The 241,022-nt window shown below is 48.8% G+C and overlaps 1 protein-coding gene across 1 annotated transcript; it reads left to right on the forward strand.

Annotated features, from left to right (window-relative positions):
- The first annotated feature begins 17,025 nt into the window (after positions 1–17,025).
- Positions 17,026–138,837, forward strand: snrkb (SNF related kinase b). Its single transcript, XM_073069812.1, has 6 exons — positions 17,026–17,283; positions 17,839–18,500; positions 103,200–103,341; positions 126,645–126,857; positions 133,597–133,740; positions 137,041–138,837. Exons 2-6 carry the CDS (start codon positions 17,912–17,914, stop codon positions 138,104–138,106), a joined length of 2,154 nt encoding a protein of 717 aa, XP_072925913.1. The 5' UTR covers positions 17,026–17,283; positions 17,839–17,911; the 3' UTR covers positions 138,107–138,837.
- The last annotated feature ends 102,185 nt before the right edge of the window (positions 138,838–241,022 follow it).

The following is a 241,022-nucleotide window of genomic DNA, read 5'->3' on the forward strand; positions in this document are numbered from 1 at the left end:
TGGAGGATAATTAATGCTGTTTTAAGAATGGTATCTAAATTTAAATGTGTATCACAGAAAATGAATAATCAGCGTTCAAACTACTTTGATAACTGGAAGAATCTCTTCCTTGGTAGGGGTAGGGAGATCCTCTGCTCAAATAGTGGATATTGGCAGCTAAACTCGTCATGGAGCATAAAAAAGGAAGTGATCTGGCCTTTGAAGAGTAGGTGGCTATAGTATAACCTCCCACTAGTGAGAGAACCCGTAGCTCTCTAAATCAGACAGAGTTTCAGATCTTTGTTTCAGCTTAGACCTCTGCGGTCAGCAATCTCAATACCATCACAGACAAGCAATGAGAAAATCAAAAAGGCTGTTGGCACTTACAGCATGAGGATCAGAGGGGTAAGGAAAGACATCTTGGCGAGGTGGTATCAGGAATTTTGTTTACAAGGCTGGTCTTGTTTCCAAGGAGGCATATGCTGGCAATATAGGAAGCGGAATGAATGTACATTGGAATGGTGCTTGGGATGGGCAGCTGTTGCATTATGCACAGAAGGCCTGTACTGACTTGAATTTAGAGGAACAGGAGGTGATCTTATCAATAGGTATGCTATTCTTACAGTGCTGAACAGGGTGGGTGCTTCTGGAACAAGAATTTAACCTGTCAGAATAAGCAGTTGGCTATCCATAGCAGAGACGAGAATGCATTTTTCCATCCCGAGAAGGCCAGATCTTTGCAATTCTCCACCCTGTGTCATTGTGTACCAGACACAAAGCCCTGCCTCTCTGTCTGCTGGTTCATTTTTACCTCACCCCCATGTTTTAGGCACGAAGGGAATCAAAGCAAAATAGTTAAGTGTGTGAGGTGGAGGTGAAGTTAAAGATGTGCTATCATCTTACTGAACCTGCCAGCAGAGCGGCAAGGTGAGTGGGAATGCAACCCTTCGGAAAGTTTGCCACCCATTGTTCGAGGGCTGCTGGTTCTGACAGACCATGCAGAGTCATTTACTGAGAATGTTGGAGGAGGGAGGGCCCCGGAGGAAAGAGGACTTCAAGTCAAGTCAAATCAACTTTTATTGTCATTTCGACCATAACTGCTGGTACAGTGCATAGTAAAAATGAGACAACGTTTTTCAGGACCATGGTGTTACATGACACAGCACAAAAAACTAGATTGAACTACGTAATGAAAAAAAACAACACAGAGAAAGCTACACTGGACTACAGACCTACACAGGACTGCATAAAGTGCACAAAACAGTGCAGGCATTACAATAAATAATAAACAGGACAATAGGGCAGTAAGGTGTCAGTCCAGGCTCTGGGTATTGAGGAGTCTGATAACTTGGGGGAAGAAACTGTTACATAGTCTGGTCGTGAGAGCCCAAATGCTTCGGAGCCTTTTCCCAGACGGCAGGAGGGAGAAGAGATTGTATGAGGGGTGCATGGGTGTCCTTCATAATGCTGTTTCCTTTGCGGATGCAGCGTGTAATGTAAATGCAGTGTGTAGTGTAAATAGTGTAGTGTGAATTCTTGGCCTCCTCAGCCATAACTGCGAATGACTCCATTTTAAGTGCCGCCAGTGCTCCTGTGGGATCCTTTGTGGGCGCTCCCTTTCCTTGAGAAACACTTCAGGAATGAGAGACAGGAGGAGTGTTGTTAAAACAGGATTCTTCAGACACTTGCCCTCTGATGTTTGCCTTGAGACATGTATGGGTGTGTGTCTTATTGAATCGAGGTGTGTCGTAAATCTCAGCCAATATCATTGACTCATGGAAAATAATGGTGCGAACCCCACCTGGGCGAAAAGCCCTGCAGTGATTATTCCTAACCCACGTCATCTCGTACACATTTGATTACTGTGTCCCACGGACAACTGAAATTCCTTTGACACATTTTTCCAATCATTGAACGACCTGGTGAAGCTTAAAGGGTCACCCTGACAAAACGTATCCAATAAAACTTTGTTCTTAAAGGGTCACCCTGACAAAACGTATCCAATAAAACTTTGTTCTTAAAGGGTCACCCTGACAAAACATATCCAATAAAACTTTGTTCTTCCCACACAAAATGCTGGAGGAACTCAGCTGCTCAGGCAGCATCTGTGGAGAGGAATAAACCGCCGAGATTTCGAGCTGAGACCCTACATCATGGGTTTAGCCCAAAGCATCAACTCCTTTCCATGGATGCCGCCTGGCCTGCTGAGCTCCTCCAGCATTTTGTGTGTGTTACTCTGGATTTCCAGCATCGGCAGAATCCTGTGTTTATGACAGTCGCTCCTGGGGCTGAATTGTCACAGCAACGTTAATTAGAGCAAGTAGCAGACACTCCTCCATAAACTGGAAAGAAAATTTTGGGGGTGAGGATGGTGCAGAACTTACTGCGGCCTGTGCCAAGGTAGCTGATGTTCTCGCGGCTAGCAACCAGGATTGGCTTCAGTGCTGTCAGTGAGGCAGAGAAATAACCAACTGAGTCGGACTTGGCCTCTCCGAGGATGATTTCATAGTAATACTGAGGATCGACTACGGTGACCAATTTAGGTCATTTACTAAACATCACCTGCCCACCCCTATCATGGCTCACTGTAAGCTGCTTTAATCAAAATGTTCAAAATGTTAAAAAACATGTCCCACGTCAAGTTTGGGCCAGGTTGTTTCTTCAGTCAATTTGCCCTGCCCTGATATGCTTGCCAATTGTTTTAGAGCCCTGCCAACCATCTCTACTGGCCTGTGGTGGGGCTGGATTATCCTCGGGGGCAGACTGATTCCCCTCACTTCCATGTTTGAGTCGAGCCTCAAACCCTACTGTGCTGGACGTCGGGGATGTGTGCTCAGCCTGGTGGGATTGTTGTGCCCCAGAGGGAGAAAGGTTACACCGGAGAAGGGAGTCTAGGCAATGCGCTCGTGTCCCTGCAGTGCAATTGATGCAGCAGCTTTTGCGTGCTGAAGCTGGGCCAGCAGCCAATGGGATCATGCTTGAATGCCGTTGTTGGACTGGGTTTTCACCAGGTCTGAACCTGCCTGGAAACACCTCACTACAATGAATGGTCCACGAAGAATGTGGGCTGCTGATATCATCTTTGGATAGACTGCCGTAGGCTTCAAATGGTTATGAACTTGCGTGTTAACAAGGTAGTTGTTTGTCAGTTACAGAGGGCTGATTTTATTTAATCATAAAGCCAGATGAGTAAAATTGATTTTGTTAATCATAGACTTGTACACTCATAGAGAAATGAGCTTTTTGCCCACGGAGTCTATGCTGGCCATCGAGTACTCAGTTTACTTTAGTGCTGTTCTATCCTCCCTACATTCTGCTTCATCAGTTCTGGTGTGAACATTCTTTTTGTTCTATGGTTCACATAATGGATGAGTCCAAACTCAACCCACTTTAGTATGTGTTCGATTGACCATGCTCAATTCTGAAAATCCCCTCCAGGTAAAACAAAGATTATTTAGGCCATGGATGTGGAGTCAACCAGAGGATGGGGTTGAAATCTCATTATGGCTGTGGAATTTAGCTTCAGTAAATAATACAGAAATAATCAAAAATTGTCCTGGCAATCATGACCACAAAACTTCCAGACTGTCTTTAAAAACCTATCTTATCTACTGGTCTACTTGTGAACAGACCCACAGCTATGTGAATGACTCTCAAATAGCCTAGCAAGGGCAATTAAGGGTGGCCAATAATTGCTGGCCTTTCCAATGATACCCAGATCCCCAAAAGATGAACTAATTACAAAACAATTTCTGCCCCATTTCAGTGCTTTTGTTTTCCTTGAATGCATTGGATTTCTGGACCGCTCTGCTGATTCCTCCCACTACCTGGCTTCCCAGCTTCACTTGAGATCTGGACGGTGAGTTCCTGACAGTTAGAAGCTCAATAAGTTATTTATAGAGAGATATCCACTGTTGGCTTGTCAAAGCCACTCAATCTAGTTGAAATATTTAGGGACTTCTCATTGTTATATTCCTCCTTTTTTTGAGGGCTGAAATTCCTGATTAAAAAAGTTAAGCCCCTTAGGAACAAGGCAAAAGATGTGAGACTTGGGTCGAAGGGATTCAGCCTGAAATGTCGGCTCTTTATTCCTGACCTGACCTGCTAAGATCCTCCAGCATTTTGTGTGTGAGACTTAGTAATGTTCACTCACCTCAGCCCTGTATTACAAAGAAGCTCAGCCCGAAACGTTGAATATCTATTCATTTCCATATCGCTGCCTGATCTGCTGAGTTTCTCCAGCATTTTGCGTGAGTTGCTTTGGATTTCCAGCATCTACAGACTTCCTCACATTTATGATTAATTACTGACAGATAGGAATAAATTAGGTTATTTCACCATTGGCTAATTCTATATCATCACTGCTGCAAAGCATAACAACTCCAATTATGGTTAAGAGATGATGATAATTTTTATCTGGAAATCCAATTATCATACGAGGCATTAAAGTGACCAACAGAGGTGGAAATGTGGGGAAACGAAAAGAGTTAGAGAGAAATGGTATGTCATATGGTGTAAAAATATGGGTAAGTGGTGCATAGTCATGTGAGAATCGTTTTTCCAATCATCTAGTTGATTCCAACTCTTCGTGACCTCATGGACCATAGGGTCCATGGGGGTTTCATGGCAAGATACGGAAGTAGATTGCCAGGCCTTTCTTCCACGCAGATACTGCTGCCGCCCAGGTTGGGACCCAGCTGGGTTTGATCATGGGACCATCTGCCTTGAAGTCCAGTACTGATGCCACTACACCAGCAGAGAAATTGTCATTGAAAATATGAAAGGTTCATTATCTGAGTCTGCACACCAATTATTACAAGGTAGATTAACTGACGGCTCAAGTGGAATAAGTTAAATGGTCAGTTAATCATTACAGAGAAATGGTTGCAAGGTGACCAAGATTGGGAAGTGAATATTCCAATGTACTTGACATTTTGGAAAGGTAGTTAACAAATAAAAAGAGGCGTGGGATAGTCTTACTAAAGCATGAGGTCAGAACAGCTTTGAGAAATTACCTTGACACAGAAGTGAAGATGTATAATTAATTTGAAAGCAAATAAAAACAGCTAGAGAGGGAAGTCACAGGTCTGGATCCCCTGTAGGCCATTCTCTGCAATATAAATTAGAGTATATATCAAGAAATAATGGGCCATAAGCACAAGAGATTCTGCAGATGCTGGAAATTTAGAGTAACACACACACACACAAAATGCTTGAGGAACTGAGGCCTGAAATGTCAGCTGTTTATTCCTCTCTGTAGATGCTGGCTGGCCTGCTGAGTTCCTCTAGCATTTTATGAGAGTTTGTCAAGAAATAATAAGTACCTTTTTAAAAAAAAATACTTCAATAATGATGAATGGTTTTAACCTTCATCTGGATTCAACAAATCATATTGGCAAAGGTGGACTTGAGAACAAGTTAATTGAGTTTATTTAAGACAGGATGTCGGAATAATTTGTTGTCGAATCAGAAAAGGAATAAGTTACTGTAGGTCTGGTCACGTGAACTACGACTGGATTAATTCATGATCTTGTAGGCGAAGTGTGATCAAAAGGTAACAGGTGGTTTAAGAGTGAGAAATTTCAGAAACAAGTATCTTATATTGGGGAGATTACTGGTAGGCCATCAGACTGGATAAAGTTTAAAGATCTGGATAAGATGGAAAAAAATAAAGACAGTGAAAATAGATTTCATAGAACATAGAAGAGTACAGTACTCACCCTTCAGTCTACAATGAAAAGAAGCTTTAAAAATGTACAGAAACACACTGAAGAGTTTCCACATTGTCAAAAAGGAAGAGAGAATCTAGGGTAAATATTGGTCTCTGTGTGGATAGGATTGGAAGGAGATGATGGAACATAATGAAGTGGCAGAGACCTTGAACAAATATTTGTATCTGTTTTCATAGTGGAGGAATCTGAAACCAACCCAATATAGATCCAGGGACTGAATGCATTGTAGCCACATTTGTTGGTAACATGAGGAGGTATCGGAAGAGAAGTAGTGGAGAGGGTACCGAAAGACTACTAAAGGAGATGGATTGGTTGTCAATTTCAATGGGAAAAACATTGGCAGGTAGTGTACTAGGTGGGGAAATATTTAGACTTTGGTAGGAAGCACAGAAAATCAAAATATTCTTCATCTGGAGAGGGATTACAAAATGCTGCTGTACGGAGGGATTTGGGTTTCATCAGGCATGAATGACAGAAAATTAGTGTTCAGGTAATGATAGGTAATTAGAAGGGCAGATGGAAATTTGTCCTTTGTTGAAGAGGGGTGGAGGACAAGTAGGGAAGCTTCGTTACAGCTGGACAATACCTGGAGTACTGCTCATAGCTTTGGTCTGCTTGCTGAAGAAAAACTACACTTCTATTAAAAACAACTCAGGCTTGCTACCAGGATGAAGGGTTTGGTCAGGCAGGCTGAAATTATGCTCAGAAAATGTAGAAAAATGAGGGGTAAACTTATCAAAACATGAAAGATTCTAAGTGGGGGTTTCCCTTGTCAGGGAATCTAGAACGAGGGGCCATTATTTCAGTGTAAGGTGCCATTAACTTTACACAGAGTAGGGAGAACTTCTTCCCTCTGAATATCTTTGGAATTCTCTAACCAAGGAAGGTGTGGTGGCTAGATTAGTGAATAGATTCAAGGATGACAGAGATTTTTGGACCAGCTGTGGCAAGAATTATGGGAAACAGACAGGAAATAGTGCCAAGGCCTAGGTTAGATCAGTTGTTATTTTATGAATTGAAAGTGGTTTGAGAGGCAGTTTGAACTGTCACAGTTTCCTCTACTTTGTTGAACAGAGAAGGGGTGGGACTATGATGGAGCATAGGAGTGAACAGGCAGGATGGGAGCACAGTGGTGGTGTGACAGAGGATAGGACAGAATAGCAACAGTTCTGGAATCAGTAAGGGGATAATGGGAGTGAAGAAGTGAAGATGGCATTAGGATCTGAGCTGAATTAGTTTTGTTGCTGATGAAATTTTAATATTCATAGTAATTTATAACTTCAAATCATGGCATGATATATAAGAAAATGACTGATTTTTTTTAAAGTACAGACTTGGGTTTTTTAATATGTCCTTGTATATTATTGAACAACCAACTCAGAAATCAGATCCAAAATTGGTCCAGAAATTTTCACTCTAAAATATAGACACTTTTCATCGGAATGAAAAAGATGGATTTCCTTCTGTGAACATTTACCGGGTTATGCATTTCACTGTATGTTGGAACCACAAGGAAACCGAAGTATTTACAATAAATGGTGACTTGTATTCTAGAGGAGGAACAACTTAAGCAAAAGGCGCAAGCTGAACGATTAACTTGCTATATCACTAACTGAAGACAAAAGAGACTGCAGATGCTGGAATCTGGAACTGTGAACAAAGTGCTGGAAGAACTCAGTGGCTCAGGCAGCGTCTGTGATTGTCCACTTCCCACCTTTGATGTTACCTGACAAGTTGAGCTCCTTCAGCACTTCATACGTTGCTCTGTATTTCCAGCTTGTATCCCTAATAGAGTCATAGAACAGTACAGCACAGAAACAGGCCCATCGGCCCATCTAGTCTGTGCCAAACCATTTAAATTCCCTATTCCCATCAACCTGCACCGGGACCATAGCCCTCTGGACCCCTACCATCCATGTACCTACCCAAACTTCGCTTAAACGTTGAAATTGAGCTTGTGTGCACCACTTGTGCCGGCAGCTTGTTCCACAACCTTCTAGTGATGGAGTTCTCCTCATGTTCCTCTTAAATTTTCACCTTTCACCCTTAACCCATGACCTCCAGATGTAGTCCCACCCATCCACAGTGGAAAAGGGCAGCTGGCATTTACCCTGCCTCTTTGCTTTTGCATTCTGTAATGAAAGACACAGTTCTGCTTATTGAAAAGGCGTTATGTTCTCAGTATTTTTATTTGCACAGGCTGCCTTTTGCACATTAGTCCTTGTTAATGTATGTGTAGATTTTTTTTGTAAAATTCTGCTGTATTTTCTGTAAATGCCTGCAAGAAAATGAAACACCAGACAGTGTATGGTAACATTTCTGTACCTTGATAATAACAAACAAACCCTTCTCGGACTTCCAGCTGGATTCGGGTATCGATTATAACCAATGTTTCGATGACAAACTCTGCCATCTCCATGTCATTGAAACTTTGGTTATAATCGATATCGATATGCAGCTGGAAATCTGAGAGAGTTTATTCGTCATATACGGCACAAGATCCTTTCTCACTTTGATAAAAAGCTGACTTTGAATTTTGAATTGTTTTTATTCAGTGTTCCTTTTTACCTGCCTTATTCCTCTCTCAGATGGTTCCAGATCTTTATACACCTGACTTTTGTCTGCTTCAATGTCCACTCATAATTACTGGGCCTTCCTTTGATTTGCTTCTCCTTCATATCCTCAGCTTCTGATGAATTATTTGCATAGAAAAAGACCTGTCTTTTGAGAATCATGGAATGTCACGGCACACATGTAAGAGCTCCATATTACTGAGTGAGGGTTACAAGCAGTAGATAATCTGCTCATAGGGTGATGGCTAGAACATTTTCCATATTCTTCTCTTTCTTGTGAGACAGAAGGAGGCCATTCAACCCATCAAGCTATGCATGCTTTGGGAATTCTATCAATCCCGTTCCTCCACTTATTTCCAACAGAACATCAGTTCCCGCCTGATTCTCTTGTCATTAGGGGGCAATTTCCAGTTATCATGGTGAAACATCAGAGATTCAAGAAGAGGCCAGAGTAGCTGACTGGGTGAAACGCAAACTCCACACAGGCAGTGCCCAGTATCAAAGGTGACCCTGGTTCGCTGGGTCTGTGCAGAAACAGCACTAACTGTGGCATTAGTGCACAGCCTCTCCAAAGCTGGCCATTAGAGCCTTTGCTTAATGGATTATTGGAAAAGAACTCAAATGCAGTGCTTCCTCAGAACTAGAATGTGAAATGAAAGTGTGTGTTTGCAGTTGGCGTGTGGTTTGAAATCACTGGCGACTGACTCTCTCTGCTGTCAGCTGAGCCAAGCTAGAAATTCAGGAGAGCAGTCAGAAAAGATCCTCAGAGCACAGTGACCATTTAGAATGGAGATGAGGAAGCGTCTCTTTACTCAGCGGGTTATGATTCCTTGTAAATCTGTATTTCGTGGCTGCTTGGTCAGTCAGTCTGCGGCCAGTGAGTATATTTTTGATTCTAATAGAATCGAAGGGTCATTAGACAAGAAGCTGAGATTGAGGTAAACAATCAGCCACAACTTTATCGAATAGCCAGGCAGACTCAAGGGACCAGACAACCCATCCTGATTGTGGCTCTTACAGCACAAGAGAGAGGGGTCAGGACTTTAATTTGGAAGGAATGCAAGGAACATTTATGGCACTTAGAGGAGAGAGGGGCAAGGAGAGTTTAAAGGGAAGCATCATTGTAGAAAGTATAAAGTACCTGAGGGCAGCTCAAAATGGATTGGCTGGCTTATTTTAGCAACGACAATAAGCAGGAACTGTTTATATGAAGCATGCAGATGCTTCTATTACCCTAATCTCCTTAAAGGGAAAAGATCATATCTCTAATGCTCAGATATGGCCTTTACCCAATTAATGGAAACTAATTTTACCAGACAGTCATTTACTGTTGCAATTACAAAATCAAAAGCCCTGTAGCTAAATCTAAATTATATTTTTAACAAACAAATTATGTACATTATGCCATGGACTGAATGTAAATAAAAATACTCCATTAGTGGGCTGAATGGGAAATATTGATCCCAGAGATGTGTTTCAGGGATACAGTTCATGCTATCATGTTTCTTGGTGCTTTTCTGAAAACTCGCCGTGCTTTCAATCGAAGAGAACAATTTAGAAAATGAGCCCTGTCGCTATTTCGCAAACGTTCACACACCCACTATTGTTAAGTACTGCTGTACTTCATCTCCATTTAAAATCAGTCACAGCTCATTTTCTTGCAACACTGGCAATGTTATCCAAAAGAAATGACAGGGAATACTAGTGAAAGATCATCATTCAGAGAGACACATCCCAACACTAATGGGAATGGCTGACAGTTTCCTCCAAAATGTATCTTAATGTAGAAATATGTAACAATAAGGGAGACCATTTACCCAGTTGCCCAGCTCTGTCTGTGTAGTGACGAGGAAACTTTGGTCTGGAAAGGAATCTAATGAAACCTTCACTGAAAAAGTACTTAATGAAAGATCAGCTTTTTTTTTGACACCAGTCACTTGCATGATTGAGAATAGTTCAATGTCATTGTACATACATGCATACTGTACATGCATACAGCCATGTACATGCTCACACAGACATGTATGTAAGAAGACAGACACATCACATGGTAACCCCACCACCTGTCAGGCACATCCTGGTGTGTTTGTGTGTTTACAGCGGTATAGAGAGAGAGAGAGAGCTTTCCTTCGCCTGTTCACAAATCAGGAGGAATTATCAGAGTTTGTGTTTGATTATTTTTATATTGGGATGCAGTGTGGAATAGCCCCTTTGAGACACACCACCCAGTATCCCCCGGTTTAGCATTAGCCTAATCACAGGACAATTTACAATGACCAATTAGCCTACCAACCAGTGTGCCTTTAGACTGTGGGAGGAAACTGGGGCACCTAGAGAAAACCTGTGTGCTCATGGGGAGAACGTACAAGCTCTTTTCAGGCAGCGGCAGGAATTGAACCCGGATCGCCTGTTCTGTAGAGCATTGTGCTAACCACTACACTACCGTGCTACGCCCAGTAAAGATGATACTGATTGATCTGACATTGACAAATAAAAATAAGTCTTCACAAAGTCCCCTGGAGGAATATGACATTTTCATTTTGTTTTCCACTTTGTGTGTGATTTGTAAAGAACATGCACCAACTATCAAAATATTTAATATGAAATTAAAATTCACTCTGGTGAACTTGTCATAATATTCCTTTTCTGGAATCTCCTCTCCCTACTGCATCTTTAGCTGAACCGTTCACCCAATGGAGGCATCAGAAGTTCATTAACCATCAAATTTTGCCTTACCAGATAATATAGCTCCGCTTGTGTTCAAAGGTCGTAGTGGAAAATGCCTGCTGTGATGTACCAAGGAAACGGATGGAAGCCTCTCCATTCTAACACAGAATGAAAAGTTCAACAGGGATTTTTTACCCAAACACAGTCATCTGACTAAAGTGTCCATTACAATGTGGTAGCGTGTATCCCATTGAATTGTCTTTTTTTTTTAAATACTGTAAAAAAAATTATAAGAAGGAATAATTTTAAAACTAGTTCTTTGGTTGTATTGCAAAAGAACAATCTGCAGAGGCACTGAATGTAAAATCAAAGCAGAAAATTCTGGCAACATATCTGGTCAGGCAGCATCTGCAGTGAGGAAACAGTTAATATTCTTGGAGCACAGGAGTCTGCAGATGCTGGAATCTGGAACAATAAAAAAGAAATTGCTGGAGGAACTCGGGGTCAGACAGCATCCATGGAGGGAAATATATAGTTGATGTCCATGGATCAGACATTTCGTTTGGACAGTGTTCTTGGTGCAGAGGTTACTGGTTTGAGAGGAATCTAGGCAAATATCTGGAATACAATTGGTATTTAGCAACAGGCACACAGCACAGTCACTCTGTGCTTTCTGGATGTGAAGGGAATGAGAGTTTAATTGCCAATCAGTTGCATGGTACCAAGCGTCTTGACACTCACCACCCAGGACATGCCATCTTCTCATTATTACCATCAGAGAGGAGGCGCAGGAGCCTAAAGACACTCACTCAATGTTTTAGAAACATCTTCCTCCCCTCCACCATCAGATTTCCAAATGGTCCATGAACACCACCTCAATATTTTTGCTTTGTTTTTGTACTGCTTGTATATACTCAGTATAAGGGCGTACCAGATAAAGTGTGTGTGTGTGTATTACGTATATATAATGAAATATGTATATTTCTTATTGCAGTTTGTAGTATATTTTATGCCACAAACAACACATTTCATGACATATATCTGTGATAATAAATCTGATTCAGATTTGTCGAAGCAAGTGAAGAGTATTCCATTGCGATTCTGACTGCCTCTGAATCTTGGAAAGGCCTTGGGGTATGAGGAAATGAGTCACTTGCTTGAAGTCTACCTGTTTACATAGGCACTCTATTTATGGAGAAACACTCAGAAGGCCAGGGAGAATCCGTGGAAGGGAAAGATATTAAATTTAGTTATAATATCAGGTTTCAAGTCAGAGATGGTGTCCTGTCAGAACAAAAGATCAGCATCTTGAAAAACTAACACTGCTACAAACTGTGTTTACCTCTCTACAGATGCTGCCTGGAGTGATGAGTGTTTGAAATTTTTCTCTTTTTATTTTAGATTTGCAGTAATTGCAGTCAATATTCCCTCCAAGCTTTTCACAGCTGCGCGGACCAACCACAACTGAGCAGGAAATTTTTACGTGGCCTGAAAACTGTGCGGCACTTTAAATGGTACTCCGTAATATGCATACTATGAATATATAGAATGAGAATTGAAAAGTCACATATTTTGATTTTATCTAATGGAAGGGTACAATACAGTACAACAAAGAAAATCTTTCACATTTCGTAAACTTTTTCTCATCTGCCTTTATTACAAGTCCATTGTTTATAGGCACTTCCCTGATTAATTTCAATAAACAATAGACAATAGGTGCAGAAGTAGACCATTCGGCCCTTCGAGCCTGCACCGCCATTTTGAGATCATGGCTGATCAATTCCTATCAATACCCGGTTCCTGCCTTGTCCCCATATCCCTTGATTCCCCTATCCATAAGATACCTATCTAGCTCCTTCTTGAAAGCATCCAGAGAATTGGCCTCCAGTACCTTCCGAGGCTGTGCATTCCAGACCCCCACAACTCTCTGGGAGAAGAAGTTTTTCCTTAACTCTGTCCTAAATGACCTACCCCTTATTCTCAAACCATGCCCTCTGGTATTGGACTCTCCCAGCATCTGGAACATATTTCCTGCCTCTATCTTGTCCAATCCCTTAATAATCTTATATGTTTCAATCAGATCCCCTCTCAATCTCCTTAATTCCAGCGTGTACAAGCCCAGTCTCTCTAACCTCTCTGCGTAAGACAGTCCAGACATCCCAGGAATTAACCTCGCTGCACTTCCTCTACAGCCAGGATGTCCTTCCTTAACCCTGGAGACCAAAACTGTACACAGTACTCCAGGTGTGGTCTCACCAGGGCTCTGTACAAATGCAAGAGGATTTCCTTGCTCTTGTACTCAATTCCCATTGTAATAAAGGCCAACATTCCATTAGCCTTCTTCACTGCCTGCTGCACTTGCTCATTCACCTTCAGTGACTGATGAACAAGGACTCCGAGATCTCTTTGTATTTCTCCCTTACCCAACTCTACACCGCTCAGATAATAATCTGCCTTCCTTTTCTTACTCCCAAAGTGGATAACCTCACACTTATTCACAGTAAACGCCATCTGCCAAGTATCTGCCCACTCACCCAGCCTATCCAAGTCACCCTGAATTCTCCTAACATCCTCATCACATGTCACACTGCTACCCATCTTAGTATCATCAGCAAATTTGCTGATGTTATTTTCTATGCCTTCATCCAAATCGTTAACGTAAATGGTAAACAGCTGTGGTCCCAATACCGAGCCCTGTGGCACCCCACTAGTCACCACCTGCCATTCCGAGAAACACCCATTCACCGCTACCCTTTGCTTTCTATCTGCCAACCAGTTTTCTATCCATGTCAATGTCTTCCCCCCGATGCCCTGAGCTTTGATTTTACCCACCAATCTTCTATGTGGGACCTTATCAAATGCCTTCTGAAAATTGAGGTACACTACACCCACTGGATCTCCCCCGTCTAACTTCCTGGTTACATCCTCGAAAAACTCCAACAGATTAGTCAAGCATGATTTACCCTTGGTAAATCCATGCTGGCTCGGCCCAATCCTATCACTGCTATCTAGATATGCCACTATTTCATCCTTAATAATGGACTCTAGCATCTTTCCCACCACCGATGTCAGGCTGACAGGTCGATAGTTCTCTGTTTTCTCCCTCCCTCCTTTCTTAAAAAGTGGGATAACATTAGCCATTCTCCAATCCTCAGGAACTGATCCTGAATCTAAGGAACATTGGAAAATGATTACCAATGCATCCGCAATTTCCAGGGCCACCTCCTTTAGTACCCTAGGATGCAGACCATCTGGACCTGGGGATTTGTCAGCCTTCAGTCCCATCAGTCTTCTCATCACCGTTTCCTTCCGAATGTCAATCTGTTTCATTTCCTCTATTACCCTATGTCCTTGGCCCATCCATACATCTGGGAGATTGCTTGTGTCTTCCTTAGTGAAAACAGATCTAAAGTACTCATTAAATTCTTCTGCCATTTCTCTGTTTCCCATAACAATTTCATCCAATTCATTCTTCAAGGGCCCAACATTGTTCTTAACTATCTTCTTTCTCTTCACATACCTAAAAAAGCTTTTGCTATCTTCCTTTATATTCCTGGCTAGCTTGCGTTCGTACCTCATTTTTTCTCCCCGTATTGTCTTTTTAGTTAAGTTCTGTTGTTCCTTAAAAACTTCCCAATCATCTGTCCTCCCACTCACCTTAGCTCTGTCATATTTCCTTTTTTTTAATGCTATGCAATCGCTGACTTCCTTTGTCAACCACTGTGGCCCCTTTCCCCCCTTTGAATCCTTCCTTCTCTGGGGAATGAACTGATTTTGCACCTTGTGCATTATTCCCAAGAATACCTGCCATTGCTGTTCCACTGTCTTTTCTGCTAGGCTATCCGTCCAGTTAACTTTGGCCAGCTCCTCCCTCATGGCTCCATAGTTTCCCCTGTTCATCTGCAACACTGACACCTCCGAGCTGCCCTTATCCTTCTCAAATTGCAGATAAAAGCTTATCATATTGTGATCACTACCCCCTAATGGCTCCTTTACTGCGAGATCGCTTATCAAATCCTGTTCATTACATAACACTAAATCCAGAATAGTCTTGTCCCTGGTCGGCTCTCATACAAGCTGTTCCAAGAATGCATCCCATAGGCACTCTACAAACTCCCTATCCTGTGGTCCAGCACCAACCTGATTCTCCCAGTTCACCTGCATGTTGAAATCCCCCATAACTACTGCAGCATTACCTTTGCCACATGCCAATGTTAACTCCCTATTCAACTTGCACCCAATATCCATGCTACTGTTTGGTGGCCTGCAGACAACACCCATTTGGGTCCTTTTGCCCTTACTGTTCCTCAGTTCTATCCACACAGACTCTACTTCTCCTGACCCAATGTCTCCCCTTGCAAAGGACTGAATCTCATTCCTCACTAACAGGGCCACCCCACCCCTTCTGCCCACATTTCTGTCCCTAAGATAGCACATATACCCTTGTACATTCATTTCCCAGGTCTGATCTCCCTGCAGCCATGTCTCCGTTATCCCAACAACATCATAGTTACCCATTCGCACCTGGGCTTCAAGCTCATCCGTCTTATTTCTGACACTTTGTGCATTCAGATATAGAATTTTTAACCCATTTCTCCTCTCTCTGTTTGAATCGCTGCCTATTGTGCTTAACCCAGCTCCCCGAACTCCCATCGGGCTATACGCCCCTAGAATTTTGTTGTCCTTCCTAAATTTACTTATTCTTTCAACACATTTAACTCCATGTTTAACACATTTCTCATCCAGATGAAAGGTACGTCTTATTCCTCATTAGATCATCCAAATATTCCACTTCTAGTCTGCTTCTGGATTGAATTCATAAGGCTGAATCCATGTTTGCCATTAACACTATAAGGTTGAAATGTTCCAGCGATGTCAGCAAGGATTGACAGTTCTTCAAATTCTTCATTTCCTTGCATGTAGATCTACATATTAGTGTGTAGGCCTCCGTTAGTCTTGCTAGACCATGGATTTGCACCTTGGAAAGTTTCCAGGGCGCAAGCCTGGGCAGGATTTTTAATATGGAAGGCCGACAGTTGCCCAGGCTGCAAGTGTCCCCTCTCCACGCCGCTGATGTTGTCCAAGGGAAGGGCGTTAGGGCTTGGCACCAGAGTCATCGCAGAGCAATGTGTGGTTAAGTGCCTTGCTCAAGGACACACACACACAGCCTCAGCCAAGGCTCGAACTAGCGACCTTCAGATAACTAGACGAACGCCTTAGCTACTTGGCCACGCACCAACACTACATATTAGTGAAGGTCCTAATTAAACTGCCTATGTTTATTTTTACAACTTGTAACAGGGTTGTAACTTGAAACACTGACAATGTACACATGTTGAAGCTCTAAAATGTTTCAAGTAAAATTATATTGTTATGTAAAAGTAAGTTCCAGCTGTATGGTAACAAAGGCTATGTGTGTGGGGGCATTTCAGTTAGCGTGTGGCTTTGCACTCCAGCGGCAACAGTGATTACAGTTTCATATTCACTCAGTACTTATGTGGTGTCTGTTTGGGTTCTGTACTGATAGTATTGTTGGTATTTTGATGGTCGGGGACTGGGCAATACAGTAATTAATTGGGGATTGCATCAGCTGATATTTTTGTGGAATGAACTGCTAGAGGAAGAGATTGAGACAGGTACATTAACAATATTTAGGGAAAATAGGAAAGGTTTGGAGGAATGTGAGCTTAACGTAGGCAAAGGGGACTAGTTTGGACGGGGATGGGGCATCTCGGTCGGCATGAATCATTTGGGCTGAAGGGCTTGTTTCCGTGCTGTATGAATCTCTGACTGACTAAAAGGTGGCCATTTGGCCCGTCCCACCTGTGATAGGTGTCTAATTAACTCTGGGTTTGAGCTCTCGGAATTTGCATGAGCGCAGAGCCTGGGCTGGCGTGCATCAGCCGGGTTGTGTTTCTAGCGGCCTAGATGCGCCGCGGGTTAGCGGGCGCTGGGTGAAGCCCAGCGTGCGGCGCCGAGCGCTGTGTCCTTGCAGCAGCGCACCGCTCCGCTCCGCTCTCCGCCGGGCTCGGCGGAGCTGCTCCGACGCTAGTGGTCAGTATCATTGACGTCAATAGGGAGACGCAGATGTGAGCTCGGATTTCCGCAAAGCAGCAAGAGCGCGGAGCCGTACGGAGAGGAAAGAGCGAGCTCTGCGGAGACGGGTCCGGGTCCGGATCCGGGCGAGTTGTGCAGTTTTAATGATTCGGTCATGGCTTGGGAGGATGTCGGGTTGAAGCTGTTGGCCTGACGAATGTGTCAGCGGGCACAGCCTACTCGCTGCTGGGGGAAGAGGCACTACGCGGGCGCAGGTCCCGAACACCGCACTGCAGGTAAGTTGGGGCTCCACTTTAAGGCGCACGGATGCTCTTTCCAATCCTTTGCTATCTTAGCACCCCCAGACCCGACTAAAGTTGTAATAGATGGCCGAGTCCTGCTGCTGCCTCTTCCAGTCGCCCAACAACGCATGAGATGAAACCCACAGCTTTGCTCCAATTTCTGAAATGCATTCACTAATAAAGTTATTTTAGTTGGGGGGTGTTGGGGCGGCGGCTCGGTGTGTAAGGGGGCGGGGTTGGTATAAAAAGATACGAAGTGAGGGGACGCTTAGATTTAAAGCCTGCAAACGAGGAAGTCATTACATGATTAGTGACGCTCTCAAGGGGTTAAAACCACCCTTGTTGTGGGTTTGCAAGTAGAAAATGCTGGAAACACTCAGCGGGTCAGGCAGCATCTGTGGAGGGAGAGACAGGCGATGAACTGGTCTCTGCTGAGTATCTCCAGCATTTTCTGCTGGCAGTCGAGGTCTGCGTGACTCGCGTTTCTCCTGTTGTGTGTCACGGGGCAGGGGTGACTGAGTGGCCGTTTCTCTCTTCCCCCCCCGGCAGATCCCGGAGCCCTCTGCCCGTTGAAGCCACCTCCAGCAACTTGCCTCCGCGGTGGGAGAGCGGACATCAGACCATGGCAGGGCCAAGACAGTGCTGCGACGGGAAGATTGCCGGGCTGTACGATCTAGATAAGACCCTGGGCAAGGGTCACTACGCCGTGGTCAGATTAGCTCGGCACGTCTTCACGGGGGAGAAAGTTGCGGTCAAAGTAATTGACAAGACCAAACTGGACAAGTCTGCCACGGGCCATCTGTTACAGGAGGTGCGGTGCATGAAGTTGGTACAACACCCTAACGTGGTGAGGCTGTACGAGGTGATCGATACCCAGACCAAGCTCTATCTGATCCTGGAGCTGGGCGACGGCGGGGACATGTTCGACTACATCATGAACCACGACAGCGGGCTCTCGGAAGAGCAAGCGAAGCTCTACTTCGCCCAGATCGTGCACGCCATCTCCTACTGTCATAAGTTGCATGTGGTGCACCGTGATCTGAAGCCGGAGAACGTGGTCTTCTTCAAGGAGCAAGGGGTAGTCAAGCTGACCGACTTCGGGTTCAGCAATCGCTTCCAGCCCGGCAAGATGCTGACGACCAGTTGCGGCTCGCTGGCTTACTCGGCGCCCGAGATCCTGCTCGGCGACGAATACGATGCACCTGCAGTGGGTGAGTAAAACGGCACGAACCCGGGTCCCTTTCTCGCCCCCACCAACTCTGTTAGGCTGGAAAGTGCTCCTTTACCGTGGGGGGGGGGGGGAATTTTCAAACAGAAATCCAAGTTGAAGTTTGTTCCGAGCGCAGGGGGGCGAGCTGCTATTGACAGGTACCGGAGGCACATCGGAGAGAACTGAATTCGAGTCCCTAACCCTCGCTCTCGGTGGCGGGTAGATGGGACGCGCTGGAATCTGAAAATATGAATGAAAATCTGTTTATGTGAATCAAATTTAACGGCTTGCCAGTGCAGTTTGAAATTTAAAGGTGCTGATTGGCCGTGGGGTGAAACTAAAGGAATGCCGTGTCTTCTGATCCACGTTTGCTATGACTTGTTTTTCGTATTTAAACGTACCCTGTTTAAAAGGACATCATTATCATAGAAAGGTGTTTACAAACCTTCACTGGCATCCGAAAAGCCTGTAGGTGACATCACTTCCGCACAACGTTGACACGAGTGTCAGTTTGGGTTCTGTCATTCCTCCCGCCAATATAACACCCCTTAAAACTGCTGCGGTGTGGTTGACATCTGCTCCGTTTACATCGAGCGCGTCAGATAGTGAAATATGCGCGATCCGCTCCGGGCAGAAGCGAGGAGAATCGTGCTTGCTTTTTACCCTAGCCTGTCCCTTTAACGATGGCCTTCGGGATTTCTGCCTGCACCCATTTATCAGAGACAGCACTCCATTGTGACACGCTGAAGCGTTCCCTCCAAGTCGGCAATGGACTGCGAACATTCTCATTACAGTCCGGAGCTGGCCAGCCTGAGGAGCAGTGTGGGGTGAATCTCCTTGTGTTGTGTCCTAATTTATTCACAGTAATGGACTAGTTAAACCACAGTGCTCTACATAATGGGATAATCTCCTGACTTAGTTTCTCCCATTTGGACTCTGAAGATGCCATTTACATACATTATTTAACACCGGTATAGTTATTACATAGCAAGAGTGAAACAACTTGTTAATTGTAATCCCTGCCCCTGCATGTTTCTGATCTTTCAATTTTCGTTTGGTGGAGCAGTAGAGTCATAGACCATTATAACGCAGAAACTGGCCCTTTGGCCCATCTAGTCTGTGCTGAACCATTACTCTGCCAAGTTGTATCAACCTGCACCTGGAGCCAAGCTCTCCGTACCCCTGCCACCCTTGCACTTATCCAGACTTCTCTAAAGTGTTCAAATCGAACCCGCATCCACCACCTCTGTTGGCAGCTTGTTCCACACTGAGCCAAGCAGTCGTGTGGCCAAGCGGGGCAACGCTCCTCCTGCCTCAACATCGTATTCGTGCAGCAAGGCTGCAGATTTACCTTGAATGTATCACTGACCATTTTAGGGTTAATTTCAGACTCATTCAGAAATCTGGAGGATCTCAATGGTTCAGGCAGCATCTTCGGAAAAGAATATAGAGTCATCGTTTTGAATGGAGATCCCTCATCAATAGAAAGGAATAGAGTCGACTAGGTGAAGGGTCTCAGCCCAAAACATCAACTCTTTCCATAGATGCTGTCTGACCTGCTGAGTTCCTCCAGTATTTTGCGTGTGTTAATCTGGATTACATAGAACATAGAACAGTATAGCATAGTACAGGCCCTTTGGCCCACACTGTTGTGCCGATCCTTAAACCCTGCCTCCCATATAACCCCTCCGTATACCTGTCTAGTAGTCTGATGCAGATTTCCAGCATCTGCATGGTCTCTTTTGTTGAAAAATGTGAGACTGACCTTTTAGTAGCTATTGCTGGGAATAGTGTTCCTTGTTGCTGGACGCTGTTAATTGTTCCAGCTTGAACGTTTGACACAGTGGACCAAAATAAAATGCAGAATAACACTGGACAGTGCATGGCCCTGTGCTCCCGTGGGATGGACTGTTTAAACCTATGTGGCCAGCTGAGTTATTCTGGGGAAAGTTCAGTCGGTTTAAACAGATTTTATGTAAATCCATTGCCAGATTGTTATGAGCAATTTGGAAACTTGAAAACTGCATACAGCTTTTTGACTGGGTCAGGAATTAAATAGAAGCAGGATGTCAGACAGGAATGTTTGGTTCCTAGCCATGGTTTTAGGAAAAGTACTGCAGTCATCATCAGGACTAGCATAATTCCTTTGATTCTATTGTGTTCCCAGTTTGCATTAGTACCAGTAAATAGCAGCAAAGTAAACTGTTACACATGCTTTTTGAAAACAGCTGCTTACATATAGAAATTTATAGGATTAACAGGTCATTAAGCTTTAAATATGTATGTCATCAGACTTAAAGCTGACGTATTCTGGCATCCTGTCAGTAGCAATTGCATTAAAATGTATGAATGTTACCTGCTGCAGGTCTCATTGTTGCCTCAGGGATCTGTTCTGGGACCCCTTTCTCTCTAAAGGACCTGGACGAGGAAGCAGAGGGGTGGGTTCATAAATTTGCTGATGACATGAATGTTGGGAGGTGTTGTGGATAGTGTGGAAGGCTGTCAGAGGTTACAGCGGGACATTGATAGGATGCAGAACTGGGCTGAGAAGTGGCAGATGGAGTTCAACCCAGATAAGTGTGAAGTGGTTCAGTTTGGTAGGTCAAATATGATGGCAGAATATAGTATTAATGGTAAGACTCTTGGCAGTGTGGAGGATCAGAGGGATCTTGGGGTCCGAGTATATAGGACCCTCAAAGCTGCTACACAGGTTGATTCTGGTTAATAAAGCATATGGTGCATTGGCCTTCATCAATCGTGGATTGAGTTCAAGAGCCGAGAGGTAATGTTACAGCTATACAGGACCCTGGTCAGACCCCACTTTGAGTACTGTGCTCAGTTCTGGTCACCTCACTACAGGAAGGATGTGGAAACCACAGAAAGGGTGCAGAGGAGATTTACAAGGATGTTGCCTGGATTGAGGAGCATGCCTTATGAGAATAGGTTGAGTGAACTCGGTCTTATCTCCTTGGAGCGACGGAGAATGAGAGGTGACCTGATAGAGGTGTATAAGATGATGAGAGGCATTGATCGCGTGGATAGTCAGAGGCTTTTTCCCAGGGCTGAAATGGCTAGCATGAGAGGGCACAGTTTTAAGGTGCTGGGGAGTAGGTACAGAGGAGATGTCAGGGTAAGTTTTATTTACGCAGAGAGTGGTGAGTGCGTGGAATGGGCTGCCAGCGATGGCGATAGAGGCAGATACGATAGGGTCTTTAAAGAGACTCCTGGATAGGTACATGGATCTTAGAAAAATAGAGGGCTGTGGGTAACCCTAGGTAATTTCTATGTTAAGGGCATGTAAGGGCTTTGTGGGTCAAAGGGCCTGTATTGTGCTGTATGTTTTCTATGTTTCTAAAGAGAAATTAATCAGGCTTCCTGCCAAAAAACATGAGGCTATGTGGGACCAAGTGGTGTATTTTCTTGCTATGGCTGCACAGTGCATGGAAGTCAGTGTGATTTCTTCCCCTCTCCAGTTTTTAACTCCTGGCATTAGTGGTATATATATTCACCCAAAACCCTGCTGCCTGTACCCACAATTTCACCCAGTTCCACTCGCTCACTGACCCACTGCTCAGTGAACCACACTCTCATCCATATTCTATGGCATTTCTTGTTTTGTGGATGTCTGTGAAGAGTAAGAATTTCAGGTTGTATTCTGTATATATTCTTTGATATTAAATTAACCTTTGAATTATTCAGACCTAATGTTCCTGTACTTATGATCAGACTTCTCCAGGGCTCTATCTTTCCCTGTCTCTGTAATATCCACAAACTTCTGAGAGATTTGCATTTCTCCAGGTTAAGCCCTGTGTGTTTGCCTTGCTCACATCTCACTATCGGTAGGCATGTCTTCAGCAATCAGGACTCAATGCTCTGGAGCTTCTTCCCTGCTCTCAGATGTCCCTTGATAGCCATCTCCTTGACAGTGCTTCTGCACTCACCTGTCCTCGTGTTGTCTTCTTGGCTTGGTGCCACATCTAAAGTCTAATTATTCTCCTGTCAAGTGCATTGGGACATTTTGCTAATTTGAACAGTGACCATTCCTGTTGTGCAAGATGACCAGCTCAATATTATTCAGCAAACCTGTCCTTTATTTGCAGGGAGTGATAGAATTCAGAAGTTCTGCTTCACAGAATAAATTTTAAATTGAGGAATATTTGTTTATTAAACAAGTTGAACTGCTTATGGTGGAGCCTGATTTACAAAAGCAAGGAGTCTTCTGTGCTTTTCTCTTTACGTGAACAAATATTTTGCAGTGTAGTTACTTCTTGGAACAACTTCCCTGTATCATCGTCTTTTACTGGAGGCACAGGAACGCTGTACCCCTCCAGTAAACATACAAATCAGTGAGTGATCAGGTAGGTGTTTAGATTTACCATTCGGCCTGCTCAAAAAGCTGAAAACCCATTTATTTAATCACATCACTTTGACGTGATCTGGAGTTATTCCAGAGAATCTACAGTGTGCAACCAGTCCACACTGATATCATGACAAAATGTGCCATCTATAGTACTGTGCAGAAATCTCAGGGACGCATCTATCTAGGGTGCCTAACATATTAGCACCGTACTGTATTTTGGAGAGCGAGTTTGTACACCTGATGGGAGCCAAGGGCACTGGGAATAGTGGGGTGAAGAGCCACAGAAAGAGTGTGAGGCAGGTGGCAGAGAAGGAGTGCCAGGGGCAGGGGTTGGTGCAGATGCAGACACACCCAGCCCTGAGGCACCGGGCAAAGTAATTTGATTCCAAACAATTAGTTTACTGATCATTACAGAAAGTGCCTCTGATGCTTCTGCTCCCTTCCCCTCTCCCTTCTCTTCTTGCCAACCATGATTCCCCTCACCCTGCCCTCTTCCCACTTTCAGTCCAGAATAGAGACCCAGATCAGAATCAGATTTATCATCACTCACATTTTGCACGGTACAGTACCTGAAGATTGTTGTCTCCTTTTCCAAAGGGTTATTATCTTCAAAGGCTTTAAAATTATGCCCATTTCCCATCTTCTGTGTTTGATTGTTGATTTGTCTTGATGCATTTGTATAGTGCATAAAAAGTATTCCTCCCACCCCTTGGAAGTTTTCATGTTTTATTGTTTAAAAAGTCGAATCACAGTGGATTTAATTTGGCTTTTTTTTTGACACTGATCAACAGAAAAAGACTCTTCCGTGCCAAAGTGAAAACAGATTCTCCCTCATTCTTCTAAACTCTAGCAAGTACAGGTGCAGAGCCATCAAACACTCCTCAACATTAACCCTTTCATTCCAGGAATCATTCTTGTGAACCTCCTCCAGACCTTCACCCACGCTAGCACATTCCTTCTTCGATAAGGGGCCTAAAACCGTTCTCAGAACTTCAAGTGTGGTCTGACCAATGCCTCAGCAGAACGTTACGGGCGCAACATGCTGAATAGCATCATTCTAAATGTTTGGCGTCCGCTTCTCAGATTTCCCGATCTCAGCCAAACCATTGCAGGGAGGCCAGTGGCTCTCTGGCTTCCGCCTTCCTTTCCCATTCCTCAACAACAATGATCTCCCAGCCTCCGACTCTTGCACCTCCAAAGGATTTGGTGGCTTCCACATCCAGTCGTGCCTGGCTGACACCTCGTGCAGTGTGACTTACTTACTGTGTAAGCGTCAAATGTTATCCCAATTTATTTGTGTTCAGTTAACCCTGGTGCTCCAGAACCTGTTACTGCAGCCAGCTGTACTGTGATGATACTGTGAGCTGATCGAGCTGCCTCAAATGGAATGTGACCCTTTGAAATTCCAATGACTGGCATTTCCCAAAAAGTAAACCAGGAACTCATTGTGGTCTAGGTGGCCAGAGCGTGTACAGTCGCTGTAGTGTGGTTACATTTCATTCATGCCATGCATGCAATATGCTTTAATAACGACACCATGGGTTACAAACCCATCTCACTTCAATATGACTCACTGTCAGCACAAATCCTGCCTGTCTCACCCAAGATTTGAACGGCTGACCACATTGTAATCCTGAATCTGAGTAACTTGCATTTGTGCAATATCTCACAAACTTCACATGTCACAGCGCACTTTGCAACCAATGAGCTTTTTAAAAGAAGTGTTATTACTGTTGCAGCTCGATAGTATGGGACATGCAACTTGCTATCAGGTGAACATTATGGATGGATTTAAAGGGAGCTAGAGAAGAGGAGAAAGACACAGACTGATGTGCGGATAGACTCGGGCAGATCTGCAGTATTGTGCGTGAAAGGATATACCTGCTATGAAGAGCGTGCAGCAGAAGCTCTCAAGGCTGGTTTCAGGGATGGCAGATAAGAGACAGGATTGAATGGACAAGGGACAATTTACTGTATTTTGTAAAGTTTAGAAAATGAGAGGGTCCAATTGAAATTTAGCAATTTTTTTTGCAGGTCTTGGCAGGCTGTACATGGGTTAGGTGGGTAGGATAGTTCCCCTGGCTGAGGGGTGTAGAACCGGAGGCGGGTTGGCAATGAGAGATGGCCTCACTGAGGTTGGTGGTTCTCCACGCCGGCAACCTTAGTCATGGCACTCATTCAAAGAGAACGATGGATTTCTGAATACGAAGGCGATGGAGAGGTATGGGAGATAATGGTACTGAGGTAAAAATGAGCTGTCATCTTGATGAACGGTGGAGCAGTCTTTAAGGACCAAGGGGCCCGCATCCACTCCTGATTCATATGTAGTAGGAATTGGCTGGTGTGAAGCTTTAAATATTGCCATGAGCCTCCTGAAGGAAATGGATGTACCATGTCTACTGAAGATTCAGGACAAGCCCCAGAACAAAAGATATCCCTTTGATGCAACACGAGTGAATCTGCAGATGCTGGAAATAAATAAAAACACAAAATGCTGGCAGAACTCAGCAGGCCAGACAGCATCTATGGGAGGAGGTACCGTAGATGCTGTTTGGCCTGCTGAGTTCTGCCAGCATTTTGTGTTTTTATCCCTTTGATGCAGTTAGTTTGTAAACGGTTAACTTGCCAATCCGAAACCAGGTCCCTGGAGACCACGTGCCACGGTTTACAATGAATTGCACTTGGGTTTCCTTCCACTGAGGTTGATGGAAGAGGAAGGAAAAGAGTTGCTCTCCAAAGTGCGCTGGGCAAAATCCGGAAGGGAGCAGGGCGTGGGAACCGTGGTTGAAGCCTTCTGGTTTAACTGCAGCAGCTCTTGTGATTAGAGAGCAAAGTCAGCAGGCTGCTCCTGTTGGCGGCTCCTGCGCTCTTTCGTTGGCCCAGGCCCAACCGAGAGGGGCAAGGGGCCTGCGTGGCAGATTAAAACTTCGCTTTGACTGAGCTGCGTGATTGTGGCTCCCTGTGTTATCCGCTGAATTAGCTGATTTAGAACAAGTTGGAAAAGAGATGGTATAATTGACTCCCAATATCCTGTGCTGTCAAGGGGATAAATAAGCCAGTGGTCCTGCCTCAGATCACCATTCACTAGCAAACACAGGAGAGTCAAATGGGATTTTTCTGTCACAGACTACCAGGCCCTCCTCTGGGGGTAGTACCCAGTTGCCAGTGGTCCTATACCCAGGAGATTCTGCCCGTTTGTAACAGACAGGAAACTCCCACGTCAGCCTGGGAGTAGGCTGCCAGTCCTCGTCACTTTTTCTGTTGAGAAGGTTGCTAAAGGTTCAAGGTGGGGCTTTTTTAAACAACATAATCACTTGCTGATCTCTGTGACTTTTCCTTTCAGATAATACGATTTCAGTCGGGTTGCTTGTCAGGGCTGATTCTCGGTACGGTGCTTTTCTCTCACCCCACCCCCCGAAGAGTTTCATTATGCATCATTTCACTATCTTCCAGTGCGTGTGAGTCTGCACTTCTGAACACATTTGATACAGAACTGGAGATCTGCCCCCACCCTCTGCAATCCATAAGAGGGGTGTGGGGTGTAGTTACTGCAGGCTCGTGACGAGCCACGTTTCTGGGAGAGAACCAAGCCAAACTGGGAAGTTTACAGCAGATAATTTTGCAATTGGTATTGCACCATGCAGACAAATTTATCTTCGTCCTTTCTATTTACGGGTACTGACTGATCACTGTATTTCATTAATGTCACTAGTATTGGGCAGCACCGTGGCACAGCTAGGAAAACTGCTGCCTCCCAGCCCCAGAGATCCAGGTCTGATCCTGACCTCGGGTGCGGGGAGGGGGGGAGAATAGTTTGCAGTTTCTCCCTGTGACCACGTGAGATTTCCCCTCGGTTGCTGCTGCTCCTCGCCCATCCAAAGCGTGCTGATTGAGCAGTGCCGGTAAATTGTCCCTGCTCTGTAGATGGGAATTGGACACTGGTGGTGAGAATGGGAGTATGTGGAGAATAAATTGGGATTAGTCCAATTGGCTCAGCACAGACTCTGGGTTGAAGGGGCTTTTCCCCTCCGTGTGATTGGCTGGGAGGAAAGTGACCAGCAGAAGGACTTGTATTTGCAACGTTACTGTGGCACCTCCATGCTTGTTTAAGTAACAGAGCTACAGTATTTTGGGTTTTTGGCTTTTTCACTCCCTTGCCTTTCAAACTGAAGAGGATGAGGTTTTTGCTCAGCTGCTAGCGGGCGTGGTTGACACCTGGTGCAATTCTTTAGCAAAAGAAACACTTAAATAGTCAACAGATGTTATTTTTAACTATCAGAGGAACTAAAACAAGCTTCCATCTGGCTTATTGTGTTATCCGTGCTTTGTTTATAACAATTTCTGCTGTGGTTCATGGTGGATTTCCATAGTTATGACACGATGAAATATTCATTTCTGCTTTGCTATAGAGTAAAAACTAATCTCCCTCTGTTGGTGCAGAAAGGTGAGAAGGGCATTCTGTCTTTAGAATAAGTTGCACGAGGAACACCATGATTGTCGGGTAGGTTAATATTCATTGTTATTTGCATCAAATTATGTGCAATAATTCATCATTATACTTGTCAGAAATAATCAACCACTCCAGTGGAGTCATTAATGACTTGTGACATTACAGATCTCGATCTTAGTACAGGAGTCAGAGCAACGAGTACTCCGAAGATAAGCCGTATTGCGTGGCGTGTCCAATTTATTTTCCGGGTTATTGCTCTTTCAGACATGTTTGATTTAACAATGTGGTTCTTAGATGGTTAAGTATGTAGAACAAGAGTATCTGGATGTTACAAGCAGCAAGTTGGCTATCTTTCAATGAGTACTGTCGAACCTGATCTCACTTGTTAGTGTTCATCAATGTGGTGAGAATGTGGAACGCGCTGCCGGACGAAGAGGAGGATGTCAAGTCAATTTTGGCATTTAAGAGAAAGTTGGTTAAGTTCATGGATGGGAGGGTTAAGGAGGGCTATGGACCAGGTGCAGGTCAATGGGACTTGGCAGAATAATAGTTTGGCATGGGCTAGATTGGGCATGTTGTTGTGCTTTATGACGTGAATCTTTATAAAGTATAGGTACTTTATTGTAGCTAATAGTCCTTCTGTCACTCTTTCTATGCCTCCAAAGCACAGTTACGTACAGGAAGGTTTTAGGGAGCCCTTATCTCCTTCTTTAGTTGATGAGAAACTGAGGGGTAATTAGTACTGCTGCCACTGTTATTGTGATGGACAACACAGCATGGAAATCAATAGGGTATCATTTGACATCATCCAAGAGTAGAGGCATTGCATCCTGAGTGCCATTCACAGCAGTCACTTGCAGCTGGTCTGTGACTTTGCAAATATTCATCTCAAAAGGAGGTTTTTTGTGATAACCCATCAAATATTGAAAGACCTAGATAAAGTGGATGTGTAGAGGATGGTTTCTATAGCGGGGGAGACCAGAGGGCATGGCTTCGGGATACAAGGATGTCCCTTTAGAACAGAAGAATTTCTTTAGCCAGAGCATAGTGAATTTGAGGAACTCATTCCCACAGATGGCTGTGGAGATCACACCATTGGGTACATCTAAGGTAGAGGTTGATGGGTTCTTGCTTAGTAAGGGTTTATGGAGAGAAGGCATGAAAATGGGGTTGAGAGGGATAATAAATCAGCCATGATTGAATGGTGGACAAACTCAATAGGCCAAATGACCTAATTCTGCTTCAATGAATATGTTTTAAAACATTCTACAAATATGTTTAGTGGCAGCAGATTGGAAGTGGCATCAAATTTAGCAAGGAGTTTCCAATTAGGTGCTGAGTATTTCATAATTTTGACTGTAGTCCATAAGGCTTGGCCAAATCTGTACAATGTATATTTGAAAGAGAACAATAAAGACTACTGTTGGTATTGAGCAATAATCTTGTACAGGGGTCACCAAACTTTTTTGCACCACGGACCGGTTTAATATTGACAATATTCTTGCGGACCTGGGGGGGGAGGGGGTGGTTGTTAATCACGACCGTAATATAGGTGATAAGTCAACTATAAGTCACTTATAAGTCACTAGCATCATAACATTTTAAGTAACGTTTGGATTTTAAACACACAGCGCATATTTTCCTCGTATGAACATATAGAATCATTGCAACACACCAGTGAGAGGACAAGGTAAGGGCCGGAGGTCCCCATACCGGAGCCCCAGTGGTCGCAGTCCGGACAGAGCGATCGACCGAGCGAGGAGTGCAACAGGACGTGTGCCGCCCCCCTTTTAGGTAGGTAGGATCTATCGGCCAGCAGAAGTTTGTCTCGAGGGATGACTTTCAGTAGATCGCAGCGAGGTAGCTGCTCTGCTACTTACAAAAACCTGAGCCCGAATTAGGTCGTCTGCGAATATTTTAGCACTGGGTTCCCCACGAACATTCAGTGTGCTAAACAGGTTCAGAGGTGACGCCCATCTGTCCGCGCTCCAGGCTGGTAGCAACTGCACTTCCCGCCGGCCGCACGAGGCCAACCAGTGATCCCTGGCGCGAAGGTATCACTGCGACTGATGATCTTGCATGGGTTCAAGTTCAACAGGGAATGAGGAAAGGTGCAGCTGACTCATATCGTTTCATATCAACAAATCATACCATTTCCTCGCACATGCTTTGCAGCCCGGTGGTTGGGGACCACTGATTGTGTAAAGTCTGGGTCATGTGTGTCTCCCTCTTGCTCATAACATCCAAGTACAGTTAAATCATATCAGATGTACGGCAATAAATCCCACATGGTTTGTTCTTCCTCCACTAGTATCCTGTTTTCCATTTTTCCATTCTTGTTTTAAATTTGTGATGGGGAGTGTTGTGCATAGACCTTTTGGGCACACGGTTGTTGGACTGTATGCTTCACACGACCTGATGGTGCAATTGTTTCAACGGCTTTGACCCACTCGATGGGTTTGCGTCTGTTTATTACCTGCTACCAGTGCTGTTGTGCTGTGTAGAGAGGTGGTAACCAGTGTCAAAATGGACAGAGGGCAAAGCAGCTTCCGGAAAGATGTGGAGTTTTGATCCGTGATAATGCCTTCCCCAATATATCTGGAAGTGTTAAGGTTCAGTTAGTGTAGTTATAGAAGCTTAGTCTGGTACGGGCCATCACTGTGTTACACACCCCTGACATACGAACACCCATACCACGAACAGGCTCCCAAAATATTAACAAATTCAAAGGTCCACCTTGTATTCAATATTCATTCCTACAGTATAAATGGCAGAACTAGTTTCTTCTCTTAGTCATTATTCTTTTGAAGTGAATGGCTTCAAAAGTACACAATACTATGGAGGCATGATTACCATATCAAGAGAGCTTTGTTTTCTGAGTGCATTTTCCGATTTTGGGCAAAAACACATGAAGGACATCTGTACAAGCAGAACCTGTTCACTGCCTGAGAATGCTCTATAACCTGTAAGGATAAGGGGAGGACTGATGTCATCTGTATTAAGCATCAACGTTCATTGTGGCTGTCACTGTCAATTCTGATTAGCCTGAAGCCCTAACTCCTTTTGTCTCTCCACAGAGATAGGTTGCCTGTTGAGTATTTCCAGTAAATATTTTTATTTCATGTTTGTTTTTGCTTCATTGTGGCTTGGGTTCATTAATTAGTATTTATTTCAAACTCTGGTTGCCAGCAAAAGAAAAAAAGAACTTTGGTCTAATCACTGCATTTGATGCATCAGACTATTATTACCCTCAGTACTTTTCCAGTCATTAGTCCTGTGCTTTTGGGTTTTACAGTATTCATACTTAAATCGAACTTTGTGGACAGGGATTAATTATGTTGACTTTTCTGTGGTTAGTACATGGTGGTTAATGTCTATTGATGGACTTCACCCTTTTGGTTGTTTCCATTTGACTCCTTGAGCTGTAACTTTATATTTAGTTGTAACAAAGAAAATCGAGATGGAAGCAAAGACTTAACAAGAGCTTTCATTGCAACCTTAAATGTTAATTGAACATAGAGTGGAAGCCTATTTTTCACTTTTTTCCCCGTTTTTGATATTTGGGCTGTGGGTGTGATTGGGATTGGCTCGTGTTGAGGTGTTTGTGAGGATGGGATGTTGTCTCATTTTGGCATCATTGGTCCTTTTGGACCTCCTTATCTTCTCACCTATTCACTGTGTCCCTCAGGTCGGGGCTTGTACCTCTGGTTTTGCGGTCTTTGTGGTGCCATTGGGGTTATTGGACCATTCTGTTCGAATCCCCTGCAAAGTGGAAATGTACAACAGCATTTTGTTTTTCTGCAATGCAGGAATCCAATTATTTATACAAAATTGATGAACTTTTAATGAATCTGCTGCTCTGTCCTAAGAGTTTACTGGGAGTAAATGGTGGATCTCCATACAAGATGCTTTGATCAGCTAGCAAAAATGAGATTAAATAAGTGCAATGGCAATTATTTGCCAAAAAATGCTTCTGATATTTATTCTCTTGTTTGCTCCAGGGGTGGCGTCTGGTGTAAATCAGACTGAGCTCATGTTGGGGTCTGGAGAATTAAATTAACCCAGACAGCTGGTGCGGTGTGCAGTTCTCTGCAAAATGCGAGTCAGCTTGATAGAGCGCATCATTAGCTTTGATCCAGTCGGGCATCACAACTGTTGGTGTAACTCAGTCATTCTGCTGGCGTCAGTTGTCCAAAAACCTTAAACCCTGCAGCAACTCTGACCTCGGTTTGCTCCTGTGTGCGTGCATACGATACCAGACTGCCACAGGATGTGCATCTGATCACAGACACTTCCTGTTCAGCAGGTTATGGACAATGCGGCAGGCGGGAGACCATGCTACTTAAAGTACTGCATCTCCTCAACAGCACCCTGAAAAATCTCCAGAATTCGTCCTCGTTGGCTGTCGCCCAGACAACCGGCAGCTGGGATGTCTGCTGGGCTGTCTTTAGCTCGTGGTGCCTTGTGCAGGTTCATATGGATATAAGATAGTGTGCAGCTGTCTTATGCTGCTGCCTTAGGCTGAAACTTGGCAATCCGGGCCTTGCACCTAGCGTGCCAACATCTGACAGTTGCTGTATTCAATTAACGTTTTGGGGTCGATTTTTAAATCGTATCTACCCCCAAAGAATAGCATCTGAATCATCATATGGGAACAAATTCTTTTTTTCTTATTTCCTCACCTCTTGAACTGGGTCACAATCTAGGCGTGGGGGTAGTTGGCTTTGAGAGGCCGACAGGATGATGCTTGCAGCCTGGCCCCAATAAGAGGAAGGCTTTGGAATCCGAGTCCGTTTTATTATCACTGACCTGTGTTGTTCTGCAGCAGCAGTACAGTGCAATACATAAAATGTACTGTTCTAAATGGGGGGGGAAAGGGTGAGGTAGTCTTCATGGGTTCATCGTCTCTTCACAGGAGGGAAGGAAGCTATACCTAAAATGTTGAGTGTGTCTTTGTGGTCCATACCCCTCTGTTGCTAGGAATCAGAATAGCTATGTCCTGAGAGGTGGGCGCCCTTATTGATAGGTGCTGTCTTTGTGAGGCGTTGCCTTTCGGGGATGCCCTCGATGCTTAGCACTTCAAATGCCATACTGACCTCTGTTTTATTATTGAAGAACTTGCTTTTGGCGGGGAGCTTTGTGTGCTGGGATTGTTCCCACTTGCCTCTCGCTCTCAACACTTGCCCTCCCCTCCCCTCCTCCCCCCCCCCCCCGGCCCCTCCCTTCAGCTGCCATTCCCAGAGGCAGTCATTGGCAATGGGATTTGGTCAACTTCGGGAGCTCAGCCCGCCTGGTGCCAGCCTTGGCTCAGTAACGTTCTTGCCTCTGAGCCTGGTAGGCTCACGTCCTACCCGAGACCTGGTTGTCAGCCACTCTGCTTGCTTGTGCATTTTTCTCTCCTGTGATCCTGAGGTTCTGAAAGTAATTGTACTGTTCCTGCAATTGGTGGCAAATGAATTAACGTCCTCAGTAAATTTATTAGCAAAGTACATATATGTCACCAAATACCCTGAGATTCATTTTCACAGCAGAACAAAGAAATCCAATAGAATCAATGAAAAACTACACACAGGCAAAGACAGACCACCAATGTGCAAAAGAAGACAATCTTAGCAAATAGACAAAAAAAGTACTGAGAACTTGGGTTGTTGGTTGTGGAATCGGTTCAGAGGTAGGGTGAGGGAAGTGGTTCAGGAGGCAGATGGTTGAAAGTTCATCACTGTTGCTGAACCTGGTGGTGTGGCTCCTGTATGTCCTTCCCGATGACAGCAGTGGCCTGGATGCTTTGGGTTTTTGATGATGGTTGTTCCCCTTGTTTCGTAGCAGCAGTTGTAGATGCGCTCAGTGACGGGGAGGGCCTGGGCTCTATCCACCACTTCTCGTGGGTGAATTATTCCCGTAGGCTGGGTTTGTCAGAGACCCTTTCCAGTTAAACTGCTGGAAGAGCTAATGAGGTTGATTGATTCCAGCTGAACACTGTAGGTAGCTTGGTGATCCTTTCTGATAAAGATGGAACCAAACGGGAAGCCACAAGGAAGCTACTGCATGGTGAACCTGGCTTCTGGGACTAGTCTCAAAGTGCCCTGCACATTCTCGAACCAAGGTGGGTGGGGGGTGGGGAGCAGTCCAGTACAACTTGGTCTATTTGTAGTAAGTGTCAGTGCCAGCTTCTCCTTGTATAAAGGACAATCTGCAAGTGACATCGACTGCCATTGTACCTCCCGTCCTTGCAGCAGCTGTTCCCGACACGACGCTCTGCAGTGGCTGAACGAACCATTTCTCTGATTTGGACAGAGGGTTCTTTGTAGTGTTACTTGGCCGTAAGCTCTACCACCCGGCTCCGTAGCTCCACCCTGCTGATTGTCTGGTAAATGCTCCTTTGTCAGGCCAAGGCCGCGAGTACTGACTGCAGCTGCGTGCTTGTCTTCTCCCACTTGTGAATCAACAGAAATTGCTTCATGTCTGTGCAGGACTGATACCTGTGAGCACTTGGCTTTCAGTCAGGCAACTTTTCATAGTGTGAGATGTTGTTGCAAAGTGTTGTCTTAGAGTGACACAGCTACGTGGGTTTTACAGGAAGGCGCTGATAAGATGTATTCTTATGTAGTCTTTCACAAACTCGGAATATTACATGGGGTTAACGAGATTGATCCTGGGAATGAAGGGACCGTTAGATTGCTCTGGGTCTGTACTGACTGGGGTTTAGAAGAATGGGGGGATCTGATTGAAACCTATCAAATGTTGAAAGGCCTCGATAGAGTGGACATGGTGAGTACGTTTCCATAGTGGGGGAGTTACTCTAAAGAGTGGAGAGCACAGCCTCAGAACACAGTGATGTCCCTATAGAACAGAGATGAGGAGGAATAGCTTTAGCCCGAGGGTGGGGGATCTGTGGAATCATTGTCACGGACAGCTGAGATGGCCAAGTCATTGGAAATATTTGAGGCAGAGGTTGACAGGTTCTTGGTTAGTCAGGGCGTCAAAGGTTATGGGGAGAAGGCAGGAGACTGCGGTTGAGAGGGAAAGTAAGTCAGCCATGATTGAATGATGGAGTAGACTCCGGGTGGAACGGCCTAATTCTGCTCCCGGTCTTGTGTCCAGCACCTTGTACTTCAAATAGTATTCTGTCTTGTAGTTGCTGTTACATTGCGAATACAGCAGTCAGCTTCCACCCCTCAATGAAATAAACGTCTGTTTCACATGAAACCCCTTTTCACCGGGCATCTCCAGAAACACCGCTGCTCAGCCGCTGGCTAACAAGACAATGGACTCAGCGGTGGGAAAAGCACCTTTCTTGAACTCCATGCGACTAGGGTCGATACGACTCAGGTCCCACAAGACTGGGAGAGCCGGGATGTTTCATCCACCCGCACCCCAACCTGAGCCAGTACAGTGTAAACGCTGCCCACTTGCAATGACCAGAAATAACAGATTGTGCACTGCATACAATTTAAGAAAGGTATACTTATCTTTAATCAAAGAGTTATTAATGAAGAAAAGAAAACAACAAAATGGCCCAAAATAATTGAAATAGTCAGAGGTGGATCTCAAATCTTCCAAAGATTGGAGTGTCTGTTTTTCTCATGGCACCAACTCCTATTCACCGATCGCCAACTTTACACCTTGGACTCCGCTGAATCGTGCATTCTGGTTGGATTGAATCCCATTGCCAGCTCTCTCGATCTTCTTCTCTTTCCACCTCCCGCTGAAGAGGCCTCGAACCCTTTTAGTGTCTGTCACAAAATCTCCCTGCGCAGGTTTCTCTAGAACCTTCTCCCAATTCCACCATCCTGATTGGCTGACCCGATATTCCTAAGCTGAACACCGCAGCCCCTTACCTTTTAATGGTAACCCAAACACTGCCCGCAGATCACGACTGCTTCCCCAGGGACCTATGGAGCATCCCACAGCATCAGCAGTCAGTGCTTTGCAGTAAGGGCATTACGCCAGTAACTTCTGTTCTGTGCGAAGGGCAGCTTTAGACCAGAACCCTAGTGAAGACTCCCTTGCAAGTTTCAGAGGTGCCCACCACATCCACTCGAGATCTCATTCTCCGTAGCCTATTGCAGTGTCAGCACCTCCGACAACTTCACTGACGCGTCCGCTCGAGACTCTAGCGTGTGACCGCAGCACAACATCCTCCTGACCTGGGGAGTGAAAGTGCTTTCCACTGCAGCAGGACAGACACCGAAGTATCCACTGTGTAGCAGCGTATCCGGGATGGGGCGAAGTAAAACCGTATCTGGTGTGGGGCGGTATAAAGTAGCGTAGCGGGAAGTGTAACGCTATTCCAGCACCGGCGACCCAGGTTGAATTCCCGTCACTGTCTGTTAAAAGTTTGTGCTTTCTCCTGTGACCGTGCGGGTTCCTCCAGGTGCTCACAATTCTCCCATGTTACAACCAAAGTACAGATTGGCAGGTTAATTAATCACATGGGTGTAATTGAGTGGTGAGTGTTTATTGGACTAGAAGGCCCTGTTGCTGAGCTGTATCTCTTAAAAACAGAAGTGCCAAAGTAGACACTCCTTGTGCAGAGAAATCTGAATAGCTTCTTGGCGTGCACAGTGTTTGAACAATGCAAATGCCAGTGACCATGTGTCACTCTGCAATCCTCCATTTTATTAAATAACCCATGAGGCCAGCCTCCACAATAGGCCTCTATTTTGGTCAGCGTTGTACTTCGTGAGTTCCTGGCAAGCAATTATTAGGTAATATAAATTACATCCTTGGACGCAGAGATAGGGACCTTGCTTTTATTTAAATTGACTCTAAAATTGGTGGTTTTATAATGCATTATCCACGAGTTCATCAGTGTTGAATTTCCTCCATCCCTGTCTATTATGTACAGTATATCTTTTGGAAAGCAACACAAAGCTGACGGAGAGACACCTAACAAACTGCAGGTTGACTCTGTGGAACTGGGTCCTTGTGGAAATGTTCTGGCAAGCCCCGAGCAGACACCGAACTGGCATTATCTTGTAGCAGCAACCTCATGCTAACCCTCCACTTGCACCCAAGCCATTTCCATTCGTCTCATTCAGGAGTGGTTTGCATTGATCCATTCTGTCGTGGTCAAAGCAGAAGTGATTCGGCAGCATTCATACTTGACCGATTAGTATGGGTTGCTTCCAGGCTGGCCTGTGTGAACACGTGGGAGTTCCTCCCTGAGGGGAGTGTTGGGAACAGCATCGTGATTCTCCAACCTGTCAGGCTTTTGCCCTTGAATGCGATCAGCAGCAATGTACAGTTGTGCCGTAGCCAAATTCCAGTCAATGCGAAAGTAATTTGTCTAACCATTTGTTCAGTTCCACTGCACACAGTCCACCAGATTGAAGGGCAATTATCAAAGTAATGCCCGAGACCCCCTATCGAACCAAACAAAAAAAGGGTGGTACCTGATCAGCTGTTCCTTTGCCAATTTTTCAGCTATTTAATGTGACTTGAAACACATATGTGGGGTTTAGATATGTTATGAGCTTTTTCCCCTCGGGGTGGGTGAAGCTAAATAGGCTTAGGGTGAAAGGTGAAATATTTAAGGTGAACTCAGAGGGTTCGAGTGTGGAATGAGCCACCAATGGAAATGGTAGATGGGATTCAATCGTGACTCTTAGGAAATTTGGGTCGGTATCATTTTAGATTTACGGTATCTGCAGTTTTGTTTTAGGTTTTCATTACGTCTTCCAGTCATTCATCCGCTCATGGACACGGGCCACGTCCCCTTCAGATAAAGATTTCACAAGGGAAGGCTGTTGAGTGGCAGGGTAACATCTTTTATTCGTAGTTTCAAGGGAGGGGGTGGAGGGACGTGGTCCAGGTGCAGCTCAGTGGGATGAACTAGTTGCTCTGAAGTGGCCTTTTCTGCGCCGTGACTCTGTGAAATGTTGCATTTATTTCTAAAAAGGAGAGCTTCCAACCCTCCCCCAAGCCTCAAGAATAGACTCATCGGAGTGTGTAACAACTGTCACGCTCCAACTTGCCTCTGAACGGTGGTGATGGGGTTAACCCTTTGTGGTTCCCAGCACCTAACTACTCCGCTGAAAGCAGCAAGGTGGTTTGGTCACAGCTGGATGGGCAACACTGGGGGGGGCAAGGCACTTTGTTGATTGAAGGGAAGGCAGAAAATCTTTTATCTCACAGCCGCAGGACATTCGAAAGTGTCAATGAAGTGGAAGATAATAATCTTGAAAATGCAGTATTCATTGTTTGCACTTCAAGTTCACAAATACCCACAATAAAAAAAACAAACAGGTGATTTGTTTCACTAAAAGGGGAAATATAAATATTCACAAAGAAGAGAATATCTGCAGATGCTGGAAATCCGAGCACACACACAAAATGCTGGAGGAACTCAGCAGGTGAGGCAGTATCCAGGGAAAAAGTACAGTCGACGTTTTGCCCCAAAACATCAATTGTGCTCTTTTCCTGGATGCTGCCTGGCCTGCTGAGTTCCTCCAGCATTTTGTGAAATATAAATATTTCCTAGAGCACCTGTTGAGCCCATGGTTCTCCCTCCACAGATGCTGCCTCACGTGCGGAGTATTTCCTTACCCTGACTTATTACAGATTTACACATCACTCTGCCTTTTTTCTCTTTTCCATAAAAGAACCATTTGCCGTTCAGGTGTTCCAGTAACTATTAATATTTCCACCGTCAATAATGACCTGAGCATTATTTTGTGGGGACTTGTGAATTCTATGTGTTGAACAATAAATATTGTGTTTCTTTTGGAAATGGTGTAGGGACTTTGACATCATCTCGAGAAGGCAGGATGGAACCTCAGTTCAACATCCTACCTGCAGCTCGGACAGTGTCGCAGTCTCTCAGCAACACGGGCTGGATGGAGTGAGCGCTCGCCTCCAGCCAGTAGTCTTTACTCTCATAAGTCCAAGTGTTGCCCCTGTGTTGTGCCTGCCTCTTAATCCTGTCAGATGCCACCACTTGTTTCTAAGAGCAGCCAAGAATGGAAAGGCATTATTTAAACAGGACACCGTTGGTGATTCATAAACTTGTTTATTCCCTGTCCATTTTATGCAGGGAGGTAAACAGGCTTTAATAGTGGCCAATTAGCAACAGAGAGAGGCATCTTTTATAATAAAAGTGAAGTACCAAAACCATTCAAATTAAACATTCCATTTCATGGATGTGGTGTGGCTGTATAGCGGTTTTGATTTTTACAGCCCTTGTCATATTCTCTCTTGCTTTGCACTATTAGCTTTGTGACTCTCTGCTCTGACACAGTTGTTAACTTCATATTATGACCAGCCACTGAATCTCAGTAGTATCGTCAAGGACACGGGGTGGGTGGTGGGGGGGGAGGGGGGTTGTTATTAGTGTTTGTAAACAGGACTCTCGTGATGTTTTCCTCTTTGTGCGGAACAGTTTCGGAAATGCAGAGGAAGTGAAGCATACATAATATTTCTTATGCAACCCCAGCGGTGTCTGAATTAAGAATAAACTAACACCTCTTGTATTCAACAGATGAGCGGCTTTCTGAATCACTAACCGTGTACCATTTGAATAACGTGTTTACCTTTACATTATTGGCTGGTCTGAGAGAACATATGAAATGGGTTTGGACTCGGCTCGGTGCACGGAGGCCTTGTTTCTATTTCTAGGCCCACTTTCACTCTGATTGTCCCTATTTGACAAAAGTTTACCACAGCAGCTTGGGTCACACTTTTCTCTGGGTTCCCTTTCTCTTTGCTTTGCAACTCTCTGCTGCACTCCGGAAATCTGGGCTTTACGTGCCCTGGAGATGTGGTTGGAAGACTCATTGCATTTAGAACATGCCATCAGCCTCTCGACTGAAGCGTTGAATTAATTAGGCAAGAGGAGTAAACGGAGAACATAGTTACTCAGTTTTGGGTTGTGATTTAGTTTTAAGCCTTCAACTGTTGAGTTGTTATTCGGCTTTTAAAGTAAAAGCTGTTGTAGACTCCTCAGTGGAACTTTGATCCGCTTTGCTAATTGAATGCTATAACTCACTTGGCAAGTAGAATATTTGTGTGGGTTCTTATTTTCAGTGTTTTGTGACAGAATTCACCGGGAACTGTTAAAATGTTCATCTTGTTTATTTCCTATGTCATACATATAAATCACTTATTTACACTGCTTTCCTCTGTTTGCAAAGAGTCACAGAGTAATGCAGCACAACCCTCTGAGCCCAGTGAGTCGACGACGCCTATTCATCGACATGTGCAGTTTCATTCTCTGCGCGTTCCTCTCAACCGCTGCAGATTCTGCTCAGCATCTGCACTTTCGGGCCCTCCTCTAGTGGCTGGTTATCCCATTGGGATGTGGGAGCAAACAGGTGCTCTCATTTCATTAACCTGTTCGCAGGTTTTCAGTGATCTTCACAAAGAATGTTTCCTTTGGTGGTCTTGTTGGCATTGTATCCACTTCTTGACCTGGGAAAGTTGCCAATTTTGACTCGATTAACAAAATGTTTCTTCATCAGTGTCCATTGGATCAGCTTCTGGCATCTACTTCTTGCAGGAGTGAAATGCTTTATGTCTTGTCCGGATTTTCTCTCCACTTTTCAAACAAAAACCCTTTTGCAACAATATTTCTCCAACACATGATATCTTGCTGCCATTTTTGCTGAAAACCAAAAGTTAGGAATCTTAAGATAAATGCAGAAAGTACTGGAAACACTCAACAGGTCAGGTGGCGCTGGAGAACCCTCAGAACTGAGAAAGAGATTAAAACAACATAGTTTTAATTTGCAGAGAGGGTGGCAAGGGCAATACTTTATAAAAGATTGGAAGGGAAGGCAAACCAGCTAAGGGTCAGGAGTGCAGAAGGGGCACAATGAAATCCCAGTCCCAGCAAAGGAGAATTCCTTCCATCTCCACTGCAACTTCGAGTCTCTTTCCCATTTCTCCTTCCCTGTTCTGACAAAGGGACCTGTTTCTCTTTCCTTTGATGCTCTTTAACCTGTCAGGTGCTTTTTGGGTTTATTTACTGTATTTAGGGAAATGGCACAGAACAGGCTCTTCCAGCCCTTCCAGCTGTGCTGTCTAGCAACCCACTGTTTAACCCTCGCCTAATCACAGGACGGTTTCCAATGACCAATACGTCTTTGGACAGTTGGAGGAGACCGGAGCGGCTGGGAGAAACCCATGTGCGCACACTGGAAGGAGCGTACAAACCTGCTGACAGAGGGCACCAGAATTAAACTCTGAGCTGTGATCGCGTCCCGCTAACCGTGGTGTCGGATTTACTGGCTGGTGTTAATTCGTAAACTCCACCATATTGTTTAGATGCTTCTCTCCATTGCTTAAATCATAAGTTTATTTCTATCTAAACCTTCTCTTCTGCTTTTCTCAAGCTTCAGCTGAACTAAGTTTGACGAAACAATGAATCTCCTACGCACCAGTGACTCAGGAGCATAACATGTTTTGTATTTTATTCCTTGATGTCTCATTGTTGATCTGGAACACCCTTTTATTACCGGTTTTTATTTTCAGTGCGCCTTTGACAAATCTGTCCCTGATTTCCCTGCAACATTTTAACTGTGAGTGAAGATTTATAAGAAGTTGAGCTAGATAAATTGAGTTCTAACACTGGACACTGCTGGCATGCAGGAGCAGAACTAGACCATTTGGCCTATCGAATCTGCTCCACTGTTCCGTCATGAGTGATTTATTATCCCTCGCAACCCCATTTTTCTGCCTTCTCCCCAAAACTTTTGATACGATTGCTTTATCAGAACCTAACAACCTCCGCTTTAAATATACCCATGGACTTTGCCACCACAGTCATCTGTGGCAATGAATTCCACATATTCACCACTCCAACTAAATAAATTCCTCCTCATCTCTGTTCTAAAAGGATATCCTTGTATTCTTTGGCTCTGCCCTCTAATTCTCCACTATGAGAAGCATCTTCCTATGTTCACTCTGTCTTGGCTTTTCAATGTTTAGTAGGTTTCACCGAGATTCTTCTAAACTCCAGCGAGAACAGACCCAGAGCCATCAAACGTTCCTCATATGTTAACGCTTTCATCCCTGGAATAATTCTTGTGAACCTCCTCTGGACCCACTTCAATGCAAGCACATCCTTTCTTAGATAAGAGACCCAAAACTATTCGCAGTATTCCAAGTTTGTCTTATCAGCAACAAGAACAACTTGTTGGGTGGGGTGAGGGGGCTGGTGCGGTGTGGAGGATGAAGGATTGATTCAATGCCTGAAGGAGTCATGAATCCTGTACAATTAAAATGCCGGATTGATTTGGAATTCTGTTGTGGATGGGGCAAAGGGGAAACTACCTGAGTACTCACCATGTGTCAGCAGCTGCGTTCTTGATTATTGCCTCCCAGAACACCAACTTTTTATTTATCCTTCAATGAAAGGTCTCTGATCTGTTTCTCTCTCGACAAATGCTGCCTGACCTGACTCTTTCCAGCTGGTTAACCTTTGGTACGTTTTTTATTAGCCATTTCTGAATATTGTTGCCCTGCCTTGCATTGAACATGAGGAATTTTAACCAGCCTTAAACAGTACCACCTCTAGGAGCAAGAGTAGTGACGGCCATCTCTCGCGTACGGTGCTCCCAAATGACCAGCGCCGTAGGGAAGGCCCTATCCACGAACTGCAGCAACACACCAAATTATGATAATTACACTGCAGGTCAGGCAGCATCGACGGAGAGGAATAAACAGTCGTCATTTTGCGCATGCATTCCAGTCCTGATGAAGAGTCTCAACTGTTTATTCTTCTCTTCAGTTGTTACCTGACCTGCGGAGTTTAGAATTCAAGGAGACCACCAGCTCCTCGAGGATGATGGCTTTGTACAATAAATGCCAGCCTCGCTTGCTACTTGCAGATTCTAAGAATGAATTAAAACTAATCTTTTAAACCTACTGCTTCTTCTCCGAGTATAAAGCTGTTGGACTATGGGCTGTATTGACCTTGATGTTGATTGAAAAAGACAGCTTCCAACTAATTGGCCTTGGGTAGTCTTGAGAATCTTTTTCAATGTCCTTCTCAGTAATCCCTGCCGAACTGGCACTAAAAATATGTTGCAGTCATTTCGAAATGTCCTTGTGGCTCAGCTGAAACAAAGGAGCTTTGTATTTGCGTGAGTGCGTGTGTTGAAGAGGCACTGAGTGTGAGTAGGAGGGGGTAGGGAAGATGGTGGAGGGGAGAGATTGAAACAAGGCTCGGCACCCTTCACACAGGTCGAAGCCCTGTCTGTTGCGTATGCACGAAGCCAGAACAACGAAGGAGCAGTGGGGTTAACCGTTTTTACTGGCCACGTTACCCACTGGCCATCTTGAGTGCGGCAGCAACGAGCTGGGCCTTACCAAGACGAAGATGAGAGAGGAGCTTCTGAGTGGAGATTCACCATGCGACCAATTGGCAGGTTTACTGTCCCTACCGGACGGAGCACGTGCATGAAGACCACTGCCTTCATCGCCAAGGGAAGGACCAAAGGTTAACTCTGCTCAGAATAGAAGCACCTGGTAACACCTCCATTTGTGCCTCATTCTGATTTGTATTTTTCAAATACTCGTATTTCAGTAGAAATTCACTCTCAACTGCATTCAAGGGGAATTCCTTGTAATCCTGAAAGTTCTTGTCAGCTGTGTGCTGACCTGACCCCTGAGGGGCCTTCCAAAAGACCTTGTGACACTTCTCCCAACTCTGTGGACATAGGGTGCAGACAGACCGTAGAAACCCTGTCCATTTTACTTCCCGATGCCTTCCATTTGATGGTAATCGTATTTCAGATTTGCGTTGCCTGACTTTGAGCAGAAACTTGAGGTGCAGTGCGCCCCATTGGTGTCTGTGATTTATTTGCAATGACGCAGAATTGTCTGCCAAGATTGTTTACAGTCCCTGTCTTCTAGTTTGCTCGTCACAGCTGCTCTACTGTCAACAAAAACGCTGGAAGCGTTTGAGGCAGAGCTATTATTGTTTCCTTTCAGATAAAACAATCCGCAAATAGAAACAGTAGCTAATTAATGGTAGAAATCTCCTTCCCCCAATCTGATTGGAGATTGTACTTTAAAGGTGCTTTGCAAATACAGGTGAGTTATTAAACACTTCATAAAACAGGAGATAGGGATCTGGCATTATAAAAACACTAATCGTCAGTGGAGAAAAGCTAACTAGTCTATCATCCCCGTCCCAGACTCTCAATTGCTGGTAAATCAGGACAAAATGTTCAGTCCTTCAGAAAGACAAAAACCTGCAGACGCTGGGAATCCAGAAATTTTTCTTTTTGAAGTGCTGGAAGTAGTCAATTGGTTAGGCGGTAACTGTGGAGAGGGAAATTGGATCAATGGTTTAGGGTTGATTACCCTTTTGAAGAGTCTTCAGGCTGTACCAATAATTGCATCTTTCTACAGAAGTGGGTGTTTCTAGCTCTATCCTAGCACTGCGTGTTTCATGACAATCTCCCTCCTTTCACTCCTCCATTATCTATTTCCCCCAGGAGTGACTTTCAGATTAATTTATTTATCACACATGCATTGAAACATAGAGTGAAATGCACCATTTACATTAACAACCATCACAATGTGGGGAGTATGCTGGGGGCAGCCTGCAAGTGTCACCACACATTCCAGCACCAACACGGTATGCCCACATTGCTCAGTCGAACAGTAACAGCAAAACAAGCCCCTTCCCCTTTCCTCCCTCCTACCCACTCGTGTGCACACACAAACGCCTCCAACCCCAGAATAGGCTGCCTCTGGCAAGCTGCTCAGTCTGCTGGTCTATCCCAGGCCACTAGACAAAGCCTTGAGCCAACACTTCCATTTTGGCCGTGCCTAGGTGATGGCACGTAACTCCTTCAACACTTCATCTCTCAGCGACTCTCAATACCCACGTAGGCAACCTCCATCAAGTGCAAGTCCATCCCTGTGCTGATAATTAGTAGGGAAACTGGGATTTCTGCGGCCACATTCCAGCCATTTTGGGTGGCCGTGTAGACCTGAGACAGTGTGGGGTCTTTTCTGAATTCCCTTTGGATCATCTCTGCTGTAACAGGGAGACTTCTGATTTGCATTAGGGAGAATACGGCAGGAGTGTCCTCTTTTGTAAATTTTTCAGTTATTTCCTTTTCTAAGGATAAACAAGACAATCCATCAGCATTTCACTGATTTCCCTCGTGAATGTGAGTTTGTAACTGTGTCCTCGAAGAAACAGAGCCCATCTCTGCAATCGGGCTGTTTGCTGTTAGTGGAACTCTCTTCTGTGGATTGAAAATATTGATGATCAGTAACGAGGGTGAACTCTCTCCCAAACAAGTACTGGTTGAAACGTTTTACACCCAAATCAAATTCAAGGCCTCTCTGTCAACCTGTGCGTAATTTTTCTCGGCAGCGGTAAAGGAATGTGATGTAAAGGATATGGGGCATTCACTGCCATCACTCATAACGTGTGACATGACTACACCGACACCATAAGGCGAGCGATCACAGGCAAGCTTCACTGGATCACAGTGTCTGATGTCACTATTTCCTTTGCCTTTAGGAAAGCAACCTCATGCTATTCTGTCCATTGCTATTTCATCCTGATCTGTGGTAATGACTTCAAGGGGTGGGACACAGGAGCCAGTAACTGACATTCCTAAATAGGACTGTGACTTTTCCTTGGCCTTGGGGCATCCATCACGATTTGAATTCTCTCAGCACACTTGTGTAATCCTTCTGCATCAATGATGTGACTACAGTAAGTTTTGCTTAGTTTAAAGAATTCACACTTGTTGCACTGGGCTCTGAGCCCGTAAGCTTCTAATCTCTTTAGCACTGCCTTGAGATTTAGGAGATGTTCCTTGTCCTCACTGGTGTCATCCAGCTAACGCTGTGTGCCTGGGCAGTCTTGCAGCACCTTGTCAAGAGTGCGAGTGTAGATGCTACAGTAGTCCAAAAGTAACCCTATTATAGTGATAAAGCCCTTTGTGAGTATTTATGGGTGAGAAATACTTTGGACTCTTCTTTTATCCCCATCTGTAGATAGGCCTCAGCTGAATTGTTTCCCCCCCCCCCCCCAGAAAGATTTTGATGGTAGCCTTAAAATGATCACAGTTATTGACAAACATTCTTCTTGGCATTGGCCATTGATGCTACTCAACCTTGGAGAGAATTCCTCCAGGCTCCATATGTTTTGGCTCGCTGCCTACTTTCTTACGGATTGTATAAGGAACCAGACGGTCTTTGTAAAACTTGGGTGTGGCATTTTCATTTAACGCTGTTTTAGCCTTGATAAGTTTGAGATCCCAGTGCCTTCCTTAATTCGCTTTCAGCTGGCCATTGCAGGGGATGTGGCATTCTGATGGTGGATGGATCTCCAAGCAAGTTGTAGTTGTCTCAGCCAATCATAAGCCCACAATGCTGTTCCTCCTGTTTTTACCACATAGAAGCCGAATGTGGCTTGTTGGTCGTTAAGTTTCTTTGTTACAAATGTTATTCACACAGAGTTATCTTTTCTCAACTATAATTTCTTAGCTGGATATCTGCAGGCTTCAGTTCAGTATCTTTCAAATGCCGTTTAAACTCATTTTGTGGAATGACTGAAACAGCTGAGCCACTGTCCAATTCCTTTTTAATTAATTTGCTGTTGACTTCTTGTGTCATCCATATTGCTTTTCTGTTATTAGAGTACATATTATAAATCTCAAGGATATCCAGTCCTGTTCCTCACATCATTATCAGACTTTTCATCAATAATATGCAGATTGGTGCTGTTTTTGAAACTGCAACTTGATTTTTTCAAATATATTCCCTGTGCAGTCTATTTGTTTTCGTCTGCCTGACAAGCTCTTGGTATGTATCCTACTTTGCATTTTCTGTAAATTTCACATTTGAAACTGCATTGGTCTGGAGCATGTCAGCCCCTGCCACAACCCTAACACAATCTGTTCAGACATTGCAACTCTGCAAAGTGCTATTTGCTTTTCATTGGCTACTTCATTTGCCTCAGAATACAGCTCAATTTGCTCAGCATACAATATTGAGTTATCTCTTGTGCAGTCAAACGTGTCTATTTTCCCAATAGTGTCAGCTAGTTCTGTTTTTAAAAAGTTGATTATTGTCATCCAGTACTCGCTGTTATGAACCTGTGAATTTCACCGTTTCTGGCTTTTTAACTCAAATGTGTCACTGTGCTTCAACAGGTAGGTAGTCATCTCAGATTCTTTTAAAACTTCCTCATCACCACGGTCAGGGTTTGTAACTCCAGAAGTTAATCGAGAGGAAAGCACAGGAGAGCATGGGATGACACCTGTATGTTAGTTTTGTTCTAATTTGAGTGAGGCATGCATTTGCGATGTGGTGGCATAATAATGTATGCTATTCACATACTTTTACATATAATCTGTAATAATTTCTGCAAACAGCAAAGAATGCTTAATCAAGCAATATATTTACAATATTACGCAAATATTACTGATAATTTAAATATGCAATACCTTCTGTTGTTTTTTTTAAGCCTCCCAATCCTCTAACTTCTCACTAATCCGGAGGCAGGGTAGTGCAGTGGTCAGCACAATGCTTTACAGTTCCAGCAACCCAGGTTGAACTTTTGCAGCTGCATGTAAGGCGATGGTATGTCCTCCCTGTGAATGCTTGGGTTTCCTCTGGGTGCCCTGATTTCCTCCCACAGTCCAAACATGTAGCAATGGTAGGTTAATTGGTCATTGTAAATTATCCCATGATTAGGCGAGGGTTAAATTGGGAGTTACTGGGCAGGCCGGAGGGGCCTATTCCATGCTGCATGTCAATAAATAAATAGATGTTCTCTGCTGCATTATATACCCTCTCTTTTGCTTTTTATTGTATTTTACTACTTTGCCACCCATGGTTGTGTTGTCCTCCCTTTAGAAAAGTACTTCATCTTTGGGATTATCTGTTCTGTACCTTCCAAATTACCCCCAGAAACTCCAGCTATTGCTGTTCTGCCATCATCCTTGCTAGTGTCCCCTTTCAATTAACTTTGGTCAGTTTCTCTCTCGTGCCTCTGTAATTCCCTTTACTCCACTGTATTACTGATGCATCTGTCTTTAGCTTCTCCCTCTCAAGCTACAGGGCGAATTTGATTCTATTATAGTCACTGCATCCCAAGGGCTCCTTTACCTTTTAAACTCCCTAATCAAATCTGTTTCATTACACAGCACCCAGTCCAGCACTGCCCTTCTCCTAGTGGGCTCAACCACAAGCTGCTCTATAAAGCCATCTCACAGGTATTCTACAAATTCCCTGTCTTGTGATCCAGCACCAACCTTTATGTATGTCATAATGTGTATAATCGGTGACCTGGACACCCCTGCTTCTCTTCACAGTATATTGTCATCTGTGATGCTTTCCCCCCTCACCTTTCCATCTCCTGTTTCCCTAATGGTTTAAGGTGCACAAGGCTGGCTTTCCTGGTTGTCATTTCACTGTGCCTTCCCTGCCAATTAGGCATCTGAAGCAGGATCGTCTTCCAGGCTGTGCTCCGTCAGCTCTTGTGTTATCAGGTGCAGGTCTGTTTGCTTAACCTTGTCTGCGTGGCTCCTGAACCTAATGAGAAGACTGGTGTTTCGTTTCTGCACAGTTCATTTTCAGCCCCGTTCTAAATCCTCCCGCTTTCTGTTCGTCAGCCTGCAGTTAGGAAACCTGCTGCCTGTTGTTTGAGTCGGGCGACTAAGGTTGGGGGGGGAGGATGAAAATGAAACTGCTTCATACGTGTAGAAAGCAGGAACCATTAAATGGAGTACTGAGTTCTTGGGCATAGGGACACACCAGGTGAGGTAGATAACACAAAGTACCTGAGCGTACCTGAATCTCGCAAGGTGGTGCGACGTGTTTTTGGAGCAAGATGAGCATTTTAAACTCTGGCCTCTGCCGGGTTATACAGCTCAGAAATAGGCCCCTCAGCCCAACTGACCCATGTGACCAAGATGCTCCATCGAAGCTGGTTCTATTTGTTAGCATTTGGCCCATATAATCTTCTAAACCTTTCCAATCCATGGACAGCTAGGTAGGTACAGTACTTTAAAAATTGTTGTACCACTTCCCATGCTAGCTCGTTTCATAGATGCATCACCTTCTCAATGGAAAACTTGCCCCTTGGGTTCCTGTTAACTCATTAATGACAGAAAGAGTTTGGTGGAAACCAGCAATTTTTCCAGTTTTAAATATTCTCTTATTTAAATATTTGAGAATTAAATTGTTTAAAACATGTTTGGCATGTGGTGTGATACATTTGCTGTTTAATACTCTGATTAGTGTTACAAACACTAAAATGGCCACCTCTATTACTGTTTTAAACGACTTGCTTACCGTGACTTGTGCATTTGTGACTCATGCTCTCTGGACAGAGTTCCACATTTCCTTTTACATTCTGAGCACTGACTGGACAGCCGCTCAATACACTTTGCTGATGCCTGGCGTTTTAAAATTTTGTGTTTTGTAGCTTGAATTTCTCCCTAAGGCACAGTGTGAATGAGCTGACCTTTACAGTGGGAGGCTGGCCAGGAGTTGTTTGGGGGTAATTTGTTCTGAAGTTGTTGGGGAACATGGACGAGTCCTTAGTAGTCATCGCGTTAGGGCAGACACAGAGAGATGGGGTGCGGAGGGTTGACCCAGAGGCAGGCTGGGTTTTTTTAAAAATAAAAAATAACCTGATTCAGTTGGAGAAGGAGAGAGCCCAGTTACATGGTATTGCCAAATGATGTGCAGAAGCAGCCTAGCCCACTAAGAGTTGAGTAAGCCAAGGCTGAACCCATCCTGTGATGTCCTACCCTCTGGATAAAGAAACGTAACCACGGTCCCACTTTAGACACTAGACCAACGCATTGTGCGTTAAGTTGTCTCACACTGCAGTTACCTTCCTGTCAGCAATGCTGGGGCAACTTGTAAGATACAGGCACCAGCCCATCAGAATACAGAAGTACACAAAAGGATGAGAAATAAAAGCCAAGTATTCTAGCTAAATCTATTTTCTTTAAAACTTCATAACCTATTTTAACTGAAGATCAACAACGAAACTGCAGAGATAACCCACAAAAGAGTGTTTGTTTGATCTCCTGCGGTGCCAATTTGGATCACTTCCTCTCGGAAGACGATCAGCATAGAGCTTATTCAAGCCTCTTCCATCATGACAGCCGAATGCTAATTAAGCTGTCCCCTGGGGCTGGTGCTGTAGCTGCTTGGAGATTGTAGCCTCAAAGGACAATCTGGGCTGAAGCATTTGTCAGTACCGTACTGGGGAGTACTGTGCTGTTATTGGAGCCACACTTTAAATGCAGCATTTAGTAGGGACCCCCCCCACTCACCCCATCAGGTGGAAGGAAGCCAACGATCCCACAGATTTAATCTGAAGAGAAGGGTGGGCATCCTCTCGGGGCGAAACAGTGGGACAACTGGCAATTGAGATCAGAATCACTGACGTACGCTGTGAAATGTGTTGTTTCGTGGCAGCATAAAGTGCAATGCATAAAATATTCCATAAATGACAGTAGAAAATATTTAGAAATAAGTAGTGCAAAAAACTGAGGTAGTGTTCCTGGGTTCTTGTCCATTCAGGAATCTGGTAGCTGTTCTAAAATGAGGTACAAAAGCTTCAGGACCACACCAGGTTCAGGAACAGTACCTGAATGAATCAACCAGAATGGATAACTTCACTCACCCTATCACTGAACTGTGCCCAAAACCTATGGAATCAGTTTCAAGTACTTTTCATCTCATGTTCTTGATATTTATTGCTTATTTATTTGCTATTATTTCTACTACTTTATTTCTTTTCTGTATTTGTACAGTTTGGTGGCTTTTGCACACTGGTTGCTTTTCCGTCCTTTTGGGTGCCGTCTTTCATCTATTCCATTGTTTTTAGTATTTACTGTGAATTCCCACAAAAATGAATCCATACGTGGTGACATTTATGTACTTTTATAATAAATTTACTTTGAACTTTGTGTGTGTATGTTTTCAGCTCCTGTAACTCCTCTTTGAGAGGAGGCAATGAGCAGAGGGCATGTCCTGGGTGGTGAGGGTCCATCATAATGGATGCCACCTTTCTGAGGCATTGCCTTTTGAAAATGCCCTCGATGCTTGGGAGGCTAGTGCCGATGATGGAGCTGATTGAGCTTGCAGCTTTTTCCGATCATGTGCAGTGGCGTCTCCGTGTCAGACGGCGATGCAACCGGTCAGAATGCTCTTTCTGGGGCATCAGTAGGAATCTCCTCACACTCCGAATGAAATATAGCTGGTGGGGTGCCTTCTTCATAATTGTCTTGGATCCAGGATAGATCTTCTGAGAGGTTGACACTCAGTAAGAAACTTAAAGGTAAGGACATGAGTTTAATTTCCAAAGGAATGGGGTGAGTATTTAAACTAGGAATGATGTATCACGAGAGAGAGCCGCAGCTTGGGCAGAGGTGAACGGTTTCCTCCTGTCTGTCATTTCCATCGTCTGGGTGCTATTTTGGGCTGAGGTTGAAACACTGCCAAGTCTGCAGTACGTTCACATCTCATTCCATAATCTGCTCAGGGAAATCATGCACAAAATCGAGGGAGTTGGAAATGCTGGCTTGCTTTGATGTACTGAATCAAGGGCCTGTCCTTCGTCATTTTGTTGTCCATGAAGACCCAGCTAGTTAAAAATGCATTGTTCCGCATGTCCTTGGAAACACTCGATAGCAGCAACCCCTCTTTCAATTACTAGCAGCAAACTGTACAGGAGATGTTGGATTTCTGCAGGTTTTAGGCTTCTGCTCTGCCTTCCAATGTGCAGCCGCGAATCACATGAGAGGGGTGCAGCCAAGATTTTCTTGAAGACTGTACTTGCCAAGTGAGTCATGAATAGGGCTTAACCATCTTGAATCGTTCAGTGTTTACTCCACAGCTTAAACAGATCTAGTTGTTAATTCCAATCTGCTTAACTCGGAAGAAGAAAATATAGTAATAACTTAGCTTTGTAAAGTCAGATGAAGGTTATCTCATTGACCAGTAAAGAGTCCAGTTGTTACAGACTGGTTTTGCAAAGTGAAAATAATAGATTTTAAAAATCATCGTATGATTCATGCAGATAATAGGTATGGTGTACAGTACAATGGACAGAACATAGGAAAGGCAGTAGGCCAGTCACATTCTCTACCCTCTTCTGCTGTCTATTTTTGCAGTGACTGATCTACACCTGGATTCTCTTTACCTACCTTATCGTCACATTGCTTGGTAGCATTATGGAACAAAATAACCTGTCCAATTTGGTTTGAACTTGTATTTGACCTGGCCATGATCATTAAGAGTAAGTGAAGTGGGCTGACTGGCCTCTCAAGCCTGACCCACCAGTCCATAATAACCTTGGCCTCCACTTTCTGCTCATGCCTCTCAACTTGCTTGTATTTCAAATGACCATCACTCTGCACCTTGAATATATTCAATGATTCTGCCTCTGTTGGTCTTGGGGTTGAGAATTCCAAAGTGTGACAACCCTAAGAAAAATCGCTCCTCCTTAGGAAATGGGCAACTCTTTAATCTGAAATAAAGCTGTCTAATTTTAAAGATCCATATGAGGAAATATCCTCTGACCATCCATCTGTTGAGATGCCCAAGTGTTTCAATAAAATCGTCTTTCATTCTTCCAAACTCCAATGATTTTGGATCCAGCTAGTCAAGTTCTCTTCACCTCAGGAATCCATTTAGTGAACCTTCCCTGTTCTACCTCTAATAGAAATGTATCTCTCGTGGAGACCAAATATATACATAGCATTCCACGTATAGTTCATCACTTTAAACCTCGCAACATTTATCTTCGCCAGAAAGACCAACAAACTATTTGTCGTCACAATTGCTTGCTGTACCTGCTTAGCAATCCTTTGCATTTTAATCACAAAAATTACCCTCACTAGCAATCCCTTTCAACACTGTCATTTTGTGGTCCTTTTGCATTCTTCTTTCCAGAAAGGAAATCTGAACATTTCCCTTCACAATACCCCCATCTGCCAACTTTGTGTCTGCTCTCTCAGCCTTTGGCATGTTGTCTGTGTCTTCCTCAAAAATTGTAAACTGACCTATTCTAGTATCATCTGCAGGTCTGACTGTAATACACTGAGTTTCTTCGCAGTCATTAATGTAGATTATAAATATAATTCAGTTAATCGAGGTAGCTGCTTATTTGGGACAACTCTTAAATAACAAAAACTAATTGTGAAAACAGCCAGGATTCCCTTCATTTATGCTGCTTAATTGGGACAGGGGACCGTTGCTGAACAGTTTCTAACTAGTATCAGTTGCTTGTACTTGTGGCCGTTAGGCGTTACACCATGCTTAGAGCAAACCGTTTTAAAATAGCATTAGATGTGTGTATTTGTGTTCAAAAAGCTGTTACATTTGTCACTGCTGGTTGGTGGAAAAATAAGCAGTTAAGACAATTCACAACTGTTTTGCTCACTGCAGCTTCAAACATTCAGGCTTGGAGATGCCAGAAATGGCCGGCAGTGAAAATGAAACGATTTTACAAATGGAGAATTTGAAGGTATCGATAATCATCTTGAAAGTTACAATGAAAAGTGAGATTTGGAGGATGTAATCATTGAAAGTATTGTATGAAGACAGCCCACTGTCTGCACCAGGTGTCTGTGCTGATTTTGTTAATTTACAGTCGATCAGAAGAACAAGGCAGCAAACACTGGATGAATTCCTCCATCGGTAACTACCAGGAACAAATACACAGTTTTATAGTGCTGTAGTAGTATTGGCAGTCTTCTAATTTGTTCTGTATTCCATTTAAATACCTTTTTTTTTACTCAGTTAAATGGTAGGTTGTCTTTTTTAATTCCTTTTCAACTATTTCCATGAAACTTTGGCTAATTGGGGAAGCAGTTTAATTGGGCCAAAGTGTACACATTCTGATCCATTCCAAGCAACCAGACTCCACTGTATTGAAGTCCTGCTTTCGATCACCACTCTGATGACTGACTGCCAAATCGAAAATGACCTATTTTCTCTGACAGTTTTCTCTTTGTCAGTAAGTCATTCCCCTATCCCTGCCAATATGTTACCTCCAGCCCCATAAGCTCTCATCTCATGCAATTACCTTTTCTGCAGCACCTTATCAAATATCTTTTTGTTGATCCGGCCTCATTACATCTATGGGTTTCCTTTCCTATTTATAACATACTTAAAAGTCTCTGGCAAATTTGCCAAATATAAATTCCCTTTCATAAACCTATTTTAAATTTCCTTGATTACCAAATAGTTTACTAAATGACGCTGTTCTCTCCCCAGTTATGGACCCCAGCATTTTTCCAATGACCAATGTTAGAATAACTGGTACAGAATTTCCTCTTTTCTCTCTCACTCCTTTCTTCAGTTTTCTAATCCTCTGGGACCTCACAATAATCCAGGGATTTTGAAACATTACAGACAATGCAATCATTATCCCCTCAGCCCCTTCCTTCAAGGCCAGGGATGCACGTTATTGAGGTCATTCCTGTAGTGTATTTTCCTCAACAGAGACTAATTTCATTTGCTTCCTCCATATCAACACTTGATCGTCTGTCGCTATTGAGATATGTATGGTGCTTACTGCCTTGAAGACTAGTTCATATTAAGCATTTGTTCCCAGTCATTTTCTGTAGCTCATTGTCCCATCCCACCCTTTACCAAAACTACTTTCTTCCTTTTCGTATGCCTCATGCAATCTCTTTGCTACTTCACTCCCCTACTCTACCAAATGCTTCTTTATAAATTTGAGTCATCCATTGCTGGTTCTAAAATATCCCAGTCCTGTGTGCTGCCACTAATCTTTTCAACATTCATGTTAATATCCTTAACTTCCTTCATTAATTATGGATGATGCATCTGTGTCAAGCAGAAATATCTCCATAAATATCTACTGCCTGTGAACTCCCTTTAATCCACTGCCCCCTTCCACTTTCGCCAACTCTATCCTCAGCTCCTTAACTGCAAGTTTTCTAATTTTCCTTTCATGTTAAGCAATGCATCCTGACGCCAATCCTATAAAAGCAGGATCTGATTGCAAAGTTGGGTTCCGTGTCCATCCGAGGGATGTGCGGAAACCTGGTTATTTTGGATCAGAGTCTGCAGACGGACGTCCCTGTCCCTTTTCAATATCTTCTGTTCTTTTGTATCCCATTTAAAATTCACATGTGGGCAGTAGAACCAAGATTAGCCGTGAAAACAATGATTACACCCTTCTTCTGAAGTCATGGTTAGCGGAGGCTGTAATTTCAGCTTCCTTACCTAAGTAGTTTCAATTATAAAAGTAGGCAAAGGGATTTGTCTTGCAAATGTTGCCAGAAATGTGTGCAGATATAAAATTTATATTAAAATGTGATGCAGTTTATTTGATAACTTCATTGTAACACTTGCAGGGAGAGTGCAGACTGTCTTCCTGTGCTACTGTGTGTAGCTTCTTGTGGAAAGAGATATAGTTAACGTTTTGGGTCTGCGCGCCTTTATCAGAACCGAGTGACTGGTCGTTACTCAAATTGATTGCAATTGTATTTATTCAAATTGCGAAATTGTGGGTTGTTTTATTTGGGAACCAGCTATAGTCTGAGTATTAAAAATGCTAATATAACAGGAAGAAAATAACACTAGATCCTGTGTTGTAGAAGCTGCTACGCTTTCAGCGAGACATTAAACCAAGGCCCTGATGTTCTCATGTAAGGGTGTTTCATTACAATAGATCCCAATAATCGTAACATGCGTAACACTGTGTCGTTGTAGTGGATCCTAGTAATCCTTAATTCCCGTCTGTTTTGTTTGACAATGTGAAAGCATCCCATCGGCTTGTAAGCTACCAACACAATTAGGTCTACTAGGTTGCACTCAAAAGCTGCAGTTTCTTAATTTCTAGCTTATTGTATTAATTAGATTTTATGAAAAAATTGGTTTGAGGGGAGATGGGGTGGGCACAAGGGACACGGTTGTTTGTTTTGCACACGCGTGGCTTGGGTCATTCTCCGCATACCTGTCTGTTCGCTCACGTGAAGCAGCGTTTAATGCTGGCTGCGAAGTGGTCACACAGGGTCTCAGGTTTGTATTAAAATGGATATTTGTTTTGGCAGCCTCTCAGTGCGGCCGCCTGTAGCCAGATCCCGTGCCAGCTGGAGTGATGAGCGCTGATTGAGAAGGGTTCAGCTTGAATCTGTCAGTGTGTGCCAAACGCAAGCTGCTCACAAGCAGGGCCAATCTGAATTTATAAATTGCCATTGTGTTGATCGAGAATAAATTTGCATCCATGTTTTGAATGCTGTGCAATTTTAATAAGTGGACTTTGTATTGCATGTCTTTTTTTTTAAAAGAAAACTTATTTCCAGTTTGACGTGCTGTTTCCCTTTGAGACAAAGCAGTGAATGCGCCAGGTACGGGCAGATAATTAGAGTAACACTGGAAAAGTGCTGGAGGAACTCAGCAGGTCAGGCAGCATCTATAGAGAGGAATGAAGAGTCAATGTTTCAGGCTGAAATCCTTCATCAGGACCCAGTGAAGGATCTCAGCCTGAAATATCAGCAGTCGTGATGAAGAGCCTCTGCTTGAATCATTGACAGTCCTGAAGAAAGGTCTTGGCCCAAAGCATCATTTCTTTCTTCCTTTCCACAGATGCTGCCTGGCTTGCAGAGCTCCGCAGCATATTTTCTGTGTTACTCTGGATTTCCAGCATCAGGAGTATCTCCTGTGTTTATGGCTCGGGACAGGAGAATTTCAGCCAATGGTCTCAAAGCTGTCTGTCACAACGTTTTCCGTCCACAAGGACTGGTTCCATTGTAGATGAATCAAGGTCGACCACCTCAGTATTTTTGGGTCACGTGACTCTCTGCATCGTAGGAAGGTGAGCTGGATGGAAGTTGATGGTTTGGTCGTTGCAGCGTCCCAGTGGGGGGTGCTTTGGGAGAACCTAACCCTTGAGGTCGCTGGCCAACAACTTGAGTCCGTCAGTGCAGGCAAGTGTGGTTGGCAATTGATCACTGGTTTGTTTGTAAGGTGGCCTGCTCATGGGTTTAATGCAAAGAACTGAATGCAGCAAACACTCATGTTAGAATCATCCCATTGGATTGGATCTGAAGGAAGAACCTTCCTGGGTGCCATCTCAGATTCCATGAGTAGCCTCCAGAGGCTTGGGTCCATGGCGTGGGCTGAGATTTCAGTGCAGTTCTGAGGGAGGTGTTGGATTCTGGGCAGGACCAGTTCCCTTTCAGATGACGTGATGAGAGATGATGGGTAGAGTTGAAGGGTTTCATTCCACCTCTTGAAGAGTACGGCCATTTTCTTTGGCTACTATTTCCCCTTCAACCACTAATGCAGATTACCTGTGCACAGCTGCCTTGTGACGTGCAAGTTTACAGCCCCCTTTCTCTACAGTCACAAAATTAAGTTGTAAAGCTATTACTGGTTGTGAAGGGTTGTGGTGTTGAGTCAAGGTAAATGTTTCAGTGCAAACTCTTTCAACCTTGACCCTTTACTAGGATTCCAGTAAACTTTGAACCCAAGAAAGTGAACCTCGGAGAGTGGACCTGCGCTGCGGGTTAAGCTTTCACAGTTCAAGTTGACACAACAGAATTTTCACACACACACTCAGCTTGCTGCTCTGTTGAATTCTTGCCAACTGCCCTGCACCGTTTTTCTCCTTTCTAGAGTGTATACCATGGCTGTGAGATCTGACTAAGGCACTACCCAGCTGAAGCGCCTGTGGGATTAGTCTGTTGTGTTTTTATTGTGCCCCTTGCTCATTTTGTGCATATCCCTGCTACATAACTCGCACCATCTGAGGCAAAAATAAAGCAACACTTCCCTCAGCAAATGCATCCTGGTGTGCCAAACTTATGCAGGGCTCACTTTTAGTTTTACATTTGAAAAGTATTCCAGCACTCTCAGAAGTCAGATTTTTATATTTTTCTTGACTGAAGTGCCAAATCGAATGTCACCAAAGTGCTCTGGATGTGGCTGCCTGGTTCTTTGCTTGTGAAGATAAGAGGGAAGAGTCCTGTGTAGTGATGACACGATCGTTGGTGACTGTAGAGGCCAATTCTGGATCTGCTGACTCAGGTTCGGTAGGGACACGGGAACAGCTGGGTGGTCGGATCCCTCCTGTGTCGCCTCTGCTCTTCAGCAGTCGTTCTTCTGGGTTCCTCGACGTTGTTGGCTGTGCCGCGGATCAGCGTTCTCCAGCGGTCTCTGTCACGAGCCAGCTGCTGCCACTCATTGACCTCGATATGTGTCTGAGAGAGCTGCTGCTTAGGTTGGTCTTTGTGCCTTTTGTGCGGGACACCGCGATCTCTCTTGCCCTGAGAGAGTTCTCCGTAGAGTACTGCTTTCGGTAGCCTGGAGTTGTCCGTGCCAGACACGTGGCCTGGCCAGGAGAGCTGCTTCAATGCTGGGAAGTTGGGCCTTCTCCAGGACCTCATTGTGGGAGACACGATCCTGGCAGCTGATACCCATGTCGGAGCGGAGGCAGCACAGGTGGGAGTGCTCGAGCAACCCGATCTGCTTGCGGTACAAGGCCCAGGCTTCGGAGCCGTGTAGCGGCGTTGTCATGTTGCCAGCCCTGTACTCCTGGATTTTTGTGGAGAGACACAGCTGGTGGTTCTTCCAAACACGTTTCTGGAGGCGCCCGAAGCCACTGCTAGCTCTGGCGAGTCGATTGTCAACGTACCGGAGCAGCACAGTTCTCCTTCAGACTGGCCGTTAACCCTTGCAGCCTCAGCAAACTGCCTGTAGCACGCCGTCATCGTGCATGAGAAGAGCACAGTCGTCTGCATATAGTAACTGGAGAAAGGGCTCTTGCACGGTTTTTGTCCGGGAGGTTGAAGACCTTTCCGTCAGCGTGGAACCGAATGTAGATGCTCTCCCGGGGGGGGGGGGGGGGGGGCGGTCCATTTTGCTTCCCGTAGCACCATGCTGAAAAAGATGGCAAAGGGTATCAGTGCCAAACCACAGCCTTGTTTCTCGCCGGTACTGATGGGGAATGGGCCAGACGGGTCCCTCCGGATGTAAGGCAATGAGAGATGAGCTATGTAAGCGTGGGATGTTTCTGTCAGATGTTGCACTGTCTCTCCCGGCTGCTTGCAACTGTCCTGCCCTTCGCTCTCGCCACACCTCCAGCCTTCTGTCTTTGCCTCTGCATTCACAGTGGCCTGCCTCATCGCCTACGCCCTAGAAAAACTTCAGTGGTCACTTTCTCCATGGTCCCAGCACAGAAAAGCTTTTTGAAGTGGACTCTGACTGATTGGGGTCATTTTACTTTGACTAAGGATACAGGCCCTTCTGGCCTAACGAGCCTGCGCTGCCCAAATACACCCATGTGACCTATTAGCTTACTGACCTGTACGTCTTTGGAATGTGGGAGGAAACCGGAAGAAGTCCACACGGGCACCGGGAGAACGTACAGACCCCTTACGGAAAGTGCCAGGATTGAAACTGGCTTGCCAGTGCTGTTAGTGTTTTACTGGCTACCACTCCACTGTGCCATCCCCGTATCCAAACCAACAGGAGGAATCTGAGTCGACGAAGGAGGCTTCAGCCTCACCGCGTCCAAGACCCGTGTTTAATCCAGACATTGGGTGCTGTCTGTGAGGAAGCTGCACAGTCTCCTTGTGACTGTCTGGATTCCCATCCAGGTGACCCAGTTTTCCCCCGGCATCCCAGTAACATGGAGTGTGTTGACAAGAGGTAGATTTGGAAGGATGTTGACAGGAATGCGGTGAGAATAAAATGGGATGAGAATAGGATTAGTGTAAAAGTCAAAGTACATTTATTGTCCAGGTATACATATGTTGCCGTATTCTGTACGTACCTTGACAATGAATTGAGATTTATTTTCTCTCAGGTGTTTACAGGGAAATTAAGAAATAGAATTTATGAAATTTGATAAATCAACAAAAACTGACAAACAACAATGTGCAAAAAAGATAAATAGTGGAAATAAAGAAAGTAATACTGAGAAGTTGAACTGTAGATTGACTTGTAGAATCCTTGAGAGTGAGTTAGTAGGTAGTGGAGTTAGCTCAGCGTTGGGGTGAGTGAGGTTGTCCACACTGGTTTAGGAGCCTGATGGTGTAGGGTAATAGTTGTTACCGAATTTGGCTGTGTGGGGGCTAAGGTTCCTGTCCCTCCTTCCTGATGGTAGAACCATGGCTTGGGCGGTGGATGCTGACAGTGGTCCATGTTGATGTCCTCAGTGGTGGGTGGGGGAGGGCTTTTCCTGCGTTGGACTCAGCTGCGCCTACTGCTTTTTACAGACTTTGCCAATGCTGGGCGTTGGTGTTTCCATAAAGTGCAACCAGACAGGAAAGTTCACCGTCTGGTTTGGAAACCCCAGTGCTCAAGAGCCAGTAACAGAAATGTCTACAGAAGTGGGGAACGTGGTCAACTCGGCACAGATTCAGCAGGCTGTTTCAGGGCTGTATATCTGATTAGGGGAAGCGATCAATACTTGGTTAAGGAGGTTGCCGTGAGGAGAACTTCCTTTTCAATGGAATACAGCTAAGAGGGGAAGCTTGGCAGAGAATTCTGGAGTGTGACGCCTGAGCTGATGGAAGTTACGGGGTGGGAGAAGAGGGTTAAAGAGAAGAGGAACACTGAACTCCAGGGGGAGGAGTGGAGTGGTTGAAGTCAGGAGACCACTTGAGGTCTGTATGAGCAAGCTCTAAAGCAATGGACAACCAACGGCATGTTAAAGGCAGGCAGAAGTTCCAAAGGAAAACAACCCGTTTAACATAGTGATTACTAAAGTCCTGCCCTGTAGCCGTGCACTGGCTGCAGCTTGTGGTCCAGAGGAGCTCTGAGAGTAATGAGTGGCACTGCAGAAAGTCACATCCTCAGGCTGAAAGGCAGTCGGCTCCACGGCAGCCATTTCAAGACACGATGACTGAACAATCGCAAATAGATAACTTGCTGCAGCCTGCATAAAAAGACATTTAAAAAGAAAAATATATATAGAAAGAGTGCCTTTTGAAAGTGCAAGTGCACGGCAGTGAGGAGGGAGCAGAGCCCTGCAGGGTTTCAGATGGGAAAACTGCAAACACAGGCGCTTTTGCAGAAAATATTACTGAGCTGTGCAGCATTCACACAATATGTGTATTCTGACATTAACCTGGCCTAATTTATGTCTCACTTGCATTTCAATGGGAGTTCAATTGGAAACACATCAGAAGATGGAGAAGGTTTGAGGTACACTGCCACTGCGCTCACCGTGCCAGGTGAAACCATTTTGTTTCAGTGAGCTGCACCCCAAACCAAGAATTTCCTGACAATGTGGTTTCCCTTTCACTCACTCTCTCCATCACACACTGGTATATTGCAGATCTTTAATCAGATAAATGTCAGCACTGTTTGTATGAAAAGCAGATGTGCTGGCTTCAGTGGTCTTCAGAAGTGCAGGTTCATTCATGCATCTGCCAAACACGTCTGGCCTCTCGGGACCGATCTCCAAACTCAAAGCAGCCGCCATTTCATTTGTTTGCAGATGTAGATGGTGAGGTAAAGGTGCTCTGAACACTGAGTCAGGATGATGCAACTTGAAGCCAGTCCTGTGAGTGGAGAATTCTGAAGCACAGTTGTATCCTGATACCATGCAAAGCTTGAACTAAGTTTTGTGAGCTTCTAATACATACAAGTAGAAACATCCCTCGCAGTGAGGCTAGTGCAGAACTTTCAGCAATTTAAAAAGAGTTTTCATTTTATGTAGTTATGCTGATAGATTTTGTTCGAGTTTTGTGAGTTTTTGTTTCTGTTTCTGTGTGGAGGCAGGATTAATGTCTTTCTTCCAACTACTTGTGTGGTTTTCTGTATTGTGTGGCTAACGAGGGAAGACGAATTTCAGACTTGCATTCTGCATACATACTTTGGTAATAAAAGGAACCTTTGACATGTAATCGTTTAGTTAAATTCTCCTGTCCGGGAATAGTTTACTTAACTAGATTCTCCTCATTACAATGTAGCAGGTAGATGAAGATCGCCTTGTCCATGACTTGGTCCATTGGAATGATATCTAACGGTAATGAATGGGAAGAGCTTTTGTCTCCTGGGGGTCTGGAAGCAGAATAAATGAGAAGTGAATTTGTACAAGTATGTTTGAGATTAAATACTGCTCAAGTCAACTGTGTAACATGAACTGAATAATCTGCTGATTACTATTAAAAGCTGTGCTGTAAAATGTCTGTGTGTATACAGACATTTTACACACACACACACACACACACACACACACACACACACACACACACACACACACACACACACACACACACACACACACACACACACACACACACACACACACTAATTAATTAACGGGTTAAGAATGGGATAATGTTTCTGATGATGCAGGATAATCACCATCTCTCTGGATGATGAAAGGAGACTCCTGGACTGCACGTGGTGTCTCCAAGATTAGTGGAGGTTGGTGATGTAACACCATTTGCATACTGAAATGATTCTGTTAATTATACTGTCAAAGCATTCATTCCATTTCAGCTACAGGAAGCTGCCAGTGACTTATCACGGTTCTTTGCTCAAAGTGCACGGGTCAATGTCAGTCAGGTTGATGAGCTGAAGAATTCAGGGAAGCGGCTGTGCGCTGGATTAGAACGTCTTTGAATTAATGAACGTCACGAACGTGGAAGTGGCGGTTCACCATTGGCTGATTTCCTCCATTTTCAGAAGCTGTTTGTCAGCAGCAGACAATGAGTGGCTGATGGATCAAGCCCTATGATGTAGCAACATTGTGCTTTGGTGACGTTTCGTCATCGATGCACAACACAGACGCATGATTAATGCAATCACTTAACGACCTTAATTAAACCTGCTCAAGGCATGGACAATCAGTTATTCCCAGAAAAAAACATTTAGTAAAATGATTTGGAAAGTAATAATTGAGACGTGGAAATAAGAGTGAACTCAAGGAAGAGAAAAGTTTTGTGTTATCAGTTGCTGTTTCAAGCCTTACTTCAGAGATGGAGGGCATAGTCCAGGCTGCCATTTTAGAGGACTCTGGAGAGAAGGAGGCAAATCAGGTCCCTATTTGAAGAACTAGTTATATACACTCAGTGGCTTCTTTATTAGGTACAGGAGTGGGACCCAGTGTGCTCTGCAGCAGCAGCAGCCCATCCACTTCAACATTCAGAGATACTCTTCCGCGTGCTGCTGTTGTCGTGTGGTTATCTGAGTTGCAGTCACCTTCTTGTCAGCTTGAATCAGTCTGGTTATTGTCCTCTTTTACGCCAACAGAGCTGTCATTCACTGGATGCTTTGTGGATTTTGTTTGCACCATCCTCTGTGACAGTTTTGCGTGACAATCCCAGAAGGTCAGCAGTTTCCTAGATGTCCAAAGCACTCTGCCTGGCACCAACAATCATTCCATGGTCAAAGTCAGGGGTCACCAACCTTTTTTGAACTGCGGACCAGCTTAATATTGACAATATTCTTGCAGACCGGCTGACGGGGTGGGGTGGGGGTGTTAATCAGGACCGGAATATAGGTGATAAGTCAACTATAACTCACTTATAAGTCACTAGCATCATAACATTTTAAGTAACGTTTGGATATTAAACACACAGCGCATATTTTCCTCGTATGAACATATAGAATCATTGCAACACACCAGTGAGAGGACAAGGTCAGTACCGGGGCCGCGGCAGTCGCAGTCCGGACAGAGCGATCGACCAAGCGAGGAGTGCAACAGGACGCGTGCCTGCCCCCCTTGTAGGTAGGTAGGATCTATCGGCCAACAAAAGTTTGGCTCAAGGTTTGACTTTCAGTAGATCGCAGCGAGGTAGCTGCTCTGCTACTTACAAAAACCTGAGCCCAAATTAGGTTGTCTGCAAATATTTTAGCACCGGATCCCCCACGAACATTTGGTGTGCTAAACAGGTTTAGAGACGACGCCCATCTGTCCGCGCTGCAGGCCAGTACCAACGGCACTTCTCGCTGGCCGCACGAGGCGGCCGGTTACCCGAGACCAACCAGTGATCCCTGGCAAGAGGGTATTACTGCGTTTAGGCGACTGATGATCGCATGTGCATAATGACCTTGCGTGCATTCAAGTTCATCAGTGGGCGTGACAGGGAATGAGGAAAGGTGCAGCTGACTCATATCGTTTCCTCGCTGGTCAAAGTTACTAAGGTGAGGTTTCTTCGCAATGCTGATGTTTGCTGTGAACAACTGAACCTCTTTCATGGATTGGGTTACTGCCACATGATTGGCTGATAGGATTTTTGCATTAATGAGCAGGTATGTCTAATAAAGTGTCCACTGAATGTATATTTGTATGTGGGCATCTTTGGCCTGTACAGTATTATTTGCCTAGCACTAAGTGCTCCTGCAAGGACGGAGATGAAATTAGCTTAAGGAATGGTAATATCCTTCTAGCTTGGGGGGTGAGCCTTCAAGAGGAGCACGGGGCTGTCTGTGGTCCTAGGCACTTATTGTCCTTGATTGTCCAATGGAATGCATCCCAGGTTCAGCAGGTGGAGTGTCAGAAGATGCCTGCATTGTAACTGGCCACAATTCAAAATGGAGCTCATCAAACGGAAGCTGGGTAAATGTGGGTCACCTTCCATTTTCCTTATCCCACCGCTGCATGTTTTCTCCCCCTCTTTCTCTGTCTGCTCCCAACCTCTGAACTTTATATATAAAAAAAACATAAACTATCTTCCTGGTTTTCCCCTTGAACCTAGGGGATGGCCTGGGATGTAGCATTCCGTCCATAAAATGGAAGCCATTCCATTTGTTAGCGAGTGGTGTAACTGGCAGCATCAACCTCGACAGCAGTGAGCCTGAATGTCAGGCAAAGCTGAATGAGACTTGCTAATTCTTTGTCTTTTCTGCTGTGAGAATACTGCTACCAGTTCCCACCGTCTCCCCGTTTATTTATTGTTGTTGGAATTCGCTCAATGGCTTGAAAGGGAGGTGAAAAATGAGAATAATGATGCTGTCCCAAGTTAGTTCATGCCGTGCAGAGTTCACAGGAAGCGATCCAAGCCACACATGAAATTGTTATTTGTTCTCAGATGAAAGTCAGATCCAAGTGGCTTCAGTTTGAGTTTGAAGTTGGTACTGAATAAATAGAGTGGAGGAAGGAAAACCTGGCTTTATGTGTTTCCTTTCATCATCCTTGATTCCTTTATAACCAATGAAATAGTTTCCTAAGCGTAGTTAAAATGTAGCAAACACAGTGGCTGATCTTGCACACAGCAAGGTTCCAACAAGCTAATGACCATTTGGCTCTTGTTTGGGGCCCTTACTATCCAGAGTTTAGTAATTGCTGTGGAATTATACGAAAACGCCTCAGGTCTTCACTGTTCGCAAGAAGTTACTGATTCCAGTAACTCTGCATAACTGGATGGAGCTTTCCCCTAACTTGAAAAAATATCTTAAACGAAAACGGAGCACACACGTCTCCAGCACGGCGTTCCAGGAACGCTCAAGGTGGGTCAAGCAGCCCAACTCCGACACTATAGGAAGGATATGGAAGCTTTGGAGAGGGTGCAAAGAAGATTTACCAAGATGCTGCCGCCTGGATTAGAAAGCATGTCTTATGAGGATAGATTGGGCAAACTAAGGCTTTTCTCTGAAGCAAAGGAGGATGAGAAGTGACTTGATCAAATGGATAGTCAGAGACTTTTTCCCAAGGCAGAAATGGCTAATACAAGGGGGCATAATTTTAAAATGATTTGAGGGATGTCTAGAGGAGTCAGTTCTATCATGGGCACTGGCCTCTGTAGTAACTAGGGCATTTTCAAGGAGTGTTGCCTCAAAAAGGTGGCGTCCACCATTAAGGATCCCCCTCACCCTGGTCATGCCTTGTTCTCATTGCTACAATCAGGAAGAAGTACAGAAGCTTGAAGGCACACACTCAATGATTCAGGAACAACTTCTTTCCCTCTGCCATCCAATTTCTGAATGGACATTGAACCCATGAACACTACCTCACTATATTTTTAATTTCTATTTTTTGCACTATTTATTTAACTTAGCTATTTAATAACATATATAGTAATCTGCATTTTCTCTATTACTATGTATTGTATTGCACCGCTGCCGAAACGTTAACAAATTTCACGGCGTTAATTCTGATTCTGACAACAGAGATAAGATTTTTTTTACAGAGTGGTGGGTGCATGGAATGCCCTACTGGGTTAGTGGTAGAGGCAGATTTAAAGGGGCATTTAAGAAACTCTAAGATAGGCACATGAATGATAGAAAATTAGGGGGCTACAGTATGTAGGAGGGAAGACTTTGATTGATCTTGGAGCCGATTAAAAGGGCCTAAACTGTGCTGTAATGTTCAATGTCATTTATTGTTAAGCAACCAAGGTAAGTGGTTGTGGATAAGATTGGTATTAAACAGCTGATTGTTTCTGCCTGTAGCTTTATAGATGAGCTAGTGATATTTAAAATTGCACACACCACAGTAGAATTGATTCCAATCCAATTGCCATCGGCTCATCCCCCATTTGATGTTTCTGTGTCTTCTGTCTCCCACTGTCTCTGAATATTTAGCACTTTCTGTGGTTGCCAGAAGCAGCTCTACTCTTGTCTGCATGGGACCATCACATCAGGGAATGCCTTTGTTGGAGCTCTCTTTAGATGAGCAATGCTTGGTGAACAGGATTTGAGAAACGTTGATGACTGAAGTGACTAGATTATGAAAGTTGCAATTTAGTCTGGATTGACTGAGAGATGGTGGGAAGCAAGCCCCCAGTAAAAGTGGAATGAAGAAATTTCTCTGGGTTATGTGGTCTCGTGTCACAGCCAAGACGTTTGTCACTGCTACGAAAACCAGCAAAGCTGTGAGAGTTGCTTCACTTGTTCACTAAGTGTGGACGTTGCAGGCGTCCATGAAGACTGGTCAAAAAATATAACACGTTGTCATCTCCTGTAGCTTATCATTGCTCCATCCTTCTAAAATTCTGTTGTGAAAACAATGTTTTGCTGAAAATACTCTTTCAGTTCAAACTCATCATTTTTTTCTTTGGTCTCCCTGGTTTTGTTTCTTTCTCTCTCTTCTCTTAATTCCTGGTTTCTTTTCTTCCCCCTTTGTCCTCGTGTCTGTTTTCTCTGCACTCAATTACTCTTGGGTCTGAGTCATGCAGCTTTGATACCTTTGAAGGGCTTTCTCTGAGAGACGGGACTATGGGACTACATTTTATAAGTATGGTGGAGCAGAGGAGAAGTTTTCTTTCCATTATGGACATTAATAGCATTAGGTGTCCAGAGACGACTTTGACACAGCCTTACCTTATGACCAACCGTTGTTTTGCATGCTGAACAATTCCATTCTAAGGTTGAAAGAGGACAGAGAAAACTTACAAGGATGTTGCCATGACTTGGAGGACCTGAGTTATAAGGAAAGATTGAACAGTTTAGAACTTTATTCCTTGGAATGTAGAAGATTGAGGGGAGGTATATTAATTGATAGAGGTATGTAAAATTTATCAGGGGTATAGATAGGGTAAATGCAAGTAGGCTTTTTCCACTGAGGATGGATGGGACTACAACCAGAGGTCATGGGTTAAGGGTGAAAGGTGAGATGGTTAAGGGGAACATGAGAGGAAACCTCTTCCCTCAGAGGGTTGTGAGAGTGTGGAATAAGCTACTAGTGCAAATGGTGTATGCTCAATTTCAAAGTTTAGAAGTTTTGATAGGTCCATGGATGGTAGGGGTATGGGGAGCTATGGTCCTGCTGCAGGTTGATGGGAGTAGGCAGCTTAAAAGATTTGGTGTGTACTAGATGGGCAGAAGGGCCTGTGTTGTGATGTACTTTTCTATGACACTTGGCTTAAGTTACGAATTACCCAAGAGAACATGGCCCCCCTTAATTGGGCCTTTTCCCTTCTCTCAACGTTGATCACTCCCTGAGAGAAAAATAGAATAGCACTTTCATCGGCCTTCAGGCAGAAAAGCTGCTTCGTGATGCACGGCCTTTGAATTATTTGCACATACCAAAATAAACTTCCCTGCTATATTTGCTTTATCTTTGAAGTTCATATGCAACTCTGTCCTGTGAATCATCGGGCATTTAAATAGTTTATCGAAGCATCATATTTTTAGAATAAACAATCATGATCATGGATTAAATACTTCCCATCCAATATTGCTCTATTTAAAGCTCTAGCCCTCTAGGGTCAGCTACGGGGATTGTTTTTGTGTGAGTACTGAATTAATAAATATGTTTAAGTATAACTAGAAATTCCAAAATGGATTGATATTTCCTATTGCGATTTTTTTTTCTCTATCTAGTAACTTGCTGCTTGTATAGTTTAGAAGGTGGGAGTTACAGCATAGCAGCCTCAGTCTGTTTTGGAATATTTGTAGCTTTTCAAAAATAATTTTAAACCATCGAACAATTATGAAGATTCTATCTAGATGGTCTGTCTTGTGTCATGCCCCTAACCAGCTGAAAACATTTCTCTTTCAGCTTCAAGGTTGTGAAACACTGCCCGTGTGACAGCGTCTGTGTGTGCTGTCAATATGTTCCTCTGCTTTGATCACACAATGAAAAACAATTGTGTTTGAAGGTGGCAGATGGTTCAAGTCTAAAAGAATAGGTTAATCTCATCCCAGACTATTCTTGAAGTTGATGTGAAAATTATATAGTGGTAATCTGAATTCCCATCACTTTTTGTGAGGCCAGTGGGAATTAAACTAACAAATACTTTTAATTTCTAAAGCATTTTATTGGAGATATGGGTAATGCGAAATCAAAACAGACAATTCTGCATGTCGAGCAGTATCTAGTGACAGATTCCAAGTCAATTTTTCCTTTAACTGATTCTCTCTCTACAGATGCTACCAGACAGTTCAGGGTCATGGCTGACCCCGTGCCTCGTATCCACTTTCCCACAGACACTAACGTTAGTGCAGTCAAGAAAGAAAGGAGGGAAATTGGGAACCAGGATAATAAATTTATTATTTGCTGATGTGAGCACTTTACTACATACATGAAGGGATTCTAGTCATTCGTGTGAAGTAGATCGCTGTCCTACACCAGATGCGAGCATGTCAATGTTTAAATGGTTTAGGTAAATTTGTAAGCACCGCTTCAAGCTAAAGCTATAGCCCAAGGAACAAAGGACGAAATTAGTACAGTCAAAAATGACGATAGAAAAATGGAGAGAAGGATTTGATAGATCTTGGAGTAGTTAAAAGATCTGTGCAAGGACTTTGACTGAAGGGCTTGTACTGTGCTGAAGTGTTCTGTTCTAAACTGACCAGGAGAGATGCAAGGAAGTGAGAACCTGGTCCTGAAGTGGATGTGTTGGGTAGAGTCCTGAAGCTGCAAACTGCAGTACAGTCGGATATTGTGGTCTGAAGACATTGAGGATATTCTGAGGAAAAACTTGCAATGAGTTATCCTCTGGTTCCATTGCATAATGTGTTAACGGGGAGTATCAAAAGCAAAGTACCTGGAACAAAAACATTATATTTGTTTTAAATTTAAAAATAATCTTCAGATCATTTCATTTTTAAAAGCCTACAAAAATTGGTGGAAACAGCCCAGGCCGTCACAGGATAAGCCCTCCCCGCCACGGAGCACATCCACAAGGAGTGCTGCCGCAGGACAGCGGCATCCGTCATCGAGGTCCCCAACAACCAGGCCGTTCTCCGTTCTCACTGCCACCATCGGGAGGGGGGTCCCTCAACTATCAGGCTCCTGAACCAGTGTGGATAACTTCACTCATCTCAACACTCAACTGATTCCACAGTCTACGGACTCGCTTTCAAGTACTCTACAACCCATGTTCTCAGTATTAATTAATTATCTGAATTATTATTTACTTATATTATTTCTTTTTGGTATTTGCACATTGGTTGTTTGTCAATCTGTGTGTGTAGTTTCTGATTGGTTCTGTTGTATTTCTTCATATCTACCGTGAATGGCCATGAGAAAATTAATCTCGGAGTAGTATAGGTGACATATACAGAACAGAGTTTGATAAGAAATTTACTTTGAACTTCTGAACTTTGATTTTTTTTCTCTATAGAAGTGGTGAATCATGGCTATAGCTCCATGAACATCCATGGTCCTCTTTGTTCAAATGTTGTCAGTGCAGACAGGAAGTATTTGCTTACCAACATCAAAGACTAAACCCAACATCATTGGCTGTTTGCGTTTTCCAGTTGGGGGGCTCACCAGCCAGCTTCCTAAACTAAATGCTAGAGTTGGTTGAAATCTGGAATTCTATTCCATAGAACACCGTGAAACTGGAGCTTTTAAAGTTGAGGTCGGTAGACGTTTGTCTGGTGATGATTGGAGCAGGAGTGGTGAGAATCAGCAGTGCTCCAACGGAGTGGTGGAGTAGGTGTAGAGCAGCCCCACTACTGATCTCGCAGCTGAAATGAAGGAGACTAAAGGTCAAAGTTTGCTTCTTCTTGTCCAGTGTATCCGACGAGTTGAAATATAATCTATTGCCCATCTTTCCAAAAACTCAGTTCAAAAATATTTGGGCGTTTAGGGAAAATAATTTCTAAAGACCATTAAGGAGTGGGCATCGGAAGATTATGAAGAAACACTTTCTACTTGAAAGGTGGGAAAAAAAGCAAAGTTTAATGTGGTTGGTCATTTATAGCAGGCGCCAGTTTGCAATGTTTTGATTTCTTTTTGTTTTGTAACAGTAAACGAGTAAGATTAGAACCATATCTGAACAAGCAATCTTTAATATGAATAGAACTCTGTCTAAAGAATGCTTTTGATGTGGGAGAACCGGAGTTTGAAACCATGACGTGCAATATTTCATGTTCTATATAAAGCTAAATAAATATCAATGTTATCCCGTTACACTGTGCAAATATTTAATGGCAATGGGGAATGCTTTGTTTTCTTTTGCATTTGCTGTATTTCATCTTTGAGGCTATGCAGACTTAGACTGTGGCTTTGCTTTGGTTTATATCAGATATAAACAGAGCCGGAATATTTTAAAAGAGGAACCTTTTAAAATATTGGAGGAGTGGATATCTGTGAAGAGGAACTGTAAGCAGTTCCCATTTGAAATACTATTTATAGAGTGAGCATGAACTGGGTAAAGCCATTCCTTAGAAGGACATGACCTAGTTGTAACGTGTAGGAAAATGTCTTTTGGGATTAGCAGACAACAGGAGACGTTGGTTAATAGATATTTAGTTAAGAGAGCATCCTTTTTAAAAGAAATTACTTCTGAGCACTGGCTTGTATGCGGCAAGAGAACATCTCTTTTGTTTATAGCGAGATATAATTGTAAGGGACAAAACGTGCTTAGTGCAGGCATGGGAATACGGAGGAATGTAGAGAGATCCTTGTGGAACTGGGAAAGCAATCAGATCGGAATTAATTAGTCTTCCGGTTGCCATTTAGTCTCCGTTTTCTACAATCTATCACATATCTTTCTGCAACTTCCTCTCCTCCCAACTTTTTCTGAATCTTGCAACTTGTTATTTTTAATATTGTTTCCAATGCCTTAAAGTATAGGAACTGTCATGAGCGGCAGAACAGTCTCTCTTCACTACTTCCTCATGAACTATCATTGATCTGAAACATTAACTGCTTCTTCTTTCACAGACGCTGCCTGACACGCAGAGTATTTTCATCACTTTCTGTACTAATCTCAGACTTCCTAGATCTGTGGTCCTTTGAGTTTAAGTTTTCTATGATATGCCAGTTATCCTGTAGAGCTCCTCTTCACATATCAACAAAATTTGAAGTTTTTGGATCATCTCCTCAATCCCTTCTAATTTGTTGGCATTTAATATTTATCCCCCCACGCTGACCTTTACCAGAGTAATGTTCCCTCTGAGCCGGGATGCTGAATAGAAGCTTGATGCTGCTGTGGAACTGGACTTGAAAGTGTGTTAGAAGTGCTTGTAAGAATTAGATATAAAAGTTGACGGCCAGTGCTTGTGTACCAAGTGCACGTTATTTTTTTTCTCATCTTCTCCAAGGGCAAATCAAGGCCAGAGTAAGGGAGCAGTGAAGATGATTCATCCTTAAGTTTAGGCCACAAGCAGCTATCCAAATCTGTGACAGCCCGTTGTCCCCATTCTTTTTATGGTTCTCTGTGGTTTCTCTTTATAATAAACATTCACTCTAAAGTAGTAGGATTTCACTTCCACCTCCCATTCTTCCCTCTCATCCTATTTTTCACCTCTTCCTCAACCTTTTCCTCTTTTGTTCTTCATCCCCTACCCCACCATCCTGTTTTAACTCCATCACTTTCCTCCCCTCCACTGTTTCCTCTCTCTCCTATCCTCCCTGCCCCCCACAAATTTATCGGCAGTCTTGAACACCAAACCTGGGTTCTGTTTCGGCTAGCTTGTCTGAGCGAATTTTCCTCGTGAGAGCTGCATTCTCATTTGTTCTCTCCCGTTCTGTGGGCAGGTAATTGGTTGAATTTGTGGGTGATCAAAGCTGAGCGACACCACAGCTGGCAGTGCTGAGCACTGGCACATTGAAACAACCAGCTCTCAAGGGAGGAAAGAATGAGTTTTGTGAGGGAAAAAATTCCTGTTACAGAAGAATTCTTCAAATCTCTGTGGATTGGCTATTTTTGGCAAATGTTATGCATGAAAGAAGCAGATGTAAAAATTGACTTGTGTAACATTACCATGTTCAGTTTTCCCTCCTCTCAGCCTGGGTAACGATCGGTGGAGAGGTTGAAATCGTAGGTTGTCCTCATTCACCAGCAGTTAGTTAGTAATTTATGGTGCCTTGGTGACTCAAGTGATCATCAAGAAGCTGCTTAAATGTTGTGAGTTCCTCTACTTGCATCACATCTTGAGCAGTGTCTTCCATATTGCACTCGCCCTCTGAATGAGGGAATTCTTCCTCATGTTCCCTCTGAATCTCCCTTCTTCCTCACCTTAAACCTCTGCTCTTTAACCGTAGACATCTCTACTGAGGGGATCTGTGCCTCTGATAACTTGTTGTTTTGTGGCAGCGGTACAAAAAAATTGCTGTAAGTTATAGTCAGAAAAATATGAAAAAGTAGGGCAAAAAGAGACAAAGTAGGTAGTGAATAAACTCTTCTCGGGCTTCCAGCTGGGTACAAGTATCAACTTTAACCCAACATTTCAATGACAAACTCTGCCATCTTCATCTCCGATGTCTGGCAGAGTTTGTCATCGAAACCTTGGTTATAATCGAGCTGGAAGCCCGAGAAGAGTTTATTCATCATACACACTGGGAAAACACTAGGTTTATGGACTGTTCAGAAATCTAATGGCAGAGGGGAAGAAGTTGTTTCTAAACCATTGTGTATGTCTTCAGGCTCCTGTACCTCCTCTCTGATGATAATGAGAAGAGGGTATATCTAATAATGGATGCTTCAATAAAAAGAAGCAGCATCAACTTTTGAAGATTTCATTAATAGTGTGGAAGCTTGAGGCCATGATGGAACTGGCTGAGTATTCAACCCTCTGCAGCCTTTTCTGATCCTCTGCATGCAACCCGTTAAAGTGTTCTCCATTGTACATCTGTAGAAAATTGCTCGAGCTTTTGGTGAAGCATCAAATCTCCTCAAAACTCCTAGTGAAATATAGCCACTGGCGTGATGTTGTTGTAATTGCATCGATATCTTGGGTCCAGGTAAATCTTCAGAGGTGTTGAAACTGTTCACCCTTTCCACTGCTGATCCCTCAGTCAGAACTGGTTTGTGTTCTTGACAAATGAAAGCAGTCACCCCACACAGCGCCTTCACCACCCTGTGCTGCCATATTCAGGGGTCTGTGGACTTGTACACCAAGGTCTCGACATTCCTCAGTAGAGGTTGTATCTGTTAATTGTGTTTGATCTACAAGAGTTCAGTGGAGTGACATTGTACACTTCATCTTTTGAATACAACCAGATGGGCAACCAAGTGTAAGTAAACATAGTCTGACTGTACCACATTGATGCAGTTGAAGTTCAAAGCCATCTGTTACTGAAACTGCAAGCGCTATTGAAATTGTGACTTTGCGCGGCCTGGCAAGCAAGAACTGCACAAAGAAAGCCTAAAGCTTATCACCTATTAGTAAGAAGGGTTTCAATCTCTCAGTATTAATCACCGAGATTCTAATCGTGGCCTCTGCGACTGGATTCGACTACCTGCATCGTGGGACCATAGTCAGTGATAGCATCTCCTCCTTGCTGACAAATCAGCACAGGTGTAACTCAAGGATATGTGCTTAACTCAACCGCTGTGCTTTCTGTATTTATCACTGTGCGGCTAAGTGCTGCTCTTTGAATGATATATGAACATTGCCTCAGTCCTTCTATTAACCTCGCTGTGCATTTACTTCTGTAAGCTGTAGTAGTTGGATTCTTTGCACTGTACTGTTGTCACAAACCAACCAATTTTAACAAGTGGCAATAAACCTGGTCTTGATTCTTCTGCTTCTAAGCCCTGTGCACGATAATTCAGCCGTGGTGAATCACTTCCTGGAGATCAAACGCCCTGTGTTGTAACCAGGGTGATGTAGCAGGTGCTGCTGCCTCTCTGCTCCAGAGCCCTGGGCTCAGTGACTGAAATGCAGCAAGGTATGTTCAAGAGGCTTGATACAGAATTTGTTCAGGTCTTTGGTTTGATTGAAAAGTTGTTGAATTCAAGTGGAGTGGAATGAAATGAAGGCTGGGTTTGGGATTGAACTCTAATGGAGGTGTGCGACATAGTGTGAAGCTGGAGCTGGACGATCAGTTTAAGACCGTGAGCCCATCTGACTATGCCAGACCAATATTTGTAAGAAAACTGTACTCAAAGGCCTTGAATTAATGCCTGATTTGAAATCAAAATCACTAAATGGTGGCTTTGGAGCTGGAACTGAGATGCCCGGAGGCACCACTAAAGCGTTTGCTCGCTTGGTGCTACTCTTTCTTGCTATGATACACAGCATTTTCAAATTCACTACCAGAACAAGTGTGACCTTAACCTCTGCAAACATTTGACTGAGTTCTTGTCCTGAAATTGATTTGTTCTAAGTCTAATGACTTGCTCTGTGGTAGGGTGGGAGGGGTAGTGGCTCTCAGAGCAGTTTAATCATTATTCTTTGGGAGGAGAAATTTCCATCACATCACTGAATCTTTCCTGGAACTGCTAATGCACAGACAAAATGTCCACGCAGATTATTTTTAGCAGCATTCCTGGAGGCTGCATTTGCAGAAGCAATTCAAAACCCACTTTAATTGATTTCTGATGCACTCGAATGGTTCCATATTGCAGCCTTCCAGCACTCCACTGGGATGTGTGTACCTACAAGTGCGTCCATTAAATTGTACCCCCCCATCTTCATCTTAGCTAATCGAAGGGAACGGCATTTTAAATCCTCTGCTCGGCATTATGATACTCCTATTTGGGTAAGCACATCAGACAGGGCAAGATGACGATACTGACAAGAGATTCTGCAGATACTGGAAATTCAGAGAGAGAGAGAGACACACGCGCGCACACACACACACACACTCACACACTCACACACACACACACACACACACACACACACACACACACACACACACACACACACACACACACACACACACACACTGGAATCTCCCTCCTGGCACTTATCCCTTCAGGCGGAAGCCCATTCACCTCCTTCCTCAGCCCCAAACAGTCCTCTTAGACGAGGCAACGCTTCGCCTGCGAATCGATTGGGGATGCCTGCTCTTCTGACTCGATGCTCCCAGTGTGGCCTCCTCTGGATTGATCACAACAGGTAGGATTTCCCAGTGGGTGACCATTTTAATTCCAGTCCCCAGTCCCATTCTGACATGTTGTTCCATGGCTTCCTCTGCTGTCACGATGAGGATAATCTCAGGTAGGAGGAGCAACACCTCATACTCCATCTGGGTTCCCTCCAACCTGATGGCACGAGCATCAATTTTCTAACTTCCAGTGATTTCCCCCCTCCCCCTCTCTTTTCTTCTATTCCCTACTCTGCCTCCGTTCTTACCTCTTCTCACCTCACCTGCCTATCACCCCCATCCCAAAGCCCCCCCCCCACACCACCCCCAGTGCTCCTCCTCCTTCACTTTCTCCGACGGTCTGCTCTCCTCTCCTATCAGATTCCCTTTTTTTCAGCCCTTTACCCTTTTCACCACTCATCCCCCTCCCCCACCCACCTGGCTTCACCCATCACCTAACTTGACCTGCTGAAAAATCTCAGACCAAAATGTCGACTGTTCACTCTCTTCCATCGATGCTGCCTGGCCTGCTGAGTTCTTCCAGCATTTCGTGCATGTAGCATAAGACAAAGGTTTCTCTATAGGCTCTTTCATAACGTAACGACTGCTGAGTCGCCTGGGACTATACTCCTTAGAATTCAGAAAAATGAGAGGGGATCTTATAGAAATATATAAAATTATCAAAGGGATAGATGAGATAGAAGCAAGAATATTGTTTCCACTGGTAAATGAGACTAGAACGAAGGGACAAAGCCTTAAGATTCAGGGAAATAATTTATGGAGGAGAAGAGGAGCAACTGCTTTTCCCATAGATAGTGAATTTGTAGCATTCTCTGCCCAGGGAAGACATTGAAGCTACCTCTTTAAATACATTTTTGCTCAGCAGAGAAACTGAGGGTTCTGGAGAGGCAGATAGGTGGGGATGAATCCACGGCCAGATCTTATTGAATGGTGGAGCAGGCTTGGCTGGCCAGATGCCCTACATCTGCTGCTATTTCTAAAGTTCCTTTGCTCCTGTCTGTGTTGTTGTCGGCTTTCTAATGCCAAGTGTTTAGTGGAACCCTGTTCGTTATCATAGGAAGTCTAGAGCAGTCCAGTGAATATAGATGTGAAAACTCTCAGCAGGTCAGGCAGCCTCCAGTGGAAATCTGCCTTTTCTGCAGATGCTGCCTGATTATGTCCGATCTTGTTTTATTTCAGATTTGTGGCGTCTGCTGTTGGCCAGGGCGTGTCATAGGTTTTGAAGGGTAACATCCACCCAGTGAGGGGGATGGCACACGGCACCTTCCTAATGCTCAGGGGGACCTGAATCCAAAGATCGTAGCCTTGTCACACACAGCACGTCCCCACCTCAGAATCAGAGGGTTTGTGGGTCTACATTTTCATTCTGTTGACGCCACCCACAGCTTTTTACCAAAGCAGTCATCCGACCAAGCGACGGATATGCAGTTAAAGAGTGATGGAGTGAGGCTGCAGTGAACTTCCCACCAAGCACTCATCCTACCAACTCCACCCCCCACCTGCCCCAGGCTCCAGCACTTGCCCACACAAGGGACAACTGCAGCAGCCAGTTAACCTACACATCTCAGAGTCAGAATGAGGTATATTATCACTTGCATATGTCGTGAAATTTGCTGTTTCGCGGCAGCACTACAGTGCAATACATTGAAACGTAAGATACAATTGGAAATTATATTTATAAAACTAAGTATTGCCAAAAGAGAGCAAAGCTAGTGAGGTAGTGTCCGTTGCCTGTTCAGAAGTCTGATGATAGAGGTGAAGAAGCTGCTCCTGAAATGTTAACTGTGTTTCTTCAGACTCCTGATGGTAGTGATGAGAAGAGGGCGTGTCCTTGGACATTGGGGGTCCTTCGGGATGGGGGAGGAAGCCAGAGAGAGCCAACGTAGACCCAGTGGACCAAACAGACTCCTCTAACGTGAATCTAAGAGATTTTACAGAAGGGTCTGGAGTGCTTCCAACATTTTATGATTTGTGTTTCACACTTCCAAACGGCTTCATTTGCTGTAAACCACGGATGATTCTGAAATCCCGAGGGAGGTCCAGAAAATGCGTGGCCTTGTAATTATCAAAGGTGATACCTGCCCGGACAGCTGGCATAAACAAATCTGTGGCTTGCATCCTCACAGTATCTTGTTGATTAGTTCTCCTCTCGAGGTGGCTTTGAGAGCATTTAAAACCCCCGGATAGGGGTGGAACTGTACAGCCAGGCAGTGGGGATGGTGGGGACAGAGACTCTAATACTTAAAAAGTTTCCTGACTTGAATTACTAAGATAGAGTAAGTTGGCAAAATGGCTTAGTGTAGATGGGTGTTTGATGGTCCGTGCTGTTGAACTCTGAGTCTGTAAGGCTGTTTGCGTGAGAGTCTTTGTGTGTGTTAGAAATAATGATTGATTGAAATGTTATATTTCTGGATAAAGGAGCGGTCTGGATAGGTTTGATTCCAATAAAAATAATCTAAAATAAACACAGGTTACAGTTACAGAGGACAGCTCTGAGCTGCTTGTTTGTAGTGGCAACTCACCGGGAAGGATGGTGCGATCCTTCTTTGCACAGGTCAGCTTTTATCACCCTTTAAGCTTTCCTTCAACCATGGCCTAACAGTGCCAGACACTCTGTGAATTCTCAGAGTCCTTTTGGAAAGCAAACGCTTCGGCCCAGATGAATCACACTGAAAACTTGCAGATTAGAGGAGGGCAATGTTTTTGGGTTTAATTCCCAGGAGGTGAGAAATTAATAAGGACACGAGACCGCAAAAGCTAGAATCTGGGGTAACACCCGAGGTGCTGGAGGAACTTGTCAGCTCAGGCAGCGTCAGTTGAGGGAATTAGTCAATGTTTCGAGTCGAACCCCTTCGAAGAGACTGAGAAGAGTCCGAACTGAAGGGACTTGACCTAAAATGTCACCTTTCCATTTCTCTCCATAAATGCTGCCTGATCTGCTGAGTTCCTACAGCATCTTTTGAGAAATTATGAGATTTGAACCCAACTTGATGGGATGATCTTATCAAAAGACTGATTCCAAGTTAAACTTTAACCCTTTTTATGTGGAGTGAAAAGGGTTTGATTTATCTGGTTTTTTTTTTCTCCTTTCTCTCATTTGCATGCAAATGAATATTTTGTATAGTATTTGCTTAGTTGTTTTTCCCACCAGATTTGTTTCTCCACTATCCCACCCCGACTCTGCACCCAAGCAAGCACGTTGGACATCCAGCCCTAAATCCTCTCCTCAACACTGTCCTGGTGTTCGCTGAGCTGAGGCTGCACCACTTGACAGTGAATCCTTTGTCCCTAAAATACTGATCGCAAGCATTAGGTTATTGGAAATGATGGTCATTTAAGACAAACTAATGAGATTCAATTTGCATCTCTGTGGTACTCACTCTGGATTTGAATAACGATGGAAGCTATTGAAACTAAGGTGCAAATTAATTGGAGTGTTTGTTTCAGTTTTTAAAAACTCAATCAAAAATGTGGATTATCCTAACTGAACTGTAATCCAAACTGTGTGGAGCTGCCTCTTCCCAGTCCTGATGCTGTCTGAACCACAAAGTCCAGCAGGTTCATTTCTTCAGTGCATTGACATTCCATTCTAACTTTATTAACAATAGAAACAGATAAAGCAAGACGTGAGACATATTTGTGATGCGCATGAAAATGAAACTCCTATTTTCCTTCACCGTCTTAAATCGACAGCTGCTGTGTGGAATTATTCCTTATTTCGGCAGTTTCACAGTACGTTCTATTCTTTCTCAACAAGATCCTACACATTGCTTTGTCCTTCTGATGCCTGGTCCTTTAACCAGTATTAAAACATAGAACAGTACAGCAAACTTTCCCCATAAAACATGCTCTTTAATTCAGGCAGCATCCTGGTAAATCTCCTCTGCACCCTCTCTAAAGCTTCCATTCTATCTATAATGAGCTGATTTGAAATGAACACAATACTCCAAGTGTGATCTAACCAGAGTTTTATAGAGCTGCAACATTACTTTGTGGTTCTTGAACTCAGTTACCGAATTGAATGAAGGCCAGACCACCATATTGCACCTTAACCGCTCTATGAAGTTGCACAGCGCTTTGAAGGAGTTACGGATGAGGACCGCAAGATCCCCCTGTTCCTCCTACAATTAACCTTGTACTCTGCCTTTAGGCTCAGCCTTCCAAAATGTATCAGATTGAACTCCATCTGCCACTTCCCAGCCCAGCTTTGCATACTGTCATTGTCCTGTGGTATTGTCTAAGGTGTAGAAGCCTCTCCTTTCCTAGCGCTTCCCACCACACCCCAAGTCAAGTCCCATCATATCACTGATCTCTGGTGAACCAGTAAACACACTCTCTCCAACTTAATGTATTGCCATCCACATCCTACTCACCAACTGTAACTTGTTAAAAATCCATCGGTTCCCTCCTATATTAACAGGGCTTTTATAGCCCATCATCTGTCCACAATTCAAACATTTTATGTTTGAAGATCAGTACCTCTGATGCTTGCTGTGGCACACAACAGTAATTGATTCTCCTTGAAATCCACAAGATTTTGACCACTCTCTCTCCATCATGTTTCCAATTACTCAATCTATCTCCATTCCCACATTCTTTGATGCTGCCTTGACCGTGAATAAAAGGACCTAGACCATCAACCTGTAATTCCTTATTTCGAAAAAATATATACAGCATACAAGGAAGCTCATTGCTTTCACAGATCTGTAACTCAAAGAGCCAAAAATTATTGTGGAGTGGATAGGCAGATCATTTTTCAGAAATCCAAGGAGGACATTTCTGTTATATTTGTAACTCTGAAACTTGAAATTAATTGAATGTTAAACAAGGGAACCATTTTTACTTTCAGCGAAACGTGCTCGTGTGACGTGCAGGTGTGATGACCTCTGCAATTCATGTAGTTGTACATACAACCTATATTTAAACAAGAAAGAATGCTTGATCAAGCAACACATTTACAATATTACTCAAATATTACTGAAATAGTAAAAACACAACTCTCCCTGCTTAGCTATAAACTCCCAACTCAATATAGAATGCATCAGCTATGTACACAGTATACAAGATAATACAACTACTATAGAGACATGCACAGTAAAGTAAATTTTAAATTGTTCCATTCAGACCTAAAGATTAAATCACTGTGGAAGCTTTCTTACTCTTGTGGGATAACGTCTTTCCTGACAAGGAGGGATCACTCTGCTTGGCAGGGGAGACTTGTGACTGTGAAATCAATCTCAGGTCCTGGGGCCCTCTCTGTGGGAGTTGACTCTGGGACTGCAGGAATTAGCTCAGACAGATCTGCACACCTCTCTTCTGGAAATGTTGGCATCCCAAACAGAGCAGGGCAAACCACTGAACGATGTGGATCACGATATGTGAGTACAGTATCTGACATCACCATTTCCTTCACCTTTCTGAAATCCTGCTTTGTCTTTTCCAGCTCTTCCTGATCTGCAGATAGGCATATTCAAGGGGTGGAGCACAGTTGCCAGGTTTGGCAGGAACCTGCTATAGTTACTGACAAGTCCTAAAAAGGACCACAACTGTGACACGTCCTTTGGCCTTGGGACATCCACCACTGCTTGAATTTTCTCAGCACACTTGTGTAGTTCTTGTCAATGGTGTGACCACAGTAAGTGATGCTTGGTTTAAAGAATTTGCACTTGCTGTGTCCAGCTCTGAGCCCGTAATCTTCTGATGGTTTTAACACCACCTTAAGGTTTTGAAGATATTCTTTGGCATCCTTACCTGTAACAATGATGTTATCCGGGTAATGTGAGTGCGGTACAGCCTCACAGCGTCTGGTCTGTAGCTTGCTGCCAGAGTGCAGGTGCAGATGCTACTCCCAAAATAAGCCTATTATAGCGATGAAGCCCTTTGTGAGGGTTTATGGTGAGAAACACTTTGGACTCTTCTTCCATCTCCAGATGTAGGTAGGCCTCAGCTCAGTCCACTTAGCTGAAGTGTTCTCCTGTAGAAAGGTTTGCAAAGATCCCACAAGCTAAACGATCTCTCAGTGCATCATTAGGCCCATCACTGAACTGACAAAATACCTCATCACCACCGTCATGTTTTGTAACTCCACACCATAAAACTAATCGAACGGAAAACAAGGGAGCCAAGAATGCAAATCTTTAAGCGAGGTGAGCACATATGATGAGGTAGCAATTCACGTATTTTCACATATAACCCACAATGAATTACTTAAACATTAAAGCGTGCTTAATCAAACAACATGGTATTGCTCAAATGATACGGAAATATTAAATGTACAACAGTTTCCCACATTGGAAAATCTCTGTGCTTTCAATGGGATGTAGTGGGTTCAAAGGAAAAAGGACTCTTAATTAGAGTCTGGGTGTTGGCAACAATAATATGGAAAGAGTGGGAAGTGGGATTTTGGTAAGGAAATTGCTACCTTGTTGGAATCACAGAGGAATCCAGTAGCTGACTGCAGCAGCTGTTTGTAACTCTGTGCCCAAATGAATGAAATTTTCAGTTTTTACATGCCCATTCAGATTGTGAGCATGCAAATGATAATGAGGAGACTGCAGTTCAGTGCCTGATACAATCTTTCTTTGGAAATTTGAATATCATTTCACCAGATGGTGTTGGCAGTAATCAGTCAAAGGCTTGTGACCCCCTGTTGGGGTTGGGAGTAATTATCATTAAGAGATAATGTGAAAATGGAGTTGGATAAAGGATGCACATTGTGGTAACATTTTGTGCATCCATATTTCCTTGGGTGTTTCTGCTTTCCAAATTTTTGATTGGAAGGATCAGTATGTGGTGTGATCTGTGACCCATTGCCCCATCGTAATGTTCATCATTGTTTATGAACCTGAGTGTAATAGTTAGAAACCCATGCTTCACAGCACTAACAGCCTAACTATTCCCCTGCTCCGTAGAATATTTGATTTTTTTATTGTGCATTTCAATGTTACTGGAAGCCAGTTTGAATAAATGTATATCTATTAAGGTGACTGTGCTTCATAATCAGATTTTGGTTTCCATGACACTCTCGTGGTCACAGGATGCTAGATGGTTCACGAAGGGACACTCCACTTCCTTGCCCAGTCACGGGCAGTACAGCAGCTCCTTGGTCAATGAAACTTGTACTCTGTACCAGTGGCGAGCTGTCTTTCTAGCTCATGAGATCTAAAAAGAGCTAAGTTTGGCAACCTTTCTACACCAAGTAGCCCCACGGTTCATTAAAAATAAATCCTATAGACAATGGCCGTAAATAAACCCCTTTGTTTCACTGTTACTTAAAGCTGAACATTGAAGCTAATTGGTGAAGCCATGTCGATGGGATCTGGGCATGGTGCCAGTTTTGGCTTTTGTGCACACCCGTTGTCTGACCCGATCGACTCACTGGTACAGAGACAGAAACTCCTACATTAATGCAGAGAAGGAATTTGCTGCTCTTTGTGACAACTAGACTCATTTGAATTGGGCTCAACGTGGCATCTCCGGCGGAAAGCTGATGAAAGACCCTGATAGGATCATGTTGATTTGAGCATCTGAAGCACTCTGTTTGACCCTATTTGAAACATCTTCATGCAATGTCAGGATGGAGTATGAACCACTTGCACACATGTTATTCAGAAAAAAGTCTATAGATTTACTGCATAATAACAAACCAAAGCATTTGCTTCATGTAGAAATGCTTAGGCAATAATCTTGTCTCCAAGAATCTACTCCATCTGTGTTATGTTTTATAGTTCATGACACCGGTATTAGCAGGCAGAGCCCCAGATTATTTATTATTATTAAAGTTCAAAGTAAATTTATAATCAAAGTATGTATATGCCACCCTATACTACTCAGAGATTCATTTTCTTGCAGGCATTCATAGTAGAGCAAAGAAAAATAAGAGTCAATTAAAAAACCGACAAGCAGCCAATGTGCATCAGAAGACAAACAGTGTTATTATCAAATAAATTAATTAATAAATAATACTGAGAACATGGAAGTCCTTGAGAGTGAGTCTGTAGGTTGTGGAAGCAGTTGTGTTGAGGTGAGTGAAGTTATCCACACTGGTCAGGAGCCTGATGGGTTGAGGGGTAATAACTGTTCCTGAATCCAATACTGTGGGTCTTGAGGCTCCTGTCCCGAAGGAAGCCGTGAGAGGAGGGCATTGGCTGGCTGTTGGGGTCCTTGATGATGGATGCTACTTTCTTGAGGCAGCACTCCTTGTGGAAGTGTGCAACAGCGGGGGAGGGCTTTTCCTGTGGTGTATTCACCACTCATTGTGGACTTCTCCATTCTTGGGCATTGGTGTTTCCATACCAGGCTGTGATGCAATTAGAAAAATAATGATATTTTTATCACTTGTACACAGGATGTGATGTGGAAAGGTCACCATTTATTATCTGTCTTTCGATGCTCCTGAATTGAAAGCCGAGCCATGCTATTTCAGAGGTAAAGAGTTGACTTAAAGTCCTTTGAAGGTCAGATGAAGAAGGCTTGTGGACTTCTTTTCCCGAAGGATATTAGTGAATTATTTTTTTAAAGAACTATCGGCCAGCCCCTTGCTTCCCTTCTGATGTTCAGGCTTTACTTCAGATTGTAATGGGTTGAATTCCTAAGGTGATTGCAGCCACTGGTGGAAATTGATTAATAGCCCAGACCACCTGACAATTGACCAATAAATCCGATGCTTAGTAAACCCGCTCCGCCCAGCCTGTGCCATCCTCTTTTCGTGCTGGCACCTCGGTGGTGTTTTGCAAGCATTAGCAAGCAGGAGAGTGGAGAAGAAGACACCTGCCAGTCTATGACTGATAGGGAGGGAGTGACCGCTTAGTCTACCAGAGATCAGCGAGTGACCTTAGTAACATTAAAAGTGAGTCAGAGGAGAAGATAATTTTTTTCATTTTATTCAGGGGCGGGGAACCCTCACCATTTCTAGCAGTAGCTTCATGAACTTTCTGAATAAACGGTGGTTATTAATGAAAGTCATTATTATGGTACAGTTAACCCATGGTACTATTTTTATGCAGTGGGCCAAGGAGCGTGCTCCTCAATAAAGCTAAGAAACAGGGCCTTTGGTCTGTGCTGACTATCAAATGCCTGTACAGCTAAGTTTCGACTGGTCTTTTACTGGACCAGAAAATAGTGGACCAAAGCAATGGACTCAGCTCAGTACATAGCTTCCCCACCACTGGCAGTAACTGTAGCGGGCACTGCCTCAAGGTGGCATTAAAGATCCACACTATCTGGACCATGCCATCTTCTCACCACCACGGGGCAGGAGGTGCAGAAGCCTGAAGTCCCACAGCAGCAGGTTCAGCAACAGCTACTACTGTCCCACCATCTGGTTCTTAAACCCCTCTGCACAAACCGAGTCACGAGCTCAGTGGAGAAATGCTCTGTGACCACTTTGATCGCTTTGCACTGCAATGGACTTTTTTGGTTCTAATTGTGCTCTCTCTTGTAATAAGTGTGTATAACTTCTGCCGGTAGGCTTTTCAATGCACCTGGACATAAGTTTGACTTGACCTGCTGAAGGAGTCCAGCCCATTCAGGATGCTATTGAGAATCTTGGAGCCATGAATTTGAAGCACATGGAAGTGCAGTAGTAGGAGTCTGGAACCAGAGAGCAGAACAGAAGGAAATTGGCTGAAGATGAATCTCTCTAGTGGGAGGCTGGTGAATCTGTGGAATTCATTGCAACAGATGGCAGTGGAGGCCAAATCATTGGGTATATTTAAAACTGTTTGATAGGTTCTTGATTGGAAAGCATGTCAAAGGTTATGGGCAGGCGAAAAGGGTTGAGAGGGATAATAATTCAGCTGTGATGAAATGATGGAGAAGAGTCAGTACACCGAATGGCCTAATTCTGCCCTTTTGTCTTGTAGTCTTAAATGGCAGAAGGACTGCACCGTCTCATAAACTACCCTGCAGTCCTCTGCTCAGTTACACCTATCCTATCTGTGGAAGAGCCTATCATTCCCAACTTGGTCTCATTAGCCACCGCAAATCCCCTATGAACTAGTGTGAAATTAAGTTGTCCTGGATCCCAAGGGAACACCTAAAAAGGTAACGATACTGAGGCCTGCCGTTTGTCCAGGGACACGAGTGTGTCTCTCCCTCCAAAAGGCAGTAAAGTCAAAGACCTGCATATGTCCCGGTTTTTCTGGATGTAATCAATGAAGGATTTGTTTTCAAGTATTCATTTTCCTTTACTGACATGCAAGATGGACTTAATTTCCAAAGATCCCGTCGAGATAGTGAATAGGTATCCAATGTCCTGGGCCACTGCAGTGCTTGAAAGCATTTAATGCAACCGGCTGTTGAAAAATCAGTTGTGTGCGGAAGGGAAGGAGAATTCTGATCTCGGCAAATCTAGTGTGCGTGTGTGTGCGAGTGACAGGGATTAACGTTTGAGCCCATCCCCCCAGAAACCTTATTGGAAGAACATTTGTTTATGATCCCAATTTGGCCTTATAACTACATTCCAGATGTTTGGGGAGAGGGCGAAATTTAACATTGACATCCTCCGCACTTTCCCAGAGTGCTATGGTTGGGAACATTTGTCCTAATGTGGTTTTATCAGGCCATGAGCCGCTTTGAAAGGGCACTTAAAATGGTTTGTTCAAATGGGTTTATTTTTAACCTCTCAAAATGTGCAACACAGATGAATATGTAAGGAAATTGCTGAAAATTTGTTACACAGTTAAGAGGAATGCAAGACATGGGGGACCAGTGCCAAGGAACAGAACCTTGGAATGTGTCCATGAATTCTTTTAGCTGGCTGATTAGGCTAAACAAAAAGCACGGTAGAAAATAAGGAGTGAGGGGAAAATAAATGGAAAATCGATAATAAAAGCAAATTTACTTCAAATATTACATTGAGTTAAGCTAGGCATCTTATTATCTGGTACTTTTCAGTGGCTGGAATGTGCCATAACCTGCACAATAGCCACTGTTACGTGTATGTCTGTATAAATGTATATGTTTGTGTCTGTGTATACCATCTGTTTCCTATTTTGACAGCCTTTTAGCTTCTATGTAGTGGGAGGGAGATTGGATTATGTGAATGGAAACCAGGTCTTTCTTTGAGATATCTATCTAATTGCCACACAATTTTGTTCCAGCAAAATGGAGCTGGATGTAGATTGACCAGTTGCACGCAAGCCTTAGCACTGAAGTCCAGTTGCCGTGAGGCTGGCTGACAGACATATGGCTAGAATTTGCAGAGTACATGAGCTATTGGATTAGAATGCAATGTCTTCAGTCATGGTCAGGGTATTCTATGTTTAAGAGCTTTAGTTGCATTGATCCTTTCATTGGTTATGTGGCAATGCGGAGGGTAATTGTGGAAAACCTTTTTCCATCCAATAAAACCTGTGAGAGAGTGATTCATACTTTTCACTTCATTTTAATAGCCACGGTATGCTTTGAGGCTGGAGCTGAATTGATGTGTGTCTCGTACAATAATATACAGAGAAATCTGTTTGTATTGTCTGTGAAATGAATCTGGATTAACAACTGGATCTCTGTTGATTTGGTCTCAAGCCAGTGTACAGCTTGCTTTGGAGCCATTGGGGTAGGTGTGTAGTAATAATACCACCACCAATAGAAAGAACTCGCATTGTTGGAGCACTTCAGTTTAGAACTTCCAAAAGCAGTTCACAATCACAAGGCAATTTTATTACAGAACATTTATTAGACCATTTATAAGACATTGTAGAATTAGGCCATTCAGCCCATCGAGTCTGCTCCGCCATTTGACTGTGGCTGATTAATTATCCTTCACAACTCCTCTTTCCTGCCTTGTCCCCATAACCTTTGATGTCTGTGGTGAACCACATGTACCTGTCTGGACTGCTCCTGTGGCTCCTCCCACAGACCCCGCTGACTGCTCCTGTGGCTCCTCCCACAGAACCCCTGCTGACTGCTCCTGTGGCTCCTCCCACAGACCCCGCTGACTCCTCCCACAGACCCCCTGCTGACTGCTCCTGTGGCTCCTCCCACAGACCCCCTGCTGACTCCTCCCACAGACCCCCTGCTGACTGCTCCTGTGGCTCCTCCCAGAGACCCCTGCTGACTGCTCCTGTGGCTCCTCCCACAGACCCCCTGCTGACTGCTCCTGTGGCTCCGCCCACAGACCCCTGCTGACTGCTCCTGTGGCTCCTCCCACTGACCCCCTGCTGACTGCTCCTGTGGCTCCTCCCACAGACCCCCTGCTGACTGCTCCTGTGGCTCCTCCCACAGACCCCCTGCTGACTGCTCCTGTGGCTCCTCCCACAGACCCCCTGCTGACTGCTCCTGTGGCTCCTCCCACAGACCCCTGCTGACTGCTCCTGTGGCTCCTCCCACAGACCCCCCGCTGACTGCTCCTGTGGCTCCTCCCACAGACCCCCTGCTGACTGCTCCTGTGGCTCCTCCCACTGACCCCCTGCTGACTGCTCCTGTGGCTCCTCCCACAGACCCCCTGCTGACTGCTCCTGTGGCTCCTCCCACAGACCCCTGCTGACTGCTCCTGTGGCTCCTCCCACAGACCCCCTGCTGACTGCTCCTGTGGCTCCTCCCACAGACCCCCTGCTGACTGCTCCTGTGGCTCCTCCCACAGACCCCCTGCTGACTGCTCCTGTGGCTCCTCCCACTGACCCCCTGCTGACTCCTCCTGTGGCTCCTCCCACAGACCCCCTGCTGACTGCTCCTGTGGCTCCTCCCACAGACCCCTGCTGACTGCTCCTGTGGCTCCTCCCACAGACCCCCTGCTGACTGCTCCTGTGGCTCCTCCCACAGACCCCCTGCTGACTGCTCCTGTGGCTCCTCCCACAGACCCCCTGCTGACTGCTCCTGTGGCTCCTCCCAGAGACCCCTGCTGACTGCTCCTGTGGCTCCTCCCACAGACCCCCTGCTGACTGCTCCTGTGGCTCCTCCCACAGACCCCCTGCTGACTGCTCCTGTGGCTCCTCCCACAGACCCCCTGCTGACTGCTCCTGTGGCTCCTCCCACAGACCCCCTGCTGACTGCTCCTGTGGCTCCTCCCACAGACCCCCTGCTGACTGCACCTGTGGCTCCTCCCACAGACCCCTGCTGACTGCTCCTGTGGCTCCTCCCACAGACCCCTGCTGACTGCTCCTGTGGCTCCTCCCACAGACCCCCCCCTGCTGAATGCTCCTGTGGCTCCTCCCACAGACCCCCCGCTGACTGCTCCTGTGGCTCCTCCCACTGACCCCCTGCTGACTGCTCCTGTGGCTCCTCCCACAGACCCCCTGCTGACTGCTCCTGTGGCTCCGCCCACAGACCCCTGCTGACTGCTCCTGTGGCTCCTCCCACAGACCCCCCCCCTGCTGACTGCTCCTGTGGCTCCTCCCACAGACCCTGCTGACTGCTCCTGTGGCTCCTCCCACAGACCCCCTGCTGACTGCTCCTGTGGCTCCTCCCACAGACCCTGCTGACTGCTCCTGTGGCTCCTCCCACAGACCCCCCGCTGACTGCTCCTGTGGCTCCTCCCACAGACCCCCCGCTGACTGCTCCTGTGGCTCCTCCCACAGACCCCCCCCCTGCTGACTGCTCCTGTGGCTCCTCCCACAGACCCTGCTGACTGCTCCTGTGGCTCCTCCCACAGACCCCCTGCTGACTGCTCCTGTGGCTCCTCCCACTGACCCCCTGCTGACTGCTCCTGTGGCCCCTCCCACAGACCCCTGCTGACTGCTCCTGTGGCTCCTCCCACAGACCCCCCGCTGACTGCTCCTGTGGCTCCTCCCACAGACCCTGCTGACTGCTCCTGTGGCTCCTCCCACAGACCCTGCTGACTGCTCCTGTGGCTCCTCCCACTGACCCCCTGCTGACTGCTCCTGTGGCCCCTCCCACAGACCCCTGCTGACTGCTCCTGTGGCTCCTCCCACAGACCCCCCGCTGACTGCTCCTGTGGCTCCTCCCACAGACCCTGCTGACTGCTCCTGTGGCCCCTCCCACAGACCCCTGCTGACTGCTCCTGTGGCTCCTCCCACAGACCCCCTGCTGACTGCTCCTGTGGCCCCTCCCACAGACCCCTGCTGACTGCTCCTGTGGCTCCTCCCACAGACCCCCTGCTGACAGCTCCTGTGGCTCCTCCCACAGACCCACTGCTGACTGCTCCTGTGGCTCCTCCCACTGACCCCTGCTGACTGCTCCTGTGGCTCCTCCCACAGACACCTGCTGACTGCTCCTGTGGCTCCTCCCACAGACCCCCCCCCTGCTGACTGCTCCTGTGGCTCCGCCCACAGACCCCCTGCTGACTGCTCCTGTGGCTCCTCCCACAGACCCCCTGCTGACTGCTCCTGTGGCTCCTCCCACAGACCCCCCCCCCTGCTGACTGCTCCTGTGGCTCCGCCCACAGACCCCCTGCTGACTGCTCCTGTGGCTCCTCCCACAGACCCCCTGCTGACTGCTCCTGTGGCTCCTCCCACAGACCCCCCCCTGACTGCTCCTGTGGCTCCTCCCACAGACCCTGCTGACTGCTCCTGTGGCTCCTCCCACAGACCCCCTGCTGACAGCTCCTGTGGCTCCTCCCACAGACCCCCTGCTGACTGCTCCTGTGGCTCCTCCCACAGACCCCCCCCTGCTGACTGCTCCTGTGGCTCCTCCCACAGACCCTGCTGACTGCTCCTGTGGCTCCTCCCACAGACCCCCTGCTGACTGCTCCTGTGGCTCCTCCCACAGACCCCCTGCTGACAGCTCCTGTGGCTCCTCCCACAGACCCCCTGCTGACAGCTCCTGTGGCTCCTCCCACAGACCCTGCTGACTGCTCCTGTGGCTCCTCCCACAGACCCCCTGCTGACTGCTCCTGTGGCTCCTCCCACAGACCCTGCTGACTGCTCCTGTGGCTCCTCCCACAGACCCCCTGCTGACAGCTCCTGTGGCTCCTCCCACAGACCCCTGCTGACAGCTCCTGTGGCTCCTCCCACAGACCCCTGCTGACTGCACCTGTGGCTCCTCCCACAGACCCCTGCTGACTGCTCCTGTGGCTCCTCCCACAGACCCCTGCTGACTGCTCCTGTGGCTCCTCCCACAGACCCCCTGCTGACTGCTCCTGTGGCTCCTCCCACAGACCCTGCTGACTGCTCCTGTGGCTCCTCCCACAGACCCCTGCTGACTGCTCCTGTGGCTCCTCCCACAGACCCTGCTGACAGCTCCTGTGGCTCCTCCCACTGACCCCTGCTGACAGCTCCTGTGGCTCCTCCCACAGACCCCCTGCTGACAGCTCCTGTGGCTCCTCCCACAGACCCCTGCTGACTGCTCCTGTGGCCCCTCCCACAGACCCCCCCTGACTGCTCCTGTGGCTCCTCCCACAGACCCCCCCTGACTGCTCCTGTGGCTCCTCCCACAGACCCCTGCTGACTGCTCCTGTGGCTCCTCCCACAGACCCCCGCTGACTGCTCCTGTGGCTCCTCCCACAGACCCCCTGCTGACTGCTCCTGTGGCTCCTCCCACAGACCCTGCTGACTGCTCCTGTGGCTCCTCCCACAGACCCCCTGCTGACTGCTCCTGTGGCTCCTCCCACAGACCCCCCGCTGACTGCTCCTGTGGCTCCTCCCACAGACCCCCTGCTGACTGCTCCTGTGGCTCCTCCCACAGACCCTGCTGACTGCTCCTGTGGCTCCTCCCACAGACCCCCCGCTGACTGCTCCTGTGGCTCCTCCCACGGACCCCCTGCTGACAGCTCCTGTGGCTCCTCCCACTGACCCCCCCCTGACTGCTCCTGTGGCTCCTCCCACAGACCCTGCTGACTGCTCCTGTGGCTCCTCCCACAGACCCCCCCTGACTGCTCCTGTGGCTCCTCCCACAGACCCCCCCTGACTGCTCCTGTGGCTCCTCCCACAGACCCCCCCTGACTGCTCCTGTGGCTCCTCCCACAGACCCCTGTCTGACTGCTCCTGTGGCTCCTCCCACAGACCCCTGTCTGACTGCTCCTGTGGCTCCTCCCACAGACCCCCCCTGACTGCTCCTGTGGCTCCTCCCACAGACCCTGCTGACTGCTCCTGTGGCTCCTCCCACAGACCCCCCGCTGACTGCTCCTGTGGCTCCTCCCACAGACCCCCTGCTGACTGCTCCTGTGGCTCCTCCCACAGACCCCCCCCTGACTGCTCCTGTGGCTCCTCCCACAGACCCCTGCTGACTGCTCCTGTGGCTCCTCCCACAGACCCCTGTCTGACTGCTCCTGTGGCTCCTCCCACAGACCCCCCCTGACTGCTCCTGTGGCTCCTCCCACAGACCCTGCTGACTGCTCCTGTGGCTCCTCCCACAGACCCCCCGCTGACTGCTCCTGTGGCTCCTCCCACAGACCCCCTGCTGACTGCTCCTGTGGCTCCTCCCACAGACCCCCCCCTGACTGCTCCTGTGGCTCCTCCCACAGACCCCCGCTGACTGCTCCTGTGGCTCCTCCCACAGACCCTGCTGACTGCTCCTGTGGCTCCTCCCACAGACCCCCCCTGACTGCTCCTGTGGCTCCTCCCACAGACCCCTGCTGACTGCTCCTGTGGCTCCTCCCACAGACCCCCCCTGACTGCTCCTGTGGCTCCTCCCACAGACCCCTGTCTGACTGCTCCTGTGGCTCCTCCCACAGACCCCTGTCTGACTGCTCCTGTGGCTCCTCCCACAGACCCCCCCTGACTGCTCCTGTGGCTCCTCCCACAGACCCTGCTGACTGCTCCTGTGGCTCCTCCCACAGACCCCCCGCTGACTGCTCCTGTGGCTCCTCCCACAGACCCCCTGCTGACTGCTCCTGTGGCTCCTCCCACAGACCCCCTGCTGACTGCTCCTGTGGCTCCTCCCACAGACCCCCCCCCTGCTGACTGCTCCTGTGGCTCCTCCCACAGACCCCCCCCTGCTGACTGCTCCTGTGGCTCCTCCCACAGACCCCCCCCTGCTGACTGCTCCTGTGGCTCCTCCCACAGACCCCCCGCTGACTGCTCCTGTGGCTCCTCCCACAGACCCCCCCTGACTGCTCCTGTGGCTCCTCCCACAGACCCCCCCCTGCTGACTGCTCCTGTGGCTCCTCCCACAGACCCCCCCCTGCTGACTGCTCCTGTGGCTCCTCCCACAGACCCCTGCTGACTGCTCCTGTGGCTCCTCCCACAGACCCCCTGCTGACTGCTCCTGTGGCTCCTCCCACAGACCCCCTGCTGACTGCTCCTGTGGCTCCTCCCACAGACCCCCGCTGACTGCTCCTGTGGCTCCTCCCACAGACCCCTGCTGACTGCTCCTGTGGCTCCTCCCACTGACCCCCTGCTGACTCCTCCTGTGGCTCCTCCCACAGACCCCCTGCTGACTGCTCCTGTGGCTCCTCCCACAGACCCTGCTGACTGCTCCTGTGGCTCCTCCCACAGACCCCTGTATAAAGGCGATTGAGGCCTGAGCCCGGCCTCATTCTCCAGGATGTAGTGTTGTTCATTCCTCCAGTCAATAAAAGCCGATATCTCGCGTCTTACGTCTCAGAGTGAGTTATTGATGGTGCATCAATGCCCTTACTCTAAATTGTAGAAAACCAGGCTGTCACTTTTATGTCAGCACACTTTGAACTTTTGACGATGGGTGAGGGATAAACGGCAGGCAAGGGAGCTTCCATTCTTCTTGCTCGTTACCCTCTAGAGAGAGGGCACAATTTGAGACATTGCACCTGTCGGTATAGTCCACTTTGCACTGGAGAAGGCCTGAAACTCAACTGTCAGCATTCTCAAGTTGCCTGAAGCACCCCCAGTTCTGAGGAGAATGGACTTGCAGAGAAAGTTGTTGATTGAAGGTTGATGGCCCATTATGGAAGTGGAGTTGGAGCGGATTTGGGACTTGAAACAGCATTCCTGCTGAGTGGCAATTTTCACTGATGTCTACGTTAACTGGAGGGGTGCAGGCATGGAATAATTGTACAGCTGCTGAAGACTTGGAGAAAGAATCTAATGAACTGAATGTAAATGTATATTACAGTCCAAGCGTCTGACGCTCGAGATTTCCAGGTTTCACTGGAGATTTTGAGGTTGGTTGAGGTAAGGGTTTGGGCAAACGAACTATCTTTCTGGCAATGATGGGGTGATCGGATGTGTGGACCAGTATGTACTTGGGATGTGTTCAAGTAAGTGCAGGCAACGCTGATGATCTTAGCAGAGGGTTTTGGGATATACAGGGAGCCAATCCACACATGGGGTATGGTTGAAGTGGGAGCAAGCAACCTGTCTACTCTTGAGTTTTGGGTTGGGGAGAGTTGGTAGGTTTGGGATTGGTACTCGCCTAGTCAACTAGGTCACTCGAGTAAACACGAGGAAATCTGCAGATGCTGGAAATTCAAACAACAACACACACAAAATGCTGGTGGAACACAGCAGGCCAGGCAGCATCTATAAGGAGAAGCACTGTCGACGTTTAGTCCTGACGAAGGGTCTCGGCCCGAAATGTCGACAGTGCTTCTCCTTATAGATGCTGCCTGGCCTGCTGTGTTCCACCAGCATTTTGTGTCTGTTGTAGGTCACTCGAGTTGTAGGTTGGTCACCTTAAAACATAATGTGGCCACCATTTTAACTGGACTTTTTATTTGGAGCCTGTGGAGACTGGGGTTTCCAAACCTTCGACTCTACAGTTGAGAGATGAGGTTGGCTGTGTGTGTAGCTTCATTGCACTGATTGTGAACCGGGATTACGTGACTGGTTCCCTCACGTGGGATGAAAGCAAAACGATTGCGGAGTGGTTGCGAGCAAGGATGGTTCCGAATCGGCCTGTGGGAATACTGGGTGTGCATGAGTACCCCCACCTACATGTCGGTGCACTGAGGTACAACGATCTGACCCTCGTAAATCAAATAGTAAGTGTGAACAAGGCAAACAGTCGATGTGCAGATGTCGTCACGGTAGCGTAGCTGTTACAGCTTGGGACGTCAAAAGTTCAGTTCTGGCATTTGCTGTAGGAAAGTTTATACATTCCTTCCCACGTGCATGTGCATTTCCTCCGGTTTTCCTCCCACAGTCCAAAGTTGTACCAGATTAATTGGTCATTGTAAATTGTCCTGTGATTAAGCTAGAGTTAAACCGATTGGTTGCTGGGCAGCGCGGCCAGAAGGGCCTATTCTACACTATATCTCTAGATAGATAGATAGATAAAATGGCAGTGGTGCCACTATGTAAGTTGAATAAAGGCAGTGATCTCTATTCGCCTTTAGGGATTATTTCGACGATCAGGAGTATTCCATTTCCTCTTTTCATTATTACTTCAGATGATTTGATTGTTGGCCTTTCCAGGGGCGAAGCCCTTTTGCAGATGCACCCAGCATGGAGCCAAGTTCTGAACGGTTTAAATCTCCCTCATGTTCTGGAGAGGAGCCTGCTGTAGTTGTCGCTTGGCAATTGATTTTTAACTTTTATTGTGTCCTGAGCATTTGAGCGATAGTTAAGTGTCCACAGATTACGAAAGGAAAGGAGAGTTCCCTAGTCACTACATGTTGCCCCAACATGGCCAACAGATGTTAAGGGAAAGCATTCTGACCAGGGGTTGGAGGATTGCTGGTTTTCATACCTAGTTCGGATCCATGTTTTAACCTCCTCTGCCAAGCACAGACTTCAATCGATAATCCTCAAGACAAGGCAAAGCAGAAGAGTTCATTTTACAGAGCAGTTTCTGTGAGAGACTGGAAACCACACACCATACCAACAGGCATCTAATTTCCCACTAGAATCTCAGAAATGATTTAAGACTTCATTTTATACTTCATCGGTATAATATTCTTCTTATTTTTTAAAAAACCTTGTTTAGAGCATATGCATTTCCTCTCACCGGGGTTTAATTCCATTTGCCAAAAACTTAGTCACACTTTTGTTTCTACTCACTGCTGTAAACATTCCATTCAGATTTTTTTAAATCTCAGCTGTCACGCTGCACTTTCAAGCTTTGGCATTTGGGTGCTTTTGTGAAAGAGGTTTCTGAAGGCTTGCTTCCAACTCCTCCACCACTTTGTATTTTTAGAAGCAATATTCCTCAGTAAGTAATGCTGCCGGCAATTTATTGGAAAGCAATAGATGGATAATTGATGTGTTGCTCCCAGTTTTCACTAGCACTGTTATTAATTAGTATATACCTTATTTATTTTTTTAAGAACTCCTCCAATGTTTTCTTTCCACTCTCAGAGCTATGATTGTCATTGCAGAAATATTAGATGCCCTTAATACCTTATGCAGATGGCAATTACCAATGTGTACATTATGTGGTTAGCATCGGTCTGAGCCTTTGTTCAGAGCAGAGTGCAGGTGGACTATCCTCAGGGAAGATGCTAAGTAAGAAATAACTTTCAGGATAAAAGTTGGTTCAGAAGCCATACATCAGGCTGATTATTGAGATAAGCAGGTTATCCTGTCTTAACTTAAGAAATATGGGTGATAAGAGACATAGATTGAGTGGATAGTCAGGCTTGTTGCCAGAGTGGAAATGGCTAATACCAGGGGGCATAATTTTAAAGTGATTGGGGAAAAGTACAGGGGGGGGGATGTCAGAGATGAGGGTTTTTACACGAGGAGTAGGGAGTGTGTGGAATGCCCTGCCAGGCACATTTAAGAAACTCTTAGATAGGCATATGGATGATTTAAAAAAAAATAGAGATCAATTTAGGAGGATGGGTTATGTTGACCTTAGATTAAAAGGTCAGCATAATATGATGGGCAATAGGGCCTGTATGGTGCTGTAGTGTTTTGTGTTCTGTGTATTTTTAAAAAAGTTGGGTCTATATTCTTTGCAGTTTAGAAGAATGAAGGGTTATCTCTCGAAAGAGATAAGGCCCTTGTGTGCTGGATTTTGAGATGTCTCCGCTAGTAGGAAAGTCTCAAATAAATGGACATTGTTGCAGGCTCTTTGCTGGTGTGTTGGAACTTTTCTCTCAGAGACTGGTCAACCTCTGGAATTCGCTGCTCCAGGCTAACTTGTCTGTTACTGAAGGAGGCCGAAGACGAATACCTAAAAGGTCGGAGGGCTTGAGAACTGTGGGACGGAAGATGTGACATGGGACATGATTAAAGTGTGCGGTGGGGTAGGCTGGAAGGGCTGAGTGACCTGCTCCTGCCATTTCTTGGTGCAATGTGTACCTGAAAGAGAAGACAGAAAGAGGATGAAGTGACTGATGGGGATGTGACTGAAAGGTGCAGCCACAGCCCGTATTTGTGTTCAGGAATAAAAGTAGGCTGTAAATTGGCCTGTTCTGCGCGTATAAGCCCTGGCTGGAGTCCTCTGCAAGAGGACGCTGTGGCGATGTCAAACTGCAGGCAAAACTTTGTTCCAGCCCTTCAGTGTTACCAATCAGATGTTTCACGCATCCTCGGCAGCCAACTTCCCCTGGGAATATTTCCCCGGCTGCTCCGATCAGTGAAGGCGTGGCCCTTTCCACATCTCCAGGGCCGTAAGGACCCTGGGTGGGAGGGAGGAAACGTAAGGGTAGATCTTAGCATCTCAAGTCTGTTTATATCAGTGGTTGCAGCTGGGGCATCACCGTTTGGGGAAAGAGAGTGCCCGCGTTGAAAGGTTCTCAGATGCTGGTGTGATGGATTGCTTTTAAAAACTGGAGGGACTGTGTAATCTGACTCTCTTCCTTGTCAGCCGGGGAGAAGGTGGGCAGGCACTGAGAGGCTGGTGTTTTTTTTGGAGATTTTTATTTTGTCCCTCTGCAGTACACTTAGCAAGAAAGAGCTGCTCTTACACGAAGAGCAGCCCCAGGAGGGCTCCGTTTTCATATTTAGTCGGTGTTGGAGGGCCCTTGTGAAATGCTGTTGGTTGTGCTTGCACTTGGAGACTCCCTAATGGTGTCTTTGCAAAACAGATTGAATGCTGGAAAATGATTGTGGGAAATAAGATAGCCCGGACCACCTCCAATATTACATTAATCATAGAGATTTTAGCCCAGACTGAAGTGGGCGTGCAGGAAATCGATAACAATCCTGTCATTACTGCAGAAAATAACTCTACAATATCTAAATATTTAATACGTGTTTAATAATTAATCTGCAGCAAGGTCAGCAGTTTCATTTCTCACATAAAGTACTATCAAAGTGAAAGCTCAGATCTTTCTCTCCCCATTTTGCAGTTCAAATGAAAACAATCAATTCCCATTCAAAGGTCAGAGGTCATGTTAGTTCTGCTTTTTAGAATGTGCTGCATTGAACTTTCAATGACTGAAAATGGAACATGAGAACGGATGTCAGCAGCTTACCCCTCAAGCCTTTTCTGCTATTTAATGAAATATTGGTTACCTACGTCGTCTTGTCGTGTCCGATAATATCTAATGGTTAACTAAAATTATCAGTCTCAAGTTCCTAGTATCGGTTTTACACTGTGAAAATGTTTCAAACTTCTGCCATGCTCAGCAAATAAAAATATTTCCAAATTCTACTTCTGCATTTCTTGGTTCTGAGCTTTAGACCAAGTGCCTTGATTTCCAAGTTCTCAATCAGCAGAAAAAGCATCTATCTGCCATCAATTTCCATTAATATTTTGAAAATGTTGTTCAAATTGTCCCTTCAGTTTCTAAATTCCAGAAAATGGGATTGTATTTTGTTTATGCAAGAGATTTTATAGATAGTGAAAATCCAGAGGGACAGACACAAAGTGCGGGTGGAACTCAGCGGGTATGGAGAGGAGTGAACAGTCGACATTTCAGGCCAAGACCCTTCATCAGGAAGGGAAGGTGGAAGAAGCCAGAATCGTATTTTGTGTGGTCTTTTGCAGCTTAACTGTTTGATTCCAGTTATCTCTCTGGTGAATTAATGGTGTGCTCCCTCCAAACCCAGCACGTCGTTCCCAAAGTGTGGAGCCTAGAAATGCTCTCAGTTTATCAGCAGTGAGTTCTAGCTGCTCAGCCTTTTAAAGAGGTGGCCGGGGGTGTGGGCTCGAGTACGTTGGAGCTTGCTTTGCACTGTGGATGTTTGTTAGCTTCATCCAATAATGATGACGATGGTGCTTCCCTGTTAACATTGATGCACCGCACTACTCCACTTACGAACCCATTCCAAAACGATGTGAAGTCTTGGTGAATACACACGCGTGAGTTTCTGCATCTTCCACGTGTGTATGAACGAGCACACGCACACACTCTATTCCAGTTTTCTATTGCGAAAAAGGCAAGCCAATGGCTAGCTTTCATTTGGAGTTTAAGATCTGGTATGTCAGCAAAGACCTTTAACACCATAAATCAGCGAGTTGTTATGTCTCCCCTCTCGCTGTGAAATGGGGGACACCTCTTTTTCCGTTATTAGGGAGAGAGAGGGCTGTGTTTTGTTGAATTGCCGGTGAACAAGTGGTGCTGCAGGTCTGTGTCTTTATTGATGCTTTGCTGCACGCTCGAGCGCTCGGTGGGGGGTGCCGATGCGGTTTTGCTGGTGGTGGGGGAGGGGCTGATTGTTGACTTGCTGCTGCTTGTGGGAGGGAGGGAGGGGAGTTGGAGTGCGCTTTGAGGTTCTAACGTTTAACTGTCATTCATTCTTTGGAGCACTCCTCTGTTTTCATGGATGTTTGCAAAGAATAAGAATTTCAGGATGTATATTGTATACATTTCTCTGACATTGAAACCTATTGAAGCCTCCAGCAAATTTCAGTAGATATACCATGAGAGTATTCTAGCTGGTAGCGTCACTGTCTGGGATACAGGGCACAAGATAGGAAAAAGCCTCAGAGGGTTGTCAACTCAGCCAGCTCCATCTTGGCCACTGCCCCCCCACCCCCCCATCATTGAGAGCATCTTCAGAAGGCCATGCCTCAAAAAGGCAGTGTCCGTCATTAATGACCCCCACCACCCAGCAATGCCCTCATCTCAATGCTGCCATCAGGGAGGAGATGACAAAAACTCAACATTTTCACAACTGCTTCTTCCTCTCTGCCATCCGATTTCTGAATGGACAGTGAGCACCACCTCGCTAACTTTTGCACAACTTATTTTTTAATAAACATTTCTTATTGTAACTATGCTTTACATATTGCACTGTACTGCTGCCACAAAACAACACATTTCTCAGAGTCTGTCAGTGATAGTAAACTTGACTCTGATTCTGTATTTCACCTGCGAGCTCTGGCCTTCTCGGAGAAACAAACTAACTTGGGAAAGTGGTACGTTGAGATGCCCAGATACATACCGCATCACTCCAAGCTCTGATTACATTACATCCTCAGAGTTTCTAGTGGTTCAGAATCTCTCACGCTTGAGGCATTTTAAGCACTTAAGCAAATGTTTATTTATATCAGATTGCAGCAGAGCTAAGGCTTCTGCAAGTTATGAGGTTGCACTTGGTTTAAGAAGCATTCCTAGGCCCACAAAGGAATGAAGTCTTTACCATCCCAGCTTGTTTTGTTTGTGTCTACTAAATAATGTAGGGACATTGTGGAGTCAGACGGACATCTGATTATGATGAATACCATGTTGAAAACTAAGTGGAAAGAAGGACTTGGCTGTATAACATAATTCAAAACAATATAATTGCTAACATCTAGCTTCCCTTGTACAGCTGATAGATATGAGCGGGTCTATGTGTCCACTGGCCTGTCATTGAGTGCGTGCTTGTTATCGGGCTCCACAATATTCCTTCCTGTCACAGCATCAACAATAGACAGGACGGCTAGCAAAGGAAGCCACCGGGCATTGCTTAGCAACAAAGCACTGATAGGCCTCAGCAGCAGAGTTCATTTCCTACACTTGATAGTGTAAATTATGCTGGGGAATCTGCAGTTTTTATTCATGTTTCCTAGGGACACCACATTAAGACGTTTTGTTTCACGGGGAAGAAAAAGACCCTGGGTACCTGTGCAAGTACCTCTTCAGGAGGTACTTCAGGCAATGCACGTTCAGGTGTGTGAAATGCTCTCTGCTGAGTTCAGTGACAGCAGGAAGCAAGAGTCTCGGTGCCATCCCGAACAAGGCTGCACACTTGCTCGGCTTTTTGCCCCCAACCCACCCTACGCATGCACTCCATTCACCCTGGAACCTCCAGAACTCTCTGGGCTTACTTTGACAGGACCCCTCAAAGAAGGTTGTTTGAGAGGTCCCATCAGAGGCCGATAGGCACACGGGAACTCCATCCACAAAGGCTGGCTCCAAGTTGCACGTAGTTCTAACTGTGAAAATGTAAGAAAATAGATGTCACTACTCCAAAGCTGGAAAATTGGGACCGAGTGCTACTATCATCAGGTAGGAGGTACAGGGCCCTCGGGTCCCAAACAACCAGGTTCAGGAACAGTTATTACCCTGCAACCATCGGGCTCCTGAACCAGCGTGGACAACCCCACTCACCTCAATGCTGAATTAACTACACAATCTTGTTGGCTCACTTTCAAGGATTCTACAACACATCTTCTCAGCACTATTTATTTGCCTGTTTATTATTTGCATGATTTATCTTTTTTTTGCATATTGGCTATTTGTCAGTCTTTGTTATTTATGGTTTTTAATATATTCTATTGTATTCCTTTATTTTCCTAGAAGTGCTTGCAGGAAAATGAATCTCAAGGTGCCATATGAGTGCTTTGATAATAAATTTACTTTGACTTTAATTAACCTCAAATTTCAAAAGCAAGTGATCGGCAGAAATGTTTCAATTATAATCTCTTGTCAGAATGGATATGTTCCACGTCAGACACTGTTTTTTCTTCTTCTTCCCCTATTTCCAGTATTCCCTGTTTGATCCGATTTAATTGCTCCCATTACTGGAAATTGCCTCAAGAATCTCGATTTAAGTGAAGTTGGAACTGTTGCGGTCAATGTTCTGGAAGATTTCTCAGAGAGTTAAGAAATCTGTTTAGGTGTGTGACTGAACCATGGGACTCTGTTTTCCTCATGTAAATTAGTAGTGAAGATCAGTTAATTTTTCGCACCATTTCCAGCCTGTGTCACTGAGCACTCTCGCTTGTTGCAGTGAACCAGTATTGAGAGAGCTTGCTGATTTTCTTTTCGCCCTGAGGGATAGAGGGCGTTACTTACAAGAGTAGGTTGTGTCTGTTTTCACTCAAGCACAAAAAGCTGAGGAGTGATCAGAGAGGTTTACATAATTGAGAATATTTAAACCAGACGATAATAGGTTCTTGATTGGTCAGGGTGTCAAAGGTTACGGGGTTGAGAAGGATAATAAATCAGCCAGGATGGAATAGACTCAATGGGCTGAATGGCCTAATTCTGTTCCAGTGTCTGTGCTTTATAAAATTGAGGGGTATAGATAGATGGCCTTTTTTTCTTCATGGTAGGTGACTCTAAAATGAGATGATTTAGGTTTAAGGTCAGGTGAAATATTTAGAGGAGATCAGAGGGGCAATTTTTTTACATTGAGTTGTGGATAGATGGAATTAACTACCAGAGGAAGTGGTCACACTTCTACACCTGTATAGACAATAGACAGTAGGTGCAGGAGTAGGCCATTCAGCCCTTCTAGCCAGCACCGCCATTCACTGTGATCATGGCTGATCATACATAATCAGTACCCCGTTCCTGCCCTCTCCCCATATCCCTTGACCCCGCTATCTATAAGAGCTCTATCTAACTCTCTCTTGAATGCATCCAGAGACTTGGCCTCCACTGCCTTCTGGGGCAGAGCATTCCACATATCCACCACTCTCTGGGTGAAAAAGTTTTTCCACATCTCTGTTCTAAATGACCTACCCCTTATTCTTAAACTGTGGCCCCTAGTTCTGGACTCACCCATCAGCGGGAACATGCTTCCTGCCTCCAGCAAGTCCAATCCCTTAATAATCTTATATGTTTCAATCAGATCCCCTCTCATCCTTCTAAATTCCAGTGTATACAAGCCCAGTCACTCCAATCTTTCAACATATGACAGTCCCGCCACTCCGGGAATTAACCTTGTGAACCTACGCTGCACTCCCTCAATAGCAAGAATGTCCTTCCTCAAATTTGGAGACCAAAACTGCACACAATACCCCAGGTGGGATCTCACCAGGGCCCTGTACAGCTGCAGAAGGACCTCTTTACTCCTATACTCAATTCCTCTTGTTATAAAAGCCAGCATGCCATTAGCTTTCTTCACTGCCTGCTGTACCTACATGCTTGCTTTCATTGACTGATGTACAAGAACACCTAGATCTCGTTGTACTTCCCCTTTTCCTAACTTGACTCCATTTAGATAGTAATCTGCCTTCCTGTTCTTGCCACCAAAGTGGACAACCTCACATTAAACTGCATCTGCCATACATTTGCCCACTCACCCAACCTGTCCAAATCACCCTGCATTCTCATAACATCCTCCTGACATTTCACACTGCCACCCAGCTTAGCGGAGAGTATTTGGACTGGCTGCATCACAGCCTGGTATGGTTACACCAATGGCCTTGAGTGGAAACTCCTACAAAAAGTAGTGGAAACTGCCCAGTCCGTCACGGGTAAAGCCCACCCAACCATTGAGCACAGCTACATGAAATGTTCTCACAGGAGGGCAGCATCCATCATCAGGGACCCCCACACCCAGGCCATGCTCTCTTCCTGCTGCTGCCATTGGGAAGAAGGTACAAGAGTCTCAGGACTCACGCCATCACGTTTAAACCGTTACCAACCCTCAACCATCAGGCTCTTGAACCAGTGGGGATAGCTTCGCTTGCCCCATCACCGAAATGTTCCCACAACCTATGGACTCACCTTCAAGCACTCTTCATCTCATGCTCTCGATATTTATTATTTGTTTTCATATTATTGTTTCTTTTTGCATTTGCAAAAATCATTGTCTCCTGCACTCTGGTTGAAAGCACTGATTGATTCTCTATAGTTACTATCCTATAGATTCGTTGCGTATGCCGAGAAGAAAATGAATCTCCGAGTTGTGCATGATGACAGATAGGTACTTTGATAATAAAATTTACTTTGAACCTTGAACAAGAAGCTGGACATGTGCATTCTCACTGCCGATTAAAACGAGGCTGCTGGCTCTGTCTTGTTACCCACCTAACAATTGTTGTTAGGGGGAGCTGCGTAAGCTGCCTAAATTCTTTCCATCGCGTAGTTTAAGGGGAGCAAGGCTTTCCTGTAGTGATGCAGGAGCAGACTACAGGACTTCCCTGTATTCAGTGTCAAAACCTTTCTGTACATTCTCATAGCTTAAACTATGACCACAATTCACTGTACCACATCTCCGCCCACAATCCACAAAGTTTCTGTTTAATGCGTGAACTGACCAGTGGCAGGAGAGTTTTGTACGGCAAAGAATATTGCTTTACAGTGTAGGATATATTTCAACCAGCAGTTTATTTATTAAGATTAAAGTAGCTGCTGATCACTTTTTGAAATATGAGCAGTTATTAATGAATTGGATGTGTGTCTGTTCTGTCCTAGATATCTGGAGCCTGGGTGTGATCCTGTACATGCTGGTGTGTGGATGCCCACCTTTCCATGAAGTCAATGATAGTGAGACGCTCACCATGATCATGGACTGTCGCTACACAGTTCCCCAGCACATCTCTGCTGACTGCAAGAAGTAAGTACTCTCCTGCATTATCTACATCATTTTTATCGGCTGCCTTCCCACAGAGGCCTGGGGAGTGTGCTTCCCTGCGTGTCCAAGATCTGTAACCCTGTCCCATGCAGTTGATGCTGGGATGGCGCTGTCTACGAAACAGATGCCAATCTGTCCATGGAGGTAGAGTAGTTGTTGGAAAAACCCAAGGCCTCTCCCTTGCCCTCTTGTGAGTGACTACTTTTGAGGCTCCTGACGTTTGCTTCTCTCTGTCTGTGGGACCCGGCTACACTGACTTGGCATGTCCATGCAATGTGGTTTTATTCCTGATGGCACATCAAGCTGAGCTGTGTGTGTTGAGTAGTTCACAATAATAGGTACATTGGATATTGACAGTGTAACATGTACCGTTGCACACATCCCCCGACTGTGGTTATCAGGGTGAAGGTATCCCCATCGTATTCCTGGGGAAGCAGATCCTGGTCTGTGACCCAGAAGCAGTGAGCTGTCTCAAGTCAGGATGCTTTGTACCATGGGGCAGCTGGAGTTCCTCTCCATCTCCTCCTCTCACCCTTCCACTTGGCTTGGGATAAAACTTTGGTGACTGGGGAGGATCAAGGGAGGGGTTGGGGTTGAGGGGTGTTTAGGTTCAAAGTAAATTTATTATCTAAGTACATACACGTCACCATATAAAACCTTGAGATTCGTTTTCTTGCGGGCATACACAGTAGCCGCAGGAAACCCAATAGAATCAATGAAAGATGCACCCGACAGGATGGACACACAACCAATGTGCAAAAGACAACAAACTGTGGAAATACAAAAGAGAAAATAGTAATAATAATAAATAAATAAGCAATAAATATCAGAAACATGAGACGAAGAGTTCTTGAAAGTGAGTCCATAAGTTGTGGTACAGTACAGAGATGGGGGTGAGTGAAGATATCTCCTCTGGTTCAAAAACCTGATGATTGAGGATGAGAGATTCCTTTTACTGAAGGCTGGCCTCGGGTCAGTATCATGCTAAATTGTAATACAAAACCAATGTAAACTGCCTCATTCCCTGCAGGGTAGTGCCTATTCAAGGCTGGTGGTTACGTCACATGTCTGTTCGTGCAGGGTTGGGTTGATGTTCTGAAGTGGCACAATGGAGACCAGCTCTTGGGTTCATCTGAATGATAGGCTGATGGTGGTGGTTAAGATGGTGGGAGGAAGGGAGTGAACTCATTAAACTGTATTCACTACAAAATAGTGTCAGTTATGTCCAGCTGGTGATTTTTAAACTGGGGTTATTTGGAATGCTGCCAATCCCAAGTGTCACTCGCGATGTGCCCTGGGAATCTCGGAGTTAGTGCATGGCTGGAAATGTCGCCATTTCACTGGGTGCCTCTGAAGTTGCTAGTTACAACAGGCTGCTTGGGATGAGTTAATGTTGCAACAGATTGAGTGTGGACTGAGTGAGTTGACGTACAGGGAGAGGCAGGTCCAAACTGTGTTGAGTGAGTGAAGAACACACTTGGTGTGAGATAGTTTCACTTCTGTCTTTGAGTAGCACACGCAAAATGCTGGAAGAACTTAGCAGGCCAGGCAGCATCTGTGGAAAGGAATGAAGAGTAGATGTTTTGGCCCCTGACCCCCCTGTCTTTGAGCTGAGGGTGGGAATGTGAATGTGACTCAGTTAGATATCTGATAAGGAAAGTCCACCAGCTACTGGTACTCAGCATTTGATTACTGCTCCTGAACCATATTATCTTCTCAGAAGTTGGGGAGACACGACTCTAGGTTCTCTTTCCAGCCTGATGTCCAAGTTGGTGGTAGCACTCAGACCTGAGCATATCATTTCATCTGTGACCCCGGCACACTGGCTATTGTCAGTGACACAAGCTCTTCGATGATGTGTTGACCCAGGTCTGACATTGCAGTGCGTGTGAAAGATCCCACCACTCTGAGGAAAAGCAGGAGAGCTCTTCCAGATGGCCCGGTCGAGGATTAGAGTCATTCAGTGATACAGCCTGGGAGCATGCCTTTGACCAAACTATTCTATGTTTACTTCAGCATGCTCCCTACTGGTCCCAGTTACCACAGTTTCTCCTATAACCTTCCACATGCCTATCCTATGCATCCTAAATGCTGCAATGTACCTGCCTCGACCATTTCCTCGGACTGCTCATTCTTTACCCTTTGTATAAAGACGTTACCTCCAGGTCGCATTTAAACCTCTCCCTCTTACCTCATGCCCGCTAATTTTGGACTTCCAAGCCCTGGAGAAATGACTACAGCCTTCTCCTTGCATCTCCTGATTTTATAAACTTCTATGAGGTCACTTCACTCTCTCTTCTGCACTCCAAAGGATAAAGATCCAACATGCCCTACCTCTCCCTGTGGCTCGGACCCTCTAGTCCAGGCAGTTCCCTCGTTAATCTCTTCTGCACCCTCTCCGGCTTGACAATATCCTTCCTGTGGCAGGGTGACCACAATTGTTCATGATGCCCCGAGTGCGGTCTCACCATAAATCACTGCAGCATAAATGTCCCTATCTCTAAACGCAATGCTCTGAGCATTGGAGGCAAGCGTGTCTCCCTCCCCACAGCCGTTTTCAGCGAGTTGCACACTTTGTGTTCCTAGCTGCAGTAACCCTCCTATTTTCAGATTACTTTGAAAAATGAGTTCCTGAGAAGTAGATTAAACGGTACACGGTTCAATGGTGCTGGCCACTGACTGGTGCAGGTTAAGAATGGTGACCAGGGGCAGTTGTATGAATGGCTCTGGTTCGACCTTCTGGGGTGTGCCCCAAGTGACATGTTTCTCACTCACTCCTCCCATCTGTGTCAAGGCTGATTAACGTTAAATGTTATAAGGTATGGTACAGATTAACCAGTGACACTTCGAATACGAGTTCAGAAGCCTAATAGCCTGGGGGAGAAAACTGTTTCTCATCCTGACCGTTCTTGTCTTTACGCATCGGAGTCTCCTGGGTGGGATCCTTAATAATACTAAGAACCCTGTGTACGCAGCCCTCCTGATAAATGTCCACGATGGATGGTAGGGAAACCCCTGTGATCCTCTCAGCTTTTCTCACAAGTATATAATGTAACTTATGGTAACATTTATGTAGTGCATTGTACTCCTGCCACAAAGATGTAGAAGAATATCTTCACTTACCTTTGGAAAGGCTTACCGGTAATTCTTTTGGCATGCTTTCTAGTGTCAGACGCTTCAGACAGTGAAAACAGTTTCCTATTGGTTGGTTCAGCAAAAAACTAGGACAGGGAAGTTTAAGAGATTCATCAGTGAAGTGGGAACCTCCAAGGAATTGGATACTGTGAGACGTACCTTTATAAATGCCATGCTGGCCATTGAGATGTAGAGCCGTCCTCCTCCCCTCACCGGTTGTCGCTTATTCTGCCAACAGCTGCAATTTTGCTAGTCTCCCTGTCCCTGCAGTGGGTCTTGGTGCCAGATAGGACAGTGCTTTCACCGGGGGCCGCCTTGGGTGGATGATGGAGGAGCCCGAGCAATCTAGACCTTGGCAGCAGGATTGTCTATTTTAACTGACCACTTTTCCAGAGCTGTGCAAAGCAAATCATCGCAGTTCCTGGCGTGGCATCATGTTAGATATCACTTCAGTGATAAGTTCTGCTGCTTTACGTTCATGAAGATGGACAGATACCCGTGATCTAGTAATGACGCTGAGAGCCAAACTTTGTAAGGGCAAGAGTTCATGTCAAGCTTCCTGCACCAGAGGAAATGAGCTGTTTATGGCCCAGTTACTGAAGGAAGCTGTTACACTCATTCATGCGGCTGACGGATGAGAGAGGCGGCCTTGGTCACCCTGGAAGCAGTGCCGTGATCGAGTGCCAGTGAGTCATTTAAAGCTGAGAGCCGAGCAATGCCATAAAGCCTGAGGTGTTATGCGGCAATTTATTAAAGCGTTAGTCACCAGCCTGGTATCGAGTGAGCAATTAACTTTAAGCTCTGAAAAGATTACAGTTGTTCAGCTGTATTTTTTTGCTTTAATAATTAATTCCTTTTGCACACGTGACACAGATTCTGTTTTATTTTGGAGCTGCAAGTTGTAATTCGGGTAGTTTAGCGCCTGCTGATTGGTTGTCTTGTTTGCAAGATGAGCACGACCATGTTCTCCTGCAGCGTACCTGATCGCAGTGCCTTACTCACGGTGAACGGTCGAGGCCCGAAACATCAACTCTTTGTTCCTCTCCATAGATGCTGCCTGACATGCTGAGTTCCTCCAGTATTTTGTGTGTTACTCTGCATTCCCAGCGTCTGCAGAACCTCTTGTGTTCATGAATCTTTTCAATCTATTGTATGTAATTAGTTTTGCTACAACAAGTGTATGGGACATTGGAAAAAATGTTGAATTTCCCCATGGGGATGAATAAAGTATCTATCTATCTATCTATCTGAACTGGGATATGGCAGAACAGGAGGAATAACTATTGACATAAGATGACAGACTGAATCACCTGGACTGGGGTGCACCCTCTAGTGGCCGGGTGATGAAAGTGCAAGGCACTTAGTCTCAGTAGGTGAATGGGGGTGTCACTATAGCGTAGCGGTCTGCACGATACAATTACAGTTTAGGGCATGGGAACTTGGAGTTCAGTTCTGATGTCACCTTTAAGCAGTCTGTACGTCCTCCCCACGGAGTGCATGGGTTTTCTCCAGGTCCTCTGGTTTTCTCCCACAGTCCAAAGCTGTACCGACCAGTTAGTAGGTTAATTGGTCCTGTGATTGGGCTGGCATTAAATTGGGGGTTGCTGGGCACTGCAGCCTGACGAGCTGGAAGGGCCTGTTGTGCACTGTATCTCTAAATAAAACAAATCAAAGAAAATAAAAATATTTTCTTTTTGCTTTCAAACAATAACTTTGTGTGAGTGTAACTTTTCTAAGTGCCCTGGCAGAAATCCCAAATCAGTGCCATTTTGCACCCATTCACCTGATTAAAGTCACCGGTTGGAGTCAGACAGCAGATTGCTTACCCCGGCGCTCAGCTCGAAATTGATTTCACAGCATGCGAGAATGAAAATTGTGACCATTTACTGTCACTGGCTTAACAGCGTTCTTGTCTCGCTGTTCCTGAATGGTCTTTAAGCCTTGCCACTGAAATAATACGGAGAGAAAACTCCAATCACAGAGACAATAAAGGCCTGCTGTGTTTCTGAATATTTTCTGGTCGTGGTGGGGAATGAGTATCATTAAAAGGACTGCAAGGGGCTACACACCTTAAACAGAAGGGAAAGAAGAAAATAATAGAAAACCTGATGTGATGGCCTGGAAATTCTAGGAGAGATGTATTTTTAGGAGGGGGAGACAGTCTGAGCGGTGAATCTGTAGACCAGTTTCTGCTGGCGTGGGTGTTGAGGAGTGCCTGGCTTGAACAGCTGCCCTTCATGTGAGCAGGCATCCCTCCTCACTCCACAGCTGGGGAGGGAGTTCCAGGGATTGGGCACTACCGTGCAAGGCATCGTGTTCCATTGCTGCTGCTCCCGGATCCATCTTGACACTCAAGATCATGGTTTGTTAAGGGTCTGCTGGAGAAGCCTAGAAAGTATTTCCAGTGCATTTTGTGGAGATTACCGGTGTTGGGGTGGAGATGCATCTCTACCAAAGGAGGTGTAAGGAGACAGTTTCCAAAGAGTATTGATTATGGCTGGGCGTCTTGTGAAAACACTGCCCAGAAGGAGGAAACAGCAAAGCACTTCTGTAGAAAAACTTGCCAAGAGCAATCACGGTCATGGACCCTGATCAGCCAGGTCATACGACAGTGCGCGTAATGATGATACTGATGCTCTGCTGCCTCTCTGCACCATCAGCAGTCTTCACCTGCGTGACGGGCTGCTGGTCACGTTGGCTTCTGTGTACTGGAGGGCATCAGAGTGAGGAGCGCAGGCAACATGCTGTGTTAATTCCTTAAACGCAGTCGGTTCTACAAGAGCTGGAAATCCAGAGTAAGTCACTTTTCCCTCCCCCCACATTCTCTTTCTGGCTTCTTCCTGATGAAGGGTCTTGGCCCTAAACGGCAACTCTCTTCCTTTCCGTAGATGCTGCCTGACCCCTTCCTCCAGCATTTCACGTTAATTTTTTTGCAGGTTCTGCAGACTTGGCAGGAAATTGCTTTCAAACTGCTGATCCTACTAAGGATATGAATGCTTTGTTATAATTGGTACTCTGTTCACCTGGATATATTACAACTAAATTTAAGAGAGTGTATGGTGCATTGGTGTTTATTAGCGGATTGAGTTAAAGAGCCACGCGGTAATGTTGCAGCTCTATAAAACCCCTGGCCAATCTGCACTTGGAATATTGCTTTCTGTTCTGGTCACCTCTTTATAGGAAGGATGTTGAAGATTTAGAGAGCATGCAGAGGAAATTTACCAGGCTGATGCCTGGATTAGAGAGCACGTCTTCTGAGGAGGGCTTGAGAGAGCTTGGGCTTTCCTCTTTGGAGTTGAGGAGGATGAGAGGTGACTTGGTAAAGGTGTACAAGATGATAAGAGGCATATATCAAGCGGACGGCCAGAGACTCTTATCCAGTTGGAAGTGGCTAATACGAGACAGCATAATTTTAAGATGATTGGCTGAAAGTGTAGGGGGTAAAGTCGGAGGCAGGGCTTTTACACAGGGTGGTGACTACGTGGAACACCCTGCCAGGGTGGTGGTAGAGGCAGATACAATAGGGGTATTTAAGAAACACTGAAATAGGCACATTGATGATAGAAAAATGGAGGGCTATGTAGGAGGGAAAGGCCAGATTGATTTTAGAAAAGGTTAAAAGGCCGGTACAGCATTGTGGGCCGTACAGCCTGCACTTTGCTTTAATGTTTTATGTTCTGTGGGGACTGGGGACTGGCAGGTTCATTGGCCATTGCAAGTTGTCTGTCAGGTACAGGTGAGTGGGCAGGATTTGATGGGAAAGTGAGAATAGGTTGTGGGGAATGTGAAGTGAAGTATGGATGGGCTGATGAAGCCCATGTCCTATGACTCGATGAAATATTGAGGAGTATGGGAATGGGTGGCGGGCGCGCAGAGAAATGACTCTCTGCTTAACTCCCCTATACTTCTGCGAGAACTTTGTCTGCACCTCAGAGAGCAGACAGGACCTTGGGTTTGTGTCTCCTTCAGTAAGTACTAATCCCTGTGACTCAGTCAGAACAAATTAAAATAACTCTGTTGATTGCTGATATGAATGGAAGGGTGGCAGCTGATGTGAAAGTCTGGATTCCGAGACCGAGTCAAGAGTTGACTCTCACTAACCTGACAGGCTGCTGTGTGAGCTAGTTCAGCACTTTGAGAGAGATTCACCACAAGCTGTTCTTGGCTTCCCAAAGCCCAGTTGCCGGACCGTCAGTGATTTTGAAGCCAAGTCGTGTGATGGGCTGACTGAACAGGTCAAAGGGTAAAAGCCAGACTCACCAGCCCTTCAGGTTCAGGGGTTCAGCTCAGGGCAAACAGCCATAACTGGTGAAAGAGAATTGTGATGGAAACGGCAATGAAGAACCCTTCTACATCTGACTACAATAGAGACTCCACCCGGGTCTTGCATGACTGACGGTAGTGAAAACCAAGAGGAAGCTACTGACGTGATGAAGGAAGCCCTGAACACCAGCAGAGATGGAGGATCTTTGTTACTGCTCTAAACTCCAGCAGCATGATGGGCGGGAAGTAGACAGGTTCATGGATAGGAGAGGTTAAGGGAAGTAGATCAAATGCAGACAAATAAAATTAATCCAACTAAATACTTTGTTCAGCATGGACGAGCAGGGCCAAAACCTTGTTTCTGTGCTATATATCTCTGAGTTTAATTTGATTAAAAACCCTTCAGTCCTGTTCCTCAGCCCATCACTCCTCAATTATTACTTTAAAAGATTCTCTGCAGACACACTATGAGGAGTAGATCGCTCAAGTTTTAGAACCGTGGAAATTGAACTACTTAATACATTGAATCAAAAGTTGCTGGCAGAGTCTGAGATGAAGAGGCTATTTGAAGATGACCTTCCCCTTTAAGGGGTTTTTGCAGGAGCTGGCTCATTGATGGTGATAATGGGAAACGGTGGCCCAACAGTACGTGAATAGAAATCAGTCTCACAGGAATAGCAAGGATGGGAAAAGTCTATTTATTGTCTGAGTGCTATGGAAATGGGATTAAAACGTCAAAGGGGTCATTGAATCATCCTTACTTGATGACTAAGACATCCTGTGTAGTTAAGGCTGCTCTGTTCAGGAGGATTTTATATAAAGCTCACTGCTTGTGGCACTCTTAAGACCCAAGACCCTGCAATAGGGGGGACTAACTCTGAGACGTTTCATTTTCAAAGGAATAAGATTGAGATCTTGAAGGTGTAATGGAATTTCAAATCTGCAGACAGTCTGCAGTGAAAGCTTCCAGTGGCTTGAAAGGTGACCAAAGCTGTGTGACTGAGCTGTGGTAATCAACGGGGAATTGAAAAGAGTACAGCAGATCAAATCTGCGCTGTTGTCCTTCAGGATGACCTCCTTATGCCTGGAGCTGTGTATTCCTCTCTCAGTTTCTCCAGAGTTTATGGCCAAGTTGAGGGTCTGCCACTTGTGATGTGCTGTTCTTTGGTAAATTCAAGGCGACTGCTATCGAGTTGCCTGATCTTGGTGGAGGTCACTGTGGTGAAGCTGGAGTGTGGGTCTTTACACTCACCTTTGAAGTCCTTTATGATGATTCTTGTATTTTATTTTTATTTATTAATTGAGGTGCCACGTGGAGTAGTTCCCTCTGGCCCTTCAACCCCTGACTTAACCCTAGCCTAATCACGGGACAATTTACCATGACCAATTAACCAATGACTGGTAAGTCTTTGGCCTGTGGGAGGAGACCGGAACAGCTGGATAAAACCCACTCAGTCATACTTTGTGAACTCTAGGAGAGAAGTCCTTGCACCTCAATTTTGTTAAGCATAGTAATAACATCATTCACCTTTGATCTGCTAGAAACCAGCCTACAAAGTTCGAGCAAGGTCCTTCTTTTTAACGCAGTTTTGAACTGTGTGCCTCCCATACGACCACCATGAAATTTAACGGTAGTGATCCTGCACGCAATCATATTGAAGAACTTTTATTATTGTCCTGTATACTGCGGTAGGGTGAGAAGCTCACACAGACACGGTGCACTGAGTGCTACAAGGTAAAGCAATAACAGGATGAAGTGTAACAGCTACAGAGAAAGTGCAGTGCAGGAAGACAATAAGGTGCAAGATCTTAATGAGGAACATCGTGAGGTCGAGTATTGGGGGGCAGGGTAATCAAGATAACTATTTTAAGGTTTTGCTGATAAGTAAAATTAAAGATGAGCAGGTTTCATGAGATAGAATATTATTCGGATAATGCCACAATCCATATACGCAAAGCCAAATTTCAGAGAGAGGGAGGTCATTCAACGTTAAACATTTAGCCTGCCTAATTGAATAAGGTTGCTGATGCTTGGTGCTTTATATTCCAAGGATATGCAATTTTGAATCTTAGATCTCTGTGAAGGGGATGGACGGCTATTGCTGCCAACAGCTTCTAGATTTCTCTGTTTAGCTTGCCGTCAGCTGTGTAGTGCCAAACCAGCTTGCCATCATCACTAAACAATGCAGGGCATTGCAGTGGGGTAAATACTTAACAAAAATGTGTGAGTTATTACAAACGCGATGAATGGGTCGCAGTAATTATTGGACTCTTTAATATCCTGTTCTACATGGGATATGGTTTCCAACTCCACTCCCAAGTCTGAAAATATCAGGAACTGACTTATAAATGTCTGTTCTGATATTTTTAATTAAGGTTTGGGAAATCCATTTCTGAATAATAATAATATGACTCTGATTCAAATTGTACACCCTCATTGGGATTGTAGATGTGATGCGGCTGATTTTCCATTCAGTCTGAATCACTCAGTACGCAATTTCAGAAGTGATTGCCAACCCTCAGACTTTGCGACTTGAGTCATTAATAAAATTATATAATATATAATTATATTATGTTAAAAATGTTATGTTATGTTAAAATTAAATATTGAGTCTATAATAAAATTAAAACCGGTTTTCTAAAATGATGGTGATTTTCCCGTTCCATAGGGCCGTACCCAAGGCGTGCCGGCATTGGGAATAGGTTCCTTTAAGACCGCATTTAGTAAGGGTGCACCGTACAGAAACAAAGCTGGAGAGGAAATGGCCCTGAGAATATGTGCTATGTCCTTCCTGACCTATCATCACATTTTCAATATGCTGCAGAGGAAGTGTCACTATTTAATGTAAATTAACATTTCCTTGTAATTGGGCAAGGAAACGGCATCTGCCACTGCAGCTCAAATCAGTTCTTATTCCCATGATAGATTACACAATAGGACCTCGTGCTCTTCCAACAGGTAGAGTTTCTCTAATAAACTGAGGGGGCCTTATTAAATTCAGCAGAAGCTTCCACATTCAGCCCGATCTGAAATTCGTATTGATATTCAACTGATTGTGCATTCTGCAGGCAAAGTCGATCCCTAATCAAGCTGTTTTGAGAGACTCCAACCTGAAATTTACAAATGTCAGTGGGTTGTTATAAGGATCTGATTGAAGTTTTTTGACATATTGACAGAAACAGTTCTTGTGCTTCTTTGCAAAAGAAAATCAGTGCATTAAGCTTCTCGGTAAGCAGGAACTTTACCCTGCATTTACACTTGAGTCTCATTTTTAATAAAAGCATGGACCTGTTGGGCATTGAAGTCAACCAATACTAAAAGTCCTTATTATGAAATCCGTGAATTATCCAAATTGTTCAAGTTTGTTAATGTACTGGCCATTTACAGTTCTGAGGCCCCATATTCAACATGGAGTCTGTGTTGAATTGGTCAATCTCAGCGGAAAGATGAGCACATCAGACAGGCCCACCTACCTTAGATGATTTCTGTTGAGCCAGGAGACTGGGTTCAGCCCCAGCCCTAAAATCTGCATAGTTATGTTGAAATTATGATGCTGGAAGGGGAGATTGCTGTAGGGGACCTGACTGCGGCAGAATAAAATCACTTTGATGTTATCAATGGATTTGAATGTAGACATTTATAGAAGATGGTTGGAACTGAGTAAAACACTACAGTAAAAATGTTTTACTTTCATTTATTCCTTAAAAGATCATCTTTAAAATTGTTTTTGTTTTCTAATCATTTATTCAAAAAATACAGCCACTGCTGTTTATCCTCAAGTGTCAGTCACAGCTTGTTTCTGTTTTCATTTCCCTTTCTCCCACCATCTGCTTTAGCCTTTATCTCTGGTGCAGAAAATAGCTTCTCCTCTCCTAAATCTCTTGTGCTTAATCATTTATTTACGTTGCTAATTCCACGTCACAGGAAAGCAGCTGTTTAACTGTGTCTATCCCATTCGCTCAACTGACACTAGTTAGATCCTGTTCAGCAACAGCCTCCTGCCCCATTTAAATGGCGTCGTGTCCCAAATAAACAAAGGGAATCCTGGCTATTTTCTTGAGTAGGTTTTGTTCTTTAAGAGTTATCCCAAAATCAGTGGTTAACCAATGGTGAATTAACCGGAATCCACTGTATTAGCAATTTGCTGTGGTGTGTTGGTCATGGTTCAGCAAAAAAAGCTTTCAACAATTATAAAGAATTCTAGTAAAGAAATGTTGGAGATAAAGTACAGATATGGATGTCAGCACCACACACAAATGCTGGTGGAACTCAGCATGGAGGGGAATAAACAATTGATGTTTCGGGCCTGAACCCTTCATCGGGCTGGAAAGGAAGGGGCAGAAGCCAGAATAAGAAGGAATTACAGCTTGTTTTCCTGTAATCATGTATCACAGCTTTTGTATTCCCTCCAATGTGCAATTGGTCCAAAACTCTGTTGCTCAAGTGTGTCTCTCCCCAGATGTTACTGCAGGTTTCTGCTTAACTTGAGCAGATTATCAAGCGGCAACTTCCTGAACAAAGTGAATTCCAGCCTGGTTTTTAAGATTTTCTGTATGTAAATGGAACTACGTGATGTGCCTTGCCCACAGAAATGCATCAATAGTTGCCTAAACCATTATCTAATCTCAGCTGACTGTCAAAAAATTAAGAATGGTGTTTGTGGCATTAATATTCAGAGACATTCAGAAATGTGCTTTGTTTTTTTATTTAGAGACACAGCACAGTAACAGGCCCTTCCGGCCCGACGAGCCCACATCGCCCAATTACGCCCATGGGACCCATTAACCCCCTAACCTGTATGATTTTGGAACGTGGGAGGGAAGCCACTCGGTTACTGTACAAACTCCTAACAGGGTGCAGCAGGAATCAATCCCAGGTCACTGGTGCTATAATAGAGTTACACTACCATGCTTTAAAAACCTTCTTACCATATCAATAATAATTTACACATCCTTCAAAAGATGTTTTGAAGAAGTAACTTTATCTCTACTGTCTTTCAACCACACTTGGAACTTACCCTTTACTCCAAATTTCCAGTCTGTACGTTCTATCTGACAGTAAAGCTTTCGTATGCAGCCCCAGCGAACCCGCGTCTAAACATCCCAATGCACTCCGTTTTCCCCATTTCCCCCCACCCCTCGCCAGTTCTTCGCTGTAGTCTTCATCTCCAAGAGCACACTGGTTATGAAATCTGTGTTACCTGCTTATGATTATCTTCTGATTTCTCTGCACTTCATGCATTTTTAATCAAAGATATCATTGAGACATAATTGGATAAATTCTCAGCATGACGGGTTTGCCGTGGGCTAATATTTACCTCTGCAGCTGCCATCTCTGGAGCATTCCAGTCAGTGGGATCTTGCTCTGCAAGATGGCCTTGTCTTTCCTGCCCCACTGAAATGTTGAGGAGAAGTAAAATCCTTTTCTATTGTTCTTTACCACTCTGTCGGTCTGGCTGGGAGTTAGAGTAAAGACTTGTGGCTTCTTGTAAATGCAGTATGGAGTTCAGTTTACCCTAGTTGAGGTACCTCATTATTGGCAAACGTTCCCCATTCATTTTGTGTTGGATGAGGGGCAAAGTGCTCGATTGTTTCAATCCTTCTGAGGCATTAACTAAGCCATAAGCAGTTTGGAGAATTCTGAACGTCTGGGTTACAATGCAGTGGTGAAAATCTTTACAATGCTGCGGCAAGTTGTTCTTGGCTGAGTATAACCTAACCTCCTGCTGGGGTTGCATGCTGTCCTCGTGAGCAGCTTTCTCAGGTCTCATTTACTGTCAGGGAGAGGAGAGGGTGTGGGATCATGTGCCTCAGCCCCTCTCCAGTGGGATGCCAGACTGAGCCTCCCAAAGCTTGGGACCTCCTGCTGGCAAGACTTGGGGAAGGGAGGTAGAGAGGCAGGTATTTGGGATTTCCCTACTCAAAGATAAAGCCTTGTTGGAATGATGTCCAGTTGGGATCAGTGGGTACCTTGTCCTCTCCCCGTAGTGCTAGCCAGTAAAGGTTCTGTTCCATCCTCGCTGTGGGCTGGTGGGATTCCTCCAGGAGAGGACAAGGTCCCCACTGATCCCAACGGGACATCATCCCAACTAGGCTTTATCTGCCCCTCTGACGGGGGAGAGTCGGAAAGGGGCAGAGGGGATCCTGTCCTCGCCTGATGAGGGGATGGAGGGTATCCTGTCCTAGGTGGACCCTGGGGCTTTTGTGCAGCTGCACCTCTGACCTCCCATGTAGCCTCAGTCCTGAGCCTCCCGATCACACCTTCATTATGTAGTGTGGTATTTTGATTTTCATAGGAGTAGTGTTTCCCCCCCTCCACTCCTCCCCCAAATCTTACCACACTCTGGGGATTGCCAGGGCAAATACTTAATCTTCTCATGTGCCTTCTTTGAGACCAGTGAGTAAAGCACAGACACAAGCCCAGAGCTCCCGGTCGGGGTACATTAAGTAGCGAACCAACAGCCTAGATCTGAATCGTCATCAAACATCGAATTGGGGAAAAGGTAGAGGATATTCCTAAAGGGTCAGCAGGCCACTGCAGCAGTGGATTAGTAGAACCTGGGCAGGCTAGGCTGTTGTCAAGCATCCTCATCCCTCCCATCCCATTTCATTTTCCCAATGTTCTTATTAACAGCCCCCCACACACACACACTCTGTTTTACCTACACACTAGGAGCCAATTTTGCCTCCCAACTCATGTCTTTGCAATATGGGGACAACAGCCGCATCGCCCCAGGAAGAACGTGGAAACTTTGCACAGACAGCCCCCGAGGCTGGGATTGAACCTGCGGTCACGGCATCCGTGAGGCAGCGGATCTACTTGTGGCAACGTGCACCCGTGGGAAAAGAAACACTGCCTTCTCTCCCTCAATGGTTGGTCGTGCATTAGAACAGTCTAAATGTTCACCGCTCTAAATGGCAGTGTAGAATTTCACCAGTGTGTTCTCCTGAGCTTGCTGGTAAAGTCTGCACTGCCGTCATCGTTACCTCAGCCGGTACTGTCTGGCTCGGTGTAGCATCCGCTCACAAGATATAAAATCTACAGTGAACTGTCAGGTCAGCAGTCTACCATCGCTGTATGTGTCCAGGGGAAAGAAGCAGGCAGGAGATTCATTGCGGACTCTACCCACCCTGCAAGCTGCCTTCTCCAAAAGCTCCATTCTGGAAAGTGTTACAGGGATATTTCAAAAAAACTTCATACCATCTTAAAAGTTTCTTCCTCCAAGTAGTTAACCTGATCAACCATTCTAGTTAGCTCCCCTCCCTTCCCCCTCTATCAATTACCCCTGTCGTTGTACTGCAAACACTGTAAACCATTTTTATAATGCTGCTTAGTGTAAATATGTATGAATTTATAAACATTTCCTTAATTTCTGAACTTTAACCTCTAAGTTTACTTTTATGTAATTCTTTATTCTAATAATCATTGAATGTTACTGTTTTTGTTGCAATCCACAGCAACTTCGTAAAAGATTGAAATGCATACGGTGAATAAAGTTGTTCCATAATAAATGTATTTGAACTAATTTTTTTGCAAGGGTGAGGTTGCTGTGGCGGCTGTATTGCATGTTACCAGATTATAATTGAACTGGAGATTGTACTGCATGTTATCACTGGGCATTGGCACATTCTATATATGAGATTGTGTGGTCGTTGATTAAAGGAAGAGGAAGGGGGAAGTGGCACGTGCAATATAAAGAGTCCGGTTCCCCGCCACTGGCACTGCACTCCCGTGCTGTGGGTATAGACGCTTCCTGTTCCGCTCCCAGTGAGGGGGAGACCACAAACAGAGTCCCAGATAGACGAGAGATGAAATCTAACAAAACAGAAGTAATTGGTGATTAAAAAAAAATTGAAAAGATAAAATCGGACACCTGGAGTCGTAGAGGAAGCATCTTGCACGTGGTGGGAGACCGAGGAGAGACTCTACCACATCACTGTGGTTGAAGGCCTGCTTTTGGCTCCTGCTTCAGTCAGTGTTTGAGAGCTGCTCTGCTTTCTTAGCTCCTGATTGCATCACTGCTTCTCGACAGATGCCCCAGACAGCTGAGTGTGAAATGTCGTTGGCTCTACATTCCTGGTGCCCACCGTGGCTAATGATGTGCGTTCTCTTTGGTTTCTGTGATGAGCTGTGAGAATGGTACCACAGTGAGCCATTCCCTGGGAATGAGGGTAAAGGGAATGCCAGAGCCATTCTCCAGGCATGTGATGGAGCATATGGAGTAATCCCCGGGGCTTGTGTCTTGTATTCCATAGGTTGGCAGTTGCCATCTCAAAGCACCCTTCCTATTCCAATGTCTTGTATATCTTTCCTACACACGGTATGATAAAGGGGCTATGGGATTTCGGAACTGCCTTATCAGGAGTCCACAGTCAGTGTGGATCGGTGATGTCATCTCCACCTCACTGACAATCAACAGAAGTGTGCCTCGCCCATTGCTCACACTCACAGCCATGTGGCGAGGCACAGCTCAGTCCCTACCTACAAATTCACCGATGGCACGCGCAGTTGTTGGCAGAATCTAAGGAGGCACACAGCTGGTTTGAGGGGTGTAACAACAGCTTTGCACCCAACCTCAGTAAGACCCAGGAACTGATTGTGGACTTTGTGAAGAGGAAGTTAGGAGTACATACACCATTTCTGATCGAGGAATTAGCAGTGGAAAGGGTGAGCAGTTCCTGGGTGTCGTCATCTCTGAGGACCTATATTGGACCCAGCACATGCCAGAGGCTCCAGTTTATTAGGAATTTGAGGAGATTTGCAAATTTCTACATGTGCATGGTGGAGAGCATTCTGACGAATTGCTTCACCGCCTGGTGTGGAGGCTCCAATGGACGGGATAAGAAGAGCTGCCGAAGCTGGTAGACTGAGCCAGCTTCATCATGGATACAGCCAATCCCACCGAAGCACTCACTCATGCAGACAGCACCCATCATTAAGGCCCGTCACCATCCGTTACACGCCCTGCTCTCACTACTACAACCAGGGAGGAGTCTGAAGACCCTCACAGCATTTTGGAACAGCTTCTTCCCCTCGGCCATCAGATCGAGCCACAAACACTAACTCTTTTGCATGATTTATTGAAACACAGTAGATTTTTTTAATGTCTTGCACTGTACTGCTGCCTCGTAACAACAAATCCCATGACATGTCAGTGATAATAAAATTAATCTTGATTAGTTTTATCAGGAAGGAGAGGGATTTTGCACTATTGATAGACTTTTATTAGGAAGTGGCACTGAAATTTTATGAAAACGAAGTAGATCCGGTTAATATCCTGATCCAGCGGGTCACATTGAATGGTGGAGCAGACTCAGGCTTGGGTTGGCCTGCTGTGTTTTGTGCTGAAGGAGCTGAAGGAAGTGTTTGACATGAGCCATGTTTAAGCTCCCAGGTAATGGGTGGGGTCTGTCTCGGCCCAGGGCAGATTGAATAGCTGGCCAACAGCCTGCACAGTGATGGGCAGCAGATGGAAAAATAAAACAATTTCAAATTATGTCATTTCATTAGTAAAGCCTCTAAACTGTACCCATTTTATAAATTTGAAGTCACTAATATTCACTGGTGTGGGTGTTCAAAAACAGGCCATCCCTCATAGGAGAAATTCCACTGAATGGAAGAGAAATCTGTGCTCTTTCACTATGAAAGAGAAGGCCACTGGGAGTTCCGGCTTCAAAGTTCAAAGTAAATTTTATTACCAAAGTACGTATGTCAACACATACAACCCTGAGATTCATTTTCCTGCCGGTATACTTAGTAAATCTATAGAATTGTGGTGAACTACATATACCTGTCTGGACTGCTCCTGTGGCTCCTCCCACAGACCCCTGTATAAAGGCGATTGAGGCCTGAGCCCGGCCTCATTCTCCAGGATGTAGTGTTGTTCATTCTTCCAGTCAATAAAAGCCGATACCTCGCTTCCTACGTCTCAGCGTGAGTTATTGATGGTGCATCAAGAATAGTAACTATAACTGGATCAATGAAAGACCAACTAGAGTGCAGAAGATTGCAGCTTCGATCAAAAGAGACCACCATCTTCAGCAGCCATTTCAGATGGCCTCATCCTCGTGATCGTTGGACAGGCTGTAGGAAATCCTTTGGGATCACAATGCTGGATTTGATCTCACTGCCCCCAATCTTCAGAGCAGCCCTAAACCTGAGCGGGTAGAGGTGTGGTCAAATCCCAGCATGTAACTTGCAAACATCAGATCTATTGACAGCTTAGAAATAACAAGGACTGTACAACCTGGCATCATATTTCTGAATGGACAATAAACCCATGAGCAATGCATCATCATTCTTGCACTACTTATTATTTATGATTTTATATTTATTCCATATTGTAATTTATAGTATATTTTGTGTATTGCTTGAACTGCTGCCACAAAACAACAAATTTACTACATGTCACTGATTCCACTTCGCTTTGAATCGTGTCGGTCAGCCTGTGCTGCCTGTAAGCAGGAGTTTGAATCGTGTCGGTGAGTCTGTGCTGCCTGTAAGCAGGAGTTTGAATCGTGCCGGTCAGCCTGTGCTGCGTGTAAGCAGGAGTTTGAATCGTGCAGGTCAGCCTGTGCTGCGTGTAAGCAGGAGTTTGAATCGTGTCGGTCAGCCGGTGCTGCCTGTAAGCAGGAGTTTGAATCGTGTCGGTCAGCCTGTGCTGCCTGTAAGCAGGAGTTTGAATCGTGTCGGTCAGCCGGTGCTGCCTGTAAGCAGGAGTTTGAATCGTGTCGGTCAGCCTGTGCTGCCTGTAAGCAGGAGTTTGAATCGTGCCGGTCAGCCTGTGCTGCCTGTATGCAGGAGTTTGAATCGTGTCGGTCAGCCTGTGCTGCCTGTAAGCAGGAGTTTGAATCGTGTCGGTCAGCCTGTGCTGCCTGTAAGCAGGAGTTTGAATCGTGCAGGTCAGCCTGTGCTGCCTGTAAGCAGGAGTTTGAATCGTGTCGGTCAGCCTGTGCTGCCTGTAAGCAGGAGTTTGAATTGTGTCGGTGAGCCTGTGCTGCCTGTAAGCAGGAGTTTGAATCGTGCAGGTCAGCCTGTGCTGCCTGTAAGCAGGAGTTTGAATCGTGCCGGTCAGCCTGTGCTGCCTGTAAGCAGGAGTTTGAATCGTGCAGGTCAGCCTGTGCTGCCTGTAAGCAGGAGTTTGAATCGTGTCGGTCAGCCGGTGCTGCCTGTAAGCAGGAGTTTGAATCGTGTCGGTCAGCCTGTGCTGCCTGTAAGCAGGAGTTTGAATCGTGTCGGTCAGCCTGTGCTGCCTGTAAGCAGGAGTTTGAATCGTGCAGGTCAGCCTGTGCTGCCTGTAAGCAGGAGTTTGAATCGTGCAGGTCAGCCTGTGCTGCCTGTAAGCAGGAGTTTGAATCGTGTCGGTCAGCCTGTGCTGCCTGTAAGCAGGAGTTTGAATCGTGTCGGTCAGCCTGTGCTGCCTGTAAGCAGGAGTTTGAATCGTGTCGGTCAGCCTGTGCTGCCTGTAAGCAGGAGTTTGAATCGTGTCGGTCAGCCTGTGCTGCCTGTAAGCAGGAGTTTGAATCGTGCAGGTGAGCCTGTGCTGCCTGTAAGCAGGAGTTTGAATCGTGTCGGTGAGCCTGTGCTGCCTGTAAGCAGGAATTTGAATCGTGTCGGTCAGCCTGTGCTGCCTGTAAGCAGGAGTTTGAATCGTGTCGGTCAGCCTGGGCTGCCTGTAAGCAGGAGTTTGAATCGTGCAGGTCAGCCTGTGCTGCCTGTAAGCAGGAGTTTGAATCGTGTCGGTGAGCCTGTGCTGCCTGTAAGCAGGAGTTTGAATCGTGCAGGTCAGCCTGTGCTCCCTGTAAGCAGGAGTTTGAATCGTGTCGGTGAGCCTGTGCTGCCTGTAAGCAGGAGTTTGAATCGTGCAGGTCAGCCTGTGCTGCCTGTAAGCAGGAGTTTGAATCGTGTCGGTCAGCCTGTGCTGCCTGTAAGCAGGAGTTTGAATCGTGTCGGTGAGCCTGTGCTGCCTGTAAGCAGGAGTTTGAATCGTGCAGGTCAGCCTGTGCTGCCTGTAAGCAGGAGTTTGAATCGTGCAGGTCAGCCTGTGCTGCCTGTAAGCAGGAGTTTGAATCGTGTCGGTGAGCCTGTGCTGCCTGTAAGCAGGAGTTTGAATCGTGTCGGTGAGCCTGTGCTGCCTGTAAGCAGGAGTTTGAATCGTGTCGGTGAGCCTGTGCTGCCTGTAAGCAGGAGTTTGAATTGTGTCGGTGAGCCTGTGCTGCCTGTAAGCAGGAGTTTAAATCGTGTCGGTCAGCCTGTGCTGCCTGTAAGCAGGAGTTTGAATCGTGTCGGTGAGCCTGTGCTGCCTGTAAGCAGGAGTTTGAATCGTGTCGGTGAGCCTGTGCTGCCTGTAAGCAGGAGTTTGAATCGTGCAGGTGAGCCTGTGCTGCCTGTAAGCAGGAGTTTGAATCGTGTCGGTCAGCCTGTGCTGCCTGTAAGCAGGAGTTTGGATCGTGTCGGTCAGCCTGTGCTGCCTGTAAGCAGGAGTTTGAATCGTACAGGTCAGCCTGTGCTGCCTGTAAGCAGGAGTTTGAATCGTGCAGGTCAGCCGGTGCTGCCTGTAAGCAGGAGTTTGAATCGTGTCGGTCAACCTGTGCTGCCTGTAAGCAGGAGTTTGAATCGTGCCGGTGAGCCTGTGCTGCCTGTAAGCAGGAGTTTGAATCGTGTCGGTCAGCCTGTGCTGCCTGTAAGCAGGAGTTTGAATCGTGTCGGTCAGCCTGTGCTGCCTGTAAGCAGGAGTTTGAATCGTGCAGGTGAGCCTGTGCTGCCTGTAAGCAGGAGTTTGAATCGTGTCGGTGAGCCTGTGCTGCCTGTAAATTGGCTGAATTTACAACCCTCTGCAGATTTTTCCAATCCTATGCAGTGGCCCCTCCATACCAGACGGTACTGCAAACAGTTAGAATGCTCCGCAGTGCATCTGTAGACATGTTGCTTGTCTTTGGAGACGTACGGACAATGTCGACCAATTCTCCCCCCACGTAGTCTCAACCTTGGGCTCCCTCCAGTGGAGGATAATATCACAATTCGAGGTTTAAGGTTGCTGGTGGGAAGCAAGCACCTTTGGACTTTTGAGACCAGGCACCCCAGCCCATGCAGTTTTATTCCTTGTCCTTTGCTACCCTTATAACTCCCATTTCTAGTTTATCCTGTTTTAATTTGCTGGGCTAAGGGGTTTTTATAATCAGTATAAAATCTGCATTTGGATAGACAAGGAAACTGATGGCAATATTGATTTTAAGCTTGATGTTTGAATCTTGACGCTCCCTAGCATCCTCAAACAGCAGAAATAGTCCCAATGTGTGGCTTGAGATTTCTGCCTTTCCAGATTTTGTGCGCAAAATTGAGACTCGCATCAATTGAGTGCATTTCAGTGATTTCAGATTATCCCAAAGAGCTTCCCAGCCATTTGAAAAATCTAATGGGCAATTATCACCCAGCAAACTCCCATACTCGGCAACGTGCTGATTGCGTCTTACAATGTAGGATGCCATTCAGCCCATCGTCTATGCTGATTCTATGCCAATCCATTTTCCTCGTTCACTTCCCCATTACCTCTCGACATGCCCCTGGACTACCTCCTGACTCTCCCGCCTGGGGCCGATTAACCCACTGGCCAGCAAGTTCTGGGGATTTGGGAGGAAACCAGAGATCCCAGGAGAAACCTATGCAGATAGCACCAGAGGTTAAAAGCCCTGATTAGAATTCTATATAAATAGGCACCCGTGCGATGTCATACTTACGTATTCATGTAGATCTGAAGTTCTAACTGATGTGAATCTGTTGCTTTTATTAATGGTGAAGGTGGGTATTAAGAGAAGGGGGCTTTGGTACTGAGATTAACATCAACATAAAGCCCCAGGCTTTAAGTCCTGCTTCGAATGCATCTGGAAATGAGGGGGTATTAAATGGGCCTATCATACTTTACTTTGCACCAAGATGAAGTGGTCTGCTTAATTCTGATACTAAGGGTGGTGGTAATTCTGTCAGTGCAGAAATAGGGCAAAAGCAGAGGGGGCTATCGACATGCACTTGGTGATCAGAATGGCCTGTTTCCTTTTTTAATGTAACTCTGGGACTGTTGACACTGGGGTCCAGGAGATGGGGGCCTGTCTTCTCTCATGCTGTTGACACTGGGTCCAGGGGATGGGGGCCTGTCTTCTCTCATGCTGTTGACACTGGGGTCCAGGAGATGGGGGCCTGTCTTCTCTCATGCTGTTGACACTGGGGTCCAGGAGATGGGGGCCTGTCTTCTCTCATGCTGTTGACACTGGGGTCCAGGAGATGGGGGCCTGTCTTCTCTCATGCTGTTGACACTGGGGTCCAGGGGATGGGGGCCTGTCTTCTCTCATGCTGTTGACACTGGGGTCCAGGAGATGGGGGCCTGTCTTCTCTCATGCTGTTGACACTGGGGTCCAGGAGATGGGGGCCTGTCTTCTCTCATGCTGTTGACACTGGGGTCCAGGAGATGGGGGCCTGTCTTCTCTCATGCTGTTGACACTGGGGTCCAGGAGATGGGGGCCTGTCTTCTCTCATGCTGTTGACACTGGGGTCCAGGGGATGGGGGCCTGTCTTCTCTCATGCTGTTGACACTGGGGTCCAGGAGATGGGGGCCTGTCTTCTCTCATGCTGTTAGAATCTCACCTGCTTCAGGGTTTCTGCTGTTACTTTAGCTTTGCTCTTTATTTACAGAGAGAGAATCTTCTTTTAAGCTTCCCCTCATGCCACTATTGATGAAATGAAACAGGAGGCCACGGCATCCCTCTCCGATTATCGATCACTGCAGGAACCTGGGAGGCAATGCTTTAAAAAAAAAATGGCACCAGGGAGACCAGGGCCCTCTGACAGCTGACATACACTGAGTTCTATATCCTCAGAAGAACTTTCCCCTGTTTATCGAAGGAGATGCTCAGTCAGATATTTTTCTGTCATGTAAGGGATCTTTAAAAAAACTGTTGCTGGTAAGACGCAGATGGAAAAATGGGAGGTTTGCACCTGTGGTCAAAGTTATAGGGTGATGGTTGGTGGCCCCCAAGTTTCTCCGTGTTCTAGAGGGTGTTAGGTGTAGAATAGCAACCTGGCAACGACCCTGTCATTTAATAGACATCCCCAGAACTGTAGCACCTTCAGCTGGATTTGGGGCTCACAAAACAGTTGCCCTTTTGTGGCAAAGCTTCTGAATTGACGGTCTACTCTGCTTGTATGAAGTGCACAGTGACATTATTAACAGCAGAGGGTCCACTGGAGCGATGAGCTGAGAAAGGTTCTGCTTCAGAAGAGAACTTTATTGGACTTCCAGTCAGTTCCTGAATCTTAGCCACAGGAGATCCTGCAAATGCTGGGAATCTGGAGCAACTTGCACAGTATGTGAGAGGAGCTCTGCAAGTTGGGCAGCATCTGTGGAGGGGGATATGAAGTTCAGGCCCGGGCCCTCCATCAGGACTCGTCATCAATCTGACTGACCTGCTGCAGTTCCTGAATCTGCAGCCACAGGACAAGCTTTCAAACCACTGAGACAGAAAAGGGGTGTTGAGTCTTGGGGCGGGTGCAGGGGTAAGCTCAAGTCCAGATGGAACTAAATATGGGGACCCAATAGTGAAACAGTAGCAAAGCTAGTATAGCCACCTCCCACTCCAGTAACCAGGATCAATGCTGACCTGTGTGAAGCTTCCTCCCACGTCACAAGACTTTGAGGATTTGTGGGTTAATTGCCCTCTGTAAACTCCCTAGTGTGCAGGTGGGTAGCAGAATCTGGTGGTGGGGGGCAGGAAGTTAAGCAAATTTCTCTGTGAGCCGGCATGTACTCGATGGGCCAAAATGGCTGCTTTCTGTGCTGTGAAGAAATGGTGGCCTTCCATTGGTAAAGCTTGGTTTGTTGTTTGTGTCGTTGCAGTTTGATCTCCAGGATGTTGCAGAGGGAGCCGAGGAAGCGGGCGTCGCTGGAGGAGATCGAAGGTCATCCGTGGCTTCAAGGCGTTGACCCTTCACCGGCCAAGAAGCTGAGCCTGCCCCTCACGTCCTACAAGAGCCTCTGTGAGGAGGAGCATGAAATCATTATCCAGGCCATGGAGTGCGGCAACATCGCCCACCGGGAGCTGATCCAGGAGTGAGTGCATCAGATCCTTCACTTCCTTTACAGTCATCTGTGTGGGGAGGTCCACGTTAATGGCTGAGGGGAAATACTGTGGAAGTGCTGTATGCTAAATGGATAGAGGCTTCCCATTTGAGCAGCTTCCTGAGTGAACATAAGAAATAGGAGCAGGAGTCGGCCATCTGGCCCGTCGAGCCTGCTCCGTCATTCAGTAAGATCATGGCTGATCTGGCCATGGACTCATCTCCACCTACCTGCCTTTTTCCCATAACCCTTAATTCCCCTATCATGCAAAAATCTATCCAACCTTGTCTTAAATATATTTTCTGAGGCAGCCTCCACTGCTTCATTGGGCAGAGAATTCCACAGATTCACCACTCTCTGGGAAAAGCAGTTCCTCCTCATCTCTGTCCTAAATTTACTCCCCTGAATCTTGAGGCTATGTCCTCTGGTTCTAGTCTCACCTACCAGTGGAAACAACTTTCCTACCTCTGTCTTATCTATCCCTTCCATAATCTTATATGTTTGTATAAGATCTCCTCTCATCCTTCTGAATTCCAGCAAGTACAGTCCCAGGCGACTCAATCTCTTTTCATAATCTAACCCCTCGTCTCTGGTGAGCCTTCTCTGCATCGCTCCAAAGCCAGTATATCCTTCCTCAAGTAAGGAGACCAGAACTGCACACAGTACTCCTTACACTCTTCGAGCTCTTACAGTGAAGATTTATGGGGAACTTGCTCCTGTCTAAATCCTCGTTTTGCCAGTCTGCTGTCCGTCCTTTCACTGTGTACCCAGGTCTGACAGTTTGACCTTGGCCAGGCGGGGAGCCATCCTGCACAGGCTGGAGGGGAGCAGAGCCTGGGATTCTAGCGGGCTGGAGACTTGCAGTAAAGTGTCTCCTTCGGGACACTGAGCAGACCAATTTGTTCCCTAATGCAGCATGTAATGTACTGTAGCAAGGCTCCAGGGCAGTCAGACCAGGAATTTTATAATGAGGTTGTCATGTCATTATTGCTCACACATTCCTAAATTTGACACCGAAATGAAATTGCTCATTTTAGGATTAATGAAGCCTTAAGCTATTGAGCCTTTGAGGTGACTGTTCAATGGGTTTCTCTCCTTAAGGAGTGAATGGATGTTAGTTCACTCCGTTGTTAGACGATGAGGCCTTACTTTCAAAATAAAGGGGACATAAAAGAAATTAGTAGGCTATTTTGGACTGAGGTGAGGTAAATGCTTCAGGTTATAAATGAGGAGAGAAGCAGGGTGTATCTTTCTCAGGGGGTCAGATGTGGATGATCTGTGGGACCTTACCCTTATTTAAATCAATCCTTGTTTTTTGTGTTGTGTGAGTTGGGAGGGATCTTGCTCAGAATGTTCTGGAAAGTGTTCCACACTGCTCAGAGTGTGGTGACCGGGCTGCTGAATGCACATCTCCTCAGAAACACTGAGGGATTGCTAACGTCTGATCATCTCTCGGGCTATATTAGCTGCTGTAGCAGTAGTTCCATTATACAGCTCTGATGCTGTAGCCGAGCGCTCCTGATAACTTCTTAGGGAAAGAGACAGCAAAGATTTATTTCTGATGTAATTCATTATCCTCCTTACCCTGAAATCATGACCTTGTCATCTAATCTTTGCCAGATATTGCAGCAGAAGAGAGGATGATATCATAGCTAATTTTAGCTCCTGATGCCACCTGGTGCTGTCCAGGAGGACTGCATGACTACACCGAAGCAATGCCCAGAGATCATCTCCAGAAAATAATTATTACCACATCGTGCTGTAGCCCCTGTGACCTCTGGAGCTTGATTTTCCATTCAGTATGATCGTGTCTGACATTCTCCCCCATTCCATTACAACACATTACAGCCATTCGGCCCACAATGCTGTGCCTGTTATGTTTTGTAGCTCCAGAAAAGAATCAAAAGAAAACCATAGGAGCCAGAGTATGTTCTTGTCTAAGGATTTTTCCTCCTTTTTCTTAGAGGCGCTCACATGTGACGTGGTGGTATAATGATGTATGCCATTTGCATACTTTTATATATAACCCATAATGATTACGTAAACAAATAATGCTTGAACAAACAATATATTTACAATACTACTTAAATATTACTGAAATATTGAACACATTACACTCCACCGTACTTAGCTAGAAGCTCCAACTCAATATAGAATGCATCTCAACTCAAATATGTAATGTATTACCTAGTAGTTTATATGTGTGTGAAGCCTCAATTTGTCTCACCTGTTTGTCCTGCATACTCCTACTGAAACTGGGTTTCAAATTTCAAAGTAAATTTATTATCAAAGTACAACCCTGTTACTCATTTTCTTGCCAGCATACTCAATCAATCCATAATAGAATCAATGAAAGACCACACCAATTTGAGCATTCAACCAGTGTGCAAAAGATGACAAACTGTGCAAATACAAAAAGAAAGAAAGAATAATAATAAATAAATAAGCAATAAATACCTAGAACATGAGATCGTATCTGGACCTCTTGTAACTTTTTTGGTCACTGGACTCGAGAGCCTCTGACCTGATTGCAGATCTCATGGTTCATGCAGGGCTTCTGGTTGGGGAAGACTCCAAATGATTTTGTAGAGACGCATTCGTCAACAACTGTTTTAATCAAGTCTGTGATAACCATGGTGTATTCATTCAGATCTGCAGATGTGTCCTTGAACGTGACCCAATGACTCAAAGCAATCCCGTAGCTGCTACCCTGCCTTCTGCGACCACCTCTTTGTTGTCCTGATCTCTGGAGCTTTGCTTTTTAGCCTCTGCCTGTACGCAGGTAGAAGGACAGCCAAGAGATCCGATTTACCGAAATGCAGACTGGGCATGGAATATAAGAGTGGTCTCGTATGTTGGGGCTTCTGGTGCCACAGGTTCTCTGCTAATCCTAATTGTGCAGGTTTTCTTCAAACAGGCCTAGTTCAAGTCCCCGACTATGATTTGAAATGTGTTGGGATGGACTCGTTCTCATTTGGAGATGGCACTATGCAGTATCTCAAGCACTTGATTATAGTCGGCTGCTGTAAACTGCAGTCAGGGTCATGGAGAGGAACACACTAAGTAAATAGAATGGACAGCATTTGACTGTTACGTGTTCATGAGACCTCCTCCTTTTGCCTTTTCCAAATCAGCAATTCGGTCTCCATTCAAACTTGGAAAGAATTCCTTCAGCCTCCATATAATCTAGCTCACTGACTGCTTTATCACAGATGGGCTAAGGAACCGATGGGCTTTGTAAGACTTGGTTATGGGTGTGGCATTTTCATTTAACACTATTTTACCTTTGATATGTTTCAGTTTTCCAGTGCCACCCTTGAACACTGTTGTGGCATCATCCAGTACCATTCTTAATTTGCTTCCAGTTGACTCTGTTGCAGGGGGTGTTGCATGTCCGTTAGTTTTCTCAGCTAATTGTGAACCCACAGTGCCGGCCCTCCTGTTGTTACCATATCCAAGCCTGAGATGGCTTGTTTGTTGTTGTATTTCACTGTTACGAATATCATTCCCGCAGGAGTTATCTTTTCTCCAGTATGTTCTTAGTTGAATATCTGCAGGCTTCAGTTCACTATCTTTGAAATTCCGTTCAAACTCATTTTGTGGAATGAGTGAAACAGCTGAGCTAGTGCCCAATTCCATTTTAATTAATTTGCAGTTCACTTCTTGTGAAAGCCATATTGCTTTTCTGTTATTAGTTTCACCTTTAAAGTTTCACCTTTAAACCTGCATTGGTGTGATGTATCTGAGCCCCTGTCGCAATGGTAAAATGCATTTTGTTCAGCTGGCTAGGTTTCTGCTTAGACTTTGCAATTTTCTTTATGTTCGCTTTTCTTCCTGACTGCAACTTAATTGTATCTCTGGCTGGTGTTTCCATAGATACAGCTATTTCAATTGCTTTCTAAAATGTAAGTTGTGTTTCAGTTGGGAGCTGTTTCTCAATGCTTTCTTGTAAGATTCCACAAACTAAATGACCTTTCAGAGCATCATTAAGCCCATTATTGAACTGACAGTGCTCAGACAATTTCTTAAATTCAGCCATGCAACCTGAAATGGACTTGCCTTCCTTTTGATTCTGTTTATGAAACTTAAAGCATTCTGCAATCAACAATGGTTTTGGTTGTAAGTGTTCCTGCATTACCTTACAATATCAGCAAAGCTCATTTCGGCTGGATTGGTTGGAGCACTTAAGCTTCTAAGCAAACTGTATGCTCTTCCAACCATAGCACTCATTTTTCATTGGCTGTTTAATTTGCTTCAAAATACTACTCAATTCATTCAGTGTACATCATCCAGTTATCTGTTTATCTGCTGTACAATCAAATTTGTCTATCTTTCCAATATAGCCAGTCATTTCAGCTTTTTTTAAATTTATCATTATTAATAGCCAGCACACACTGTTTATGAATCCAAGGCTGAACTCATCACTTGTTGATTTCATCCGTTTTCTGCCGTTTTCCCTTAACTCGAGCGCATCTGTCCCCTTCTGAAGAAAAACTTGCTGCCCTTCAGCAAGTAGGGAGTTGTCTAAGGTTTGCTTTAAAACTTCCTCGTCACCACTGTTAAGTTTTATAATTCCAAAACATAAAGCTAATTTTAAAAAAAACACGGAGACCAGGATATGTATTGTCTACTTAGATATTTTTCTCCTTGCTCTTTTTAGTGAGGCGTGTACATATGACATGGTGACGGAATGTCATATGCCATTCGCGTACTTCATACGTATAATCTGTACTGAATTATGTAAATAACAGAATGCTTAATCAAACAATATATTTACAATATTCCTTAAATATTACTGAAATACTAAATACACTACAGTGCTGACCTCTTAACCTACTCTAAGATCTAACCCTTCATAACCCACCATTTTTCTAACATCTATGACTGTGAATGTACAGAAGAAAGTGAATCTCAGGGTTGTATGACATATACGTACTTGGAAAATAAGTTTACGTTGAATTTTGAAATTTGAAGATGGTGCGGGTCATGCGTGCATGAATGTACATTAAAGGGTAGCTTCAGTCAGGCATCAGGGAGGCATAGCAGCCAGAAGGAGAGGCAATTAGTCACTGATATGGTGGTGTATCTTTATTTTTGTTGAAATTGAAAAGAATGAAACTTAGAAACCCGGCCCCAATTACCCTCCACCATATTGCTACTGGAAATATGGGGGAAGTCCTTATGAGGCGTTGGGTCCGATTTCAATTCGATGAAAGGTCATAAGTCTATTACTCGGACAGTAAGAAAGTTCATAAGAGCCTGTGATGCATATTGAGCGTTAGATAATGCTGGGTTTTGATTTCAATTGCATGATGATTGGAAAAGAAGACTGGAGCTGAGCAATTTCTGCAGCTTAATTTCAGGAAGAGAACTAATAACTGCAGAGACAGAAAGGCAGAGATTGAGAATTATGATGGTGGAGATTGTGTATGATTAAGATACTTGTGTGGGAAGATAAAATTGCAGTTAAATTTATCTGTTCAAGCCAGTTTCCCCTAATGTATTTTGTAAGAATGTGGTCTATTGGTGCACATGGTAAATCCTAGCAAATTGTGCATCCTTTTGTGAACAGCTGATTTCAGGGGGCATTTTAGAGTGTTGGGAGGCCAGACCCTGCCTTTGACCAGATATCCTTCCCTGAAAGCAGATACGTGAACCTTTTTAAGCTTCTTTGACGAGCCTTTGACTTCAATCAGCACACACATATGTTGAACTGGAACTCCTGATGTGCCAATGTGTGTAAGTCTTTGCATCCCACTTGATGAACAAATCTGTTGACCCAGTATGGCCCTTTGTCATAGAGTAATAGTGTATGGAAATAGGCCCTTTGGCCCAACTTGTTTGTGCTACCACAGCATCTTCCCTGCTGGTTGCTGGCAATCAGCCCATAACCCTCCACTCCATGTAGCTATCCAAATGCCTCATATACGTTACAATTGTATTCACCCTGAACACTTCCTCTGGCAGCTCTTTCCAGATACTGTGTAAAAAAAGAGTTACCTCTTGGGTCGCTTTTAAATCTCTCTCTTCTTATAAAACCAAACATGCACAATTTGCCAAGGGCATGATCAGGCCTAAAGTCACATATAACAGAGAGCAGAATTAGGCCATTTGGCCCATCGAGTCATCTCCTACATTCCATCATGGCTGATTTATTATCCCTCTCAACCCCATTCTCCTGCTTTCTCCCCATAACCTTTGGCTTCTAATCAGGAATCTATAGATCTCAGCTTATAAATATACAACAACTTGGGCTCCACAACCATCTATGGCAATGAATTCCACAGATTCACCTCCCTCTGTGGTGAATTAAAGAAATTCCTCCCCATCTATTCTAAAGGGGCATCCTATTCTGAGGCTATGTCCTCTGACCTTAGACCCCCCCATTATGGGAAACATCCACTCTGTCTGGGCCTTTCAATATTCAATGGGTTTCAATGAGACACTGTATACTCACAAACTAGCGAGTACAGACCCATAGCAATCAAACACTCCTCATACATTAACTCTTTCGTTCCTGGGATTCTGTATCTGTGCTGCCTAGTTTTGAACTCCCTAACACTGGGGAAAAGACTATGATTTTATCAATACTCCTTCATGAAGTTCTAAACACCTATGAAGTCACCCTTGTCTAAAGAATAAGTTTTCCAATGGGACCGAGGGCAAGGTTATGTTCCTGTTCTCTTGGGCCTTTTTGCCCAGTAGTTATGTATGATTTCCTCTGTTACAGGGCACTGGAAGCTGACAAGTACAATCACATCACAGCCAGCTACTTCCTGCTGGCGGAGAGGATCCTGAGGGAGAAGCAGGAGAAACAGACCCAGAGTCGCAGCCTCAGTCTAGATGACGGCTGGAACTCCCATGTGCCATGCAGGTAATGGAGAATTCACAAAGCAAGTCCTTCGACATTAGCACAAGAGACTCTGCAGGTGCTGGAAATCCAGAGCAACACACACAAAATGCAGGAAGAACTCAGCTGGCCAGGCAGCCTCTGTGGAGTAGAACTAACAGTCAACATTGCAGGTTGAGACCCCTCATTTGGTCCTGATGATGACACACTGACGTCCCCCTGCCCCTAATGTCCTTCATCAGGTACTGGTGATGATACCCCCATTTCCCCCACCGTCCCCAATGTACTTCATCAGGTCCTGGTTTCCCCCCCACCCCCACCATCCCCAATGACCTTCATCAGGTCCTGGTGATGATACCCCCATTTACCCCCCCCCACCATCCCCAATGACCTTCATCAGGTCCTGGTGATGATACCCCCATTTACCCTCCCCCCACCGTCCTTCATCAGGTCCTGGTGATGATACCCCCATTCCCCCCCCCCACCATCCCCAATGACCTTCATCAGGTCCTGGTGATGATACCCCCGTTTCCGACCCCCCGTCCTTCATCAGGTCCTGGTGATGATACCCCCATTCCCCCCCCCCCCCGTCCTTCATCAGGTCCTGGTGATGATACCCCCATTTACCCCCCCCGCACCGTCCCCAATGACCTTCATCAGGTCCTGGTGATGATACCCCCATTTACCCCCCCCGCACCGTCCCCAATGACCTTCATCAGGTCCTGGTGATGATACCCCCATTTACCCCCCCCCCCCCCCACCGTCCCCAATGACCTTCATCAGGTCCTGGTGATGATACCCCCATTTCCCCCCCCCCCCCGTCCTTCATCAGGTCCTGGTGATGATACCCCCGTTTCCCCCCCCCCATCCTTCATCAGGTCCTGGTGATGATACCCCCCGTTTCCCCCCCCCGTCCTTCATCAGGTCCTGGTGATGATACCCCCCGTTTCCCCCCCCCCCCATCCTTCATCAGGTCCTGGTGATGATACCCCCATTTCCCCCCCCCCCCCGTCCTTCATCAGGTCCTGGTGATGATACCCCCCGTTTCCCCCCCCCCGTCCTTCATCAGGTCCTGGTGATGATACCCCAGTTTTCCCCCCCCCCAGCTGCCCCCAATGACCTTCATCAGCTCCTGATGAAGGGTCTCAGCCTGAAATGTCAACTGTTTATTCCTCTCCATTGATATTGCCAGACCTGAAATCCTTCAACAGAGGTTGAAACAACTGACGGATTAAAATCTGCAGTATGTTTATTAGTGTGTGGGTCACGAAGTTAACTGATACCTTACCAATGTTGTCATCCCACGAGGAGGCAAATAAGAACTAATAGGATCAGGAGTTGACCTTTAGCCCCTGGAGCCTATAAGCCGTTCAGTGAGGTCACTGGTCAGTCTATGACCAGACACCACATACTTGCCTCTCTCCCCATGCTGAACAAAAGTGATTCAGTCACCAGGACTGAAACCGACCCTTCAGCCCATCGTGTCCGTACATCCCATTTACCACACCCGGCTCCATTCATCCACTGCTACACGTGAGGGTTGTGAGGTACTTGCCTCCTCAGTTGAGCAGCTCAGCCCAGGGAGCCAGACTCCCTGTGAGCTGGAAGCATTCTATCTGGGAAGGCAATACCATTGCACCTCTGCTGCTTGAATCTACACTCAGTGGCCACGTTATTAGGTACAGGAGTGTAACCCAGTGTGGCTGTCGCTCATCCACTTCAAGGTTCGACGTGTTGTGCATTCAGAGATGCTCTCCTGCACACCACTGTTGTAATATGTGGTTATTTGAGCTACTGTCACCTTCCTGTCAGCTTGAACCAGTCTGGCCATTCTCCTCCGACCTTTCTCAATAACGAGATGTTTTCACCCACAGAACTGTTGCTCACAGGATGTTTTGTTTTGCACCATTCTCTGTAAACTCTAGAGACTGTTGTGCGTGAAAGTCCCAGGAGATCAGCAGTTTCTGAGATACTCAAACCACCCTGTCTGGCACCAGCAATCATTCCACTGTAAAGGCACTTGGATCACATTTCTTCCCGATTCTGACATCTGGTATGAACCTCTTAACCATGCCCACATGCTCTTGTACATCAAGTTGCTGCCACATGATTGGCTAATTAGATATTTGCACTAATGGGCAGGTGTACCTAATAAAGTGGCCACTGAGGGTAGGCTCCCATTGAGTTGCAGGTAATTAATTTGCTTCTCCAACTGTTCTTGGTGTTCTGAATTAGGACTTTTCCACCCATAAGGCAATTGTGCTCTTTTCAAACCTCCCAGTTCACGCACCCACCAATGTAACAGACCAGATTCAGGTTGCCTGGCTTTTATCAAGGATACTCCTAGAGTAAACCTGAGTCTCTGTGTTAATGGTGGGCAGTTCTGTCATTTCTTCACACCTGGACCCTACCTCTCTAGCATTGATCGTACAACGCAATACATGTTAGCAAAGATGCATTGCTTGATGGCACTGCATGTCTCTGCTAATAAAGTTTCCAAACCAATACAGTTATCAAGCTAAACATCAGCAAAAACTATTAACTTCAATGAATCAGAAGACCACGTCTACACTTGATCTCTCGTCTTGAAAGATTCAGAATTCAGATTCAGGTTTATTATCACTGACATATGTCATGGACTTGGTTGTTTTGTGGTAGCAGGTATTTGAAACAAAGAGCTTGTGAAATGCCTGTTCTTTCACCAAACCACTTGGTTGGAGTTTAAGTCACACCAATGCTGTGAGATTCTAAGTCTATGACATAAAATGGCCAATCTCGACTAATTATTAATAGACCTGGATCAATACCTGTGTTCACGGGGTTGCTTGGTGAATGCAATGGGTATTTGTTATTGCAGGAATTCATCTGACTTTTAAAGAATGGGGAATATTTCTCCACAAAGTGGAATATGACATAATTTTATCTCACACTGTTGGTGTCCTAAATTGTAAAATCTTCATTTCATACTCAGTCCTGATGAAGTGACTTGGCCCAAATGTTCAATCCTCTCCAGAGATGCTGCTTGGTCTGCTGAGTTCCTCCAGCATTTGGTGTGTGTTGCCCTGGCTTTCCTGCGTCTGCAGAATCTCTGGTGTTTGAAAGGTTTCTGTTCCTCACTGCTCGGCAGTCGATACGATTGAATTGTCAAACCCAACCAAACAGGAAATAAACTACTAAAGAGGGAGCTATCCCTCCTTGTTCAGCGGTGCAATGATATGTTTCAGGTATCGAGCGTGTTATTGACTGTACAGATATATCTTGTTCTTTATCGCTTACAGAAACTTTCTCAATTCTAACCTTCCTTGTCCTCTCTCTCTGATTCAGGCCCTCTCTGTCAGCACCAGTTGGTGGCTTCAGGGATACCGTTGACAGGGGCCCCTTGGGTGAAACGCACAGTTCGTTTTCGATAAAGCATTCTGCAGGCACGAAGGGACTGACAAAGCCCCTAGAAAGTGCACCGAAGGAGGCGGAGAAGACTGTGACCAGTAATGCAAAGGATATCGTGAAACTCGCAAGCAACGCAGAAGATAACCCGTCGCCAATGAGAATCCTCCTCCGATCTTCACTAGAAACGTCCGTCATGCCAAAGAATGCGTCCGTCCTTCAGCAGATCAGTGAAGAAGATGAAGAGGAGGCGGAGGAGGAGCCTCAGGTGGAGGTTAAGACTGCACCATGCCTTTGTGTGAAGGAAACTCCACGCCATGCCAGCAGCCGAGAGGATAACAGCATCACCACCTCGGGTTGTTCCAAGCAGGGGCTTGGTAGCAAACTCTTTCCTGACACGTGGAGCTGTCAGCGATCAGCCGAGGTTAGGAGCTCCTCGGTTGAAGTCAGAGGTTCAGTGGGACCACTCTGTTGCAGTAGGTGGGCCGGGAAATCCGAACAGCTCCCGCATTACTTCGGGAACAGGCCCATCAACCTGATGAATGAAAGCAACAACAACAGCACCAGCAAGGGCGTCGGCAGAGTGCCTGCCACCGTCACTGACCTCAGCGCCGAGAAGCTGCCCCCTTGCCCGCATACCCGCCAGTGTCTGGCTGCCCGAGAGGGGAAGGGCATTGAACCCACTGTGCCCAGGCTGCCTAACACGCACTTAGCAAAGGGAAAACTACAGTCACTTCAGAAAGACGAGGGCCCAAGTCTGGAAAGTCCAAAGCACTTGTTTGACCATATTGCTGAGACCAGTGGGTTACCAAATGACAGTGCGTGCTTCGACAGCAATGCAGACCCTGTGAATAAATTTGACACAGGCAGGTCAAAGAATGTAAATATCAGAGATAGGATACTGCAGATTCCACTCTGTGAGAAAGCCCTTTCCTTTAAGATAAAACCAAACTCGAAAGAGAATCTCCTCTCTTTTGGACAGTTCAATTGTTGTCATGTAATTTAATGTTTTTTTTAAATTATATACTGTGGATGTGTGTGCGCGCGTGTGTGTGTGTGTGTGTGTGTGTGAGTGTGTGCACGTGTGCACATGCTGGTTGTAAATATGTATCATATTTTGCAGAAAAGGGTGTCACGGAAGTAAAGAGGGTTGGAATGGATGGTCTTTGAAGGTTGTTAATTGCTGCACCCTCCCTGGGGTTGTCCATCCTGCCGTGGAGGCCAGGGTGACCTCTGACCATCAACGGGGTGGGGACAGCCGTGCGCAGCACCCACCCAGATTAGCGCTGAGGACCTGGTCTCTCCACCCAGTGTGTGAAGATGGAATATCAGCTCTTTTAATTCTAACTAAATAACGGGTATAAGCTAAATACAATTTGGTGCTTCTGTCTGGGTTGTAACAAGGTGCAAAGCGAGTCTCTGTCTTTTATAATGTATTTTAGAACATCTGACTTGTGAAAACCATCCCTTCCATACTGGGACCCAAGTTCTAGTTACGTGGTGTTTGTACGCTTCGGGCACGGACCCAGACCCACGATCCCAGCTTACACTTCCAGATTAGTTCGCCGTTAGTCGAAGAGTTGTTGTTTGCGAGACCTACTGGTGTATGTTCTATAACAAGGCACCAAGTCCATCTGCTGCCCTGGGGCTGGTAGCTGAAGTGTTTTTGCATATTAAGTGTACCCCTTTCATTGTCACCTTTCTATTAAAAAGAACCATCGTGTGTTTGCAGAATAATTTTCGTGGGTCTGTTTTGTTTTGTGCACACAAAGTGAGGCTCTTTATCGTCGAGTGAACCTCACCTCTCATTCTGACACAAGTGGGCTTTGGAAAGTGACAGAATACAATGAAATTAACCACGATCAAGAGCTCCAACAATTAGCTTTACCATCACATGTACGATAAAACGTACAGTGAAATGCGTCATTCTGCATCAACGGCCAGCACAGCCTGAGGAGTGTACCTGCAGGGTGGGGGCAGCCCACAAGGATTGTTATGCTTCTGGCTCCAGGAGAGCTTGCTCACGAACCCTGTCCATATGTCTTTGGAATGTGGGTGGAAACCAGAGGGAGCCCTCATGGTCACGGGAAGAATGTACAAACTCCTCAGAGACAGTGCCGAGAATCGATCGCTGGTGCTGTTGAGTGATTGCGCTAGTCACTGCAGTGTTGAAATAGCCATTTTGCAAATGTTCATAATAAAGTGAAACATTGTCATTTCTACGGCTTCCCTTCAGACCAATATTCAGGTAAGCATGTAAGAGTGTGAGCACCAAAGTGCTTATCTACTGCGTGATATCCTCAAATGCTCAGAAGAAATGACTAAACACCGAAATATTTAGCACCATGGCTTCTTTTGAAATAATGTTGAGGGTTTTATGTCCACTATCTAATACTATCTTGTTGTGTACTTCACAACAACATGTAAGGCTATGAAATATATGACAGTGTAAGATATGTGTGCTGGCTCTCAAAGAAATCTGTTAATCCCTTTTCCACACTGTTACTTCTCTGTAGTTCGCTCACGTGCCCATCAGCTTCCTCTGGTTCTCCGATCAATGTGTATTTTACACTGGCCAATTAACCAATGAGCCAGAGAATTTCGGATAGGGACATGAATGAGAGTGGCTTGGAGGGATATTGTCTGAGTACAAGTAGATAGGACAAGGCAAGAAGATCAGGTCAACTTGGACTAGACAGGCCAAAGTGTTACATTTTGTAACTTCAAAACATTAAACTAATTCATAGGAAGATGCAGGGAGTCCAGGTATACAGGTCTGGCTTCGCTTTTACTTTAAGTGAGGCATGCGGGTATCACGTGGTAGTGTATGACATATGCAATTAACATATTTATACATATGTAATGCCCTGGTTCACATCTTTACTGTTCTGCTGTGGGTATTTCATTTAGCAGTTCTGTAAGAGCTGTTTGTTCTGCTTCCAGCCTGTTTGGGTTATTGTTGAAGATGAGGGATAATGAGGAATGTGGGCCATCCAATCAGGATGGTGGAACTGGGGGAAGGTTTTTTTGGTGAGGGCCACTAAAGTTGGTCTTGGAGTTTTGTTGGGCGGGAGATGAGGAGAGAAGACATTGGGGAGAACTGTTCATAGGTTATTACCCAGTGTTGGCAGGACTGGAGTGTGTCTTCCCTCAGCTTGCACAGCCAAGGAAACCAGCAGGGTTTCACTTATAACCACTGATGAATTATGCAAATGAACAGAAATGCTTAAACTAACAATATATCTACAAGATTACCGAAATATCAAATACACAACACTCCCTGCTTAGCCATAAATTCCAACTCAATAGAGAATGCATTTCAACTATACACAATATACTATATAATATAACTACTATACAGGCATCCACAACACAGAATTGTCCCATTCAGGTCTAAAGATTTAATCATCGTGGAAGATTTCTTACTCATGTTTTTCCTGACAAGGGAGGTCAATTTGCTTGACCAGTGAGACTTGTAGCTGTGAAAACTATCCCAGGTTCTGAGGCCTGCTCTGTGTGGTTGTAGGAGTTGACTTTTGAGTCTGCAGGAAGTGGTTCTGATAGCAGTAGCCATCTTTCTTCTCCTTCCATTATTTTCTAGTTTGTACATCTTGATCTTGTGAAGGTTTATTTAGTTCACCGGAGTATTCTCTTATTATTCCCTCTATTACTCCCTCAATGATCCGATCTCTCCTCTTTATTTCCTCATCCACAACATCACCTGACAAATCTTCTGTTTTTGAATCCCCATCAACCCCTTTCTTTTTGGGTTTCCATTCATCCAGCTGGGCTTTGGTCTTTACATCTACTTCTACAAGCAGCTTATTGTCTCCCTCTTGAAGCTCATGCAGTAACCTTAATGCACGCAGAGTAGAATCTGATTCCTTATACTCACAAAAGTCGAATGCTTGCAACTTCCCTGAAGCTCCTTGAACTACTCTTCCAGCTTAAAACCAAGCCACATTTCACAAGTAACTGCCTGCTTAACATATCAGAAGTTTTCTCAGATATGTTGCCTACAAAAACTATTGCAGTCAGACCACTGCTTTCATCACTCCCACACTTCCTCTGGCAGCATGGTCCTTCCTTGGTCCAATATGCGCTCTGTTTGTCCTCTGTTTGGCAACGATTCATGGTGTTCAGCATGATGTCAGTTTGTCATTATCCAGTGTATTTCTTAAATTGCTTTCAGTTCGGCTTCCTTGCATGCAAATTGGGATCTCCAGTCAAATGGTAGTTGTCTCAGCCAATCACATTCTCACTATACTCTTGGTCCTGTTTGTACCACATGTAAGCTCAGGGTGGCTTTTTGGTTATTGTACTTTACTGTTATGGATGTCCTGATGTCATTCCCACAGGAGTTATCTTCTCTCCAGTATAAGTTCTTAATTGGATACCTGCAGGCTTCAATGTTTGAAACACTGTTCAGACTCATTTTGTGGCATGACTGAAACAGCTGACCCAGTATCTAATAACATTTTAATTAATTTTCTGTTCACTTCTGGTGTGAGTCATATTGCTTGCCTGTCACTAATTTCATACTGTAAACCTCAAGGCTACACAATGCTGTGTCACTCTCATCATTGTCTTTGTATGTGTCCTACTTTGTTGCATTTTTCTTGTAAGTTTCACCTTTAACTCTGCATTTGGTTGGTGTACGTGAGCTGACTGCAATTCAACTGTGTCTCTGCGGTTTCCATTGAAACAGTGTTTTCCACTGCTTGTCTGAATGTAAACTGAGCTTCAGTTAGGAGCAATTTTTGAATGCTCTCTCGTAAGAGTCCACAAACTAAACAATCTCGAAGTGTATATCAAGCCCATTATGGAACTGACAATGCTCAGACAACTTCTTCAATTTGGCCACGCGTGCTGAAATGGACTTCTTTTCCTTTTGATTCCACCTATGAAACCTAAAGCATTCTGCTATCAACAATGGCTTTGGTTCCAAGTGTTCCTTCATCACTTTTAGCAAAGCTAATTTCAGATGGTTTGGTTGAAGCAGCCAAACTTTGAAGCGAACTGTATGTCTTTAAACTTGATCCACTTAGCAAAATTGGAACTCGATTCTCATTGGTTATTTCATTTGCTTCAAAATACTGTTCCTATAGCTCAGTATACATGAGCCAATTACTGTTGTGTAATCAAACTTGTCAATCTTTACAATGTAGCCAACCATCTCTGATCTTTTTTTAATGATTATTATCACCCAGTACTCTCTCTCTCTTTATGAACCTGAATTCTTCTGTTTACAGCCTTTTAAAAAAAAATACTTGATCGTGTCTTCCCTTCCGAAGAATGTATGCTGGCTACTTTTGTTTTAAACTCAACAGACTCTCCATGTGCTGGTACGTATCTGGGCCAGTCGAGCAATCTGGCACCTTGTTGTCTCCGAGACTGTGTGCAAAGTGTGCAGTTTGGAGGGCGGGAAGCCTGGAGACAGGGCGCGAGCCCATGATCGATTCCATTTCTCACCAATATTGCCAATTAATGTGCCGAGGAAGATTGAAATTATCAAGGCAGGTGCAGAAGGTGAGCGACTGTTCAGCACCATCCACCAGCCTCTCGCTCACTGCTGCAGGCGGAAGGAGTCTGTGAGTGACTCTCCCTCTCCTCCCCCCATCATTCCCTGTTCCTGAGGGAAGGCCTCTGTTCGAAAGATCGAATTCTCTCCTCCCGCCCTCCCTCCTTCCACTCCCTCCCTCACTCCCTCCCTCCTCCATCTCCCTCCCTCCCTCTCCCCTCTCCCTCCCCCCCTTCCTCTCCCCCCCATCATTCCCTGTTCCTGAGGGAAGGCCTCCGTTTGAAAGATCGAATTCTCTCCTCCCTCCCTTCCTCCCTCTCCCCTCTCCCTCCCCCCCTTCCTCTCCCACCCCCCTCTCCCTCTCCCCCCCTATCATTCCCTGTTCCTGGGGGAAGGCCTCTGTTCGAAAGATTAAATTCTCTCCTCCCTCTCTCACTCCCTCCCTCCCTCTCCCCTCTCCCTCCCCCCCTTCCTCTCCCACCCCCTGTCCCTCTCCCCCCATCATTCCCTGTTCCTGAGGGAAGGCCTCTGTTCGAAAGAGCGAATTCTCTCCTCACTCCCTCCCTCCTCCATCTCCCTCCCTCCCCCCCTTCCTCTCCCACCCCCTCTCCCTCTCCCCCCATCATTCCCTGTTCCTGAGGGAAGGCCTCTGTTCAAAAGATCAAATTCTCTCCTCCCTCCCTCCTTCCTTCCACTCCCTCCCTCACTCCCTCCCTCCCTCCCTCCCTCTCTCCTCTCCCACCCCTTCTCCCTCTCCCCTGTCGGAGGATGGTGCCAGAACAAGGTTTAATCGATATGGTTTGTGGATTGGACTCAACTTTGAATCTCTGCAGGTTTGAAGTGGGATTCGTGGAGCTCTGAGACTCTCATGTCAGTGTGTTGCCCGTGCCTGGCTCCGGAGTTGTGTTTTTTTGGTGTATTATTGTCAGATTACCATGATACAGTGAAAAGCTTTGTCTTGCACACTTCATACAGATCAAATAATCACACAGTGCACTGGGCCAGAATAAAGTAGAACAATAACGATGTGGAATGATGTGTAAATGCTAACAGAGGAGTGCGGTGCAGGTAAATGACAGGGTGCAAGATCCCAGTGAGGTCGATTATGAAGTCGGGAGTTTATATTACCCTACAAGAGTCTGATGACAGCGGATAGAAGCTGTCCTTGAAACTGGTGGTTTCAGCTTTCAGGTTTGTGTCCAATGGGAGAGGGGTGAAGAGAGAAAGTCCGGGGCTGTTGGGGTATTTAATTATACCGGCTGGTTAACTACAGCAGCGAGAGGTATACACAGATTTGTAGAGCAGAGGCTGCTTCCTGTGATGTGCTGATCTGTGTCCAACACTCTCAGCAGTCTCTTGTGATCATGTGCAGAGATGATGCCTTACCAAAAACCGAGGTTCTGCAGATGGTGGCGATCTTGAACAACTTAAAATGCAGTTGACACTTAACAGGTCAGGCAGGGAAATAAGCAGTTGATGTTTCTGGCCAAGGCCCTTCAACCAAACCATTATGCATTGAGATAGAGTGCTGATAAAAATTGGTAAGCGTTGTCATGAGCAGGGTTTTACCTGACTTCGAGCCTAAAACAATGGAGGAAGGCTGCAGGTGAATTGCAATAGATGCTATCAGAAGGAACTCACACCTGGATGGGAGTTTCAGTAGCTGACTGTGGTGAACTACATATACCTGTCTGGACACCCCCGCCCCCCGCTGACTGCTCCTGTGGCTCCTCCCACTGACCGTGGCTCCTCCCACAGACCCCGGTATAAAGGCGATTGGGGACACCGCCCTGGCCTCAGTCTCCAGGATGCAGTGTGGTGGTCAATTGCTGCTTGTTCTTTCTTCCAGTCAATAAAAGCCTATATCTCGCCTCACGTCTCAGAGAGTTATTGATGGTGCATCACTGACAAAGTGAGGCAGGTAGAGACTTGGGTGAAGTTACAAGTGTGGAACTAGACAGTCATTCTAGCGATATGGATATGTGTTTGGAAGCTCACCTTGAACCACTGGCTTGGGACCAGTGGTTGTGGGCAGCAAAGAGAAGAGCCTACCCATATTCAATGGTACAACAGGAGTCTGCCAAACCAGAGGTAGTGGAAAAGCTGCAAGGGAGGATTGTGGGGTAATTCAGGGAGTCAGCAATTATGTGCAGAAACTGAGCTCGTTGTCCTGAGTTACGGTAGGGAAACTGTGACAAAGAGTAATCCTCCATTAGAAAGACCAAAATTACGGTAGCTGTGAAGATGCAGGAAGCTGATGATTCCCTGACTCTGTGAGGGCTTGGATACAAGTGGATTAACTCACATGGAGGGCAATTGCTCAACTGGTTCTCCCATCGCCCTCCAAAGATTCAAAGTACGCATGCAGTACACAGTACAATGCTGAGATTCGTCTCCTCACAGGCAGCCACGAAACAAAGAAACACCATGGGACCCGTTCAAAGAAAACATTAAACACCAAAAAAGAACAAATCACGCAAATGGCAACAAAACAAGAAATAACACACAGACTATTAAACATCAAACTGCAGAGTCCTTCAAACAGTCTAGGACTGTTCAGTTTAGTTCAATTTAGCACCGTGTCATTTGTTGACCGCAGGCCACGGAACCAGTCCACGTCAAAGTGCCCCGATCAAAATCATGCAAATTAGCAATAACAAAGGAGTAACCAAAGGCACATGTGAGAAGGACCACAGAGTCCTCTAAAAACGAGCCCAATTCACCAGCCGCATTGATCAAACCTTGCCCAAGACCCAAGACTCCTGCACCCTCCTCCAGCAGGGGAGACGGAGAGGGAGACCGGTCAAACACAGGCAGGCGGTGCTGAACACCTGCTCGGCCTCGTCGACTTCAGTCTTGCTCGACGCTGTAATCGGCCAGATCAGCGAGTAGTCGAGCCGGACGTGGGCTCGTGCTTTGCCATTAGGCCGAACACTCCATTCTCAACTTCACTCTGAACCATGCCCGGAGACAGCTAAAGCACAGATCACTCAGTTGATACAAAAACATCATCAAAATGTAAATTACAGGCTCCAATCGCTTGCAGTTTAGTAGGAGAAGCACATTTAAAAGAAGGAGCAGTACTTTTGTGAACTGCCTGTAGGACATTGCCGTTGGTTTCTGGCGCCATCTTGAACAATTGCTTCCAGAATGTCTGCAGCTGCATCTGCTCGCCCTGACACTCCAGCGTAGAGGCGCTGCAGTTGTCCATTGCAGACTCGGGATTCACTGCCACATTCTTAACTTGCTGCTGGTGGCAGCTCACCCCGCTCTTCTTGGGCACTGGTCTGAAGCAGGTGGCAATGAGAGGTTGAAAATGTCTTTGGTTGACACAAGATGCTCCATCAGGCCTGCTGCCTCTGAGACAGAGATCACAGGGTCACTGGGTGCTGCAGGGATCCTCACAGCTGTGGTTTTATTCTCCCTTTCAAAGCGAACGTAAAAGGCATCGAGCTCATCTGGGAGTGCAGGATCCCTGCCATTCATGGTGTTAGATTTTGCTTTGTAGGAGGTAATGGCCTGAAGACCCTGCCAGAGTTGATAGATAGATAGATAGATACTTTATTCATCCCCATGGGGAAATTCAACTTTTTTTCCAATGTCCCATACACTCGTTGTAGCAAAACTAATTACATACAATACTTAACTCAGTAAAAAATATGATATGCATCTAAATCACTATCTCAAAAAGCATTAATAATAGCTTTTAAAAAGTTCTTAAGTCCTGGCGGTTGAATTGTAAAGCCTAATGGCATTGGGGAGTATTGACCTCTTCATCCTGTCTGAGGAGCATTGCATCGATAGTAACCTGTCGCTGAAACTGCTTCTCTGTCTCTGGATGGTGCTATGTAGAGGATGTTCAGAGTTTTCCATAATTGACTGTAGCCTACTCAGCGCCCTTCGCTCAGCTACCGATGTTAAACTCTCCAGTACTTTGCCCACGACAATGTTGGATTTGTTCCTTTGCTCTTGAAATAGCCCTACACAGGTCACACAGACCTGGGTCACCAGAGCTGAACGCCACAGATCTAGCCCTCAGCAGACTATGAACCTCCTGGTTCATCCATGGCTTTTGATTTGGGTGTGTACAGTAAGCTTTTGTTGGCACGCACTCATCCACACAGGTTTTAATAAAGTCAGTGACGGCTCATTCAGACTCGAAGGTGAATCCCTGAATACAGCCCAGTCCACCATTTCTAAGCAGACTTGTAAGGCTCCTGCCCCTCCCTTGTCCATACCTTCTTAGTCCTCACTGCTGGTGCTGCAGTCTTCTGTCTCTGTCGATTCTCGGAGTAAAAGTACAGCCCGGTGATCAGACTTTCCGAAGTGTGGGCGCGGGATAGCACAGTAAGCACTTGTGATGGTGCTGTAACAGTGGTCCAGTGTGTTGGTTCCTCTGGTTCTACAAGTGATTTGTTGGTAATAATTATTTAGAGCCTTTTTCAAGCTGGCCTGGTTAAAATCCCCCGAAGTGACAGGGAGGGCACTAAGATGATCACTGCAAACTCCCGCCGCAGATAAAATGGCTGACTTCTGATCACAAGATGTTCCAGGTTGGGAGAGCAGGGCTGGGACAACACTGCAAGGTTTGTACACCACAGGGAGGTGATCATAAAGCATACGCCAGCTCCTCTGCCTTTAGAAGGCTCAGCAGTCGTATCTTGGTGGTGCATTGTGAAACCTTCAAGCTGCATCTGGAATAGTAGGAGGTGACTGAGAAACAAAAGATGCAACAGCCCAGCCTTTAATATCCCTCATTAAAGATACACTGACCTAGCTCTGACATCTCCAATTTTATTTACCAGTTTCTAACAAAGTAGCAGCATTTGGAAATGAATGCCTTTTCTTGACAATTTCTTTATTGTATTCTGTATTTTTTTCTGGGAAAATCAAACAGAATTCCACATGCTGGAATTCTGAATTAAAAACACAGAATGCTAAAAACCTTCATCAGCTTGGTCAGTGTCTGTGGGGAGAACAGCAAAGCCTTTTTAACAGAATGGCCCAAAGTTCAAAGTCAATTTATTATCAAGGTACATATATGTCACCATATCCTACCCTGAGATTCGTTTTCTTGCAGGCATTCACAGTCAATACAAAGAAGCACAATATAGTTAATGAAAATGCACTCAACAAAAGTGGACTAACAGACAGCGTGCAAAAGCCAACAAACTCTGCAAGTACTAAAAGAAAGAAAACAGCAATAATAATAATAAATAAATGAGCAATAAATATTGAGAATACAAGTTGTCGAGTCCCTGAATGTGAATCCATAGATTGTCTATAGCTTGTGGAATTGGTTCACTGTTGAGGTGAGTCAGGTTATCCACTCTGGTTCAGAGGCCTGATGTACCCGAGCCTGGTGATGTGGGACTTGAGGCTCCTGTACCTCTATCCTAGTGGCAGCAGTGAGAAGAGAGCATCTCTTGTTTGGTTTGTTGTTGTCTTGGTGCAACTCCCACTGAAGATGTCATGGGAGACTGGAGCTGACATTTCACCAATTGAACAACTGCACTTCATAGAGTCACAGAGCACTACAGCAGAGAAACAAGCCCCTCGGCCCATCCAGTTCGTGCCGACCCACTACTCTGCCTAGTTTCACTGACACGCACCCGGACCACAGCCCTTCGCACCCCTCCAATCTAAACCTCTCTGAAATATCACAAATAAACCTGCATGCACCACCTCTGCTGGTAGCTCGCTCCACAACCACATCCAAGTGAAGAAGCTTTCACCCCCAACCCATGACCTCCAGTCCCAGTGAGTGGAACCCCCTCTGTACTTCTCACAACTCTGCCCCCCCAACTCTCCCATGTTCCAGGGAGTAAAATTTTCCATTAACCTTTAACTCAGGATGAAAGTGAATATGGAGCACATTCTGTTATTTTTAGTGATAAACATTCACCTTCAAACACTGACCACGTATGATCAACTTCAATAAGTAGCACTTAGTACAAAAATCATCTTGTGCTCCAACAAGACTGATTTATACTTGTGCGTACGGGCTACGCCGTAGCCGATTTTCACTTCTGGGTTGCTCTACACCGCAGCAAGCATGTGTTGGTGTGTGCCAAAACACTAGTTGGCGGTGGGGTTTCTATGCCACTGTGTTGAGTTTCTTTGTGAGAGACATGGACGAAGAAATGCACTTCAAACATTTTCACATGTCGGCAGGTCGATTTGACAATTTGGTTCATCTATTTCGCATCGGTGTACGCACAGCCTACAGACGGCGGAGAAGAAGCAACCGGAAATGTGTAGGAGGAAATGCAATGTTACCAAGCGGACCAATCACAGTTGTTGCGGTCTGCATCACTGCGATACGTGAGTAACTTTTCAGGAGAGGAGCACGTCACCGTACAGCGTAGGGTACGGCGTAGGGTACGCGATACCCACGGCGTCAATGCAACACACAAGTATAAATCAGCTTAAATCAGCCTTTATAATCTGAAGTTAGTGGCAACATGCAGCTAGGTCGCTATGGTTACAGCTCCAGGCATCAGAGTTCGGAGTTCAATTCCAGAACCACATGTTCTCCCCATGGCTGCATGGGTTTCCTCCGGGTGCTTTGATTTCCTCCCACAGTTCAAAGACACATTGGTCAGTGGTTTAATTGGTCATTGTGAACTGTCCTGTGACCAGGCGAGTGTTAAATAAGTGGGTAGCCGGGTGGCACAGCACATTGGGCTGGGAAGGCCTGTTCCTCAATTAATAAATAAGTGGCCAAGAATGGAGGATCTTCATAATGTTTGTTCAGATGCTTGTGTTTAAACAGTGCTCCCTATTAGTGAGCTTGTGTGTCAATACAAATGTGTTTACAGAACAGCTTTAGAAAAGGAAGGCAGGCAGTGGTGAGAGAGGACCAATTGGGTGAAAGAGTTATGTGTCAATAAAATTATGTATGCAGTCACTGGAAGGACTGAAGATTAAATTATGACCAAGATTAGATGAATGGAGGCAAAGGAACAATTTGAAAAGCAATGAAAATAGCAGATGCAAATTGTGTGGAATATCAGACTTGATGTGGGTATAGAAAGTCAGGGTGAAGAGTTTTTAGTTTTGAGGAGAGATTGCAGAGAGATTAAGAGGAATATGTTCACTCAGAGGGTGGCGAGACTGTGAAATGAGCTGCCCAGCGCAGGTGGTGGATATGGGTTCGACTGGAAAATTTAAGAGAAGTTGGGATAAGTACTTCGATGTGAGGGGAGAAAAGGGCAAGGTTGATGGAACTAACAGTTTGTCATGGGCCAAAGGGCCTGGATAGTTGGTCTGATGCTCTATGGTCTTTGAAGGAATGGGGTCAGTAGGAGGAGAGAAGCAAGGGAAAGGAGGTGAACTTGGGGTGCAAAAAAGTGGTTTTGGTAAAAGAAATGTGAGGGAGATAAACAGAGGCCCTATCAATGTTATCAAACAGTGACTGAGATGCGAAGATGGCAGCCAATCGTGACCAACTGCTACACACTTTGACAAAGAATTTTCAGCACGAGTTCAGGTTGTTCCATAGGCAGTTCTTCCTCAGTCATTTACTGGAATAGTATGCAATGCGGCTAATGTACTGCTCTAGACTATGTTCTAAGCAGATAAAGATCCAGAAGCCGGATGGTGCCAACAGAGATGCATTAATGAGGTGTTGCTGCAAGCTGACCAATACTTTGGAGAGCTGCCGCTGTATGCTTTCTCAACCTGAGATCAGTGTTTAAAGGACTGGTGTACCATTGTAATGGGACATGGGGAGGGGTGGGTGTCAACTGCGGATCAGTCTGAGGAGGAGTGGTGGGGTGTTAAACATATAAACCATCTGGACAAAGGTTGGCCCCGGGGTGGGGGGGGCCAGTGTGAGAGGGGTGGGAGTGTGTTAAATGTATAAACCTTGTGGACAAAGGTTGGCCCCGGGGGAGGGGGCAGTGTGAGAGGGGTGGGAGTGTGTTAAATGTATAAACCTTTTGGACAAAGGTTAGCCCCGGGGGTGGGGTCAGTGTGAGAGGGGTGGGAGTGTGTTAAATGTATAAACCTTGTGGACAAAGGTTGGCCCCGGGGTGGGGGGGGGCCAGTGTGAGAGGGGTGGGAGTGTGTTAAATGTATAAACCTTGTGGACAAAGGTTGGCCCCGGGGGGTGGGGGGGGCCAGTGTGAGAGGGGTGGGAGTGTGTTAAATGTATAAACCTTGTGGACAAAGGTTAGCCCCGGGGGGTGGGGAGGGGGCAGTGTGAGAGGGGTGGGAGTGTGTTAAATGTATAAACCTTGTGGACAAAGGTTGGCCCCGGGGGTGGGGGCAGTGTGAGAGGGGTGGGAGTGTGTTAAATGTATAAACATTGTGGACAAAGGTTAGCCCTGGGGGTGGGGGCAGTGTGAGAGGGGTGGGAGTGTGTTAAATGTATAAACCTTGTGGACAAAGGTTGGCCCCGGGGTGGGGAGGGGTCAGTGTGAGAGGGGTGGGAGTGTGTTAAATGTATAAACCTTGTGGACAAAGGTTGGCCCCGGGGGTGGGGAGGGGTCAGTGTGAGAGGGGTGGGAGTGTGTTAAATGTATAATCCTTGTGGACAAAGGTTGGCCCCGGGGGTGGGGAGGTCAGTATGAGAGGGGTGGGAGTGTGTTAAATGTATAAACCTTGTGGACAAAGGTTGGCCCCGGGGGTGGGGGAGGGGGCAGTGTGAGAGGGGTGGGAGTGTGTGAAATGTATAAACCTTGTGGACAAAGGTTGGCCCCGGGGGTGGGGGCAGTGTGAGAGGGGTGGGAGTGTGTTAAATGTATAAACCTTGTGGACAAAGGTTGGCCCCAGGGGAGGGGGCAGTGTGAGAGGGGTGGGAGTGTGTTAAATGTATAAACCTTGTGGACAAAGGTTAGCCCCGGGGGTGGGGAGGGGGCAGTGTGAGAGGGGTGGGAGTGTGTTAAATGTATAAACCTTGTGGACAAAGGTTAGCCCCGGGGGAGGGTGGGGGGGCAGTGTGAGAGGGGTGGGAGTGTGTTAAATGTATAAACCTTGTGGACAAAGGTTAGCCCCGGGGGTGGGGGGGGGCCAGTGTGAGAGGGGTGGGAGTGTGTTAAATGTATAAACCTTGTGGACAAAGGTTGGCCCCGGGGGTGGGGGGCCGTGTGAGAGGGGTGGGAGTGTGTTAAATGTATAAACCTTGTGGACAAAGGTTGGCCCCGGGGGTGGGGGGCCGTGTGAGAGGGGTGGGAGTGTGTTAAATGTATAAACCTTGTGGACAAAGGTTGGCCCCGGGGTGGGGGGGCAGTGTGAGAGGGGTGGGAGTGTGTTAAATGTATAAACCTTGTGGACAAAGGTTGGCCCCGGGGGAGGGGGCAGTGTGAGAGGGGTGGGAGTGTGTTAAATGTATAAACCTTTTGGACAAAGGTTAGCCCCGAGGGTGGGGTCAGTGTGAGAGGGGTGGGAGTGTGTTAAATGTATAAACCTTGTGGACAAAGGTTGGCCCCGGGGGGTGGGGAGGGGGCAGTGTGAGAGGGGTGGGAGTGTGTTAAATGTATAAACCTTGTGGACAAAGGTTGGCCCCGGGGGAGGGGAGGGGTCAGTGTGAGAGGGGTGGGAGTGTGTTAAATGTATAAACCTTGTGGACAAAGGTTGGCCCCGGGGGTGGGGGCCAGTGTGAGAGGGGTGGGAGTGTGTTAAATGTATAAACCTTGTGGACAAAGGTTGGCCCCGGGGGAGGGGAGGGGTCAGTGTGAGAGGGGTGGGAGTGTGTTAAATGTATAAACCTTGTGGACAAAGGTTGGCCCCGGGGGGTGGGGGCCAGTGTGAGAGGGGTGGGAGTGTGTTAAATGTATAAACCTTGTGGACAAAGGTTAGCCCCGGGGGGTGGGGAGGGGGGCAGTGTGAGAGGGGTGGGAGTGTGTTAAATGTATAAACCTTGTGGACAAAGGTTGGCCCCGGGGGTGGGGCAGTGTGAGAGGGGTGGGAGTGTGTTAAATGTATAAACATTGTGGACAAAGGTTAGCCCTGGGGGTGGGGGCAGTGTGAGAGGGGTGGGAGTGTGTTAAATGTATAAACCTTGTGGACAAAGGTTGGCCCCGGGGTGGGGAGGGGGTCAGTGTGAGAGGGGTGGGAGTGTGTTAAATGTATAAACGTTGTGGACAAAGGTTGGCCCCGGGGGTGGGGAGGGGTCAGTGTGAGAGGGGTGGGAGTGTGTTAAATGTATAATCCTTGTGGACAAAGGTTGGCCCCGGGGGTGGGGGAGGTCAGTATGAGAGGGGTGGGAGTGTGTTAAATGTATAAACCTTGTGGACAAAGGTTGGCCCCGGGGGGTGGGGAGGGGGCAGTGTGAGAGGGGTGGGAGTGTGTGTGAAATGTATAAACCTTGTGGACAAAGGTTGGCCCCGGGGGTGGGGGCAGTGTGAGAGGGGTGGGAGTGTGTTAAATGTATAAACCTTGTGGACAAAGGTTGGCCCCAGGGGAGGGGGCAGTGTGAGAGGGGTGGGGGTGGGAGTGTGTTAAATGTATAAACCTTGTGGACAAAGGTTAGCCCCGGGGGAGGGTGGTGGGGGCAGTGTGAGAGGGGTGGGAGTGTGTTAAATGTATAAACCTTGTGGACAAAGGTTGGCCCCGGGGGTGGGGAGGGGGCCGTGTGAGAGGGGTGGGAGTGTGTTAAATGTATAAACCTTGTGGACAAAGGTTATCCCCGGGGGTGGGGGGCAGTGTGAGAGGGGTGGGAGTGTGTTAAATGTATAAACCTTGTGGACAAAGGTTGGCCCCGGGGGAGGGTGGGGGGGCAGTGTGAGAGGGGTGGGAGTGTGTTAAATGTATAAACCTTGTGGACAAAGGTTAGCCCCGGGGGAGGGTGGGGGGGCAGTGTGAGAGGGGTGGGAGTGTGTTAAATGTATAAACCTTGTGGACAAAGGTTAGCCCCGGGGGAGGGGGCAGTGTGAGAGGGGTGGGAGTGTGTTAAATGTATAAACCTTGTGGACAAAGGTTATCCCCGGGGGTGGGGGGGCAGTGTGAGAGGGGTGGGAGTGTGTTAAATGTATAAACCTTGTGGACAAAGGTTGGCCCCGGGGGTGGGGGGCAGTGTGAGAGGGGTGGGAGTGTGTTAAATGTATAAACCTTGTGGACAAAGGTTAGCCCCGGGGGTGGGAGTGGTCAGTGTGAGAGGGGTGGGAGTGTGTTAAATGTATAAACCTTGTGGACAAAGGTTATCCCCGGGGGTGGGGGGCAGTGTGAGAGGGGAGGGAGTGTGTTTAAATATATAAACCTTGTGGACAAAGGTTAGCCCCGGGGTGGGGAGTGGGCAGTGTGAGAGGGGTGGGAGTGTGTTAAATGTATAAACCTTGTGGACAAAGGTTGGCCCCGGGGGGTGGGGGGCCAGTGTGAGAGGGGTGGGAGTGTGTTAAATGTATAAACCTTGTGGACAAAGGGGTGGGGGAGGGGTCAGTGTGAGAGGGGTGGGAGTGTGTTAAATGTATAAACCTTGTGGACAAAGGTTGGCCCCAGGGGAGGGGGCAGTGTGAGAGGGGTGGGAGTGTGTTAAATGTATAAACCTTGTGGACAAAGGTTAGCCCCGGGGGAAGGGTGGGGGGGCAGTGTGAGAGGGGTGGGAGTGTGATAAATGTATAAACCTTGTGGACAAAGGTTAGCCCCGGGGGGTGGGGAGGGGGGCAGTGTGAGAGGGGTGGGAGTGTGTTAAATGTATAAACCTTGTGGACAAAGGTTAGCCCCGGGGGTGGGGGGGGCAGTGTGAGAGGGGGAGGGGAGTGTGTTAAATGTATAAACCTTGTGGACAAAGGTTAGCCCCGGGGGTGGTGGGGGTCAGTGTGTGAGGGGTGGGAGTGTGTTAAATGTATAAACCCTGTGGACAAAGGTTAGCCCCGGGGGTGGGGGCTGTGTGACAGGGGTGAGTGTGTGTTAAATGTATAAACCTTGTGGACAAAGGTTGGCCCCGGGGGTGGGGGGCAGTGTGAGAGGGGTGGGAGTGTGTCAAATGTATAAAACCTTGTGGACAAAGGTTAGCCCCGGGGGTGGGGGTTGCAGTATGAGAGGGGTGGGAGTGTGTTAAATGTATAAACCTTGTGGACAAATGTTACCCCGGGGGTGGGGAGGGGGCAGTGTGAGAGGGGGTGGGAGTGTGTTAAATGTATAAACCTTGTGGACAAAGGTTGGCCCCGGGGGTGGGGAGAAGTGTGAGAGGGGTGGGAGTGTGTTAAATGTATAAACCTTGTGGACAAAGGTTAGCACCGGGGGGGTGGGCAGTGTGAGAGGGGTGGGAGTGTGTTAAATGTATAAACCTTGTGGACAAAGGTTAGTCCCGGGGGTGGGGAGGGGGCAGTGTGAGAGGGGTGGGAGTGTGTTAAATGTATAAACCTTGTGGACAAAGGTTAGCCCCGGGGGTGGGGGAGGGGTCAGTGTGAGAGGGGTGGGAATGTGTTAAATGTATAAACCTTGTGGACAAAGGTTGGCCCCGGGGGTGGGGGGCAGTGTGAGAGGGGTGGGAGTGTGTTAAATGTATAAACCTTGTGGACAAAGGTTGGCCCCGGGGGAGGGGGGCAGTGTGAGAGGGGTGGGAGTGTGTTAAATGTATAAACCTTGTGGACAAAGGTTAGCCCCGGGGGAGGGGGCAGTGTGAGAGGGGTGGGAGTGTGTTAAATGTATAAACCTTGTGGACAAAGGTTGGCCCCGGGGGAGGGGGCAGTGTGAGAGGGGTGGGAGTGTGTTAAATGTATAAACCTTGTGGACAAAGGTTAGCCCCGGGGGTGGGGAGGGGGCAGTGTGAGAGGGGTGGGAGTGTGTTAAATGTATAAACCTTGTGGACAAAGGTTAGCCCCGGGGGAGGGGGCAGTGTGAGAGGGGTGGGAGTGTGTTAAATGTATAAACCTTGTGGACAAAGGTTGGCCCCGGGGGAGGGGGCAGTGTGAGAGGGGTGGGAGTGTGTTAAATGTATAAACCTTGTGGACAAAGGTTAGCCCCGGGGGTGGGGAGGGGGCAGTGTGAGAGGGGTGGGAGTGTGTTAAATGTATAAACCTTGTGGACAAAGGTTAGCCCCGGGGGAGGGGGCAGTGTGAGAGGGGTGGGAGTGTGTTAAATGTATAAACCTTGTGGACAAAGGTTAGCCCCGGGGGTGGGGGGCAGTGTGACAGGGGTGGGAGTGTGTTAAATGTATAAACCTTGTGGACAAAGGTTAGCCCCGGGGGTGGAGGGGGTCAGTGTGAGAGGGGTGGGAGTGTGTTAAATGTATAAACCTTGTGGACAAAGGTTAGCCCCGGGGGTGGGGGGCAGTGTGAGAGGGGTGGGAGTGTGTTAAATGCATAAACCTTGTGGACAAAGGTTAGCCCCGGGGGTGGGGAGGGGGCAGTGTGAGAGGGGTGGGAGTGTGTTAAATGCATAAACCTTGTGGACAAAGGTTAGCCCCGGGTGTGGAGGGGGCAGTGTGAGAGGGGTGGGAGTGTGTTAAATGTATAAACCTTGTGGACAAAGGTTAGCCCCGGGGGTGGGGGGCAGTGTGAGAGGGGTGGGAGTGTGTTAAATGCATAAACCTTGTGGACAAAGGTTAGCCCCGGGGGTGGGGAGGGGGCAGTGTGAGAGGGGTGGGAGTGTGTTAAATGTATAAACCATGTGGACAAAGGTTGGCCCCGGGGTGGGGAGGGGGCAGTGTGAGAGGGGTGGGAGTGTGTTAAATGTAGAAACCTTGTGGACAAAGGTTGGCCCCGGGGGAGGGGTCAGTGTGAGAGGGGAGGGAGGGTGTTAAATGTATAAACCTTGTGGACAAAGGTTGGCCCCGGGGGTGGGGGGCAGTGTGAGAGGGGTGGGAGTGTGTTAAATGTATAAACCTTGTGGACAAAGGTTGGCCCCGGGTGGGGGGCAGTGTGAGAGGGGGTGGGAGTGTGTTAAATGTATAAACCTTGTGGACAAAGGTTGGCCCCGGGGGTGGGGGGCAGTGTGAGAGGGGTGGGAGTGTGTTAAATGTATAAACCTTGTGGACAAAGGTTGGCCCCGGGGGTGGTGAGGGGTCAGTGTGAGAGGGGTGGGAGTGTGTTAAATGTATGAACCTTGTGGACAAAGGTTGGCCCCGGGGGTGTGGAGGGGTTAGTGTGAGAGGGGTGGGAGTGTGTTAAATGTATAAACCTTGTGGACAAAAGTTGGCCCCGGGGGTGGGGGGCAGTGTGAGAGGGGTGGGAGTGTGTTAAATGTATAAAACTTGTGGACAAAGGTTAGCCCCGGGGGTGGGGAGGGGGCAGTGTGAGAGGGGTGGGAGTGTGTTAAATGTATAAACCTTGTGGACAAAGGTTGGCCCCGGGGGTGGGGGGCAGTGTGAGAGGGGTGGGAGTGTGTTAAATGTATAAACCTTGTGGACAAAGGTTGGCCCCGGGGGTGGGGGCAGTGTGAGAGGGGTGGGAGTGTGTTAAATGTATAAACCTTGTGGACAAAGGTTGGCCCCGGGGTGGGGAGGGGGCAGTGTGAGAGGGGTGGGAGTGTGTTTAAATGTATAAACCTTGTGGACAAAGGTTAGCCCCGGGGGTGGGGGCAGTGTGAGAGGGGTGGGAGTGTGTTAAATGTATAAACCTTGTGGACAAAGGTTGGCCCCGGGGGGTGGGGTGGGGGGCAGTGTGAGAGGGGTGGGAGTGTGTTAAATGTATAAACCTTGTGGACAAATGTTACCCCGGGGGTGGTGAGGGGGCAGTGTGAGAGGGGTGGGAGTGTGTTAAATGTATAAACCTTGTGGACAAAGGTTGGCCCCGGGGGTGGGGGGCAGTGTGAGAGGGGTGGGAGTGTGTTAAATGTATAAACTTTGTGGAGAAAGGTTGGCCCCGCGGGAGGGGTCAGTGTGAGAGGGGTGGGAGTGTGTTAAATGTATAAACCTTGTGGACAAAGGTTGGCCCCGGGGTGGGGAGGGGGCAGTGTGAGAGGGGTGGGAGTGTGTTAAATGTATAAACCTTGTGGACAAAGGTTAGCCCCGGGGGTGGTGGGGGCAGTGTGAGAGGGGTGGGAGTGTGTTAAATGTATAAACCTTGTGGACAAAGGTTGGCCCCGGGGGTGGGGGGGCAGTGTGAGAGGGGTGGGAGTGTGTTAAATGTATAAACCTTGTGGACAAAGGTTGGCCCCGGGGGTGGGGAGGGGGGCAGTGTGAGAGGGGTGGGAGTGTGTTAAATGTATAAACCTTGTGGACAAAGGTTAGCCCGGGGGTGGGGAGGGGGGCAGTGTGAGAGGGGTGGGAGTGTGTTAAATGTATAAACCTTGTGGACAAAGGTTGGCCCCGGGTGTGGGGGGCAGTGTGAGAGGGGTGGGAGTGTGTTAAATGTATAAACCATGTGGACAAAGGTTGGCCCCGGGGGTGGGGAGGGGGCTGTGTGAGAGGGGTGGGAGTGTGTTAAATGTATAAACCTTGTGGACAAAGGTTGGCCCCGGGGGTGGGGAGGGGGCAGTGTGAGAGGGGTGGGAGTGTGTTAAATGTATAAACCTTGTGGACAAAGGTTGGCCCCGGGGGTGGGGAGGGGGGCAGTGTGAGAGGGGTGGGAGTGTGTTAAATGTATAAACCTTGTGGACAAAGGTTGGCCCCGGGGGTGGGGAGGGGGCAGTGTGAGAGGGGTGGGAGTGTGTTAAATGTATAAACCTTGTGGACAAAGGTTGGCCCCGGGGGTGGGGAGGGGGCAGTGTGAGAGGGGTGGGAGTGTGTTAAATGTATAAACCTTGTGGACAAAGGTTATCCCCGGGTGTGGGGGGCAGTGTGAGAGGGGTGGGAGTGTGTTAAATGTATAAACCTTGTGGACAAAGGTTGGCCCCGGGGTGGGGAGGGGGCAGTGTGAGAGGGGTGGGAGTGTGTTAAATGTATAAACCTTGTGGACAAAGGTTAGCCCCGGGGGTGGTGGGGGCAGTGTGAGAGGGGTGGGAGTGTGTTAAATGTATAAACCTTGTGGACAAAGGTTGGCCCCGCGGGAGGGGTCAGTGTGAGAGGGGTGGGAGTGTGTTAAATGTATAAACCTTGTGGACAAAGGTTGGCCCCGGGGGTGGGGGAGGGGGCAGTGTGAGAGGGGTGGGAGTGTGTTAAATGTATAAACCTTGTGGACAAAGGTTGGCCCCGGGGGTGGGGAGGGGGCAGTGTGAGAGGGGTGGGAGTGTGTTAAATGTATAAACCTTGTGGACAAAGGTTGGCCCCGGGGGTGGGGAGGGGGCAGAGTGAGAGGGGTGGGTGTGTGTTAAATGTATAAACCTTGTGGACAAAGGTTGGCCCCGGGGGTGGGGAGGGGGCAGTGTGAGAGGGGTGGGAGTGTGTTAAATGTATAAACCTTGTGGACAAAGGTTAGCCCCGCGGGAGGGGGCAGTGTGAGAGGGGTGGGAGTGTGTTAAATGTATAAACCTTGTGGACAAAGGTTGGCCCCGGGGTGGGGGGCAGTGTGAGAGTGGTGGGAGTGTGTTAAATGTATAAACCTTGTGGACAAAGGTTAGCCCCGGGGGTGGGGAGGGGGCAGTGTGAGAGGGGTGGGAGTGTGTTAAATGTATAAACCTTGTGGACAAAGGTTGGCCCCGGGGTGGGGGGGCAGTGTGAGAGGGGTGGGTGTGTGTTAAATGTATAAACCTTGCGAACAAAGGTTGGCCCCGCGGGAGGGGTCAGTGTGAGAGGGGTGGGAGTGTGTTAAATGTATAAACCTTGTGGACAAATGTTACCCCGGGGGTGGTGAGGGGGGCAGTGTGAGAGGGGTGGGAGTGTGTTAAATGTATAAACCTTGTGGACAAAGGTTGGCCCCGGGGGTGGGGGGCAGTGTGAGAGGGGTGGGAGTGTGTTAAATGTATAAACCTTGTGGACAAAGGTTGGCCCCGCGGGAGGGGTCAGTGTGAGAGGGGTGGGAGTGTGTTAAATGTATAAACCTTGTGGACAAAGGTTGGCCCCGGGGTGGGGAGGGGGCAGTGTGAGAGGGGTGGGAGTGTGTTAAATGTATAAACCTTGTGGACAAAGGTTGGCCCCGGGGGTGGGGGGCAGTGTGAGAGGGGTGGGAGTGTGTTAAATGTATAAACCTTGTGGACAAAGGTTGGCCCCGCGGGAGGGGTCAGTGTGAGAGGGGTGGGAGTGTGTTAAATGTATAAACCTTGTGGACAAAGGTTGGCCCCGGGGGGAGGGGGGCGGTGTGAGAGGGGTGGGAGTGTGTTAAATGTATAAACCTTGTGGACAAAGGTTGGCCCCGGGGGTGGGGAGGGGTCAGTGTGAGAGGGGTGGGAGTGTGTTAAATGTATAAACCTTGTGGACAAAGGTTGGCCCCGGGGGTGGGGAGGGGGCAGTGTGAGAGGGGTGGGAGTGTGTTAAATGTATAAACCTTGTGGACAAAGGTTATCCCCGGGGGTGGGGAGGGGGCCGTGTGAGAGGGGTGGGAGTGTGTTAAATGTATAAACCTTGTGGACAAAGGTTGGCCCCGGGTGTGGGGGGCAGTGTGAGAGGGGTGGGAGTGTGTTAAATGTATAAACCTTGTGGACAAAGGTTAGCCCCGGGGGTGGGGAGGGGGCAGTGTGAGAGGGGTGGGAGTGTGTTAAATGTATAAACCTTGGGAAGAAAGGTTGGCCCCGGGGGTGGGGAAGGGGCAGTGTGAGAGGGGTGGGAGTGTGTTAAATGTATAAACATTGTGGACAAAGGTTGGCCCCGGGGGTGGGGGGCAGTGTGAGAGGGGTGGGTGTGTGTTAAATGTATAAACCTTGTGGACAAAGGTTGGCCCCGGGGGTGGGGGGCAGTGTGAGAGGGGTGGGAGATTGTTAAATGTATAAACCTTGTGGACAAAGGTTAGCCCCGGGGTAGGGGGCAGTGTGAGAGGGGTGGGAGTGTGTTAAATGTATAAACCTTGTGGACAAGGGTTAGCCCCGGGGGAGGGGGCAGTGTGAGAGGGGTGGGGAGTGTGTTAAATGTATAAACCTTGTGGACAAATGTTGGCCCCGGGGGTGGGGTCAGTGTTAGAGGGGTGGGAGTGTGTTAAATGTATAAACCTTGGGAACAAAGGTTGGCCCCGGGGGAGGGGGCAGTGTGAGAGGGGTGGGAGTGTGTTAAATGTATAAACCTTGTGGACAAAGGTTAGCCCCGGGGGAGGGTGGGGGGGCAGTGTGAGAGGGGTGGGAGTGTGTTAAATGTATAAACCTTGTGGACAAAGGTTAGCCCCGGGGGTGGGGAGGGGGCAGTGTGAGAGGGGTGGGAGTGTGTTAAATGTATAAACCTTGTGGACAAAGGTTAGCCCCGGGGGAGGGTGGGGGGGGCAGTGTGAGAGGGGTGGGAGTGTGTTAAATGTATAAACCTTGTGGACAAAGGTTGGCCCCGGGGGAGTGGGCAGTGTGAGAGGGGTGGGAGTGTGTTAAATGTATAAACCTTGTGGACAAAGGTTGGCCCCGGGGGTGGGGGGCCGTGTGAGAGGGGTGGGAGTGTGTTAAATGTATAAACCTTGTGGACAAAGGTTGGCCCCGGGGGAGGGTGGGGGGGCAGTGTGAGAGGGGTGGGAGTGTGTTAAATGTATAAACCTTGTGGACAAAGGTTGGCCCCGGGGGTGGGGGGGGCAGTGTGAGAGGGGTGGGAGTGTGTTAAATGTATAAACCTTGTGGACAAAGGTTGGCCCCGGGGGAGGGGGCTGTGTGAGAGAGGTGGGAGTGTGTTAAATGTATAAACCTTGTGGACAAAGGTTGGCCCCGGGGTGGGGGGGGCAGTGTGAGAGGGGTGGGAGTGTGTTAAATGTATAAACCTTGTGGACAAAGGTTGGCCCCGGGGGAGGGGGGCAGTGTGAGAGGGGTGGGAGTGTGTTAAATGTATAAACCTTTTGGACAAAGGTTAGCCCCGGGGGTGGGGTCAGTGTGAGAGGGGTGGGAGTGTGTTAAATGTATAAACCTTGTGGACAAAGGTTGGCCCCGGGGGGTGGGGAGGGGGCAGTGTGAGAGGGGTGGGAGTGTGTTAAATGTATAAACCTTGTGGACAAAGGTTGGCCCCGGGGGAGGGGAGGGGTCAGTGTGAGAGGGGTGGGAGTGTGTTAAATGTATAAACCTTGTGGACAAAGGTTGGCCCCGGGGGTGGGGGCCAGTGTGAGAGGGGTGGGAGTGTGTTAAATGTATAAACCTTGTGGACAAAGGTTGGCCCCGGGGGAGGGGAGGGGTCAGTGTGAGAGGGGTGGGAGTGTGTTAAATGTATAAACCTTGTGGACAAAGGTTGGCCCCGGGGGTGGGGGCCAGTGTGAGAGGGGTGGGAGTGTGTTAAATGTATAAACCTTGTGGACAAAGGTTAGCGAGGGGTGGGGAGGGGGCAGTGTGAGAGGGGTGGGAGTGTGTTAAATGTATAAACCTTGTGGACAAAGGTTGGCCCCGGGGGGTGGGGGCAGTGTGAGAGGGGTGGGAGTGTGTTAAATGTATAAACATTGTGGACAAAGGTTAGCCCTGGGGGTGGGGGGCAGTGTGAGAGGGGTGGGAGTGTGTTAAATGTATAAACCTTGTGGACAAAGGTTGGCCCGGGGTGGGGAAGGGGTCAGTGTGGAGAGGGGTGGGAGTGTGTTAAATGTATAAACCTTGTGGACAAAGGTTGGCCCCGGGGGTGGGGAGGGGTCAGTGTGAGAGGGGTGGGAGTGTGTTAAATGTATAATCCTTGTGGACAAAGGTTGGCCCCGGGGGTGGGGAGGTCAGTATGAGAGGGGTGGGAGTGTGTTAAATGTATAAACCTTGTGGACAAAGGTTGGCCCCGGGGTGGGGGAGGGGGCAGTGTGAGAGGGGGTGGGAGTGTGTGAAATGTATAAACCTTGTGGACAAAGGTTGGCCCCGGGGGTGGGGGCAGTGTGAGAGGGGTGGGAGTGTGTTAAATGTATAAACCTTGTGGACAAAGGTTGGCCCCAGGGGAGGGGGCAGTGTGAGAGGGGTGGGAGTGTGTTAAATGTATAAACCTTGTGGACAAAGGTTGGCCCCGGGGATGGGGAGGGGGCAGTGTGAGAGGGGTGGGAGTGTGTTAAATGTATAAACCTTGTGGACAAAGGTTAGCCCCGGGGGAGGGTGGGGGGGCAGTGTGAGAGGGGTGGGAGTGTGTTAAATGTATAAACCTTGTGGACAAAGGTTGGCCCCGGGGGTGTGGAGGGGGCAGTGTGAGAGGGGTGGGAGTGTGTTAAATGTATAAACCTTGTGGACAAAGGTTATCCCCGGGGGTGGGGGGCAGTGTGAGAGGGGTGGGAGTGTGTTAAATGTATAAACCTTGTGGACAAAGGTTGGCCCCGGGGGTGGGGAGGGGGGCAGTGTGAGAGGGGTGGGAGTGTGTTAAATGTATAAACCTTGTGGACAAAGGTTAGCCCCGGGGGTGGGGAGTGGTCAGTGTGAGAGGGGTGGGAGTGTGTTAAATATATAAACCTTGTGGACAAAGGTTAGCCCCGGGGTGGGGAGTGGGCAGTGTGAGAGGGGTGGGAGTGTGTTAAATGTATAAACCTTGTGGACAAAGGTTGGCCCCGGGGGTGGGGGGCCAGTGTGAGAGGGGTGGGAGTGTGTTAAATGTATAAACCTTGTGGACAAAGGTTGGCCCCGGGGGTGGGGAGGGGTCAGTGTGAGAGGGGTGGGAGTGTGTTAAATGTATAAACCTTGTGGACAAAGGTTGGCCCCAGGGGAGGGGGCAGTGTGAGAGGGGTGGGAGTGTGTTAAATGTATAAACCTTGTGGACAAAGGTTAGCCCCGGGGGAGGGTGGGGGGGCAGTGTGAGAGGGGTGGGAGTGTATTAAATGTATAAACCTTGTGGACAAAGGTTGGCCCCGGGGGTGGGGGGCAGTGTGAGAGGGGTGGGAGTGTGTTAAATGTATAAACCTTGTGGACAAAGGTTAGCCCCGGGGGGTGGGGGAGGGGGCAGTGTGAGAGGGGTGGGAGTGTGTTAAATGTATAAACCTTGTGGACAAAGGTTGGCCCCGGGGGTGGGGGGGGGCAGTGTGAGAGGGGAGGGAGTGTGTTAAATGTATAAACCTTGTGGACAAAGGTTAGCCCCGGGGGTGGGGGGGGTCAGTGTGTGAGGGGTGGGAGTGTGTTAAATGTATAAACCCTGTGGACAAAGGTTAGCCCCGGGGGTGGGGGCTGTGTGACAGGGGTGAGTGTGTGTTAAATGTATAAACCTTGTGGACAAAGGTTGGCCCCGGGGGTGGGGGGCAGTGTGAGAGGGGTGGGAGTGTGTCAAATGTATAAACCTTGTGGACAAAGGTTAGCCCCGGGGGTGGGGGTTGCAGTATGAGAGGAGTGGGAGTGTGTTAAATGTATAAACCTTGTGGACAAATGTTACCCCGGGGGTGGGGAGGGGGCAGTGTGAGAGGGGTGGGAGTGTGTTAAATGTATAAACCTTGTGGACAAAGGTTGGCCCCGGGGGTGGGGAGAAGTGTGAGAGGGGTGGGAGTGTGTTAAATGTATAAACCTTGTGGACATAGGTTGGCCCCGGGGGTGGGGAGGGGTCAGTGTGAGAGGGGTGGGAGTGTGTTAAATGTATAAACCTTGTGGACAAAGGTTGGCCCCGGGGGTGGGGGGCAGTGTGAGAGGGGTGGGAGTGTGTTAAATGTATAAACCTTGTGGACAAAGGTTAGCACCGGGGGGGTGGGCAGTGTGAGAGGGGTGGGAGTGTGTTAAATGTATAAACCTTGTGGACAAAGGTTAGTCCCGGGGGTGGGGAGGGGGCAGTGTGAGAGGGGTGGGAGTGTGTTAAATGTATAAACCTTGTGGACAAAGGTTAGCCCCGGGGGAGGGGGCAGTGTGAGAGGGGTGGGAGTGTGTTAAATGTATAAACCTTGTGGACAAAGGTTGGCCCCGGGGGAGGGGGCAGTGTGAGAGGGGTGGGAGTGTGTTAAATGTATAAACCTTGTGGACAAAGGTTAGCCCCGGGGGTGGGGAGGGGGCAGTGTGAGAGGGGTGGGAGTGTGTTAAATGTATAAACCTTGTGGACAAAGGTTAGCCCCGGGGGAGGGGGCAGTGTGAGAGGGGTGGGAGTGTGTTAAATGTATAAACCTTGTGGACAAAGGTTAGCCCCGGGGGTGGGGGGGTCAGTGTGTGAGGGGTGGGAGTGTGTTAAATGTATAAACCCTGTGGACAAAGGTTAGCCCCGGGGGTGGGGGCTGTGTGACAGGGGTGAGTGTGTGTTAAATGTATAAACCTTGTGGACAAAGGTTGGCCCCGGGGGTGGGGGGCAGTGTGAGAGGGGTGGGAGTGTGTCAAATGTATAAACCTTGTGGACAAAGGTTAGCCCCGGGGGTGGGGGTTGCAGTATGAGAGGGGTGGGAGTGTGTTAAATGTATAAACCTTGTGGACAAATGTTACCCCGGGGGTGGGGAGGGGGCAGTGTGAGAGGGGTGGGAGTGTGTTAAATGTATAAACCTTGTGGACAAAGGTTGGCCCCGGGGGTGGGGAGAAGTGTGAGAGGGGTGGGAGTGTGTTAAATGTATAAACCTTGTGGACAAAGTTTAGCACCGGGGGGGTGGGCAGTGTGAGAGGGGTGGGAGTGTGTTAAATGTATAAACCTTGTGGACAAAGGTTAGTCCCGGGGGTGGGGAGGGGGCAGTGTGAGAGGGGTGGGAGTGTGTTAAATGTATAAACCTTGTGGACAAAGGTTAGCCCCGGGGGAGGGGGCAGTGTGAGAGGGGTGGGAGTGTGTTAAATGTATAAACCTTGTGGACAAAGGTTGGCCCCGGGGGAGGGGGCAGTGTGAGAGGGGTGGGAGTGTGTTAAATGTATAAACCTTGTGGACAAAGGTTAGCCCCGGGGGTGGGGAGGGGGCAGTGTGAGAGGGGTGGGAGTGTGTTAAATGTATAAACCTTGTGGACAAAGGTTAGCCCCGGGGGAGGGGGTCAGTGTGAGAGGGGTGGGAGTGTGTTAAATGTATAAACCTTGTGGACAAAGGTTAGCCCCGGGGGTGGGGGGCAGTGTGAGAGGGGTGGGAGTGTGTTAAATGTATAAACCTTGTGGACAAAGGTTAGCCCCGGGGGTGGAGGGGGTCAGTGTGAGAGGGGTGGGTGTGTGTTAAATGTATAAACCTTGTGGACAAAGGTTGGCCCCGGGGGTGGGGGGCAGTGTGAGAGGGGTGGGAGTGTGTTAAATGTATAAACCTTGTGGACAAAGGTTAGCCCCGGGGGTGGGGGGCAGTGTGAGAGGGGTGGGAGTGTGTTAAATGCATAAACCTTGTGGACAAAGGTTAGCCCCGGGGGTGGGGAGGGGGCAGTGTGAGAGGGGTGGGAGTGTGTTAAATGTATAAACCATGTGGACAAAGGTTGGCCCCGGGGTGGGGAGGGGGCAGTGTGAGAGGGGTGGGAGTGTGTTAAATGTAGAAACCTTGTGGACAAAGGTTGGCCCCGGGGGAGGGGTCAGTGTGAGAGGGGAGGGAGGGTGTTAAATGTATAAACCTTGTGGACAAAGGTTGGCCCCGGGGGTGGGGGGCAGTGTGAGAGGGGTGGGAGTGTGTTAAATGTATAAACCTTGTGGACAAAGGTTGGCCCCGGGTGGGGGGCAGTGTGAGAGGGGTGGGATTGTGTTAAATGTATAAACCTTGTGGACAAAGGTTGGCCCCGGGGGTGGTGAGGGGTCAGTGTGAGAGGGGTGGGAGTGTGTTAAATGTATGAACCTTGTGGACAAAGGTTGGCCCCGGGGGTGTGGAGGGGTTAGTGTGAGAGGGGTGGGAGTGTGTTAAATGTATAAACCTTGTGGACAAAAGTTGGCCCCGGGGGTGGGGGGCAGTGTGAGAGGGGTGGGAGTGTGTTAAATGTATAAAACTTGTGGACAAAGGTTAGCCCCGGGGGTGGGGAGGGGGCAGTGTGAGAGGGGTGGGAGTGTGTTAAATGTATAAACCTTGTGGACAAAGGTTGGCCCCGGGGGTGGGGGGCAGTGTGAGAGGGGTGGGAGTGTGTTAAATGTATAAACCTTGTGGACAAAGGTTGGCCCCGGGGGTGGGGGCAGTGTGAGAGGGGTGGGAGTGTGTTAAATGTATAAACCTTGTGGACAAAGGTTGGCCCCGGGGTGGGGAGGGGGCAGTGTGAGAGGGGTGGGAGTGTGTTAAATGTATAAACCTTGTGGACAAAGGTTAGCCCCGGGGGTGGGGGCAGTGTGAGAGGGGTGGGAGTGTGTTAAATGTATAAACCTTGTGGACAAAGGTTGGCCCCGGGGGTGGGGTGGGGGGGCAGTGTGAGAGGGGTGGGAGTGTGTTAAATGTATAAACCTTGTGGACAAATGTTACCCCGGGGGTGGTGAGGGGGCAGTGTGAGAGGGGTGGGAGTGTGTTAAATGTATAAACCTTGTGGACAAAGGTTGGCCCCGGGGGTGGGGGGCAGTGTGAGAGGTGTGGGAGTGTGTTAAATGTATAAACTTTGTGGAGAAAGGTTGGCCCCGCGGGAGGGGTCAGTGTGAGAGGGGTGGGAGTGTGTTAAATGTATAAACCTTGTGGACAAAGGTTGGCCCCGGGGTGGGGAGGGGGCAGTGTGAGAGGGGTGGGAGTGTGTTAAATGTATAAACCTTGTGGACAAAGGTTAGCCCCGGGGGTGGTGGGGGCAGTGTGAGAGGGGTGGGAGTGTGTTAAATGTATAAACCTTGTGGACAAAGGTTGGCCCCGGGGGTGGGGAGGGGGCAGTGTGAGAGGGGTGGGAGTGTGTTAAATGTATAAACCATGTGGACAAAGGTTGGCCCCGGGGGTGGGGAGGGGGCAGTGTGAGAGGGGTGGGAGTGTGTTAAATGTATAAACCTTGTGGACAAAGGTTGGCCCCGGGGGGTGGGGGGGGCCAGTGTGAGAGGGGTTGGAGTGTGTTAAATGTATAAACCTTGTGGACAAAGGTTGGCCCCGGGGGTGGGGAGGGGGGCAGTGTGAGAGGTGTGGGAGTGTGTTAAATGTATAAACCATGTGGACAAAGGTTGGCCCCGGGGGGTGGGGAGGGGGCAGTGTGAGAGGGGTGGGAGTGTGTTAAATGTATAAACCTTGTGGACAAAGGTTAGCCCCGGGGGTGGGGAGGGGGGCCGTGTGAGAGGGGTGGGAGTGTGTTAAATGTATAAACCTTGTGGACAAAGGTTAGCCCGGGGGTGGGGAGGGGGCAGTGTGAGAGGGGTGGGAGTGTGTTAAATGTATAAACCTTGTGGACAAAGGTTGGCCCCGGGGGTGGGGAGGGGGCAGTGTGAGAGGGGTGGGAGTGTGTTAAATGTATAAACCTTGTGGACAAAGGTTGGCCCCCGGGGGTGGGGAGGGGGCAGTGTGAGAGGGGGTGGGAGTGTGTTAAATGTATAAACCATGTGGACAAAGGTTGGCCCCGGGGGTGGGGAGGGGGCTGTGTGAGAGGGGTGGGAGTGTGTTAAATGTATAAACCTTGTGGACAAAGGTTGGCCCCGGGGGTGGGGAGGGGGGCAGTTTGAGAGGGGTGGGAGTGTGTTAAATGTATAAACCTTGTGGACAAAGGTTGGCCCCGGGGGTGGGGAGGGGGCAGTGTGAGAGGGGTGGGAGTGTGTTAAATGTATGAACCTTGTGGACAAAGGTTGGCCCCGGGGGTGGGGAGGGGGCAGTGTGAGAGGGGTGGGAGTGTGTTAAATGTATAAACCTTGTGGACAAAGGTTGGCCCCGGGGGTGGGGGCCAGTGTGAGAGGGGTGGGAGTGTGTTAAATGTATAAACCTTGTGGACAAAGGTTGGCCCCGGGGGAGGGGAGGGGTCAGTGTGAGAGGGGTGGGAGTGTGTTAAATGTATAAACCTTGTGGACAAAGGTTGGCCCCGGGGGTGGGGGCCAGTGTGAGAGGGGTGGGAGTGTGTTAAATGTATAAACCTTGTGGACAAAGGTTAGCCCCGAGGGGTGGGGAGGGGGCAGTGTGAGAGGGGTGGGAGTGTGTTAAATGTATAAACCTTGTGGACAAAGGTTGGCCCCGGGGGTGGGGGCAGTGTGAGAGGGGTGGGGAGTGTGTTAAATGTATAAACATTGTGGACAAAGGTTAGCCCTGGGGGGTGGGGGCAGTGTGAGAGGGGTGGGAGTGTGTTAAATGTATAAACCTTGTGGACAAAGGTTGGCCCCGGGGTGGGGAGGGGTCAGTGTGAGAGGGGTGGGAGTGTGTTAAATGTATAAACCTTGTGGACAAAGGTTGGCCCCGGGGGTGGGGAGGGGTCAGTGTGAGAGGGGTGGGAGTGTGTTAAATGTATAATCCTTGTGGACAAAGGTTGGCCCCGGGGGTGGGGAGGTCAGTATGAGAGGGGTGGGAGTGTGTTAAATGTATAAACCTTGTGGACAAAGGTTGGCCCCGGGGGTGGGGGAGGGGGCAGTGTGAGAGGGGTGGGAGTGTGTGAAATGTATAAACCTTGTGGACAAAGGTTGGCCCCGGGGGGTGGGGGCAGTGTGAGAGGGGGTGGGAGTGTGTTAAATGTATAAACCTTGTGGACAAAGGTTGGCCCCAGGGGAGGGGGCAGTGTGAGAGGGGTGGGAGTGTGTTAAATGTATAAACCTTGTGGACAAAGGTTGGCCCCGGGGATGGGGAGGGGGCAGTGTGAGAGGGGTGGGAGTGTGTTAAATGTATAAACCTTGTGGACAAAGGTTAGCCCCGGGGGGAGGGTGGGGGGGGCAGTGTGAGAGGGGTGGGAGTGTGTTAAATGTATAAACCTTGTGGACAAAGGTTGGCCCCGGGGGTGTGGAGGGGGCAGTGTGAGAGGGGTGGGGAGTGTGTTAAATGTATAAACCTTGTGGACAAAGGTTATCCCCGGGGGTGGGGGGCAGTGTGAGAGGGGTGGGAGTGTGTTAAATGTATAAACCTTGTGGACAAAGGTTGGCCCCGGGGGTGGGGAGGGGGGCAGTGTGAGAGGGGTGGGAGTGTGTTAAATGTATAAACCTTGTGGACAAAGGTTAGCCCCGGGGGTGGGAGTGGTCAGTGTGAGAGGGGTGGGAGTGTGTTAAATATATAAACCTTGTGGACAAAGGTTAGCCCCGGGGTGGGGAGTGGGCAGTGTGAGAGGGGTGGGAGTGTGTTAAATGTATAAACCTTGTGGACAAAGGTTGGCCCCGGGGGTGGGGGGCCAGTGTGAGAGGGGTGGGAGTGTGTTAAATGTATAAACCTTGTGGACAAAGGTTGGCCCCGGGGGTGGGGAGGGGTCAGTGTGAGAGGGGGTGGGAGTGTGTTAAATGTATAAACCTTGTGGACAAAGGTTGGCCCCAGGGGAGGGGGCAGTGTGAGAGGGGTGGGAGTGTGTTAAATGTATAAACCTTGTGGACAAAGGTTAGCCCCGGGGGAGGGGGGCAGTGTGAGAGGGGGTGGGAGTGTGTTAAATGTATAAACCTTGTGGACAAAGGTTAGCCCCGGGGGGTGGGGAGGGGGCAGTGTGAGAGGGGTGGGAGTGTATTAAATGTATAAACCTTGTGGACAAAGGTTGGCCCCGGGGGTGGGGGGCAGTGTGAGAGGGGTGGGAGTGTGTTAAATGTATAAACCTTGTGGACAAAGGTTAGCCCCGGGGGGTGGGGAGGGGGCAGTGTGAGAGGGGTGGGAGTGTGTTAAATGTATAAACCTTGTGGACAAAGGTTGGCCCCGGGGGTGGGGGGGGGCAGTGTGAGAGGGGAGGGAGTGTGTTAAATGTATAAACCTTGTGGACAAAGGTTAGCCCCGGGGGTGGGGGGGTCAGTGTGTGAGGGGTGGGAGTGTGTTAAATGTATAAACCCTGTGGACAAAGGTTAGCCCCGGGGGTGGGGGCTGTGTGACAGGGGTGAGTGTGTGTTAAATGTATAAACCTTGTGGACAAAGGTTGGCCCCGGGGGTGGGGGGCAGTGTGAGAGGGGTGGGAGTGTGTCAAATGTATAAACCTTGTGGACAAAGGTTAGCCCCGGGGGTGGGGGTTGCAGTATGAGAGGAGTGGGAGTGTGTTAAATGTATAAACCTTGTGGACAAATGTTACCCCGGGGGTGGGGAGGGGGCAGTGTGAGAGGGGTGGGAGTGTGTTAAATGTATAAACCTTGTGGACAAAGGTTGGCCCCGGGGGTGGGGAGAAGTGTGAGAGGGGGTGGGAGTGTGTTAAATGTATAAACCTTGTGGACATAGGTTGGCCCCGGGGGTGGGGAGGGGTCAGTGTGAGAGGGGTGGGAGTGTGTTAAATGTATAAACCTTGTGGACAAAGGTTGGCCCCGGGGGTGGGGGGCAGTGTGAGAGGGGTGGGAGTGTGTTAAATGTATAAACCTTGTGGACAAAGGTTAGCACCGGGGGGGGTGGGCAGTGTGAGAGGGGTGGGAGTGTGTTAAATGTATAAACCTTGTGGACAAAGGTTAGTCCCGGGGGTGGGGAGGGGGCAGTGTGAGAGGGGTGGGAGTGTGTTAAATGTATAAACCTTGTGGACAAAGGTTAGCCCCGGGGGAGGGGGCAGTGTGAGAGGGGTGGGAGTGTGTTAAATGTATAAACCTTGTGGACAAAGGTTGGCCCCGGGGGAGGGGGCAGTGTGAGAGGGGTGGGAGTGTGTTAAATGTATAAACCTTGTGGACAAAGGTTAGCCCCGGGGGTGGGGAGGGGGGCAGTGTGAGAGGGGTGGGAGTGTGTTAAATGTATAAACCTTGTGGACAAAGGTTAGCCCCGGGGGAGGGGGGCAGTGTGAGAGGGGTGGGAGTGTGTTAAATGTATAAACCTTGTGGACAAAGGTTAGCCCCGGGGGTGGGGGGGTCAGTGTGTGAGGGGTGGGAGTGTGTTAAATGTATAAACCCTGTGGACAAAGGTTAGCCCCGGGGGTGGGGGCTGTGTGACAGGGGTGAGTGTGTGTTAAATGTATAAACCTTGTGGACAAAGGTTGGCCCCGGGGGTGGGGGGCAGTGTGAGAGGGGTGGGAGTGTGTCAAATGTATAAACCTTGTGGACAAAGGTTAGCCCCGGGGGTGGGGGTTGCAGTATGAGAGGGGTGGGAGTGTGTTAAATGTATAAACCTTGTGGACAAATGTTACCCCGGGGGTGGGGAGGGGGCAGTGTGAGAGGGGTGGGAGTGTGTTAAATGTATAAACCTTGTGGACAAAGGTTGGCCCCGGGGGTGGGGAGAAGTGTGAGAGGGGTGGGAGTGTGTTAAATGTATAAACCTTGTGGACAAAGTTTAGCACCGGGGGGGTGGGCAGTGTGAGAGGGGTGGGAGTGTGTTAAATGTATAAACCTTGTGGACAAAGGTTAGTCCCGGGGGTGGGGAGGGGGCAGTGTGAGAGGGGTGGGAGTGTGTTAAATGTATAAACCTTGTGGACAAAGGTTAGCCCCGGGGGAGGGGGCAGTGTGAGAGGGGTGGGAGTGTGTTAAATGTATAAACCTTGTGGACAAAGGTTGGCCCCGGGGGAGGGGGCAGTGTGAGAGGGGTGGGAGTGTGTTAAATGTATAAACCTTGTGGACAAAGGTTAGCCCCGGGGGTGGGGAGGGGGCAGTGTGAGAGGGGTGGGAGTGTGTTAAATGTATAAACCTTGTGGACAAAGGTTAGCCCCGGGGGAGGGGGCAGTGTGAGAGGGGTGGGAGTGTGTTAAATGTATAAACCTTGTGGACAAAGGTTAGCCCCGGGGGTGGGGGGCAGTGTGAGAGGGGTGGGAGTGTGTTAAATGTATAAACCTTGTGGACAAAGGTTAGCCCCGGGGGTGGAGGGGGTCAGTGTGAGAGGGGTGGGTGTGTGTTAAATGTATAAACCTTGTGGACAAAGGTTGGCCCCGGGGGTGGGGGGCAGTGTGAGAGGGGTGGGAGTGTGTTAAATGTATAAACCTTGTGGACAAAGGTTAGCCCCGGGGGTGGGGGGCAGTGTGAGAGGGGTGGGAGTGTGTTAAATGCATAAACCTTGTGGACAAAGGTTAGCCCCGGGGGTGGGGAGGGGGCAGTGTGAGAGGGGTGGGAGTGTGTTAAATGTATAAACCATGTGGACAAAGGTTGGCCCCGGGGTGGGGAGGGGGCAGTGTGAGAGGGGTGGGAGTGTGTTAAATGTAGAAACCTTGTGGACAAAGGTTGGCCCCGGGGGAGGGGTCAGTGTGAGAGGGGAGGGAGGGTGTTAAATGTATAAACCTTGTGGACAAAGGTTGGCCCCGGGGGTGGGGGGCAGTGTGAGAGGGGTGGGAGTGTGTTAAATGTATAAACCTTGTGGACAAAGGTTGGCCCCGGGTGGGGGGCAGTGTGAGAGGGGTGGGATTGTGTTAAATGTATAAACCTTGTGGACAAAGGTTGGCCCCGGGGGTGGTGAGGGGTCAGTGTGAGAGGGGTGGGAGTGTGTTAAATGTATGAACCTTGTGGACAAAGGTTGGCCCCGGGGGTGTGGAGGGGTTAGTGTGAGAGGGGTGGGAGTGTGTTAAATGTATAAACCTTGTGGACAAAAGTTGGCCCCGGGGGTGGGGGGCAGTGTGAGAGGGGTGGGAGTGTGTTAAATGTATAAAACTTGTGGACAAAGGTTAGCCCCGGGGGTGGGGAGGGGGCAGTGTGAGAGGGGTGGGAGTGTGTTAAATGTATAAACCTTGTGGACAAAGGTTGGCCCCGGGGGTGGGGGGGCAGTGTGAGAGGGGTGGGAGTGTGTTAAATGTATAAACCTTGTGGACAAAGGTTGGCCCCGGGGGTGGGGGCAGTGTGAGAGGGGTGGGAGTGTGTTAAATGTATAAACCTTGTGGACAAAGGTTGGCCCCGGGGTGGGGAGGGGGCAGTGTGAGAGGGGTGGGAGTGTGTTAAATGTATAAACCTTGTGGACAAAGGTTAGCCCCGGGGGGTGGGGGGCAGTGTGAGAGGGGTGGGAGTGTGTTAAATGTATAAACCTTGTGGACAAAGGTTGGCCCCGGGGGTGGGGTGGGGGGCAGTGTGAGAGGGGTGGGAGTGTGTTAAATGTATAAACCTTGTGGACAAATGTTACCCCGGGGGTGGTGAGGGGGCAGTGTGAGAGGGGTGGGAGTGTGTTAAATGTATAAACCTTGTGGACAAAGGTTGGCCCCGGGGGTGGGGGGCAGTGTGAGAGGTGTGGGAGTGTGTTAAATGTATAAACTTTGTGGAGAAAGGTTGGCCCCGCGGGAGGGGTCAGTGTGAGAGGGGTGGGAGTGTGTTAAATGTATAAACCTTGTGGACAAAGGTTGGCCCCGGGGTGGGGAGGGGGCAGTGTGAGAGGGGTGGGAGTGTGTTAAATGTATAAACCTTGTGGACAAAGGTTAGCCCCGGGGGGTGGTGGGGGCAGTGTGAGAGGGGTGGGAGTGTGTTAAATGTATAAACCTTGTGGACAAAGGTTGGCCCCGGGGGTGGGGAGGGGGCAGTGTGAGAGGGGTGGGAGTGTGTTAAATGTATAAACCATGTGGACAAAGGTTGGCCCCGGGGGTGGGGAGGGGGCAGTGTGAGAGGGGTGGGAGTGTGTTAAATGTATAAACCTTGTGGACAAAGGTTGGCCCCGGGGGGTGGGGGGGGCCAGTGTGAGAGGGGTTGGAGTGTGTTAAATGTATAAACCTTGTGGACAAAGGTTGGCCCCGGGGGTGGGGAGGGGGCAGTGTGAGAGGTGTGGGAGTGTGTTAAATGTATAAACCATGTGGACAAAGGTTGGCCCCGGGGGTGGGGAGGGGGCAGTGTGAGAGGGGTGGGAGTGTGTTAAATGTATAAACCTTGTGGACAAAGGTTAGCCCCGGGGGTGGGGAGGGGGCCGTGTGAGAGGGGTGGGAGTGTGTTAAATGTATAAACCTTGTGGACAAAGGTTAGCCCGGGGGTGGGGAGGGGGCAGTGTGAGAGGGGTGGGAGTGTGTTAAATGTATAAACCTTGTGGACAAAGGTTGGCCCCGGGGGTGGGGAGGGGGCAGTGTGAGAGGGGTGGGAGTGTGTTAAATGTATAAACCTTGTGGACAAAGGTTGGCCCCGGGGGTGGGGGAGGGGGCAGTGTGAGAGGGGTGGGAGTGTGTTAAATGTATAAACCATGTGGACAAAGGTTGGCCCCGGGGGTGGGGAGGGGGCTGTGTGAGAGGGGTGGGAGTGTGTTAAATGTATAAACCTTGTGGACAAAGGTTGGCCCCGGGGGTGGGGAGGGGGCAGTTTGAGAGGGGTGGGAGTGTGTTAAATGTATAAACCTTGTGGACAAAGGTTGGCCCCGGGGGTGGGGAGGGGGCAGTGTGAGAGGGGTGGGAGTGTGTTAAATGTATAAACCTTGTGGACAAAGGTTGGCCCCGGGGGTGGGGAGGGGGCAGTGTGAGAGGGGTGGGAGTGTGTTAAATGTATAAACCTTGTGGACAAAGGTTGGCCCCGGGGGTGGGGAGGGGGCAGTGTGAGAGGGGTGGGAGTGTGTTAAATGTATAAACCTTGTGGACAAAGGTTAGCCCGGGGGTGGGGAGGGGGCAGTGTGAGAGGGGTGGGAGTGTGTTAAATGTATAAACCTTGTGGACAAAGGTTGGCCCCGGGTGTGGGGGGCAGTGTGAGAGGGGTGGGAGTGTGTTAAATGTATAAACCTTGTGGACAAAGGTTGGCCCCGGGGTGGGGAGGGGGCAGTGTGAGAGGGGTGGGAGTGTGTTAAATGTATAAACCTTGTGGACAAAGGTTAGCCCCGGGGGTGGTGGGGGCAGTGTGAGAGGGGTGGGAGTGTGTTAAATGTATAAACCTTGTGGACAAAGGTTGGCCCCGCGGGAGGGGTCAGTGTGAGAGGGGTGGGAGTGTGTTAAATGTATAAACCTTGTGGACAAAGGTTGGCCCCGGGGGTGGGGAGGGGGCAGTGTGAGAGGGGTGGGAGTGTGTTAAATGTATAAACCTTGTGGACAAAGGTTGGCCCCGGGGGTGGGGAGGGGGCAGTGTGAGAGGGGTGGGAGTGTGTTAAATGTATAAACCTTGTGGACAAAGGTTGGCCCTGGGGGTGGGGAGGGGGCAGAGTGAGAGGGGTGGGTGTGTGTTAAATGTATAAACCTTGTGGACAAAGGTTGGCCCCAGGGGTGGGGAGGGGGCAGTGTGAGAGGGGGTGTGAGTGTGTTAAATGTATAAACCTTGTGGACAAAGGTTAGCCCCGCGGGAGGGGGCAGTGTGAGAGGGGTGGGAGTGTGTTAAATGTATAAACCTTGTGGACAAAGGTTGGCCCCGGGGTGGGGGGCAGTGTGAGAGTGGTGGGAGTGTGTTAAATGTATAAACCTTGTGGACAAAGGTTAGCCCCGGGGGTGGGGAGGGGGCAGTGTGAGAGGGGTGGGAGTGTGTTAAATGTATAAACCTTGTGGACAAAGGTTGGCCCCGGGGTGGGGGGCAGTGTGAGAGGGGTGGGTGTGTGTTAAATGTATAAACCTTGTGGACAAAGGTTAGCCCCGGGGGTGGGGGGCAGTGTGAGAGGGGTGGGAGTGTGTTAAATGTATAAACCTTGCGAACAAAGGTTGGCCCCGCGGGAGGGGGCAGTGTGAGAGGGGTGGGAGTGTGTTAAATGTATAAACCTTGCGGACAAAGGTTGGCCCTGCGGGAGGGGTCAGTGTGAGAGGGGTGGGAGTGTGTTAAATGTATAAACCTTGTGGACAAATGTTACCCCGGGGGTGGTGAGGGGGCAGTGTGAGAGGGGTGGGAGTGTGTTAAATGTATAAACCTTGTGGACAAAGGTTGGCCCCGGGGGTGGGGGGCAGTGTGAGAGGGGTGGGAGTGTGTTAAATGTATAAACCTTGTGGACAAAGGTTGGCCCCGCGGGAGGGGTCAGTGTGAGAGGGGTGGGAGTGTGTTAAATGTATAAACCTTGTGGACAAAGGTTGGCCCCGGGGTGGGGAGGGGGCAGTGTGAGAGGGGTGGGAGTGTGTTAAATGTATAAACCTTGTGGACAAAGGTTAGCCCCGGGGGTGGTGGGGGCAGTGTGAGTGGGGTGGGAGTGTGTTAAATGTATAAACCTTGTGGACAAAGGTTGGCCCCGCGGGAGGGGTCAGTGTGAGAGGGGTGGGAGTGTGTTAAATGTATAAACCTTGTGGACAAAGGTTGGCCCCGGGGGTGGGGAGGGGGCAGTGTGAGAGGGGTGGGAGTGTGTTAAATGTATAAACCTTGTGGACAAAGGTTAGCCCCGGGGGTGGGGAGGGGGCCGTGTGAGAGGGGTGGGAGTGTGTTAAATGTATAAACCTTGTGGACAAAGGTTGGCCCCGGGTGTGGGGGGCAGTGTGAGAGGGGTGGGAGTGTGTTAAATGTATAAACCTTGTGGACAAAGGTTAGCCCCGGGGGTGGGGAGGGGGCAGTGTGAGAGGGGTGGGAGTGTGTTAAATGTATAAACCTTGGGAAGAAAGGTTGGCCCCGGGGGTGGGGAAGGGGCAGTGTGAGAGGGGTGGGAGTGTGTTAAATGTATAAACATTGTGGACAAAGGTTGGCCCCGGGGGTGGGGGGCAGTGTGAGAGGGGTGGGTGTGTGTTAAATGTATAAACCTTGTGGACAAAGGTTGGCCCCGGGGGTGGGGGGCAGTGTGAGAGGGTGGGAGATTGTTAAATGTATAAACCTTGTGGACAAAGGTTAGCCCCGGGGGAGGGGGCAGTGTGAGAGGGGTGGGAGTGTGTTAAATGTATAAACCTTGTGGACAAATGTTGGCCCCGGGGGTGGGGTCAGTGTTAGAGGGTGGGAGTGTGTTAATTGTATAAACCTTGGGAACAAAGGTTGGCCCCGGGGGTGGGGAGGGGGCAGTGTGAGAGGGGTGGGAGTGTGTTAAATGTATAAACCTTGTGGACAAAGGTTGGCCACGGGGGTGTGGAGGGGGCAGTGTGAGAGGGGTGGGAGTGTGTTAAATGTATAAACCTTGTGGACAAAGGTTAGCCCCGGGGGGTGGGGGAGGGGGCAGTGTGAGAGGGGTGGGAGTGTGTTAAATGTATAAACATTGTGGACAAATGTTGGCCCCGGGGGAGGGGAGGGGGCAGTGTGAGAGGGGTGGGAGTGTGTTAAATGTATAAACCTTGTGGACAAAGGTTAGCCCCGGGGGTGGGGAGGGGGCAGTGTGAGAGGGGTGGGAGTGTGTTAAATGTATAAACCTTGTGGACAAAGGTTGGCCCCGGGGGTGGGGGGCAGTGTGAGAGGGGTGGGAGATTGTTAAATGTATAAACCTTGTGGACAAAGGTTAGCCCCGGGGAGGGGCAGTGTGAGAGGGGTGGGAGTGTGTTAAATGTATAAACCTTGTGGACAAAGGTTAGCCCCGGGGGTGGGGAGGGGGCAGTGTGAGAGGGGTGGGAGTGTGTTAAATGTATAAACCTTGTGGACAAAGGTTGGCCCCGGGGGTGGGGGGCAGTGTGAGAGGGGGGTGGTGTGTGTTAAATGTATAAACCTTGTGGACAAAGGTTGGCCCCGGGGGTGGGGGGCAGTGTGAGAGGGGTGGGAGATTGTTAAATGTATAAACCTTGTGGACAAAGGTTAGCCCCGGGGGTGGGGGAGGGGCAGTGTGACAGGGGTGGGAGTGTGTTAAATGTATAAACCTTGTGGACAAAGGTTGGCCACTGGGGTGTGGAGGGGGCAGTGTGAGAGGGGTGGGTGTGTGTTAAATGTATAAACCTTGTGGACAAAGGTTAGCCCCGGGGGAGGGGGCAGTGTGAGAGGGGTGGGAGTGTGTTAAATGTATAAACCTTGTGGACAAAGGTTAGCCCCGGGGGAGGGGGCAGTGTGAGAGGGGGTGGGAGTGTGTTAAATGTATAAACCTTGTGGACAAATGTTGGCCCCGGGGGTGGGGTCAGTGTTAGAGGGGTGGGAGTGTGTTAAATGTATAAACCTTGGGAACAAAGGTTGGCCCCGGGGGTGGGGAGGGGGCAGTGTGAGAGGGGTGGGAGTGTGTTAAATGTATAAACCTTGTGGACAAAGGTTGGCCACGGGGGTGTGGAGGGGGCAGTGTGAGAGGGGTGGGAGTGTGTTAAATGTATAAACCTTGTGGACAAAGGTTAGCCCCGGGGGTGGGGAGGGGGCAGTGTGAGAGGGGTGGGAGTGTGTTAAATGTATAAACATTGTGGACAAATGTTGGCCCCGGGGGTGGGGTCAGTGTTAGAGGGGTGGGAGTGTGTTAAATGTATAAACCTTGGGAACAAAGGTTGGCCCCGGGGGTGGGGAGGGGGCAGTGTGAGAGGGGTGGGAGTGTGTTAAATGTATAAACCTTGTGGACAAAGGTGGCCACGGGGGTGTGGAGGGGGCAGTGTGAGAGGGGTGGGAGTGTGTTAAATGTATAAACCTTGTGGACAAAGGTTAGCCCCGGGGGTGGGGAGGGGGGCAGTGTGAGAGGGGTGGGAGTGTGTTAAATGTATAAACATTGTGGACAAATGTTGGCCTCGGGGGAGGGGTGGGGGCAGTGTGAGAGGGGTGGGAGTGTGTTAAATGTATAAACCTTGTGGACAAAGGTTAGCCCCGGGGGTGGGGAGGGGGCAGTGTGAGAGGGGTGGGAGTGTGTTAAATGTATAAACCTTGGGAACAAAGGTTGGCCCCGGGGGTGGGGAGGGGGCTGTGTGAGAGGGGTGGGAGTGTGTTAAATGTATAAAACATTGTGGACAAAGGTTGGCCCCGGGGGTGGGGGGCAGTGTGAGAGCGGGTGGGAGTGTGTTAAATGTATAAACCTTGTGGACAAAGGTTGGCCCCGGGGGTGGGGGGCAGTGTGACAGGGGTGGGAGTGTGTTAAATGTATAAACCTTGTGGACAAAGGTTGGCCCCGGGGTGGGGAGGGGTCAGTGTGAGAGGGGTGGGAGTGTGTTAAATGTATAAACCTTGTGGACAAAGGGTGGCCCCGGGGGGTGGGGGGTCAGTGTGAGAGGGGTGGGAGTGTGTTAAATGTATAATCCTTCTGGACAAAGGTTGGCCCCGGGGGTGGGGAGGGGGCAGTGTGAGAGGGGTGGGTGTGTGTTAAATGTATAAACCTTGTGGACAAAGGTTGGCCCCGGGGGTGGGGGTCAGTGTAAGAGGGGTGGGAGTGTGTTAAATGTATAAACCTTGTGGACAAAGGTTAGCCCCGGGGGTGGGGGGCAGTGTGAGAGGGGTGGGAGTGTTTTAAATGTATAAACCTTGTGGACAAAGGTTAGCCCCGGGGGTGGGGGGGGCGGTGTGAGAGGGGTGGGAGTGTTTTAAATGTATAAACCTTGTGGACAAAGGTTAGCCCCGGGGGTGGGGGGCGGTGTGGAGAGGGGTGGGAGTGTGTTAAATGTATAAACCTTGTGGACAAAGGTTGGCCCCGGGGGAGGGGAGGGGGGCAGTGTGAGAGGGGTGGGTGTGTGTTAAATGTATAAACCTTGTGGACAAAGGTTGGCCCAGGGGGGTGGGGTGGGGGGCAGTGTGAGAGGGGTGGAGTGTGTTAAATGTATAAACCTTGTGGACAAATGTTAGCCCCGGGGGTGGGGAGGGGGGCAGTGTGAGAGGGGTGGGAGTGTGTTAAATGTATAAACCTTGTGGACAAAGGTTGGCCCCGGGGGTGGGGGGTCAGTGTGAGAGGGGTGGCAGTGTGTTAAATGTATAAACCTTCTGGACAAATGTTGGCCCCGGGGGTGGGGGGCAGTGTGAGAGGGGTGGGAGTATGTTAAATGTATAAACCTTCTGGACAAAGGTTGGCCCCGGGGGTGGGGGGCAGTGTGAGAGGGGTGGGAGTGGTGTTAAATGTATAAACCCTTGTGGACAAAGGTTGGCCCCGGGGGTGGGGGGCAGTGTGAGAGGGGTGGGAGTGTGTTAAATGTATAAACCTTGTGACAAAGGTTGGCCCCGGGGGTGGGGTGGGGGTCAGTGTGAGAGGGGTGGGAGTGTGTTAAATGTATAAACCTTGTGGACAAAGGTTAGCCCCGGGGGAGGGGGAGGGGTCAGTGTGAGAGGGGTGGGAGTGTGTTAAATGTATAAACCTTGTGGACAAAGGTTAGCCCCGGGGGTGGGGGGCAGTGTGAGAGGGGTGGGAGTGTGTTAAATGTATAAACCTTGTGGACAAAGGTTGGCCCCGGGGGTGGGGGCAGTGTGAGAGGGGGTGGGAGTGTGTTAAATGTATAAACCTTGTGGACAAATGTTGGCCCCGGGGGTGGGGGGCAGTGTGAGAGGGGTGGGAGTGTGTTAAACGTATAAACCTTGTGGACAAAGGGTTGGCCCCGGGGGGTGGGGGGCAGTGTGAGAGGGGTGGGAGTGTGTTAAACGTATAAACCTTGTGGACAAAGGTTGGCCCCGGGGTGGGGGGGCCAGTGTGAGAGGGGTGGAGTGTGTTAAATGTATAAACCTTGTGGACAAAGTTTGGCCCCGGGGGTGGGGGGCAGTGTGAGAGGGGGTGGCAGTGTGTTAAATGTATAAACCTTGTGGACAAAGTTTGGCCCGGGGGTGGGGGGCAGTGTGAGAGGGGTGGGAGTGTGTTAAATGTATAAACCTTGTGGACAAAGGTTGGCCTCGGGGGTGGGGGGGCAGTGTGAGAGGGGGGGGGAGTGTGTTAAATGTATAAACCTTGTGGACAAAGGTTAGCCCCGGGGGTGGGGGGCAGGTGTGAGAGGGGGTGGGAGTGTGTTAAATGTAGAAACCTTGTGGTCAAAGGTTGGCCCCGGGGGTGGGGTCAGTGTGAGAGGGGTGGGAGTGTGTTAAATGTAGAAACCTTGTGGACAAAGGTTGGCCCCGGGGGTGGGGGGCAGTGTGAGAGGGGTGGGAGTGTGTTAAATGTAGAAACCTTGTGGACAAAGGTTGGCCCGGGGGTGGGGATGGGGGCAGTTTTGAGAGGGGTGGGAGTGTGTTAATTGTATAAACCTTGTGGACAAAGGTTGGCCCCGGGGGAGGGGGTGAGTGTGAGAGGGGTGGGAGTGTGTTAATGTATAAACCTTGTGGACAAAGGGTGGCCCCGGGGGAGGGGGGCAGTGTGAGAGGGGTGGGAGTGTGTTAAATGTATAAACCTTGTGGACAAAGGTTGGCCCCGGGGGAGGGTGCAGTGTGAGAGGGGTGGGAGTGTGTAAAATGTATAAACCTTGTGGACAAAGGTTAGCCCCGGGGGTGGGGGGCAGTGGTGAGAGGGGTGGGAGTGTGTTAAATGTATAAACCTTGTGGACAAAGGTTGGCACCGGGGGTGGGGGGCATTGTGAGAGGGGGTGGGAGTGTGTTAAATGTATAAACCTTGTTGACAAAGGTTGGCCCCGGGGGTGGGGGGCAGTGTGAGAGGGATGGGAGTGTGTTAAATGTATAAACCTTGTGGACAAAGGTTGGCCCCGGGGGTGGGGGGCAGTGTGAGAGGGGTTGGGAGTGTGTTAAATGTATAAACCTTGTGGACAAAGTTTGGCCCCGGGGGGTGGGGGGCAGTGTGAGAGGGGTGGGAGTGTGTTAAATGTATAAACCTTCTGGACAAAGGTTGGCCCCGGGGGTGGGGGGCAGTGTGAGAGGGGGTGGGAGTGTGTTAAATGTATAAACATTGTGGACAAAGGTTAGCCCCGGGGGAGGGGGCAGTGTGACAGGGGTGGGAGTGTGTTAAATGTATAAACCTTGTGGACAAAGGTTGGCCCCGGGGGTGGGGGGGCCGTGTGAGAGGGGTGGGAGTGTGTTAAATGTATAAACCTTGTGGACAAAGGTTGGCCTCGGGGGTGGGGGGGCAGTGTGAGAGGGGGGGGAGTGAGTTAAATGTATAAACCTTGTGGACAAAGGTTAGCCCCGGGGGTGGGGGGGCAGTGTGGAGAGGGGTGGGAGTGTGTTAAATGTAGAAACCTTGTGGACAAAGGTTGGCCCCGGGGGTGGGGAGGGTGCAGTGTGAGAGGGGTGGGAGTGTGTTAAATGTATAAACCTTGTGGACAAAGGTTGGCCCCGGGGGTGGGGAGGGGGGCAGTGTGAGAGGTGTGGGAGTGTGTTAAATGTATAAACCTTGTGGACAAAGGGTTAGCCCCGGGGGTGGGGGGGCAGTGTGAGAGGGGTGGGAGTGTGTTAAATGTATAAACCTTCTGGACAAAGGTTGGCCCGGGGGTGGGGAGGGGGCTGTGTGAGAGGGGTGGGAGTGTGTTAAATGTATAAACCTTGTGGACAAAGGTTGGCCACGGGGGTGTGGAGGGGGCAGTGTGAGAGGGGTGGGAGTGTGTTAAATGTATAAACCTTGTGGACAAAGGTTGGCCCCGGGGGGTGGGGAGGGGGCAGTGTGAGAGGGTGTGGGAGTGTGTTAAATGTATAAACCTTGTGGACAAAGGTTGGCCTCGGGGTGGGGGGCAGTGTGAGAGGGGGGGGGAGTGAGTTAAATGTATAAACCTTGTGACAAAGGTTAGCCCCGGGGGTGGGGGGCAGTGTGAGAGGGGTGGGAGTGTGTTAAATGTAGAAACCTTGTGGACAAAGGTTGGCCCGGGGGAGGGTGCAGTGTGAGAGGGGTGGGAGTGTGTTAAATGTATAAACCTGTGGACAAGGTTAGCCCGGGGTGGGGGGCAGTGTGAGAGGGGTGGGGAGTGTGTTAAATGTATAAACCTTCTGGACAAAGGTTGGCCCCGGGGGTGGGGAGGGGGCTGTGTGAGAGGGGTGGGAGTGTGTTAAATGTATAAACCTTGTGGACAAAGGTTAGCCCCGGGGGTGGGGAGGGGGCCGTGTGAGAGGGGTGGGAGTGTGTTAAATGTATAAACCTTGTGGACAAAGGTTAGCCCCGGGGGTGGGGTCAGTGTGAGAGGGGTGGGAGTGTGTTAAATGTATAAACCTTGTGGACAAAGGTTGGCCCCGGGGGTGGGGGGCAGTGTGAGAGGGGGTGGGAGTGTGTTAAATGTATAAACCTTGTGGACAAAGGTTGGCCCCGGGGGGTGGGGGGCAGTGTGAGAGGGGTGGGAGTGGTGTTAAATGTATAAACCTTGTGGGACAAAGGTTGGCCCCGGAGGTGGAGAGGGGGCAGTGTGAGAGGGGTGGGAGTGTGTTAAATGTATAAACCATGTGGACAAAGGTTAGCCCCGGGGGTGGGGGGCAGTGTGAGAGGGGTGGGAGTGTGTTAAATGTATAAACCTTGTAGACAAAGGTTGGCCCCGGGGGTGGGGGGGGTCAGTGTGAGAGGGGTGGGAGTGTGTTAAATGTATAAACCTTGTGGACAAAGGTTGGCCCGGGGGAGGGGTCAGTGTGAGAGGGGTGGGAGTGTGTTAAATGTATAAACCTTGTGGACAAAGGTTGGCCCCGGGGGTGGGGGCAGTGTGAGAGGGGTGGGAGTGTGTTAAATGTATAACTTCTGGACAAGGTTGGCCCCGGGGGTGGGGAGGGGGCAGTGTGAGAGGGGTGGGAGTGTGTTAAATGTATAAACCTTGTGGACAAAGGTTGGCCCCGGGGGTGGGGAGGGGCAGTGTGAGAGGGGTGGGAGTGTGTTAAATGTATAAACCTTGTGGACAAATGTTGGCCCCGGGGGAGGGGTCAGTGTGAGAGGTGTGGGAGTGTGTTAAATGTATAAACCTTGTGGACAAAGGTTGGCCCCGGGGGTGGGAGTGGTCAGGTGTGAGAGGGGTGGGGAGTGTGTTAAATGTATAAACCTTGTGGACAAAGGTTAGCCCCGGGGGTGGGGGAGGGGGCCGTGTGAGAGGGGTGGGAGTGTGTTAAATGTATAAACCTTGTGGACAAAGGTTGGCCCCGGGGGTGGGGGGCAGTGTGAGAGGTGTGGGAGTGTGTTAAATGTATAAACCTTGTGGACAAAGGTTAGCCCCGGGGGTGGGGAGGGGGGCAGTGTGAGAGGGGTGGGGGAGTGTGTTAAATGTATAAACCTTGTGGACAAAGGTTGGCCCCCGGGGGTGGGGGAGGGGTCAGTGTGAGAGAGTGGGAGTGTATTAAATGTATAAATCTTGTGGACAAAGGTTAGCCCCGGGGGTGGGGGGTCAGTGTGAGAGGGGTGGGAGTGTGTTAAATGTATAAACCTTGTGGACAAAGGTTAGCCCCGGGGGTGGGGGGGGCAGTGTGAGAGGGGTGGGGAGTGTGTTAAATGTATAAACCTTGTTGACAAAGGTTGGCCCCGGGGGTGGGGGGCAGTGTGAGAGGGGTGGGAGTGTGTTAAATGTATAAACCTTGTGGACAAAGGTTGGCCCCGGGGGTGGGGGGGCAGTGTGAGAGGGGTGGGAGTGTGTTAAATGTATAAACCTTGTGGACAAATGTTGGCCCCGGGGGTGGGGGGCAGTGTGAGAGGGGTGGGAGTGTGTTAAATGTATAAACCTTGTGGACAAAGTTTGGCCCCGGGGGTGGGGGGCCGTGTGAGAGGGGTGGGAGTGTGTTAAATGTATAAACCTTCTGGACAAAGGTTGGCCCCGGGGGTGGGGGGGCAGTGTGAGAGGGGTGGGAGTGTGTTAAATGTATAAACCTTGTGGACAAAGGTTAGCCCCGGGGGAGGGGGCAGTGTGACAGGGGTGGGAGTGTGTTAAATGTAGAAACCTTGTGGACAAAGGTTGGCACCGGGGGTGGGGTCAGTGTGAGAGGGGTGGGAGTGTGTTAAATGTATAAACCTTGTGGACAAAGGTTGGCCCCGGGGGAGGGTGCAGTGTGAGAGGGGTGGGAGTGTGTTACATGTATAAACCTTGTGGACAAAGGTTGGCCCCGGGGGTGGGGGGCAGTGTGAGAGGGGTGGGAGTGTGTTAAATGTATAAACCTTGTGGACAAAGGTTGGCCCCGGGGGAGTGGGCAGTGTGAGAGGGGTGGGAGTGTGTTAAATGTATAAACCTTGTGGACAAAGGTTGGCCCCGGGGGAGGGTGCAGTGTGAGAGGGGTGGGAGTGTGTTAAATGTATAAACCTTGTGGACAAAGGTTGGCCCCGGGGGAGGGGGGCAGTGTGAGATGGGTGGGAGTGTGTGAAATGTATAAACCTTGTGGACAAAGGTTGGCCCCGGGGGAGGGGTCAGTGTGAGAGGTGTGGGAGTGTGTAAAATGTATAAACCTTGTGGACAAAGGTTAGCCCCGGGGGTGGGGGGCAGTGTGAGAGGGGTGGGAGTGTGTTAAATGTATAAACCTTCTGGACAAAGGTTGGCCCCGGGGGTGGGGAGGGGGCTGTGTGAGAGGGGTGGGAGTGTGTTAAATGTATAAACCTTGTGGACAAAGGTTTGCCCCGGGGGTGGGGAGGGGGCCGTGTGAGAGGGGTGGGAGTGTGTTAAATGTATAAACCTTGTGGACAAAGGTTGGCCACGGGGGTGTGGAGGGGGCAGTGTGAGAGGGGTGGGAGTGTGTTAAATGTATAAACCTTGTGGACAAAGGTTAGCCCCGGGGGTGGGGAGGGGGCCGTGTGAGAGGGGTGGGAGTGTGTTAAATGTATAAACCTTGTGGACAAAGGTTAGCCCCGGGGGTGGGGAGGGGGCAGTGTGAGAGGGGTGGGAGTTTGTTAAATGTATAAACCTTGTGGACAAAGGTTGGCCCCGGGGGTGGGGGGTCAGTGTGAGAGGGGTGGCAGTGTGTTAAATGTATAAACCTTCTGGACAAATGTTGGCCCCTGGGGTGGGGGGCAGTGTGAGAGGGGTGGGAGTGTGTTAAATGTATAAACCTTGTGGACAAAGTTTGGCCCCGGGGGAGGGGTCAGTGTGAGAGGTGTGGGAGTGTGTTAAATGTATAAACCTTGTGGACAAAGGTTGGCCCCGGGGGTGGGGGGCAGTGTGAGAGGGGTGGGAGTGTGTTAAATGTATAAACCTTGTGGACAAATGATGGCCCCGGGGGTGGGGGGCAGTGTGAGAGGGGTGGGAGTGTGTTAAATGTATAAACCTTGTGGACAAAGGTTGGCCCCGGGGGTGGGGAGGGGTCAGTGTGAGAGGGGTGGGAGTGTATTAAATGTATAAATCTTGTGGACAAAGGTTAGCCCCGGGGGTGGGGGTCAGTGTGAGAGGGGTGGGAGTGTGTTAAATGTATAAAACTTGTGGACAAAGGTTAGCCCCGGGGGTGGGGGTCAGTGTGAGAGGGGTGGGAGTGTGTTAAATGTATAAACCTTGTGGACAAAGGTTAGCCCCGTGGGTGGGGAGGGGGCAGTGTGAGAGGGGTGGGAGTGTGTTAAATGTATAAACCTTGTTGACAAAGGTTGGCCCCGGGGGTGGGGGGCAGTGTGAGAGGGGTGGGAGTGTGTTAAATGTATAAACCTTGTGGACAAAGGTTGGCCCCGGGGGTGGGGGGCAGTGTGAGAGGGGTGGGAGTGTGTTAAATGTATAAACCTTGTGGACAAATGTTGGCCCCGGGGGTGGGGGGCAGTGTGAGAGGGGTGGGATTGTGTTAAATGTATAAACCTTGTGGACAAAGTTTGGCCCCGGGGGTGGGGGGGCAGTGTGAGAGGGGTGGGAGTGTGTTAAATGTATAAACCTTTGGACAAAGGTTGGCCCCGGGGGTGGGGGGCAGTGTGAGAGGGGTGGGAGTGTGTTAAATGTATAAACCTTGTGGACAAAGGATAGCCCCGGGGGAGGGGGCAGTGTGACAGGGGTGGGAGTGTGTTAAATGTATAAACCTTGTGGACAAAGGTTGGCCCCGGGGGTGGGGGGCAGTGTGAGAGGGGAGGGAGTGTGTTAAATGTATAAACCTTGTGGACAAAGGTTAGCCCCGGGGGTGGGGGGCAGTGTGAGAGGGGTGGGAGTGTGTTAAATGTAGAAACCTTGTGGACAAAGGTTGGCCCCGGGGGTGGGGTCAGTGTGAGAGGGGTGGGAGTGTGTTAAATGTATAAACCTTGTGGACAAAGGTTGGCCCCGGGGGAGGGTGCAGTGTGAGAGGGGTGGGAGTGTGTAAAATGTATAAACCTTGTGGACAAAGGTTAGCCCCGGGGGTGGGGGGCAGTGTGAGAGGGGTGGGAGTGTGTTAAATGTATAAACCTTCTGGACAAAGGTTGGCCCCGGGGGTGGGGAGGGGGCTGTGTGAGAGGGGTGGGAGTGTGTTAAATGTATAAACCTTGTGGACAAAGGTTAGCCCCGGGGGTGGGGGGGGCAGTGTGAGAGGGGTGGGAGTGTGTTAAATGTATAAACCTTGTTGACAAAGGTTGGCCCCGGGGGTGGGGGGCAGTGTGAGAGGGGTGGGAGTGTGTTAAATGTATAAACCTTGTGGACAAAGGTTGGCCCCGGGGGTGGGGGGCAGTGTGAGAGGGGTGGGAGTGTGTTAAATGTATAAACCTTGTGGACAAATGTTGGCCCCGGGGGTGGGGGGCAGTGTGAGAGGGGTGGGAGTGTGTTAAATGTATAAACCTTGTGGACAAAGTTTGGCCCCGGGGGTGGGGGGGCCGTGTGAGAGGGGTGGGAGTGTGTTAAATGTATAAACCTTCTGGACAAAGGTTGGCCCCGGGGGTGGGGGGCAGTGTGAGAGGGGTGGGAGTGTGTTAAATGTATAAACCTTGTGGACAAAGGTTAGCCCCGGGGGAGGGGGCAGTGTGACAGGGGTGGGAGTGTGTTAAATGTAGAAACCTTGTGGACAAAGGTTGGCACCGGGGGTGGGGTCAGTGTGAGAGGGGTGGGAGTGTGTTAAATGTATAAACCTTGTGGACAAAGGTTGGCCCCGGGGGAGGGTGCAGTGTGAGAGGGGTGGGAGTGTGTTACATGTATAAACCTTGTGGACAAAGGTTGGCCCCGGGGGTGGGGGGCAGTGTGAGAGGGGTGGGAGTGTGTTAAATGTATAAACCTTGTGGACAAAGGTTGGCCCCGGGGGAGTGGGCAGTGTGAGAGGGGTGGGAGTGTGTTAAATGTATAAACCTTGTGGACAAAGGTTGGCCCCGGGGGAGGGTGCAGTGTGAGAGGGGTGGGAGTGTGTTAAATGTATAAACCTTGTGGACAAAGGTTGGCCCCGGGGGAGTGGGCAGTGTGGGAGGGGTGGGAGTGTGTTAAATGTATAAACCTTGTGGACAAAGGTTGGCCCCGGGGGAGGGGAGGGGTCAGTGTGAGATGGGTGGGAGTGTGTGAAATGTATAAACCTTGTGTACAAAGGTTAGCCCCGGGGGTGGGGAGGGGGCAGTGTGAGAGGGGGTGGGAGTGTGTTAAATGTATAAACCTTGTGGACAAAGGTTAGCCCCGGGGGTGGGGAGGGGGCAGTGTGAGAGGGGTGGGAGTGTGTTAAATGTATAAACCTTGTGGACAAAGGTTAGCCCCGGGGGTGGGGCCAGTGTGAGAGGGGTGGGAGTGTGTTAAATGTATAAACCTTGTGGACAAAGGTTGGCCCCGGGGGAGGGGTCAGTGTGAGAGGTGTGGGAGTGTGTAAAATGTATAAACCTTGTGGACAAAGGTTAGCCCCGGGGGTGGGGGGCAGTGTGAGAGGGGTGGGAGTGTGTTAAATGTATAAACCTTCTGGACAAAGGTTGGCCCCGGGGGTGGGGAGGGGGCTGTGTGAGAGGGGTGGGAGTGTGTTAAATGTATAAACCTTGTGGACAAAGGTTTGCCCCGGGGGTGGGGAGGGGGCCGTGTGAGAGGGGTGGGAGTGTGTTAAATGTATAAACCTTGTGGACAAAGGTTGGCCACGGGGGTGTGGAGGGGGCAGTGTGAGAGGGGTGGGAGTGTGTTAAATGTATAAACCTTGTGGACAAAGGTTAGCCCCGGGGGTGGGGAGGGGGCCGTGTGAGAGGGGTGGGAGTGTGTTAAATGTATAAACCTTGTGGACAAAGGTTAGCCCCGGGGGTGGGGAGGGGGCAGTGTGAGAGGGGTGGGAGTGTGTTAAATGTATAAACCTTGTGGACAAAGGTTGGCCCCGGGGGTGGGGGGTCAGTGTGAGAGGGGTGGCAGTGTGTTAAATGTATAAACCTTCTGGACAAATGTTGGCCCCTGGGGTGGGGGGCAGTGTGAGAGGGGTGGGAGTGTGTTAAATGTATAAACCTTGTGGACAAAGGTTGGCCCCGGGGGAGGGGTCAGTGTGAGAGGTGTGGGAGTGTGTTAAATGTATAAACCTTGTGGACAAAGGTTGGCCCCGGGGGTGGGGGGCAGTGTGAGAGGGGTGGGAGTGTGTTAAATGTATAAACCTTGTGGACAAATGATGGCCCCGGGGGTGGGGGGCAGTGTGAGAGGGGTGGGAGTGTGTTAAATGTATAAACCTTGTGGACAAAGGTTGGCCCCGGGGGTGGGGAGGGGTCAGTGTGAGAGGGGTGGGAGTGTATTAAATGTATAAATCTTGTGGACAAAGGTTAGCCCCGGGGGTGGGGGTCAGTGTGAGAGGGGTGGGAGTGTGTTAAATGTATAAAACTTGTGGACAAAGGTTAGCCCCGGGGGTGGGGGTCAGTGTGAGAGGGGTGGGAGTGTGTTAAATGTATAAACCTTGTGGACAAAGGTTAGCCCCGTGGGTGGGGAGGGGGGCAGTGTGAGAGGGGTGGGAGTGTGTTAAATGTATAAACCTTGTTGACAAAGGTTGGCCCCGGGGGTGGGGGGCAGTGTGAGAGGGGTGGGAGTGTGTTAAATGTATAAACCTTGTGGACAAAGGTTGGCCCCGGGGGTGGGGGGCAGTGTGAGAGGGGTGGGATTGTGTTAAATGTATAAACCTTGTGGACAAAGTTTGGCCCCGGGGGTGGGGGGCAGTGTGAGAGGGGGTGGGAGTGTGTTAAATGTATAAACCTTCTGGACAAAGGTTGGCCCCGGGGGTGGGGGGCAGTGTGAGAGGGGTGGGAGTGTGTTAAATGTATAAACCTTGTGGACAAAGGATAGCCCCGGGGGAGGGGGCAGTGTGACAGGGGTGGGAGTGTGTTAAATGTATAAACCTTGTGGACAAAGGTTGGCCCCGGGGGTGGGGGGCAGTGTGAGAGGGGAGGGAGTGTGTTAAATGTATAAACCTTGTGGACAAAGGTTAGCCCCGGGGGTGGGGGGCAGTGTGAGAGGGGTGGGAGTGTGTTAAATGTAGAAACCTTGTGGACAAAGGTTGGCCCCGGGGGTGGGGTCAGTGTGAGAGGGGTGGGAGTGTGTTAAATGTATAAACCTTGTGGACAAAGGTTGGCCCCGGGGGAGGGTGCAGTGTGAGAGGGGTGGGAGTGTGTAAAATGTATAAACCTTGTGGACAAAGGTTAGCCCCGGGGGTGGGGGGCAGTGTGAGAGGGGTGGGAGTGTGTTAAATGTATAAACCTTCTGGACAAAGGTTGGCCCCGGGGGTGGGGAGGGGGCTGTGTGAGAGGGGTGGGAGTGTGTTAAATGTATAAACCTTGTGGACAAAGGTTAGCCCCGGGGGTGGGGGGGGCAGTGTGAGAGGGGTGGGAGTGTGTTAAATGTATAAACCTTGTTGACAAAGGTTGGCCCCGGGGGTGGGGGGCAGTGTGAGAGGGGTGGGAGTGTGTTAAATGTATAAACCTTGTGGACAAAGGTTGGCCCCGGGGCTGGGGGGCAGTGTGAGAGGGGTGGGAGTGTGTTAAATGTATAAACCTTGTGGACAAATGTTGGCCCCGGGGGTGGGGGGCAGTGTGAGAGGGGTGGGAGTGTGTTAAATGTATAAACCTTGTGGACAAAGTTTGGCCCCGGGGGGTGGGGGGCCGTGTGAGAGGGGTGGGAGTGTGTTAAATGTATAAACCTTCTGGACAAAGGTTGGCCCCGGGGGTGGGGGGCAGTGTGAGAGGGGTGGGAGTGTGTTAAATGTATAAACCTTGTGGACAAAGGTTAGCCCCGGGGGAGGTGGGGTCAGTGTGAGAGGGGTGGGAGTGTGTTAAATGTATATACCTTGTGGACAAAGGTTAGCCCCGGGGGAGGTGGGGTCAGTGTGAGAGGGGTGGGAGTGTGTTAAATGTAGAAACCTTGTGGACAAAGGTTGGCACCGGGGGTGGGGTCAGTGTGAGAGGGGTGGGAGTGTGTTAAATGTATAAACCTTGTGGACAAAGGTTAGCCCCGGGGGAGGTGGGGTCAGTGTGAGAGGGGTGGGAGTGTGTTAAATGTAGAAACCTTGTGGACAAAGGTTGGCACCGGGGGTGGGGTCAGTGTGAGAGGGGTGGGAGTGTGTTAAATGTATAAACCTTGTGGACAAAGGTTGGCCCCGGGGGAGGGTGCAGTGTGAGAGGGGTGGGAGTGTGTTACATGTATAAACCTTGTGGACAAAGGTTGGCCCCGGGGGTGGGGGGCAGTGTGAGAGGGGTGGGAGTGTGTTAAATGTATAAACCTTGTGGACAAAGGTTGGCCCCGGGGGAGTGGGCAGTGTGAGAGGGGTGGGAGTGTGTTAAATGTATAAACCTTGTGGACAAAGGTTGGCCCCGGGGGAGGGTGCAGTGTGAGAGGGGTGGGAGTGTGTTAAATGTATAAACCTTGTGGACAAAGGTTGGCCCCGGGGGTGGGGGGCAGTGTGAGAGGGGTGGGAGTGTGTTAAATGTATAAACCTTGTGGACAAAGGTTGGCCCCGGGGGGAGTGGGCAGTGTGAGAGGGGTGGGAGTGTGTTAAATGTATAAACCTTGTGGACAAAGGTTGGCCCCGGGGGAGGGTGCAGTGTGAGAGGGGTGGGAGTGTGTTAAATGTATAAACCTTGTGGACAAAGGTTGGCCCCGGGGGTGGGGGGCAGTGTGAGAGGGGTGGGAGTGTGTTAAATGTATAAACCTTGTGGACAAAGGTTGGCCCCGGGGGAGTGGGCAGTGTGAGAGGGGTGGGAGTGTGTTAAATGTATAAACCTTGTGGACAAAGGTTGGCCCCGGGGGAGGGTGCAGTGTGAGAGGGGTGGGAGTGTGTTAAATGTATAAACCTTGTGGACAAAGGTTGGCCCCGGGGGTGGGGGGCAGTGTGAGAGGGGTGGGAGTGTGTTAAATGTATAAACCTTGTGGACAAAGGTTGGCCCCGGGGGAGGGTGCAGTGTGAGAGGTGTGGGAGTGTGTTAAATGTATAAACCTTGTGGACAAAGGTTGGCCCCGGGGGTGGGGGGCAGTGTGAGAGGGGTGGGAGTGTGTTAAATGTATAAACCTTGTGGACAAAGGTTGGCCCCGGGGGAGGGGGCAGTGTGAGATGGGTGGGAGTGTGTGAAATGTATAAACCTTGTGGACAAAGGTTGGCCCCGGGGGAGGGGTCAGTGTGAGAGGTGTGGGAGTGTGTAAAATGTATAAACCTTGTGGACAAAGGTTAGCCCCGGGGGTGGGGGGCAGTGTGAGAGGGGTGGGAGTGTGTTAAATGTATAAACCTTGTGGACAAAGTTTGGCCCCGGGGGTGGGGGGCAGTGTGAGAGGGGTGGGAGTGTGTTAAATGTATAAACCTTCTGGACAAAGGTTGGCCCCGGGGGTGGGGGGCAGTGTGAGAGGGGTGGGAGTGTGTTAAATGTATAAACCTTGTGGACAAAGGTTGGCCCCGGGGGTGTGGGGCAGTGTGAGAGGGGGGGGAGTGTGTTAAATGTATAAACCTTGTGGAGAAAGGTTAGCCCCGGGGGAGGGGGCAGTGTGAGAGGGGTGGGAGTGTGTTAAATGTAGAAACCTTGTGGACAAAGGTTGGCCCCGGGGGTGGGGTCAGTGTGAGAGGGGTGGGAGTGTGTTAAATGTAGAAACCTTGTGGACAAAGGTTGGCACCGGGGGTGGGGGCAGTGTGAGAGGGGTGGGAGTGTGTTAAATGTATAAACCTTGTGGACAAAGGTTGGCACCGGGGGTGGGGGCATTGTGAGAGGGGTGGGAGTGTGTAAAATGTATAAACCTTGTGGACAAAGGTTAGCCCCGGCGGTGGGGGGCAGTGTGAGAGGGGTGGGAGTGTGTTAAATGTATAAACCTTGTGGGCAAAGGTTGGCCCCGGGGGAGGGGGCAGTGTGAGAGGGGTGGGAGTGTGTTAAATGTATAAACCTTCTGGACAAAGGTTGGCCCCGGGGGTGGGGAGGGGTCAGTGTGAGAGGGGTGGGAGTGTGTTAAATGTATAAACCTTGTGGACAAAGGTTGGCCACGGGGGTGTGGAGGGGGCAGTGTGAGAGGGGTGGGAGTGTGTTAAATGTATAAACCTTGTGGACAAAGGTTAGCCCCGGGGGTGGGGAGGGGGCAGTGTGAGAGGGGAGGGAGTGTGTTAAATGTATAAACCTTTTGGACAAAGGTTGGCCCCGGGGTGGGGTCAGTGTGAGAGGGGTGGGAGTGTGTTAAATGTATAAACCTTGTGGACAAAGGTTGGCCCCGGGGGTGGGGGCAGTGTGAGAGGGGTGGGAGTGTGTTAAATGTATAAACCTTGTGGACAAAGGTTGGCCCCGGGGGTGGGGAGGGGACAGTGTGAGAGGGGGTGGGAGTGTGTTAAATGTATAAACCTTGTGGACAAAGGTTAGCCCCTGGGGGAGGGGGCAGTGTGAGAGGTGTGGGAGTGTGTCAAATGTATAAACCTTGTGGACAAAGGTTAGCCCCGGGGGAGGGGGGCAGTGTGAGAGGTGTGGGAGTGTGTCAAATGTATAAACCTTGTGGACAAAGGTTAGCCCCGGGGGAGGGGGGCAGTGTGAGAGGGGTGGGACTGTGTTAAATGTATAAACCTTGTGGACAAAGGTTAGCCCCGGGGGAGGTGGCAGTGTGAGAGGGGTGGGAGTGTGTTAAATGTATAAACCTTGTGGACAAAGGTTGGCCCCGGGGGTGGAGAGGGGGCAGTGTGAGAGGGGAGGGAGTGTGTTAAATGTATAAACCTTGTGGACAAAGGTTAGCCCGGGGGGTGGGGAGGAGGCAGTGTGAGAGGGGTGGGAGTGTGTTAAATGTATAAACCTTGTGGACAAAGGTTGGCCCCGGGGGAGGGGTCAGTGTGAGAGGTGTGGGAGTGTGTTAAATGTATAAACCTTGTGGACAAAGGTTAGCCCCGGGGGTGGGGAGGGGTCAGTGTGAGAGGGGTGGGAGTGTGTTAAATGTATAAACCTTGTGGACAAAGGTTAGCCCCGGGGGTGGGGAGGGGTCAGTGTGAGAGGGGTGGGAGTGTGTTAAACGTATAAACCTTGTGGACAAAGGTTGGCCCCGGGGGTGGGGTGGGGACAGTGTGAGAGGGGTGGGAGTGTGTTAAATGTATAAACCTTGTGGACAAAGGTTGGCCCCGGGGGTGGGGTGGGGACAGTGTGAGAGGGGTGGGAGTGTGTTAAATGTATAAACCTTGTGGACAAAGGTTAGCCCCGGGGGTGGGGGACAGTGTGAGAGGGGTTGGAGTGTGTTAAATGTATAAACCTTGTGGACAAAGGTTAGCCCCGGGGGAGGGGGCAGTGTGAGAGGGGTGGGGAGTGTGTTAAACGTATAAACCTTGTGGACAAAGGTTGGCCCCGGGGGTGGGGTGGGGGACAGTGTGAGAGGGGTGGGAGTGTGTTAAACGTATAAACCTTGTGGACAAATGTTGGCCCCGGGGGTGGGGGTCAGTGTGAGAGGGGTGGGAGTGTGTTAAATGTATAAACCTTGTGGACAAAGGTTGGCCCCGGGGGTGGGGAGGGGGCAGTGTGAGAGGGGTGGGAGTGTGTTAAATGTATAAACCTTGTGGACAAAGGTTAGCCCCGGGGGTGGGTAGGGGGGCAGTGTGAGAGGGGTGGGAGTGTGTTAAATGTATAAACCTTGTGGACAAAGGTTAGCCCGGGGGTGGGGAGGGGGCAGTGTGAGAGGGGTGGGAGTGTGTTAAATGTATAAACCTTGTGGACAAAGGTTGGCCCCGGGGGTGGGGTCAGTGTGAGAGGGGTGGGAGTGTGTTAAATGTATAAACCTTGTGGACAAAGGTTGGCCCCGGGGGGTGGGGTCAGTGTGAGAGGGGTGGGAGTGTGTTAAATGTATAAACCTTGTGGACAAAGGTTAGCCCCGGGGGTGGGGGGCAGTGTGAGAGGTGTGGGAGTGTGTTAAATGTATAAACCTTGTGGACAAAGGTTGGCCCCGGGGGTGTGGAGGGGGCAGTGTGAGGGGTGGGAGTGTGTTAAATGTATAAACCTTGTGGACAAAGGTTAGCCCCGGGGGTGGGGAGGGGGGCAGTGTGAGACGGGTGGGAGTGTGTTAAATGTATAAACCTTGTGGACAAAGGTTGGCCCCGGGGGTGGGGAGGGGGCAGTGTGAGAGGGGTGGGAGTGTGTTAAATGTATAAACCTTGTGGACAAAGGTTGGCCCCGGGGGTGGGGAGGGGTTAGTGTGAGAGGGGTGGGAGTGTATTAAATGTATAAACCTTGTGGACAAAGGTTGGCCCCGGGGGTGGGGGTCAGTGTGAGAGGGGGTGGGAGTGTGTTAAATGTATAAACCTTGTGGACAAAGGTTGGCCCCGGGGGTGGGGGTCAGTGTGAGAGGGGTGGGAGTGTGTTAAATGTATAAACCTTGTGGACAAAGGTTAGCCCCGGGGGTGGGGGTCAGTGTGAGAGGGGTGGGAGTGTGTTAAATGTATAAACCTTGTGGACAAAGGTTAGCCCCGGGGGTGGGGGGGGCAGTGTGAGAGGGGGTGGGAGTGTGTTAAATGTATAAACCTTGTTGACAAAGGTTGGCCCTGGGGGTGGGGGGCAGTGTGAGAGGGGTGGGAGTGTGTTAAATGTATAAACCTTGTGGACAAAGGTTGGCCCCGGGGGTGGGGGGCAGTGTGAGAGGGGGTGGGAGTGTGTTAAATGTATAAACCTTGTGGACAAATGTTGGCCCCGGGGGTGGGGGGCAGTGTGAGAGGGGTGGGAGTGTGTTAAATGTATAAACCTTGTGGACAAAGTTTGGCCCCGGGGGTGGGGGGCAGTGTGAGAGGGGTGGGAGTGTGTTAAATGTATAAACCTTGTGGACAAAGGTTAGCCCCGGGGGAGGGGGTAGTGTAACAGGGGTGGGAGTGTGTTAAATGTATAAACCTTGTGGACAAAGGTTGGCCCCGGGGGTGGGGGGCAGTGTGAGAGGGGTGGGAGTGTGTTAAATGTATAAACCTTGTGGACAAAGGTTGGCCTCGGGGGTGGGGGTCAGTGTGAGAGGGGGGGGAGTGTGTTAAATGTATAAACCTTGTGGACAAAGGTTAGCCCGGGGGTGGGGGGCAGTGTGAGAGGGGGTGGGAGTGTGTTAAATGTAGAAACCTTGTGGACAAAGGTTGGCCCCGGGGGTGGGGTCAGTGTGAGAGGGGTGGGAGTGTGTTAAATGTATAAACCTTGTGGACAAAGGTTGGCCCCGCGGGAGGGGGGCAGTGTGAGAGGGGTGGGAGTGTGTTAAATGTATAAACCTTGTGGACAAAGGTTGGCCCCGGGGGTGGAGAGGGGGCAGTGTGAGAGGGGTGGAGTGTGTTAAATGTATAAACCTTGTGGACAAAGGTTAGCCCCGGGGGTGGTGAGGGGGCCGTGTGAGAGGGGTGGGAGTGTGTTAAATGTATAAACCTTGTGGACAAAGGTTGGCCACGGGGGTGTGGAGGGGGGCAGTGTGAGAGGGGTGGGAGTGTGTTAAATGTATAAACCTTGTGGACAAAGGTTAGCTCCGGGGGTAAGGAGGGGGCCGTGTGAGAGGGGTGGGAGTGTGTTAAATGTATAAACCTTTTGGACAAAGGTTGGCCCCGGGGTGGGGTCAGTGTGAGAGGGGTGGGAGTGTGTTAAATGTATAAACCTTGTGGACAAAGGTTGGCCCCGGGGGTGGGGGCAGTGTGAGAGGGGTGGGAGTGTGTTAAATGTATAAACCTTGTGGACAAAGGTTAGCCCCGGGGGTGGGGAGGGGACAGTGTGAGAGGGGTGGGAGTGTGTTATATGTATAAACCATGTGGACAAAGGTTAGCCCCGGGGGTGGGGGGCAGTGTGAGAGGGGTGGGAGTGTGTTAAATGTATAAACCATGTGGACAAAGGTTAGCCCCGGGGGTGGGGGGCAGTGTGAGAGGGGTGGGAGTGTGTTAAATGTATAAACCTTGTGGACAAAGGTTAGCCCGGGGGTGGGGAGGAGGCAGTGTGAGAGGGGGTGGGAGTGTGTTAAATGTATAAACCTTGTGGACAAAGGTTGGCCCCGGGGGAGGGGTCAGTGTGAGAGGTGTGGGAATGTGTTAAATGTATAAACCTTGTGGACAAAGGTTGGCCCCGGGGGTGGGGTCAGTGTGAGAGGGGTGGGAGTGTGTTAAATGTATAAACCTTGTGGACAAAGGTTGGCCCCGGGGGTGGGGGGCAGTGTGAGAGGGGTGGGAGTGTGTTAAATGTATAATCCTTGTGGACAAAGGTTAGCCCGGGGGTGGGGAGGAGGCAGTGTGACAGGGGTGGGTGTGTGTTAAATGTATAAACCTTGTGGACAAAGGTTGGCCCCGGGGGTGGGGTCAGTGTGAGAGGGGTGGGAGTGTGTTAAATGTATAAACCTTGTGGACAAAGGTTGGCCCCGGGGGTGGGGTCAGTGTGAGAGGGGTGGGAGTGTGTTAAATGTATAAACCTTGTGGACAAAGGTTGGCCCCGGGGGTGGGGGGCAGTGTGAGAGGTGTGGGAGTGTGTTAAATGTATAAACCATGTGGACAAAGGTTAGCCCCGCGGGTGGGGAGGGGGCAGTGTGAGAGGGGAGGGAGTGTGTTAAATGTATAAACCTTGTGGACAAAGGTTTGCCCCGGGGGTGGGGAGGGGGCAGTGTGAGACGGGTGGGAGTGTGTTAAATGTATAAACCTTGTGGACAAAGTTTGGCCCCGGGGGTGGGGAGGGGGGCAGTGTGAGAGGGGTGGGAGTGTGTTAAATGTATAAACCTTGTGGACAAAGGTTGGCCCCGGGGGTGGGGAGGGGGCAGTGTGAGAGGGGTGGGAGTGTGTTAAATGTATAAACCTTGTGGACAAAGGTTGGCCCCGGGGGTGGGGAGGGGGCAGTGTGAGAGGGGTGGGAGTGTGTTAAATGTATAAACCTTGTGGACAAAGGTTAGCCCCGGGGGAGGGGGGGGCAGTGTGAGAGGGGTGGGAGGGTGTTAAATGTATAAACCTTGTGGACAAAGGTTGGCCCCGGGGGTGGGGGTCAGTGTGAGAGGGGTGGGAGTGTGTTAAATGTATAAACCTTGTGGACAAAGGTTAGCCCCGGGGGTGGGGGGGGCAGTGTGAGAGGGGTGGGAGTGTGTTAAATGTATAAACCTTGTGGACAAAGGTTAGCCCCGGGGGTGGGTGGGGTCAGTGTGAGAGGGGTGGGAGTGTGTTAAATGTATAAACCTTGTGGACAGAGGTTGGCCCCGGGGGTGGGGGGCCAGTGTGAGAGGGGTGGGAGTGTGTTAAATGTATAAACCTTGTGGACAAAGGTTAGCCCCGGGGGTGGGGAGGAGGCAGTGTGAGAGGGGTGGGAGTGTGTTAAATGTATAAACCTTGTGGACAAAGGTTGGCCCCGGGGGTGGGGGTCAGTGTGAGAGGGGTGGGAGTGTGTTAAATGTATAAACCTTGTGGACAAAGGTTAGCCCCGGGGGTGGGGGGGGGCAGTGTGAGAGGGGTGGGAGTGTGTTAAATGTATAAACCTTGTGGACAAAGGTTAGCCCCGGGGGTGGGGGGGGCTGTGTGAGAGGGGTTGGAGTGTGTTAAATGTATAAACCTTGTGGACAAACGTTAGCCCCGGGGGTGGGGGGCAGTGTGAGAGGGGTGGGAGTGTGTTAAATGTATAAACATTGTGGACAAAGGTTAGCCCCGGGGGTGGGGGGCAGTGTGAGAGGGGTGGGAGTGTGTTAAATGTATAAACCTTGTGGACAAAGGTTAGCCCCGGGGGTGGGGGGGGGCAGTGTGAGAGGGGAGGGAGTGTGTTAAATGTATAAACCTTGTGGACAAAGGTTAGCCCGGGGGTGGGGAGGAGGCAGTGTGAGAGGGGTGGGAGTGTGTTAAATGTATAAACCTTGTGGACAAAGGTTAGCCCCGTGGTTGGGGTGGGGGTCAGTGTGAGAGGGGTGGGAGTGTGTTAAATGTATAAACCTTGTGGACAAAGGTTAGCCCCGGGGGTGGGGAGGGTGTCAGTGTGAGAGGGGTGGGAGTGTGTTAAATGTATAAACCTTGTGGACAAAGGTTGGCCCAGCGGGAGGGGGTCAGTGTGAGAGGGGTGGGAGTGTGTTAAATGTATCAACCTTGTGGACAAAGGTTAGCCCCGGGGGTGGGGGGCAGTGTGAGAGGGGTGGGAGTGTGTTAAATGTATAAACCTTGTGGACAAAGGTTGGCACCGGGGGGTGGGGGCAGTGTGAGAGGGGTGGGAGTGTGTAAAATGTATAAACCTTGTGGACAAAGGTTAGCCCCGGCGGTGGGGGGCAGTGTGAGAGGGGTGGGAGTGTGTTAAATGTATAAACCTTCTGGACAAAGGTTGGCCCCGGGGGTGGGGAGGGGGCAGTGTGAGAGGGGTGGGAGTGTGTTAAATGTATAAACCTTTTGGACAAAGGTTAGCCCCGGGGGAGGGGGCAGTGTGAGAGGGGTGGGAGTGTGTTAAATGTATAAACCTTGTGGACAAAGGTTGGCCACGGGGGTGTGGAGGGGGCAGTGTGTGAGGGGTGGGAGTGTGTTAAATGTATAAACCTTGTGGACAAAGGTTAGCCCCGGGGGTGGGGAGGGGGCCGTGTGAGAGGGGTGGGAGTGTGTTAAATGTATAAACCTTTTGGACAAAGGTTGGCCCCGGGGTGGGGTCAGTGTGAGAGGGGTGGGAGTGTGTTAAATGTATAAACCTTGTGGACAAAGGTTGGCCCCGGGGGTGGGGGCAGTGTGAGAGGGGTGGGAGTGTGTTAAATGTATAAACCTTGTGGACAAAGGTTGGCCCCGGGGCTGGGGAGGGGACAGTGTGAGAGGGGTGGGTGTGTGTTAAATGTATAAACCTTGTGGACAAAGGTTAGCCCCGGGGGTGGGGGGCAGTGTGAGAGGGGTGGGAGTGTGTTAAATGTATAAACCTTGTGGACAAAGGTTAGCCCCGGGGGTGGGGAGGGGTCAGTGTGAGAGGGGTGGGAGTGTGTTAAATGTATAAACCTTGTGGACAAAGGTTAGCCCCGGGGGTGGGGAGGGGGCAGTGTGAGAGGGGTGGGAGTGTGTTAAATGTATAAACCTTGTGGACAAAGGTTGGCCCCGGGGGTGGGGAGGGGGCAGTGTGAGAGGGGTGGGAGTGTGTTAAATGTATAAACCTTGTGGACAAAGGTTAGCCCCGGGGGTGGGTAGGGGGCAGTGTGAGAGGGGTGGGAGTGTGTTAAATGTATAAACCTTGTGGACAAAGGTTAGCCCCGGGGGTGGGGAGGGGGCAGTGTGAGAGGGGTGGGAGTGTGTTAAATGTATAAACCTTGTGGACAAAGGTTGGTCCCTGGGGTGGGGGGCAGTGTGAGAGGGGTGGGAGTGTGTTAAATGTATAAACCTTGTGGACAAAGGTTGGCCCCGGGGGTGGGGGTCAGTGTGAGAGGGGTGGGAGTGTGTTAAATGTATAAACCTTGTGGACAAAGGTTGGCCCCGGGGGAGGGGGCAGTGTGAGAGGGGTGGGAGTGTGTTAAATGTATGAAACTTGTGGACAAAGGTTGGCCACGGGGGTGTGGAGGGGGCAGTGTGAGAGGGGTGGGAGTGTGTTAAACGTATAAACCTTGTGGACAAAGGTTGGCCCCGGGGGTGGGGAGGGGGCAGTGTGAGAGGTGTGGGAGTGTGTTAAATGTATAAACCTTGTGGACAAAGGTTGGCCCCGGGGGTGGGGAGGGGGGTAGTGTGAGAGGGGTGGGAGTGTGTTAAATGTATGAACCTTGTGGACAAAGGTTGGCCCCGGGGGTGGGGGGCAGTGTGAGAGGTGTGGGAGTGTGTTAAATGTATAAACCTTGTGGACAAAGGTTAGCCCCGGGGGTGGGGAGGGGGGCAGTGTGAGACGGGTGGGAGTGTGTTAAATGTATAAACCTTGTGGACAAAGGTTGGCCCCGGGGGTGGGGAGGGGGCAGTGTGAGAGGGGTGGGAGTGTGTTAAATGTATAAATCTTGTGGACAAAGGTTAGCCCCGGGGGTGGGGGTCAGTGTGAGAGGGGTGGGAGTGTGTTAAATGTATAAACCTTGTGGACAAAGGTTAGCCCCGGGGGTGGGGGTCAGTGTGAGAGGGGTGGGAGTGTGTTAAATGTATAAACCTTGTGGACAAAGGTTAGCCCCGGGGGTGGGGGGGGCAGTGTGAGAGGGGTGGGAGTGTGTTAAATGTATAAACCTTGTTGACAAAGGTTGGCCCTGGGGGTGGGGGGCAGTGTGAGAGGGGTGGGAGTGTGTTAAATGTATAAACCTTGTGGACAAAGGTTGGCCCCGGGGGTGGGGGGCAGTGTGAGAGGGGTGGGAGTGTGTTAAATGTATAAACCTTGTGGACAAAGGTTAGCCCCGGGGGTGGGGGGGGCAGTGTGAGAGGGGTGGGAGTGTGTTAAATGTATAAACCTTGTTGACAAAGGTTGGCCCTGGGGGTGGGGGGCAGTGTGAGAGGGGTGGGAGTGTGTTAAATGTATAAACCTTGTGGACAAAGGTTGGCCCCGGGGGTGGGGAGGGGGCAGTGTGAGAGGGGTGGGAGTGTGTTAAATGTATAAACCTTGTGGACAAATGTTGTCCCCGGGGGTGGGGGGCAGTGTGAGAGGGGTGGGAGTGTGTTAAATGTATAAACCTTGTGGACAAAGTTTGGCCCCGGGGGTGGGGGGCAGTGTGAGAGGGGTGGGAGTGTGTTAAATGTATAAACCTTGTGGACAAAGGTTGGCCCCGGGGGTGGGGAGGGGGGCAGTGTGAGAGGGGTGGGAGTGTGTTAAGTGTATAAACCTTGTGGACAAAGGTTGGCCCCGGGGGTGGGGGGGGCAGTGTGAGAGGGGTGGGAGTGTGTTAAGTGTATAAACCTTGTGGACAAAGGTTGGCCCCGGGGGTGGGGGGCAGTGTGAGAGGGGTGGGAGTGTGTTAAATGTATAAACCTTGTGGACAAAGGTTAGCCCCGGGGGTGGGGAGGGGGCAGTGTGAGAGGGGTGGGAGTGTGTTAAATGTATAAACCTTGTGGCCAAAGGTTGGCCCCGGGGGTGGGTGGGGGCAGTGTGAGAGGGGTGGGAGTGTGTTAAATGTATAAACCTTGTGGACAAAGGTTGGCCCCGGGGGTGGGGGGCAGTGTGAGAGGGGTGGGAGTGTGTTAAATGTATAAACCTTGTGGACAAAGGTTAGCCCCGGGGGTGGGGGTCAGTGTGAGAGGGGTGGGAGTGTGTTAAGTGTATAAACCTTGTGGACAAAGGTTGGCCCCGGGGGAGGGGTCAGTGTGAGAGGTGTGGGAGTGTGTTAAATGTATAAACCTTGTGGACAAAGGTTAGCCCCGGGGGTGGGGGGCAGTGTGAGAGGGGTGGGAGTGTGTTAAATGTATAAACCTTGTGGACAAAGGTTGGCCCCGGGGGTGGGTGGGGGCAGTGTGAGAGGGGTGGGAGTGTGTTAAATGTATAAACCTTGTGGACAAAGGTTGGCCCCGGGGGTGGGGGGCAGTGTGAGAGGGGTGGGAGTGTGTTAAATGTATAAACCTTGTGGACAAAGGTTAGCCCCGGGGGTGGGGGTCAGTGTGAGAGGGGTGGGAGTGTGTTAAGTGTATAAACCTTGTGGACAAAGGTTGGCCCCGGGGGAGGGGTCAGTGTGAGAGGTGTGGGAGTGTGTTAAATGTATAAACCTTGTGGACAAAGGTTAGCCCCGGGGGTGGGGAGGGGGCAGTGTGAGAGGGGTGGGAGTGTGTTAAATGTATAAACCTTGTGGACAAAGGTTGGCCCCGGGGGAGGGGTCAGTGTGAGAGGTGTGGGAGTGTGTTAAATGTATAAACCTTGTGGACAAAGGTTGGCCCCGGGGGTGGGGAGGGGGCAGTGTGAGAGGGGTGGGAGTGTGTTAAATGTATAAACCTTGTGGACAAAGGTTGGCCCCGGGGGAGGGGTCAGTGTGAGAGGTGTGGGAGTGTGTTAAATGTATAAACCTTGTGGACAAAGGTTAGCCCCGGGGGTGGGGGGGGCAGTGTGAGAGGGGTGGGAGTGTGTTAAATGTATAAACCTTGTGGGCAAAGGTTGGCCCCGGGGGTGGGGGGCAGTGTGAGAGGTGTGGGAGTGTGTTAAATGTATAAACCTTGTGGACAAAGGTTAGCCCCGGGGGTGGGGGGGGCAGTGTGAGAGGGGTGGGAGTGTGTTAAATGTATAAACATTGTGGACAAAGGTTAGCCCCGGGGGTGGGGGGCAGTGTGAGAGGTGTGGGAGTGTGTTAAATGTATCAACCTTGTGGACAAAGGTTAGCCCCGGGGGTGGGGGGGGGCAGTGTGAGAGGGGGTGGGAGTGTGTTAAATGTATAAACCTTGTGGGCAAAGGTTGGCCCCGGGGGTGGGGGGCAGTGTGAGAGGGGTGGGAGTGTGTTAAATGTATAAACCTTGTGGACAAAGGTTAGCCCCGGGGGTGGGGGGCAGTGTGAGAGGGGTGGGAGTGTGTTAAATGTATAAACCTTGTGGACAAAGGTTGGCCCCGGGGGTGGGGGGGGCAGTGTGAGAGGGGTGGGAGTGTGTTAAGTGTATAAACCTTGTGGACAAAGGTTAGCCCCGGGGGTGGGGGGCAGTGTGAGAGGGGTGGGAGTGTGTTAAATGTATAAACCTTGTGGACAAATGATGGCCCCGGGGGTGGGGGTCAGTGTAACAGGGGTGGGAGTGTGTTAAATGTATAAACCTTGTGGACAAAGGTTGGCCCCGGGGGTGGGGTCAGTGTGAGAGGGGTGGGAGTGTGTTAAATGTATAAACCTTGTGGACAAAGGTTGGCCCCGGGGGTGGGGGGCAGTGTGAGAGGGGTGGGAGTGTGTTAAATGTATAAACCTTGTGGACAAAGGTTGGCCCCGGGGGTGGGGGCAGTGTGAGAGGGGTGGGAGTGTGTTAAATGTATAAACCTTGTGGACAAAGGTTAGCCCCGGGGGAGGGGGCAGTGTGACAGGGGTTGGAGTGTGTTAAATGTATAAACCTTGTGGACAAAGGTTGGCCCCGGGGGTGGGGGGCAGTGTGAGAGGGGTGGGAGTGTGTTAAATGTATAAACCTTGTGGACAAAGGTTGGCCTCGGGGGTGGGGGTCAGTGTGAGAGGGGGGGGAGTGTGTTAAATGTATAAACCTTGTGGACAAAGGTTGGCCTCGGGGGTGGGGGTCAGTGTGAGAGGGGTGGGAGTGTGTTAAATGTATAAACCTTGTGGACAAATGTTGGCCTCGGGGGTGGGGGTCAGTGTGAGAGGGGGGGGAGTGTGTTAAATGTATAAACCTTGTGGACAAAGGTTAGCCCCGGGGGTGGGGAGGGGGCAGTGTGAGAGGGGGGGGAGTGTGTTAAATGTATAAACCTTGTGGACAAAGGTTGGCCCCGGGGGTGGGGAGGGGGCAGTGTGAGAGGGGTGGGAGTGTGTTAAATGTATAAACCTTGTGGACAAAGGTTGGCCCCGGGGGAGGGGGCAGTGTGAGAGGGGTGGGAGTGTGTTAAATGTATAAACCTTGTGGACAAAGGTTGGCCTCGGGGGTGGGGAGGGGGCAGTGTGAGAGGGGTGGGAGTGTTTTAAATGTATAAACCTTGTGGACAAAGGTTGGCCTCGGGGGTGGGGGTCAGTGTGAGAGGGGGGGGAGTGTGTTAAATGTATAAACCTTGTGGACAAAGGTTAGCCCCGGGGGTGGGGGGCAGTGTGAGAGGGGTGGGAGTGTGTTAAATGTAGAAACCTTGTGGACAAAGGTTGGCCCCGGGGGTGGGGTCAGTGTGAGAGGGGTGGGAGTGTGTTAAATGTATAAACCTTTTGGACAAAGGTTGGCCCCGGGGTGGGGTCAGTGTGAGAGGGGTGGGAGTGTGTTAAATGTATAAACCTTGTGGACAAAGGTTGGCCCCGGGGGTGGGGGCAGTGTGAGAGGGGTGGGAGTGTGTTAAATGTATAAACCTTGTGGACAAAGGTTGGCCCCGGGGCTGGGGAGGGGACAGTGTGAGAGGGGTGGGTGTGTGTTAAATGTATAAACCTTGTGGACAAAGGTTAGCCCCGGGGGTGGGGGGCAGTGTGAGAGGGGTGGGAGTGTGTTAAATGTATAAACCTTGTGGACAAAGGTTAGCCCCGGGGGTGGGGAGGGGTCAGTGTGAGAGGGGTGGGAGTGTGTTAAATGTATAAACCTTGTGGACAAAGGTTAGCCCCGGGGGTGGGGAGGGGGCAGTGTGAGAGGGGTGGGAGTGTGTTAAATGTATAAACCTTGTGGACAAAGGTTGGCCCCGGGGGTGGGGAGGGGGCAGTGTGAGAGGGGTGGGAGTGTGTTAAATGTATAAACCTTGTGGACAAAGGTTAGCCCCGGGGGTGGGTAGGGGGCAGTGTGAGAGGGGTGGGAGTGTGTTAAATGTATAAACCTTGTGGACAAAGGTTAGCCCCGGGGGTGGGGAGGGGGCAGTGTGAGAGGGGTGGGAGTGTGTTAAATGTATAAACCTTGTGGACAAAGGTTGGTCCCTGGGGTGGGGGGCAGTGTGAGAGGGGTGGGAGTGTGTTAAATGTATAAACCTTGTGGACAAAGGTTGGCCCCGGGGGAGGGGGCAGTGTGAGAGGGGTGGGAGTGTGTTAAATGTATGAAACTTGTGGACAAAGGTTGGCCACGGGGGTGTGGAGGGGGCAGTGTGAGAGGGGTGGGAGTGTGTTAAACGTATAAACCTTGTGGACAAAGGTTGGCCCCGGGGGTGGGGAGGGGGCAGTGTGAGAGGTGTGGGAGTGTGTTAAATGTATAAACCTTGTGGACAAAGGTTGGCCCCGGGGGTGGGGAGGGGGTAGTGTGAGAGGGGTGGGAGTGTGTTAAATGTATGAACCTTGTGGACAAAGGTTGGCCCCGGGGGTGGGGGGCAGTGTGAGAGGTGTGGGAGTGTGTTAAATGTATAAACCTTGTGGACAAAGGTTAGCCCCGGGGGTGGGGAGGGGGCAGTGTGAGACGGGTGGGAGTGTGTTAAATGTATAAACCTTGTGGACAAAGGTTAGCCCCGGGGGTGGGGGTCAGTGTGAGAGGGGTGGGAGTGTGTTAAATGTATAAACCTTGTGGACAAAGGTTGGCCCCGGGGGTGGGGAGGGGGCAGTGTGAGAGGGGTGGGAGTGTGTTAAATGTATAAATCTTGTGGACAAAGGTTAGCCCCGGGGGTGGGGGTCAGTGTGAGAGGGGTGGGAGTGTGTTAAATGTATAAACCTTGTGGACAAAGGTTAGCCCCGGGGGTGGGGGTCAGTGTGAGAGGGGTGGGAGTGTGTTAAATGTATAAACCTTGTGGACAAAGGTTGGCCCCGGGGGTGGGGAGGGGGCAGTGTGAGAGGGGTGGGAGTGTGTTAAATGTATAAATCTTGTGGACAAAGGTTAGCCCCGGGGGTGGGGGTCAGTGTGAGAGGGGTGGGAGTGTGTTAAATGTATAAACCTTGTGGACAAAGGTTAGCCCCGGGGGTGGGGGTCAGTGTGAGAGGGGTGGGAGTGTGTTAAATGTATAAACCTTGTGGACAAAGGTTAGCCCCGGGGGTGGGGGGGGCAGTGTGAGAGGGGTGGGAGTGTGTTAAATGTATAAACCTTGTTGACAAAGGTTGGCCCTGGGGGTGGGGGGCAGTGTGAGAGGGGTGGGAGTGTGTTAAATGTATAAACCTTGTGGACAAAGGTTGGCCCCGGGGGTGGGGGGCAGTGTGAGAGGGGTGGGAGTGTGTTAAATGTATAAACCTTGTGGACAAATGTTGGCCCCGGGGGTGGGGGGCAGTGTGAGAGGGGTGGGAGTGTGTTAAATGTATAAACCTTGTGGACAAAGTTTGGCCCCGGGGGTGGGGGGCAGTGTGAGAGGGGTGGGAGTGTGTTAAATGTATAAACCTTGTGGACAAAGGTTGGCCCCGGGGGTGGGGAGGGGCAGTGTGAGAGGGGTGGGAGTGTGTTAAGTGTATAAACCTTGTGGACAAAGGTTGGCCCCGGGGGTGGGGGGGGCAGTGTGAGAGGGGTGGGAGTGTGTTAAGTGTATAAACCTTGTGGACAAAGGTTGGCCCCGGGGGTGGGGGGCAGTGTGAGAGGGGTGGGAGTGTGTTAAATGTATAAACCTTGTGGACAAAGGTTAGCCCCGGGGGTGGGGAGGGGGCAGTGTGAGAGGGGTGGGAGTGTGTTAAATGTATAAACCTTGTGGCCAAAGGTTGGCCCCGGGGGTGGGTGGGGGCAGTGTGAGAGGGGTGGGAGTGTGTTAAATGTATAAACCTTGTGGACAAAGGTTGGCCCCGGGGGTGGGGGGCAGTGTGAGAGGGGTGGGAGTGTGTTAAATGTATAAACCTTGTGGACAAAGGTTGGCCCCGGGGGTGGGGGGCAGTGTGAGAGGGGTGGGAGTGTGTTAAATGTATAAACCTTGTGGACAAAGGTTAGCCCCGGGGGTGGGGGTCAGTGTGAGAGGGGTGGGAGTGTGTTAAGTGTATAAACCTTGTGGACAAAGGTTGGCCCCGGGGGAGGGGGTCAGTGTGAGAGGTGTGGGAGTGTGTTAAATGTATAAACCTTGTGGACAAAGGTTAGCCCCGGGGGTGGGGAGGGGGCAGTGTGAGAGGGGTGGGAGTGTGTTAAATGTATAAACCTTGTGGACAAAGGTTGGCCCCGGGGGAGGGGTCAGTGTGAGAGGTGTGGGAGTGTGTTAAATGTATAAACCTTGTGGACAAAGGTTGGCCCCGGGGGTGGGGAGGGGGCAGTGTGAGAGGGGTGGGAGTGTGTTAAATGTATAAACCTTGTGGACAAAGGTTGGCCCCGGGGGAGGGGTCAGTGTGAGAGGTGTGGGAGTGTGTTAAATGTATAAACCTTGTGGACAAAGGTTAGCCCCGGGGGTGGGGGGGGCAGTGTGAGAGGGGTGGGAGTGTGTTAAATGTATAAACCTTGTGGGCAAAGGTTGGCCCCGGGGGTGGGGGGCAGTGTGAGAGGTGTGGGAGTGTGTTAAATGTATAAACCTTGTGGACAAAGGTTAGCCCCGGGGGTGGGGGGGGGCAGTGTGAGAGGGGTGGGAGTGTGTTAAATGTATAAACATTGTGGACAAAGGTTAGCCCCGGGGGTGGGGGGCAGTGTGAGAGGTGTGGGAGTGTGTTAAATGTATCAACCTTGTGGACAAAGGTTAGCCCCGGGGGTGGGGGGGGCAGTGTGAGAGGGGGTGGGAGTGTGTTAAATGTATAAACCTTGTGGACAAAGGTTAGCCCCGGGGGTGGGGGTCAGTGTGAGAGGGGTGGGAGTGTGTTAAATGTATAAACCTTGTGGACAAAGGTTAGCCCCGGGGGTGGGGGGCAGTGTGAGAGGGGTGGGAGTGTGTTAAATGTATAAACCTTGTGGACAAAGGTTGGCCCCGGGGGTGGGGGGGGCAGTGTGAGAGGGGTGGGAGTGTGTTAAGTGTATAAACCTTGTGGACAAAGGTTAGCCCCGGGGGTGGGGGGCAGTGTGAGAGGGGTGGGAGTGTGTTAAATGTATAAACCTTGTGGACAAATGATGGCCCCGGGGGTGGGGGTCAGTGTAACAGGGGTGGGAGTGTGTTAAATGTATAAACCTTGTGGACAAAGGTTGGCCCCGGGGGTGGGGTCAGTGTGAGAGGGGTGGGAGTGTGTTAAATGTATAAACCTTGTGGACAAAGGTTGGCCCCGGGGGTGGGGGGCAGTGTGAGAGGGGTGGGAGTGTGTTAAATGTATAAACCTTGTGGACAAAGGTTGGCCCCGGGGGTGGGGGCAGTGTGAGAGGGGTGGGAGTGTGTTAAATGTATAAACCTTGTGGACAAAGGTTAGCCCCGGGGGAGGGGGCAGTGTGAGAGGGGTGGGAGTGTGTTAAATGTATAAACCTTGTGGACAAAGGTTGGCCCCGGGGGTGGGGGTCAGTGTGAGAGGGGTGGGAGTGTGTTAAATGTATAAACCTTGTGGACAAAGGTTGGCCTCGGGGGTGGGGGTCAGTGTGAGAGGGGGGGGAGTGTGTTAAATGTATAAACCTTGTGGACAAAGGTTGGCCTCGGGGGTGGGGGTCAGTGTGAGAGGGGTGGGAGTGTGTTAAATGTATAAACCTTGTGGACAAATGTTGGCCTCGGGGGTGGGGGTCAGTGTGAGAGGGGGGGGGAGTGTGTTAAATGTATAAACCTTGTGGACAAAGGTTAGCCCCGGGGGTGGGGAGGGGGCAGTGTGAGAGGGGGGGGAGTGTGTTAAATGTATAAACCTTGTGGACAAAGGTTGGCCCCGGGGGTGGGGAGGGGGCAGTGTGAGAGGGGTGGGAGTGTGTTAAATGTATAAACCTTGTGGACAAAGGTTGGCCCCGGGGGAGGGGGCAGTGTGAGAGGGGTGGGAGTGTGTTAAATGTAGAAACCTTGTGGACAAAGGTTGGCCCCGGGGGTGGGGAGGGGGCAGTGTGAGAGGGGTGGGAGTGTGTTAAATGTATAAACCTTGTGGACAAAGGTTGGCCTCGGGGGTGGGGGTCAGTGTGAGAGGGGGGGGAGTGTGTTAAATGTATAAACCTTGTGGACAAAGGTTAGCCCCGGGGGTGGGGGGCAGTGTGAGAGGGGTGGGAGTGTGTTAAATGTAGAAACCTTGTGGACAAAGGTTGGCCCCGGGGGTGGGGTCAGTGTGAGAGGGGTGGGAGTGTGTTAAATGTATAAACCTTGTGGACAAAGGTTAGCCCCGGGGGAGGGTGCAGTGTGAGAGGGGTGGGAGTGTGTTAAATGTATAAACCTTGTGGACAAAGGTTAGCCCCGGGGGTGGGGGGCAGTGTGAGAGGGGTGGGAGTGTGTTAAATGTAGAAACCTTGTGGACAAAGGTTGGCCCCGGGGGTGGGGTCAGTGTGAGAGGGGTGGGAGTGTGTTAAATGTATAAACCTTGTGGACAAAGGTTAGCCCCGGGGGAGGGTGCAGTGTGAGAGGGGTGGGAGTGTGTTAAATGTATAAACCTTGTGGACAAAGGTTGGCCCCGGGGGACGGGGCAGTGTGAGAGGGGTGGGAGTGTGTTAAATGTATAAACCTTCTGGACAAAGGTTGGCCCCGGGGGTGGGGAGGGGTCAGTGTGAGAGGGGTGGGAGTGTGTTAAATGTATAAACCTTGTGGACAAAGGTTGGCCCCGGGGGAGGGGTCAGTGTGAGAGGGGTGGGAGTGTGTTAAATGTATAAACCTTGTGGACAAAGGTTGGCCCCGGGGGTGTGGAGGGGGCAGTGTGAGAGGGGTGGGAGTGTGTTAAATGTATAAACCTTGTGGACAAAGGTTAGCTCCGGGGGTAAGGAGGGGGCCGTGTGAGAGGGGTGGGAGTGTGTTAAATGTATAAACCTTGTGGACAAAGGTTGGCCACGGGGGTGTGGAGGGGGCAGTGTGAGAGGGGTGGGAGTGTGTTAAATGTATAAACCTTGTGGACAAAGGTTGGCCCCGGGGGTGGGGTCAGTGTGAGAGGGGTGGGAGTGTGTTAAATGTATAAACCTTGTGGACAAAGGTTGGCCACGGGGGTGTGGAGGGGGCAGTGTGAGAGGGGTGGGAGTGTGTTAAATGTATAAACCTTGTGGACAAAGGTTGGCCACGGGGGTGTGGAGGGGGCAGTGTGAGAGGGGTGGGAGTGTGTTAAATGTATAAACCTTGTGGACAAAGGTTAGCTCCGGGGGTAAGGAGGGGGCCGTGTGAGAGGGGTGGGAGTGTGTTAAATGTATAAACCTTTTGGACAAAGGTTGGCCCCGGGGTGGGGTCAGTGTGAGAGGGGTGGGAGTGTGTTAAATGTATAAACCTTGTGGACAAAGGTTGGCCCCGGGGGTGGGGAGGGGACAGTGTGAGAGGGGTGGGAGTGTGTTAAATGTATAAACCATGTGGACAAAGGTTGGCCCCGGGGGTGGAGAGGGGGCAGTGTGAGAGGGGTGGGAGTGTGTTAAATGTATAAACCATGTGGACAAAGGTTAGCCCCGGGGGTGGGGGGCAGTGTGAGAGGGGTGGGAGTGTGTTAAATGTATAAACCTTGTGGACAAAGGTTGGCCCCGGGGGTGGAGAGGGGGCAGTGTGAGAGGGGTGGGAGTGTGTTAAATGTATAAACCATGTGGACAAAGGTTAGCCCCGGGGGTGGGGGGCAGTGTGAGAGGGGTGGGAGTGTGTTAAATGTATAAACCTTGTGGACAAAGGTTAGCCCGGGGGTGGGGAGGAGGCAGTGTGAGAGGGGTGGGAGGGTGTTAAATGTATAAACCTTGTGGACAAATGTTGGCCCCGGGGGAGGGGTCAGTGTGAGAGGTGTGGGAGTGTGTTAAATGTATAAACCTTGTGGACAAAGGTTGGCCCCGGGGGTGGGGTCAGTGTGAGAGGGGTGGGAGTGTGTTAAATGTATAAACCTTGTGGACAAAGGTTGGCCCCGGGGGTGGGGGGCAGTGTGAGAGGGGGTGGGAGTGTGTTAAATGTATAAACCTTGTGGACAAAGGTTGGCCCCGGGGGAGGGGTCAGTGTGAGAGGGGTGGGAGTGTGTTAAATGTATAAACCTTGTGGACAAAGGTTGGCCCCGGGGGTGTGGAGGGGGCAGTGTGAGAGGGGTGGGAGTGTGTTAAATGTATAAACCTTGTGGACAAAGGTTAGCTCCGGGGGTAAGGAGGGGGCCGTGTGAGAGGGGTGGGAGTGTGTTAAATGTATAAACCTTGTGGACAAAGGTTGGCCACGGGGGTGTGGAGGGGGCAGTGTGAGAGGGGTGGGAGTGTGTTAAATGTATAAACCTTGTGGACAAAGGTTAGCTCCGGGGGTAAGGAGGGGGCCGTGTGAGAGGGGTGGGAGTGTGTTAAATGTATAAACCTTTTGGACAAAGGTTGGCCCCGGGGTGGGGTCAGTGTGAGAGGGGTGGGAGTGTGTTAAATGTATAAACCTTGTGGACAAAGGTTGGCCCCGGGGGTGGGGTGGGGGGCCAGTGTGAGAGGGGTGGGAGTGTGTTAAATGTATAAACCTTGTGGACAAAGGTTAGCCCCGGGGGTGGGGGCTGTGTGAGAGGGGTGGGAGTGTGTTAAATGTATAAACCTTGTGGACAAAGGTTGGCCCCGGGGGTGGGGGCAGTGTGAGAGGGGTGGGAGTGTGTTAAATGTATAAACCTTGTGGACAAAGGTTGGCCCCGGGGGTGGGGAGGGGACAGTGTGAGAGGGGTGGGAGTGTGTTAAATGTATAAACCATGTGGACAAAGGTTGGCCCCGGGGGTGGAGAGGGGGCAGTGTGAGAGGGGTGGGAGTGTGTTAAATGTATAAACCATGTGGACAAAGGTTAGCCCCGGGGGTGGGGGGCAGTGTGAGAGGGGTGGGAGTGTGTTAAATGTATAAACCTTGTGGACAAAGGTTGGCCCCGGGGGTGGAGAGGGGGCAGTGTGAGAGGGGTGGGAGTGTGTTAAATGTATAAACCATGTGGACAAAGGTTAGCCCCGGGGGTGGGGGGCAGTGTGAGAGTGGTGGGAGTGTGTTAAATGTATAAACCTTGTGGACAAAGGTTAGCCCGGGGGTGGGGAGGAGGCAGTGTGAGAGGGGTGGGAGTGTGTTAAATGTATAAACCTTGTGGACAAAGGTTGGCCCCGGGGGTGGGGTCAGTGTGAGAGGGGTGGGAGTGTGTTAAATGTATAAACCTTGTGGACAAAGGTTGGCCCCGGGGGTGGGGGGCAGTGTGAGAGGTGTGGGAGTGTGTTAAATGTATAAACCTTGTGGACAAAGGTTAGCCCCGGGGGTGGGGAGGGGGCAGTGTGAGAGGGGAGGTAGTGTGTTAAATGTATAAACCTTGTGGACAAAGGTTGGCCCCGGGGGTGGGGAGGGGGCAGTGTGAGACGGGTGGGAGTGTGTTAAATGTATAAACCTTGTGTACAAAGGTTGGCCCCGGGGGTGGGGAGGGGGCAGTGTGAGAGGTGTGGGAGTGTGTTAAATGTATAAACCTTGTGTACAAAGGTTGGCCCCGGGGGTGGGGAGGGGTCAGTGTGAGAGGGGTGGGAGTGTGTTAAATGTATAAACCTTGTGCACAAAGGTTAGCCCCGGGGGTGGGGGGCAGTGTGCGAGGGGTGGGAGTGTGTTAAATGTATAAACCTTGTGGACAAAGGTTGGCCCCGGGGGTGGGGGGGGCAGTGTGAGAGGGGTGGGAGTGTGTTAAATGTATAAACCTTGTGGACAAAGGTTGGCCCCGGGGGTGGGGGGCCAGTGTGAGAGGGGTGGGAGTGTGTTAAATGTATACACCTTGTGGACAAAGGTTAGCCCCGGGGGTGGGGAGGGGTCAGTGTGAGAGGGGTGGGAGTGTGTTAAATGTATAAACCTTGTGGACAAAGGTTGGCCCCGGGGGAGGGTGGGGGGGCAGTGTGAGAGGGGTGGGAGTGTGTTAAATGTATAAACCTTGTGGACAAAGGTTGGCCCCGGGGGTGGGGGTTAGTGTGAGAGGGGTGGGAGTGTGTTAAATGTATAAACCTTGTGGACAAAGGTTGGCCCCGGGGGTGGGGGCAGTGTGAGAGGGGTGGGAGTGTGTTAAATGTATAAACCTTGTGGACAGAGGTTGGCCCCGGGGGAGGGGGGCAGTGTGAGAGGGGTGGGAGTGTGTTAAATGTATAAACCTTGTGGACAAAGGTTGGCCCCGGGGGTGGGGGGGCAGTGTGAGAGGGGTGGGAGTGTGTTAAATGTATAAACTTTGTGGACAAAGGTTGGCCCCGGGGGTGGGGGTTAGTGTGAGAGGGGTGGGAGTGTGTTAAATGTATAAACCTTGTGGACAAAGGTTGGCCCCGGGGGTGGGGGCAGTGTGAGAGGGGTGGGAGTGTGTTAAATGTATAAACCTTGTGGACAAAGGTTAGCCCCGGGGGTGGGGAGGAGGCAGTGTGAGAGGGGTGGGAGTGTGTTAAATGTATAAACCTTGTGGACAAAGGTTGGCCCCGGGGGTGGGGGGGGTTAGTGTGAGAGGGGTGGGAGTGTGTTAAATGTATAAACCTTGTGGACAAAGGTTAGCCCCGGGGGTGGGGGGGGCAGTGTGAGAGGGGTGGGAGTGTGTTAAATGTATAAACCTTGTGGACAAAGGTTAGCCCCGGGGGTGGGGGGGCTGTGTGAGAGGGGTGGGAGTGTGTTAAATGTATAAACCTTGTGGACAAACGTTAGCCCCGGGGGTGGGGGGGCAGTGTGAGAGGGGTGGGAGTGTGTTAAATGTATAAACCTTGTGGACAAAGGTTAGCCCGGGGGTGGGGAGGAGGCAGTGTGAGAGGGGTGGGAGTGTGTTAAATGTATAAACCTTGTGGACAAAGGTTGGCCCCGGGGGAGGGGGCAGTGTGAGAGGGGTGGGAGTGTGTTAAATGTATAAACCTTGTGGACAAAGGTTGGCCCCGGGGGAGGGGGGCAGTGTGAGAGGGGTGGGAGTGTGTAAAATGTATAAACCTTGTGGACAAAGGTTGGCCCCGGGGGTGGGATGGGGTCAGTGTGAGAGGGGTGGGTGTGTGTTAAATGTATAAACCTTGTGGACAAAGGTTAGCCCCGGGGGAGGGGTCAGTGTGAGAGGTGTGGGAGTGTGTTAAATGTATAAACCTTGTGGACAAAGGTTGGCCCCGGGGGTGGGGTCAGTGTGAGAGGGGTGGGAGTGTGTTAAATGTATAAACCTTGTGGACAAAGGTTGGCCCCGGGGGTGGGGGGCAGTGTGAGAGGGGTGGGAGTGTGTTAAATGTATAAACCTTGTGGACAAAGGTTAGCCCCGGGGGTGGGGAGGGGGCAGTGTGAGAGGGGTGGGAGTGTGTCAAATGTATAAACCTTGTGGACAAAGGTTGGCCCCGGGGATGGGGGGCAGTGTGAGAGGGGTGGGAGTGTGTTAAATGTATAAACCTTGTGGACAAAGGTTGGCCCCGGGGGTGGGGTCAGTGTGAGAGGGGTGGGAGTGTGTTAAATGTATAAACCTTGTGGACAAAGGTTAGCCCCGGGGGTGGGGGGCATTGTGAGAGGGGTGGGAGTGTGTTAAATGTATAAACCTTGTGGACAAAGGTTAGCCCCGGGGGTGGGGAGGGGGCAGTGTGAGACGGGTGGGAGTGTGTTAAATGTATAAACCTTGTGGACAAAGGTTGGCCCCGGGGGTGGGGAGGGGGCAGTGTGAGAGGGGTGGGAGTGTGTTAAATGTATAAACCTTGTGGACAAAGGTTGGCCCCGGGGGTGGGGAGGGGTCAGTGTGAGAGGGGTGGGAGTGTATTAAATGTATAAATCTTGTGGACAAAGGTTAGCCCCGGGGGTGGGGGTCAGTGTGAGAGGGGTGGGAGTGTGTTAAATGTATAAACCTTGTGGACAAAGGTTAGCCCCTGGGGTGGGGGGGGCAGTGTGAGAGGGGTGGGAGTGTGTTAAATGTATAAACCTTGTGGACAAAGGTTGGCCCCGGGGGTGGGGGTCAGTGTGAGAGGGGTGGGAGTGTGTTAAATGTATAAACCTTGTGGACAAAGGTTAGCCCCGGGGGTGGGGGGGCAGTGTGAGAGGGGTGGGAGTGTGTTAAATGTATAAACCTTGTGGACAAAGGTTGGCCCCGGGGGTGGGGGTCAGTGTGAGAGGGGTGGGAGTGTGTTAAATGTATAAACCTTGTGGACAAAGGTTAGCCCCGGGGGTGGGGGGGCTGTGTGAGAGGGGTTGGAGTGTGTTAAATGTATAAACCTTGTGGACAAACGTTAGCCCCGGGGGTGGGGGGCAGTGTGAGAGGGGTGGGAGTGTGTTAAATGTATAAACCTTGTGGACAAAGGTTAGCCCCGGGGGTGGGGGGGCTGTGTGAGAGGGGTTGGAGTGTGTTAAATGTATAAACCTTGTGGACAAACATTAGCCCCGGGGGTGGGGGGCAGTGTGAGAGGGGTGGGAGTGTGTTAAATGTATAAACCTTGTGGACAAAGGTTAGCCCGGGGGTGGGGAGGAGGCAGTGTGAGAGGGGTGGGAGTGTGTTAAATGTATAAACCTTGTGGACAAAGGTTGGCCCCGGGGGAGGGGTCAGTGTGAGAGGTGTGGGAGTGTGTTAAATGTATAAACCTTGTGGACAAAGGTTGGCCCCGGGGGTGGGGAGGGGTCAGTGTGAGAGGGGTGGGAGTGTGTTAAATGTATAAACCTTGTGGACAAAGGTTGGCCCCGGGGGTGGGGAGGGGTCAGTGTGAGAGGGGTGGGAGTGTGTTAAATGTATAAACCTTGTGGACAAAGGTTGGCCCCGGGGGTGGGGGGGTCAGTGTGAGAGGGGTGGGAGTGTGTTAAATGTATAAACCTTGTGGACAAAGGTTGGCCCCGGGGGTGGGGGGCAGTGTGAGAGGTGTGGGAGTGTGTTAAATGTATAAACCTTGTGGACAAAGGTTGGCCCCGGGGGTGGGGGGCAGTGTGAGAGGTGTGGGAGTGTGTTAAATGTATAAACCTTGTGGACAAAGGTTAGCCCCGGGGGTGGGGAGGGGGCAGTGTGAGAGGGGAGGGAGTGTGTTAAATGTATAAACCTTGTGGACAAAGGTTAGCCCCGGGGGTGGGGAGGGGGCAGTGTGAGACGGGTGGGAGTGTGTTAAATGTATAAACCTTGTGGACAAAGGTTGGCCCCGGGGGTGGGGAGGGGGCAGTGTGAGAGGGGGGGGAGTGTGTTAAATGTATAAACCTTGTGGACAAAGGTTGGCCCCGGGGGTGGGGAGGGGTCAGTGTGAGAGGGGTGGGAGTGTATTAAATGTATAAATCTTGTGGACAAAGGTTAGCCCCGGGGGTGGGGGTCAGTGTGAGAGGGGTGGGAGTGTGTTAAATGTATAAACCTTGTGGACAAAGGTTAGCCCCTGGGGTGGGGGGGGGCAGTGTGAGAGGGGTGGGAGTGTGTTAAATGTATAAACCTTGTGGACAAAGGTTAGCCCCTGGGGTGGGGGGGGCAGTGTGAGAGGGGGGGGAGTGTGTTAAATGTATAAACCTTGTGGACAAAGGTTAGCCCCGGGGGTGGGGGTCAGTGTGAGAGGGGTGGGAGTGTGTTAAATGTATAAACCTTGTGGACAAAGGTTGGCCCCGGGGGAGGGGAGGGGGCAGTGTGAGAGGGGTGGGAGTGTGTTAAATGTATAAACCTTGTGGACAAAGGTTGGCCCCGGGGGTGGGGGGGGCAGTGTGAGAGGGGAGGGAGTGTGTTAAATGTATAAACCTTGTGGACAAAGGTTAGCCCCGTGGTTGGGGTGGGGGTCAGTGTGAGAGGGGTGGGAGTGTGTTAAATGTATAAACCTTGTGGACAAACGTTAGCCCCGGGGGTGGGGGGCAGTGTGAGAGGGGTGGGAGTGTGTTAAATGTATAAACCTTGTGGACAAAGGTTGGCCCCGGGGGTGGGGGGGGCAGTGTGAGAGGGGTGGGAGTGTGTTAAATGTATAAACCTTGTGGACAAAGGTTAGCCCCGGGGGTGGGGGGGGCAGTGTGAGAGGGGTGGGAGTGTGTTAAATGTATAAACCTTGTGGACAAAGGTTAGCCCCGGGGGTGGGGGGCAGTGTGAGAGGGGTGGGAGTGTGTTAAATGTATAAACCTTGTGGACAAACGTTAGCCCCGGGGGTGGGGGGCAGTGTGAGAGGGGAGGGAGTGTGTTAAATGTATAAACCTTGTGGACAAAGGTTAGCCCCGGGGGTGGGGGGGGGCAGTGTGAGAGGTGTGGGAGTGTGTTAAATGTATAAACCTTGTGGACAAAGGTTAGCCCCGTGGTTGGGGTGGGGGTCAGTGTGAGAGGGGTGGGAGTGTGTTAAATGTATAAACCTTGTGGACAAACGTTAGCCCCGGGGGTGGGGGGCAGTGTGAGAGGGGTGGGAGTGTGTTAAATGTATAAACATTGTGGACAAAGGTTAGCCCCGGGGGTGGGGGGCAGTGTGAGAGGGGTGGGAGTGTGTTAAATGTATAAACCTTGTGGACAAAGGTTAGCCCCGGGGGTGGGGGGGGCAGTGTGAGAGGGGAGGGAGTGTGTTAAATGTATAAACCTTGTGGACAAAGGTTAGCCCCGGGGGTGGGGGGGGCAGTGTGAGAGGGGTGGGAGTGTGTTAAATGTATAAACCTTGTGGACAAAGGTTGGCCCCGGGGGTGGGGAGGGGGCAGTGTGAGAGGTGTGGGAGTGTGTTAAATGTATAAACCTTGTGGACAAAGGTTAGCCCCGTGGTTGGGGTGGGGGTCAGTGTGAGAGGGGTGGGAGTGTGTTAAATGTATAAACCTTGTGGACAAAGGTTAGCCCCGGGGGTGGGGAGGGTGTCAGTGTGAGAGGGGTGGGAGTGTGTTAAATGTATAAACCTTGTGGACAAAGGTTAGCCCCGGGGGTGGGGGGCAGTGTGAGAGGGGTGGGAGTGTGTTAAATGTATCAACCTTGTGGACAAAGGTTAGCCCCGGGGGAGGGGAGGGGGCAGTGTGAGAGGGGTGGGAGTGTGTTAAATGTATAAACCTTGTGGACAAAGGTTAGCCCCGGGGGTGGGGAGGGGGCAGTTTGAGAGGGGTGGGAGTGTGTTAAATGTATAAACATTGTGGACAAAGGTTGGCCCCGGGGGTGGGGGGCAGTGTGAGAGGGGTGGGAGTGTGTTAAATGTATAAACCTTGTGGACAAAGGTTGGCCCCGGGGGAGTGGGCAGTGTGAGAGGGGTGGGAGTGTGTTAAATGTATAAACCTTGTGGACAAAGGTTGGCCCCGGGGGAGGGGGCAGTGTGAGAGGGGTGGGAGTGTGTTAAATGTATAAACCTTGTGGACAAAGGTTGGCCCCGGGGTGGGGAGGGGGTTGTGTGAGAGGGGGGGGTGTGTGTTAAATGTATAAACCTTGTGGACAAAGGTTAGCCCTGGGGAGGGGGCAGTGTGAGAGGGGTGGGAGTGTGTTAAATGTATAAACCTTGTGGACAAAGGTTAGCCCCGGGGGTGGGGGGCAGTGTGAGAGGGGTGGGAGTGTGTTAAATGTATAAACCTTGTGGACAAAGGTTAGCCCCGGGGGTGGGGGGGGCAGTGTGAGAGGGGTGGGAGTGTGTTAAATGTATAAACCTTGTGGACAAAGGTTATCCCCGGGGGTGGGGAGGGGGTCAGTGTGAGAGGGGTGGGTGTGTGTTAAATGTATAAACCTTGTGGACAAAGGTTGGCCCCGGGGGTGGGGGGCAGTGTGAGAGGGGTGGGAGTGTGTTAAATGTATAAACCTTGTGGACAAAGGTTGGCCCCGGGGGAGTGGGCAGTGTGAGAGGGGTGGGAGTGTGTTAAATGTATAAACCTTGTGGACAAAGGTTGGCCCCGGGGGAGTGGGCAGTGTGAGAGGGGTGGGAGTGTGTTAAATGTATAAACCTTGTGGACAAAGGTTGGCCCCGGGGGAGTGGGCAGTGTGAGAGGGGTGGGAGTGTGTTAAATGTATAAACCTTGTGGACAAAGGTTGGCCCCGGGGGAGTGGGCAGTGTGAGAGGGGTGGGAGTGTGTTAAATGTATAAACCTTGTGGACAAAGGTTGGCCCCGGGGGAGGGGGCAGTGTGAGAGGGGTGGGAGTGTGTTAAATGTATAAACCTTGTGGACAAAGGTTGGCCCCGGGGGTGTGGTCAGTGTGAGAGGGGTGGGAGTGTGTTAAATGTATAAACCTTGTGGACAAAGGTTGGCCCCGGGGGTGGAGAGGGGGTTGTGTGAGAGGGGGGGGGTGTGTGTTAAATGTATAAACCTTGTGGACAAAGGTTGGCCCCGGGGGTGGGGAGGGGGTTGTGTGAGAGGGGGGGGTGTGTGTTAAATGTATAAACCTTGTGGACAAAGGTTAGCCCTGGGGGAGGGGGCAGTGTGAGAGGGGTGGGAGTGTGTTAAATGTATAAACCTTGTGGACAAAGGTTAGCCCCGGGGGTGGGGGGCAGTGTGAGAGGGGTGGGAGTGTGTTAAATGTATAAACCTTGTGGACAAAGGTTAGCCCCGGGGGTGGGGGGCAGTGTGAGAGGGGTGGGAGTGTGTTAAATGTATAAACCTTGTGGACAAAGGTTAGCCCCGGGGGTGGGGGGGGCAGTGTGAGAGGGGTGGGAGTGTGTTAAATGTATAAACCTTGTGGACAAAGGTTATCCCCGGGGGTGGGGAGGGGGTCAGTGTGAGAGGGGTGGGAGTGTGTTAAATGTATAAACCTTGTGGACAAAGGTTGGCCTCGGGGGTGGGGGTCAGTGTGAGAGGGGGGGGAGTGTGTTAAATGTATAAACCTTGTGGACAAAGGTTATCCCCGGGGGTGGGGAGGGGGTCAGTGTGAGAGGGGTGGGAGTGTGTTAAATGTATAAACCTTGTGGACAAAGGTTGGCCTCGGGGGTGGGGGTCAGTGTGAGAGGGGGGGGAGTGTGTTAAATGTATAAACCTTGTGGACAAAGGTTAGCCCCGGGGGTGGGGAGGGGGCAGTGTGAGAGGGGTGGGAGTGTGTTAAATGTATAAACCTTGTGGACAAAGGTTAGCCCCGGGGGTGGGGAGGGGGTCAGTGTGAGAGGGGTGGGAGTGTGTTAAATGTATCAACCTTGTGGACAAATGTTAGCCCCGGGGGTGGGAGGTCAGTGTGAGAGGGGTGGGAGTGTGTTAAATGTATCAACCTTGTGGACAAAGGTTAGCCCCGGGGGTGGGGGGCAGTGTGAGAGGGGTGGGAGTGTGTTAAATGTATAAACCTTGTGGACAAAGGTTGGCCCCGGGGGTGGGGGGCAGTGTGAGAGGGGTGGGAGTGTGTTAAATGTATAAACCTTGTGGACAAAGGTTGGCCCCGGGGGTGGGGGGCAGTGTGAGAGGGGTGGGAGTGTGTTAAATGTATCAACCTTGTGGACAAAGGTTAGCCCCGGGGGTGGGGAGGGGGCAGTGTGAGAGGGGTGGGAGTGTGTTAAATGTATAAACCTTGTGGACAAAGGTTGGCCCCGGGGGTGGGGAGGGGTCAGTGTGAGAGGGGTGGGAGTGTGTTAAATGTATAAACCTTGTGGACAAAGGTTGGCCCCGGGGGTGGGGAGGGGACAGTGTGAGAAGGGTGGGAGTGTGTTAAATGTATAAACCTTGTGGACAATGGTTGGCCCCGGGGGTGGGGAGGGGGCAGTGTGAGAGGGGTGGGAGTGTGTTAAATGTATAAACCTTGTGGACAAAGGTTGGCCCCGGGGGTGGGGGGCAATGTGAGAGGGGTGGGAGTGTGTTAAATATATAAACCTTGTGGACAAAGGTTAGCCCCGGGGGTGGGGGGCAGTGTGAGAGGGGTGGGAGTGTGTTAAATGTATAAACCTTGTGGACAAAGGTTAGCCCCGGGGGTGGGGAGGGGGCAGTGTGAGAGGGGTGGGAGTGTGTTAAATGTATAAACCTTGTGGACAAAGGTTGGCCCCGGGGGTGGGGGGCAGTGTGAGAGGGGTGGGAGTGTGTTAAATGTATAAACCTTGTGGACAAAGGTTGGCCCCGGGGGAGGGGGCAGTGTGAGAGGGGTGGGAGTGTGTTAAATGTATAAACCTTGTGGACAAAGGTTAGCCCCGGGGGTGGGGGGGGCCAGTGTGAGAGGGGTGGGAGTGTGTTAAATGTATAAACCTTGTGGACAAAGGTTAGCCCCGGGGGTGGGGGCAGTGTGAGTGGGGTGGGAGTGTGTTAAATGTATAAACCTTGTGGACAAATTTGGCCCCGGGGTGGGGGGGGCAGTGGGAGAGGGGTGGGAGTGTGTTAAATGTATAAACCTTGTGGACAAAGGTTAGCCCCGTGGGTGGGGGGGGCCAGTGTGAGAGGGGTGGGAGTGTGTTAAATGTATAAACCTTGTGGACAAAGGTTAGCCCCGGGGGTGGGGGCAGTGTGAGTGGGGTGGGAGTGTGTTAAATGTATAAACCTTGTGGACAAATTTGGCCCCGGGGTGGGGGGGGGCAGTGTGAGAGGGGTGGGAGTGTGTTAAATGTATAAACCTTTTGGACAAAGGTTGGCCCCGGGGGAGGGGTCAGTGTGAGAGGGGGGGGAGTGTGTTAAATGTGTAAACCTTGTGGACAAAGGTTAGCCCCGTGGTTGGGGTGGGGGTCAGTGTGAGAGGGGTGGGAGTGTGTTAAATGTATAAACCTTGTGGACAAAGGTTAGCCCCGGGGGTCGGGAGGGGTCAGTGTGAGAGGGGTGGGAGTGTGTTAAATGTATAAACCTTGTGGACAAAGGTTAGCCCCGGGGGTGGGGGAGGGGTCAGTGTGAGAGGGGTGGGAGTGTGTTAAATGTATAAACCTTGTGGACAAAGGTTAGCCCCGGGGGTGGGTAGGGGTCAGTGTGAGAGGGGGGGAGTGTGTTAAATGTATAAACCTTGTGGACAAAGGTTGGCCCCGGGGGAGGGGTCAGTGTGAGAGGGGTGGGAGTGTGTTAAATGTATAAACCTTGTGGACAAAGGTTAGCCCCGGGGGTGGGGAGGGGTCAGTGTGAGAGGGGTGGGAGTGTGTTAAATGTATAAACCTTGTGGACAAAGGTTAGCCCCGGGGGTGGGTAGGGGGGCAGTGTGAGAGGGGTGGGAGTGTGTTAAATGTATAAACCTTGTGGACAAAGGTTGGCCCCGGGGGTGGGGAGGGGGCAGTGTGAGAGGGGTGGGAGTGTGTTAAATGTATAAACCTTGTGGACAAAGGTTAGCCCCGGGGGTGGGGAGGGGGCAGTGTGAGAGGGGTGGGAGTGTGTCAAATGTATAAACCTTGTGGACAAAGGTTGGCCCCGGGGGTGGGGGGCAGTGTGAGAGGGGTGGGAGTGTGTTAAATGTATAAACCTTGTGGACAAAGGTTGTCCCCGGGGGTGGGGGGGGTCAGTGTGAGAGGGGTGGGAGTGTGTTAAATGTATAAACCTTGTGGACAAAGGTAAGCCCCGGGGGTGGGGGGCAGTGTGAGAGGGGTGGGAGTGTGTTAAATGTATAAACCTTGTGGACAAAGGTTAGCCCCGGGGTGGGGAGGGGGCAGTGTGAGAGGGGTGGGAGTGTGTTAAATGTATAAACCTTGTGGACAAAGGTTAGCCCCGGGGTGGGGAGGGGGCAGTGTGAGAGGGGTGGGAGTGTGTTAAATGTATAAACCTTGTGGACAAAGGTTAGCCCCTGGGGTGGGGAGGGGGCATTGTGAGAGGGGTGGGAGTGTGTTAAGTGTATAAACCTTGTGGACAAATGTTGGCCCCGGGGGTGGGATGGGGTCAGTGTGAGAGGGGTGGGAGTGTGTTAAATGTATAAACCTTGTGGACAAAGGTTGGCCCCGGGGGTGGGGGGCAGTGTGAGAGGGGTGGGAGTGTGTTAAATGTATAAACCTTGTGGACAAAGGTTAGCCCCGGGGGTGGGGGCAGTGTGAGAGGGGTGGGAGTGTGTTAAATGTATAAACCTTGTGGACAGAGGTTAGCCCCTGGGGTGGGGAGGGGGCATTGTGAGAGTGGTGGGAGTGTGTTAAGTGTATAAACCTTGTGGACAAAGGTTGGCCCCGGGGGTGGGGGGCAGTGTGAGAGGGGTGGGAGTGTGTTAAATGTATAAACCTTGTGGACAAAGGTTAGCCCCGGGGTGGGGAGGGGGCAGTGTGAGAGGGGTGGGAGTGTGTTAAATGTATCAACCTTGTGGACAAAGGTTAGCCCCGGGGGTGGTGGGGGGCAGTGTGAGAGGGGTGGGAGTGTGTTAAACGTATAAACCTTGTGGACAAAGGTTGGCCCCGGGGGGTGGCAGACGGGTGGGACTGTGAAGAAGGTGCATTCACCCTGGGGAACTGGAAACACATTATTTCAGGAAGGGAAGCTGAGGAGCCTGAATTTCAGGGGTCTGGGATCTCGTAAGTGATGATGAAACAGGACCATAACACTGTGAAGGGCTGTTCTTGCAGGAGGGAGTCCGAAGTTCACACACGTTAATGGAAGCCCTGAAAGTGGTGTTCCCTGTGCAATCTGCCTGGCTGGGCTCCAACCTGTGTGGGATATACAGAGGGGCAGAGAGGAAAATTGTGGACCGACAGGAAGTAGGAAGTTCATTATTTTACACTGAAATTGAGCAGTGGAACACACAAAATATGAGGCACTGTGTGATCTGTGCAGACAATGGCATTTTCAATAACGTCACAGTCCTTCCTTCACTTTTATCTAGAACACACTTCAGACTGATCACATAATTCTCAGTACTGGATTGTACTGAACGGTTGTACAGTAACACAGCACCCGGCTGTGAAGCCGGAGTTCGATTCCCCCTGCTGTCTGTAAGGAGCTTCCACATTCTCCCTATAACTGTGCAGGTTTCCGGAAGGATGGGGACGCTCTGGCTGCCTAGCACCATCCACGCTGATTTGATCTGATGCACAATGATGCATTTCTCTGTATGTTTCAATGTACATGTGATAAAAAAATCCAAGCTATCAACTTCATTTCTGACCTATTTTACCCTTCCTCTGACTGTTCTCTCGCTGCGTTTCTGTTCAGGAGATGGTCCTGCAGCAGACTGCTGCTTCAGTTTGGGCTATGGGCATTGAGCTCAAAGACTCTCACGTCCTGCCTGCCTCCAGATCATTGGGCTGAAGTGCTGAATTCAGTATTTTCTCCAGGGGGGAAGGAAGCTTTCTGACCTCTGCTCTGAATTTGTCCAGAGTATGATCGTTTGTCTGGGGTTCCCAACCTGTTTTTGCCCATTAAGCAAGGGGTCCGCAGACCCCAGGTTGGGAAGCCGGGAGCTGACGGCTCATTTACTCCATCAATAAGCTGACTGCCGGAAGAGCTCAGCACCCGTAGGAGGAAAGGAATTGTCACAGCTTCTGGTCGAAACCCTGCATCAAGACTTTATTCATATGGTCTAGTTTGCCTACCTTTGTATAAACCCCTTGTTATTTCTTTCCAAGTCTTAGTTTGTTGTATTTTTACCTTTAATGATGGGGATTATCCTCCGTGCTAAAAAAAATGCATTCTGTTTGTAATGCATTCAGCAATTTTCTGCATGTTAATTAACATAGAGTCATAGAAAAGTACAGCACAGAAACAGGCCCTTTGGCCCATCTAGTTCATGCCAAACCATTTAAACTGTCTACTCCCATTGACCTGCACCGGGACTATCACCCACCATCCATGCACCCATCCAAACTTCTGTTAAACATTGAAATCGAGATTGCATGCACCGCTTACGCTTGCTACTCATTCCACACTCTCACGACCGTCTGAAGAAGTTCCCCTTGAACTTTTTACCTTTCACCCTAACCCGTGACCTCTGGTTGTAGTCTCACCCAGCCTCAGATGACCTGCAGCTATCAATTACGGCTTATAAGGAACCGAGATACCGTACACTTCAACGATGAAGTGGGAAGAACATCCAAAAGTACCCAGTTGACTCCAGTCTCATTCATGAGGAGATTTGTCACCTTGAAGCACTTCCTCAAACATTCTTAACGTTAAGGATGAGATGTTTAATTCTGCTCAGAACTAATTGTTGCACTCCAATTTCACATCCAGTGGGTCTTTGAATGATCTCTCCAATTATTTTTGACAATCTATTTTATTGCTTCAAAGGAATACATTCCAGACGGAGAACTCTCAGTGACTTGCTGCGCGTGACTCAGTATCATTGCCTACGTGCTGTCACGGGTGATTTACCCAATCTACAGATCTAACTCCAAGCACCATTTGCCTTTTCCCACTGAGTACCCACTGTGCATAAATGGAACATGCTATCCTGCTAATTAGATGCCCCAGACCTGGAGGTTTTCTGGGCTTGAGTAGAAATCTGTACAGGTCCTGTACCAATAGCAATGCTGACGTAACAACCCCTCCCACCGACCTTCCCTCAGCCAATGTCCATTAGATGTAAGAGCAGAATTAGAGGCCATTCAGCCCATCAGGTCTGCTCTAGCCATGCCATCATGGCTGACTTAATATCCTTCTCAACCCCATTCTCCTATCCCCACCCTGTAACCCCTTACCAATTAAGAACCTATCAATCTTGCTTTAATAAAACTAATAACTTGGCCTCCACAGCTGTTTGCAGCAATAATTCACCACCCTCTGACCAAATAAATTCCTCCTCATCTCTGTTGTAAAAGAATATCCTTGCACTCTAAGACTGGTCCTAGTGTTCACTTCAGAGACACAGTAGGAGTCTGCACGACTGAGATGATTGGATGTATTTCATGTGATAACGTAGTGGAGCTGGAGTTGCTTCAGCCCTCTTACTGACAAACATGTCACTGTCTCCCCCTCCATCCCGGCTGCTGTGTTCTTTCCCAGATGAAGCTTGACAGACCAGATCTGCAGCTGAAAATATGCACAAAGACCTCTCCTTCTCTGGCTTTGCCACTGCGGAGGGAACAGTGGAAATGAGGCCGGCGTTGAGGAGGGAACAGTGGAAGTGAGGCAGGTGTTGAGGAGGGAACAGTGCAAATGAGGCCGGTGTTGAGGAGGGAATAGTGGAAGTGAGGCCGGTGTTGAGGAGGGAACAGTGCAAATGAGGCAGGTGTTGAGGAGGGAACAGTGGAAATGAGGCCAGTGTTGAGGAGGGAACAGTGGAAGTGAGGCCGGTGTTGAGGAGGGAACAGTGGAAGTGAGGCCAGTGTTGAGGAGGGAACAGTGGAAATGAGGCCGGTGTTGAGGAGGGAACAGTGGAAGTGAGGCAGGTGTTGAGGAGGGAACAGTGGAAGTGAGGTGGGTGTTGAGGAGGGAACAGTGGAAATGAGGCTGGTGTTGAGGAGGGAACAGTGGAAGTGAGGCCGGTGTTGAGGAGGGAACAGTGGAAATGAGGCCGGTGTTGAGGAGGGAACAGTGGAAATGAGGCAGGTGTTGAGGAGGGAACAGTGGAAGTGAGGCCAATGTTGAGGAGGGAACAGTGGAAATGAGGCAGGTGTTGAGGAGGGAACAGTGGAAATGAGGCAGGTGTTGAGGAGGGAACAGTGGAAGTGAGGCAGGTGTTGAGGAGGGAACAGTGGAAGTGAGGCAGGTGTTGAGGAGGGAACAGTGGAAGTGAGGCCGGTGTTGAGGAGGGAACAGTGGAAGTGAGGCAGGTGTTGAGGAGGGAACAGTGGAAGTGAGGCAGGTGTTGAGGAGGGAACAGTGGAAGTGAGGCCGGTGTTGAGGAGGGAACAGTGGAAGTGAGGCCGGTGTTGAGGAGGGAACAGTGGAAATGAGGCAGGTGTTGAGGAGGGAACAGTGGAAGTGAGGCCGGTGTTGAGGAGGGAACAGTGGAAATGAGGCCGGTGTTGAGGAGGGAACAGTGGAAGTGAGGCCGGTGTTGAGGAGGGAACAGTGGAAATGAGGCCGGTGTTGAGGAGGGAACAGTGGAAGTGAGGCCGGTGTTGAGGAGGGAACAGTGGAAATGAGGCCGGTGTTGAGGAGGGAACAGTGGAAGTGAGGCCGGTGTTGAGGAGGGAACAGTGGAAATGAGGCCGGTGTTGAGGAGGGAACAGTGGAAATGAGGCCGGTGTTGAGGAGGGAACAGTGGAAGTGAGGCCGGTGTTGAGGAGGGAACAGTGGAAATGAGGCCGGTGTTGAGGAGGGAACAGTGGAAGTGAGGCCGGTGTTGAGGAGGGAACAGTGGAAGTGAGGCCGGTGTTGAGGATGGAACAGTGGAAGTGAGGCAGGTGTTGAGGAGGGAACAGTGGAAGTGAGGCCGGTGTTGAGGAGGGAAACAGTGGAAATGAGGCCGGTGTTGAGGAGGGAACAGTGGAAGTGAGGCCGGTGTTGAGGAGGGAACAGTGGAAGTGAGGCCGGTGTTGAGGAGGGAACAGTGGAAATGAGGCCGGTGTTGAGGAGGGAACAGTGGAAATGAGGCCGGTGTTGAGGAGGGAACAGTGGAAATGAGGCCGGTGTTGAGGAGGGAACAGTGGAAGTGAGGCCGGTGTTGAGGAGGGAACAGTGGAAGTGAGGCCGGTGTTGAGGAGGGAACAGTGGAAGTGAGGCAGGTGTTGAGGAGGGAACAGTGGAAGTGAGGCCGGTGTTGAGGAGGGAACAGTGGAAGTGAGGCCGGTGTTGAGGAGGGAACAGTGGAAGTGAGGCAGGTGTTGAGGAGGGAACAGTGGAAGTGAGGCCGGTGTTGAGGAGGGAACAGTGGAAGTGAGGCAGGTGTTGAGGAGGGAACAGTGGAAGTGAGGCCGGTGTTGAGGAGGGAACAGTGGAAGTGAGGCAGGTGTTGAGGAGGGAACAGTGGAAATGAGGCCGGTGTTGAGGAGGGAACAGTGGAAATGAGGCCGGTGTTGAGGAGGGAACAGTGGAAATGAGGCCGGTGTTGAGGAGGGAACAGTGGAAGTGAGGCCGGTGTTGAGGAGGGAACAGTGGAAATGAAGCAGGTGTTGAGGAGGGAACAGTGGAAGTGAGGCCGGTGTTGAGGAGGGAACAGTGGAAATGAAGCAGGTGTTGAGGAGGGAACAGTGGAAATGAGGCAGGTGTTGAGGAGGGAACAGTGGAAGTGAGGCCGGTGTTGAGGAGGGAACAGTGGAAATGAGGCCGGTGTTGAGGAGGGAACAGTGGAAGTGAGGCCGGTGTTGAGGAGGGAACAGTGGAAATGAGGCCGGTGTTGAGGAGGGAACAGTGGAAGTGAGGCCGGTGTTGAGGAGGGAACAGTGGAAATGAGGCCGGTGTTGAGGAGGGAACAGTGGAAGTGAGGCCGGTGTTGAGGAGGGAACAGTGGAAGTGAGGCCGGTGTTGAGGAGGGAACAGTGGAATTGAGGCCGGTGTTGAGGAGGGAACAGTGGAAATGAGGCCGGTGTTGAGGAGGGAACAGTGGAAATGAGGCAGGTGTTGAGGAGGGAACAGTGGAAGTGAGGCCGGTGTTGAGGAGGGAACAGTGGAAGTGAGGCCGGTGTTGAGGAGGGAACAGTGGAAATGAGGCCGGTGTTGAGGAGGGAACAGTGGAAATGAGGCAGGTGTTGAGGAGGGAACAGTGGAAGTGAGGCCGGTGTTGAGGAGGGAACAGTGGAAGTGAGGCCGGTGTTGAGGAGGGAACAGTGGAAATGAGGCCGGTGTTGAGGAGGGAACAGTGGAAATGAGGCCGGTGTTGAGGGGGGAACAGTGGAAATGAGGCCGGTGTTGAGGAGGGAACAGTGGAAATGAGGCAGGTGTTGAGGAGGGAACAGTGGAAGTGAGGCAGGTGTTGAGGAGGGAACAGTGGAAGTGAGGCCGGTGTTGAGGAGGGAACAGTGGAAATGAGGCAGGTGTTGAGGAGGGAACAGTGGAAATGAGGCAGGTGTTGAGGAGGGAACAGTGGAAGTGAGGCCGGTGTTGAGGAGGGAACAGTGGAAGTGAGGCCGGTGTTGAGGAGGGAACAGTGGAAATGAGGCCGGTGTTGAGGAGGGAACAGTGGAAATGAGGCCGGTGTTGAGGAGGGAACAGTGGAAGTGAGGCCGGTGTTGAGGAGGGAACAGTGGAAATGAGGCCGGTGTTGAGGAGGGAACAGTGGAAATGAGGCCGGTGTTGAGGAGGGAACAGTGGAAGTGAGGCCGGTGTTGAGGAGGGAACAGTGGAAATGAGGCCGGTGTTGAGGAGGGAACAGTGGAAGTGAGGCCGGTGTTGAGGAGGGAACAGTGGAAATGAGGCCGGTGTTGAGGAGGGAACAGTGGAAATGAGGCAGGTGTTGAGGAGGGAACAGTGGAAGTGAGGCAGGTGTTGAGGAGGGAACAGTGGAAATGAGGCCGGTGTTGAGGAGGGAACAGTGGAAATGAGGCAGGTGTTGAGGAGGGAACAGTGGAAGTGAGGCCGGTGTTGAGGAGGGAACAGTGGAAGTGAGGCCGGTGTTGAGGAGGGAACAGTGGAAGTGAGGCCGGTGTTGAGGAGGGAACAGTGGAAATGAGGCCGGTGTTGAGGAGGGAACAGTGGAAATGAGGCCGGTGTTGAGGAGGGAACAGTGGAAGTGAGGCCGGTGTTGAGGAGGGAACAGTGGAAATGAGGCAGGTGTTGAGGAGGGAACAGTGGAAGTGAGGCCGGTGTTGAGGAGGGAACAGTGGAAATGAGGCAGGTGTTGAGGAGGGAACAGTGGAAATGAGGCAGGTGTTGAGGAGGGAACAGTGGAAATGAGGCAGGTGTTGAGGAGGGAACAGTGGAAATGAGGCAGGTGTTGAGGAGGGAACAGTGGAAATGAGGCCGGTGTTGAGGAGGGAACAGTGGAAATGAGGCCGTTGTTGAGGAGGGAACAGTGGAAATGAGGCCGGTGTTGAGGAGGGAACAGTGGAAGTGAGGCAGGTGTTGAGGAGGGAACAGTGGAAGTGAGGCCGGTGTTGAGGAGGGAACAGTGGAAATGAGGCAGGTGTTGAGGAGGGAACAGTGGAAATGAGGCAGGTGTTGAGGAGGGAACAGTGGAAATGAGGCCGGTGTTGAGGAGGGAACAGTGGAAATGAGGCCGGTGTTGAGGAGGGATCAGTGGAAGTGAGGCCGGTGTTGAGGAGGGAACAGTGGAAATGAGGCAGGTGACTGAGGCCCAGGTACTTGGGATGGACAGGTGTAAGAAAGGCTGCACTGGAGTTGGAACAGGGCTGGGGTTGGTGGGGAGGTCAGGGAACACTAAATGGGACAGAGGCAGCTCAGGTGTGCCACTGTGGTGGGAGTGAAATCATATCCTCCTGGACCTCAAGCAACACGAACAGGTAGGTTGAGGGCTGGAGTGAACACCAAGAAAGATTGTTGTAGGTCACATTTTCTAGAAGGTGGACATACAGGGTGTCCTGGCTGTGGGTCAGGTAAAGCTTGTGCAATTCGTTCCCAACAGACTGCAGAGTTGAATACGTATTTTGTCCAAGTGAATATTGCATGTTATTTCAGTGTGTAAACGCTTTACACACATAGAGATCAAGAAACAAATTTCCAACCACTAGACGAGTCTGATCATATTTAATATTTTCACTTAACTTTGCATGCTAATCTGAAGGAATTCACACCAAACTGACGCTTTGCAGGACAGTTATCATGAGAACGATATCTTATTCAAATGCTCCTATTTGAATCTGAACATGCCATTCCATTTTAACAGCCGCTGGACGCGTTTTCATTTTGGAGAATAGTATAAGAAGAGCAAGGCTGACAAATTGGCAACTTTATTTGGGCCTTACCAAAAAACTTTAGAAATCTGCGAACTGCATGTGAGAATGAGTGGCAGGAATGTGTTGACTTGGTAGAGACATGTTGTCAGTGAACTCCTGAGGCAGACTCAGTCACCTTTTACAAGAAGGATTTTCGAACTACAGAAGTGGTTTGTGATGGAGACTCAGTTGGTCAATACTAGGCTTGTAACAGAGACGTTAGACACCCGAGCATCCAAACCCAGGTGAGGTAGGAGAGAGAAAACAATAAAGGATTATTCCCACTTGCCAAATAGTTTCTTAACTTTAAGATTATCAATCAGCTCAAAAGGGACTCTTGCAGGGAAAGGGTTATCACGATTCTTCAGTTTCTGAAGCAAAGATAATCGCGACATTTAAGAGGGAAGATAAATATTTGAAGAGAGACTAGCATAGGGTCTGCTGAAAAACAGTGAAATGGGATTAAAGCAGATGGCTCCATTAGAGATTTTGAGCTCCGCACTAAACGGATGCCTCCTGCGCTGAAATTTCTATGATTTGATACACTCTCATGCATCAGTTATACTGTATATTTAGAGCTGATTAATGGCATGAATCCCTTGAGTCATTCCAGATCTCCAGCACACTAGAAGAAAGATTATAATTCATGTAATATAGTATCATTTACATTATTCCCCAAAATAACTCAAACGGTGATTGTTCCTTGCCTGGTGACTTGCTGATACTGTGAAGTTCTCATTCATTAGTTTGCCTTGATTGACAGCCGATTGATTGAGGATTCTTCGCAGCTGCAGTGCTGATGAATTAGGTCAGGTGTGAGGTGCACAGGCTCCTATTGTCTGGAATTATCCACTATTAAATCTGACTGCAGTTTCCAAATCTGTGAACATGCTCTCCATCATTAAGCAGCTACAAAAATAGTTTTTTGTACCATCCATGGCACCAAAACTTATTCAGTGCAATTATGTAGTATTACATTGTAGATTACAATTACATAGTAGAGAGGGATGATGAGAGGTATTGATCGTGTGGATAGTCAGAGGCTTTTTCCCAGGGCCTAAATGGCTAGCACGAGAGGGCACAGTTTTAAGGTGCTTGGAAGTAGGTACAGAGGAGATGTCAGGGGTATGTTCTTTACGCAGAGAGTGGTGAGTGTGTGGAATGGGCTGGTGGAGGCGGATACAATAGGGTCTTTTAAGAGACTCCTGGACAGGTATGTGGAGCTCGGAAAAATAGAGGACTATGGGTAATTCCGAGGTAATTTCTAAGGTAGGGACATGTTCGGCACAGCTTTGCGGGCCTAAGGGCCTGTATTGTGCTGTATATGTTTTCTATAAATTGGAAAGAACTGTTCGAACCAACCTCATAGAGCTATGCGCCAGTGAAGGAAATCGTTCAGCCCATTATATCTGTGCATTTGAAAGATCTGCTTAATTGATCTTCCTCTCCTGCCCTCTTCCTAAGACCCTGCAGATTACACAATTAACAACACGGCTCTTGTGTCTCTTTAGACTTGTCCATTCCACATAATAACACTTCACAGGAGAAATTTGTTCCTCCTTGTTTCCCTCTTGGATTTTTTTCCCTCCATTATCTAAAACCTGCCTTTCGTTTCTGAACTTATTACCAATGGCGAATGCTTTTCCAGATGTCACATTCTTCCAAACTGGAACACATGTAATAAACCTTCATTTATCATTCTCTACTTTACAGAAGCTGTGATTCTTCACCCTGATCGCCCGCCAGAACGAAGGAGAATCATCACCAGTAACACTCAGGTGAATCTGCTCTGGACCCTGTCCGAGTCTCGGGAGCGTAGGAAACTGATAGGTGATCGCACAATCATGAGTGGCGTAGGCAGAGTGCGTAGACTTTCTTCCAGAGTCGGCGAATCGAAAGCTAGAGATCATAGTTTTTTAACGTTCGAGGGGAAGATCCTATAAGAGCCTGAGGGGCAATTTTTTTATCCAGCAGCTGGTAGATATTTGGAGACAGCTGCCAGAAAAAGGAGTTAAGGCCTGTACATTAGATACATTTAAGAAGTATGGGGACAGGTATATGGATGACAAGGATTTAGAGGGATAGGAGCCAAGTGCTGGGAACTGGGATTAGGTTCAATATATACCTTGGTTGGTATGGACACATAGGGGCAGAAGGAAGTTTTCTATTCTGCAGAACTCAATGATTCTCCTGGCCCCAGACTTCTAGTACAAATAGCAAAGTGAATCAACGCCCGTAGATTGGAGCTGTGGATGATGTGTCTCAAGCAGTTCAGTGACATCACTAGAGTAATCAAAGTTTGTGAATGCATGATAAAACTTCCTACCAACTTCACTGTTAACCTCAGTTGTTGTTCAAATTACAGCCATCCTCCACTCATTTACCCTCAATGAGGACTACAACCTTGTCGTAGGGTTTGGAGGCTTGCCTGTCTCAATGACCTCGAGAGCAATGTTGGCTGGAGTCAGGGCTTTATGCTTTGGCTGTTGGTAGGGTCACCCATTCCAAACAGGTCAAAGGGCAGAGGCCAGACTGAGAGTCCACTGGTCCTTGCAAGTTCAGCTCAGGGCCAACAACCCTGATTGGTAAGCAAAATTGTTACAGAACCAGCAATGAAGAATCCTTCTACATCTGAGCGTGAGAGTATTCCTGAGTCTCCACCAGGATTTTCATGACCGACGGCAGTGAAAACTGAGAGGAAGCCACTGACATGATGAAGGAAGCCCTGAACACTGCCAGAGATGGAGGATCTTCATTGCTGCCCTAAACTCCAGCAGAAAGACCCTTATCACAGAAAGACCACTCATTGACCAGCAGCCCCTATCAACATTTCAGATACTTATCTCACTCTCAATCAACTGCAAACTCACATTTCAGAGCCTCCACGCTGTGCTATCTTTTCAGACGTGGCTGGCACATCACCTGACAGGCATTATCACGCCCCAGTGGTCTCTCTCCAGCGGGGAAAGTGATTCCTGGCCTCCAGTGCAGGCCGAGAGGATGAGATGCACCCATGGTGCTTAATCCTCGTGGTGCTGCCTGCCCATGATTGGAAGGGTAATTGTTGAGGCCATGGCTGGCAATGCACTTGCAAAGGGGTATTTACCTGTGATGTAGGGCTATCATGGAATCCCCTTTATGAACACAAATCCTTACAGACAACTCCCTGATGATTTCCTGCCATCATCTAGTTCCCTTTACACAGGGAGCCTGCCTCCTATGCTGACTGTATCTCAGTGGCCTGCGCACATTACTCAGGGCCCCAGGGCAGAGCTTCTAAATGGCATTTCTGTACTCCCAGGAAAACAAAAGAAAGCCTGTGCAGATAAGCTACAGGGCGAAAAGTCACAGATGGTGACAAGAAGAAGATGGAAGTGACCTTTGAATGGAACAGAGAAACAGCTCATCAAGCAGCATATGGCTGGGAGGAACGAGGCTGGTTTTGCTATCGTTCCTCTGCTTTGTCTCTTGGTATGTTCTGTGTTGTTCCGCCGAGCATGTCATGTTGGTGCCCGGATGTGTGGCAACACTCGTGGGCTGCCCCCAGCACACCCCTTGTCGTGTTGGTTGTTAATACAGATGATGATTTTCACCGTATGTTTCAACGTCCGTGTGATAAATAATTCTCAGTCTAATCCAATCATTTTAAATGGGTGACAACTTATTTTTTTAAAAACAGGTCTGGATTGTCCCACAGGAAGAAATATCCTCTCCATATCCACCTTGTCCAAACACCTGAGGACCTTGTATGCTTCAATCTTCCCCCGTTCTACTCCTAAACTCCGGCTGATTCACATATAGTCAATGACTATATGTCCAACTGTGCAGAAGATTTCAGTCAGTCATAACTATAGGACTGGATATAAAATGAACAGACCATTTTAAAGCCTCCAGCTGAAAATTGGGTTGAATTAATACTCACCACTTTGATAATTACCAATGATTCCTCACTAATTCCAATCAAATGTGCAAGAGTTTGTACGAGCTTTTCTACAAGTATGTGAAGAGCAAGAGGATAAGACAGGAGAGAATAGGACCAATCAAGTGTGACAGTGGGAAAGTGTGTGTGGAACTGGAGCAAATAGCAGAGGTACTCAATGAATACTTTGCTTCAGTATTCACTGTGGAAAAGGATCTTGCTGATTGTAGTGATGACTTGCAGCAGACTGAAAATCTCGAGCATGTAGATATTAAGAAAGAGGATGTGCTGGAGCTTTTGGAAAGCATCGAGTTGGATAAGTCACCGGGACCAGACGAGATGTACCCCAGGCTACTGTGGGAAATGAGGGAGGAGATTACTGAGCCTCTGAAGATGATCTTTGCATCATCAATGGGGATGGGAGAGGTTCCAGAAGATTGGAGGGTTGCAGATGTTGTTCCCTTATTCAAGAAAGAGAGTGGGGATAGCCCAGGAAATTATAGACCAGTGAGTCTTACCTCAGTGGTTGGTATGTTGATGGAGAAGATCCTGAGAGGCAGGATTTATGAACATTTGGAGAGGTATAATATGATTAGGAATAGTCAGCATGGCTTGGTCAAAGGCAGGTGGTGCCTTACGAGCCTGAATGAATTTTTTGAGAACGTGACTAAGCACATAGAGCCATAGATGTAGTTTACTGTATATGGATTTCAGCAAGACATCTGATAAGGTACCCCATGCAAGGCTTACTGAGAAAGTAAGGAGGCATGGGATCCAAGAGGACCATCCTTTGTGGATCCAGAACTGGCTTGCCCACAGAGTGGTTTTAGATGAGACATATTCTGCATGGAGGACAGTGACCAATGGGGTGCCTCAGGTGTCTGTTCTGGGACCCCCTACTCTTTGTGATTTTTATAAATGACCTGGATGAGGAAGTGAAGGGATGGGTTAGTAAATTTGCTGATGACACAAAGGTTGGGGTGTTGTGGATAGTGTGGAGGGCTGTCAGAGGTTACAGCGGGACATTGATAGGATGCAAAACTGGGCTGAGAAGTGGCAGATGGAGTCCAACCCAGATAAGTGTGAGGTGGTTCATTTTGGTAGGTCTAATATGATGGCAGAATATAGCATTAATGGTAAGACTCTTGGCAGTGTGGAGGATCAGAGGGATCTTGGGGTCTGAGTCCATAGGACACTCAAAGCTGCTACACAGGTTGATTCTATGGTTAATAAGGCATACGGTGCATTGGCCTTCATCAGTCGTAGGATTGAGTTTAAGAGCCGAGAGGTAATGTTGCAGCTATATAGGACACTGGTCAGACCCCGGGGTCTCAGCTGAAGTACTGTGCTCAGTTCTGATCGCTTCACTACAGGAAGGGTGTGGAAACCATAGAAAGGGTGCAGAGGAGATTTACAAGGATGTTGCCTGGATTGGGGAGCATGCCTTATGAGAATAGGTTGAGTGAACTCGGCCTTTTCTCCTTGGAGCGACGAAGGATGAGAGGTGACCTGATAAAGGTGTACAAGATATTGAGAGGCACTGATCATGTGGATAGTCAAAGGCTTTTTTCCCAGGGCTGAAATGGCTAACACGAGAGGGCATAGTTTTAAAGTGCTTGGGAGTAGGTACAGAGGAGATGTCAGGGGTAAGTTTTTTATGCAGAGAGTGGTGAGTGTGTGGAATGGGCTGCCGGCAGCAGTGGTGGAGGCAGATATGATAGGGCTTTTTAAAAGACTCCTGGATGGCTACATATAAAAAATAGAGGGCTATGGGTAAAGCCTAGGTAGTTCTAAGGTAGGGACGTGTTCGGCACAGTTTTGTGGGCCGAAGGGCCTGTATTGTGCTGTAGGTTTTCTATGTTTCTATGAGATTCATAAAATTGGACTTTCAACATATTAATTATGACATGTTAAATAATAAATAGTTTTTCATATTAGATAAACCACATCCTGCTTTCTCTAGTTAAAAAGGACATAACCTTAGCCAACAGAATAAATCAGAGCTATTACCATATATCATGTTTATAGACAGGAGTTCCTGTTTAGGAAGATTATTCCAGATAAACACCCATTTTTAAAACCATCAAAATAAAAAGAATTTAGAAAATGAAAGGCATTTCCCCCTATGATCACAGTACTGGCTGAGGGGTATTTAACATAAAATGCCTTTTCTCCCCCCGCCCCTCCCACCCACCTCCTCTAAACAAAATCATCTTTAGAATCCAGATTGGGTTCATTATCACTGACATATATCTTGAAATTTGTTTTGCGGTAGCAGTACAGTGAGACATAAAATTTATTGTAAGTTACAAAATAAACAAATAGTGCAAAAGATGTTGACAACAAACATTGCACCAGTTGCCCCAGCCTGACTGGCTTTATAGTTTGCTGCTAACTAAACTAAAGCGAACCAAAACAAGTCATACGTCTATCTCATCCTCCTAGGGGTTCCCAACCTTGTTTATGCCACGGACCCTTCCCACCGACTAAGGAGTCCATGGAGCCCAGGGTGGGAGCCACTGATATAAATGATTATATTGTTAATAATAAGCAAAACATCAACTTGCTCACTGAACAACCCCGTTCACCTACAAGTTTTTTTGGCAAGAGCAATGAAGAGAAAGCGAAAAGTCAGTCTCCAAAATACCCAGTGGCTTGCAAATTCAAAATGGAGAGCACACCCTCCCTTGACGAGAAGTCCCTATGTTACTCCAGTGTCAAGTGTATTTCTGGCTTTTCAAAGCGGTGCTCATTTAAAATTGATCCAGTGCTCAGTTGATAACTTGTCAGCAGACTCAACAGCTGACAAATGATCAATATGTATTTTCCTGATCAGAAGTCAAAAGAGCTTAATTACTGGTGTTGGTCCTAGCTTCCTGTCACAGTAATAAAGCGGTAAATGGTGCTTGTTACACAGCTGAGACGGTCGTTACAGGAAGTGGACATGGTTACACTCAAATGTCTGGTAGTTAGTTTCCAGAATGAATTGTTCTGCTCCAGGCTTTACAGAAATGATATCCATCAGTCTCCTGCAGAAAGGCTTGTAGGTGTTATATTGGCACAGTATTTATGAGTTAAACGAACCACAAGATTAAGTCATTTCAAGTCTAAGGTCCCTTCTATTGAAGCAGTAAATGTAATTTAGTGCCTCCTGGCACCAATAACGTCCAATTACCAATATAGATACTTGTCCTTCCGGCTTACAATTGCTGGAGATTTAATGAAGGAATGTTTTTAATTCATTGTTTCCTCCTGTGGTTTATTTTGTCCCATTTTCTTTCCCCATTCCTCCATGAAACTGGAAGTTAGCGAGGAATTTAAACTAATAACCAAAGTACTTTAATTATGAAGGAACCAGAATTGTGCAAGACTGTATTTCTCGAAGCAAATGGACTCCCTGTCAGCTTCCACATATTTCAATTGTTAAAGTAGTTCCAACCAACAATCTGTATTACTCCTCTTACCCAAAGGCTCCTGTCTGTCCCTTCACGCTGCTATTCAATTCACTCACTGCAATTAACATGTCCTTCCCACTCTCTTCATATGATTGGTTGAGATGGATAGTTGTTTGTCCCACTGCTATGCAAAAGTATTCTTAAATAACCTAAATTAATAGGAAATACAATTCGATACCCTGCTCCAGCCAATCAGATGCCTCCCTTTGGCACAAGTTCAAGTGAGTTGCTCTTGAGGGATACTTTCTGTTGACTTTTCTCATAGACAGAGTCATAGAACACCACAGCACAGAAACAAACCCTTCAGCTATCTAGCCCGTGCCAAACTCATTCCACCAACCCACACCAGGATCATTGCCCTCCATACCCCCCCCCCATCCATGCACTTATCCAAATTTCTCTAAAATGTTGAAATCGAAGCCACATCTTCCTTCTCCCCCGATAGCTTGTTCCGCGCTCTCACCACCCTCTGAGTGAAAAAGTTCCTCTTCCTGTCCCTTCACCTTTTACCTTTCACCCTTGGTCCATGACCTCTCATTTTTCTGCCATTTTTGTCATGTTTCCAGCCTTATTTGAAAGTGTCTGGCTTAGCTTTGTTCAATCCCGAGATGGTGGTTTGAAAAGAGTAGATCAATTTGATTATCTCCAATTCTTGCTGTTGCCAGCTCACACAGAAATTTATATGGACTGCTGCATTTATTGCTGGTGGATGAGGCCTGCCCTATCCACTCAGCTGTGATGTGTTGCTCTTGCATGAAACGGTTCTATTAGCCAGTCAATTATGTGCATGGAACACAATTTGCATTTAGACAGCAAAAGATAAAAGGCTTTCTAGGTGTATTATTTGTGTAGAAGTCATTGCTCCTGATGCAACAGAGGGAGGAGGATGAGGATGTTGTATATTATCTCTGGTCAAATGATTTGGAATGAAGTTTACCAAATTTTTTTTTGGTTCCTTGAAAGTATGGTAATATTCTCTTATGATGCATGGAGGAATCTATTCTCTGCAGTAATCATTTCATATACACGGGTTAATTATAGAGTTCTGAAATAGAAGCTAAGATTAGGAATTAGCTGAAGGCTTCATGCTTTGCTGGACTTTTGTTCAGCGACCTCCCATTGAGCAGGGCGTAATAATGACAAGGTTCACAAGCTGTAATATGAATCGGGAGTGATCCGTCTCCACTGCACTGGCGAATGGACCTCATCAGAGCAGAGAACATTTGCAGTTCAATACTTAAAATGATTTGCTTGTCCTCTGCTTCCTTGGTATTAAGGCAAAACTCGGGAGGGAGGCAGAGAGCTACGTTTGCATACACGACACAATACTCCTTTGTCCCTGTGAAGATTGCAGTGAGGTAAGAGCTGATAAAACGTCGGTCTCCTCGGTGAGATTTAAAAGTTATCTTACAGCCCCATATTGCTGGTAATACACCTGGGAAATTTGACCATATTCTCAGGTTTACTCTCCAGCAACTAAAATTAAAAATAAATGTGCCAGGAACTATGGGGAACTGGTAAAAGATTTGAAGGCAGCATAAAACAGTTACAATCACTTTGAGTGGTGTGACTGGCTTGAGGGAACGAATAATCTATTCCTTCTATTTTCATGTGGTCTTTTGTTCATTGGATGCTGAATTGTAACAAAGGTCATTAGCCTGATGGACGGTTGCTTGAAGTCCAGTCAGAGAACAAAGGATTTTATTATTGGTACTTCATTTTTCTGGAAATACTGTGCATGGTTAATTCCATCCCTTCACTCTACATACCACAGAACAGTGTAGCAAAAGTAACGAACAGCTCTTGCACTACATGGAATAAATGGCACTGCATTAGGGGTTGTAATGGAGTAATCACTCTCCTTACTACTTACAGAACTTTGACATGAAATCTCGGGTAATGTGATTTGCTCCTGTGTGCAAGTGATTTTGTCAATTTCCCACACACTTCCCACTGAGTGAGAAGAGAAGGGAAAGACTATGGTTCACATAGTCAGCAACCAGTGGAAATGCTCCGTAAATCCTCTCATATAGTGAATATTTATGAAAGAGAAAAGAGTTAGGAATTGCTGTATTAGGGTTTAATAGCAATAAATCAGCACTGTGGGTCAGCCTGACGCTGGATTTACAAGTCCCACAAACAGAGTGACCTTCTGCAGCAACATTTAATCCACTGGAGGTACTCTGCAGGTCAGGCAGCGTCTATGAAGGGAAATGAACAATCAGCCCTTCATCAAGACTGGAAAGGAAGGGTCCAGCTGAGAATGCAAATGCAGTGGGGGGAAGTGGAGCACAAGGTGGCAGGTGATAGGTGAGAGTGTGAAGGTGGGAGGGTGGGGGAGGGGAAGGGGCACAAGGTGGCAGGTGATAGGTGAGAGTGTGAAGGTGGGAGGGTGGGGGTGGGGAAGGGGCACAAGGTGGCAGGTGATAGGTGAGAGTGTGAAGGTGGGAGGGTGGGGGTGGGGAAGGGGCACAAGGTGGCAGGTGATAGGTGAGAGTGTGAAGGTGGGAGGGGCACAAGGTGGCAGGTGATAGGTGAGAGTGTGAAGGCGGGGGGGTGGGGGAGGGGAAGGGGCACAAGGTGGCAGGTGATAGGTGAGAGTGTGAAGGCAGGAGGGTGAGGGTGGGGAAGGAGCACAAGGTGGCAGGTGATAGGTGAGAGTGTGAAGGCGGGAGGGTGGGGGAGTGGAAGGGGCACAAGGTGGCAGGTGATAGGTGAGAGTGTGAAGGCAGGAGGGTGAGGGTGGGGAAGGGGCACAAGGTGGCAGGTGATAGGTGAGAGTGTGAAGGCGGGAGGGTGGGGGAGGGGAAGGGGCACAAGGTGGCAGTTGATAGGTGAGAGTGTGAAGGCGGGAGGGTGGGGGAGGGGAAGGGGCACAAGGTGGCAGTTGATAGGTGAGAGTG

This window comes from Hemitrygon akajei, chromosome 17, assembly GCF_048418815.1.
Source record: "Hemitrygon akajei chromosome 17, sHemAka1.3, whole genome shotgun sequence".
NCBI lineage: Eukaryota > Metazoa > Chordata > Chondrichthyes > Myliobatiformes > Dasyatidae > Hemitrygon > Hemitrygon akajei.

Coding starts and splice junctions, on each gene's coding strand:
- snrkb (XM_073069812.1), top strand. CDS start 17,912: ATGGCAGGGCCAAGACAGTGCTGCGACGGGAAGATTGCCGGGCTGTAC. Junction 18,501..103,199: donor ATACGATGCACCTGCAGTGG/GTGAGTAAAACG, acceptor GTTCTGTCCTAG/ATATCTGGAGCCTGGGTGTG. Junction 126,858..133,596: donor CACCGGGAGCTGATCCAGGA/GTGAGTGCATCA, acceptor CCTCTGTTACAG/GGCACTGGAAGCTGACAAGT.